This window comes from Ursus arctos, unplaced genomic scaffold (genome assembly GCF_023065955.2).
Source record: "Ursus arctos isolate Adak ecotype North America unplaced genomic scaffold, UrsArc2.0 scaffold_21, whole genome shotgun sequence".
Classification (NCBI taxonomy): Eukaryota; Metazoa; Chordata; class Mammalia; order Carnivora; family Ursidae; genus Ursus; species Ursus arctos.
In genome coordinates, this window is record NW_026622886.1 from 5341633 (window position 1) to 5620655 (window position 279023).

At 51.3% G+C, this 279023-nt stretch overlaps 6 protein-coding genes and 2 long non-coding RNA genes across 74 annotated transcripts; 7 read left to right on the forward strand and 1 right to left on the reverse strand.

Moving 5' to 3' along the window:
- The first annotated feature begins 961 nt into the window (after nucleotides 1-961).
- On the forward strand, nucleotides 962-90525 carry MYH9 (myosin heavy chain 9). Its single transcript, XM_048218171.2, has 41 exons — nucleotides 962-1201; nucleotides 31560-31911; nucleotides 36777-36933; nucleotides 49921-49948; nucleotides 50742-50835; nucleotides 54966-55058; nucleotides 55506-55569; nucleotides 55926-56024; nucleotides 56384-56527; nucleotides 57311-57406; nucleotides 58438-58556; nucleotides 60248-60400; nucleotides 61174-61347; nucleotides 63045-63218; nucleotides 65162-65276; nucleotides 67153-67346; nucleotides 67664-67785; nucleotides 68529-68598; nucleotides 70296-70456; nucleotides 71354-71462; nucleotides 72455-72586; nucleotides 73010-73216; nucleotides 73665-73802; nucleotides 75078-75201; nucleotides 77221-77392; nucleotides 78180-78392; nucleotides 78703-78847; nucleotides 79828-80034; nucleotides 80227-80331; nucleotides 80448-80600; nucleotides 81594-81842; nucleotides 82853-83065; nucleotides 83213-83425; nucleotides 83679-83840; nucleotides 85204-85332; nucleotides 86284-86372; nucleotides 86463-86586; nucleotides 86874-87082; nucleotides 87636-87744; nucleotides 87837-88009; nucleotides 88943-90525. Exons 2-41 carry the CDS (start codon nucleotides 31579-31581, stop codon nucleotides 89058-89060), a joined length of 5883 nt encoding a protein of 1960 aa, XP_048074128.1. The 5' UTR covers nucleotides 962-1201; nucleotides 31560-31578; the 3' UTR covers nucleotides 89061-90525.
- A 5964-nt stretch (nucleotides 90526-96489) lies between these two features.
- LOC113255995 (apolipoprotein L3-like) lies at nucleotides 96490-147756 on the forward strand. 34 transcript variants are annotated; one of them, XM_048218164.2, is made up of 15 exons: nucleotides 96548-96857; nucleotides 97168-97237; nucleotides 98164-98207; nucleotides 110365-110407; nucleotides 110590-110698; nucleotides 111686-111812; nucleotides 120186-120228; nucleotides 120411-120519; nucleotides 121505-121631; nucleotides 124511-128435; nucleotides 128777-129521; nucleotides 129924-129966; nucleotides 130060-130255; nucleotides 131251-131377; nucleotides 134391-135254. In XM_048218164.2, the coding sequence occupies exons 8-10, from the start codon at nucleotides 120489-120491 to the stop codon at nucleotides 125358-125360; spliced, it is 1008 nt and encodes a 335-aa protein (XP_048074121.1). In that variant the 5' UTR covers nucleotides 96548-96857; nucleotides 97168-97237; nucleotides 98164-98207; nucleotides 110365-110407; nucleotides 110590-110698; nucleotides 111686-111812; nucleotides 120186-120228; nucleotides 120411-120488; the 3' UTR covers nucleotides 125361-128435; nucleotides 128777-129521; nucleotides 129924-129966; nucleotides 130060-130255; nucleotides 131251-131377; nucleotides 134391-135254. The 34 variants fall into 34 exon arrangements, with proteins under 34 accessions (XP_057172463.1, XP_048074121.1, XP_048074123.1 ...); XM_048218166.2 differs by having other exon boundaries at nucleotides 97172-97237; XM_048218167.2 differs by lacking the exon at nucleotides 98164-98207.
- Nucleotides 147757-150343: 2587 nt separating this feature from the next.
- Nucleotides 150344-163727, forward strand: LOC113249556 (apolipoprotein L4-like). Of its 5 annotated transcripts, XM_057316486.1 has the most exons (6): nucleotides 150373-150405; nucleotides 151787-151832; nucleotides 157890-157932; nucleotides 158115-158223; nucleotides 159647-159773; nucleotides 162602-163727. In XM_057316486.1, the coding sequence occupies exons 4-6, from the start codon at nucleotides 158193-158195 to the stop codon at nucleotides 163071-163073; spliced, it is 630 nt and encodes a 209-aa protein (XP_057172469.1). In that variant the 5' UTR covers nucleotides 150373-150405; nucleotides 151787-151832; nucleotides 157890-157932; nucleotides 158115-158192; the 3' UTR covers nucleotides 163074-163727. The 5 variants fall into 5 exon arrangements, 4 of the variants coding, with proteins under 4 accessions (XP_057172468.1, XP_057172470.1, XP_057172469.1 ...); XM_057316485.1 differs by lacking the exon at nucleotides 151787-151832 and having other exon boundaries at nucleotides 150344-150405; XR_008960774.1 differs by lacking the exons at nucleotides 151787-151832; nucleotides 162602-163727 and adding an exon at nucleotides 162030-162586 and having other exon boundaries at nucleotides 150350-150405.
- Nucleotides 163728-184607: 20880 nt separating this feature from the next.
- On the forward strand, nucleotides 184608-190258 carry LOC130541845 (apolipoprotein L3-like). Its single transcript, XM_057316142.1, has 3 exons — nucleotides 184608-184638; nucleotides 185642-185768; nucleotides 188777-190258. The coding sequence occupies exons 1-3, from the start codon at nucleotides 184608-184610 to the stop codon at nucleotides 189558-189560; spliced, it is 942 nt and encodes a 313-aa protein (XP_057172125.1). The 3' UTR covers nucleotides 189561-190258.
- Nucleotides 190259-192078: 1820 nt separating this feature from the next.
- On the forward strand, nucleotides 192079-201955 carry LOC130541810 (apolipoprotein L3-like). 5 transcript variants are annotated; one of them, XM_048218154.2, is made up of 5 exons: nucleotides 192079-192358; nucleotides 196269-196311; nucleotides 196494-196602; nucleotides 197587-197713; nucleotides 200595-201955. In XM_048218154.2, exons 3-5 carry the CDS (start codon nucleotides 196572-196574, stop codon nucleotides 201442-201444), a joined length of 1008 nt encoding a protein of 335 aa, XP_048074111.1. In that variant the 5' UTR covers nucleotides 192079-192358; nucleotides 196269-196311; nucleotides 196494-196571; the 3' UTR covers nucleotides 201445-201955. The 5 variants fall into 5 exon arrangements, with proteins under 5 accessions (XP_048074111.1, XP_057172479.1, XP_048074112.1 ...); XM_057316496.1 differs by having other exon boundaries at nucleotides 192079-192314; nucleotides 193604-196311; XM_048218155.2 differs by having other exon boundaries at nucleotides 192079-192314.
- Nucleotides 201956-204235: 2280 nt separating this feature from the next.
- Nucleotides 204236-233802, forward strand: LOC113250219 (apolipoprotein L2-like). 26 transcript variants are annotated; one of them, XR_008960777.1, is made up of 13 exons: nucleotides 204513-204911; nucleotides 205972-206014; nucleotides 206108-206303; nucleotides 207284-207410; nucleotides 210425-213967; nucleotides 215845-215887; nucleotides 216070-216178; nucleotides 217178-217304; nucleotides 220178-220656; nucleotides 224357-224426; nucleotides 225405-225450; nucleotides 231467-231509; nucleotides 232810-232854. XR_008960777.1 is itself a non-coding variant. In XM_057316495.1 (12 exons), exons 7-12 carry the CDS (start codon nucleotides 216148-216150, stop codon nucleotides 232858-232860), a joined length of 801 nt encoding a protein of 266 aa, XP_057172478.1. In that variant the 5' UTR covers nucleotides 204513-204911; nucleotides 205972-206014; nucleotides 206108-206303; nucleotides 207284-207410; nucleotides 210425-213967; nucleotides 215845-215887; nucleotides 216070-216147; the 3' UTR covers nucleotides 232861-233802. The 26 variants fall into 26 exon arrangements, 22 of the variants coding, with proteins under 22 accessions (XP_048074091.1, XP_048074100.1, XP_048074098.1 ...); XM_057316495.1 differs by lacking the exon at nucleotides 225405-225450 and having other exon boundaries at nucleotides 232810-233802; XM_057316491.1 differs by lacking the exons at nucleotides 224357-224426; nucleotides 225405-225450; nucleotides 231467-231509; nucleotides 232810-232854 and adding exons at nucleotides 204251-204501; nucleotides 205411-205568 and having other exon boundaries at nucleotides 204842-204911; nucleotides 220178-221378.
- Nucleotides 233803-248105: 14303 nt separating this feature from the next.
- Nucleotides 248106-270115, forward strand: LOC123001116 (uncharacterized). The gene is made up of 3 exons (XR_006409682.3): nucleotides 248106-248413; nucleotides 248906-249029; nucleotides 268835-270115. It is a non-coding gene; the product is annotated as an uncharacterized LOC123001116 (long non-coding RNA).
- LOC123001115 (uncharacterized) lies at nucleotides 252309-261013 on the reverse strand. Its single transcript, XR_006409680.3, has 4 exons — nucleotides 260769-261013; nucleotides 260449-260490; nucleotides 253462-253640; nucleotides 252309-252966 (listed from the first exon to the last, which is right to left on the reverse strand). It is a non-coding gene; the product is annotated as an uncharacterized LOC123001115 (long non-coding RNA).
- Nucleotides 270116-279023: the final 8908 nt, after the last annotated feature.

Here is a 279023-nt window from a genome sequence, read left to right on the forward strand (position 1 = left end):
AAATTGCAGAGGGATTAAAAGATAAGTGTAAAAATGTTCTCTAATTAAAAACAATTTTTTCAGTAGGCTCTACATCCAACGTGGGGCTTGAACTCACAACCCCTAAATCAAGAGTCTCATGCTCTACTGACTGCGCCATTTTTTTAATAAAAAAGTTTTTATTTTTAATAAATTTTTAATAAAAATAAAGTTTTATCCTCGTGTAGTGGGCAGTAACCAAAACGAGTGGCTCTTTGCCTACCCGAAAAAAAGAACACCCAAGAAAACACTGGTAACAAATGTCTGAAGGAAAGTGTTTGAATTCATCACGTGCAGGTGAAGAGGCTTGGAAGTGCACCCCAGGAACCCGTCTGAGGAAAGGTCTGGAGGCTGGAAGACCGCGGCGTGCCCACGCTGAAGAGAGGATCAGGAATCGAACTCAGGGTGCCCGCACCGGATCCCGGGCTGAGTCCTTGCCCGCCCCCGCAGGCCATCATAATTATGTAAAATAGCACTTTTCCCATATATGGTACTTAATATCTGTTCTTCGGGTAGGATGACATGGGACCGGGAAAACAGCTCGAGGGGCGGAGTGTCAGAGCCCGGGACCTTCCCAGCCGGCTCCCGCCCGGCCTCGCCCGGTCCCGGCACTGCACCAAAATCCTGGCCGGAGACCTCTTCGAGCCTCCTCCTCCTCCTGATTGGATTCTCACTGTGTCAATCCTCCCCCTGGAACCTGGCTGTTCGTCGGGCCCGCCCTACGGGGGCGGGGCTCCCGCCTAGGAAGCGCGGAGGAAGGTGGAGGGGGTGGAGGTGGGGGCGGATGGGGAGGATGAATACCCACCCCGCAGGACCCAGAGGCTCCGCCCTCCACCCCTCCCATAGGCCAAGGTGTCTGTCCATCAGGACCGGGGACGGGCTGGAGTGGGCGAGGCGGTTCGGGGGGCGGTGTCGTCCCTCCAGGCTCCGCCCCGAAGCCGGCGCCGGGCTGGAATAGGCGGGCGGCTGTAAGGGCGGGGCGGGAAGGCGGCGAGGAGCCGAGCTGGGTGCGGTGAGGCGCGCAGATCACCGCGGTTCCCGGGCAGGGCACGGAAGGCTTAGCGAGACTGACCTGCTGCAGCTCCCGCCTCGCGCGCTCGCCCCACCCCGCCGTCGCCCGAGCGCTCGAGAAAGCCCTCTCGGGAGAAGCAGCGCCCGTTCCCCGGCGCAGATCCAGGTTCAGGTGAGCGAGCCCCACCGGCCGGTCCCGCCCTGGGCGGGGGCGGTGGCGACGGGACGCGCGGCGTCTGGGGCGAGCGGCCCGACGTGTGGTTCTCGGCCTCCGCGCGGCCGGCGACCGGCGCGGACGGCCGCGAACGCCGCGGGCCCGGGCCGGGGCACCGCATCCTTCCGGTAGGGGCCGGGGGACCCCCTGCGCGACGCTCGGGGAGGGCGCCGCTGGAGGCGAGGCCTCGGGAGCTGGCGAAGGCTTCGGGGCCGGCGCTCCCCGGAAACCCTCCGCCCCTCCCCCTGCCCGGCAGGGCACCGGGAGCCTCAACCTCCCCCTGCTGCCGGGGCACGCGCCCCGCCCTCGCCTCGCCAAGTGCCCAAGTTGGGCAAACTTTTTAACCCCTTCCGGGGAGCCGCTGTCCCTAGGACCCGACCGAGTGAGCGTGAGGTGGGGGGCTCGGGACAGCGGCTGCTTTGGAAGTTTCCAGGCGTTTTCGAAACGGAGGTAACGGGCAGGCGGGGACCGTTTGGCAGCTGTCAGGGCGTCCGCCTGAGTCAGACTCGGACCGTCCTGCTGCAGACATTGCACTCGGCTCAGTTTCCGCCCTCCGCTCCCGACTTCCTCATTCGCCCGGCTGCTGATCGGCTGGGCGGAGGAGGGGGACGGGGCGAGGTGCGGTGGGTGCGTGGGGAACCGGCACCCGGCGGGTGCCGGGCGAGGCAGGAAGGACTCTCCCCCTCCCCCTCAGCCTCCCCGACAGCCCTTCAGCCGTTGACTTTTGACTTCCGCTACCCCGGGGTGGAAGGCCCAGGAATGCCCGAAGCCATCTGCGCCGGCCCGAGCGCACCTGATTTCACCGCACCTGGGGGCCGCCCCACGCGGGCGGGGGCGGGGAGCTGGGCCCTGCTCCTTTAGGACCAGGCCTGCGCTATTGCATCGTCCCTGTTGGGGCCAGATCCGGGGTTGTTACCCTGCCTCCCCTGCTTCACTGTGCCGGGGGCCTCCCTCCATCCTGTCCTGGGGCCACGCCCGGGGCAGGACTGCACCCCTCTTTCCCTACGGGGAGCCCGGTCGTTTATAACAACACAGTACCCTCCAGGACAGGGTTGCCGGCTGCCTTGAGGTGGGGCAGGGTGAGGGCCCGGTTGCTGTCCGTGGCCCCACCCAGCCGGTGTGGGGAAAAGGTTCCCGGGAAGTCCCAGGTCCTCGCAGGCCCTGGAGACCGGCGGCCTCTCTCCGCTGGGCAGTAGAGAGGCCCAGCAACTCCTTGGTTCATTGCATCCTTTTCTGGGTTTAAGAGGATTTCAAAGTAACTGTTGAGTAACTGTTGAAGGGGAAGAGAGCCTTAGCTCCTTCCTGCAACACTGTGGCCATTTCTGACACCACCGAGACCTGCCTTAATACCTCACCTGGTGGTTTATTCCCCTTTTGGAAAGGAGGGAGGCTGCTTTAAGGCCTGTTTAGACAATCACTCGATTAATATTAGCCAATTTATATACAAGGCTGCGACGTGCAGGGGGAGGGTACATAGATGTGTAATTGAGCAAATATTTAACTGGCTGCTTGGTGCCAGGGACTCTGCCAGGTGGTGGTGGGGGGGTGTGAGGTTGAGTAAGACCTGGCCCCTGCCTTCGGGCACTTAGGGAATGCGGAGACAAATCGGTAGATGACTCTAATGTGAGGCGCAGATGACATGGTCCTCAGAAAGGTACGGTGAGTCATGGGGACTGGGAGAAAGGAGCCAGCCCACTCTGCCAGAGATCCCAGAGGCTTCTGCCCTCCAGGAGTTCCCAGTCCCCCCCTAGGGGAAATAGTGTCTGAATGATTGAAATACAAAGACGGCCTGTGAGGAGTGTCCCAAGCATACCACGCCAGTGACTAGGAATTCAGTGACTAGGAATTCGGAGAGGGGCCATCACTTCTGTCCGGAGCAAGGGGGGGGGGGCAGGAGGTAAGCTACCTCGGAAGGAGGGGCACACTGCAGGTCTGGCAAACAGAGGCAGGCCTTCAGTGTTGGCAAGGGAGGCCTCATTTAGTGCATAACTGAGCAGTCAGGAGATTGCTTCGTGTAACTTGGGAGTCACTGTGCCCCCCACTTGGCTGCGGGGTGACCCCAAAGAGCTCTACTTTTCACACTCAGCAAACCCCGGCAGTGCCTGTGGGCAGATCCAGGTGCCTGGATTGGCAGGCTCTGTGTGGGGAAGGGCAGCTCCGTTCCAGAGGTGCATTCTACGGGGCTGCTTGCCTGAAGGGCACAGGAGCGTAAAGGAAAGAGAGGCTCAGGGTCCCAGCTGTCTGGTTTTTACATTTTTAAAATTTTTTATTTTTAAACTTTTTAACCTAAGGGGTTGGAGATGGGACAACTTCCCTCTTGCAGGATGAAGGACGCATGTTAATCACAGGCTGCCTTTTGCCTGTTCTTGCTCCAGAAAAAACAAAACGAGGATCTGTTAGCTTTTGAGAAGGAGAAAAGCGCACTCAGAAAATGCGGCATTGTTGTGTAGCCTGCTAGGGTATTGCTAGAAACCGGGCTCGCTGTGCTTTCTTCACTTCCTCTTCTAGCTAATCCTTCCATAAAGTACTTAAGACAGCCCTTACCAGCTTGACATCTTTATTTCAAAAGGAGGGGAGGGGTTGGCTGTTGTTTTCCTCTGAGCCTGGCCTTACCCTTCCCTTGAAGGGGGAGAAAGAAACCCAAAGCAAAAGAAAAACAAAAAATCCGTGCCTTGACAGCTTCCTCCCAAGCATCATGTTCCAAAAATATTTAGAATAACAAAATCTGTGTGTCGTCTTAATTAAACAAACGTCCTAATTTGCTGAGCATAAAACAGCATCTCTGCCCGCAGGGGCAGGAAGTGCATTTTCCCTTTGTGCAGCCCCAGAGAGTCACTGCCTCTCGGCCTTAACCCTTGGTGCGCTGAACTCCTGGGCTCAAGTCCTCTGGTGACCACGGAATGGAGGCTGCTCCCTGGGAAGTGGCAGTGCTCCTGTGAATTACAGAATGCCATTCTTAGAGCTGGGAAGAGTGGGGTCGAGGCTTCAAATCCTGCCCCTGCCCCTTAATTAGCTTTATGACCTCAGGCGGGTCACATCACCTCCCTGAGCCACAGGGCCCGCCTCTGTAATATGGGAATGAGGACCATACCCTGAAGGGTGAGATGTGAGAACTAAGAGAAGTAAGGTGTGTAATAAAGGGCCTGATACGCAGTGGCTCTGTCAGTTTTTAAGAGAATATGTAAATGACAGGTCTCCACTGCTGGGTCCTCAGGTGCGGAAACAGCGAGGGGAAGGGTAGATGGTGTTCTAGCTCCTGCTCAGTGCTCTTTCTGCTTTCTGAAAAGGGGTGTGTGTGTGTGTGTATGAGTGTGTACAGTGCTTGTGGACTGTGAAGCCCAGGTGGGTTGGGGCCCGTCCGCTCATGCTTTTGGATGCACTCAGTGACGAGCTTTTGCCGAGTAGCCTCGGTTCAGGGCTCTGGCCCAGGCGGGAGGTGTGCAGGCACTCTGCGGTTTGAGGTCTAAAACCTGGCTTCCTGTGATCCAGGAAATCTAGGGTCGAGCCAAACGGGTGACATGGAAAGAGCACAGGACTCGAGGGTCTGGAGACCTGGCTTCTGGCTCTGGTTGGGGGAAAATCTGATTTCGATAGAAAGGGCCCTGTCACCCTACAAAGACGTCAGGCCAATTTATGTGCCCACCCGTTAAACTCAAGAGTGCCTGGGAAACTGGAAGATTCAGTAATTTTAATTTCTCCGAGATGTCTCAGTGGTGAAGGCTGGCTCTCATGCCTTACACTGATGGGAGTGTAAGTTCTAAGAAGCTCTCTTTTTAAAGGTAGTTTGGCAGTGTCTGCCAGAGCATAGTCCTTCTGACTAATTTCTGGGAATTCAACCCACTGATAAACTCAGATAATGCAAGAGGAAGCGTCCAAGGATATTCTTCGCAGCATTGTCATAAAAAAAGACAGGAAAGAAGCAACCTGCCCATCAGAAGGGTCAGATAAATCATGGCACAGCTCTGCAATGGGGGTCCTGCAGCGTGGCCCTTAGAAAAACAAGGCGGGTCTGTAAGTACTCCTAGGGCATGCTCTGCAAGATATGTTGCCAGTGGAAAAAACTAGGTGCAAAGGAGTATGTATCGTGCTCCCTTTTTATAAAACATAGTATGTCGCCCGGGCTCTGCATGGAAAGATTCTGAAATGCAGGTAATTGCGGCTGCCTCCAGAAAGGGAGGAGGGCCCAGGAAGCAGGAGTGGGGGGTGAGCATTACTCTTTCACTACACGGCCTTTTTAGTTTTATTACCTGTCAAAAGAAGGGGGGTCTTCTGGCTAGTCTTGTAGTCTTGTAGTCAACTTCAAAATGCATTGCTTTCGATTCCCAATTTCCTATTGAGGGCCTGTTGTGTGCAAGGAAGGAGGAAGGGTCTTAAAAACCGACTGACTTGCTCTCATGGCTGGAACGTTTTGGGTCCTGTTTTCTTCCCCATGACATCATATTTCCAGAGGAACCCCTTACACAAACGCCTGTTCTGGTCCACTCCCTTATATTCTGGGAAATGATAGATGATTGCTTTTTCTTCGCTGTATGAGAAAAGGAAGCCCGCAGTGTGTGTCTGGAAAGTATTTCGGAATACCCTTTTGCCAGGCTTCCCACAATTCCCCTGGCTCCAAATCCTACCCTGTTCTTTCCTGGGGAGCCCCCTCTGACCATAGGGCTAACCTAGACCTTCATTCACTTAGAGTCTCTTCTTTTTTTTTTTTTTTTAAAGATTTTATTTATTCATTTGACAGAGATAGAGACAGCCAGTGAGAGAGGGAACACAAGCAAGGGGAGTGGGAGAGGAAGAAGCAGGCTCATAGCAGAGGAGCCTGATGTGGGGCTCGATCCCAGAACGCCGGGATCACGCCCTGAGCCGAAGGCAGACGCTTAACCGCTGTGCCACCCAGGCGCCCCTAGAGTCTCTTCTTTTTGAAACTCGGGATCACCGCGACCACTAACGTGCCCCTTCCCCCTCTGTCCCCAGTTGTCCTCAGACTTCTGGCCTGCGGTTTTTAATGTATTAATAACAGTGGAAAAGCCCAAATTCTTGAGAAAATGTGATCAAAAGGGTGTTTTTTTTTTATTTTTTTTTATTTTTTTAAGATTTTATTTATTTATTCGACAGGATAGAGACAGCCAGCGAGAGAGGTAACACAAGCAAGGGGAGTGGGAGAGGAAGAAGCAGGCTCATAGTGGAGGAGCCTGATGTGGGGCTCGATCCCATAACGCCGGGATCACGCCCTGAGCCGAAGGCAGATGCTTAACTGCTGTGCCACCCAGGCGCCCCCAAAAGGGTGTTTTGAATGGAGGGCCCCGATCGCCTTCTCAAGAAAGACCATCTTAGCCTTGGATGCTGTGAGTACCAGCTCTGCTCACCACTGAGCTGGCTTTTTTTTCCTGTGGCGCAGCCAGCAGAAGACCCCATCAGGGTCTCGGACAGGCCTGTGTCCCTGCCAGGCAGCCTCTGGGCCTCCTGGAGGAATGGCGTGAGTCACACAGGAGCACGCAAAGTGAGCCTGGGTCTAAAATGGGCCTGCCACCACATGGGCAGATGGTTTGAAGGCCAATGCTGGCTGCTGTCCTCTCCCCTGTCCCCACCTCCCCACCTCATGCTGTGAAGGCACCAAATATTTGGGAAGCAGGGGGGAGCTGCCCTCTTGCCCCTGATGTGTGTCTCTTTAAAAAGTAACTGAGGCGGGCTTCTGTTGGCATCCCTCTCGGGCCCTGTTCTGCCCTCTAGTTTCTGAAGCCTGAGGGGATTCAGGACCCAGAATGGGACACAGCCCCCAGCCCCCAGCCCCCCGCAGGTGGACCCGAAAGAGGCTCTTTGATGGCCTTTAGCTGAGGGCGAGGCCTTCCTGGGAGTGTCTCCGGTCTGACTCCAGCTCTTCGGTGGCCTTGAGCCGCTCTTCATCTCCAGCTGCTGCACCGGGATCCCTCCCACTGTGGCTTGGAGGGAGCCCTGCAGGGCCTTCCGGAAGTTGCCACCGAAGGGTGTGGCTTCCTGCTGAGGCAGGTTGGGCCGAGGCCTGTGGGGAAGTGGAAGGTACAGCCGGTCTTCCCCACCCTCACCGCCCGCCGTGCCTCTCAGAGGTCCTGGGTCCTGATGGTCCTTACAGGCCGTCCCACCCACAGGAGAAGGGGGCCTCTCGGGAGGATTTTCCTCTCACCTCCACCTCCACAGACATTCACACTTTGGGAACTGTGATTCTTCGAGACTTCTCCCTTTCATGTGGCCTGTGACTCTGAATGATGCCCTGCTTAAAAGAAAACTGAGCAACAGTAAAAACGCTCCCTCCTGAATTTCCTTAGAGTTAGAGAATGTGTGAGCTGGAGGGGATCTGAAGGATAATTTCACCCCCCATTAGAGAAGGAGCCGTTTGTCCAGAGCTCACTCTGTGAGTTGGTAGAAAGTTCGGGCTCCTGGTTTCACTCAGCACCAGAGCCTTTCTCTCAAAATCACGTGGCCCCATTTAAAAGTGTTTTTAAAGTGTTATCTTCCCTTTCTTGGCCTTTATGCACTGTTTAGCCAAGCAACACATACTTAGCTCCTTTAATCTTTCCTCAAGAGTCTATTCTTCCACACCCTCCGTCTTTTGCTTTTGGGGGGGAGGGGTGCTACGGTTAAGAAATTGGGTGGGAAGTGTTCTCAGTTTCTCTGAACTTCTTCCAGTTGGACAGGGCCCCTTCAGCTGAAAGTTCCCACAGCTCAAAAATCAATATTTCACATGGGGTAGCGCCAAGGCAGCAGGGTGGGCCCTTCAGAGGGCCACACTGGCTTTCCACTGTCCGTCAGCCACTCCTCATTTCTAGTAATTCTAAGTCGCGTTAGGACTGAGGGGATCGATTTCTTGTATTTTCAATGCGGAAACTCCTGGTGGAAGAAACAAAATAAGGGCTTTGAGATCAGGCAGAGCTGGGACTGGCCCCTCACCTTTTCTCCCGTCAGCTGTTAGACCACTGCCTCAGTTTCCCTGCCAGCCGCACGGAGTTGCCTGCTTTTTCCAGGGCTTGTAATTTACACGTAAAGATACGTGAAGCGGTCTAGTTCTTTCCTTACCCCCTCCTCCTTCCTCCTTTTTCATGTTCTCATCAGCATCATCTGTCCCTGGCGGGTGGGAAGAAATATGTGGTCAGGTTTTAAAGATTTTAAATGCGTCCCACAAGTCTGTCTCTTGATAAGAAAGTGTGGGGATGAGGGTGGCCGCGGAACCTGCCAGAAGATCTCCTGGGTCGGATGCTGAGCTTGTCACCGTCTCAGCCTTCGCATCCTTCTTACCACACGGGACAGTTCACCTTGTCACACTGAGCTGAGCTGCGTTCATGAGGCATGTTCAAAAAAGGCTGTTACAGAGCCCTAGAGGCTCCTGTATTTAGAGCTGCCTGCGTTCAAAAGCCGCCGCATTTCCTGTGTTTTGCATGAAGTCACTGGGCTGGAGAAGGAGCTTCCTGTCTGATAAACATAAAGACACGCATTGGAACTGGTTTGGGTGACTTAATCCGACTGGTGTGGGATGGGGGAGAAGATGCTAGAACCCACTGGACTGAGGACCTGGAGGTCAGAGGACCTGCAGGTCAGAGGCGGGGTCTTTCCTCAAGTCTAGCTCCCTACCTTGTCACCCGGTGCCCAGCACAGAGGGGGCTCCTAGTTGTCTGAAGTGTTTGGGCTCCCTGCTGCCTTTGCCCGTAAGCCTGGGGCAGGCGGCCCAGGCAGCCAGAGCTTTCAAATGCCATTTACTCATCTCTCCACTTGACAAAGCGCACATGCCAGGCACTTGTCTGGAACTCTCTGGGGTAAGAAAAGTGGTGGCAGGGAGTCATTTTAAAGTTCTTGTCTATTTTTTTTTTTTTTTTTTAAGTAGGCTCCATGCTGGGGCCTTGAACTCACGACCCTGACATCCAGACCTGAGCTGAGATCAGAGTCAGATGCTTAACCGACTGAGCCACCCAGGTGCCTCCAGTTTTCATCTATTTTTAATATTTAAAACAAGCTCTTGCATATGAGGGTATTGACCCTAAATTTCTTTGGCGAATCTGTCATCCAAAACTCTTTGGGCTCCCGCTGCATGGCCCTCACGGTGCTGGCCTTGGTGGGGCTTCAGTAGGGGTGGAGGGCGGAGAGCCCATCTCCATGCTCAGGAGTCATACCCTCTGACAGGAAGTTGGGACACGGAGGCCAGAGACTCCTGGGTGACTGGGGATTTCTGGGCATCTTGAGCCAGCCTCCCGGAGGCTAGAATTACTTGGGGGGTGGGGAAGGGGTGGAAGGAAGAGGGGGAAGGTGGGCAAGGAAGGAGGGAAGAGGCTCCGTTGGCAGGGCACTGGCCTGGGAATCAGGATGTCTGCTCTGGAGTCCCAGCGGTGCTAATGACAGTAGGAGTACGAATAGTTAACATTCTGTTGAGCCCTTGCTCTGTACTAGGCTCAGTGCTGCTGCTTTTACGTGAATTATCTCATGTAATTTTTACCTCATTCTCCCGAGGTAGGAAATTACCCCCATTTTACACATGAGGAGACTGAGCAGGTAGTCACTGATGCCAGACCCCTGTGTGACTTCGTAGATGCCCTTCACTGCTGAACTTTGTTTCCTCACTTGACAGTGAGAGGTGGGGCTGGTCCCCAAGGCCGCCTCATAACACTAGTGGCCAAGAGTTAATGAAAGGAGCAGAGTTTGGGGCTGCGGCGGAATGGGGCCTCCGTCCCATGGTGCGGGTGGCTATTCAAAGCGAGGTTGCCGGTTCCCTAGTGTTGCCTTGGCTACCGACATCACCTTTAACCTCATCTGGCCCTTCTTCAGATGTCTGCGGTTGGTCCTGAGGGAGGGCAGGTGACAGACCATGGCTGAGCAGGGTCAATCCTGGCCGCTGTGCCTGCCTGCTCTTAGCTGGGCCCTGGCTGTCTTCACCGGAGACCCAGCCAGCCAGAGGGTCCGCTGCCATCCTGACTAGCGGGCTCTTCCTGACCTCAACCCACTTGCAAACATGCATTCGTTCTTTCCTTCTTCATTTGTTTATCTGACCCTCATCGTTCAGTTAGCACTCCCCAGAGCTTACTCTGTATGCCAGGGACTGGGCTGGGTGCCGGGACTATGGAGATGAAGGAGAAGGAAGCAGGGCCCTTGTTTCAGGAGCTGATGGTGTCCCAGGGGAGGGGGCCTAGGGGGCTCTGAGAAGGCTTCCGGGAGGAGGTGGCATCTGAGCTGATTGCAGGCAGAGTGGCAGGGAATGTCTAGGGAGCATTGTTGCTCAGGTGGTAAAGGATTTCCTCTCCTCTCTACAGTGCCAGGCCCCAGCCCCACTCTCAGTCCCCTCTGTAGCCCATATGGCCCCTTAAGGTCTACCTCCCCGTGAAATGTGGGAGTGCAGGATTCGGCTCCCAGGTCCTTAGCCTCTGGGTGGCTGCTGGGAATTCTGCCCGTGCCCTCTGGTTGTGTGGTCAGTACACTGTTCTCAGCCGAAGGACTTGGGATGAGACTGTTCGTGGGGTGTTGGGAGAGATGTAACTGTTCCTTTTTAAAGTAAAACCTTGGGGGGGGGGTTGTTTATAGCACATACAGTGTAATAACAGAGCTGACGAGAAGCAGATAGGCCCCTAACCCCATTACTGCTTGCATCTCTCTGGGGTCCCTGTCCACACGTGGGCGTGCATACCGTACAGGTGTAAGCAGGACGGTTGCTGTTGCGTGTCCTGACGTACTCAGTACTGTAACATAAAATTTCCTGTGTTGCAACAGTCTCCACAGGTATTGTTTTCATGGCTGTGCCATGGTCCACAAAGGGGAAGAACCATTATTTACACTGCCAGAAAGTTCCATGGATTTTAGTGACTCTTTAGAAATTCATTCAGCAAATACGTCCTGAGCCTCTTGTTCTTGGGCGGAAACTCCTCGGTGGCTAGGGGGTAGGCTGGATGTCCCAGGCCCTGCCCTCAAGGCGCTTACGTCTAGACTCGGAAAAAGCACTTCCCTCTGGTGTGGTGGGTTGTGATAGAGGTGAGCCCAGGAGGAAATGGCAGCTCGGGAGCCCAATTTGAGTTGATGGAAGACTTTGTTTTTAGTGGTGAGACAGCGTAGGAATGAGGACCTGGGAGATCTTTCTGGGCTCACTGGAGGAAGCTATCCCCCTCCCCCCCAGTAGCTCATGGACAGCCCTGGGTCAGAAGACACTCTGGGAGGAAGTAGGGGGCAGAGGCTCCAAGGAGTCTTGTCCTCGGGGAGGCTGGGACATAGCTCCCCGGCCCTACTGAGTGACCTCCTGTGACTGGGTAGAAGGCAGCAGGGGATGATGGTCAGGGGCGGTCTCAGAAACGTCCAGAAGCCGCTGGCAGGCCACTTGGGCTCTGCTGTGGCTCCTGCCGTCCAGGGAAGATGCCGGATTGTAGCAACAAGTTGCAACAGTTTAGTTTTGTTGTGAAGAGAAAGTTTCAGAATCCTAGTGGCTGCTTTGGAGCAGATAGGTGTTTATAATGGTGAGGGAGGGAGTTCTTTGGGGCTGGGCTGGGCATGAGGGGAGAAGATGGGGGGGTCAGAGGTCTAGACACTGGAATGCAGTGTCTCTGCTCTGGTATTTTCTTTCGTTCCAGATCAGTGGCTAGCTTGCAGGTGCTCCTTGCCTGTTCCCGCCCTGCACTGTCCCTGTCCCTTAGCTCCTGGCTCAGGGGAACCTGCCCTGGATTCCACCGTCTTCCTAGAGAGCAGGAGAGCAATCCCTCATTGTTCAGAAAGGAGCCACAGGCTTGTCACCCACCCTACCCACGGGGGGAATGGGCAGGGGCGGTCCCCAGACGGGGTCACTGGGACACTTGCGGCTCCCCCTTTGTGCTTCAGGCTCGGTCCATCACCCCGAGCCCCCCCTGCAGCCTGTGGTGTGGATCTGGATCAGGCGTGGAGAGTTTCTGTCCCCTTCCTCAGTGCTGCCCATTGAACACACACTCAGAAAACCCCAAACCAAACCAAACCAAACCCTGCGCCTTAACCTCGTTTGTTTTACACATTGACTGAAAATTGGTAATAAGAATAAAACACAAGCTGGGGATTTCAACACTAGGTAGATTCTCTCCTGTCGCCTTGTTTACACTGCTGTTTGGTGGTGGTTATAAGCTAGAGATTACCTTGGAATTTCTGCTGTCTGCAGTGAGGTGCCCGCTCCTGTGTTGGAGGAGGGGAGGTGGGTACACGGACGAGTGAGTGAGAGAAAGCAGAAGGAGTCAGCGGGCCGTGGGCAAGGGAGTGGGTGACGCTGGAAGCAGCAGCTGGGTTATTTTCACTCAGTTTATTTGTTCGTTAAATATGTATAGATGTTGGGGGTGTGCTGGAGACTGCTTAGGTACGGGGCGCATGTCTGGATGAAGCCGGAGTCTGCGGTTTACATTCTAGGGGGTGCAAACCAGACAGCCGCCAGGCAGGCAAGCCCCGGTCAGGCGAGGGCGTGCTCGGAGTCCCCCGGTCTGGCTTAGACAAGAGGACTCTCACTCTCCCAGCCCTGCAGGCTGGGAGTCCACGAGCGCGGCCTCTCTCCTTGGTTTGCAGCCGGCTGCCTTCTGTGCGCGCGCATTCCTGGTGGCCCCTGTCCTCCTCTGCTTACGAGGACACCAGATTGGGGAGCCCACCGGAATGCTCTCATTTTACCTTCATCACCTCCGTAAAGGACCATCGCCCAAACAGTCCCATTCAGAGGTCCTGGGGTGTTAAAGCCTCAACAGGTGAATCTGGGGCGGTGTGGGACACAGTTCAGTCCATAATGGGAGAAGGCAGTGGCTGTGTGTCAGCCGCGGGCTCTCTCATAATCCAGGATGAGTTGTTCCATTCTTTCAGGTGCGAGGGACTTTTCTTGATTTCCTCGGGTGTTTATTTCACTGCTTCGAGCCGCAGTTTTCTCCTCTGTTAAGTGTGGCTAGTAAGACCCACGTCAGTGTCCTCTGAATAGCTAACATAGGAAGGCCCTGAGCCTTCCATGAACTCCACTTGTGGTGGGTCCCAGTGCGTGTCAATCCCCATACCCTCTCCTTCTGTCCACTCACCTGCCCCTCGTTCTTCAGAGCACCTTTTCCTGCTATCCTGCTTCCTCCTCTCTGCTGCCCAGTGCCGCTGTGATCCAGCTGCGGGGTAACTGGGCCTGTGGAAGGGACGGGGTAGTTCTGCCCAGGTTACTCTGCCTTCCTCCCGGGGTGATCGCACCCCTCACCCAGGTCTTGTCGACCAGCTAGTCGTTCCTGGAGATGGCTTCTCCCCTCTGATGAGCCACAAACACTATTCTTACACGAGTGACAGGTCACACTTTATAGACTGCTGGTGTAGGAATTGCAACAAAAATCATAGTGGCGGCCAGATAATGCTCCCCTTGCCATGTCAGCACTCCCCTGGACTTCTCTGTGCTGGGCTGCTTTCGGGTCTTGCTTCCCCTGTTAACGGTGTTGCTCCTGGGACCCTCGGGCCATACCTCGCCTGTGATTGGCACTTAATGTATGCTTGAGAAATGGGTGACTGTATTAGCATCTGCACCAGCACTTGGCTCTGCATGACTTTGGGGGAGAAAGTGTTATTTCTTTGGGTTCTGAGTCCGTTGTGATGTGCGTATGTCTAGTACTTATGTAATAGGCAGCGGGCTCCGGAAATTGGACCCATGTCCCGATCCTGATTCTCCCACCTACCAGCTCTTTGATCTCGGCAAGCTGTGCACCCTTTCCACGCCTGTTTTCCTCGTGTGTGGAATGAGGAAGATGAGAGTTCCTTAGAGGATTTTGATGCTCAGTAAAGTTGGGCTCTAGTGTTTATATGTTTGATTTTATAAACAAATTAAAAAAAAATTTTTTAAGTAAGCTCGATGCCCAATGTGGGGCTTGAACTCACAACCCCGAGATCAAGAGTCACATGGCTCTACCAACTGAGCCAGCCACGCGCCCCTGTTTATACATAATTTGTCCAGCACAGTGCCAGTGTGTTACAAATACATCTATTTTCATCAATTTAAAAAAACCTATTCTGAGCACTGTTTTCTGTCACTATAAAGTTTGCAGTCACGCTCAGGATGTTGCAATGAAAGTCTCCCAGTCCCATGAGGGGAGTGGTATAAATGTTCCTGTTTTATAGCTGGGAAAACTGAGACTTGAAGAACCTAAGAGCCGAGCCCCAGGTAGCGAGTGAGAGAGCTCAGATCCTCCCCTGCTCCTGGATGGTCCATATCTGTTTTCATTGCCTCTCCTGCCTCTCATCCCCTTGAGCCCATTCTTTGGGGGCGAGGGGGGCAGTGTTTGTGAAGTTGGGGGTTTACAGGTCATGCCATTGTATACAGCCTTAAAGCAGCGCGGCCCAGTGCTCCTCCCTGGTTTGTTGGGCCGGGCGTAGAATGCAGCCCTCCTTGTCCCTCTGAGACACGTCAGTGGGCAGCAGTTGGGGATGCGTGGCCAGGTGTGTGAGGTCTGGTCAGCCTGGTTCCTGCGGGAAACTAGCTTTTCTCCCCCCGCTTCCCGATGCCACCACCTCCGAGCCGCCTGCCAGCCCCCGGCGCCCTGCTCTCAGCCTGCCTTCTGCCCAGAGCCGGGCCTGCCGCCCGCTGTTTCCTGCCTTTGCCAGGGTGGGGAGGAGGTGGCTGTGTCGGGCCAAGTGCTCATGAGAAATGCCTCATTACGGGATTAATTACTGGCTGCTGGGCGCTGTGGCATTTACAGGACCCCATCAGTGTTGTGACTTCTCACCTCCGACCATCTCCATTCCTTCCTCCAAACCGGCTGGAGTGAGTTCTGTGCTGACTTTCTGGCCAGCCTTCAAGCCTCAGGTCAGAGAAGGAATGGACAGGGGCCTCCGAGGGCTAGACTTGAGGATCTGGCATCATCCCTCCCCGCCACCTGACAGCGCCGTGCCCCAGAACCTCGGTGTCTTCAAAGGGAGGACACCTTCAGGCTGCAAAGCCCCGTGCGTGCGGACGCTTGCAGTATCACACACCTCGGCCGACGGGTGCATTCAAGAGAGGCTGGGAAAGGATGGCCCTCTTCCCCTTTAAAACAAGTCACAGGCTCTAATTATCCTTAGGTTGAAATAGTGGAGGCCCCTCCCCCTCCCCCTTCTGGCTTTTGAACAAGAATCTGAAGAATGTGATACTGTGTGTAGACCTGAGCAAAGATCAGGGGCAGGATTCAGAGCTCTTCCGGGGGCTTTACCAGGCAGCCTTTGTGCTCTGGACCTGGGACATTCCCAGTTGGTTGTGGCTGAAAGTCTCTGACAACTACAGGCGCTTTAAATTCCAGGCTCTTCAGGGGGATCTGAAGGGGACAGCTGGGAGGGGTGGGGGGAATTCAGTTTAAAAAGGAGTTTGCCAGGGGCTGCGGATGAGCCAGGAGGATGAGCCAGGAGGACCGGTGCTTCTACCGTGTGTGATGGGGCAGGTGGCGGTGGGTCACCTCAGGCTCCTTCCCCTTCCTGATGATAGCTATGGGCCCTTGACAAACCTCAGCACCTTGGGAGGGGGGGTGAGCCAAGTGGTGAACCGGCGGGTAGGCGGACCCCTAGGGCACAGACCCCAACTGTACTACCTGTGTGCCCCCGAGCGAGTCGTTTAGATACTCTCTGGGCTTCAGTTTCTTCTGCAAAACAGGATACGGCGAGAACCTACTGCCAGGGTCACCGCGTGGGTTGGCGAGATCTCCTGGGAACAGAACCGAGTGCTAGCAGTTACGTGTCAGCGCGGCCCTGGGGGGTGGGCCTCGTGACGCCCATTTCACAGTTGAAGAAAGAGAGGTTCGGGGCATGTAAATAACCTCCCCAGACATTCCCTCAGCCCGTGAATAGAGATTGCAGTGCTTGCCAGGGCGGCCCGACTTTACAAGTGTCACCTTCTGCCCCGCTCCCGCCGCCCTGGGCTTGCGTGTGTGCACGTGCCTGTGGGGTGGGTTCGGTCCCAATCTGGCAGCTATGTGGGGCGGGGGCCGCCGCCCTTTCCTTCTCGCGCATGCAGCTCAGCCTTGACCCCTTTAGAAGCAGACCGTGGCCTGGGCAAAGGAGCGGTTCTTGGCAGGTGGTAAAATAAGCAGCCGCCAGGTTTCTCGTGAAGGACGAGGTGAGGTCATCCCCGCAGCCAGGCTTCCTGCTCAAGGACGGCTGGGTTGGCCATCGTTTCAGACGAGGGTGCTACCTCGGCCTTCTCGAGAAATGAATTAGCTTTCTCTAGCAATTGACTTTTTCTGTAAAGTGGGAGATACATGGGTTTTATCTTCACTCTGTGACTAGTATTTGGGTGATTTTTTTCCCCCAGGGAGGCCGAAGGCTCTGGGATGTAGCTTGTCTACCTTGGTTTCCCTGGAGAGCTTGGCTCTGTCCTCCAGGCAGCCTGTGTGCCCGGGGCTGGCACCTGCTGGCTCATTTGGGAATCGTCCCAAGCAATGGAGATGTAGGGAGGAGAGGCGGTTTGCTGTTCAGTTTGGGATGCCTTGTTCCCGCAGTCCCCGGTGATCAGAGCAGCTCAGGGGGCGTGGCCTCCTGCGCCCTCCCTCCTGAGTCCTCCACTTGCCCAACAGCTTTCACTGGTGGCTTGTCTTGACTGCAGAGTTTGTCTTTTGCCCCCTCTGATGTCTTTTGTGAGATCCTGATTACCGCACTGGAGGGTAATGAAGAAAGAAAATTTTCTCAAGTCTCTGTTCCTGTTGCCTTGGTGCAGAAGGAGGCCACTCCAGTGTCCTTTTGCCTTTGAAATTGTAACTGAGGGGCTTCTAAAAGTCCATGGACTGTACTTGAGGGTCTCAGTAAGCTCCGTAAGGTGGTATGCAAAGGATTTTCAGAGAGGTCCTTATTGGCTGGAAGTGTTCAGAACCACTGATCTAGAGAGAACTTTGGGTTTCCTGTTTATAGAGCGTGTGTGTGCACACGTGTGTGTGTGTGTGTGTGTGTGTGTGTAAGTAAACAGATGCTATCAGTAGGCCATTAGCAGGCATGAAGGTCTGTTCATTACAGGGTTAGGTTATGCCACCTCAGGGACATAAGTACGCAGAGGGCACCCTCTCTGAGCTCATCCCTGTAGGATAATGATCTTTCTTGCATTAAGCTGTTAATATCATGTCACTTCTGGGCGTCTCTTTAGCTTAGGACTGGGGTTTGGAGAGGTGATGTTCTGATTGTAGCGGACTGGATCTTTTGGGATTCTGCATACTGAGGGAGCGCTGTCCTTACCATCTTCCCCCTGGGCTCCAGGTCCTCAAAGGATGTTTCCTGAATGCCCATATCCATGCGGTTTGCTTCACCTCCCTGCGCCTCTGAGTGTGTTTTTGAAGGGGGAGGGTGGGGACTGGGAATAGGGCAGGGCCGCAGGATGTGTGCCCGGGCTTTATTGAGGTTGTTGGGATCCCGTGATGGAGCAGTGGGCCATGAACACAGCAGCACCTGGCAGGTGACTGCTGGCCTACCAGCTGGAGGTTTGACCCCCCACAGAGCCTCGCTTTGGCTTTGGGCTCGAGCTTCTGCTTGACCTAACTTCTGGTCTTGGGCCTTGTCCGAGCCTCATCTACCCAGTGACATCTGAGTCAGATTGGCATTTTTTGGACCGGCAACTGAAACCTCATTGATTGGTCATGAAATTACTTTCACAGGTGGCAACCAGTGTTTTTAGACACGAAACAAAGTAGACTCAAGTGGAAGATACCCAGGTGAATAGCAAGTATATATCATTTTGTGGAGCTTTTGTCTGACCTGTTTGTGTGTATTCGGGATTAAAAGCCTTTAAATTAAATTTTTCTTTTTTTTTCTTTTTTTTTTTTTTGCTGTGGGTTGAGATTTAAAAAAAAATGTTGGCACTCTAGGATGAGATGCTCAGGGGGCCTCTTTCAGCCCCGACTTTGTGTGGTTTCCGCCTACAGGTCTGAGCCGAACTGAGTCTCCTCCTCCACTCCGGCTGAGCCTGTAAATGGAGTCCCTTGCAAGATCAAACTCTTTAAAGTTCTTTACAAAATTCTGGGAAGTGAGCTACATTCCTGGGGTGGAATAAATCATGTTGAGTTAGGTTAGGCAGGATGTGACTTCAAACCCCCCGAAGTGGGCTGTGTGAGGGCAGTGCTTGTGACTGACTCATTATGAGCTCAGTGGCGACACAGACTTGAGAGAAGAGGCAAAGATTGTGGAGAGGGGGGCCTGGGCCTGCAGGCCCGGGGCGCCACCAAGCACCGCTCCTCGGCTCGCCTATTGTGATCCTTACAATAGTTCTGTGAGTTGAGCAGTGCTCTGACCACATTGCAGAGCTGGGACTGTCAGCTAGACCTGGTGGGAGCTGCACCCCACAGGCTCGCATGGACTCACAGCTGTCCTGGGGGGGAGCTGGTAGCACGTCCCTTTTATAAACGGAGAAATGTAGGCCCAGGGGGGCCAAGGCAACCAGGCAGAGTTTGTTCTGTTAAGCGATGGATCTGGAGTTCCAGGGCCAGTCTGGCTGCCTCCTGAGTCGCGTTCCTTCTAATTCGCCTTCTGGGAAGGTCATGAATAAGTTATCACTGTTTAGAAGGGCTGTCTCCTTTCAGTGATGAAGCTTATTATCAGAGTTGACTTAAATGACTGCCCGATCAATTCAGGAAGATTGACCCCTGGCCGGTCATGTGTCTCTTACAAACAAGTGAGCCTCAGATTTAGCTGGAAGGGTGGGTGAGGAGGAGGAGGGCAGGGATCATGGTCCCGGAGGCCACCTGTTCTGAGCCTCTTCTGCCTTGCCTGCTCAAGGGGGAAACGAGCCACACCAGGGTCACTTCCAGGGTCACTTCTGTTTGGATAAGAAGGCGCAGGGTTATTGGTCTTAACGGCAGGTACTCTGCAATTGGGGGCAGAGAGTCTCTGGTGTTTGATCCCTGGACTTTTGGACCTTTTGGGAGATTGGAACCTTCCCCATGACTCCGGTTCATGAGTATTATGCAGCCCTTCTGTGTGTCAGGCCTCGGGCACGGGCAGTGCCTGGGACCCATCTATGGCCTTAGAGCTCTCAGTCCAGCAAGAATAGGGTTGGGATGGCTGTTGGTGGTAGTGGCTACCCTACTCAGAGCTTGTGTGTGTGTGTGTGTGTGTGTGTGTGTGTGTGTGTGTTTGTATAATTTAAACCTCTCGGAATAACAAGCTGCTGTCGGGGGGCGCCTGGGTGGCTCAGTCGTTAAGCGTCTGCCTTCAGCTCACGGCGTTATCCCGGCGGTCTGGGATCGAGCCCCACATCAGGCTCCTCCACTGGGAGCCTGCTTCTTCCTCTCCCACTCCCCCTGCTTGTGTTCCCTCTCTCACTGGCTGTCTCTATCTCTGTCAAATGAATAAATAAAATCTTTAAAAAAAAAAAAACAAAAAACTGCTGTTGGCCTGCTGGGTTCTGGGCACAGTGGTCTTCAGAAATTGTTTTCAGTTTCTCATCTGGGGTTGCATTTCCCCGCCGTCACAACGTGGACTCAGGAAACCCAGCGCGCTGCACTTTCCCATTGAGACAGCGGCTGTATAATTAGATCTTTTCAGTATGGTTATTTTTCTGCGTCGGGTTTCAGCAAACTCTGCTCACATGGTTGAGGAGAGAAAAACCGTCCTATCAGCAGATCCAAAGGGAAGGAATCAGTCCGCCGCAGGCCGCTGAAGGGTTCAGGTTGCCCCTCGTGCCTGCGTGTGCCGCCTCTGGCAGAGTCTAGAGACGCTGTCTGCGGGGAGGGGGGCAGGGTCTGCGTGCAGTTGTGTCAACCTTGTCACACCTGGGGGCGAGTCTAGGGCTCAGAGTCCTGGCTCTGGGGGCATCTGAAGCCAGGTGCTTCTCTTTGAAGTCTCTCATCGGTGGTGGCAGAGTGAGAGCTCATCACCGAGGTGGGGAGGCCCATGTGTGATCTCACTACGCAAATATTGAGCCAAGTATAAGCAAAGTCAAGGGTCCAGTGCCTATGACTTACTGCAGATCCAGCTGGGAGCCTCCCCAGCCGGCCTCTTCCCATTGAATGAAAGCTGTGTAACCTGTTGCTGCTGTGCTCCCCGCCCCCCAACATTAGACGGGAGGGGTTGGGAGGGTTACCTTTGGAATTGGTGGTTCTCTTGGACAGTCCGGCTCCCAGAAGACACAACGTGAGCCTGTGAACAGTTTGGCTCACTTCCACAAGCGTGGGTTGAGGACCCTCTCCATGAACCCTGGGTTGTCTGGGGTCTGGGGGGCATGGGGGGGGGGGACAGTCCCTGCCTTCGAGGAATCTGACGGCTGATGGGAAGACAGGCAGAGAAGCAGTGGTTCTGGGATAAGGCAGATGATGCTGGAATCGGTCAGGGGAGGGGAGGGAGCTAGATGAATGATCTACTGGGGTGTTGGGAAAGGCTGCCCAGGCGATGGGAGAGTTGGCCGAGGAGCACAGGCTCTGCCCTTGCGAGCTGTGTCTGGAATGGAGAGCGTCAGGACAGGAGGGGTAGGGCTGGAAGGACGGTTGGGAGGCGTTGGGCACAGGAGTTGGTTGGGTTCTAAAGGCCATGAGGATCTCTCTCTTTAGGCGGGGTGGACATGCTCAGTGGCAGAGCTCTTGAATGGAATGCCAGGGCCGTCTTCTCCCTTTGCTTTCTGGCCTGATTGGTTGATGGAGTCATTCATTGAGAATGTATCTTGTGGCCTGGAAGACAGGGATAGTACCTTAGAGGAGGAGACCCATTTGGGCACTTCGTCCGGGTGACGTATGATGTCTGAGCGCTAAGCTGGAAGAGGCCCTGGGACGCGCGGTCACTTCTTCCTTCGGAGGAAATGACTGCAGTGGGCATTGCTTCCTGCTTCTCCCTGGGCTGAGCTGTGTGCAGTAGGTCAGAGGGTGCCCCCTGCGCCTTCATTTGTCCCTTTCTTGTGGCATTGAACCACTTTCTCCCTGGCCCTGTCCTGGGACTCTGCCCGCTCTTGGATGGCAAGCCTGCTCCTCTGTCGTCCCAGCTGCTCTGCAGCTGCTCACTCCTGTCCCCTCCAAGTGAGGTCAGCGAGGGTGATCTCTTCAAAATACAGATCTGATGATGTCACCCTCTCCCCACCCCCAGGTGGCCTCCCCTGTCCCTCAGCTAGAATCCACATTCTTCAACCTGGTTGATAAGATTCTGGGTGAGCTGCTGCGCTTATCCCGCTGCAGCCTCAGCTCCAGCTCCCCCCTCCCCTTCCTCCTCCTGCCTCGCCCACTTTCTGTCCTTACCCACATAGGAGGAGGGAATCTATGCACGAAGTTCTGGTGTCTTTTTTTTTTTTTATTAATTAATTTTAGGGAGAGAAAGAGAGTGCAGGTGCACAGGGGGAGGGGGAGAGGCAGAGGGAGAGGGGGAGAGAGAATCCGAAAGCAGACTCCCCCTGAGTGCAGAGCCTGACACAGGGCTGGATCCCAGGATCCGTAGAGCATGACTCGAGCCGAAACCAAGAGTCGGCAGCTCAACCGACTGAGCCACCCAGGCGCCCCTCTGGTGTCACCTTTGATGGTCTGGTTTCTTTGGGTGCAGAGCAAAGCCAAAGTGACCCCAGTCCCCGCCTTCTGTCGTCAGGCACACGTTAGCATTTCTCAGTGTTCGTGGGCAGCCCCTCCATGTGGCCTTGGTGGAGGGAAGGCAAAGGGGGTGGGTTCTGGGGCTCTGGTGCTAAATTCCTCTCTGGCCTGTCTCTGGTCTGGGTTTCTTATCTGCTGAGCATCAACACAAGCTTGGGTTGGAATACTGCTAATGGCAACAAGTCCCAGCTTCTTCTGTAAGCAAACAGCATTCCTGAGGTGGGGAGGAAGGGGGCCCATCCTCCTAGCCCTCGGCAGCTTCTGCCTCCTGGGCTCTGGGCACTGGGAGGATCCTCCCCTTCCTTCCTCTTCCCCTTCCTCCTCCCCTTCCTCCTCCCCACCTCCGCATCCTGGGTAGAATGAGCACCTTAGGGTAGGCTAACGCTGGAAGTTTGGCCCTGGGTGGCAGAGTGCCGACTCCTCCCTGTAGATGATTGTTCTAATAGCCCCGGTGTTTATGCAGGGCGGCTCCTGTGGTCCATTATCTTGTTCGAGCGTGATAAGCCGAGCTGCTGGTCAGTGCCAAGCCAGACTCCGCTTCAGCTCTTCTGCCCGAGGCCTCCTGCACATCCCGAGGGACCAGCATTTCCCAGGCCAGCACTGAGGAATAGTTTTCCTGCAGGATAGCCTGGGGTGCTTCGCCTGATCAGACAAAGTGCAGCAGGCTTCCTTGACTGCAGCCTTCCCGGAGCATTTCCTAGTGCAGGAGGGCCACGGGGAGGCAGGTTTCCAACCTCCTTTAGCCGTGGAACCCTCTTTTTTCGTGCTAAATTACTAGTTGGGAGACAGCGTGCTGTACCATGTTCTCTGCGGACCTGTGTAAACTGGAGAAAGAGTCACCAAACTTCTGGAAACTTTTGAGAGGCCCCAGGTGTCATTCTAGAGAAGGATTAGGTCAGGAGGACGAGATCTGGAAGTTCGTACTCAGTCTCCAAGTCTTTCCTGGCAATTTGAGTTACAGTTTCTCTGATAACAGGTTTTTCCCTCACTCTAAAGCTAGGAAATTGCGGTGTGAGCAGCTTCAAGTTTACAGGAATTGACTGGGGGATTCAAACCGGAGTCCTGTGACTCCAGATTTATACCCATTCTATTCGATTACAGTGCATTACAAGCTTATCTTGGGATTTGCAGAATGTTCCTCTGCATCGCAGTGGATTTTTCAGGTTCCATCTGTCTAGACGTTCAGAGTTGGTCCCAAAGATCCGTGTCTGTAGCGCTTGCGAGCAGATGTGGACCGAGGGCTCCAGGAGAGGCAGGAAGGGCAGCCTGAGGCCTTTTCGTGGGTCCCAGCAAGGGCAGAGGCCACACGACACCAGCCAAGTTCCTTTCTGGTGTGTCTGGTGGTAGATGGTGGGTGCCTCCACCTTGGTTAGTCAGGAGGTGCTAGAAGGTTCCAGAAAACTGAGATGGTTTTATTCAGTCTTACGCAAAGCTTCTTGGGGACCAATAAATTATCTTCACTCCTATTTCTCTCTGTGGATTGAAAGCCCCACTACCCTCTCTTTCCCTTCTTATTCTTGGGATATAAGAACTAGTCCATAAATGACTTGGGCTTTGTGACAGGTAAGTGGCTGTGAGCCTTGTGCAGGCTGCCAGGTTGGGTCTCCTTGTTCCCGTTGGTTCTCGAACCCTGTGGCCCTCTGCGCAGCTCAAGGAGATTTTCCAGCTTCTTAGAAAGCTTCCCCATTACTCCTCCTTTCTCTTTGCCATGTTCCTCACACAGTCATTCAGGAAACAGCACTGCTGGGGTCAGGCATCGTGCTAGACATTCAAAATCGAGGGCATGAATGAGACCTGCCTTCCATGCTCAGATGAAACTGCAGATAATGACGATTCAGCTGTTTGATTACTCACGGGAAGTCCCTTTGTAGCTATCCGGGAGGGCCTTATGGAGGAGGACTTTCGAGTAGAAATTTGAGAGAGGGCTCCTGGTGCGGAGGAGGAGGCATGAGCAGAAGGGGCTGTGAGCAGGACTGGATTATGAGGACGGGTCGGAGCACAGAGGAGATTGATGGGTATGGCCGCGAAGGGCCTCCTCACTGTGAAAAGATTAGATTTTATTCTGGAGAAGATGTGGAGCCATTGAACTGTTTCAAACTGGTGAGGAATTGTCAATAAGATACAGCATGCACAGAGATGGAGCTCTTGAGTCATCCTGAAGGCGGCAGGGGGTATGGATTGGCAGGAGGTAGAAGACTGTGGGGAAGGCCAGGAAGGAGGCGGCTGTGCAATCTAGAAAGGAGAGGGAGCAGTCCTGGAGCAGGGTGCTGGCTGTGGGATTGACAAGAGGGCTTTGCTAATCCACCGAGCAGAGTTTACAGTGACGGTCTTGGGTGACCAGATGGACGGGGTCTTGATGGAGACCCAGAAGAGAGTGCAGGTTTGGGGGAGTTCATTGTGATGGTGCTTGTGGGTTCCCTGGTAGAGACGTTGACTGGTAGGCACTCAAGATATATTAGAGGGGGTTTGCAGGAGATTTCTGGGTGGGATGCATTATCTGGGTATCCTCCCTGGGACTAAACCTGATGTATCAGAACCTTTCAATAAATGGCATTTGATGGCATTCCCAGGATATGGGGTCAGCCTTCACATCCAGGGGGGCACCCCCTCCCCCCCAGCATGGCTGCTGCCTGCCTTCCAGGAATCGACTGGACCTCTTCATGCTCGTGAACTAGGTTGTGAATCACCAGCCCAATGGTGATTTGTGTCCTGCCTGGGAGGCACATTAGTCCCCTTTGCCTGATTTTTTTTTTTCTTTTTCTTTTAAATTGGGGCATTTAGGAGTCTTTAGAGTCCAGTCCAGTAGTGGGTTCAGGTCAGATCCCTTAAAGTAACATTGTGTTATAGGGGCAGTCGCTCCTTGGTGACAGTGCCATTCCTAGTGGATTTGTCCCACTATGTGGGTCCTGGGACTCACTTTTCATCGGGGAACTTCTGCTTTTAGAAGTATGCACTTCAGACTGGGGAGAGGGTTTACTAAGCTGAAGTCTGGCTTCTATGAAAGATTTACTCCTGCAACTCACCCCTTAAGCCCATGCTTCTCTCAACTGGGGGCCATTTTGCTCCCCCAGTCCCCGTCTTGGGCAGTGTCTGGAGATGTTTCTCGTTGTCCCTACTGCGGATGGGATGCACTCTTGTCTAGTGGGTAGAGGCCAGAGATGTTGTTAAATATCCTGCAATACACAGGACAGCCCCCATGACAAAGAATTCCGTGGCCCCATGTGTTCACAAAGCTGAGGCTGGGAAGCCCTGCCTTAAATTGTCACATCATTGTATAGTTGATGAAGAACTGCCCCCTCTTCTCCCTCGGCCTCCTACCACCTCTTCCCCTCCCCCACCAGCACTCTCCCCATCTTCTAGGACGCAGTTTACATCCCATCCCTTCCACGGACCTCCTGCTGCTTTGAGTTTTCCATTGACTTACCACTTCCTCTCTGTTCCTGCCCCGAGTGACTTGTTCCTTCGTCTTTTCTTCATTGAGTCTTGTGTTGGCGCTGGCTGTTTTCATGGTCCTCCCCTCTGCCGCGAAGATTCCACTACCTTATAAAGTCCTTGGGTCTTTTGTACTTTTGTCACCATATTTTTGCACATAGACCCTCCTATGTAGTAGTTCATTGAGTAAGTAAATCCTAAGGGGCTTGACAATTTCTATATAACTGCCATAGCTGCCTTCATAGAACCTTCCTTAACGATGGAACTCGGGCACCTTGATAGTTTTGCTAACCCAAAAGCAGTGGCTATAGGAAGAGAAGAGAAGGGACACGTTCACCTGTGCTCTCTGGGTGGGGGTGGGGGTAAAAAGCTGGCAGAGGAGCCTGCTCGCAAACACCAGCAATGAAGCTGGGACCTTGGCTCAGAGAACGGAAATGGCTCAGCCAAGGTCACGCAGACCCCTGACCTTTCTTTTAGCACCAGCGATCTAAGGTGGGAGTGAAGCCCCACCAGGAGGTGGGGTTTGCAGCTTCGAGTTGACATGCTCAGTGTCTCTGTCCCTGGTTTGCCTAATGAACCAGGGGTTCTGGGTTTGTTTTCTCCCCAGAAAGTGGCAGAGAGCTCCCCGGGGAGGCAGCGGAGGCGGAAGCCCAGCAGGTCTGAGTTTGAACCTGGGTTTTGTGACCCGTGTGGGCCTTGTTGCCCTCACCTGTGGGGATGGAGGAAACGGAGAGCTGCCTCACACGCCTTCGGACAGGGTAGCTTTGAGACGGGATGGGAGGACCTGAAGCTCCAGGCCCAGAACTTGGCCATGGAAGCCTTTACATAGACCCTCGTTGTCTAGGAACGGACAAGCTCGCAGTGTTTGGACCAGTGATTTGTCCCAGTCGAATAAATTCTGTCTTTAAGGGGCTAGCTGTTTCTTTCCCAAACAAGCACACAAGTCAGTAAAAAGAGAACCAAGCGAAGGGCAGGAAGCTGAGAGGGAAAGCGAGGGGTCCTTGGGAAAACAGGAAGGAGTAAAAGGTCCAGATGGATGTTGGGGGGGGGGAGGGGAGAAGGCAGACAATCAAGGAATTACATTTTGGGTCAAAAGCAGAGGTTTTTGGTCAACCTATTTACTTTCAGTTTCATCATTTCCTGAGAGTCCTAATTTAGCCTCTGGTCGTGTCCTCTCGATTATGGCCTAAAAAGGCAACTACTTGGGTTTCTTGGAGTTGGGTTGGCACCCGCAGGAAGCTGGTGTGGAAAGGGCCGGCCTCCACCGGATCTGCTCTCCAATGGGGAAAGCTGCCTTCTTTTTCCTTAAACTCCTTGCTGGCCTGTGAGTCCCGCAGATCCCCAGAATTTCCTGAGGTTCCCTAATCCGAACCCCTGAGCTTTTTCCTGCAGATGGTTTTCCTAGTGCTGGTGTGGCTGCTGCCACATAGGCATGTGCTCACGTGGCCACACATACCAATCAACCCTTTTGGAAAGCATTTTGATAATACTTCTCAAGGCCATAAAAATGTCTGGATGTTCCTTTGTTCCAGTAACGCCACTTCTGGGAATTTATCTCAAGGTGGCCCACCATGTAAGGAAAAAAAACCCTAGTAGGTGGGTCCCCCCCCCCCCCGCCACAAAATCGCTTTGGAATATTATGCAGCCATTGTAAGTGTTTCCCAAGGAGGCCTTGGAGTCAGGAGTCCTGAGTTTGAGTTCTCTCTTCCCCAGGTGTGTGACCGAGTGAGATCACTTCCCTCTCAGAGCCTCTGTATCTTCAGCTGGAAAGTGAAGCGTTTGGATAAAAATGATCAACAGGCAAATGGTGGCCCTGTAGGGAAAGTCACAATAAATAGGAAAAATCCATAACGTGAAACCCCACGCTCTGCCTGTGATCATTAAAAATCTCAAGTGTTTCTATGAACAAGGACTAGAAGGACCATAAAAAAAGAGCAAACTGATTTTAGGGGGAGGGTCTCAGGAATTTATGGGGATATTTTTCTTTCATTTTGAAAACTTTATTTGAGAGAGAGGGAGAGAGAGAAAGCACAAGCAGGGGGAGGGGCAGAGGGAGAAGCAGGCTCCCCACCGAGCAGGACCCCAGGATCATGACCCAAGCTGAAGGCAGACGCTGAACCAACTGAGCCACCGAGGCACCCCTCATTTTGAAAACTTTTATATTTTGTATAGTTTAAAAAATTTTTTAATTTATTTAAATTCAGTGAATTAACAGATAGTGTATGATTAGTTTCAGGGGTAGAGTTCAGTGATTCATCAGTTGCATATAACACCCAGTGCTCATCACATCACGTGCCCTCCTTAATGCCCATCACCCGGTTACCCCACCCCCCGACCTACCTCCCCTCCAGCAACACTCAGTTTGTTCCCTAGAGTGAAGAGTCTCTTATGGTTTGTCTCCCTCTCTGATTTCGTCTTATTTTGTACGAAGTGTCAGAGAGGCCATTTAGCATGGTCCCAGGCCAGGGAGGGGAGAAGTGGCAGCTATCTCCCTAGTGTCCCTTCTCTGATGCCCCCTTTGATTTCTAACAGCTCTGGACTGTGACGGTTTACTCCGTCTGCACCCTCTGAGGTCAGCACTCCTATCTGTGTTGCTGGCAGCCCTACTGGACGCGTGTGCACGTGCGTGCACACACACACACGTGCGTGCACACACACACACACACACACGTGCGCGCGCACGCACACACACACAAGTCTGCAACCACCAGGGCCCAGGGGCCTCCCCCTGACTCGGGGGGGGGGGACACCAGAGCTCAGCCACAGGCACTGAATGTGGGTGTTCCCGGCTGTGCTGGTGGGAGGGCTTTAATACACCCCATTGTTTATGGCCACCTCGTCCAACCCATGTATTGATCTTGGCACTGCTGCTAACCCACGTCATTCCAGCAGAGCCGCTGACACCAAATAGCTCTGTCCTTGGCCTGGCCGAACAAGGCTCAGCCGCGTTTAATGAAAAGCTCTGCTCCTAGAGGAGTAGGGAGATGAGCAGGGACGCCTTAGGCCTACCGTGCATGGGAGCCTTGGCACCCCCGGAGGCGGAGGGGTGCCGACCTCTGTGCTGGCCCAGCTCTGAGGGGACGCAGTAAGACCCCCCCTCCAGGAAGTGCAGACTCCAGGTCTCATCAGGGGTAGACAGTCCTAAAAGGAGGGCAAAACGAGGAGCCAGGTGCAGTTGTCCCCTGCCAGCAAGCAGCTGCTGTGTTCACGGCCCTCCAGCACACACCCGCCAATGGATTTCCAGGGGCGGCTGAGTGCCCAGGGCCTGCAGCGCAAAGGGAGCCCATATGCTGCCAGGCTGCCAGGCCACCAGCTGGCTGCTTTGTGTTGGTCCCCCTAGGGCTGGTGTTGCTGGGATGAAGTGAGTCTGATGAGGCCAGAAGTTCTTGCACCATCACCACCGGGCGGCTCTCGGGGACAGTAGCAGGCCAAGGGAGTGAGCGTGTTCAAATTCCACTGTGCTCTGCTTTTTGAACTGGCCCCGTGGTCCATGCTGGGAAGGCTCACTCAGCCTCCCTGCCTGCCCGATAACACTCAGTAAGTGTGTGCTGAATGCTGTGGAAGGTATTCCCCCACACTCCCTGTGTCCCACTCAGCGTATCGACAGTCTGACCTGGCTCCAGTGCCAGCCTGGCTTCTTTCCTCTGTGGGACCCCAGCACAAGTGTGCTAGGAAGAGCCCAGACTGGGGAGCCCGGTGATCTGGGTTAGAGCCCTGCACCGTGACTGGACTGGGCGAGTCTGGGCAAGTTGCTTTCCCTCTCTGAGCCTGGTTCCTCATTTATAAATTGCGGATAATAAAAGATCTTTTGCAGGGTGATCGATGGTTCAGTGAGATTGTTGGTAGGTTACATAACGACTCTCCCCTTTCCTTCTTTGTGGAGGGATCTCGTAAAGGGCATGTGATGCCCTTGGGTGTCTTCATTGGGCTGGAGTAGTAGAACTCCTTTTTTTTTTTTTTTAAGACTTTATTTATTTATTTGACACAGAGAGAGACAGCCAGCGAGAGAGGAAACACAAGCAGAGGGAGTGGGAGAGGAAGAAGCAGGCTCCCAGCGGAGAAGGGAGCCCAGTGCAGGGCTCTATCCCAGGATCAGGACCCTGAGCCAAAGGCAGACGCTTAACGACTGAGCCACCCAGGAGCCCCTGGAGTAGTAGAACTCTTACCCAGCAGTGGGCTTAGAATTTGGGGGGACAGGGTTCAAGTGAATCCTTTTTTGCATGTTGATGGGAGATTGTCTTGTCCCTTTTGGGTTTAAAGTTGGCAAAAAGGTTCAGAACCAGCAGCCTGTGAAGCTCTGTGCTCTGTGATCCTTCCAAGTCCTCAAGCAGGGCGGTGGCATGATGATGGGGAGACTGGTTTTGGGGGCCTGGATCCTAGGACTGAGGAGGCTGCCTGGCTAGTTAGTGGTCAGATGGATGGCAGAGGACAGCTGGGACATACTGTGGCGTAGGGAACCCTTCCATTTACTTGAATGGCCTGGCGGGTGTGGGAGCCGACAGCCCGAAGTAAGCTGGTGTGGCCTGGGGGCTGCAGCCTGCTGAGACCCCAGCCCCACAGCAGAAGATGAGGCCAGGCTGGAAGATGAGGCCAGGCCATCCCTTCCTGCCTTGTGGACTGCTGTTTTCTCTCGGGGGGTGGTCCTCGCAGGTGGATGATGCCCCTGGTCCCACAGGAGGGGCCGCTAGGGTTTGCTTGGCTGGGAATGTAAACAAAGGCACCAGCTGAGCCTGCCGGGGAGGCTGCCAGGCTCTGTTCCGTGGACTTGCCTTCCCTCCTTGGCTGGCGGGGGGCGGGGCGGGGGGGGGGGAGGCGAGCGAGCAGATTTCCTGGAAAACAGCCCCTCTCCTGGAACGTGTCCAGGGGAGCCCCTTAGTCTTGATCTGGAAAGCATTTAATGAGCCCAGATAAGAAGGCCTGGGCGGCCCAGACTTTTCCTTTTGTTCTGTCCCCCCCAAACCTCCAGTCTCCTTGGCACAAGTCCCTGTTGGAATCTAGAAGCGTGAAAGCCCGTGTGACTCTGGATTTGGATCGGGGGTCCTCCTGGCTTCCTGGGCCTGGGGAGGGGGCCTTGACCTCACTAGGGAAAGACCTTCCTGCGTTGCGAGCTGGGCAGTGAGCTTCTGGGCTGCTCTTCTGGTGGCTCTGGGCTGGCTCTGTCTCAGACCGTGGTTTCGAAATTCTGCGCTCCGTTTACCTAAACCAGCTGTCCTGCCCCCGGGTCCCAGCCTGAGCCTTTGAGTGGGAATAAGCACTGTGGTTATCCTGTGGAAAGGCCTTGGGACCAGGAGTCCTGAGTCCTCCCCACCTCGCGTGACTCTGGACAAGGCCCTGAACTTCCAGGGAGCTCCCGTTTCTTCATCTGTGAAATATGCTGAAGCACACTTTTTACCTACCACAGAGTTACGATGAGGAGCTTTTGTTTTAAGATGCCATTTATTTGAGAGAGACAGAGATAGCAGGAGAGAGCACGAGTGGGGAGGAGAGGGAGAAGCAGATCCCCACTGAGCAGGGAGCCCCACGTGGGGCCTGATCCCAGGACCCCAGGATCATGACCTGAGCCGAAGTCACACCCTTAACCGACCGACCCACCCAGGCACCCCGACGAGTATCTTTCGAGATACGTGAAGTGCGTGTGAAAGCATTTCATAAACCATTAAACCACACAGGTGTAAGGGATTATTATTTCATCCTCTTTATTTTGCAAATGAGTTTTGAAAAAAAGCAGACACACATATGCTTAAGTTCTCTTGGACGTGGATTTAAGGGCTGCCTTTTGCATTTGTGGCCCCGAAGGGAAGTGCTCTTACTGTTCATGATGTTTCCTGGAGCCTGAGTTCTTTTCCTCTTGCCTTATGTCCTTGGGCTATATCATCAAGATGGAATTAACATCTCTTGGCAACATCATTAGTGTGTTGATTTTTTTTTTTTTCCCCTCTTGGTTGACTCCGTGAAATAAGAAGTTTTTTACACTGGCAGCTTCCACTATGCACCGTTGTAGTACGTTGCCTTTTTTGGGGGGGCTAATTAGAAGCTTGCTTTTGTTGGAAGTCCTCTTAAATCGTGTGGTCTCTTCCCTGCCTCCACGTGTATAGCATAGGGACTGTAGTTACATCTGCCTTTGAGATTCGTATGAGGTTCATCATTCGGCATCATGCTAGTTCATAGATTAGTTTGATTGTGGACGGATCCTAGGATCTACCTTCCCTGAATTTCTGGCAAAATCTCTGATGACAACTTGTTTCAGTCATGTACATCTTTTCCCCAAAAATGGAGAGCGGGAAGATTCTGGCAGCCGTGCAGCCGGGTTTTAGACGTTTTGCTCTCCTCCAGCGCCGCGCCGTTCGCAGAGATCGGAGGGGTTTAGCGGGCCTTGTGCGGCTGAGGTCGTCATGTCTGACTTTTCGCCCTCGTTTCCCCCGTAGGTCCTGGCTGTGAGTCGCCATGGCGCAGCAAGCTGCCGATAAGTATCTGTATGTGGATAAAAACTTCATCAATAACCCGCTGGCCCAGGCCGACTGGGCTGCCAAGAAGCTGGTATGGGTGCCTTCCGACAAGAGTGGCTTCGAGCCTGCCAGCCTCAAGGAGGAGGTGGGCGAGGAGGCCATCGTGGAGCTGGTGGAGAACGGGAAGAAGGTGAAGGTGAACAAGGATGACATCCAGAAGATGAACCCGCCCAAGTTCTCTAAGGTGGAGGACATGGCCGAGCTCACGTGCCTCAACGAAGCCTCCGTGTTGCACAACCTCAAGGAGCGCTACTACTCAGGGCTCATCTACGTAAGTGGGGCCCTGGCGCGGGAGGCGGGAGGCGGGAGGCCCGGCTCTGTCCCGTCCCCCTCACCCGCCTGGGCGCTTGTGCTCTGGGAGAGGAGGGGGCTTGAAGAAAGCTGGGGTGGCATCCGCAAACTTTGGCACGTGAGCGTCCTCATGGAATGTTCTACTTTATCTTTTCTCTGCCTAGCCGAAAACACCCCAGGAAGCCTGTTTTAGATCACACAGTGGGAGAACATCATGGTGTGTGTGGGCCGTGCCCACCCACGGCCCTTGGTCCTCGGCGTGGTGGAGATAGGAAGGGTGGTTCTTTCTAAAGTGAGGGAATGCCATGTCCTGGTTTCCCACCACCTGGTCTCCTTCCCCCCTCCCCGCTTGCCCAATGTCTTTTTTAGAATCTCTGCCATCTTGGTCTTTTTAGAGGCCTGTCGGTGTGCCTTGCTTCCCCTGGGAGTGTGTTTTGAGCAGAGACGAGCATCGAGAACGAGGCTTGAACCCTTACTTCCAGAGCCGTGCCAGGCTTGGCGTCTGAGAAGGGCGCGTGAAAAGGCCCAGAGCATGCAGAGGGGGAGTGGCCCTTCCCCTGTCTTCTGTCCAGTGGGGCCACATTTGCCGAAAGACCGCTCATCCCTGTTTTAGAAAACATCAGGAGCGGAGTGCTTTCCTACCTCCTGTGTTATAGGCTGCACAATCTTAAGGTCCTAGGGTCACAAGTTCTTTCTGAATTCTTATTTCTTCTCAGTTCCAAAGTATTTCCTTCCAGTTTCATCTCAGGTGGGGAAGAAATTATCTGGCTCTTATTATTCTTAAAATAGCTCTTTGTTTAAATATGCTGTTACATTCACCTTGGCCTTCTTGGTCTTGAAGCTGAATAAAAATGGTTCTCAAAATTTGTTTGAATTAGAGAAAGAAAGCATCTCGAGAGTCTTACAGCCCTTTCAATGGGAAGACCAAGCCTTGCACCCAGGGGTTGGCTCATGATCACATACGTAATAAAAGGACGTGCTGGGCTCATCCTGGTGCAGGGATGCTCAGTGGCCCCCAAAGAGTCAGCCATTTTATTTTCTGTACAATCTTAGGCTGACGTCAGCACGCGTTTCCATAGGGCATGTCCCCAGCATCCTGGACTGGTACTTCTGAGTGCCCTGCGATGTGCCAGAGTCCTCTGTGGAGCCGCGGACCATCTTGAATTGCCCAGACCTCCTGAGCAGGCCGGATCACATGCCAGCGCTGTATTACCTTGCTGATTGCTAAATTGGTCCATGATAACGAGGTGGCTTGTTTCCTGCCATCGATGACCACCCTTTGGGGATGAACCTAATTAGTTAGGACCTACCAGTAAGGACATACACAGAATGGCCTTTCTGGACGAGTCCTTCTTTGTGGACCAGCTTAGTCTGGCCGGCTGATATGTCAGGTGGGGAGAGCTGAGGCCCAGAAGAGGGCCAGAGCCCAGCGCAGGGTCATGCAGGCTGAGACTGGAGCTCGGGTTTCTTGACCCTCAGCCCAGCTCTCTCTTTCTTGGTGAGAGCAGAGCATTGTATGGACAAGATTAAAAGTGTCTGTCCCTAGGGATCTTGACCACTGAAATTGAGAATTGGCAACTTGAGAAAAGCAAGGGGCCTGGAAGGAAGCATTGCTTGTCTGTTGGGGCAGCTGGGAGCTGAGGCCCATTGTCTGGGAGTGGGACGCCCCTAGGCAGGTTCTGTAGCTTATTGTACCCAGTCTGCTGGAGCGATGAAGGGCACGGGAGGTGGAGCCTCCAGGACCCGGTTCAGACCCTTCCCCGGCCACACGCCAGGGCCACAAGGAGCCTCACTTCCTCCCTGGTGAGAAGTGTGCAAGCGCCAGCCCACACCTGCTTCACGGCAGGGCCTGGGCTCTGTAGCTGCTGCTGTTTGTTTCGATGGAAGGTAGAGGTGGTCCTCTGCGTGGCCTTCCCTGGTGTCTCTGTTCAGCTTGTGTCCTGCCAGGGATCTGCTGAGTGTGACGCGCGGGGGGTGGGGGGTCTGCGCTGGCCCGTATCAGCTGGCTGCAGACAGCCGCTCTCCCACAAAGGGAAATGTTATTGAAGTGCGTTCAGTGTTAGTTGCTTCATCTTTCCTCTGAAAGCGTGGGTTTTACTCTGGAGACAGGCAGAACTCTTTGGTTGGAGGCGTTCATTCCTGTTTCTGTCACCTCCCGTGTGCAGTTCCTCCTGCCTCAGACTGGCCTCCTTCCTAAGCATCCTCCCCAGAAGGGGGGTCGATTGTCTCTGCAGTTGCCCTAATGGGGACCCCAGCAGGTGCAGAGCTGCGGGGGGATCAAAGCCGCTGGGCAGGGGCTGCCGCCTCATTCATGGTCCACCTCTGCACACGACGTTCCACACTGCGACCCGGGAGCCTTTGTGCAGTGTGTTTGCCTGGCGTTGTGGGCGGCGTGGCTGATCCTGAGCCACAGCTGCTCTGTCTGTTTCCCCGGCGGGTGAGGCCCTGGGATGGGGGGCGGCTGGGCACAAAGAGCCTCTGTGGCCCGTGAATGGCGCAGCTCCCTGGCGTGGCCGTGGGGAGCAGAGCCACTTGCTCAGTGTCCTCACGTCCACGAGCATCCAGAGGGAGCCTCGCCGGCAGGTCTGCGTCCTCCCACCTGAGCCGCAGGGCTCACACCCGCTGGTTTGGTGGCATGAGCCCGGAGAACTTTGAAGCCCTGTAGAGAGAACCATCCATCCACAGGACCATCTGCCCACCCAGCTGTCAGAAAGCCTTGTCCCAGGAGCCCCCAGTCCCCTTCTGCTGTCAAAACCAGCTGTTTGCAAACATCTGGCTCCGAGGCACGCCCGCAAAGTGTGGCCATGTGTCCTTGGCTTTCATCGGCTGATTTCCTAGAGTGTGGGTTTTCTCAAACCCCAGGAACAGAGCTCAATTGTTTCTGAGCTCCTGGGATGACCTCACTGCTCCCTGGCCTTCTCCTTCATCCCCGCCCCACAGTCCCACGGAGGGAAAACCAGAAGTCTCCTGCTTTTCTCTCATCTCCCTGTGATACCCACGCGGCAGGTGGCCAGCACCGAGCAGACCTCTTGGCTTAGGAGCTTTCCCGGTCCCTTCTGAAAGAGGAGTTGGAGGGAAAACAAATGACTGATTATCCTAGGAAGAAAGAAAATCGAGGGCCCCGAGTCCCCGCCTCCCGACAGAAGAGGCAGCCAAACACAGTCGGTCATTTCCAAACTTGGCTGCTCTTCCTCAGGCAGGCCGCCGGAGGTTACTGGGTCCCTCCCGAGTTCTGCTTTTAGTCTTTAACTTCTGCCTGGGAAGTCCAAGTGCCATAGCCCTTGGCCACAGCTGGGAAGGGCCTTTGTGTCCGTCCCCCCGCCTACCCGACTGATCCCCACGTAGAACCCACCTTTAGGTCCAGCCACTAGGTAGCTTCCGTTGTGGTGGGGCTGGAGGGGGCGGGGCTGGGGACGGGGCTGGCATGGTGCACAGTGCACCTCAGGCGCTGGCTGCTCTTGGGTTGAGGGGTACCACCATGGGCAGTGAGGTAACGTGATGATGAAAAAGACAAGAGTTCAGAGAACTGGCCCCTGACCAGGATGCTGTGGACTGGGGGTGGTGGGAGACCTAGGGCTGTTACCACCCCTGCCATAAGCTGCCTCATGACCGTCCGTTGTTACTCAACAGTCAGGGCCGCAGGTGTGTGTGAAGCTTGGCTTTGCTTGGCTGTGTCTGGGCCTGTGGTGCATTGTCCTCGGAAGAGGGTGCTTGGGTTGCTCTAGAGGCGTAAAGACAGCTGTACCCCCCAGCTGAGCACCTGTCACGTGGGTGGTCTCAGGAGTCTCACCCAGCTTGTTAGGAGTCTGTCTGTCTCTTTTTCTTTTGGCCGGGGAGAAGGATCTGGGAAGAAAAGGGAGGTTATTAGAAAAAAAATCCACAAATTTAATTTACAAATGAATTCATAAATTAGTTCACAAATTAATGTAAATTTACCTTAAGACACCGAAGACAGACCTGTCTAGATGGTTGCCACCGGAAGCTGCTACCCTGACCTGCTCAGACTCTTCTCCAGTGCTGTGCAGGGTGCTGTACCAGTCCTCATAACCGCTCAGCGAGGCATACACAGGGTCTGCCTGTCCCCATTGGACAGATTGAGAAACTTGCCCTGCTGGGATTTGAACTCAGGACATCTGACCCTGGGGTCTGATTTTAACCTGCTCAAGTCAGACTTGGAGTACTGGTGTGTTTTTGGGCACCTCACATTAAGGGTGTTGGCTAATTGGGCTCCCTTCAGAGGAGACTCCAGTTTTGGAGAAGGCTCACAAGGGACATGAAAATGGTCTTTAAGTGTTTGAGGGATTGTCATGTGAATGTCTCTAGAAGATTCAAGGCGGAGAGCTGTCAGTGATCTACTAGCCCACGAAAAGGTCTGGTTGGGTGGGAAGTGCCATGAGTTTTTCCCAGTCCTGGAAAAGTGGAGGCTTGACTCTCTCTGAGAGTCCTTCAGGGTAGAATACTTGGTGTTTCTGCACAGTTTGCTTGCTGCAGCCAAATCCTTTCCTCTTTGCGCATCTCACGAGGACAGACACATCTCTTATTGTCCTTGGATCCGAGTTTTGTAACTGGACTTCTGCTGTCTGCGAGGCCTGCTGTGGATCTTGGCCGAGGTGCGTGCCGGCAGTGGTCACGCAGTCGAGGGAGGACCCTCACCGAACGAGCAGAGATGGGGTGGTGCCCCTCCACCTGCAGCAGAGCAGGGCACGGGGAGCGGGGGGCTGCAGGGGGAGCTTTCACGTCAGCCTGACTCTGGGTCCTTGGCGGCAGACGCTTTGCCACGAAGTTTGCACACCCCTGAGAATCGAGACTTCCTAACCCATTCCTCTCTGCTGCTCTTTCCTTTAGACCTATTCAGGCCTGTTCTGTGTGGTCATCAACCCTTACAAGAACCTGCCCATCTACTCTGAAGAGATCGTGGAAATGTACAAGGGCAAGAAGAGGCATGAGATGCCCCCCCACATCTATGCCATCACAGACACCGCCTACAGGAGTATGATGCAAGGTGAGTGCCTTGGCCTTCCCCTGCAGCCTCGTGGACACCTTTGCAGGTGCTCATTCACGTTCAGTGTCACGGTGATCTAGGGGCTGGATCCGCATTGATGGCCCTCGTGGTGGCACAGTGCATCGCAGAGGTCTCGGAGTCAGTGTGTGAGAGCCAAGGCTAATGGCTATCAAAGGACATGTTTATATGTTGAGAGAATGTTCTAGAAGCTTTAAAAAATACAATTCCTAATTATCGCAATTTCTCACTCTTGTGAAGACCCTGTGCCAGTCCCCTCACATCCAGGCCCCTTCTTCTGCCAGATACTCCCTTTCCTCCTTGCTTTTCACATCTTTTCTCTTGCTCCTTCCCCGCAGTCTGGAAACGTGCTTGGGTTTTTCCCATCTTTAAGAAACAGACGCTAAATCTCTCCTGGATTCTGCGCCCCCTGTTCTTTGTCTCTGTTCTCTCTCTCATCACAATGGAGCTTTGTAGAGGAAGTGTCTGCTCCACAGGCTTCCCCACCCTTCTCCAGACTGTCCGACAAAGGTTACCCTCCCTTCTGTGTTGCTAAATCCATGGTACTCATGTGTTCTTGCCTTACCTAACCTCTCCCCAGTGTTGGACAATCTTGACCACTCCTTTCGAAAGCCCTTCCTTCCTGTGTGACCCTCTCTCTGGTTCTCCTGATCTCTGCCCACCCCTCTGCATGGTTCTGTCCTGCCCCCCCCCCCGCTCCCCCCCCCCCCGCATTGGTGTTCCTCAAGGTCTCACCGCTTGCTCTGGTGTTCCTCTGGATGACAGACCCATCCACTCGAGTGGCTTTGCTGGCACATTCCGGCTGAGGCCTGGGACTGTCGCCTGATCGACGCCAGCCCCTTGCTCCTGGCTGCCATTTCTCCAGCCACCCAGCCACCCAGGCCCAGAGCCTGGCCACTCCTCCACTCTCTGCTCTGTCTCCCTCCTTTTCTCAAGTCTGTCAGCACCATCTCTAGATTTTCTCTCTCTTCATATTTCCGACTCCCTTGCCCCTCTTTTACCCCATGGCCCTGACCCCGCTTGCACTGTCGCAGTGACTTCCTAACCTTCTCTCTTCATAGAGCCCTCCTTCTACTTTGAGCAGAGGGTCATCTTTCTAGAATGTAAATCTGATCAAACCCCCTGATTTGAAATCTTGAAAAATCTTGAAAAGGCTCCTTGTGGCCTCAGAGGTAGTAACCCCTGAACGCGCTAGCAGCACGTAGTGCCCTTTGTAATTGGCTTCCCGCCTACCCCTAACTTCGCCGCCACGTGGACCTGCTTACGTTTCTCTCCCAGGCCTTTCTGCGTCCAGCCGTCTTCCCCGTGCCAGCTGCTTGCAGTGCCTGGCAGGTCCCTCACCTCTTGTTAAAGACAAGACTGAAGCATGCTTGCCCTCCAGGGAGGATGTCTGGGCTAGGTTTGGTGATACTTTATTTGACATAGGTGTTTACACGTTTGTTTTTCTCTCCTAGACGTGGATGGGGCCCACGTTGCCTTTATATTTCAAGCTCGGCCAGGTGCTTGGCATATGGTAGCATTTCATGTAATTCCCAGTCAAGTCCATCTTCCAGGAGGGGCTGTGTGCTCACAACCTTGTATCGATAGTGGTCCCTCAAATCCTCGTATACGTGCATGATTTCATCCTTTAAACTTTGCGATGAAGCTGGGCAGCAGTGGTCCAGAACCTTGTCGCATTAGCAAACTTTATCCCAGGTGTAGTGGTTTGAAGGGGCAGTGAGCGGGTCTGTCTCATATTGTACACACAGCGTTGTGGGGAAGGCGTTTCATTGCCAAGCTTGATGAATTATGCAGGACGTACAAGTTTGGCCTAGCCTTTGGCTTCTGTTTATGTCTATGAAAATTTCTGGAGGAAGCCAACTCTTTCGTTTCAGAGTAGGATGTCTGTTTCAAAGTGCTAACTAAAGCAGTCTGGTGGGAGAGTATTCTGTGAGATTCCAGAAGAGCCCGAATCTGTGTCTCTAGAGGTTATGGGTCAGTTTTCTCCTTGCTGTCTTAATTGGCCTGGTGCAAGTTTGTCCTGGAGTCTTCCTGAGCTCTGTGCTGCTGAATTAGGGCGTGTGCCCACCCTTGGATCCTGGATTTGAACGGTTTTCTAGCACGCGGGCTTCACTCACTTTCAGGCAAGCCATTACGGCAGGAACAACGTCGTGACGCAGAGCGCGGCACCGGTACCTGGAGTCCTTGGAACTGGACTCCCAGCCTTCTTCTGACAGTCCGCATGACTCCTTCCTAAAAGATTTGTCCAGTTTTTACCCACCAATAAAAAAATTTGAGGGGCGAAAGTTAGCGCAGCAGTTTGGAGGTCATTGAAAGAAAGAAAGGGATCAGCAGAGGGTTGGAGCTTCCTTTGTGTTGACCAGGAAGTCTGGGCTGTAACAGAATGGCCTTGACAGGAAGCAGGGGGCTCCCCAAATGATGAGAGCAAGTGGGCAGCTGCTTCATCCTTTGGAGACCAGGGGTGGAAATCCATTGTGGTCCCAGGAAACCAGAATGATCTGTGCGAGTGCAGGGTCCCTGTAAGTTCTAGCCCTCAGCCTGCGAGCCTTTCCCTCCCCTCTGTGTAATGTGGGACTTGCTGCAGCCCTGAGCCCCCATGGGGACCAACTGAGAACATTTCCAGGTCCCTTCTCGCTGTACACGGCTGACCTGCAGAGCAGTTAGCAACAGGTTTCTTGTTCTTGGAGCAGGGAGGAAGTTAATTAACAGAAGTTACTCCCATTATGATAAGAAGGTTCATCAGTAAAAGAAAATTCCAGAGAGGAGCCGTGGTTCTCGCCCTAAGTCAGGTGTGGACGGTGGTGCCTCAGGATCAGTGGGCCTCGAGGATGAGCTCCTTAGTACTGGCTCTGCGGGAAAACAGGGTTGCTCTCTGCCATTCGCCTCTGAAAAGGCATAGTCAGACTGTTCCTTTTCTGCTTTTTCTCTAAATAGGAACTAGGAAACGGTTTCCTCCCTGAACTGCCTGTGGCTTATGACGTACTAGCCAAGTAGGGTAGTTGGTGTCTTTGGGGACTTTTAGGAGATGAGCTCTTTGCCTGTTGCTGGGACCTCGCTGTCTTTCATCTCTTAAACGCTCTGGTCTGCCTGTCGTCCTGATGTGTGCCTGTTGTCCTGCAGTTAGTATTAATAGTGTTCAGTTTCACTTTCAGAAGCAGCCCAGTTTGGATGATAAATTATATGATCACTCTACCTGTTTGCCAGACTAAGCCAGGGCTTCTCAGACTTGGCAGCTCTTGACTTTGGCCCCAGGAGAACCCTCTCTTGGGGGTGGGGGCCTTGTCCCGTGCGTCGTAGGGTCTTCAGCAGTAACCTGGCCTCAACCCACTAGATGCCATTGGCTCCCTCTCTCTCCATGGTGACAACCAAAAATGTCCCCAGACGTTGCCACCAGATGCTCCCCGAAGGGCAGAACTGCCCCCACTTGAGAAGCACCTGACTAAGCCCTGCAGATTAGTTTTATTGAGTGTGGACTCCCATGGATCAATAGTGCCTCTGGCCCTGGCTTGCCAAGGATCTGAGACTCAGTGCCAAGGAATGTTGGGATAGATGAGTGCTGTCTGCCGTGGGCACGGGCTGGGGCATAGCAGCGTTTGGCACCCTGGATTCGTCCGTGGAGGTAGGAGGTAGAAAGTGCCAGAACACCTGGAGGTCCAGTACATGATTCTGGCACTGGAGGCGCTGGCCCTCCAGGTGGAGGGACGAGACGTGTTTGTACCCAGACACCTGGGGCCGTAGCTATGTAACGAGACAGCTGCTCCCCACGCCTGTGCCAGCTCGGCCGCAGCAGGTGTCAGGCGTTTTGGGAGTTTGGGGGAAGGCGTGGCCGCCGAGGTCGAATCCCGTGGAAATGCTGGCGGTATGTGTCAGTAAGTGGTTCTAGGGCAGCCTAGATGTGCCGGGCGGTTCTGTTTGTTTTCACGCTCGACCTTGGGTTTAATTAAAGTTGTGGTGACTTGGTTGGCTCACCCTCCCAACCCGGGCTTTTCTGTTTGGTTAATGCGTTGTCCTGGCCATTAGTGGGTCTTCCTGCCTTGGGGATTCTGTGAAGGCACGTCGAGCTGCCCGAAGCGTGGAGGAGGAGCATGAACGGTGTGGCTGTCCCTCGCCAGGCAGAGGACAGCCCCATGGGGGCCTGTCCCGGGGCAGGAGCAGCGCATGGCCTATAGAAGGTGTGACTGGGTTGGGGAATGGCGCTCCTGGCTTCCTTTGGGACCTGGCCTTCCCGGGTCTCCCTCTGGGGGAAAGGGTGTGTGCGTGTTCTGAGAGGAGAACCGACCCGTTAAAGGATCCCACTTGAGCAGAGTCCTCTTCTCCAGTGAAAGGAGAAGAAAACCTCTTCTCTGTTGATTGGGTAGAATGCCAGGTTTGGTTCACTTTGGGTGACTTCATGGGATTTTAATGAGCTCCCAGCATTTCTGGGGGGGGGTGGCAGCAGGGTCTGCCTTCATTCCAGGCCTCAGCTAATCTGAGAACTATTTATCCCTCTGCTCCGTGCAAGTCCCACCTCTGCTTCTCGGCGGAAGCTGCCCGGGGAGCAGCTGGTCTCCAAGCACTTGCTGTGTCCGGTGTGTCCGAGTTGTCAGGGGTTGATGGACCTTCGTGGGTCAACAAGGGGTGGAATTCTAGCGCTGCCTTCCCATCTGGGTGTGATCCTTCTTGTTCCCAGGTGAAGGGATAGGCCCAGAAGTAAATGTTACCTGACTTGTCCAGTGCCCGCAGAGTCAGCCCCAGAAGCTGGGGTGTCCTGATGGCCGTCCCTCCCGGTGCCTGTCCCGCAGGAGCACCGTTGCCCCTTGTTCTCGGGCTGCTGTTTGGAGGGCTGCTGGCTGGCTGGCTGGAGGCCCTCACTCCCTCTCCACACTCCCTGCCAGTTGCTCCCGTGGAGCTGTCTGCTTTCCAAGGCCTTTTGGGGGTGGGGGGGGGAGAAAGCGCCATGTGGGTGAGGCACTGGGGAGATGCTTCGAGGGTACAGTGAAGCATGACTGCGAACATACTCACCAGGACAGGCGGCTGAGGAAGCCGCAGATGGGAGGACTCCACGGGAGCAGAAATGCGCTGGCCAGGAGGCTCGGGCCCTGCCAGAGAGCCCTGCCGCCGCCGCACACAAAGGCCCCGCTGTCAGCAGGGAGGTTCGGAGCCAGGCCCCAAGTGCCCACCCCAGAGGGTCGTGCTCCCGGCCTGCACACGGTCACTGAACGCCACACCTGGCCCCACCCCGAGGAGGTCCTGAGGGGCAGGGAAGGGAACTTGAGGAGGAGGGAGAGAGCCCGGCCCGAGCAGGGAGCCCCAGCTGGCCTGGGGCTGCGGGGCCAGTGTGAGGGCCTTGGACCGATGACACGGCACCTCCACGGTGGGTCACCAGCACCAGTGTGCTGGGCCGCCGTGAGCCTTAGCCTTGGGAGCGGCTTGCCTTGTGGGCAAGAGGTGTGCGGAGAAGCGCGTGCTGGGTTTGCACGAGGTTTGGGTTGGAGCCTGGCTCTGTGCGTTCTGGCCTGACTTGGGGCCACTTTCACTGAGCCTCCTTTCCTTGTTGGCCTCCTTTCCTGACCCTCTACCGGGAGGGTCATCGCAGGGATGACACAAGGTGCGTGTGTACGATGCCTGGCTTGTAATGAATGCACGCCCCCTGGAAGGTCACTGTGAGAGCCTGGAAATGCAGCTTCTTGACTGAACCCTCTCCTGCGCCCCCCCCCCCCATTCTTTCCCTCCAAGCTCCCACTTGTTTAATGCAGGTGATAACCAAATGCTTCCTCCAGGCGGGCTTCTTAATCTCCTCCAGGAGCAGCCTGTGAGAGTTGGGGCTCCTGGTGGCCACATGCACAGGAAGTGACTTGTCAGCCGCCTCCCTGCCGTGGCCTCATAGCACACGGGCGTGCGCGGGCAGCGCGGTCTCCAACGTGTCCCATCTCGTCCACGCCCCGAGCGGGCCGACGTGGCTTCGGTGGGGCTTCAGGAGACCATTGTGCCCTTGGGAGGTGGCCCTTCGGCGCCACTGTGAAGGGATCCTCTGTCGATGTGTGTGGGGGACCCCGGGGGGCTGCGCTGTGACCCGCAGCCCTGGGCCCAGGGGAGCCTGGACAGGGAGGCTCCTTTGTCAGGCCCCCCACCCCCCCCAAGAAAAGCCGGTCCTCGGAATGAGGCTGCTTAATTATAATGTGGTCGTCATGCCTGTCAGTCTCAGTTCTGTAAAATCTTCTTTCTAGAAGAGGAATCTGTGGCTCATGGGTCCTTTTCAGGGATGCAGCTTTATTTAGGCTTACTTTTCTGTTTGGTTTTTGATTCAACCCAGTAGGCCCGCTGTGTTCTGCGCTGGGCCACCCGAAGTGGGGGACAAGAATGAAGTACCCTCCTGGACCCTGAAATTTTGAGGGTGGTCGAAAAGTTGGCTCAATGTCTCTCTGACCCTCCCCCCTCCCCCAACAAACAGTCAGAAGTCACCTGCAAAGTCTGTAATGGCTGAGCCGCTTTGTGTGTTTAACCTCCCCGGGCATGTTCCTCCCTCGCTCCCTGTGAACGCTGCTTACCAGCCGTTTTTCCTGTTCTCTCAAGTTCTGGCTCTGAGACTCCAGAAGAAACCTTGTGCCAAGAGGTCAGGACTGAACGTTGGTGTGTTCAGAGAAAAGGGTTGCTTTCCTTCCCCTGCCTGATTTCTGGAATTAAGCTGTCAGATGAGAGAGCAAGACTAATTCTCTAAAACTAAAGAGAAGAGAGCTGAGGTCTGCAGGTGTGAAAGGCAGGATTCTCTAAGTGGCTTCTGTAAAATTCCTTTGGTCTTGACCAAGGCCTTTTGGATCAAGTGTCCACCTTTGCAATAAACTCTGAGGATCCTTGGTGTTCTTTTGGCCAGTAGTCGTGCTGGTCGGGGCCCAGGGTGTCATTCTAGCCAGACTTTGTGACTCGATGGGTGAGATCTGGTCTCTACCTTGAGCTGGTCCACACATACAGTAGGGCCAAGGTCTAAGCTGAAAGCCAAGGACAGAGGTCGTGCCCCAGGAACGAAATCTGGCCTAACAGTTAACAACACGCTTTTCATTGCGTTCGATGGCCCTTCTCAAGGCAATTGCAGCCACTGCCTTCTTCAGGATGCATCTCTATGTGCCATTACTGTTCGCCTCCTAGCATAGCTGTTCCTGCCATTAGCCAGCAAGCCGAATGAAACTCATCATGGGGGGCATTTCAGAAAGCCGGGCCTGTTTGTGCTCTGACTTGGAGCCAGGTGTGTCCTGAGCTTTGCCTGGTGGTCACCTTATTCCCAGGGTCCTGTTGTCCTTCCTTCCTGTGCTCCCTTCGTCCTTCCCCGACAGCGCTCTGCAGAGCTGTAAACTGGGGCTTGTATGAGACTCAGCTGGGCCCCCCTGCCTCTCTCTCCTATTGCTCCCTGAGCAGAATGTGGTTTAAGAGCAAGGCAGACTGACCTCCCGCTGTGTGGTCTCTTGGAGCCTCCCGGTGGCATTTGCTGTGGGCTGTCAGCACTCACATGTGACTTTCGAATTTCCCTCCAGCCTGACAAACCTGTCAGAGCTGTCTCCACAGCAGCCCCACACAGAGAACATTCTCACTCCCAGCCCCGCCCGTGGACAAGGTGTCTGAGCAACCAGCAGTGGTTTTTGGCAGGTCGGCCTGTGCGCTGGGAGCTCACCTGTGAGCAGCTGGGTGCATTCCGGCTGGGACGGGGCTGGTTTGGGGCCTCGCCTGCCCTCTACCATAATGAGGGTTAAGTGCAGTCCCTGGGGCTTCTTTCTAATTATCCAGGATGCCTGATGGGGGAGGTGTCTGTTCCCGGCCTCCTGCAACTGGAGACCTGGGCCTCCTCCGCGGGGTTCAGCCACGGCCTCACCTGGGGGAGTGTGTGGGTGGAGACATTGGGCCAAGTCCAGCTGCTTTCTGGCTGGGGTTGCTGCCGATCCAGCACCTCCCTGGTCTGGGCCTACCTTTGTGCTGCGGAGAGAACAGTGCCAGCGACCACGCTGAGTGCCTGGGAGCCACCGGCGGGGGCAGCGGGGGTGGGGGGGGGATGGCTCGGCAGGCAGGCTGCCAGAGGCTCCAGGACCCAGGGAGGCCGGAGCCTGTGCTGACACGGAGCGTCAATCCACACTTGCTTTTCTCACTTCTCGACTCGCCTCCCAAGCGCCTGTAACCCAAGCTTGTGAAGGGGGCTGGCTTTGGGGAATGTCCCAGATGGGTTGGTAAGGCCCCCAGAACACTTCCTGAGAGAGTAGATGGCTCCTTCTCTGCAGTGCTGAGGCATGCTGCTGGTGGCCCAGGGCCTCCCCAGCCCCCGAGTTCTGAGCTTGAATCCACAGGTCTTTCCACGTTTCAGACTTTGTGGAAGCCTTTGCATTTTGGCACATGAGACCCTGACACTCACGGGGGTAACTCACTCTGGAGTCCAGGAATTGGCCCTGGGGAGCCTGATGCTTCCTGTCCCAGGCAGTGGGAAGCAGGGGGGTTCACACGGTGAGCGACCCCAGAGTGGTGGAAAGTTGAGGCCCGTTGGTCATGGGTCACCCCATCAGCCTCACCCCACGCTGGCGTGTCACCCCATCTGAACCTGCCCTTAGGTTTCCTTTTTTCTTGGCCCATGTCCATGTTTCAAGAAGCCTGGTTGACCTGAAGATGGGTCCCGAGGGCAGGGCGCTATTCCAGGTGTGACCCCGAGAGCAGCCCCACAGGAACCCTGGGAAGCCTTATCTCAGTGAGCATTTGATGAGTCAGTCCCAGCAGCGGCTGTTGGTGGACCAGGACCAGGCCCGGTCTCTTCCTTCTGTACTTCCTGTCGGGGCTGATGTCACCGCTCTGTGAGCCTTGTGGCCTTTTATGGACAAGAATCAGCAGCTTCTCTCACTGAGGAAGTGAGCGATAAATAAAGCCCCTAGCATAAGTCTGTACCTGGGGTGAGATACCTAGGGTCGGGTTTCCCCTTCTCTCACCCGAGCCGGGCCTTCCGAGCTGGCTGGAAACACCTGTCTGCATTGGATGTCTGTATCAGCTCTGAAAGGCCTCGGGGCATTTGGGGTTTAAAATAAAATCAGGAGAGGGAATGGCCTCATTACTGAACATGTAACTTAAAACCTGTTTTGTTGTTTTTCTGTGGAGGGTGCACAGTGGCGAGCTCTGGAGGTGCAAAGGGCCTGGGGTTATTAAGAACGGTGTTTCCAGGCGCCTGTGCTATACTACGTGCTTCAGGCACCGTTGTCTTTCGGTCCTTAGAGCAGCCCTGCTGGTGAGGCCCTGGCCTCTGATTCTGAGAGGTCAAGGGGCAGGCATCTCCGGGGGGAGTGCAAAGCAGAAATCAGAACGCTGGCCTCTCCCTTCTGTCGCTGCTCTGGACGCCTGGACAGTGGTTGTGTAAGTGTGCTCTGATGAGTCCTGTCTCCACCACCCAGGCAGCTCTGGTGTTTATCTCCTGTTCTTCAAATGGGGAATTTGAGAAGATTTTATCTGAGGAAAGGCTGCTGCTTCTCTAAAGAGTTGGAAACCACTCTAGAGAGATTCATAGTCCTGTCTCTCCCCAACTCCCACCAAGTCAGGGACCAGGTAGGAGGGTCTCAGGGGCCTCAGTCAGGCTAACGCCTTCATCCCGGCAAGGAACCCGTTTCCCAGAACTGGGTTGTCCCTGGCGGGTGCACTCCTGTGGTTCTGGGCTGTGGGGTTCCTGTCTGGCTGGCTGTCTCCTGGTGTGGCGGAAGGAAGGGCATTTGCAAATAAGCCTTCAGTCCTGATAGGCCCAAGTAAGGACTTCAGTCAGAACAGAGCGGGCTGAACTCTGGCGTGTCTGTGGGCTGTGAGGTGACCGACCGTGTGGGGAAGGGCCGAGGGAGTGGGTGTTAAGGAGGGTCCCCGCTGGAATGCACGGGGGGTGTGGCAGAGTAAACTGAGGCAGAGAGCTTACTGGTTAATGAGAATTCTAACCATGCCAGTACCCAGAGCAGATGCTTCTGAGCTCCGGAACAAATCCAGAAGTGCTGTGAGAAGAGACACATGCAAACCAGGGACAGCGTCTGCCTTATGCACTGCTTCGGGTTATCGTGAGACCACAAGATAACAGACCCAAACCCACTGTAAGAATTGAAAAGACCTTTCCAGACTTATGGGGCCACAGGGTCCTTCACTGCAGGCAGGTGGATTTGGGGTGCCGAGTGTTGGGGACAAGAGCTGAGGAGACAAGAGGGGCCTCTATCGGTTTTCCTCTGCAGAAGCATTTGCCCAGAAGAATAATCTGGCAAAGTGAAGTAAGGCTTCTTTAAAGTGTAAAATGAAAGTAGGGGCGTGTTGCCTTTTCGGCTGTGTTGACCCTGGTGCTTCAGGGATGGGAGGTGAAAGGGCAGGAGAGGAAGGACTGGAGATGGTGGGGTGGATGGAGATTGCATGGAGTTTGGGTCTAGAATGGGAAATTGAAGTGTGTGCAGGCCTCTGTGTGTGTACTCACGCACACAGCTGTATGTGCACCTGTGTGCACACCCATACATACGTGCGTCTTTTTGTGTGCGCACTTGTGTCTCTGTACATGTGCTCATGTACAGCTGTGTCCATGCATGTGTCTGTGCATGCCCACATGTGTCCCCACACAGCTTGTCCATGTCTGTGTGCATGTGTGTCCGCACACGTGCACCTGTGTGCACGTGCCCGTGTGTGTGTGTGTGGGGGTGTGTGTGTGCATGTGTGTCTGCACACGTGCGCCTGAGTGTGTGTGTGTGTGTGTGTGTGTGTGGGCTCTGCTTCCTGTTGTTCAGCAGCCCAGCATCTGACTCCTCCTCGCACAATTAGAGGAATTCCAGCCATCCCTGGGATGGGGCCTGGACAGCCCTGGGAAAACGGTTCCTTCTGGAAGGGACGGGAATGTTTCCTTTTATGGTAGCATCGGCTGCTGCCGCCTTATGGCTTGCCAGCATGCGCAGGTACATTCTTGCCCGCTTGTCGAGTGGTGACTAAACATGCCCGCAGCTGGGGCCGGCCCCGGGGAGGTGCTGCGGGGGAGGCCGGGGCCGGGGATCACAGCCCTGCTCGGTCCAGACCTTGCCGGTGGCCACACTGACCTCAGGGGGCAGGCGATGGAAATGGCCCCATCTTCCCCAGCCCTTCGCCCCCCCTCCCCAGCCACCTCCCCATCCCGTCTGTCTTAGGAGACTCTGGAGGGGTTCCTCCAACCCTTGCTGAGGGGTCTTGAAGGACATGGCTTTGTGGGAAAGTTGAGACGGGGAGCGGGGAGCCAGGTTGCTGACAGCGCCTGCTCGGAGCAGGTCCACGGTGGTGCGCAGGGTGTGGGGGGAATGTGTGTGTGTGTGAAGGTGTCTGGCCGAGTTCCCTTGCCCCCCCCCACACTGTTGAGATCTTAGGGGGCCAGAGGGAGGGCTGCCAAAGAGGGTCGGAGCAGCTGCCGCTCGTGTTAGGTGTGAGGCTTGTTTTTGCCTCTCTTTGTCTGGATGTCCTCTTGCCCTCCGGAGTGACCCACAGTCAGGGGAAGAGATGGTAGTGGCCCTGCGTGCCTGCTGAGATGGGCCTTGGCCAGGAGACCTAGCTGAGTGGTATCTGTTGGTGTTGAACAGCTAAATCCGTCTCCTGAGGCCATGCACCCAGGAAGCCATGAGTCACTCTCCCGTTGTCCCGTTCTGCAGGGCCCTGGCCGGCCAGCGGCAGCCAGTGAGCGTGTCCTTCCAGATCACTGGTCACCATCGGTTTTTGAGCAGTACCACTACTGCTAACTGTGACTAGTCCTCCTCTACTACTCCTTGCCTAGTACTCCTGTTACTCCTCAACTAGTACTCTATTACTGCCTGACTAGTAGTCTGTTATTACTCCTTACTTAGTACTCCTCTATTACTCCTCTGTTGCTGATTGACTAGTGGTCCTCTATTACTCCTCAGCTAGTACTCTTCTCTTACTCCTTGCCTAGTATTCCCACTGCCCCGACAGTGCCGCCACCACCCGTCATGGTGACTTCACGATGGAGAAATAAATAGCAGCCATTTGTGGAGTTCATTCTCTTTACTTGCCGGGCCCATTCCATCTGCTCTCTCTGTGTTCCACGCTAATGCTGCCAGGGAGCAAGTAGCATATTTATTTTATGGGCGAGGAAACCCAGACTCGGGATCGAAATGCCTCACTGCAGCTCAAGTATTAGTAGCCTGGTCCTGGATTCGGCGGGTTTGACCTCCGGGAGTTGAGGGTATTACACGGGGTGGGATGAAGAGGGAAAAAAATGAGTTTGTCTTTTCAGTTATTGCTTAAAATTGGACCTCCCGCGCTGAACCAGGTCAGCCCCGATGCCTTCAGGCATTTTTGTCAAACTCAGCTTTCAGAGTGTGGACGTTCCTGTGCTTCCAGCGCACAAGGGGAAGGAGGTGTTTGTATCCTTCCTTTGCTGACTGAGTCACCACTGTAGCCCGTCGCTGAAGCTTCCTGACAGCCAGGCCTCGAGACCCAGGCTGTCACAGAGACTGGTCAGAGGCAGCGGCGCTGACAGGCTTCTGTGCCTTCCGAGCTGCCCCTGAGCTGGCGTCGTGGAGCACTTCCCACGTGCCAGACGCCGCACGGGGGCTTCTCCCCATCACAGCGGGGCCTGGGGCTCCGGGAACCCCAGGCACACGTCTGCAAGGCCCACACACGTCGTGGCCAAGGCAGCGCGGCCCCCAGGGCCGTCCCATTGCAAGGCCAGCCTTGTCCGCCGCAGCACACACTCCTGCACGCGCCTCCCCTCTGCTGGCCCACACCCCCATTCTCAGCACTCGGGGCTGCGGACTCCTGGGGAGCTTCCCCCCCAGAGGTGGCTTCCGAGGGGCGGGACAGGCAGCCAGGGTGGGCGGTCTGAGCTTCTGGCACCTGTGGATGTCCCTCGTCCAACTGAGGCATCGGGTCGGCGTCGCCGGCGGGTGTGCAGGGCCTACTGGAAGGGCAGCAGCGAGGCTTTCTGCTCCTGGGAAGCGGGCAGCTCTTCAGAAGTTAACCTGGATCTTTCCTTTGTTTCAGACCGAGAGGATCAGTCCATTTTGTGCACGTAAGTGTTTCTGTCTGGGTGGTGGGGCTCGTGTCACCCTGATTTGTCCTGACTCTGAGGGCTTCCACGGAAACCCAGGCTGACGGATGACATTCCCAGTCAAGCCCCCGCCCCTTCCCCAAGGAATGGGCCTTAAGGGAGGAGGTTGGCTGCCGCCCTGCTGCTCGCATGAGCTTTATTCTGGGGCCAAAGACTTGCTCGCCCTCCCCGGAGGACCCCGTGCACCGTGCGGGGAGGTTCGTAGCCCAGAGAGGCAGGGGTCTTCTCGGCAGAGCACAGTGGGGATGGCTTGGTCCCTCCAGAGCACATGCCTTCTGGCTCTGAACAGTGGCTTTCTCTACCTGCTTTGCCATAGACACTGGGGCTGCTCGCCCTGGTCCTCTGAACTGAGCAAGGAGGTCAGTAAACCCTGTTGCCTGCCGGGGGACCTGATGGTACAGAACATTCCTTTGAGTGGTTTTGAAGGGACATGTATGAGGCCTTTGACCTCCGAGTCAACAGCTGCCTAAAACTGATTCCTGAGACTTTTGGACACAAAGGGTTGCCAAGTGACCAGGGCAGGCAGGCTGTGTGAATGTCCCGCTGTTGGGCCTCCAGAGGGCCATGGGAAGGGGCCAGAATGAGGATTCCAGAGCTTAGCATTTATCTGCCTGTCCCCTTTTCTGCCACTAGGTGTTGGGTCCCTCACTGCCGCCCAGCAGAGAGGGAGGCGGTGGAGCGTGCCTTGGGAAGGGGACAGACTTCAGGGGTTTGGCCATGTCTCCCCTGAGAACTTTCTTGCCTCTCTTGGCAGGGGTGAGTCTGGAGCCGGCAAGACAGAGAACACCAAGAAAGTCATTCAGTATCTGGCTCACGTGGCCTCTTCACACAAGAGCAAGAAGGACCAGGTGAGTGTGGGCCTTCCTCCCACGGAAGCGTCTGATCTTCCCAAGGAAGAGCCATTAGTGATCTGTGGCTTGGAGCGTTTTGGGATCGGAGCAGAGGCTGGACCCACTTTCATGGCGGCTGCAGCTTGGCCCTCTTGGGAGTGGGGCCGGTGGTAGCCAGTCCGCTTCTGCCCCAGCCTCCTAACTTCCTGAGTTGCTGTGGAAATGGGAGACCACCGGGGCTTGCGAAGCCGCACTCCCGGCGTTTGCAGCTAATCGCTGTGTGGCCTCCACCCCCGAGGCCGGAAGAGAGATTCCAAAACTTGGTTCTCAAGTTGATGGAGACCTGAAGCCTCTCGGGCAGGCCTTGCTTTTGAGTCCCCGCTGCTTTTCCCCGCTGTTGAAATGCCTCTGGGTGGACAGTCCCCCAGGGAAGAGAGGAAGGGCAATGGCAAGTCATCTCACTTCCCTTTTTCTCCCCCTCCCTCTTGATGGATTATGGTCGAACTCAGCAGTGTCCTCGCTAGGTGAGCCTTGCACGTTTACTGCACGTTCTGCACCGGGAATGCGTGTTCTGCCCATCGTGTGCCCTTGGATTATGTATTTTTTTTCTGAGCAGCTTTTCACTCCACACCATTGTCACTTTCTGCGGCTAGACCTGTTCTCGTAGGCTCGGCTCACTGACTCTCTCGGGAGAAGGGGCGGGGTGTGACACACGGTGGCCTCTCGTGCACTCTGGAATGTCCGCTCCTGCAGAGCGGGTGTATGGGCCTCGTCACCGATGCCGTCCTCGCAAACTCTGGCCGGGCCCAGAGCATCCCTGTGCGCACGGCCGCCGGAAGGCCCCGTGCCGAGCCCTGACCGAGGCACAGTGAAGCAGGCGTCTGCTCGCCTGGAGGCCCACGCGTTCAGTGTCCGGAGCGGATGGATGTGGCCAGCCCCCCACCTGCTGCCACTGTGCCAGTCAGGAGCTGTGCCCGGAAGGCGCCCAGTTGGAGCTTCCCAGGGTTGGGGGTGATCCGTCTTAAGCATGCCCGTGTGGTACTCTCTCTCTTTCTCTCAAGCACACACTTCTAAGCTTCCTTGTGAAATCTAAGTGCCCAAGGTGTCCCCTCAAGGCATCGGGGGGACCTGCGCCGTGTCTCCGTGGCTCTCCCTTACTGGGGAGCTGTGTGCAGCGTGTGTCAGTAAGTAGTGGTGTGTGTCTCTTTGCATGCAGACCTGGGGTGTGTCCTGCAGAATGTCCTAATGAGTACAGTCTTCTGGAATCACACCAAAAGTAACTTTTCATGTGCCAAACTTCTCAAGACATTCTGAATCTTTTTCCGTGGGGCGTCAGGAGTTATATTTAGAAACTAATAAAGTTCCTCTTGCTCCCTCTCTCCAACCCCCATTTTCCATTCTTTTCAGGAGGCCTGTTTCAAACACTGAATTGTGAGGTTAGGAGTCGTCTATTCCATCCTTGAATTTGCAGTAAAATCCGTCCTCCAGCTATTTATTGAATGCCTAGTGTGTGCCTGGGTCTCTGCAGGGTGACCTTGGAGTCCCTGCCCTGGAGGACGGGAGACAGGACAGGAGACAGAGCGAGAACGGAGACCCATGTGCCTTCTGTCTGGGGCTCCAGCTTCGGAGGGGTCGCAGGCCCCGGGCACTCCACTTGGAGGCGACAGCGTGCTGGGGGTGGGGTGATAAGTGGGAGCAAACTTGTCACATCCTATGTCTCAGGTCATAGTGTGTGACGGGCACTCTGTCCCCCACTGGAGAGATTGAATAGGTTGCCTCTGGCTTCCGATTACTGCTTGGGCCCTCCGTTGTAAAGGCCACTGACAGTTGAGTTGATTTCCATGCCCGAAGCTGTACAGTGATTTTCCACACACAGCTGGGGCACGAGCAGTTGAACTTGGTTTACAGCTCTTGTGTTCTGGAGCCTGTCACGGCATATACTGGGTGAGAGCCCTCCCTTGCAGCGACCCAGTCGCTTGTCCCAAGACTAACCCCCGGAATGTGTAAAACCTCACCTTGCCCTGGGAGGGCCGGGCTTCGGCTGGGGCTGGAGGCTGGCGAGGCACAGCTTGGGGGAAGGGACTTTCCAGGGCTATGTCTGTAGCCTGAGCAGTGATCGTTGGGCCCTCCTCTTCCTCCCTGTTTTTTATATACTAGTTGGAAGCCATTGGCAGAAACACCACCCAGTGAAGCCCTTTGGAAACCATAATCCCAAACCTTACGAGCACAGACTACCCGCAGAACCTCCTAATGTCCTATAGTATGCAAATTTTATTGAAAAATAAAGGTTTCTTCTGTGCCCGGCTATGGGTCAATAAAGAAAACCCCATAGCTTAGCCCTCCCCGTTGTATGCGTGGAGCCTGGCTCCGGCATCTGAAGTGGCTGCTCCCTAGTTGGCCTGGCGGCCCCACGTTCCACGGCAACAGCGTGTGGTCCCAAAACAGAGACCTTAGCTTTGCTTCCAAGTCGGGGCCGGCGGTGGCGGGCTCTGTTAGGGACCATGGTCCCATCCATCTGTGGAAACAGGAATGGGAGTGGCTCCAGCCTGGCAGCCTGGCCTGTGGAGAGGAACGTTTTAGTGGGTGGAGGAGCAGCGTTTGTCCAAATCGGGCTCCATGGGCTGCCTCCGCTGGCTTCACAGGCCCGCCCGAGCCCTGTAGGTGGGGTGGGGGGGCCCGTGTTCTGGGACCGCCGGTGCCAAGCACACACGCACGGTCTGCTCAGTGGCTTTGACCCCTGCCCCTCCACGTGGCTCCGCTGACCCTCCCTCACTTACCTGTGTGGCATGCAGACAGAAGACTCTGGGCCCCCCGGGGGAGCCCTGGCCGAGGGTGGCTGTTGGAGGAGGAGGGCCTGCCCGGGCCCCTTCCCGTCTCTGGTGGGCTTCCAGCCCTGGCTCGGGGCTCTGCAGACGAGTCTCGTCTGGAGCAGGTGTGCCTGGAAGGCTGTACCTCACGACTCTCCTGGGAAGCCCTGCTACTACCAGTTTTCCTTTTCATCACTCACAGGCAGCCGTTCCCGGAAAATCCTGGCTTGAGTCCAGCCTTGCTAATAAATACAAAAGCCAGCCTGGCCCTTGTGTGATGTTCTTTTCCCCTAGAGAGAACCCAGGTATTAAGGTGAATGAGAGCCAAATTTTCCTCAGCCAGTGTCTGTCACTACCTGGCCTCCTGGGCAGGTGATGGCTGCTTCCAGAACTGATGTAACCTGACAGGGTAGAGCCCCAAGCAGGGCTGGGGCAGGGCGGGAGACGTGGCGGTGACTGATATAGGTGTTAGGTAGAAGACTTGAATTGGACCTGTTTTGCTGGTTGATAGCTGGGTGACCTCAGGCAAATCATGTCCTGTCCCTTGACCTCAGTTTTCTCTTCTGTGAAATGGGGCCATCCGGTTTTGCCTACTCGGAGTCTCATGAGGACCCAGAGATAGGAAGGCATGGGGGGTGGTTGTCATCCACTGAGTCTCATGAGACCACGGGTAGAGTTCATCGGTGTTATTGATAAGCAGTTTGGAACCCCTAGTGGGCCTCATTGACCCCCCCGCTTGGGCACCTGACATGCTGGCTGCTGGCTTGGGGGATGACAGGAGGGTCCAGCAAGGAAAATGCAGTGTTTGTTAAGGACACAGATGTAATGAGCTGGTGTCTTTTGTGGAGCTAGTTCTCTCTCTCCTTGTCCTGTGAAAAGGAAAAAAACGTTGTTGGGTCTTGAGTGGGGCTTAGAGGCACGGAGTGCAGAGAGAAGCCATTGTGCCTCGAGGGTGGGGACTCTGTCCAAGAGAAGAAATGGCGCCTCTCCGTGGTTCACGTGCTGTTTCCTGACGCGTCCTCCACAGTCGGTCTGGGCCGTCTTACTGGGCTCCTAGGGCGGGGAGAGCAACCCACCTTCCCTTTCTGGGGACACTGGTTGTTGGGTCCTAGGAAGTAAGTTCAAACCAGTGAAGGTTTCCAAAGGCCTGGTGGGAAGGTTGCTCTCAGTGACACGGGCCAGGCCAAGGCTGGCGTGGCCGGAGCCCATCCGGAAGCTTCCGTTCCTGGCACGGTGGGCGTGTAGACACGGCTCTGCCACCGTCCTCCCCTGCCTGGTGGAGCAGGTTCGACAGCCGAAGCCACTGCCTGGCCTTCACGGCACCTCTGGGTTCCCTTCTAGGGTGAGTTGGAGCGGCAGCTGCTGCAGGCCAACCCCATCCTGGAGGCCTTCGGGAATGCCAAGACTGTGAAGAACGACAACTCCTCACGATTCGTGAGTAGCGGCCAGCCGTGCCCAGCTTGCGGGGCCGGGGCTCCCACCCACAGCTTCGGTGCACGTCGCCTTCCCGGCCCGTCGCGGGGAGTAGGCTGGGTCACACTCCACTCGGTGTGGGCCTGCATCTGTGGCTTCTCAGCCCGGGTGGCAGAAAGCCGGGTTGGGGGGCAGAGACCTGCCGGTCCCCCCGATTGTCCCGTTGTAGCCCACAGACAGAAGCCAGGGCTAGCTCAAGGAGTGGGGAACACTTGTGCGCCTCAGCAGAGGGGCGTGGGCACCTCTTGACCGTGTCCTGGCCTGGGCTGTAAGCAGCGTGGCCCTCTGAGTCCTGAGTACCCAGGCAGTGCCCGTGCAGGGCCCCTGGCCTCCCAAGTGGACAGTCTCTTGCTTTTGTCCCTCAGGCTGTAGGAGGGGGCCTCTGATCCTTCATCTGTCTTTCCTTAGGGCAAATTCATTCGCATCAACTTTGATGTCAATGGCTATATTGTGGGAGCCAACATTGAGACTTGTATCCTTGGTTAATGTGCCTGGAAAGGGATGGGACGATGCAGGCCCTCCAGTGTGCTTCCCGGAGGGGCGGGCTTGGAGGAGGTGCTCCTTTTACTTCTCCCGGGCTGGGCCTTGTAGCCTTGCTGGCGAGAGTATGCTGCTCTCCGTGCCCTTGTGAGAGGGGGCTCTTTAAAGACAGGGCTCCCGAGTGTGAGAGCTGCTGTTTGGCAGGCTGTACCCCCGGAAGGAGAGAGCCAAGATAGTTTGCTTTTGTTTTATTTTGCCATTTGCTGCCTGGTGAGGTTCGGTTGCTTTAGACCAGGGTAGGGAAAGTGCTTTTCCTCCTGCGTGCACAGTTCCTTAACATTTGCAAAGATCTTCTGGAGAAATCTCGTGCCATCCGGCAAGCCAAGGAGGAACGGACCTTCCACATCTTCTACTACCTCCTGTCCGGGGCTGGGGAGCACCTGAAGAGTGAGTAGCGGGCCCAGCAGCCTGGCCTGGGGGCCGGTGGCCCCATTTCGGCCACGTATTCCCGGGAGGGAATGAAAACGTCAGCCTTCCGAGGCCTTGGCCTTCTGTTCTGACCATGCCAGAGTAAAGCCGGGGCGGTTGAGTCTGCCTTTGTGCGTCACGGGGCCCTGACGCTCTCAGAGGCTACGTGTAGGGCAGTCTCACACGGAGGGGAGAATATTCCTGGCGACTCTGCGGTTCTGGGCTATCTCAGGCCTTTAGGGATGCTTTCCGTTCTCCCAAACCTTGGAGGTCATGGTGCTGACTAGAGCGCTGGTTACAGCACCTCCCTGACCCGCCTTTGCCCTCCACCCTTTCAGCTGATCTCCTGTTGGAACCATACAACAAATACCGCTTCCTGTCCAATGGACACGTGACCATCCCAGGGCAGCAGGACAAGGACATGTTCCAGGAGACCATGGAGGCCATGAGGATTATGGGCATCCCAGAAGAGGAACAAATGGGTACAGAGTGGGCCCTCCTGTGGCTGAAGGAGGGGAGGCGGGGGTGGCTCATCGTGCCCTTGGAGGCGTTGGGGCAGCTGATAGGCCTGGCGAGAGCTTCCTGTTGGCTCTGACTTGGAGGGAGTCCTGTAGAGACCAGGAGGAAGGCCTCGAGTGTGTGGGGAAATGGTGCCTCAGACTTGAGTGTCAGAGTTATTTGCTCCCAGCGGTACCACAGGCATTTATGCACAGGAGAATGAGGCCAGGTGCCTGCCTGCTCGGGGCCCTGCTCCATTCCTGCTCTGTCTCAGTGGAGTATGGAAAGGGGCCGGGGCTGGGATCCCTGCATTGGTGGAACATGCCCATGTCTCCCTGTTTCCCCAGAAGGAGGGTAGAGAAGCCTGTGGCTTTATTTGCAAAAGGTTGGGGGAGAGGGAGAATATGCTCTGTTCTCTAGCCTGAGGGTTGGAGCCACATTGGCTCAGCCACAGACAGTATGTAAATGGTGGGCACAGTTTTGTCTGATAGAACTTCATTTATAGAAAAAGGCAAGTGGGCCCTGAGGCCAGAGGCATGTTCTTGGTCCTGATTTAGAAGTTTTGGGAGTTTTAACAGAGCTCGGGTCTAAGCATAGGGCTTCCTAAGCCAAGGCCTGCCAGAGGCCCTGGTAGTGAGCTCTCCAGGGTGGCTGGGCCACCGTGTGGCTTGTCCTGTTCAGGGGCCCCTGGGGAAGTAACTGCCTCCACCCAGGGGCTATTCCAATCCCCCCCTGGTTCTGAGCTGCCTTTGATCGCCCCCCCAAAGGCTTGCTGCGAGTCATCTCGGGCGTCCTTCAGCTCGGCAACATCGTCTTCAAGAAGGAGCGTAATACCGACCAGGCGTCCATGCCGGACAACACAGGTAATGCTGGTCCTATCACCTGGAACACGGGGCCCGTGGTCTGGGCTTGGGTTTCCTACGGAGAAGAAGTCTTACAGGAATTCCAGCCAATCCTTTCTTTTTCATTTTATGTGTATTCATGGCTGGCTATCGCTCTGTATTTTTTTTTTTTTAAGATTTTATTTATTTATTTGATAGAGAGAGAGACAGCCAGCGAGAGAGGGAACACAAGCAGGGGGACTGGGAGAGGGAGAAGCAGGCTGTCTGCTGAGCAGGGAGCCCGATTCGGGGCTCGATCCCAGGACCCCAGGATCGTGACCTGAGCTGAAGCAACTGAGCCCCCCAGGCACCCCACGCTCTGTATTTTTTTTAAATAAAATATACACGAATGTGACTCTGGTGTGTCTTCAGGGAGTGAGCTTCAGGAGTTAGGAAAGCCCTTGCTCGAATGGATGTGGGTTTCCCTCCATCATTCTGGGGGCCAAACCAGTTGTTCCAGTTAGTAGAACAGTGATTTCTGCTGCCGCGGGATCTTGCGCGCCTTCCCCTGAACACGTTAGGACCGTGGACGGCTGCCATCCCCACGTCTGCTCCGCGGCCGCTGCCGTTCCCTGCGTTACTGCAGATGACCCCATTTAAGCTGTTGGCCTTAATGTGCTCTTCTTGGGGCTTCTGAAAAAACATAATACATACGTGTTTGGATTATAAAAGATGTTACCAGGGGACGTGTGCTGTTGCGGCCCCTAGCACTGGGGTCGGGGTGGGCAGGCTGTTCCTCCCAGTCCTGTTCGTGGGTAGGACCCACTTCCACACGCACCGTGTGGCCAGGAATGTGCAGGGGAACCGGCCCTGGGCCCCCAGTGAGGAGGTGGCACAGCCATGGGGTCTGAGGGGGAGAGCTGGGCATTCTGCGCCCTGCTGACGAAGGGCCTGGAGCCAGTTGTCCTGGTAATGATCTCTCAGTTACCACCTCTCGGTGGAGCAGAGGGACTTACTCTCTTGGGTTTAATTAAAACTTCTTAGTCCTCCCTTCTTTACTCTTTGAATCACAGCTGCCCAGAAAGTGTCCCACCTCTTGGGTATCAATGTGACGGATTTCACCAGAGGAATCCTCACCCCGCGCATCAAGGTGGGACGGGACTACGTCCAGAAGGCGCAGACTAAGGAGCAGGTATGCCCTCTGGCCTGGGGTGGGGGGGGGTGTGATTGGGGGTAGGTGGGTGGGGGTGGGGGGGTGGGAGGGAGATCGGGCTGCCTTCCTAGCAGGGTCGCTGCAGCGGCCGGTTTGGGGCCCGCTCTGGGCCATTGCTGTGATAGGCACCTTGCCTGGGTCCCTCATTCAGTCCTGGCAGCAATTCGGGGAGCAAGGTGGTGTTTACCCCCAGTGAGAACATGGGAAAACTGGCCCCAGAGGGTCAGTATGCTGCCAGAGGCCTAGTGGCCCAGTGGCCCGGGGCCACTGGCTTGGAAAGGGCTGTGGTTAGGTTGTGCCCCTTTGCATCGAGTCGGCATTGACACTGACTGGTCGACAAGTGTGGAGGCATGTTCTGTGCGGGGATAGAGTAAAGCGAGGACTTGCTGTTTCTCTAGCACAACTCATTCTGATACCAGGACGGCGGCACCCACTGTCCTCGAAGCCCGTGCCGAGCGGCTGTCTCTCCACCACCTGCTGTCTCGTGCGTGGTGAGAGACAGTGGCATCTTCCCTCGGCTGTGCCTCATGAGTGTGCCTGCCTCCCCCGGGAGCTGGGGTCCTTCCCCAGCCAGACCCCTCTGTTGCCCCTAGTGGTGGGCGTTTTTAAGGTGCTGTACTCCCACCTCTCAAAAATACTTTGAAGTTCACATTGATGAGTTCTTTTTCCTAGGGGTGCCGTCCACGGTACCCCACACTGGTGGCTGTGGGCCCATGGGCCTGTGGGCGACGCCCTGCGGAGCCGTCCTACCACGACCAAGAGCGTTGTTTTCAAAAGACAGCGTGCATAATTATTACCAACTGTTCATTTCCCTAATAATTAAAGAACCTTTATTTTTTCCAGTATGAAACTACTATATGAACACTTAGGATTCAGAAAATAGAGAAAAATCTAGAAAAAGAAACAAAATGGTCACAGTCCTGGCCAGTGACAGATATTGGGTGGCTCTTTATTTCCTGCAAGGTTTTTTGTTTGTGTTTAAAACATTTTTATTTATTTATTTATTTAGTTAGTTAGTTAGTTAGTTATTTGAAGTAGGCTCCATGCCAGCCTGGAGCCCAACGCGGGGTTTGAACTCAACGCTGAGATCAAGGCCTGAGCTGAGATCAAGGGTCGGATACTCAACCAGCTGAGCCACCCAGGCGCCCTAAGGCTTTTTCTTTCTAAAACTTAGTTGTCACCCTGGGTTTTTATTGTGGAACTGCTCCAGCATTTGCAAAATAGGATAGTGTAATGAGCCCCATATGCCGGTTGCATGGGCAGCTTCAAGGGTTCCTGATTCCCGGCCAGTCTTGGCTCATCATTAATCTTATGCCCCCACCTCCCACATGCATTATTTGAAGGAAACCTCAAACGTCTTATCATTTTTTCTGTAGATACCTCAGTGTGTCCCTTTTTATCTTAAGGTTTTGTAAATGTCTAAGTACTTCATGCTATGCCTGTGTTGTCGGGCATCTAAGTTGTTGCAAATTTGGGTCATTATAAATAACATTGCAATGACCGTATTTGTGTGCAAAGCTTTTTCTTCTATCCTTAGGGCTGTCTCGGGGCGGGGGTTGGGGGGGCGGGCGAAGGTGGAGTGACTGGAGCAAAGGGTTATAAGATTTAAACGTTCCTTGTATCTGACCTTCTGTCTCCCTGGGTGTGTCCCCTCCCTTCCCCCACCCCAGGCTGACTTTGCCATCGAGGCTTTGGCCAAGGCCACCTATGAGCGAATGTTCCGCTGGCTGGTGCTGCGGATCAACAAGGCTCTGGACAAGACCAAGAGGCAGGGCGCCTCTTTCATCGGCATCCTGGACATCGCTGGCTTCGAGATCTTCGATGTGAGCTCCTCACTTGTGCTCTCTTGGCCCCTTCTCCCTGGCCGAGGAATCTTCTTTCCTGTGGTCCCATGGCATTCTGAGTGGGCCAGCTCCTCGCTTGCGTGGAGACAGGACACATCAGTTGGGCGTGTTTTAAGTTCCAGCAAGCACTCCTGTTCCCAACCGGTAGAGCTAGAGAGAACAGGACCTTCTAGCAGGTATCCTGGGAGCCTTCACGGGCAGGTGCTTTCTGAGCTTTACTCTTCCAGCGACTATTTATTGAGGGTTGGACAAGACGCTCTCTGCCTGTGAAGACAGGTCTGGCTGGAAAAGTGATACTTGCAGTAGATCAGGCGTTCTTAACCTGGGGTCCATGGAAGGATCCAGAGAGGTCCTGAACTCAGACGTCCTTTGCGCTCATCTACCTCAAACTCCTGGAAGTCACGAAGCCCACAGCTTCGTTTATTAATAATAAAGCACCATGTATTCGTATGGCACAGTATTTTGAGAATTACATTTCAATGTAACTTTTTTCCTTTGTAATTAGTCGATCTGTTTTATTCACTTTCAAACTTTGTTCTGAAAGAGGCCTTACCAAACTTCTAGAAAGATCCATGGGCCCCAGGAAGTGGGTTTGATTAAGGGAAGACGCCTGCTCTTCTGGGCTCCCTGGGGGCCAGCACCGAGCTGCCCAAGGAGGTCCATCCTGAACACCCGTCCCACTCTTCCCCGAGGAGCCGCGGCTTCGTGGCGGGAGGGCGGGCACCCTCTGACGCAGCGCTCTCTCCCTGCAGCTGAACTCCTTCGAGCAGCTGTGCATCAACTACACCAACGAGAAGCTGCAGCAGCTCTTCAACCACACCATGTTCATCCTGGAGCAGGAGGAGTACCAGCGCGAGGGCATCGAGTGGAACTTCATTGACTTCGGCCTCGACCTGCAGCCCTGCATCGACCTCATCGAGAAGCCAGTAAGTGCCAGACCTGTTCTGACCTCACACCTGGCTTGTCACTTGTCCCCTCAGGGGGGCATGCGTCCGGTTCCTCTCCCTGTCAATGCCAGCTGCAGGAATAGGCCCTTGGGCTCAGATCTGGTGCCTGGGGGACTCGCCCAGCTGCCAACCAGGTGGGGCTGTGGCTGGTGCCCAAGTATCCTGTCTTCAGTCCCAGAAGACCACCCAGTGTTTACCTGAGGGGTGGGCTCGATAAGGCTTTCTTTGTCTTAAAGAAACAGGCTGCTTTTATGTTAGAACATCCTGTCCCCAGGTGCTTTTGCTGCGGCGTGGCCTTGGGCAGAGCCAGGGTGTTAAGTGCTGTTCCCGGTACAGGAGCCGAGTCTGCCCGCCTTTAGGACTAACTCGGCGCCAGAGCTTCCGTCCCACAGCGTTGGCTGTTGGTGGGCGGTGGTAGCCGGAGAGCCCTCCCCTTTCCCCTCATTTCATCACGAAAGCTTTTGCAGGTGCGGCTGGGTCACCTGCTTGGGTTTTAAGGTTGGACAGGATATGCTCCTTCATGGAGCCTGAGCGGTTTCTTGTTCTGGGTTCTCTCTCGATTGAGTTAAAGCACTGAACTCACATCTTCCAGAGTGCTGAGCTGCTGAAAATGGGTACAGCCAGAGTTACACCGAAATGCCAGTTAGCTGGAAGATCTCAGAGGGAGCTGGTGCACTTGGAAGTGTTCGTTGAGGCGGGGGCAGGGGTTGAAACGATTCATGATCCTAACGTGAAGCACTTGACTTTTGTGATGAGTTTTTCTTAAATCAGTTGAGTTTTCCAGTGAGTAAGATCCCATCCGGCTTTGAGTCTTGTCGGCCGGGCACCAGGCTCCACAGCGTTTCAATCTCTTCTTATCAATTCAGTGTGCTGCTGGGGCTCCGGGGGCTTCCTCGGAGGACTTGCCCCATGTCTCACATCTTACCACATCGTGGTGCAGACACAGCATGGGGGGAGGTGTCTCAGAGTTGCTCCAAGGAGGGAAGGTGCCTGTTGAGGGCAGCCCCCCGGGCGTGTGGGCCCTGGCACACACCCATCAAACCTACCAGGTGATTTCCGGGGCACTAAGCTTTTGAAACTCCGTGATGGATCATCTGGTTAAAGTGTGTCAGCCACACCCAGACCTCATAAGTTTCTTTTTAAATTAGAACCTTATTTATATATGTATTTTTAAGTGGGCTCTATGTCCAAGGTGGGGCTCGAACCCATGACCCTGAGGTCAAGAGTCATATGCCCTACCCACTGAGCCAGCCAGGTGCCCCTAGACTAGAGTTGTTGTTGTTGTTGTTGTTCTTCTTCTTCTTTTTTTTTTTTTTTTAAAGATTTTATTTATTTATTTGACAGACAGCCAGTGAGAGAGGGAACACAAGCAGGGGGAGTGGGAGAGGAAGACGTAGACTTCCCAGTGGAGCAGGGAGCCTGATGCGGGGCTCGATCCCAGGACGCTGGGATCATGCCCTGAGCCGAAGGCAGATGCTTAATGACTGTGCCCCTAGACTAGAATTCTTGAGTTGAGTTCTGCTAATGCTTCTTTTTATGCCCTCTATGGGGACAAGTGCCGCCCACCCTCTGCTGATTCTGCGGGTTCTCAGTCCTGACCTCCGGCTTCTTGTGAGGGCAGGGGTGGGGTGGGCCTCCAGGTCCTACTCACCTGTGTGTTGCTGTGTTTTTCCCAGGCAGGGCCCCCTGGCATCCTGGCCCTGCTGGACGAGGAGTGCTGGTTCCCCAAAGCCACCGACAAGAGCTTCGTAGAGAAGGTGGTACAGGAACAGGGCACCCACCCCAAGTTCCAGAAGCCCAAGCAGCTGAAGGACAAAGCTGATTTCTGCATCATCCACTATGCAGGCAAGGTGAGGCGAGCACATGCACGGCTGGTCCTCCTCCAGGGAGGTGGGGATGACAGAGGAGCTGGGCAGCCCTGGGGGCGGGGCAGGGGACAGTGCCTGTCTCGTGACTCATCCAGCGGGGTGCCCCGTGGCAGGAATCAGCATCCACGCGGCTCTCCTGCCTTGCGAGAGCCCCGTCCTGTGCGATATTGTACGAGGGGCTCGCAGCAGTCTCGGGGGTCTTGTCATTAGGTGCATTTTCTGGGTGTGGAAGGGAGATCTGTGCTAAAGGCAGATGCTGGGGTTTGAATTAGAACCCTGCCACCCCTAAGTGGTGTGACTTGGGGCCAATTAACCTCTCTGAGCCTCCGTCACCTCATCTGGAAAACCAGTAAGCACCGCCGTGCAGCGTTACGTGTATTCAGTGAGCTCGTGCGGCCCGGTGCTTGGCGCAGGTCAGTGCTCTAGGCGAGGCCACTCGGGCCCTGCACACCTGTCGTCGCCGGCCGCGCTGTCTGCGGTGTTCCCAACTGTTGTGCTCATTGGGGAATGTCTAGCTGCACTCTTGGCTTCTACCCACCAGAGGTCAGTAGCACTCTCCCTAGATGTGACAAAAAGGTCTCTACACATCGCCAGACATGGGGTGGGCATAGTGGCCTGGTGGGGAGCCATGACAGTGGGTGACAGCTTTGTTAATGGCCGAGGCTGCCCAGCCACAGAATGGCAAAACTGCCCTCATCTCGAACTGAAGAGGGGTGTCCTGAGTCCTCAGAGATCTGTACTTAGAATAAAGCTGGTTTCAGCAAGTTCTGTGTTCCTTGCTTGAAGCTCCTAACAGTTGCGCCAGAATGTGCGAGGAGTCAGGCTAGGTGAGCCACGAGCTGTCACGGCCTGCTCCGAGCCACACCTGGTCCCCGCCCTGGTCCCTGCCCACTGCTCCTGCACGCGGCCCCCCTGCAGCCCAGCCTCTCCCACGGAGCTCGTCTGGTTCCTGCTGGTGCTGAAGCACACGGCTCTTGGCTTTGAAAACACCCATTAAAAAAAAACAAACCCCTGAAACAACCAACCCCGTTTCTATAGTTACCTAAGGCAACATCCCTGAGCCGCATTTCCACTTCTCTGTGTGTTAGAAATGCACTTGCAGAGCTGCTCATGGGGCTTTTATTGCAGTATTATTCATATTGCAAAAAACCAGCCATGCCGGAAAGCCCATCGGTGTGAGCCTGAACGGTGGAACTGGCCACGTGTGTCCACGCCTGGGGGCGGGGGCAAGCATGCTGGCTGTGCCCAGGCAGCCAGATGGCCAGGGATGTGGTGTCTGGGGCTTCATCGCCTCCCTGGAGGTAGCAAGAAGCAAGCATCACACACGTCGTCGCTGACAGCAGCACACCTGTGGGAGCACTTCCAGAAGGGGCCCCAGAACAGCGGTCACCTCTGAGCCGTGCTGTGGGTTAGGAAGAGGGAGGCCAAGGTGGCCTGCGCTCCAGATCGTTCTGGGGTCTTTGCAGTGAAAGTGCAATGGATGACTCATGAAGAACATATTTCAGAAAATAATAATACAAGCTCTGAGAAAACTTGGGCATCCTGAAAAGATAAAGCCAAAATCCTTGCCCCGTTACTAAAAGAAATACTATAACATTTTGGTTATGTCCTGCCAGGATTTTTTTTTCTTTATGTTTATATTACCTTAAAAAAAAATTAAAAACAGGATATTTTATCACCACAACCTAAATTTCTCAGGCAGCCCCCCATTGCTGGATATCGGTGTCGTGGGTAGTTTTTCGCTGTTCCACGTCCCACCGCCGAGAACGTTCCCCCCCTGCTGCCCTCCTCGCTCATTTCTTTCTTGGGGCAGGACATACCAGCTCCAGGGGTGTTGGCGCCCGTGGGGTCAGCTGGTTTTCGGGGCGCTTGTCAGAGCTTGTGTCCCCAGAGCAGCCTGTGACTCCGGCCCCTGACTCTCGCAGGTTGACTACAAGGCGGACGAGTGGCTGATGAAGAACATGGACCCCCTGAATGACAATATCGCCACGCTTCTGCACCAGTCCTCCGACAAGTTCGTCTCGGAGCTCTGGAAGGATGGTACGCCCTTTGCCCCCACCCCCTGCCTCCCCTGGCCATGGCCGGCCTCTTCCCGCCTTTCCTGCGGTCCCGGGACCAGGGCCGGACCTGCACCCGTGGGAATGTCATGGCGGCCCAGAACCTTGGCCCGCGGGTTTCCCGTCCTGCGGTTCCACCTCTCCGTGGCTCTGGAGTTCTCTTTCCTTGCTTCTGTCGGTTCCTCCTTTCCTCTGCCTGGTTTTGCTTTAACCTCTCTGTTGCAGAGATGGAGAGCACTCAGAGAGCCTATTTCTATCACCGCTTTCCCATTCTCCACCTAGAACCAGGTGACTGGCCACCCTGAGTGCTGGCCCTCGTGTGTGCTGCTTGCAGGGCTGCGTGAGGTGCGCTTCTGCTGAGTGTTCTGACCCCGTGGCTCTTCCTGCCTGCCTGCCTGTCCCTTTCCCCGGTCTGCCCCTGGCTTGTGGGCAGGCTGTCCATCTGCATCTTGAAATGGGGGGTGGGGGGGAAACTCCAGCCTAAAAATTCATACCCTCCTCAGAGCTGCCCCTCAACGCCATCTTGCTGCTTGAGTGGCTACGGGTGTCTCAGCACGAGGTCGAGGAGTCGTGCGCCCTGCTGTGTGTGCGTGCACCCGAAAGCGAGGATAGTCTTTGTGCTTTCGTTCAGCGCGCTCAGCAGGGGCCTGCTCCTTCTGGGCCGAGCCTCCAGGGGCAGGACGCAAACGGCTGGTTATCATGGGGCACATTCACCCTTCCTCTGGGCAACCTGAGTGGTCTTCACAAGCCGCCCACTCCCCGGAAGCCTTCGGTAGCCAGTGAAATGGGCCCTGGGTGCGTGAGGTCAGAAAGGCCTCCCGGTTTAATTGACTGGTTCAACGGGTCTATCCTCGCTCCTGGCTCCTGTCTTGAGCACCTGTTCTTTTTTCTATTTTCACATAAATCCTAGAGGTCTGGCCACAAAAGAATAGGAAGCAGACTTCATCACAGAGCCCTTAGCTTTTACATCCAGCAGCCGAAGGCTTCTAATACTGGCTCTTGCTTAAAACGGCCCTCCGGCCCCCAGCCGCTGTGGTTGGGCTTGCTTGTTCTTTGCGTTCACGTCGGAGGAAGCGGTTCCTTCTTTGCTCTGGGCATGCGCCACGGTGCCGAGGGCTACCTCCCGGGAGGGTGTTTGAGAGCTAGGAGACCCAGTGAGACACAGGAGCAGGAAGGGGTCTGCACGCACACTTCTTGTGACCTCTCTGCTCCTCATGCCGTGTGCTGCTCTAGGCCCCTGGTTTAGAGGGCTCTGCGCAGGCCTCCAGACAATGCAGGAATCGTCGAGTCCTAATAACTGTGGCAGGTAGCTTTACGGCTCCTACTTTCTAACTCCCAGCTCTGTGCCCTTAGGTAGAGGTCAGTGTGATTTCAGAATACTGTTTTTTTTTTTTTTTTTTTTTTTTTTTTTTTTTTTTTTTTTTAGTGGGACTATGAAACAACAGGATTTTGTAGGTCAAGTGTTAACACCTCGTTAGAGGCAGCCTAGTGATGTCACCAGGCTCGCCATTCTGAGATCCTTGCAGCTTTATTACATCTCTCTGGGAATAGGAGCTTGTCCAGTGTGCTGAAGATGGGTGATAGGAATGTGGGGTTAGCCATTGGACCGCTCCCACCACCCCCCGCCCGTGGCTTTGCAGGCTTTCCAAACCCTTTCCTGCCTCCTGTTCACAAAGTCAAGTTTGCTAAACGTTTGGAGTTGACCTTAGCCCTCTGTGTAGATTCTGCGTAGAAACGGTCTCGCTGTTCTGTAGTCTCTCCTCCTCCTGTCCCGGTGTCTGTCTCTCCTGTCCCTCCACCCCCCCCCCCCCCGCCCAGGACCACTGGGCATTCATGTGCTTTTTGGGTGATCTCTGCAGTGGACCGCATCATCGGCCTGGACCAGGTGGCCGGCATGTCGGAAACGGCGCTGCCCGGGGCCTTCAAGACGCGGAAGGGCATGTTCCGGACCGTGGGCCAGCTCTACAAGGAGCAGCTGGCCAAGCTGATGGCCACACTGAGGAACACCAACCCCAACTTCGTCCGCTGCATCATCCCCAACCACGAGAAGAAGGTGCGGGTGCTGGGCCCCTGTCTGTCTCCCTGAGCAGAAGTGGTGTCTCTCCCCCCCCCCCCTGAGAGCCTCAGCAGAGACCTACCGTGGCACCGCACAAGGCACCCTGAGCAGACAGGCTGCAGTTGCGGCCGGCCTGCCTGCTGGGTGCCTGGCTCCCTGGAGCCTTTCCCGGACCCGGACTGGGTACCTGTGGGCTGCTGGGACTCCCACTCCTGGGGGTGTGTACTCCCTTGAGCCACGAGGGGCCTGCCCTGCCTTTCTCTGGCCACGCCAGGTAGCGACTCAAGACCACACGTGTGTGTTTCTTTCTCCAGGCTGGCAAACTGGATCCCCACCTCGTGCTGGACCAGCTGCGCTGCAACGGGGTCCTGGAGGGCATCCGGATCTGCCGCCAGGGCTTCCCCAACAGAGTGGTCTTCCAGGAGTTCCGGCAGAGGTGAGCCGCGGCCGGGAGCCTCCCCCTCCTGCGGCGGGCCGCGTGGGCCAGGAGCAGTTTCCTCATCCCCGTAGGGCTGAGGTCTGGCCGGCTCCTCCTGTTCATCTCTGTGCCACCCTCTGTATGAGAAGGGGGTTTCCTGGTCTTGTTACCTTGCTGGCTGTCACCGCTAGTGACTGGGTGGCCTGGCACTGCTTGCTACTGTTAGAGGATCTCGGAAGGGAAGTTAAAGAGGAATCAGCCAGAGACCTGGGTGTTCGAGGAACTTTGTAGAAACGGAGGTCCCAGAGCTCTGGGGCTTCTTGCTGCATGTGGGGACGACCGAGTGGGACATCGACCATAGGGTCCTATGTGTGTAAGGGCTACGCTCAGGGCCGGTTACTGGCGTGATGCAGCCCCCTGTTTCCGGGACCATCCCACTTGTTAGAGGCCCCTGCAGCGCCTCGGGGGAAAGGGGCAGATGCGGACACCGGGCCGTTAGCAGTTGGTGAGCCCAGCCTAAAGCTCGTCTTTGACTGAAACAGTCCAGTGTGACTTTCCATCCACTTTCTAGAACGCGTGAAGGCTTTCTGGGTCGCTGAGCCTAAGGAAAGAGCAGGGTGGGATTTGCTGAATGTCTGCCTTCCTTGGGAGACGCCGTGAAGGGAGTCCTGCGTGTGTTGTCCTGTAGGAAGCCATGCATCCCAGGCCGCGGGGAATCCGAGCAAGGGGCTAGACTGACCAGCCTTCTCTTTCTTCCTCAGATACGAGATCCTCACACCAAATTCCATTCCGAAGGGCTTCATGGATGGGAAGCAGGCGTGTGTGCTCATGGTGAGTAGAACTGCCCACTCTGGCTCCCACGGAGGGGGTGGCCCTTTGGCGGGTGCACGTGCATGGCCGGCACCCGTGTGCCTGGACACGGCCCTTTTCACTGGATGACGCCTGCACGTTGTTGTCCTGCCGTTGCTCCAGTCCTGATTCTGCCGGACGCCCCGTGCAGCAGCCGTCTTGGCCCTGGGATGGTCAGGGATGGCGTGCGGGACGGGGGCGGTGTGGAGACTGACACTGCGGCCCCAGCAGGCTTCTGACGGGAGCTGCTCCCTCCCTTTGGGGCATGTTCTCGTGCTTTCTTGCCTGTGTCTCCTTGGATTGTCATGCCCAGTGTGGTTAGCAGGGGGCAGTTCCCCACCAGGGCAGCTGCCCGGAGCACGGCCCCAAGCCCCCGCAGTGTGTGCTTCTGGACATTTCCTCTCAGCCCTTCGAGCAGTGCCTGACATGCAGCGGGCTCTCTGAACTCTGCTAGAATGAATGGCAGCCCCTGGTGGCTCGGTGGCCAAGCTGGGGCCGGATTCCCCCGTCCTGTTCCCTACCGTATAGGTGTCGTGTTCCTCCCAGGGGTGAGCGGCCCCTGCCTCCTGTTGTCTTTCCTCTGCATTCTTTCCAAAGAGGAGAGAGGGTGGGCTGGGGGGTTGTCAGAAAGAGAAGCGGGAAGAAGGAAGCAGACATGTCCTATGTGGGAAGCTCTGCGTTAGGTGATAGGGAGGTGGGGATGGGAGGGAGGAGGCCGCTCCCTGCTGTCCAGCGCTCACCAGCTGGTGGGAAAGAGGGTGTGACCAGGGAGGGTGTGTGGGCCACCCTCTGTCCAGGAGACTTGGTTAGTGGCTGTCCAGGTTAGGGGTGGGGCAGGGAGGGAAGATGCCCATGCTGGCTCCTCTCCAGTCTTCTCCCAGGGCCTCTCCAGGATGACCGGGGCCATTTGGGGGCCCCGAAGCTCGCTCGGATCCCACTTCTCCTGTTCCAGGCTTTGACTTTCAGAGCTTGTTCTAAATCTGTGTCTCCCGACAGGCAGACAGGCAGACCCTTCCCCCGGTGGGTTAACAAGAGAGCCCTGCATTGTACGCAGACTGCTCAGGGATGGTAATGGGCACTCATTCTGTTCTGTCCACAGTGCGGGTGGCCCTGTGCTGAGCTCTGTGCTTTCCCATTCAGATCTCACGGCCATACTGTGGACGAGGCACTATTGCTTGATTTCTTCACTTCTCTTCTAACGAAAGAAAGCATTATTTCCATTTTCCAGCTGAGGAAGCAGGGGCTCATAGAGGTTAAAGCCCTGGGTCACCTAATTAGCATTTGGTCTGGGCTTGGCCTGAACCAGAGCGTGTCCTAGTCTTGGTGACAACGATGACGCGTAGCCCCCTCTGGTTTGAGGGTGGCCCAGCTGGGCATTGGTAGACCGTAATGGCAGTGCATGGAGGTGGGAGGTAGAAGGGGGGAAGACCCTGAGATCCCTTTGATGTCGGGGTTCTGTGTTTTTCAGTTGTCTGGTACGTCACCTGCCCTGTGCGGGAAGCCACCTGCCCCTCCCAGCATCCTCTGAGCCCCGCTGTCTCTGGTTCCGGGGGACGGGCTGCCCAGCAGAGAAACAGCTGCTGGTGGATAGCCTCTCTGGGACAGACTGCTGGCTCCCAGCGTTGTTCCAAGGGCCCCATGGTGGCACAGGGTCAGTGTCCTGCTCTGCTCCCATCTAGATCAAAGCCTTGGAGCTGGATAGCAACCTGTACCGCATCGGCCAGAGCAAGGTCTTCTTCCGGGCTGGTGTGCTGGCCCACCTGGAGGAGGAGCGGGACCTGAAGATCACGGATGTCATCATCGGGTTCCAGGCCTGCTGCAGGGGCTACCTGGCCAGGAAGTGAGTTCTTGGAGGGGCCCGCCTCTGCCCAGCCTGCCGGTGCTCAGGCCCTTCCCAGCTTTCCTGCTGCATGGGCACTGATGCCGATCCGGCGTCAGTCTGAGGGACGCCCAGGTGTGGAGCTCCATGCCCCCTGCTTTCTGGATTTCTGCCTGAGGTTTAAAGTGACCAGCTGGGAAGAGGGTGACTCTGGGCCTGATTCGCCTGCCCCGAACAGTTCTGCTTACCAGTATTCCTCACCGTGTCCCTCGTGTGGGGACGATGCCCAGAGTTCCCTGGTCTCCTCAGGAGATCATCCTTGAGTCCAGCGCAGTTCCTCTGAGAGTGGGGCTCACCTGCTGCAGGGCAGTGGGTGCGGCGACTGCACGTTGGTCTCCGGAACCCCGATGTCTGTGCTTGGGGCCGTATGTTCCAGTGTGAGCTGGGAGCCCTGGGAGACAGAGCATGGCTTTGTGGTGTTTGGACAAACGGAGCCTCCGTGTATCCCAAAGCCCCTTAAGTTGACACGTTAAGCCCACCTTTGCAGGACATCGGCTGCTGACGTTTTCCCGCCAATCAAAGGCCCCCCGATGGCGGGTGGCAGCAGGGTGGGAAGCTGAAGTCAGCACGTCTGCTGAGTGGCCGGCGGTCACACCAGACACAGATCTAGTTAGTTTACAAGGGGCTCTCACCCCGTGAACTCACTTGCCTCTTGGCGAAAGAGGGTGGCCTGGTGACCTAGGTCCTTGTCAGTCACCCTCTGCGGGGTCACCCCCCGGACTCCACCCCGAGGCCAGGCTCCTTCCCTGCACTTGTGTCTTGCGGCATCTCAGGCGGGGCGGGGTTGACTCCCCCGGAAAAGCCTCCCGACCGCTGGAGGTGTGCGGCCCCCTGCCCTGACTGGGCCCCTGTCCCCAGGGCCTTCGCCAAGCGGCAGCAGCAGCTGACGGCCATGAAGGTGCTGCAGAGGAACTGCGCCGCCTACCTCAAGCTGCGGAACTGGCAATGGTGGAGGCTCTTCACCAAGGTGGGTTCCGGACGGGGCCTCGCGCGCCCTGCCGGCCTCCCCTGTGGCACGGGGACAGGCAGGCCCCACACAGGCCTCTGTGCGGGCCTCGGGGCCCTGGGAGTGGCGTGAGCCTGCCCACGTGAGCCCGGGCTGGGCCTGCCCTGCGGGGTCCAGAGCGTGCGTGCCTGGCACGTGTCTGGCGTGGACGGCTGCAGCCTGCCGTCGGGCTCAGAGCAGCTCCCATCCGTGTGACGCCCTGGCTGCTGGGCCCCTCCCAACAATGTGCTGGGGGCGCTGTGTTCCCAGGCAGCCTCAGGGCGGTAGGTCGGAACGTACACAGCTGGACAGGCCTTCCCCTCCTTAGCCTTCTAAAAAAAAGAAAAGTCCCTTCATCGTGAAAGTCATTCAGGCTGCCTTTGTTTGTAATAACTAATTTGTGGCAGTTGCAAAAAGTTAGACTGACAACATAAGAAAACAAAAGGTCGCACGTGATCCCTTCAGCCCCGAGCCAGCGTCCGTGTCGAGATGTTTCAGTGTTTATTCCCTCTCTTTTTTTTACTCTCTTTAAATCTCCGCTCTGTAAACCATAGGCATTCTTACTAGCAGAGCTCCGACTTGCATAACAGTCTTGTGTTTCCCATTTTCCATTTAAAATTCCTTCACGAGCATCATTTGTTTTAAAAGTCAGCATGTTATTCCCTGGAGACATTTCCTATTTTATCTGGCTCCTTTTCCCGTGGTGTTTCTTTCTCTCGTTCCTGGTTTTTCACTGTTGTAAACTTGCTGTCCACATCTTCACACACACGGGGGTGGTTTCCCTGACCTGTACTTACCGGGTCAGAGGCCTGTGGCACCAGCCCTGAATCGATTTCCAGAAAGATGGTCTGTGCTCACGCCTCCTCCCCACAGCTTGTCCAGTTGCCCGTCACTCCCGTGAGCTCGCACTGGGCACAGGTGAGGGCCCGGACAGGCATCCTCAGCCGAACACCTCTACCTCCCATCTCTTCCAGGTCAAGCCGCTGCTGCAGGTGAGCCGGCAGGAGGAGGAGATGATGGCCAAGGAGGAGGAGCTGGTGAAGGTCCGGGAGAAGCAGCTGGCCGCAGAGAACAGGCTCACGGAGATGGAGACGCTCCAGTCCCAGGTCGGTGTCTGCAGGCTCGGCCTAGGTAGTCGGGGCGGCCACTCCTGGTGCTGCCACCTGCTGGCCACCAGTGGGCGGGGCGTGTTGTTTGGAGGTGAAGGAGACCTTTTGCTGTCACTGTAAACAGACCCAGACCCCTTCTGGGTTTTGTGATGTAGGGAGGCTGTGATGTAGGGAGGCCCCCCGTTGGGACGGACAGCTCGTGAGTGTTGGGTGAACGTCCCTGAGCCTGTGTCCTGGGGATGTCAGTGCATAGCTCACGGGCTAGTGGTGGGAAGTGTCTGGGAGCCTCAGTGCCCTCGAGACGGGAACTTCTCGGGTGGGCACGGTCTGCTCCCCACGGAAGCCTGAGCACGAGAGCCTCCGTGCTGCTGGGGCCTGAGCAGCTTGCGGGGGCTCACGTGATCTGTGTGCTCTTTGCAGCTCATGGCGGAGAAGCTGCAGCTGCAGGAGCAGCTCCAGGCGGAAACGGAACTGTGTGCTGAGGCCGAGGAGCTCCGGGCCCGCCTGACCGCCAAGAAGCAGGAGCTCGAAGAGATTTGCCATGACCTGGAGGCCAGAGTGGAGGAGGAGGAGGAGCGCTGCCAGCACCTGCAGGCAGAGAAGAAGAAAATGCAGCAAAACATCCAGGTAAAGGCCCCTCCCTCCCTCCAGAGAAGGGGCAGGGCTGGCCGCCAGAAACGGGGTGGAGGGGACACGGCGCGGCGAGGCGCAGCGCCCTTCGAGCCGGAGAGAACGCAGAAGTCGCCAGGGCCGTGGGAGGCCTCTGAGAGCTCCTCTGTGTGGGCAGTGGTTCCTCTCACAGGCGTCAGACTTCCGCGAGCACTGCCAGAGGAGCACCAAAGTCTGATTTCCCTTGGTCAGTCCGAGGAGCCAGGGCGGTCAGCTCTGCCTTCTGCTCACGCCTTTGGCGGGCAGTTTGCGCGAGGAGGCACCTCGGAACCAGCGAGCACACGATCGGGCCGGGGTCCCTTGTCTCCGTACCCCAGTTTTGAAGACGGAACCCCACAAGTGGGGGGTTGGGCCGGGTCCGTGTGGTCTCCCCACCCCCCTCACGGTCTCCCTGGCTCCGCGGTAGGAACTAGAGGAGCAGCTGGAGGAGGAGGAGAGCGCCCGCCAGAAGCTGCAGCTGGAGAAGGTGACCACCGAGGCCAAGCTGAAGAAGCTGGAGGAAGACCAGATCATCATGGAAGACCAGAACTGCAAACTGGCCAAGGTGAGGCCCGGAGCGCTGAGATGCGCGGGCTGCGGAGAGTGGGCGGCTGGGCGCAGGCCAGGCGCCGGGCCTACTGCCTCCCTCCCTCTCCTGCAGTCACAGCATCTGGTCATGGGTCCTCTTCTGGGTGTCCCTGGCCTCCGGGTGCCAGCGTCCTATTCGAACGGGTGTTTCTCACCGCTGAGTGGGGTCCAAGGGCAGGGTTTGGCATTTCTTTTCGGTAAAGCTCTCTGCAAGCTCCTGATACCTGAGACTTGTAGCTGAGCCGTCTGTGGGGTTTTGCACATCGTCACCGGGGGCATTTGGGCACCGTGGTGGCTCAGTGTTAGGTGCAGGGGCCCTCCTCCAGCTGTCCCCAGGCTAGTGGCTGTTTCTTTTAGAGCCAAGTCGGGTCCCTGTCAGAGTCTGCCATTGAGCACATAAAAGCCCAGAGTCGTGTCAGGAGAAGGAAAGACAGGGTCAGAAGGCCCTCCTCAGTCCCGAGTGTGGGGTGGGGGCTGATGTGGCAGGACGCCAGCCTGTGGACTCTGTGACAGGAGACTGGGTCGCTCGTGCTAGGTGTTGGTGCTTGTTTAGTACTGGGACTGTGAGGTCAGCCTGGTCAGGGACTCACTGAGATTAGGACTCCAGTGATGGCGACGCGGTGAGAAGTGGGGGGAGCAGCCGGGTGCTTTGGGGCATGAGGAAGGCGGAGGTCACAGCCCACCCAGTGAACGTGTGCCAGGCACAGAGAGGGTAGAGTAATTGTGTGAGTCCCCTTCCCAATACTAGCTGCCACATGGGTGCCTTTCTTAGTTGAGCCCAAAGGGGTGACGCAGGTCCAGGAAGGCCTTAGGCACCATATTTGAGATACTAAGGAAGCTTATCCAGCTAATTTAGGGGTGCTAGTGAGTTTTTGTTGTTTTTTTTTTTTTTTTTTTTTTGGAGATTATTTGAGAGAGAGACCATGAGTGGGAGGGGCAGAGGGAGAGAATCTCAAGCTGACTCCCCGCTGCTCATGGAGCCTGACCTGGGGCTCGATTTCAGGACCCCAAGATCATGACCTGAGCCGAAACCCAGAGTCAGTCGCTTAACCAACTGTGCCAAGCAGGCACCAGCTAGTGACCTTTCAGAATTACCCTTTGACCCAGAAAATCCTAGTGAATCAAGTGTTTAAGGTCCTCCCCTTGGTTCAACCCTAAATTTCTGGGCAAGTTATACTTTGAAGAGAGCTAAAGTGTTCTGTGCTCAACTGACTTCAAGCTCTGACCCACCCTTGCGCCCCCCCCCCGCCAGGAGAAGAAGCTTCTGGAAGACAGAATAGCTGAGTTTACCACCAACCTCATGGAAGAGGAGGAGAAATCGAAGAGCCTCGCCAAGCTCAAGAACAAGCACGAGGCGATGATCACCGACCTGGAGGGTAAGAGGGTGGTGGGCAGGAACCGGGGCATCCCCACTCCAGGTCCTTCCGAGAGCAGGGTCACCAGGCTGGTCTCGTGTTCGCTGTGTGCAGGCAGCCCCCAGCCACTGCCCTGAAAACCTCGGGGACGGCTCTGCTCCCTGTGGGGGTCTGGGCCTCCGGGCACTGGCTGGACTGGGGAGGGATGTTCCCCCACGTGAAGGGCTCTCAGAACACTTTGGCATTTCTCTCCTGTCACGTGCCATGAGTTGCACAAGATTGGCTTCCCGAGAGGTCCCAGGTCTGACCCCAGCTCTGCCGCTTACCAGCTGGGTCACCTTGCAGCTCTCCGTAATCTCCGTGGGCTTTAGTTTCTCTTCCCTCTAAGGGGTGCAGTGAACGGGCGTCCGCAGGGGCTGCAGTAAATCACACGTACAGACGCACCGTGCGTGCTCTGCTGGGTTGGACCGATGCTGCAAAAGGCCGTTGCTTGACTCGGGGCAGGTGACCAGTTGTGCCTTTGTCACCCTGTGTCCTGGCAGGAGGACGGGCTGGAACACGGGTCTGTGTCTGAGCATTTCTCACCCCTGCCTCTTGAGAGGTGTAGATAGCAGAGAGGGGAGAGGGGAGAGGGGAGAGGGGGCTGGGGGCTCCGAGCTCACGCCAGAAACCGCTGCTGCCTCAGACTCAGAGCAGCCCAGCGTGCCCAGGGAAGTTGTTGACTCCTTGCACACGTAGGGCCCACACCGTCCGGGCTGACCACCAGGAGCATTTTCCCAGCCCTGCCTTACCCCCTCCTGTTTGTGGGGAATGAGGCGAGTCAGGCCAGCTGGGGGAAGTGAGGTGCTGCAGGGGTCTCACCCCACGGACTCCCTCCCTCACCCAGGAACAGTCTGAAACACAGTCATCCAGCTCTAGGAGGGCATAGCCACAGGCAAACACAGAGGGTCGTTTTTTTTTGTTTTTTTTTTAAAGATTGATTTGTGTGTTAGAGAGGGCAAGAGCACAAGCGGGGGAAGCGTTAGAGGGAGAGGAAGAAGCAGGCTCCCTGCAGAGCAGGGAGCCCGATGTGGGGCTTGATCCCGGGACCCTGAGATCATGACCTGAGCTGAAGACAGACAGACAGACATGCACATGCACACACACACACACACACACACACACATGCACGGCCGGTGGGAACATAGACCGGTAGGTGGCCTTGAACAGTATGAAGCTTCACGTGCCTACAACCGACGCAACACTCTCGGCCACACGCACAAGGGGTTCGGGGCCAGCGTGCTCACAGCAGCATCGTTCTGAAGGCGCACGTGCCCGTCAGTCGTAGCACCGGGAGATAAGCTGTGGTATGTTCACCGGGCGGAACACTGGACTGGTCACGTGGGTCAACCGCACTGACACTTAACTTGCTAAATCTCAAGGTCTCAATATTGAGTGACAAAAGCAAGTCAAGGAATAAAAGCCACTGACCCTTACTGAGCGCGGACTCTGGGCTTGGAGCTGTTGTGCGTGCCCACGGATACTAATGCCCACGAGCCTCACACCCTCATGAGGCAGGTGGTCTTGCTATCCTTGTTACTCAGATGACGCACAGGAAGGCGAAGGGGTGACCTGAGTGATGTCCTAGTGGAAATCGTAAAGCCAGACATTGGACCCTGACCCACTGTACCGAGCGTGTAGAATTCATACAGGACGTTCCCTTACACAGTTTAGGTTCTTGAAAACTAAACCTGTTTTTTAGGGAGGCCGACCTGGTACAGCCTTAAAGGAAAACAAGGGAACTGTGAGCACAGCGTGCAGGGGAGCGTAGGTCCCTGGTGGGGCAGGTCAGCAGGGTTTGGGGTGACACTGGACGTGGAGGCTTGGGGATGTTCACTCCTTCATCCAGGCCTTGGGTACGAGTGTGCGTATCGTGATTCTTTAAGGCTCACGTATGGTTTATGACAAAAACTTAGTATTTTATGTCAGAGTAAAAAGCAAAGATGGAAAAAATCTGTGAGCACTGAGGGCTCTGTCGGTCTCCCCCGGCTTGCTCCTCAGAGCGCCTCCGAAGAGAGGAGAAGCAGCGTCAGGAGCTGGAGAAGACTCGTCGGAAGCTGGAAGGGGACTCCACCGACCTCAATGACCAGATCGCCGAGCTGCAGGCCCAGATCGCTGAGCTCAAGATGCAGCTGGCCAAGAAAGAGGAGGAGCTGCAGGCTGCCTTGGCCAGGTAGGAGCCATGCATCAGCCCATGGAGGGGCCAGCGCCCCCTGTCGGCACTTGCCGCTGTGTGAGCCACAGGCTGCTGTCCTCTTGGAGCCATTGCACAGCAAGAGCTGTCCTATGCCCTGAGGACATGCATGCAGCTGTTTTGTTATTGTCTCTCTGTAATCCCCCAGAAGTCATCTGCAAGGTCACCCGAGCACCACAGGCCTTTCGTTCCTTGCATTTTAAAATTTTCTGGCTATAGGCATGCTTTAAAAAAAAAAAAAAAAAAAAGAGCTTTGTTTTAAATCCACAGTAAAATAGCAGAAGGTGCATAGAATTCCCATACACCCCTGCACCTCCCCCCACATGGCCTCCCCCACTATCACATCCCAGCCCAGGGTGGCACATTTGTTGCAATTAATGAACCTGCACTGGCATGATTTTCACCCCCAGAGTATCTGGGGCACCTTTGTATTTTTCCTTAGTTGTTGTAATGATGGACTGTAGCGTTTTATTTCCTTTTTAATTTTCACTTAATATTTAGTTGTTTTGTATTTTTACGTTTAGAGCACTGAATTTCAGTTTGGAAAATGAAGTGACTCTTCTATGGGGTTTTTCAGTTCTCAAACTGGTTTTGCTTTTAAATCTTCTGGAAGCTTCAGATGTCTTTTTTGCAGAGAGGAACGCCTGAAGGCCATGGTTATGACTTCGGAAGTGGCTTCGGCTGCTCCTCGCTGGAGGCTTTTCTGCACACTCTGCTCTCTGAGGTGGAGAGAGCCTCCTCCTGATGTTGTTGGTCTCTTTGGCAGAGTGGAGGAGGAAGCCTCCCAGAAAAACATGGCCCTAAAGAAGATTCGAGAGCTGGAGTCACAGATTTCCGAGCTCCAGGAGGACCTGGAATCTGAACGAGCTTCTAGGAACAAAGCTGAGAAGCAGAAGCGGGACCTTGGGGAGGAGCTGGAGGCTCTGAAAACGGAGCTGGAGGACACTCTGGACTCCACGGCCGCCCAGCAGGAGCTCAGGTGCGCCAGGCGGCCCAGCGGCCAAGTCACTGAGGATGGGGGGGTGGGGACAGGTCCTCCCCAGGTTGGAGCAGAGCGGGAGGCCTGTTGCAGAAGCTGGCTTGGAGTTGGGGTGAGGCCAGGGCGAGGTGCCAATTCCTGCACAGAGTGGGTCTGTGAGCCTGGGCTGGAGGGTCCGCGGCCGAGGAGGGAGGCAGCAGGGCTGGGGCGGCCGGTGCCCCTTGCCGGCCTCTCGGCATTCAGGGAAGAAGAGCCCAGGGCGGCAGCACGCCTGGACCCTGGCCTCCATCCTGAGGGTGCTTCTCTCCAGGTCCAAACGCGAGCAGGAAGTGAACATCCTGAAGAAGACCCTGGAGGACGAGGCCAAGACCCATGAGGCCCAGATCCAGGAGATGAGGCAGAAGCACTCACAGGCTGTAGAGGAGCTGGCCGAGCAGTTGGAGCAGACGAAGCGGGTGCGCGCTCTTCCCTGGGCCCATCTCAGTGACTGTGGGTGGTGCCGGGCTGCGGGCCGGGGAGGGCCCTCCTAGAGACTGGCTGCCGCCCCAGGCCAGGCCTGCAGGGCAAAGTGGCTCCAGTACCGACTGCCTGGCTCGGAGTCCAGGCTCCAGCCCTAAGCGGCTGTGTGACTCGGGCAGGTAGCTACCTCCGTGCCTCAGTTTCCCCATCTGTAGAGGAGGCTAATGATAGGTCTCTCTCACTCAAATCCGTGACAGTTGGAGTTGAGGATGTGAATGATAAGGACTCAGTAAGTTGTTCAAGAATGACCGTCGTTAGTATTTCGTTCAGGACCCTGCCAGAGCAGAAAGCCTCCAGGAATTGGAGTGGCCTGGTGATGAGTGTCAGAGGGCCCTAGGGTTTTCTCTGGAGCACCCCCAAGTGGTCAGCTGAATTCTTGATGGGAAGCCTTGGGATGTTAACCCTGCTAGTCTCCGGTAGGTGGCTGGGCCAGGCAGGTCCCCAAGACCACGTTCTGCCTGCTGTGGTTCCCAGCACCAAGCCACTCTTGGTGGCGGCCCACGAAGTCAAAGGCTCTTCCACGTGGCGGCCTGTCAGCTATTCTCAGAGGCACGCCTTGTCCATCTGGGCCCCTTCTGGTGAAGCCTTCCCTTGCCCTTCAGCTTTTCCTCACCCAGCACACCTTTGAGTTTGTGCAGCTCCCCCTTGAACGTGCCTGTGGCCCTGTGGCCAGGCACAGGTGGGGACCATTTCCGAGGTGAGGACGCGTGCCGCATGGCACGTCCGGCTGAGTGAGGAGTGCAGGTCAGGCCTGAGCGTCCGGGCCCGGGGCTCTCTGCAGCACGCATCCCCTGGGCAGGCCTGCCGGCGTTCTTGTTACAGAGAGCACAGATCCCGGATCTGGACCGGGCGGCTCTCCCAGCCGCCTGCCAGGGCACAGCCGCCCCTTTCCACCTCCTGGCTTTCGTCCCCGCAGGTGAAAGCCAACCTGGAGAAGGCGAAGCAGACCCTGGAGAACGAGCGAGGGGAGCTGGCCAACGAGGTGAAGGTCCTGCTGCAGGGCAAGGGGGACTCCGAGCACAAGCGGAAGAAAGCAGAGGCCCAGCTGCAGGAGCTGCAGGTCAAGTTCACTGAGGGAGAGCGCGTGCGCACGGAGCTGGCCGATAAGGTCACCAAGCTGCAGGTGAGACCTCCGCTGGGACCCGGGCCTGGGCGCAGGGTGCCTGCTGCTGCTCCTTGGTCTTGGCCCTGATCTCCAGGGCTCCCCGCTCTTTCTCTCAGCGAGGCCTTCGGGGCGCAGCCTGTGACTCTAGCCCCCCTTCGCTGAGCGGGGGCCAGAGCAGTCATGGTCCTCGTCCCTCCTGTCCCCGTGCAGGTTGAGCTGGACAACGTGACGGGTCTCCTCAGCCAGTCTGACAGCAAGTCCAGCAAACTCACCAAGGACTTCTCCGCCCTGGAGTCCCAGCTGCAGGACACACAGGTAAAGATGGCGGCGGGGCCCAGCTCCTCCCTTGTATCCACGGGGTCTCTGGGTCCTCCCGGCTCCTCGCTCCCGTCTGACCCCGAGCCCTGGCGCCCCCCTTGTCCTTGGTGTAGGAGCTGCTCCAGGAGGAGAACCGGCAGAAGCTGAGCCTGAGCACCAAGCTGAAGCAGATGGAGGATGAGAAGAATTCCTTCAAGGAGCAGCTGGAAGAGGAGGAAGAGGCCAAGCGGAACCTGGAGAAGCAGATCGCCACCCTCCATGCCCAGGTTCGGTATCGGCGCCCCCCAGAGACTCGGGGAAACTGGGGGGACTCTGCAGGCTGGGCAGTGTCCGGCTGGGTGCCCGCCTGCACAGGGGACAGAGGAAGCCCAAGGCCTGCCCCTCTCCAGCCAGAGCTCCTCACTAGGGTCCCCGGGGAAGGATTCAGGGGTCTATAAACGTGGACGGAGGAGACATCACTTCTGTGTTTCCACCAGTCTGGATGACATGTAGTGTGTGTTCCTGTTACGCACGTAGGCCATAAGCCACGCCAGCGGCAGTGCGTGTGGTGCGAGGGAAACCTCATGTCACCGCGTCTGAACTGTGACGGGCTTTGTGGATGTCCTGATGCTCCCGCCGCTTCAGGAGCTCGTACTTGATATGCTAACAAAGCAGCACATGGGTTACTGTGTCACAGTCTAGAGAAGGACCCGCGACAGCACACGTGTGTATTGGTTTGCTTGGTGAGCTTGTGAGCTTGTGTGTCTTATGCGTGTTAAAGCATCGTTATAAGAAGGAGGCCATAGTCTTGTTCTAGACTATCAAAGGGTCCTCGACCAGGAATAGCCATGTTCTGCATCCTATCCTAGGACCTTAGTGGCCAGGCCTGGAGATCTGCACCACCTCCTGGGGGTGGGCCTGTGGTCTGTGCTCCAGTCTGGGTCGGAGCGGCAGCTTTGTCTCTGGGCGCGAGGAGGCGCTGTGGGATGGATACCTGCGGAGCTCCTGCCTCCAGCAGACAGACTTTGTCCCTGGCGGGAGGCCGATGAACAAGGCTCTCCTCTCTGGGCTTGTCTGGAAAACAAGAGGCTTGGTGTATGTCTTGATGGAGAGACCACCCCGGGGCTGCACACACTGGGCAGACCCCCTTGAAGAAACCCCATTTCTCTCGCCCTAGTGGAAGAGGGGTGTTTCTGTGACTGGGCCTCTGCTCATGGGCTGCAGGCTGGCTGCCACGCCCCAGGCAAGGGCTGTCTCCCTGACTCTGTGCTCCTGCCCAGGTGACGGACATGAAGAAGAAGATGGAGGATGGCGTGGGGTGCCTGGAGACTGCGGAGGAAGCCAAGAGGAAGCTCCAGAAGGACCTGGAGGGGCTGGGCCAGCGCTACGAGGAGAAGGTGGCCGCCTACGACAAGCTGGAGAAGACGAAGACGCGGCTGCAGCAGGAGCTGGATGACCTGCTCGTGGACCTGGACCACCAGCGCCAGACCGCCTCCAACCTGGAGAAGAAGCAGAAGAAATTTGACCAGGTGGGTGCCTCTGGGTCACCCCACCACCGGGCTCGGGAGGGCCGCAGGGCAGGCACACAGGGTCCCCCTCGTGGCAGGGCATCTCGTCCCCTTTCCTGTTGCTGACGTCTTTCAAAGTGTCTATATGAACCAGTTTTACTCTTATGTAGGATTTTTTTTTCCTTTGTTTTCTTTGCTGTCCACACGGGGCTCAAACTCACAACCCTGAGGTCAAGATGGCACATGTCCTATGCACTGAGCCAGCCAGGCGCCCCTATGATGTAGGGTTTTTATTTATGTGTTATACCTCTGCCTCATTCCAGAAGCTCTGAGGCAGCTTATAGAGAGACCCAGACAGTGGGGAGGATAGAAAAATAGAATACATCAGGGGTCTGCACAACCGGTCAAGTGCAGCCCCGTCCCTGTCGCTGGGGGTGAAGGTGCGTTGGATTCTGCTACGCTCCTCAGTTTGCTGCTGTCTCCGGCTGCTTCCCTGCTTCTGCAGCAGAGCCCAGCAAAATCTAGAGCGTTCACTTTCTGGTCCTTTAAGAAATGGGCCTGGGGAATAAAGAGCTATTGGGGCAGAGGGAGATGGGGAGATGAGGTCTGGTGCCAGGAGGGCCCACACGGAGAGTGGATATCCAAGAATTTGAACGTAAACGGGCATCCTTGATGAGGGCTGCAGGTGGGTCTGTGCCTCTAAGCAGCCAGATTGACATGGTCCTCCTGTTCAGGAGAACCGGGCCTTTCCTGGTTCTGAGGGAGTAATGTTCTCTCTGGGTTTTCATGGAAGGGGTGCCATGGGACATACAGAATCGTGATTATCAAATGATGAAAATGAAACAGACCTCACAGCGTGCTGGCAGAGGTGATCTCTGTCCTCGTCTGGTTACGAGGATATGCTGGACGGCGTGCACCCCACTTGGGGCCCGCCGGGTACCCTAGGTGATGGCCTGGTGCCTGCTCTTCGTGGTCCCGGGTGCTTTGCCCACCTGAGGGCAGGAGGCTCACGGCGACCACCTCTCCCCCAGCTGCTGGCCGAGGAGAAGACCATCTCCGCCAAGTACGCAGAGGAGCGTGACCGGGCTGAGGCAGAGGCCCGGGAGAAGGAGACCAAGGCGCTGTCGCTGGCACGGGCCCTGGAGGACGCCATGGAGCAGAAGGCGGAGCTGGAGCGGCTCAATAAACAGTTCCGCACAGAGATGGAGGACCTCATGAGCTCCAAGGACGATGTCGGCAAGAGTGTGAGTGCCGAGTTGGCAGCTGGCTCCCGGGAGGGGACCCGCGTGGGGATGTCCCCAGGGACTAGGGGCTGAGGGGACACCGAGGCCGGGGACATTGGGGACCTTGTCCCTCCACTCCTGACTTGGGTTCCTTGGATGGGGGCACAGGTGCACGAGCTGGAGAAGTCCAAGCGGGCCCTGGAGCAGCAGGTGGAGGAGATGAAGACCCAGCTGGAGGAGCTGGAGGACGAGCTGCAGGCCACCGAGGATGCCAAGCTGCGGCTGGAGGTCAACCTGCAGGCCATGAAGGCGCAGTTTGAGCGGGACCTGCAGGGCCGCGACGAGCAGAGTGAGGAGAAGAAGAAGCAGCTGGTCCGACAGGTATGGATGATCCCCCCACCCCTCACCTGGCCGGCTTCCTGTCTCCTTCCTCTGCCTGGGTTGTGTTGGGCTCCTCGTCCACTCCTCCCGTGTCCTTAGGTTCCAGTCCCCTGTCTCCGGGCTCAGGGACCCTTCTCTTTTATGGCCGGTACTCTTCCTGGGCCCCCAGAGGCCCCGTGCAGCCCACCCGGGCTCAGAGCGGAGCAGGGTGTGGCTGTGGGTGCCGCCGCCTGAGCCGTGGGCCTGTCCCCAGGTGCGGGAGATGGAGGCGGAGCTGGAGGATGAGAGGAAGCAGCGCTCGATGGCGGTGGCCGCTCGGAAGAAGCTGGAGATGGACCTGAAGGACCTGGAGGCCCACATCGACTCCGCCAACAAGAACCGAGACGAGGCCATCAAGCAGCTGCGCAAGCTGCAGGTGAGCTCCCGGCTGTGGCTCTGGGCTCGAGCGGGGCCGGGAGACCAGCCCCGTGGCTGGTGAGCGCTGAGAGACGGCCCCCTCCCCTCTCTGCGCATGGACCGGTCTGCCCTTCGCCCTGGAACAGAAAGCAGACTTGCTATAGGGTCACGGACTTGTGTGTAGTAAACAAAGAAACAAGCCCACGTAAACCTAGAAACGCAGTGACGTTAGCGACGGAGTCACTTGGTGGTAGATTTCCAGAGGAAACCAGATCGGGCCCGGGTCCTGACCTGATCCGGCCATAGTGGACAGTGATTGACGCTTCGGAGCTGAGCACAGAACCCTGTGTGCCGCCCAAAGCACAGAATACGCACTTGGGAAATTCTCACCTCACCGATAATTAAAGATCACAAATTTTGTAATGTTTTTTTATTTTAATAATAACTTTAGTGTAGTTAGCATGCAGTGTTATATTAGTGTCAGATGTAGGATAATAGTGATTCATCAGTATGTCCACATGTTATTTAGTGCTCATCAAAATCAGTATCAAAGATAACAAATTTCATGCTATTCTATTTATTAAAAGGTTTTATATATTTATTAGAGAGCACGAGGTGGGGAGGAGTAGAGGCAGAGGGAGAAGCAGATTCCCCGCTGAGCAGGGAGCCAGATGCAGGGCTTGATCCCAGGACTCCAAGATCATGACCTGAGCCTGAGGCAGACGCTTAATGGACTGAGCCACCCAGGTGCCCCAAAGATAACAAATTTTAAAAAACAGCTTTGAAAAGCCACATGACACCCAGAAAACCAGCAGCAGGAAGAACAAATTCAGCGTCTGTTGGCGAGGTCGTAGGGTGTAGGTGCCCTCGTTGCTGATGGCAGGTGTACCTGGTACCATGTGGCCTGGGGGATCCCAGTGTAGGATTTATCTGCGGAAAGAAAAACAAAGCTATTTGACCAAGATCTTTAGAGTTAAAACCAATCACAGGAGAAGAACAAAGGAAATGTGTTTTTGCGAAGTGGGGGGGCGCTGACCTGGCAGGTGGACGTTGACGCAGAGGAGCGGGTGTCCCGGGGCATCAGAGCCCACATGCAGGTCAACAGGAAGTTGTAGAAAGTATAGCCCAGATGGCAGCTCGGGCTCACGTGTAGCCAGTGACTGACCCGGCCAAAGGTGTGCTTCATAAATCCTGATGATCAAAAACGTGTGAAAACGACATCGGATGAAAGAGACGTGTGTCCTTATTATTTTGCCCTTTCACTGTTACGTTGGTTACATATGGTGCCAGGCTGAACGCAGCCTGAGGTTCCTGGGGGTGGGGTATCCTTGAGAGGGGTGGTGGCCGTGGTGGGGGTACCAAGCCTCTCCTGCCCACCCCAGGCCCAGATGAAGGACTACATGCGGGAGCTGGAGGACACACGTGCCTCCCGCGAGGAGATCCTGGCGCAGGCCAAGGAGAACGAGAAGAAGCTGAAGAGCATGGAGGCCGAGATGATCCAGCTGCAGGAGGTGGGCCGGGCCCCGGGAGGGCACTTGGGCTCGCCAGCAGGGGGCAGCCCACGGCCTTCACCCAGCCGGCCCGGGCCAGCCAGCACAGCTGGCAGCCAACGAGCCCAGCTCCGGCGGGCTGGGGGTGGTTTGGGCTTCGTAAAAGAACTCCCTGCAGGGTTTCATTAAGTAGCCGGGCTTCCTGGTATGACGAAAACGTGTGCGTGAATTAAATTGTCACCTTTTGGGGCCAGCTCCCTTGCATGAAATGAGACTTTGTGGTGATTACCACCTCCTGCTGAGCATTGGCGCTTGGTGGGGCGGGGGTGGGGGGGCTCCTTCCCCCTGCCGCCTTGTCTGTCACACGTGAGGCATATCATGGAAGACTTCCCTCCGCCCTAGGCGGTCTTCTTTAGCATGAGGTGACTGGCCACCCAGTGCTCCTAGCGGGGCTGGGTGTCCAGGCATGTCCTCGGTCACTCTCGCCTGATGGCTGTGCTCTCTCTCTTGCCTGGGCCTGGGGTGAGCCCTCCCTCTGAGGTTGTGTGTGGGTCTCTGTTGAGAACACCTTACCCACCTGGCTTTCAGAGACTACTTGCTCTCGCCCTAACTCATATCCCTGCCTTGTCCCCCGACTTCTGGTCTCCCCAGAACGTAGAGGGAGCAGCATCCCATTAGGGCGGGACAGTTTTATCTCTACATCCCCAGCACGTGACTTGGCTCCTGACTCTTAGATAAAGGGGCTTTGCAAATGTGGTGCCTAGGCCATGGCCTCATTGGAAGGAATCAGCCCTGTGAGCCAGACGGGCTCATGAGGAAGGGCTTCATGGAGGAGGCAGACCTGGGAGGGGGTTTGAGAGGAAGGGCCAGGGGCTCAGGGAGCATGGTGCTACAGAGTACCAGGAATGGGAGAGGGGGGCATGCGGGGCTTTGGGCCGCCCCAGAGGGTCACAGTCTGTGTTCTCATGGCAGGAACTGGCAGCCGCCGAGCGTGCCAAGCGCCAGGCCCAGCAGGAGCGGGATGAGCTGGCCGATGAGATTGCCAACAGCAGCGGCAAAGGGTGAGCCGTGGCGTGGCGTGTTCAGTGGAGGGCAGGGGGTGCCCGTCCTCTGGGACAGGCCCTGTCTCACTTCTCCCTGCCCTCACCCAGAGCCCTGGCGTTGGAGGAGAAGCGGCGCTTGGAGGCCCGCATTGCCCAGCTGGAGGAGGAGCTGGAGGAGGAGCAGAGCAACACGGAGCTGGTGAACGACCGGCTGAAGAAGGCGAACCTGCAGGTGGGCGGGGCCTGGGCCGCCGGGTGTTTCTTTTGCGTCAGGCTGTATTCCTCCCAGACAGTTGCTGGCGGGAGCCCAGTGCTCGCTGTGCTTTGGGGAGTGTGTCCTGCCACCTTGGTTTTGGTCTCTGGACCCAGGCTTTGGGAGAGCTCCCTTTTCTGGGAGGGCCCAGAGCTTGGGGCCCAGGGCCTGGTATTTTTAGGGGCTCTGCAGGACCCAGTGGCCCCACCTCTGCCCCAGCCAGGGCCCCCCGGCCTTCCTGTGGTCACCAGCCCTCCTTCCCGCAGATCGACCAGATCAACACCGACCTGAACCTCGAGCGCAGCCACGCCCAGAAGAATGAGAACCTGCGGCAGCAGCTGGAGCGCCAGAACAAGGAGCTTAAGGTCAAGCTGCAGGAGATGGAGGGCGCTGTCAAGTCCAAGTACAAGGCTTCCATCACCGCCCTGGAGGCCAAGATCGCACAGCTGGAGGAGCAGCTGGACAACGAGACCAAGTACGTGTTTGTGTCCATCACCTGCAGCAGCCTGCAGGCCCCTCTGTGCGTGCCCAAGCCCCGGAGGCCGTCATCCGCCTCCTGACGGTCGCTCACCGCTTCTGCTGGGGCTTCACGGAGTTTGCATAGGAGCCCACGGCCCACCTCTACAGTTGGGGGTTTTGACAACTGTCTCTGGGGGTGGAATCAGACAGAGGTGGGGGTTCCTGCCCAGGGGGCAGCCAGTCTGTGGGCTCAGCAAGACTGAGGCTTCTTTGGAGGGAATGGGCCGGTCACGCCGAGCCCCAAATCTCAGTTTTCCCTTTCCTTGCTATATGCCTGCTCTTTGGATTGTGTCCCCTCCCTCCCTGAGCCCATTTCTTCATCTGTGAAATGGGGTAGTCACTGTGCCTCCCCCCGTAGGAGACCAAGCATGTCGTGGGTGTTCGGTGACGATGGCCGGCCTCCCCGTGGGGGAGATGCCAGTGAGCCCGAGGGCGGGTTGTCCAGCTGGCGGTGGGTGGCTGGACCCTGTGAAGGAAGGTCCCTGAGCCGCTGCGTCTGTGCCTTGCAGGGAGCGCCAGGCAGCCTGCAAGCAGGTGCGTCGGGCCGAGAAGAAGCTGAAGGACGTGCTGCTGCAGGTGGACGATGAGCGGAGGAACGCCGAGCAGTTCAAGGACCAGGTGTGTGTGCGCGCATGCGCAGGGCCGCGGGGCCTGGGGCGCCTCCCGCGCCGGAGCCTCTGACCCGGGCCGCTGGCCGCACGTCTCCGCAGGCTGACAAGGCGTCCACCCGCCTGAAGCAGCTCAAGCGGCAGCTGGAGGAGGCCGAGGAGGAGGCCCAGCGGGCCAACGCGTCCCGCCGGAAGCTGCAGCGCGAGCTGGAAGACGCCACCGAGACGGCCGACGCCATGAACCGCGAGGTCAGCACCCTCAAGAGCAAGCTCAGGTGAGCCCCGCCGCCGCCCCGGCGCCCTCGCGCCGCCGCTTCCCCTCCACCGGGTTCCTGCGCTCCGGGGAGCACGTTTCAAACGGGGCTCCCCGAAGCCGGCTCTGTGCGTGCCCGTCCGTGGGCACCCCCGTGCCGCGCCGTCCTCGCTGCTGGGCGGGCAGGCGCCCCCCGCGCCGGTGCCGGCCTCCCGAGCACACGCGGAGCCCTGGGGCTCGTCCGGCCCGTCTCGCCTGAAAACTCGGACCGCGGGGCTGCCCCCAGCCTGCCGACGAGGTGTCCAGGTCGCACGGCCGGCCTTAGCGGGCGCTCAGGGTGGCCCGCCGGTCCCCGTTCGCGTTGGCCGAGTGCGGCCCGCGGCGCTTCTCCGTCCGGGCCTGTGCGGCCGTGGGGCCGCCGTGCGTTTCTCCGGGAGCGGCAGCGGCACCGTTGAAGAAGGATCGGGAGGTGGAGGCAGAGGCTCTTTCGCTCCAAGATTCTCAGTTCCTCTCTCGCATAAGCGTAAAAGCAACCGGAGCAGACGTTCTAGTCCGTACTTAACATTAAGGGTGTTCACGTGATTGGAAGAGGGGTTGGTGTTTGCGTCCGGGGTGGAGTTCCTCTCTATCTCTTGGTTTTAGCTGTTTTGTAGGAAGTTTGAGCGTTTGTGTGAAGAGTGGCATCTTGCAGAAGGTGACTCCGTCCCCTCCTGGGCCTTTCTCTCTTGCAGTCAGTCCCAGCTTCCTGACATGTTTTTACTCGTGTTTTGCAGTAAAGTGGGAGGCTGTGGTTCCCGAGGCTCCACAGTGCTTCCCCCTCCCCTCCCCACCCAGGATGTTAGGGCCTAGTGTCTCTCTAAAGATGTTAGGGCCTAAAGTCCCTCACACTTTAAAGTGTGAGAGCTGTACTTGGCCACCCTGGCCGGCCATGCTGACCCTGTGCCTCTGTCCCTAGGCGAGGGGACCTGCCGTTTGTCGTGCCGCGCCGAATGGCCCGGAAAGGTGCTGGCGACTGCTCGGACGAGGAGGTGGACGGCAAAGCAGACGGGGCTGAGGCCAAAGCTGCTGAGTAACTTCTCCTCCTGCTGCCCTCCTGCTGCCCGGGACGGACGGACAGACCGACAGATGACTCCGCCTCCCCTTTCCAGCCCCCGCAGCACCCCCCTCCACCTTCTTGGGACTGCTGTGACCGTGACCGCCCCACCCAGTCCCACCAGGCCAGGGGACCTCAGGCCTGTGCCTCCCTGCCCACCCCCCAGGCCCTTCTGAGGGCGTTTGGCTTCCTCGGCTGCAGTCCCCTCCTGCTCCCTTCCCACCCTCAGAACCTGATACCAAAGAGTCAGAGTCTTGGGCCCCTGGCCTGGGAACAGAGTGACCAGCAGGATCTTTGGCCCTCTCTTGCCACACAGCACAAGATGGTGAGGCAAGGAGGGGAGGCCACTGGGGATGGGCAAAGAGAGTTTTCTACGAATCTATTTTTCTTCAGACTAAGAAGTTTTGATAGCCCGACGCCCCAGAAGAGTTGTCACCTTCCCCCACCTCTGCCACCAGCTCCCCTTCCTCCTTTGCTGTTGGCAATCACACATGGCGACCTCACAACCTCTGCCCCGTCGGCCCCCCACTCCCCTGAGCCCTGGGTGATTGGGTAAGAGCAGGCCCAGGGACGCCCCCTCTGTGCAGGGCACAGAATGCGGGGGGCGGGGAAGGAGAATCGTCCTCCCCATCCGCTCTGGGCAGTGCCACAGTGGTCCCCTTTCTCTTTCAAAGTGTCTCAAGTGCAATGACGACCCCCTTCCCTCCTTTGCCGAGGGCAGCTGGCCCCTGCCACCGTGGGGCTGCTGGGCCGAGCAGACAGGGCCTTGGGGCCAAGCTGGAAAGGCCAGTGGTGGCTTCTCCCAACATTCTCGGGGACCAAATATATTTAATGGTTAAGGGACTTGTCCCAAGTCTGACAGCCAGCGCATTGCGAAGGGCCAGTGGCCCTCCCACATAACCTTGTACCTATCCTAGGACTGGGGCTCGAGGGTAGATTATCTGCACTGTCGACTCAGTATGGTTTAAAAATCTGCCATCTGCACGGATGTGTTTGAAAGGAAAAAAAAAAAAGTTTTTTTTTTCCCCTTCTTAAAATAAATGATAAAATTCCAAGTCTTTATCACTGCCTTTCCTTTGGAACCATGTTTAGAAGAGAGTAGCTTGTCCTACACTGGTCTACACTGGTTGCTGAATTTACCTGTATTCCTAACTGTTTTGTATATGCTGCATTTAGACTTACTTATGGCAAAGAAGGCATTTTTTTTTTTTTTAAAGAAAACAAGCTCAACAAATCATGAAGATATATGAAAGCTACATATGCCTAAAAAGCTCTGAATTCAGGTCCCAGTTGCTGTCACAAAGGAGTGAATGGAGCTCCCAGCCCCACCCCTTTTTTATATAACGAAAGTGCCTTAGCATGTGTTACAGCCGTCACCACTACAGTAAGCTGGTTTACAGATGTTTTCCACTGAGCGTCACAATAAAGAGTACCATGTGCTACGAGCCATGTGTCTGCTGGCATCTGTCTGCCCACGCGGGTGGCCTGGACGGGGGGCTGTGCGTGGCTTCTGCAAGTGGGCACCTACTTTGTGCATCTTCTGGTTTGTTTGTTTTTTTTTTTTTTTAAGAATTTATTTCTTTCTTTGAGAGGGGGACGGGGGGAGAGAGCACAAGAGCAGGGGGAGGGAGAAGCAGACTCCTGGCTAAGCAGAGAGCTGGATGCAGGACTCCATCCCAGGACCCGGGGATCATGACCTGAGCTGAAGGCAGACGCTTAAGCGACTGAGCCACTCAGGCATGCCTTTGTTCATCTTCTAGAAGCTTCCCGTAGTGCAGCATGGCCGAGGCACAGGCTTGGGTGAGGGGTGGCAGTCGTGCAGGAAAGGTAAGCTAGAAAGGCAGCCTGGGCCAGGGGCAAGGATGCTAAGAGGGTCTCCTAGAAACCTCTGTTCACTTCAGTTACTGAGCACCCACTGTGCCTGTGATGGGGTTAGGGACACAGACCTCAGTGCTTACTTCCGGGATGGGGTTAGGGACACAGACCTCAGTGCTTACTTCCGGGAGCGTCCTTAGTTGTCAGACAAAGCCTGCGCTCTGGAGGTTCGTCCTGAGTTCGAGGGAGTCGGTGACCGGGCCTGTGGATACTGGAGCAGAAGGCCACGGAACTTTTGTTCCTTCCTTGGTTCTTCAGCAAAGGCTAAGGGAAACTGGGCTCCTGGAGTACAAGGACAAGGAAAATAAGAGGTCCCTGCAGCTGCAAGAGAGAGGGAAAGGCGTTCCTTAGAGAAGGGCTGTGGCGTGGACCCAAGCAGCCCACCTGTGCGCCTCCGGGGTCCTGGGACCACTATGTGGCCTGTTCAGCTGCTACGGAAAGCTGTGAGCTTCTAGGCAGGCCGGGCTGTGGGCCTCCATCAGCCCACTCCTTCAGCCCCTGCGCCTGTGCAGGTGAGCTCGCAGCCCCTGGGGAGGGAGCCGCAGATGACAGGTGGGGTAGCCAGTCTCCAGAGGACTCTGGGTGCTTCTCCCTGTCTTCGAGGCTCCAGGGGAGAACTCCTTGCCTCTCCAGCTGTGGCGCCTCCGGGCGTCCCTCCGATCTCTGCCTCTGCCTTCACATGGCCTTCCAACCCACAGCTCCCGGCTGTGTCACCTCTGGGTATCTCTGGTAAGGACCCTAGTCATTGGATTTAGGGCCCACCCAGATACTCTGTGATGATCTCAAGATCTTTAACTTAGAGGATTTGCGAAGACGTAAGGTCTTTCCGCATAAAGTCATAGTTACGGGGTGCAGAGATGAGGTCATGGGCATGTCTCTAGGGACCACCATTCAACCCACTGCAGTACTCAGCAAATATCCGGCCTCCCCCCTTCAGATCCATGACTGGGCTCTGTACTTTGTGCAGGGGAAGTGCCGGACAGGGTCCCGCCCTGCCACGAGGGAGGGGCGGTCCCAGGGTCGCCCGATCCACCCACCACGCAGAGAGGGAAAGAAGTTCATAGCGCACATTTTGGAAAGGGACAGGGAGGGAGTAGTCAGAACAGGGCAGGGCGAGGAAGCCATCATCAGGTAGGTCTCTTCCTGCAGAAAAGCTGCTGCTTCCTGGAGGTGGAACCCCCACACCTGGGGGCTCTGGAGGGGATCCCAGTGCACTGGGAGGTTGGGAGGGGCCTCCAAGCTCCTGTCTCTGTTTAGAGCCTGATCACGTAGCCACAGAAAGGAAAGAACTATTTGTACAGGCAGCAACTTGGATGGGGCTCAAGTGCATTACGCTGGGTGAATTTTTTAAAAGCCAGCCTTGAAGTGTTACATACCGAATGATTCCACTTATCAAATATTCTCAAAATGCCAAAATTACAGAGATGGAAAGCAGGTTGGTGGTTGCCAGGAGTTAGGGAAGTCATGGGAAGGTTAGTGACCCTAAAAGGTTAGTGCCAGGGAGCTTGCTTGCAGAGACAGAACAATCTGGAGTGTTGTGAGAGGCCCGTGAATCGACAGGTCCTAGGGCTCTCGTACAGGCAGACGGAGTGTGGGGCAAAAACTGGGGAGATTTGAGTGAGGTCTGTCATCCAGTTCCTTGAACCCGGGTCCGTGTCCTCGCTTTGACAATGACCATAGTAGCTAGGGAAGGTGTCACCACTGGGGAAATGGGGTGAAAGGTACACAGGACTGTACTTTTTTGTCTTGTGAGTCTATGTTTGTGGGTTGTTTTTTTTTAAGCCTGTGATTCTAGAGCTGAATAGTGGTGGTGATGGGGAGGATCAGTGGGCAAAGGTAGGGAAGCCACGGCCAGCTTCGTGGTCTGGGGAAAACAACCTCATTCTCAAAATTTAAGTGTGTGTGTGTCCTCGTCTGTACGTGGAGGTGATCGGGACAGCCGGCACCCAGACGGAAGGAGGTCACCAGATGCCGTGATTGCTCAGTGCCTGCCCTACACAGTGAGCGCTCAGGAAATAGTAATTCTTTTTAAAAAAATAATTTTTTTTTTAGAATTTATTTATTTATTGGAGAGAGAGCACAAGCAGGGGAGCAGCTGAGGGAGAGGGAGAAGTGGACTCCCCGCTGAGCAGGGCGCCAGATGCGGAGCTCGATCCCAGGACCCCAAGATTATGACCTGAGCCCCGGAAATAGCAATTCTTATTAATTGAGCACCTACTGTGTGCCGAGGTGCAGTGAGAAACGGGGTGGGGTGCACATATTCAAGCAGGGCTGTGTGATACCCCATCGTCTCCACTGTTTGTGAAAGGGGGACCTGGACGCAGGGGAGTTTGGGCCCACAGCGCTCTTCAGGCAGCTTGTCCGACCCCCTGGAGGCGGGGACCCATGTCAGGAGCATCCAACACTGCACCAGTTGCCATGGGCCATCGTGGGCGCAGCCAGACCCAGCCCCCCTGCGGCCACTAGGGACTCAGACTGCCGGGCTGGCCCCCACCGCTGGCTGAGATCGGGCAGCCAGTTCTCATGGTATTTGAAGTTTTGTGACTTGTCTCCAGCCAACAGGGAGAACTTAGGGATGAAAATTTTCAGAATACTTGAGGGTTTTAAGGGTTTCTCTCCCTCTGGGCTGTCAACCTGAAAAATAAAATCGCTCTTTCACCAGCAAAATGAGTTTATTCGGGAACAGCAGAGGAATTGGAATTCGGGACAAACCATGGCAAACCACAAGCAAGCCCCAAGAGACAAAGGGAAGGGAGCTTTTACTACCTTTTAGGAGGAAACTGGGGAGGGTTGTTGGGAATACAAGTTCCGCAGGGAAGAAGATAAATTCAGGGTTGTGACCGTTTCTTGCTGGCCCCCAGCAGTGGGGAGTGCCTTGCAGCTGGGCAGAGAGGGATCTTCCTTCTTTTTCTTAAAAGCAGAGGACTAAATCCCTACATGAACAGCTCCCTCCCTCATCAAGAGAGTTCCCATCTGCCTTCTAACCCGTGGAGCCACCGGCTGCAGAGAGCGCCCCCAGCAGGCTCCCCTCTGTCTTCCTGGCGCCACCGTCCCACAGTTTCACAGGGGACCGCGTGGGAGCCAGAGAAGAAATCGAGGAAAACCAGCTTTGGAGCAAGCGGGGTCAGCCATCTGAACCACAGGTTTCTCTTCTGTGAGACGAGGAGAAGAAATGTTTTCCTGGGCGCCTGCGTGGCTCAGTCGGTTGGGCATCTGCCTTCGGTTCAGGTCATGATCTCAGGGCCCTGGGATCAAGTCTCAGATTGAGCTCCCCGCTCAACAGGGAGCCTCCTTCTCCCTCTCCTCCTTGCTTGCTGTCTCTGTCTGCCTGCCTCTCAAATACATAAATAAAATAAAATTGTTTTCCTCCCAGGGCCGTGGTGGCAGATACCATCATGCGTGGAAATGCTTTGCAAAGTGTTAGTAAAGGGTCAGGTGCTGTTATGGTTTTTCCACCAAGACTGGGCTTCGTAAGGATTTATGATTTTTTGTTTCTTATTTTGTTTTTATTCAAGTATAGTTAATACACAGCGTTCTGTTCGTTTCAGGTGTGCAATATGAGGAGACAATTACTTGTATCTCTCAGCGCTCGTCGTGATAAAATTAAATCTTTTAAAAAATTAATTAATGAATTTTAAAAGTTCGAATTCCAGTACAGTCAACATGCGGTGTGAGAGCAGTTTCCGGTGTGCACTGTAGGGATCCAGCAGTTTCCTGCCCTACTCAGTGCTCATCGCAAGTGCGCTCCTCGCCCCCAGCCCCTGCCCCCCTCATCCGCCCACCCGCCTCCCCTCTGCAACCACCAGTGTGTTTTCTCTGTGTTTAAGAGTCTGACTTAAATAAAAACTTGAAACATTCACAAAAAAAGAAAAGGTCTGTTTTTTTTTGTTTGTGTCTTTTTTTCTTGGTTCATCTGTTTTCTTTCTTAGATTCAACACACGAGTGAACTCATATGGCGCTAGTCTTTCTCTGATTCCGCTTAGCATTGTACCCTCTGGGTCCATCCAGGTCGTGGGATGTTGTTCACCGTTGTAACCATTTTTTTTTTATTAAAAAAAAAAGTTTTTTTAAAGATCCTTTCATCCATTTGAGAGCTAGAGAGGGAGGGAGAGCACCCGAGCAGGGGGAGAGGCAGAGGGAGAGAATCCTCAACCAGACTCCTCTCTGAACCCCAGGCGGGGCTCAGTCTCACCACCCCTGGCAACCCCTGCTGTCCTTTCCTCTTTATGAGTTTGACTGCTTTAGGGTGCTAAGTACCTCATAGGAGTAGAATCGTCCAGCATTTGTCCTTGTGTGACTGCCTTTTTTCCCTTTTTTTATTGGGGTGAAATATGCATAACTCCACATTCCCATCAGCCATTGTTAAGGCTACACTTCAGTAATATTAAAAGCTCTCACAATGTTGTGTGACCAGCACCACTATTGTTGTTTTTCTTTTATTGTAGTTGGAGTTTTTTTAGAAGTTTATTTTATTTTTTTTTTTAGTAATCTTTCCTCCCAATGTGGGACTGGAACTCACGGCCCTGATCAAGAATCACACACTCCACGGACTGAGCCAGCCAGGCGCCCCTCTTTTTTTGTAATACGAGTGCCCAATTTAGGCTTTGACTGCCCTTGCATCCACTTTCTGAAAGAGGGCCATCTCCATAAACACTGCTGGCTAAGGAGCCAGGCTGCCCCACCACCTAACCCGCCCAGGAGGCTCCTTTGTTTTGGAAATCTTGGTTGAATTCCAAAGCTGACTACATAGGCCACCTGTTTTGTCTCTTCCCAAGCCACCACCTGTCCCCTCACCTGGCTTTCCCCATCTGCAAATTCAGGCCCAGCTCCTGGCCCACCCGTGGGTTGATCATCTCAAGCCCTGGAGTGCGATTCTTGGGTCATCATTCTGTCACTCTGTCCCTCCCTCAAAGCTGGGGAGGAGCCACGATGCCCCAGGGACATGTGCCCAGGGACCCCAGAAGGAAGGGTCTGGTTGGCTTCCCTGTGCACGGGTGTGGGGGCGGGAGGCGGGGTGCGGGCCACCCCCAGCCCCTTGGCCAGGGCAAAGCAGAAAAGCCCACAGCAGTGCGGCTGCTACAGCTCTCCCAAGCCGTGGGGCCTTTTCCGCTCAGCTTCTGTATCTGTGCAGGGGCCCGTCTCTCCTAGGGTTGCCAGGGGAACCAGACCTGCCTGCGTGGCCGGTCCCCACAGCGCCTGGCACACACTCAGCTTTGGCCACGGCCGCTGCTCTGCTCAGGGACCATGCGGGAAACATGGCTCGCTGGCTGTTTCCATTTGCTCTTTCCTAACACTAGCCTTCCTAGAAGAGTCCTCCTTTAGAAAGAAAGACATCTGTCATCAAGCAGAAACAAGCGGGCTAGAAAACAGCAGTGTTTCCTCAGCTCTCTCCTGCAAATGTCTGCATCCCTGCAAACAGCACTTGGCTACCAAGGGCGGGCCTCCTGGGGCTGTGCTGACATCAGGGACAAGTCCAGAGTCCTGATTAGATCCAAAGGGGTGGGGGGAGGACACGGACAGACACAGGCGCACGAGGAAGTGGGGTGGGAGGGACAGAGAGGAGAAGCTGGGAAGAAGCACCCAGAGTGGGCGTTGGTCTGTGGGGAGACTCATTAGCTGAGGGTCCCACAGTCTGTCAGTGGCAGGAGGGCTGAGTAGGGAAGGACCTGGAACGCAGGTGTGGGGCTGTCCCTTTGAGGCAGTCAGGGCAGACTAGGGAGGGTAGGACACTAGGACCAGCCTGGGTGTGTTTGTTTCATCAGGAGCTGCTTGAAGTGGATGCTTTCAGTTTCCCTTTAGGTCCATGTGTTTGGGCTCCGGGTGTGATTACTACACAGACTCCCAGCCAGGTCCTCCCAGCTAGGAACTGCTGGATGTGCTTCAGCTCCCAGAAGATTCCTTGGTGAGCTCGGAGGGTGGGGGCCCCAGAGCAGGGAGATGTCTGGGCTTGGCTCCCTGCCCCCCACGGGGCCCTCTGTTCCCCCCATTGTGGGGCAGGAAGAGAAGAGCAGGCCTGTGAAACTGCAGCAGAAAGAAGGGAGTGGCCGGGGGTGGGAAGGGCCACAGCATAGATGGTCCAGGCATCGAAACTGAAAACAGCAAACTGTAGACTTGTGGGGTCGACAATGAGGGCGTGAGTTTTATCTGTGTGTTTATGCCGGCAGAGGCAAACCTAGAAGCCTTGGGAATGTTAAAGTCCCATTTCTCCTCAGACAGCTGCGTCAGAAGGCCTGGTCTTCCCTTCTGTCCTGCCGGCGCCCACCGGGAGCTCTGTGACCCTGGGTGAGTGCCATCCCTGGGAATTGTTTGTTCACATCTCTAAAAACTTGTCTTCAGTCTTTTCCTGTTAATTCACAGGATCTGCCGTGTTTCGTGCGTGCTCAGCTTTCGACTACTCTAAGTATCGAGGGTACTGCCTCCTGGCTTCTCCCTGTCGTCTGACTTAGTTCATGGTGTCCTTTGCAATTTTTATTTTTTAAGAGGTCAGATAACTGAAACTTCCCCTTTATGGCATCTGGGATTTGCATCTTGCTTAAAAATTTCCCCAACTCCACATTATTTTTTAAAAACATGTCTTCCAGGACATTTGTAGCTTTTTCTCTCTAGCTTACATTTAGGTCCTGTTGGGATTTATTGATTGATTGGTTGATTTTGTACAAGCCTTTCAGTTTTTCCTTCTCTTCCTCCCCCTCTTCCTCTTTCTCCTCCTATTCCTTCCCCTCCTCCTCTCCTTCCTCCTCTTCCTCGTCCTTCTCCTCCTCCTTCTTTGTCCTCCTCCTCTTCTTTTCCTCCTGGTTCAAGACATCTTTAACAGATGCCGGCTACAATCCATAGAAACTTGGCTTTTTTTATGGCTTCAAAGGAACCTGAAGTGCGCTAAGGAAATGACGCCCACCCTTCGTTAGGGAACAAAAGTAGGGTGAGGGTGGAGGGAGTGGGGCCCAACATCCACACCTGGCCTGACCACCCTGGGGGAGGCGAGGCTTTGGAAAGTCCTGCCAAGGCTCAGACATCAGGACAGCCATGTTTTTCTGCAATTCCCTCTTCCTCTTTCTCCTCATATAAAAACCATTATGGCTGGAGTACAAAGACATGAGGAATTAAATGGAAGCTCCAGGAAATCTGATAGAACTGTCCAAAGCACGTTGAATCAGAAGGGTAATTCCTGTGAAATCTGAGACCTAGTCTTATTTGTTCTTGGCCTGCAGGAGCTTTTCATCAAGTTAGCAGAGACCAGTGGAATTGCTGAGCGGTGAGTGAAGCTGGCTGTGCTGTGGCTCCCGCAGCTCAGATCTGAGCTGGGCTGTGCCCTGGAGACCCAGGGCAGAGGGTCCCCCGGGAGGCCCTGGAACAGGAGTTCAGGCAGGGACTAGATAGGCCCCCGGCAGTGCTCAGAGCGGGACAGAGGAGAACACACAGAGAGGACTGCACTCAGGACAGTGCACATTCAAGGGGAGTCTGGAGTCAGTGGGGGGCAGCTGGTAGGGGAGGCAGCAGGTGAGCTGGGCTTCCACACACAGCTACACTTTTACAAGGTGAGGAAGTGGGAAAAAGGTATTCCAGGGGAAGGGAGTAGCATAAGCAAAGGCCTGGAGGCTGAGGTGTGATCAGAAGCAAGGAGGGGCTTGGGCTGGCTCAGTCCTTACAGCCTGCGTGCGACTCTCCATCTCGGGATTTTGAGTTTAAGCTCCATGTTGGGCCTGGAGCCTACTTCAAATAAAAATTAAAAAATAAAAAAAGAAAAGAAGCAGGAAGTGAGGGGTCCTTGAGGGTCTCTGGGCCAAGGCACCATGGAGGCAGGGAGCAGTGCGGAAGACAGGAGTGGGAGCATTAGGGAGCCCAGGGTGGGGTCCAGGCTAAGGAGTTTGAGCCTGTCTTAGTCTCCCCTTTCCCCGCCCGAGGAGCATGCCTGCAGCTGCTTGTGGGGAGATGCTTTGGTGAGAGTCTCTGTGCTGCTGCCTCTGGAGAGCTTAGACGGAGCCGGTAGGGATGGGAGGGCTCCGTGTCCTGTCCGGGCTGTGCTGGTGGGCAGGGGCAGGCTGCTTCCCTCCTTCTCCTCCTGACAGCCGTGCCGGGAACTGACAACCTGCAGGCTGGCCAAGGACACCCGGGTACTGATGAGGCAGGAGGGAGCACTGTCCAGCATCAAACCCAGCGGAGGCCCAAGACAAGGGTCGGGGCCCGGCCAAGTATAGCGGAGGATGGAAGAATGGGACAGAGAGTGCAGACACATTTGCAAATGTTTGGCGTCATCCAGGGTCTGGCTCTTTCTGCCAGCACGCTCCTCCTGCTCTGCCTTTGCTCTTGGTCCTTGTGCTTCATGATGTCCTTTGGCTGCCTGGGGCTCCCTGCTCAGTGGGCACTCTGCTTCTTCCTCTCCCTCTGCCTGCCACTCCCCCCCCCCCCCCCCGTTCACGCTCTCTGGCTCACTCTCTGTCAAGTACATAAACAAAATCTTTATTAAAGAAAAGGACCCCCCCTTCTTATTAGGAGTAATTGACAATTAAATGACCTGCATTATACTAACTCCTTGTTGCGTTACAACTTTTCACCGTTATATCTACCTTTTTAATATACTTAGTCTCAGCTCTTCTCCTTTGGACATTATTGGGAATCACGGTTTTACAGACTCAGCCTGGCTCAATTAAACATGCTCATAATAAATATTATCAATTATCATTATTATTATTCTATGTAATTGGGTAGGATTCCCAGTGGGTGCCCTATTGAGCACTGCTCCGACCATTCCCGAAGCATCCTTTCTTTCAGGAGTAGGGCCTATTGAAGGCCTGTGAAGTTCAGTTTTCCTCCCAGGAGTCTTGCTGCCTTTGAGTGGAGTAAAGCCACGGATGCCTGTGTGAGTGGGCGAGGGATTGCTAGAAGATGTATCCGTCGAAGGGTGGAGTTCACTCTGATGACTCTAGGTTAACCTATGTTATCATCCCACTTTTCTTAGACAACTTCCTTTCATCCAGCACCAAGGTTTCTCCCATGCTGGCGATTGTCCCATCAGGATTCAGGCTTATGTCTTATGGGCACTTGCTCCAGTTGCTCCCATCATCTTTGAAGGGTAGTGTCAGACACCAACCCCTTATTGGGGTTAGCTGTTACTCACTGCTATAAAACCACACCCGCCCTACTAAAATTAAAAGAAATCAGAGTAATAAGTGCATATGGTTAAAACAACTCAGTTAGTACCGAGGGCTCTGCTCACCCACTTTCCCAATCAAAAACAATCACTTTTAATTTGTGGCCTTTTCTTTAGGTGCTTAATCAATATCTTTAAATGATATTCTTACACTGGGAGACAGAATAGGTGAACGTGTAGGCTCTGGAGACCGGCAGTCTGGGCGTGAATTCTGGCTCTGGCCCTAGCTGGGTGCTTTGGGTAAATTACTTAACCTGTCTGAGCTTCAGTTCCTTTTCTTACAGAGTCATGGGGAGAACTAATAGATGAGTTAATGCATACAAAGCACTTAGAACGGTGCCTGGTGCAAAGCAGGTAGTCCTCAGCCACAATAGTTAGTTTCATTCCCTTGTTTTTTAAATTTTGAAGAGTTACTCATTTCTTACCAGGACAGATAATGATTTCACTTACTTTTTTTTGTAATAATTTTTTATTATATTATGTTAGTCACTGTACAGTACATCCCTAGTTTTTGATGTGAAGTTCCATGATTCATTACTTGCGTATAACACCCAGTGCACCATGCAATATGTGTCCTCCTTAATACCCATCACCAGCCTATCCCATTCCGCCACCCCTCAGGAGCCCTCGGTTTGTTTTCCAGAGTCCATAGTCTCATGGTTCATTCCCCCTTCTGTTTACCCCCCTTTTCTTCTTCCCTTTCTTCTCCTACCGATCTTCCTACTTCTTATGTTCCATAAATGAGTGAAACCATATGATAATTGTCTTTCTCTGCTTGACTTATTTCACTTAGCATTATCTCCTCCAGTCCATCTTGCTGCAAATGTTGAAAAATGGTTTTTTGATGGCTGAGTAATATTCCATTGTATGTATGGACCACATCTTCTTGATCCAGTCATCTGTTGAAGCTCATCTTGGCTCCTTCCACAATTTAGCTATTGTGGACAATGCTGCTATGAACATTGGGTTGCATATGGCCCTTCTCTTCACTATGTCTGTATCTTTGGGGTAAATACCCAGTAGTGCAATTGCTGGATCATAGGGTAGCTCAATTTTTAACTTTTTAAGGGACCTCCACACTGTTTTCCATCAACTTGCATTCCCACCAACAGTGTAAGAGGGATCCCCTTTCTCCACATCCTCTCCAACATTTGTTGTTTCCTGCCTTTTCCATTTTTGCCATTCTAAGTGGCGTAAGGTGGTATCTCAATGTGGTTTTGATTTGAATTTCCCTGATGGCTAATGATTTTGAACATTTTTTCATGTGTCTGTTAGCCATTTGTATGTCTTCGTTGGAAAAGTGTCTGTTCATATCTTCTGCCCATTTTTTGATTTGTTTATTTGTTTCCCATGTATTGAGTTTGAGAAGTTCTTTGGAGAGCTTGGATACCAGTCTTTTATCTGTAGTTTATTTGCAAATATCTCTTTCCATTCTGTGGGCTGCCTCTTAGTTTTTTTGACTGTTTCCTTGGCTGTGCAATAGCTTTTTATCTTGATGAGGTCCCACAAGTTCATTTTTTCTTTTGTTTCTCTTCCTTTGGAGATGTGTTATGAAAAAAGTTGCTGTGGCTAATATCAAAGAGGTTGCAGCCTATGTTCTCCTCTAGGATTTTGATGGATTCCTGTCTCACATCGAGGTCTTTCATCCATTTGGAGTTTATCTTTGTGTATGGTGTGAGAGAGTGGGTCACGTTTCATTCTTTTGCATGTAGCTGTCCAATTTTCCCAGCACCATTTATTGAAGAGACTGTCTTTTTTCCACTGGATGTTTTTTCCTGCTTTGTCAAAGATTAGTTGCCCAAAGAGCCGAGGGTCCATTTCTGGGTTCTCTATTCCGTTCCATTGGTCTATGTGTCCGTTTTTGTGTCAGTACCATGCTGTCTTGGTGATCACAGCTTTCTAGTATAGCTTGAAATCCGGCAACGTGATGCCCCCAGCTTTGTTTTTCCTTTTCAACAATTCCTTGGCGATTCAGGGCCTTTTCTGGTTCCACACAAATTTAAGGGCTGTTTGTTCCAGTTCTTTGAAAAATGTCATTGGTATTTTGATCGGGATGGCCTTGAAAGTGTAGATTGCTCTGGGTAGCATAGACATTTTAACTATGTTAATTCTTCCAATCCATGAGCATGGAATATTTTTCCATCTTTTTGTGTCTTTTTCAATGTCTTTCAAGAGTGATTTGTAGTTTCTAGAATATAGATCCTTTACATCTCTGGTTAAGTTAATTCTGAGATAACGTATGATTTTTGGTGCTATTGTAAATGGAATGGATTCCCTAATTTCTCTTTCTTCAGTCTCATTGTTTGTGTATAGAAATACAACTGATTTCTGAGCATTGATTTTGTATCCCGCCACATTAATGAATTGGCTATAAGTTCTAGTAGTTTGGGGGTGGATTCTTTTGGGTTTTCCATATAGAGTATCATGTCATTTGCAAAGAGAGACAGTTTGACTTCTTCTTTGCCGATTTGGATGCCTTTTATCCCTTTTTGTTGTCTGATTGCTGTTGCAAGGACTTCTAGTACTATGTTGAATAATAGTGGCGAGAGTGAGCATCCTTGTCGTGTTCCTGATCTTAAGGGAAAGGCTTCCAGCTTTTCCCCATTGAGAATGATATTTGTTGTAGGCTTTTCATAGATGGTTTTTATGAAATTGAGGAATGTTCCCTCTATCCCTACACTCTGAAGTGTTTTAGTCAGGAAAGAATGCTGTATTTTGTCAAATGCTTTTTCTGCATCTATTGAGAGGATCATATGGTTCTTGACTCTTTTCTTGTTGATATGATCTATCACACTGATTGATTTGTGAATGTTGAACCACCCTTGCATCCCAGGGATGAATCCCACTTGGTCTTGATGGATAATCCTTTCAATGTACTGTTGGATCCTATTAGCTAGGATCTTGTTGAGAATTTTGGCGTCCATATTCATCAGGGTTATCGGTCTGTAATTCTCCTTTTTGATGGGGTCTTTGCCTGGTTTGGGGATTAAGGTAATACTGGCCTCATAGAATGAGTTTGGTAGTTTTCCTTCTGTTTCTATTTTTTTGAAACAGCTTTAGGAGAATAGGTATTATTTCTTCTTTGAATGTTTGGTAGAATTCCCCAGGGAATCCCTCAGGCCCTGGACTCTTGTTTTTGGGAGGTTTTTGATCACTGCTTCAATCTCTTCATAATTAATCAGTCTGTTTAAATAATCAATTTCTTCCTGTTTCAGTCTTGGTAGTTTATAGGTTTCCAGGAAGGCATCCATTTCTTCCAGGTTGTTTGATTTATTGGCATAAAGTTGTTGATAAGAGTTCCTAATCATCCTTCCTGTTTCATTGGTGTTGGTTGTGACTGCTCCCCTTTCATTCATAATTTTATTAATTTGGGTCCTTTCTCTATTCTTTTGAATAAGTCTGGCCAGTGGCTTATCAATCTTATTTATTCTTTCAAAGAACCAGCTTCTAGTTCTGTTGATCTGCTCTACTGTGCTCCTGGTTTCTAATTCATTGATCTCTGCTCTCATCTTGATCAACTGCTCTCTCGTGCATGAGTTAGGCCTGTTCTTCTGTTCCAGCTCCAGCTTCTTGAGGTGAGAATATAAAAACTGCATTTTAGATTTTTCTGTTCTTTTGAGTGAGGCTTGGATGGCTATGTATTTTCCCCTTAGGACCACCTTTGCAGTGTCCCATAGGTTTTGGACCATTGTGTTTTCATTCTCGTTAGTCTCCAGAAATTGTTTAAATTGATTTTTAATTTCCTGGTTTACCCAATCATTCTTGAGCAGGATGGTTCTTAGTTTCCAAGTGTTTGAGTTTCTTCCAAATTTTTCCTTGTGATTGAGTTCCAATTTCAAAACATTGTGGTCTGAGAATAGGCAGGGAATAATTTCAGTCTTTTGGTATTGGTTGAGACCTGTTTTGTGACCCAGTATATGGTCTATTCTGGAGAAAGTTCCATGTGCATTTGAAAAGAATGAGTATTCTATTGTTCTGGGGTGCAGTGTTCTGTATATATCCATGAGGTCCGTCTGGTCTAGTATGTCATTCAAAGCTCTTGTTTCTTTGTTGATTGTCGGCTTAGGTGATTTGTCTATTGCTGATAGTGGGGTGTTGAGATCCCCTACTAATAACGTATTATTATCTATATGTCACTTTATTCTGGTTAAGAGTTGGCTTGTGTATCTAGCTGCTCCCCTGTTGGGGGCATAGATATTTATAAGTGTCATATCCACTTGTTGGATACATCCTTTAAAAATAATATAGTGTCCTTCTGTGTCTCTAACTATAGCCTTTAGTTTAAAATCTAATCTGTCTGATATGAGAATTGCTAGCCCAGCTTTCTTTTGAGGTCCATTGGCATGAAAAATGGCTTTCCATCCCTTCACTTTCAGTCTGGATGTATCTTTAGGTTCAAGATGAACCTGTCTCTTGTAGACAGCAAATGGATGGGTCATGTCTTATTATCCAGTCTGCAACCCTGTGGCATTATGGGAGCATTTAGGCCATTCACATTGAGAGTGATTATTGAGAGAGATGATTTTAATGATGTCATGTTGCCTGTGAAGTCTTTGTTTCTATAGATTGTAAATTTCTGTTCTGTATCACTCTTGGGGCCTTTTTACTTTTATAGAACCCCCCTTAATATCTCCTATAGGGCTGGTTTGGTGGTTAGGAATTCAGTCAGTTTCTGCCGATCCCGGAAGGTCCTTATCTCTCTATCAATTCTGAATGACAGCCATGCTGGATAAAGGATCCTTGGCTGCATGTTTTTCTCGGATAGAGCTTTGAAAATATGCTGCCACCCCTTCCTAGCCTTCCATGTCTCTGTGGACAGGTCTGACGTTATTCTGATATTTTTTCCTCTGTACGTGAGAAATTTTTTGCCCTGGCCGCTTTCAATACTGTATCCTTGGATCTAATATTTGCGAATTGCACTATGACATGACGTGGTGTAGGTTTGCCATGGTCGACCTTGGGAGGGGTCCTCTCTGCCTCTTGGACACGAATGCTTGTTTCCTTTGCCAGATTAGGGAAGTTTTCAGCTACAATTTGTTCAAATATCTCTTCTAGACTTCTCTCTTTCTCCACCCCCTCAGAGATGCTGATGATTCTGACATTGGAATGTTTCATCGAGTCAGTAATCTTCTGTAATCTACATTCTTGAGATTGGATTTTTTTTGAGCCACGTTTCTGTTTTAACTTTCTCTTCTACCATCCCGTCCTCCAGTTCACTAATTTGATCTTCTGCCTCATTTACCCTGGCCGTCAGAACATCTAGTTTTGACTGCATTTGATTCATAGCATTTTTAATTTCTGCCAGATTCGCTCTCATTTCTGCCCTTAGAGATTCTATATTCTTGTTAATATTTTTGTTAATATTTTTTTCAAGCCTACACATCATCTTGACCATTGTTGCTCTGAACTCCATTTCTGACAATTTGGTTATATCCATATCCATCATTTCTGTGGCAGAGGCCACAGACTCATTATCTTTTCTTTGCTGGGGGGGATTTCTCCTCCTCGTCGTTCTGATGAGAAGAGGTTGCGGGGTTGCCCAGAGCCCAAATTATTCACCAGGACCCAAGCAGTGTGCACTTGTTTTATAGGGACCTTAGGGATGTGGGCTTTTTGATTTTTCAGCTTGCCTTCTGGGGGAGGGGCCTGCCGTGCTGATATTCAGGCAACCCTGTTTGGGTAGAGTCTCCGTGTCCCCTGTGAGGGGGGATGGGGATGGGCACACCGTGAGCTGCTATTTCCGGGCTTTTGTTCTCTGGCAGGTTTCCCTGGTGGTTTTCTGTGGATCTTCTGAGAGTCAGAGCAGCAATGGCCAAATCCTAGCCTCTGTCTCAGAACAGAGAGATCACAGTCTGCTCTCCACTGAGCTCTCTTGGACACTTTAACTCTGTTTCTGTCGGTGCTGCCAAAAACCCTGCAGCGTCCTGGGTTGTGCGCCCCACAGCCTGTGTCCCAGCCCTCACTTCCAGGGCCCACAAGTCTCTGTCCTTTGTGCTTCTAACACTGCCAGCAGCCCCCCGGTTCCTGCACGGGCTCCCGAACTCCCTGTTCCAGTGTGGTTCGTGAGCGCTCCGGAGCTCCGGTTTTCAGTGTGGTCGCGCGCGCGCTCCTGAGCCCCGGGTCATCAGTCCTGTTCCAGTGAGCGCTCCGGAGCTCTGGTTTCAGTCTAGTTCGAGTGTGCGCTGCGGAGCTCTGGTTTTCAGTCTGGGCGCACGTGTTCCCGAGCTCACGGTCTCAGTCTGTTCTCTTGCGGGTGCCCTCCGAGAGTCCGCCCCGCTCCCCCGTGCAGGTGGCTACCGCTTCCCGGTGCCCGAACGCGGTGGCTCCCTCCCCCTTCCATTTATCTTCCGATATCTGTGCGTGGATTCACGGCTCCCCGCTTTGTACCTCAATACTCAGCGCTGGAGATGTTCATTTGTAGAGATCCAGATGTATCTTCCTGCGTCTCAGCCTGATTCTGTGGGTTTTCAGGATGGTCTGGTACATATCCAGCTCGACTCAGGGGACCGGCTGAAAATGGGGTCCCCTACTCCTCCGCCATCTTTTTCTCTCTGATTTCACTTACTTTTATACTTTTTCTTACACACCTCCCCAGCGTGTCCTCATATCATGCTATCACTAATTTTTTTTTAAAGATTTTATGTATTTATTTATTTGACAGAGATAGAGACAGCCAGCGAGAGAGGGAGCACAAGCAGGGGGAGTGGGAGAGGAAGAAGCAGGCTCATAGCGGAGGAGCCTGATGTGGGGCTCGATCCCAGAACGCCGGGATCACGCCCTGAGCCGAAGGCGACGCTTAACCTTAACCACTGTGCCACCTAGGCGCCCCATGCTATCACTAATTTTATGTCCTCGATTAGAAACCTTTCTAGTCGTAAGGAATTTACTTACACCTTTGTGTCTTTTTTTTTTTTTTTAAAGCCTCTCAGTCGCTGCCAGTATTTTTGGACTCCCCACTTTATACAATGAAGATATTAATCCTCCTCTCTTCAATGCTTCACCTCCCAGCTTCTATCATTGTACTTTAATTTATATATTGGAAATAAGTGCATTTAGTTCTCATATTTAAATGGTCTCTTTTGTTCTAAAGGTTAAAAATCAAAGAAGAAGGTTTACATATATGTGATGTTTTCAGTATTGTTTACTGTAGAGCTAAGTTGTGAAATACAGTTGCACATGCTTTCTTGTACAGCTTTAGTTTTTCCTGATTTTCTAATTGCCTATGTTTTTACCTCTTGCATTGTTGCCTTCAACATTTCCTCCATTCCTTTCGAAGTGTGCATTGTGTAAGTATTGTATCTAGACCTCTTTCCCCATAGAACTCTTCACTTCTTGTTCCATTCTGGGCTGGTTGCTCTCTAGGCCTGCTGTGTGCCAGCTGTATTCCTCGGATTCCTTCCTGTCTGGTAATTTTTGTGTTTCCTGGACCTCATAACTTTCTGTCTCTTGGTTATTATCCTCCACCTTACCCCATAAACACACAAACTTTTTTTTCCTGCGGCTCTTTCTTAAGTCATTTTCTAAGAAATGATAACAAATGGTAACTTGTCATTCCCCATTTAGTTTCATTTCTTCTGTCACCTTTTTGTTTTATTTTCTGGAAGTTTTCCTGGACCTTTCCAACCTTTCCTTAGACTTCTTTAGTTTGCCATTACTTTTTTTAAAGATCTCTTTTTTGTCCCATAATTTTTAAATCCCTTTTCAGTGCACCCTGTTCTCATTTTATGAAGACAACACCTTTCTAATCTCCCTGAGGACGCTGGATCAAGGTTTAAAAAATTATTCCCTATAATCAAAATTACGTATTAATTCTGGTATCATTGTTTTTAAGGTTTATTAAGTCCAGTTGATTTTTGTTATTGTTGTTCTTTTTTTAAAGTAAGCTCTATGCCCTACATGGATCTTGAACTCATAACCTTGACATCAAGAGTTGCAATCTGTACTGACTGAGCCAGCCAGGCGCCCCTTCTGGAGTCATTTTTTATTTATCTTAGCCCCCCTTTCCATCTGGTCCTCTTTCTTATAGATCGGATCCTAGATTGCCTATTTGTAGTTAAGAGAGAGGTACGTTAAGTGACAGGCTTTCGTGGAGAGTGATTGGATGAGGCCCCCCTAGATGCCAGAAGACAGGTATTTTGTCTGGAGTTTTTCAGTTCTGCTTTTCCCCCTCTGGGGTAGACTTAGGCTGCTGTGAATATAGAATCGAGTGTGGGGTTGGTAACCTTCTTCCTGCTTCCCCTCTACCTCCCTCTCATCTTTGGTCTCCCTCTCTGAAGCTCTGCCTTCAGATCATTCTTCTTGCCTATTTGTCCTCACTCTGTTTTTCTAAGGGCACCTCCCTCTCTCTTCCTTATTCAGCTATCAGTTCTCCATCCAATCTGCCTTTAAACATTTGTCTAAGGCTCTGGACTCCTGTTCTTTTCCACTGGCAGCAGAATGAGGAGATGCAGTGTGTGGGTTCTTGAGTCCAGGAGGCAGGTTTGAACCCAGGCTAGCACTTACTTGATTTCTGACTCTGGGAAAATCACATAGTCCGTGCTTTAGTTTCCTTATCTTTAAACAGGAATGTAAACGATACACATCTCAATGATTATAGGAAGAAAATAGGTTATTATTTGTAAAGTCTTACAGCTATGAGCAATGCAGTGCATAGGCCACAACTGTGAGTCACTCTCATCATTAGTTATTTTTATACCTATAAGTACCTTTACTATCATTTCATTCAGGTATCAGGTGGGATATTTGATAAATGCTCTTTTGCCTTCTTCAAATAGTGTCTAGGGGCACCTGGCTGACTTCTTTGGAAAAGCATGGGACTCTTGACCTTGGGGTTGTGATTTTGATTTGTAAATTCAGTATAGAGATTCCAAAAAAAAAAAAGTGAACTTAAGATATTAATGCTTAAATGTAATCAACATTTGCTGTCTTTCCTCATCTCCCAAGGCAAGAGAATAACAGAACTAAAATTCTCTCTCTATAAGGGTCTGTTTTTTTTAAAAAAGACTATGAAGAACTGGTAAGAATGGAATGGTGGACACTGTCATGTAGTGTGAGTGTGAATGTGAATTGGTTTAATTTTTTGGTAATAGTGTGGCTCTAGGTATGAAAAAATTTGTACGTGGTGATACCTTCTGACTCAGTCATCCTGTTTCTCGAAATGTCTTATGGAAACAATCTCAAACGCAAAATGCAAAGTTTTATACAAGGAGATTGTTGTTCACACTATCATTGGGTGAAGAATTTGAAGCAATGTAAGGTTCGAAGTTGGTGGAGGACAGCAGAGAGAAGTGGGCACATTCTGGAGGGCTCAGCAGTCCATAGCAGAGCTGTAAGGATTTTCCCAGGACTCAGCAGATCTCCAGGCCCTGGGGGATAAAGAATCTTGCAAAAGCAAGGAGGACACAGGCTTTGGGAAGGTATGGAACGGGGAAATTAATCAAGACAAAGACTGGTTCACGATGCAGGACATCACTGTGGAATGAGAAGAGTCATGTACAAATAAACACATATACTGTTGACCCTTGAACAACACAGGTATGAACAACACAGATCTACTTCTATGCAGACTTTTTCATTAAATATATGACGGGACTGTATACGTACATTCTCTTCCGTATGATTTTCTTAACATTTTCTTTTTCTGTAGCTAACTGTATTGCACAAATACAGTACGTAATACACATAACATAGAAACTATGTGTTGGTCAGCTGTTTATGTTATTGGGAAGGCTTCTGGTCCAGAGTAGGTTATTAGTGGTTAAGTGTTGGGAAAGTCCGAAGTTATGTATGAATTTGACTGCACAGGGATGGAGTCGGTACCCCTAACCCCTGTGTTGTTAAAAAATCAACTGTATATCAATGAATGTTTTTGTATATTCAAGGCAGTAGACACAGTCATCACAAACATGGGATTTGGATTCAGAGACACTCGGGTTCAAGTCCTGGCTCTAGCACTGTTGTGAACACGTGGACTAACCTAAGTTCAGGTGCTGCTGTCTTCCCCATTCAAGTGGGAGCCACAAGAGCACCCACCCCCTGGGGGTGTGAGAATGGTCAGTGAGGGAGCACGTAAGGAGCCCTGCCTGTCGTAGACACTTGATCCGTATTAGCTCTTAGCAATTAGTAGACACACACGTTCCTGACCTTGAGGAAGTTCCAGAGCATTTGTCCCATCTTTTCTTCTGTGTTTGGTTGTATTGCTTCTATAACTTCTCAGATGGCAGTCTCCTTGTCCAATTATCTTCTCCTTGTGCCCCAACAGGACGGCAGGAGTCTGACGTGGCTTGGGAGTGAGCTGGAGTGAGGTGAGTAAGTTTCCTTAGATATCCGCTGGCAGAAGCCAGTAGACAGACAAGCGCATCGGGTAAAGTCTACTTTGGCTTTTGTAAGCATCCCAGAGGGAAGCACCAGAGACCTGGCCCCTCGCTGCTTCCTGCTGCCACAGCTGGCTCACATTTGACCCCACGATTTGTTTTCTCTTTGCCAGGGGTAAAGCGACACCACCTTCCAGGCGGGACGCAGACGCGAGCTGTAGGGAAGACTGTCAGATCCCACTGCTGGCACCATGACCTCAGGAGCCCATGGGCTCAGCCCAGGTAGTCAACTTCCACTTCTCTGGATGATTCCTGGAATTGCAGGGATGCCTCCAGCTGAGTTAAGCTACAGAGGAATCATTCCTTTGAAGAGCTTCCTTGAGCCACCAAGAGGGGTCAAGAGAGTCCCCAACACAGGATCTATAGGGACCCCTCCCTCCTGTCCTCTCAGGGTCATGGCTGAGGTGCTCATTTCCTCCCTCCCCCTGCTGCCCTTCAAATCCATCAAATGGCCCAAAAGTAAGGGCAGGACAGCCCACAGGGAGGCTGGGGACAGCAAAAGGGAAAGGAGGGAAGAAAGGGGTCCTGAGTCGGGACAGGGTGAAGATGTAGACCAGCAACCTTGGAGGCTTCTCCTGCCTTCTTGCCCTGTCCAATCCCCCTGCATGGCTCAGGATGACTCTGGGGCTTCACAACAGAGGCCATTACCTCCAGCTGTCACCCTGGTGCCAGCCTGAGTGCTCAGTGAGGGTCAATGCGCCACCGAACTAGACCCCAGTCTGGTCTTTGCCACCTCCCACCTGTGTGACCTGGAGTGCCTTACTTAACCTTCCCTGTAAAATGAGAATATTTCCTTATTTTGTTATGAGGATCAAATACAGTGTGTTTCTGTGATTTGGGCCAGTGCCTCTTACAAAGCGTGTCTTCCCTAAGTATTGTTGGTGTCCCCTCTACCTGGAACCTGTTAGTGCCAGGTAGAATCCTCCCCTCCCCCAGCATGCCCTGGCCCCCCAGGGCTATGTGAGGGCATTTGCCCTCTGTTCCCACTATAAGCATTTGCTTTCCAGATATGACTATGGGGCAGGAACGGATTCTCTTGACCTCAATACACCTGCCGAGGCGGGCTCTCAGCTATTTCCCCGCCCCCCTCCCCAATCCATAAATGAGAGATTAGCTTTCCTCAAGCTAAGCCCTGGTTTCCTGTCTCCCTTACTGAAGCAGGAAAAGGAAAAAAACTAAACAACCTTTCATTTTTTTCTTTCCATCTAGAGAGCGAAGCACTTGTCGAGGAAGTCATTGAGTGTTTCCAGAACTCAGTGAGCCGAGAGGAACTGCACTTCTTGCTGACCAACCATGAAGCCTGGGAGAGATTCGTGGCTAAGGCCACGTTGTCCAGGTAACGGCCCAGGGATGCCCCGGGATGGTCACCCAGGTCTGTGCAGGGCAGTATCCTGGGGTTGGGGTTGAATATGTTCCTTCTCAACAATCCATGACGAATATGTCTTCCCTGACATTTGCTGGCAGTGAATGGCCTCGGATTGAGAAGAGGCAAAACCTGCAGAGGGCAGGTGATGGGACCTTGGCCTTAACCCAGAGCAGACCTGTCTCTGCCTTGGTCTCTTCATCTGCTCATTTTATCCTGAGGAAGTGGAAATAATGCATGTAAAGGGCTTAGCCTAGTGACTGGCACATAGTAGATGCTCAGTTAATGCTAACTTTTTAGAAGATTGCTGAGAAGAGACAGGGGTCAAGGGTCTTCTTCCTGGAGATGTGGGCCTAGCACGGATTCCTCTGGGACAAGTGAGAAGAACAGTAACACCTCAGTCTGTGAACCTCGGGATTCGGACTAGAGCCTTCCCTCCCCATCTACGGAGTTCTAGCAACATTCAGGATCCTGCTGGCTCACGAGGTGCAGAGGCTGGAGTGGAACTGGACTGAGCTGGATTGGATCCTGACTCCATCTCTGCCCAGCTCTGGGGCTCTGGAGTTGTATGTCTTGGAGTCTCAGATTTGTCATTTTTTCAATGAAAACAGTAATTCAGTCTGATAAGATGGTGGCGCAGGCCTTATTATGAATGCAAGGTCAAAGGTGAGGAACCAAGTGCAGTCATCCTGTCCTAAGGCCCAGGAGACCTGGACCAGGGCCAGAGCTGGTGGTCAGGATAGACCAGGGTTGGTGGGGTCTGGGTTGGAGGACTAGGTAGGCTTGGAGAGCAGGGCTGGACTGAGTGGCGCTCTAAGGCACAAATATGAGGAGACCAGGGACCTAGCAGAGGTCCTGTGAATGAGAGAGTGGACATTTCTTCCTTCCCTTCTTTATCTCTTCACCACCAGGCATATAGGGTCATGAGGGGTTGTCTCCTCCATACCTTGTCTGGTTGGTGGCGGGTCTTGACTGCCATTTGGAAGCCTCTTCTCTTCCACATAGAGCAGCCCCAGACCAATAATAGAATGAGGCAGTGTGGCTTTGTGACAACTTCCAGCTCCACAGGAGGCAGCAGCCAATTCTGTACTCTTTGGGGATTTCTGAGCCTCAGAGGTCCCCACCAAAGCAACTTCCTCCACTAGCTTGCCAAAATGCAGGTCATTTCCGGTTTAGTGATTCATAGAAGGTTCCCAGAGTCTCTTGCATCTTTAAGAGATGTCGGAAAGTTGCACATGGCCTTGGGGTACCAGCTAGGTGTGAATTAGGCTGGTGACACCTGTGAGGTCGGGTTGCTGGGTGGTGGCTCGGAATCCATGCCGTGAGCTGGAGAGTCTGAGGGGAAGCGGGGTACTGGGTGTCATCCCTCGCAGTCAGTTGGGGCAGTGGCTGGGCCCCAGCAGAGGACATCAGGCTGGGGGAAAGAGCGGGTGCCAAGCAAGATGCTCGTTAAGGTGCCTCCTCACTCCGAGGTTTTGTTTTCTTAAGTTCCAAGTGCCCAGAGTTAGCCAAACTGCAAAGTCTGAGAGCACAATCCCTAAGACTGCCTTTACTGTTGGGACCCACTGCAAATTGTGGAGGCTGTCCCCAAAGCACCTTGTGATTCAATGATTCCCTGGAAGCACTCACCGAGCTCAGTGAGAGCTGTCACTATCACCCCAGAGCAGGGCAGGGAGCAGGGACATGTGTGGGACAAAGACATGGAGGTACCTTATTAGAGGGGAAAAGGGCAAAATAAAGTTTTTGGTATGGAGTGTTGAGGAGTTGGGCATTTCTGTAGCTGAGCCCAGGGAGGGAGGGGTTCATGCAGATGGCCCGGGGGTAGGGGTGGATGTCAAAGAGAAGAGGGAACATGGAACCTGGAATATGGAGGGAGGGGGCTGGAGAGTGAGGGGAATGGACTGAAGAGGACACAGGGGACATGTTCAAGAGAGGTGTGGAGGAACAAGCAATGGGAAGGCCAGGAATAATAAAGTTAGAATTGTCGGAATATGCGAGAAGACGGTGGGTTTAATTTTTCCATCTTAATACTTAGTTCTTAGCCTTCTTGAAGTTGACAGCTGCTACTCAGGACCGGATTTGACCACCGATCAGAGCAAAGACAAATAGGCTGGTCCACTGGGTGATGCTGGCAGGCTGGTCACAAGTGACCCAGACCCGTGGCTCCCCTTCCACATCCCAGGAGCGACCGGGTGCTGTCAGCATGGATGCAATCCCCTTAAATGTGTCTGCCAACCACTCTGATGACTTCAGAAGTCCCCATTGTCCTATGTCCAGTTTCCAGCCCCTACTCCCCCCCTCCCCAAACTGTCCATAGACAGAGGGAGAAGCGGGAGGTGGGGTCCCTACTCTGAAACACAAGTCATAAGGTCCTGCATTGTTGAGCCAGGTACCCGTCCCCAGGGGATGGAGACACTGGGCGGGGTGCCGGTTGTGCGCCCCCGTCGGCTGACTCTCCCTGCCTCCACCTGGTGATGCCCTGGCGTCTGCCGGACACCTCCCTCAGCAGTGAGAGGGGGACTTGCCCACTGAGGCGGGATTGTCTTCACAGTGCGCTGAGTGGCTTATTGACCAAAGATGTTGCCCGAGACCCCCACCTCTGGAACTGTGGTCATCCGGGGTGACTTTTCTTGTGATCCTCGGGGGTCAAGTAGAGCCATATTTTCTAGTCACTAGATCTTTAGCGTCCTCAAGTGGGCTGGACTCGCCACATGTTCCCGAAGTGCAGATGCCTGTCCCTCCCCTGACGAGTCTGCAGCCCCGGCCTGGTTGCCACACTGCGGGGCTGTGTTCCGGGAGCCCATCCCGTGCACAATCCGCTCTCATGCACATTAGCCCATCGGGCCGCAGCTCGAATGGACATCGCATCGCCTTCTGCCTCTCACAGTGGTTTCATCGGGTCATCACGCGCAGGGTGCGCTAGAGACAGGGTGACGAATCAGGAGGAAGGGAGGTTGCAGAAAAGTGACCAAGAAATAACCAAACAAGGAGAGGTGGATAAAACAGAACCTTAACCCATTTTCAGAGGTCACAGCATCAACGTGCCCTTGAGTTTGGCCCCTTCCCTGAGTTGTTGGACCCAAGACACCACTTGTCCCCTCACCTGGCTTTCCCCATCTGCAAATTCAAGCCGAGCTCCTGGCCCACCTGTGGGTTGATCATCTCAAGCCCTGGAGTGCTATTCTTGCATCATCATTCTGTCACTCTGTCTCTCCCTCAAAGCTGGGGGAGGAGCCACCATGCCCCAAGGGCATGTGCCGGGGACTTCCCCCCAGAGGAAGGGTCAGGTTGGCTTCCGTGTGCACACGTGTGGGGGCGGGGTGTGAGGTGCAGGCCATCTCCAGCACCTTGGCCAGGGCAAAGCAGAAAAGCCCTCAACAGTGCTGTGGCTACAGCTCTCCCAGGCTGTGGGGCCTTTTCAGCTCAGCTTCTGTATCTCTGCCGGGGCCCCTCTCTCCTTGGGCTGCTGGGGGAAACAGACCTGCCTGTGTGGCTGGTATCCCCACACCGCCTGGCACACACTCAGCTCTGGCCACCGTGGCTGCTCTGGCCATGGACCACGTGGGAAGCAGGCTCACTGGCTATTTCCATGTGCTCTTTCCTGACGCTAGCCTTCCTAGAAGAGTCCTCCTTTAGAGAGAAAGACATCTGTCATCAAGCAGAAACAAGCCGGGTAGAAAACAGCAGCGTTTCCTCAGCTCTCTCCCGCAAACGTCTGCATCACTGCAAACAGCACTTGGCCACCAAGTCTAGAGAGTCCTGATTAGATCCAAAGGGGTGGGGGGAAGACAGGGACAGGGTGACTGCAACAGGGGATTTAAGCCCCTCCCCCAGGTGCCATGGGAGCAGAGTAGGGCACAGGGACTCTGCCAGGGAGGGTGCTGGAGGGCTTCTCAGAGGAGATGATGCCAGATTTGGGCTTGAAGTCTGAGCATGGTTTTTCCAGGTGATAGAGGCAGGAGCTTCTGGCAGAAAGATCTACATCAGCAAATGCCTGGAAGCCACAGGGGTGTGGCACTCAGTGGCTGCACTATGGCAAGTCAGCTGTGAGCACCTGGCATGTTGGGGACAGAAAGGTGTAAGGCAGGCACGCCGGGGAGTGCGGTGGGAGGGACAGAGAAGAGGGGGCTGGGAACAACCCCCAGGGGGTCTGTGGGAAGACTCATTTGCTGAGGCGTCCCACAGTCTGTCAGTGGCAGGAGGGCTGAGCAGGGAAGGACCAGGAACGCAGGTGTGGGGCTGTTCCTTTGAGGCAGTCAGGGCAGCCGAGGGTGGGTAGGACACTAGGACCGGCCAGCTGTGTTTGTTTCATCAGGAGCTGCTTGGAAGTGGATACTTTCAGTTTCCCTTTAGGTCCTTATTTTTGGGCTCCGGGAGTGGTTACCGCACAGACTCGCAGCCGGGTCCTCCAAGGTAAGAACCCCTGGATGTGCTTCAGCTCAGAGGAAGATTCCCTGGTAAGCTGGGAGGCTGGGTGTCCCTGCCCATCTACTGACCCTCCAAACAGCTCTTTAAGGAAAGGATCATGGTCAAGGTTATGTAGATGAGGAGGAACCTGCTGCTCCAGCCCCAGGTCCCAGCCTAATCCTCCTCCGATCTTCAATGCTTCACCTCCTAACTTCTACCATTGTACGTTAATTTACATTTTGATTGGCAACAAGTGCATTTCGTTCTCATATTTAAACGTTCTCCTTTGTTCTAGAAGTTAAAAATTGAACAAGGAGGTTTACATATGTGTGATATTTTCCATTTTGTTTACTGTTGAGCTAGCTTGTGAAATACAGTTGCACATGCTTTCTTGGACAGCTTTCGTTTTTCCTGATTTCTAATTGCCTTTGTTTTTATGCTTTGTAATGTTGTCTTCAACATTTCCTCCTTTTCTTTTGAACTGTGCATTATATTAAGTATTATACCAAATATATTATTATAAGTCTCCTTTCCCCATAGAACTCTTCACTTCGTATTCCATTCTGGGCTGGATGCTCTGTAAGCCTTCAGTATGCCCAGCTGTAGTCCTTGGATTCCTTTCTGTCTATGTTAATTTTCCTGTTTCCTGGACCTCCTATCTTTCTGTGTCTTGGTGTCTTGGTTATTATCCTCTACCTCACCCCGTAAACACACACACTTTTTCTTTTCTGCAGCTCTTTCTGAGGTTATTTTCTAAGAATTGATAGCAATGGTAACTTGTCATTCCTCATGTAGTTCCATTTCTTTGTCACCTTTTTGTTTTCTTTTCTGGAAGTTTTCTTTGACTTTTCCAGCCTTTCCATAGACTTCTTTAGTTTGTCAATCACTTTTTAATTCCTAAGATCTCTTTTTTTCTCATTATTTTTTTCCCTTTTTACTGCACCCTGTTCTCATTTTATGAAGACAACACTTTTCTAATCTCCCTGAGGATATTGGTTCAAGTTTTAAAAAATTATTCCCTATAATCAAAATTACGTGTTTCTTCTGGTATCATTGTTTTTGAGGTTTGTTAAGTCCAGTTGATTTTTGTGGGTTTTTTTTTTTTAATGTAAGCTCTATGCGCACTGTGGGGCTTGAACTCATAACCTTGAGATCAAGACTTGCATGTTCTACCAACTGGGCCAGCCAGGTGCCCCTTCTGGAGTCATTTTTTATTTACCTTAGTCACCTTTTCCATCTTTTCATCTTTCTTATATATGTGACCCTTGATTGCCCATTCATATTTACAGAGAGGAAAGTTGACTGACCGGCTTCCCTCGTGATTGGATGAGGGCCCCCTAGATACCAGAAGACAGGTATTTTATCCAGAGTCTCTCAGTTCTGCTTTTCCCCATCTGGTGTAGACCTAGACTGCTGTGAATATAGGATCAGGTGAGGGGTTGGTAACCTTCCTCTGCTTCCCTGCACCTCCCTCTCATCTTCGGTCTCCCTTTCTGAAGCTCTGCCTAGCACAACATTCTTCTTGCCTATTGCCTTGTTCTCTTTCTGTTTTTCTGATGGTACCTCCCTCTCGTCTTCTTTATTGAGCTATCAATTCTCCATCCAGTCTGCCTTCAAACATTTGTCTAAACCTCTGGACTCCTGTTGGACCATTCTCTTTTTAAACTGGTAGCAGAATGAGGAGAGACGGTGTATGGGTTCTTGAGTCCAGCAGGTAGGACCTTGAACCTTTGAACCCAGTTCACCACTTACTAGATTTCTGACTCTGGGCAAGTCACATATCTGTGCTTTAGTTTCCTTATCTGTAAGCAGGGAAGCAAATGATACACACACAACTCCATGATTATTGGAAGAATACAGGTTATTATTTGTAAAGTCTTGGAGCAATTACCAGTGCAGAGCAAAGGCCACAAATGTGAGTCACTCTTATCATTAGTTTTTTTTATATCTTTACTATCATTTCAGTCAGGTCTCAGGAGGGGTAGTTGATAAATGCTCTTTTGCCTTCTTCAAAGAGTGCCTAGGGGCACCTGGCTGGCTTATTTGGAAAAGTATGGGACTCTTGACCTTGGGGTTGTGAGTTTGATTCCCAACCTGGGTGTAGAGATTACTAAAAAAATAAATAAATAAACTTAAAAAAAATAATGCTGAAGGCGCGTGGGTGACTCAGTCGGGAAAGCGTCTGCCTTCGGCTCAGGTCATGATCCCGGGGTCCTGGAATCGAGTCCTGTGTCGGGCTCCCTGCTCCATGGGTAGTCTGCTTCTCCCTCTGCCCCTCCTCCCACTCGTTGTCTCAATCTCTCTGTCTCTCACGAATTATAAATAAACTCTTCTAAAAAAATAATACTTAAACCTAATCAACATTTGCTGTCTTTCCTCATCTCCTAAGGCAAGAGAAGAACAAAACTAAAATAAATTCTCTCTCTGTAAGGGTCTGTTTTTTTTAAAAAGACGATGAAGAACTGGTAAGAATAGAATGGTGGACAGTGTCATGTAGTGTGAGTGTGAATGTGAATTGGTTTAATTTTTTTCATAACAGTGTGGCTCTAGGTATGAAAAAATTTGTACATGTCGATATTTTCTGACCCAGTCATCCTGCTTCTAGAAATGTCTTAAGGAAACAATCTCAAATGCAAAATGCAAAGTTTTCTACAAGGAGATTGTTCTTTGCAGTATCATTTAGATAAAGAATTAGAAGCAGTCTAAGGTTCAAAGTTGGCGGAGGACAGCAGAGAGAACTGGGCATTATCGGGAAGGCTTGACAATCCATAGTAGGGCTGTGGGGTTGTACCATGACCTCGCAGGACTCCAGGCCCGGTGGGATGAAGAATCTTGCGGAAGCAAGGAGGACGTTGGGCTTTGGGAAGACACAGGCTTTGGGAAGCTGTGACACCAGGAAATTGATCCAGACAAAGACTGGTTGCTGATACAAGTCCTCATTGTGGAATGAGAGGAGTCATTTACAAATAAACACTTCTACAGGTGACCCTTGAACAACACAAGCTGAACAACAGAGATCTATGTAGATTTTTTCATTAAATATATGTATAATAGTGTAAATGTACTTTCTCTTCCTATGATTTTCTTTCTTTTTTTTTTTAAGATTTTATTTATTTGACACAGAGAGAGAGAGAGCGAGCACATGAGCAGGGAGGAGAGACAGAGGGAGAAGGAGAAGCAGTCTCCCCACTGAGGAGGGAGCCAGTTGTGGGTCTTGAGCCCACGATCCTGGGATTATGACCTGAGCGGAAGGCAGATGCTTAAACGACTGATCCGCCCAGGCAACCGTTCCTTATGATTTTCTTAACATTTTCTTTTTCTGTAGCTTGCTGTATTGCAAGAATACAGTACGTAATACATATAACATAGAAACTATGTGTTGGTCAGCTGTTTATGTTATTGGTAAGGCTTCTGGTCAAGAGTAGGTTATTAGTGGTTAAGTGTTGGGAAAGTCCGAAGTTATGTATGAATTTGACTGCACAGGGATGTTGTTGGTACATGTAACCCCTGTTATGTTGAAAAATCACCCGTACATGAATAAATGTTTTTGTATATTCAAGGGAATAGAGCACAGTCATCACAAACATGGGATTTGGATTCAGAAACACTCAGGTTCAAGTCCTGGCTCTAGCACTGTTGTGAACACGTGGACTAACCTAAGTTCAGGTGCTGCTGTCTTCCCCATTCAAGTGGGAGCCACAAGAGCACCCACCCCCTGGGGGTGTGAGGATGGTCAGTGAGGGAGCACGTAAGGAGCCCTGCCTGGTAGACACTTGATCCGTATTAGCTCTTAGCAATTAGTAGACACACACATTCCTGACCTTGAGGAAGTTCCAGAGCATTTGTCCCATCTTTTCTTCTGTGTTTGGTTGTATTGCTTCTATAACTTCTCAGATGGCAGTCTCCTTGTCCGATTATCTTCTCCTTGTGCCCCAATAGGACGGCAGGAGTCTGATGTGGCTTCGGAGTGAGCTGGAGTGAGGTGAGTAAGTTTCCTTAGATATCCACTGGCAGAAGCCAGTAGACAGACAAGCGCATCGGGTAAAGTCTACTTTGGCTTTTGTAAGCATCCCAGAGGGAAGCACCAGAGACCTGGCCCCTCGCTGCTTCCTGCTGCCACAGCTGGCTCACATTTGACCCCACGATTTGTTCTCTCTTTGCCAGGGGTAAAGCGACACCACCTTCCAGGCGGGACGCAGACGCGAGCTGTAGGGAAAACTGTCAGATCCCACTGCTGGCACCATGACCTCAGGAGCACATGGGCTCAGCCCAGGTAGTCAACTTCCACTTCTCTGGATGATTCCTGGAATTGCAGGGATGCCTCTAGCTGAGTTAAGCTACAGAGGAATCATTCCTTTGAAGAGCTTCCTTGAGCCCCCAAGAGAGGTCAAGAGAGTCCCCAACACAGGAGTCTATAGGGACCCCTCCCTCCTGTCCTCTCAGGGTCATGGCTGACTGCTCATTTCCTCCCTTCCCCTGCCGTCCTTCAAATCCATCAAATGGCCCAAAGTGAGGCCAGGACAGTCCACAGGGAGGCTGGGGATAGCAAAAGGGAAAGGAGGGAAGAAAGGGGTCCTGAGTCGGAACAGGGTGAAGAGGTAGACCAGCAACCTTGGAGGCTTCTCCTGCCCTCTTGCCCTGTCCAATCCCCCTGCATGGCTCAGGATGACTGTGAGGCTTCACAACAGAGGCCATTCCCTCCAGCTGTCACCCTGGTGCCAGCCTGAGTGCTCAGTGAGGGTCAATGCGCCACCGAACTAGACCCCAGTCTGGTCTTTGCCACCTCCCACCTGTGTGACCTGGAGTGCCTTACTTAACCTTCCCTGTAAAATGAGAATATTTCCTTATGTTGTTATGAGGATCAAATGTAATGTGTTTCTGTGATTTGAGCCAGTGGCTCTTACAAAGTGTGTTCTCCCTAAGTATTGTTGGTGTCCCCTCACCTGGAACCTGTCATTGCCAGATAGAAACCTCCCCTCCCCCAGCATGCCCTGGCCCCCCAGGGCTATGTGAGGGCATTTGCCCTCTGTTCCCACTATAAGCACTTGCTTTCCAGATATGACTGTGGAGCAGGAACGGATTCTCTTGACCTCAATACACCTGCCGAGTCGGGCTCTCAGCTATTTCCCCGCCCCCCTCCCCAATCCATAAATGAGAGATTAGCTTTCCTCAAGCTAAGCCCTGGTTTCCTGTCTCCCTTACTGAAGCAGGAAAAGGAAAAAAACTAAACAACCTTTCATTTTTTTCTTTCCATCTAGAGAGCGAAGCACTTGTCGAGGAAGTCATTGAGTGTTTCCAGAACTCAGTGAGCCGAGAGGAACTGCACTTCTTGCTGACCAACCATGAAGCCTGGGAGAGATTCGTGGCTAAGGCCACGTTGTCCAGGTAACGGCCCAGGGATGCCCCGGGATGGTCACCCAGGTCTGTGCGGGGTAGTATCCTGGGCTTGGGGTTGAATATGTTCCTTCTCAACAATCCATGACGAATATGTCTTCCCTGACATTTGCTGGCAGTGAATGGCCTCGGATTGAGAAGAGGCAAAACCTGCAGAGGGCAGGTGATGGGACCTTGGCCTTAACCCAGAGCCGACCTGTCTCTGCCTTGGTCTCTTCATCTGCTCATTTTATCCTGAGGAAGTGGAAATAATGCATGTAAAGGGCTTAGCCTAGTGACTGGCACATAGTAGGTGCTCAGTTAATGTTAACTTTTTAGAAGATTGCTGAGAAGAGACAGGGGCCAAGGGTCTTCTTCCTGGAGATGTGGGCCTAGCACGGCTTCCTCTGGAACAAGTGAGAAGAACAGTAACACCTCAGTCTGTGAACCTCGGGATTCGGACTAGAGCCTTCCCTCCCCATCTATGGAGCTCTACCAACATTCAGGATCCTGCTGGCTCGTGAGGTGCAGAGGCTGGAGTGGAACTGGACCGAGCTGGGTTGGATCCTGACTCCATCTCTGCCCAGCTCTGGGGCTCTGGAGTTGTATGTCTTGGAGTCTCAGATTTGTCATTTTTTCAATGAAAACAGTAATTCAGTCTAATAAGATGGTGGCGCAGGCCTTATTATGAATGCAAGGTCAAAGGTGAGGAACCAAGTGCAGTCATCCTGTCCAAAGGCCCAGGAGACCTGGACCAGGGCCAGAGCTGGTGGTCAGGAAAGACAATGGGGGTTCCCGGTTCTAGGACTAGTATGCTTGGGCAGCGGGGCTGGGACTGAGTGACCCTCGAGGGCACAAAACCTGAGGAGTCCAGGGTCTGGCATAGTTCCTATGATTGGGAGAGGGGGCATTTCTTCCCTCCCTTCTTTGATCTCCTCACCACCAGGCATACGGGGCCCTGGGGGTGTTTCCTCCATACATGTCCGATTCCTGGTGGTTCTTGACTGCCATTTGGAAGCCTCTTCTCTTCTACATAGAGCAAGCAGCTCCAGAGCAATAGAACGAGGCAGTGTGGCTTTGTGACAATTTCCAGCTCCCCAGGGGGCAGCTTCCAATTCTGTACTCTTTGGGGGGATTCTGAGCCTCAGTGGTCCCCTCCAAAGAGGGAATTACTTCCTCCACTAAAGTGCCTGAATGCAGGTCATTTCCGGATTAGTGATTCATATAGAAGGTTCCCAAATTCTCTTGCGTCCTTAAGAGTTGTTGGAAAGTTGCACATGGCCTTGGGGTACCAGCTACGTTTGAATTAGGCTGGTGACACCTGTGAGGTCGGGGTGCTGGGTGGTGGCTCGGGAGTCCATGCCGTGAGCTGGAGAGTCTGAGGGGAAGCAGGGTAGTGGGTGTCCTCCCTCACAGTCAGTTGGGTCAGTGGCTGGGGCCCAGCAGAGGACATTAGGCTGGGGGAAGAGAGCGGGTGCCAAGCAAAATGCTCGTTAAGGTGCCTTCTCACTCCGAGGTTTTGTTTTCTTAAATTCCAAGTGCCCAGAGTTAGCCAAGCTGCAAAGTCCGAGAGCACAATCCCTAAGACTGCCTTTACTGTTGGGACCCACTGCAAATTGGGGATGGTGTCCCAAAGCACCCTGTGATTGGATGATTCCCTGGAAACACTCACTGAGCTCAGCAAGAGCTATCCCTGTTAGTTACGCTGTGTTACAGGGAAGGATACAGGTTCCCATCAGCCACAGAGACACTTGGGCCAGAGGGTTTCCAGTGCTTCCGTTGTCCTCAGGAGACCTTACTGTCCTGTATTCAGTGTGTGACAATGCACGTGGAGCAACGCCCACCAGGGGAGCTCACACTGTGAAAGTATAAACAATGATTGTGAGACTTATTAAAATGGTAAAGAAGACTTAATTCATGCCCTATGCGTCAAGAGTGTTGTCACAGGGGAAAGAGATGGGGCTCACCTCAGTATACCATGAAGACAGCTAGGAATTTATAGTCAAGGAGCAGGGGATGGGAAATCACTAAGAGGAGACATCAAGGTGGGGGGATTCTTGCTAACCTGACTCAATGGGTTCTTGCTAAGACTGGGCATGACAGGCTGTCAAGGACAGAGCACCGAAGACCAAGGTCAAGGCCGAGTCAGAGGAGGGCAGAGACGAGCCCGGGTAACATTTGGTCAAGGAGAGAGTCATTTTCAGCCCATGCTCAGTGTACAGTTTTATTGGGGCTCAGTCACATGCTCCTCGAATGGCTGACCTATCGTCTTCAGCTCCCCCTGGAGGTTACTAAGGAGTTTCTAGTTCCTCCTTATGTCAGAACTGACAGCACATGACCCAAAGCCCCCATCATACATCATATCTGAGTCTAGCCAGTGGCCAAAGGCCCAGGCAAAGGAAGCAGTCCTATCGTTCTAGGACCCTTGACATCCTAGGTGGGGCCTCGAGTTCACTTCTCAGTGCCAAGGGCAAAGGGCAGACCTCTCTGTGGGTGAGGTTAGTCCTTCAGTACACACGAAGATTCTCCTAATGAAAACTTTCCTCTCCAACCCACGTCCCTTTGATCATCTACAGAGTTCCCAGGCTACAAACACAGTGGTCCTGACTGTGTGGACCTGTCCTTGACTGTGAAGCCATCTTCATCCAGTACCCACCACTCAAGAGCTTCTTAAGTTGACATGGACTGACTTATTCCCCAATGGACCATGTGTGACGGACCATGAGCAATGTACAGAGTGTGTTTAACTTTGCAAGACAAGGTCCTCACATCTGTAAAATTCTTTTCCATTTGATTTATAGTAAACGGTCTGTGGTTTATGTAGGATCGATGGAATGAAGCCCCCTTTACAGATAAGCTTTTCTCTAATCTCTTGACCTTCACTGTTGCAGGGAGGAGGCGGATGCAGTCCGTGAAGGTCTGGACAGGCTGGTTATGGAGGCCGAAGACCAGCTGTCTACGGAGGGTCTTTTGAGTGTGTTTCCCCAGGTGAAACTGGATCTTGAGGAGCGTATAAGAAAGCTCCGCGAGCTCGCAGATGATGTTGACAGGGTGCACAAGACCTGCACCCGCTCCAACATGGTAGCCGGCTCCGCTGGCATTGCGTCCGGCGTCCTGACCCTCCTTGGTCTGGGTCTGGCACCTTTCACCGCAGGGGCCAGTCTGACACTCTCGGCAGCTGGAGCGGGGCTGGGAGCAGTATCCGCTGTGACCCAAGTGTCTACCAGCATCATGGAATACTCAAGCGAGTCGTCCGCACAAGCCCAAGCCAGTCGCCTGACATCAAGTGAATTTGACAGAGGGGAGATAGCTGCAAGGCTTCTGCATGACAATATACCCCAATTTTTTTTCTCAACAGGTAAATTCGTTCAAGCCCTGCCAAAAATTGCAAAGAACGTTCGTGCCATCAAGCTCGCCAGAGTCAAACCTAGCCTAGTAGACAAGGCCTGGCGCATCATGAGAGGTCAGAGTGTCTCAGTTCGAAGTGGCAGGCAGGTGATGAAAGCTTTTGGAGGAACTGCTCTGGGAATGAGCAAAGGAGCCCGGATCATGGGTGCGGTCACCCCAGGTGCCTTCCTTGCAATGGATGTGTACAACCTTATGAAAGACTCAAGGCACTTGAAGGAGGGGGCAAAGGCAGAGTCAGCTGAAGAGCTGAGGCAGGATGCCCAGAAGCTGGAGCGCAAGTTGGAGATACTCACCAAGATCTATGATAGTCTGTCGGAGGGCCGGACTCCATGACCCCCAGCAGGGCAGGGAGCAGGGACATGTGTGGGTTCCTTATTAGATGGGAAGAGAGTGCAAAATAAAGGTTTTGGGATGGGGTGTTGAGGAGTTGGGCATTTCTGTACTGAGCCCAGTGAGGGAGGGGTTCATGCAATGGCACAAGGGTGGGGGGAACGTTTGGCAAGTTGTCGTTGCTCTGTGGGGGCGGCGTGTGCTGCGAGACCACTGAAGTTCTAATGAAATTCTAAAGGTGGTTTTGGAAAAGTGGTTGATTTGAAATAAGTAAAAAAAAAAGGTGGGGTTGGTGGTGTTGAATAGAAAAGAGAAAGCAGATGCCAGTGACAGGTCAAGGAACCTTGCCATATGTTGAGGAGATGGACCAGCTTGGGGCAAAGAGACACTGCCTCTCTGAGCCTCAGCGTCCTCATCACTTGGGGGTGGGTGGGGGACAGTGTATTGCTGATCCTTGTGGCTTTCCCAATCTTGTCTTCTACAGACGGCTTCAATAAATATGGACTGATGCATCGTACCTTTGTCGTGTTCACGTGGGGCTTGCCTGGGCTCTGGAGGCCTGACTTCCCCTCCCGATGGGCTTGTCTTCTGAGATCTCGGGGAGCAAGTCCTCCATTGCTCCTCCTCCTTGCTCACTGGGCTCCCGCTCTCCCATCTGGTCATCCTCCTCAGACCTCAGCACCCCGCAGACCACACCGGGACTCCCGGGGACGCTTCGTACATCTGGCATTGGGCTGAACACAAGTGTGTTCTCAGCCAGTGTCCAGAATCGGGATTGAAGGGACAGGTGGCTGTGTTTTTCTGGTGGCAGGAGGACTGAGCCCTGAAAGCTGCAGACTTCCTCCTCCTCCTCCCTCCCTCCCTCCCTCCCCCGCTCCCTCCCTCCTGGAATGCCAAGCACCTCAAGGCCTCCCCTTCCCCACCAGGGAGTCATGTGATTCTCTCTTCCTTCTTTCTTTCCCAGACTCCACCTGACTTCTTTTCCTCCCAGTCCCTCATCCTGCCCTATTTCTGGGAGGGGGCTCCTGGCCATCCTTGTTCCTGTGGCTTCACCAGCCCAGCCATTGGATTCTGGGGAGAAGGCGAGAAAAGCCTCACTTAGCTTTCTGGTCTAGTTGTCCCTCAGGACTCATGGCCAGGGATTTTCTGCGCTGGGGTTAAAGAGAAGGAGGTATCGGGGATTTCCCCAGCGTTAAGGAATCGAGCCCTTAGTTTCTTTCCACGGGCCTGTTGTTCTTCTGTGCCAGGCGAGCAGTGTGGGAAGTTGAGGAAGGAAGTGGGGTGCCTGGGGGGATTCAAGGTGCAAGCCTCACCCAGAACCCCCCCCCCCCCGTACTGGATGGCGTATTAGCCTGAGAAGATGCATGCCAGCACGCTAGGATTTGGGGACCAAGGGACGGCATGGGGAATTCCAGGGCCCCCAGGTAGACAAACTGCAGCAGCCAGGCCTGGGGCCAAGGCAGGAATCTAACCAGCTGGAAAGAGGCCGTTGTTGCAGGCTCTACTCAAAGCAAGTAGTCTTGTTATCCAGGCTTCCTAATCCTCGGTGAGTGGAATAATGCTCATCTCCACGGCTTTTTATTTTTCTCACCATCCTTTATGCATCCTGTTAGAGACCAAAACTGGGAACTGCAAAGCCTCTGCAGTGTCCCACGGGAGGCAGGGGTGCGCAGGGTGTGAGGTTTGAGGCCTTCGGATAGTTAGCGTGGGGTATCGCGAGGAGCAATAGATCAGCCGCCCTGGTTCTGGTCTCGGCATTCTCTGAAAGTCATCGTCCATCCAGCAGGAAGGGCCCTTGGTGGGGCCAGCCTCTCAGATCGAAGACCGTGGGACCCGGGAACCGTCCCTCCCCCTCCCACGATGCACGGGGATGTGGAGAGTTGCCCGTGCCGGCCTAAGCCACAGGACACTGGATGCCAGGGACCCTTGGTTCTACCGCTGATGCAGGAGGATGAGGGCCCTGACGTTCAGATGCTGTGGCGTCCCCACTGCCCTTCTGGGAGCGAAAAATCTCAGTAGGGCTGTGAAAAATTCAGCAGCGAAGTATTTAAAAGGCCCCTAGGCGTCTGGATTGTAGGAATCCGGTTGCTCAGAGGATCAGGAAGGAATGAGATTGGTTTAAAAGACAGAGTTTGCACTTGCTGTCAGAACAAATGCTAACGTCTGACCCTGGTACAACGAAGGACCTGAGATCATGACCTGAGCTAAAGGCAGACCAACTAAACCACCAGGTGCCCCCCAACGTTGCCTGTCCTGCCTCCACCTGGTGATGCTGAGGCGTCTGCGAGACACCTCCCTTAGCAGTGAGATGGGGTCTTGCCCACTGAAGCGGGATTGCCTTCACAGTGCGCTGAGTGGCTTATTGACCGACGATGCTGCCCGAGACCCCCACCTCTGGACCTGTGGTCATCCGGGGTGACTTTTCTTGTGGTCCTCGGGGGTCAAGTTGAGCCATATATTTAGTCACTAGAGCTTTAGGGTCCCCAAGTGGGCTGGACTCAGCACATGTCCCTGCAGTGCAGATGCCTGTCCCTCCCCTGACGTGTCTGCAGCCCCAGCCTGGTTGCCGCACGGTGGGGCTGAGTTCGGGAGCCTGTCCACGTGCACAATCCGCTCTCATGCGCATTAGCCCATCGGGCCGCAGCTCAAATGGACATCGCATCGCATTCTTCCTCTCACAGTGGTTTCATCGGCTCGTCATGTGCAGGGCGTGCTAGTGACTGGGCGACGAATCAGGAGGAAGGGAGGTTGCAGAAAAGTGACCAAGAAATAACCAAACAAGGAGAGGTGGATAAAACAGAGCAAGCCTGGAGGGTCTGTGGGGAGACTCATTTGCTGAGGGTCCCACAGTCTGTCAGTGGCAGGAGGGCTGAGCAGGGAAGGACCTGGAACGCAGGGGTGGGGCTGGCCCTTTGAGGCAGTCAGGGCAGACTAGGGAGGGTAGGACACTAGGACCAGCCCGGGTGTGTTTGTTTCATCAGGAGCTGCTTGAAGTTGACACTTTCAGTTTCCCTTTAGGTCCATATGTTTGGGCTCTGGGTGTGGTTACTGCACAGACTCCCAGGCAGGTCCTCCCAGGTAAGAACCGCTGGATGTGCTTCAGCTCCTTGGTGAGCTTGAAGGGTGGGGGCCCCAGAGCAGGGAGATGTCTGGGCTTGGCTCCCTGCCCCCCACCGGGCCCTCTGCTCCCCCCACTGTGGGGCAGGAAGAGAAGAGCAGGCCTGTGAAACTGCAGCAGAAAGAAGGAGGGGCCTGGGGTGGGAAGGGCCACACCAAAGATGGTCCAGGCATGGAAACTGAAAACAGCAAACTGTAGACTTGTGGGGTCGACAATAAGGGCGTGAGTTTTATCTGTGTGTTTATGCGGACAGAGGCAAACCTAGAAGTCTTGGGATTGCTAAAATACCATTTCTCACCAGACAGCTGCATCAGAAGGCCTGGTCTTCCCTTCTGTCCTGCCTGCGCCCACCAGGAGCTCTGTGACCCTGGGTGAGTGCCTTCCCTGGGAATTGTTTGTTCACATCTCTAAAAACTTGTCTTCAGTCTTTTCCTGTTGATTCGTGGGATCTATCGTGTTTCGTGCATGCTCAGCTTTTCTGTGCTCTCAGTATCGAGGGTACTGCGTCCTGGCCTCTCCCTGTAGTCTGACTTTGTTCGTGGTGTCCTTTGCAATTTTTAATTTTTAAGAGGTCAGATAACTGAAACTTCCCCTTCATGGGATCTGGGATTTGCATCTTGCTTAGAAATTTCCCCAACTCTACATTATTTTTTTTAAACATGTCTTCCAGGACATTTGTAGCTTTTTCTCTCTAGCTTACATTTAGGTCCGGTTGGGATTTATTGATTGATTGGTTGACTTTGTACAAGCCTTTCGTTTTTTCCTTCTTCTCCCCCTCTCCCTCGCCCTTCCACCTCCTTCTTCCCCCCTCCCTCCTCCTCCTCTTTCCCCTCCCCTTCCTCCTCTTTCTCCTCCCCTTCCCCTTTTTCGTCCTCTTTCTCCTTTTCGTCCTCTTCCTCCTCTGCCTCCTCTGCCTCATCTTTCTCCTCCTCCTTCTTTTCGTCCTCCTCTTCTTCTCCACCTGGTTCAAGACATCTTTAACAGGGGCTGACTACAATCCATAGAAACCCGGCTTTTCTTCTGGCTTCAGAGGAACCTGGAGTGCAGTAAGGAAATGACCCCCACTGTTCGTTAAGGATTAAAAGTAGGCTGAAGGGGGAGGGAGTGGGGCTCGATGTCCACACCTGGCCTGGCCTCCCTGGGGGAGGTGAGGCTTTGGACAGCCCTGCCGAGGCTCAGGCATCTTCCCCAATCTAGTGGGAGCCACAAGAGCACCCTGCTCCTGGGGGTGTGAGGATGGTCAGTGAGGGAGCACGTATGGAGCCCTGCCTGTCGTAGACAATTGATCCGTATTAGCTCTTAGCAATTAGTAAACACACACGTTCCTGACCTCCAGGAAGTTCAGAGCATTTGTTCCCATCTTTTCTTCTGTGTTTGGTTGTATTGCTTCTATAACTTCTCAGATGGCAGTCTCCTTGTCCGATTATCTACTTCTTGTGCCCCAACAGGATGGCAGGAGTCTGACATGGCTTGGGAGTGAGCTGGAGGGAGGTGAGTAAGTTTCCTTAGATATCCGCTGGCAGAAGCCGGTAGACAGACAAGCACATCGGGTAAAGTCTACTTTGGCATTTGTATCCATTTCAGAGGGAAGCACCAGAGACCCGGCCCCTCACTGCTTCATGCTGCCACAGCTGGCTCACATTTGACCCCACGATTTGTTCTCTCTTCCCCGGGGGTGAAGCGACACCTCCTTCCAGCCGGGACACACGCAAGTTGTAGGGAAAAATCTGAGATCCTCGTATTGGCACCATGACCTCAGAAGCCAGTGAGCACAGCCCAGGTAGTCAACTTCCACTTCTCTGGATGATTCCTTGAATTGCAGGGCTGCCTCCAGCTGAGTTAACCTACGGAAGAATCAGTCCCTTGAAGTGTCTTTGAGGCCCCAGGAGGCATCAAGGGAGTCCCCAACGCAGGGATCTGTAGGGACACCTCCCTCCTCTTTTCTTCTCAGGGTCATGGCCAAGGTGCTCACTTCCTCTCTTCCCCTGCCAGTTGCCCATCAAAGGACCCAGAAGTGAGGCCAGGACAACCCACAGGGAGGTGGAGGACAACAGAGTGTAAAGGAGGGAGGAAAGGGGTCCTGAGTCGGGACAGGGGGAGGAGGAAGACCGGCAACCGTGGAGGCTTCTCTTGCCCTCTCGCCCTGTCCAATCCCCCAGCATGGCCCAGGATGACTGTGGGGCTTCACAACAGAGGCCATTCCCTCCAGCTGTCACCCTGGTGCCAGCCTGAGTGCTCAGTGAGGGTCAGTGGGCAACCTACCTGGACCCCAATCTGGTCTTTGCTACCTCCCACCTGTGTGACCTTGAGTGCCTTACCTAACCTTCCCTGTAAAATGAGAATATTTCCTTGTGTTGTTTTGAGGATCAAATATAATGTGTTTCCATGGTTTGGGCCATTGTCTCTTCCAAAGTGTGTCCTCCCTAAGTATTGTTGCTGTCCCCTCTATCTGGAACCTGTTGTTGCCAGGTAGAAACCTCCCCTCCCCCAGCATCCCCTGGCCCCCCACTGCTATGTGAGGGCACTTGCCCCATGTCCCCACTATAAGCACCTGCTTATCGGATATGAAAGCGGAGCAGGAACTGATTCTATTGATCTCAATACCCCTGCCTAGGCCGGTTCTCAGCTATTTCCCTTCCCGTCCTCCCCCAATCCAAGAATACAGAGATTTAGCGCTGTGGGTTCCCTCAAGCTAAGCCCTGGTTTTCTGTCTCCCTTAGTGAAGCAGGGAAAGGAAAAAACTAAACAACCCCTCATTTATTTCTTTCCATCTAGAGAGCTACACTTTTGTCGAAGAAGTCATTGAGTGTTTCCAGAACACAGTGAGCATAGAGGAACTGCACTTCTTGCTGACTGACCATGAAGCCTGGGACCGATTCGTGGCTGAGGCTACGTTGTCCAGGTAACACCCGGGGATGCCCCAGGATGGTCACCCAGGTCTGTACGAGGCAGTATCCTGGGGTTGGGGTTGAGTATGCTCCTTCTCAACAATCCATGAGGAACATGTCTTCCCTGACATTTGCTGGCAGTGAATGGCCTCGGATTGAGAAGAGGCGAAACCTGCAGAGGGCAGGTGATGGGACCTTGGCCTTAACCCAGAGCAGACCTGTCTCTGCCTTGGTCTCTTCATCTGCTCGTTTTATCCTGAGGAAGTGGAAATAATGCACGTAAAGGGCTTAGCCTAGTGACTGGCACATAGTAGGTGCTCAGTTAATGTTAACTTTTTAGAAGATTGCTGAGAAGAGACAGGGGCCAAGGGTCTTCTTCCTGGAGATGTGGGCCTAGCACGGCTTCCTCTGGGACAAGTGAGAAGAACAGTAACACCTCAGTCTGTGAACCTCGGGATTCGGACTAGAGCCTTCCCTCCCCATCTACGGAGTTCTAGCAACATTCAGGATCCTGCTGGCTCACGAGGTGCAGAGGCTGGAGTGGAACTGGACCGAGCTGGGTTGGATCCTGACTCCATCTCTGCCCAGCTCTGGGGCTCTGGAGCTGTATGTCTTGGAGTCTCAGATTTGTCATTTTTTCAATGAAAACAGTAATTCAGTCTGATAAGATGGTGGCGCAGGCCTTATTATGAATGCAAGGTCAAAGGTGAGGAACCAAGTGCAGTCATCCTGTCCTAAGGCCCAGGAGACCTGGACCAGGGCCAGAGCTGGTGGTCAGGATAGACCAGGGTTGGTGGGGTCTGGGTTGGAGGACTAGGTAGGCTTGGAGAGCAGGGCTGGACTGAGTGGCGCTCTAAGGCACAAATATGAGGAGACCAGGGACCTAGCAGAGGTCCTGTGAATGAGAGAGTGGACATTTCTTCCTTCCCTTCTTTATCTCTTCACCACCAGGCATATAGGGTCATGAGGGGGTGTCTCCTCCATACCTTGTCTGGTTGCTGGCGGGTCTTGACTGCCATTTGGAAGCCTCTTCTCTTCCACATAGAGCAGCCCCAGACCAATAATAGAATGAGGCAGTGTGGCTTTGTGACAACTTCCAGCTCCACAGGAGGCAGCAGCCAATTCTGTACTCTTTGGGGATTTCTGAGCCTCAGAGGTCCCCACCAAAGCGACTTCCTCCACTAGCTTGCCAAAATGCAGGTCATTCCCGGTTTAGTGATTCATAGAAGGTTCCCAGAGTCTCTTGCATCTTTAAGAGATGTCGGAAAGTTGCACATGGCCTTGGGGTACCAGCTAGGTGTGAATCAGGCTGGTGACACCTGTGAGGTCGGGTTGCTGGGTGGTCGCTCGGAGTCCATGCTGTGAGCTGGAGAGTCTGAGGGGAAGCGGGGTACTGGGTGTCCTCCCTCGCAGTCAGTTGGGGCAGTGACTGGGCTCCAGCAGAGGACATCAGGCTGGGGGAGAGAGCGGGTGCCAAGCAAGATGCTCGTTAAGGTGCCTTCTCACTCCGAGGTTTTGTTTTCTTAAGTTCCAAGTGCCCAGAGTTAGCCAAACTGCAAAGTCTGAGAGCACAATCCCTAAGACTGCCTTTACTGTTGGGACCCACTGCAAATTGTGGAGGCTGTCCCCAAAGCACCTTGTGATTCGATGATTCCCTGGAAGCACTCACCGAGCTCAGTGAGAGCTCTCACTATCAGTTATGCTGTGTTACAGGGAAGGATACAAGTTCCCATCAGCTAAAGAGAGAGACACTTGGGGCAGAGTCTGTGAGGGTCTCCAGTACAAAGATTCCATTGTCCTCGGGAGGCCTTACTGTCCTGTATTCAGTGTGTGACAATGCACGTGGAGCATTGCCCACCAGGGAAGCTCACACTGTGAAAGTATAAATAATGATTATGACACTTATTAATATGGTAAAGAAGACTTAATTCATGCCCTGGGTGTCTGGAGTGTTGTCATAGATGAGAGAGTTTGGGCTCAACTAGAAATAGAATGAGGACAGCTAGGAATTTATAGCCATGGGGCAGGGCAGGGTCAGAGGATGGGAAGTCACTAAGAGGAGACGTCAAGGTGGGGATTCTTGCTAACCTGACCCAGCTGGGTTTTCCTGAAGCCAGGTCAAGGAGTTCCACATCGAAGGTGGGATTTGATCAGATGTCCATGGTGATACGTATGAAGAGTGTGTGGATTCTCAGTAAGCTGACCTAACAGGGTTCTTGCTAAGACTGGGCACGATAGGCTGTGAAGGACAGAGCACAGAAGACCAAGGTCAAAGCCTAGTCAAGAGGTGGGCTCAGAAGGGCCCAGATAACGTTTGGTCAGGGAGAGAGTCTTTTTCAGCCCATGCTCAGTGTACAGTTTTATTGGGGCTCAATCACATGCTCCCTGCATGGCTGACCTGTCGTCCTCAGCTCCCCCTGGAGGTCACACTAAGGATTTTCTAGTTCCTCCTTAGGTCAGAACTGAGAGCACATGACCCAAAGCCCCCATCATACATCATCTCTGAGTCTGGCCAGTGGCCAAAGGTCAGGCAAAAGAAGACAGTCCTATGGTTCTAGGACCTTTGACATCCTAGTTGGGGCCTAGCAATCACTTCCCAGTGCCAAGGGCAAAGGGCAGACCTCTGTGTGGGTGAGGTTATTCCTTCAGTACACACGAAGATTCTCCAAATGAAGGTTTTTCTGCTCCAACCCACGTCCCTTTGTTCATCTACGGAGTCGCAGGCTACAAACACAGTGGTCCTGACTGTGTGGACCTGTCCTTGCCTGCGAATCATCTTCATTCAGTACCCACCACTCAAGAGCTTCTTAAGTTGACATGGACTGACTTATTCCCCGATGGACCATGTGTGATGGAGTATGAGCAATGTACAGAGTGTGTTTAACTTTGCAAGACAAGGTCCTCACGTTTGTAAAATTCTTTTCCATTTGATTTACAGTAAACGTTCTGTGGTTTATGTAGGATCGATGGAATGAAACCCACTTTACAGATCAGCTTGTCTTAATCACTTGACCCTCACTGTTACAGGGAGGAGGCAGATGCAGTCCGTGAAGGTCTGGACAAGCTGGATATGGAGGCCGAAGACCAGCTGGCTAGAGAGAGGTTTTTGAGTGAGTTTCCCCAGTTAAAAGTGGAGTTTGAGGAGCGTATAAGAAAGCTCCGGGAGCTCGCAGATAATGTTGACAGGGTGCACAAGAACTGCACCCTCTCTAAGAGGGTAGCCGGCTCTGCTGGCGTTGTGTCTGGTGTCCTGACATGCGTTGGTCTGGGTCTGGCACCTTTTACAGCAGGGGCCAGTCTAACACTCTCGGCAGTTGGAGCGGGGCTGGGAGCAGTATCCGCTGTGACCCACGTGTCCACCAGCTTCTTGGAAGACTCAAAGGTGTCGTCTGCAAAAGCCGAAGCCAGTCGCCTGAAATCCCTTGGCAGTGACAAAGAGAAGATCGTTGCAAAGGTTCTCCGTCACAGCGAACCCCAAATTTCTTCCTTAGCAGGCACTTGCGATCAAGAATTGCAAAACATTGCAAGGAATGTTCGTGCCCTCAGGGTAGCTTATGTCAATGCCAGGCGCCTCATGATACGGAGAGACTCAGATAGAGCCATTGCCCAGTTCACTGGTAGGGCTATGTCAGGTCTCTCCCTTCTGATGGATATGCTCGACTTTGTGAGAAACTCAGAGGGGGCAAAGACAGAGTCATCTGAAGAGATGAGGCGGCAGGCCCAGGAGCTGGAGAGCAAGTTAGAGGAGCTCAGCAAGATCCATGAAAGTCTGATGGAGGGCTCGATTCCATGACCCCAAAGCAGGGCAGGGAGCAGGGACATGTGTGGGACAAAGACATGGAGGTACCTTATTAGAGGGGAAAAGGGCAAAATAAAGTTTTTGGTATGGAGTGTTGAGGAGTTGGGCATTTCTGTAGCTGAGCGCAGGGAGGGAGGGGTTCATGCAGATGGCCCGGGGGTAGGGGTGGATGTCAAAGAGAAGAGGGAACATGGAACCTGGAATATGGAGGGAGGGGGCTGGAGAGTGAGGGGAATGGACTGAAGAGGACACAGGGGACATGTTCAAGAGAGGTGTGGAGGAACAAGCAATGGGAAGGCCAGGAATAATAAAGTTAGAATTGTCGGAATATGCGAGAAGACGGTGGGTTTGATTTTTCCATCTTAATACTTAGTTCTTAGCCTTCCTGAAGTTGACAGTTGCTACTCAGGGTCGGATTTGACCACCGATCGTAGCAAAGACAAATAGGCTGGTCCACTGGTACAAGTGACCAGACCCGTGGCTCCCCTTCCACATCCCAGGAGCGACCGGGTGCTGTCAGCATGGATGCAATCCCCTTAGATGTGTCTGCCAACCACTCTGATGACTTCAGAAGTCCCCATTGTCCTATGTCCAGTTTGCAGCCCCTACTCCCCCCTGCAAACTGTCCATAGACAGAGGGAGAAGCGGGAGGTGGGGTCCCTGCTCTGAAACACAAGTCATAAGGTCCTGCATGGCTGAGCCAGGTACCCGTCCCCAGGGGATGGAGACACTGGGCGGGGTGCCGGTTGTGCGCCCCCGTCGGCTGACTCTCCCTGCCTCCACTTGGTGATGCCCTGGCGTCTGCCGGACACCTCCCTCAGCAGTGAGAGGGGGACTTGCCCACTGAGGCAGGATTGCCTTCACAGTGCCCTGAGTGGCTTATTGACCAAAGATGTTGCCCGAGACCCCCGCCTCTGGAACTGTGGTCATCCGGGGTGACTTTTCTTGTGATCCTCGGGGGTCAAGTAGAGCCATATTTTCTAGTCACTAGATCTTTAGGGTCCTCAAGTGGGCTGGACTCGGCACATGTCCCCGCAGTGCAGATGTCTGTCCCTCCCCTGATGAGTCTGCAGCCCCGGTGGGGCTGTGTTACGGGACCCCGTCCCGTGCACAATCCGCTCTCATGCACATTAGCCCATTGGGCCGCAGCTCGAATGGACATCTCATCGCCTTCTTCCTCTCACAGTGGTTTCATCGGGTTGTCACGCGCAGGGCATGCTAGCGACAGGGCGACGAATCAGGAGGAAGGGAGGTTGCAGAAAAGTGACCAAGAAATAACCAAACAAGGAGAGGTGGATAAAACAGAACCTTAACCCACTTTCAGACGTCACAGCATCAACGTTGCTTTGAGTTTGGCCCCTTCCCTGAGTTGCTGGCCCCAAGCCACCACCTGTTGCCTCACCTGGCTTTCCCCATCTGGAAATTCAGACCAAGCTCCTGGCCCACTCGTGGGTTGATCATCTCAAGCCCTGGAGTGCGATTCTTGCATCATCATTCTGTCACTCTGTCTGTCCCTCAAAGCTGGGGGAGGAGCCATGATGCCCCAGGGACATGTGCCGGGGACCCCAGAAGGAAGGGTCAGGTTGGCTTCCATGTGCACACGTGTGGGGGTGAGGTGCGGGGTACGGGCCCACCCCCAGCCCCTTGGCCAGGGCAAAGCAGAAAAGCCCACAACAGTGCTGTGGCTATAGCTCTCCCAAGCTGTGGGGCCTTTTCCGCTCAGCTGCTGTATCTGTACAGGGGCCCATCTCTCCTAGGGTTGCCAGGGGAACCAGACCTGCCTGCGTGGCCGGTATCCCCACAGCACCTGGCACACACTCAGCTCTGGCCACCGTGGCTGCTCTGAGCATGGACCACGTGGGAAGCAGCCTCGCTGGCTGTTTCCATGTGCTCTTTCCTGACACTAGCCTTCCTAGAAGAGTCCTCCTTTAGAGAGAAAGACATCTGTCATCAAGCAGAAAGAAGCCGGGTAGAAAACAGCAGCGTTTCCTCAGCTCTCTCCCGCAAACGTCTGCATCCCTGCAAACAGCACTTGGACACCAAGTCTAGAGAGTCCTGATTAGATCCAAAGGGGTGGGGGGAAGACAGGGACAGGGTGACTGCAACAGGGGATTTAAGCCCCTCCCCCAGGTGCCATGGGAGCAGAGTAGGGCACAGGGACTCTGCCAGGGAGGGTGCTGGAGGGCTTCTCAGAGGAGATGATGCCTGATTTGGGCTTGAATTCTGAGCATGGTTTTTCCAGGTGATAGAAGCAGGTGTTTCTGGCAGAAGGGTCTACACCAGTAAATGCCTGGAAGCCACAGGGGTGTGGCACTCAGTGGCTGCACTATGGCAAGTCAGCTGTGAGCACTTGGCATGTTGGGGACAGGAAGGTGAATAAGGCAGGCACACCGGGGAGTCGCCGGGGAGTGCAGTGGAAGGGACAGAGAGGAGGGGGTTGGAAACAACCCCCAGGGGTCTGTAGGAAGACTCATTTGCTGAGGGGTCCCACAGTCTGTCAGTGGCAGGAGGGCTGAGCAGGGAAGGTCCTGGAACGCAGGTGTGGGGCTGTTCCTTTGAGGCAGTCAGGGCAGCCGAGGGTGGGTAGGACACTAGGACCGGCCAGCTGTGTTTGTTTCATCAGGAGCTGCTTGGAAGTGGACACTTTCAGTTTCCCTTTAGGTCCATATGTTTGGGCTCCGGGTGTGGTTACCGCAGAGACTCGCAGCCGGGTCCTCCAAGGTAAGAACCCCTGGATGTGCTTCAGCTCAGAGGAAGATTCCCTGGTAAGCTGGGAGGTTGGGTGTCCCTGCCCATCTACTGACCCTCCAAACAGCTCTTTAAGTTAAGGATCATGGTCAAGGTTATGTAGATGAGGGGGAACCTGCTGCTCCAGCCCCAGGTCCCAGGCTAATCCTCCTCCCATCTTTAATGCTTCACCTCCTAACTTCTACCATTGTACTTTAATTTACATATTGATTGGCAACAAGTGCATTTTGTTCTCATATTTAAAGGGTCTCCTTTGTTCTAGAAGTTAAAAATTGAACAAGGAGGTTTACATATGTGTGATATTTTCCGTTTTGTTTACTGTCGAGCTAGCTTGTGAAATACAGTTGCACATGCTTTCTTGGGCAGCTTTCGTTTTTCCTGATTTCTAATTGCCTTTGTTTTTATGCTTTGTAATGTTGTCTTCAACATTTCCTCCTTTTCTTTTGAACTGTGCATTATATTAAGTATTATATCAAATATATTATTATAAGTCTCCTTTCCCCATAGAACTCTTCACTTCGTATTCCATTCTGGGCTGGATGCTCTGTAAGCCTTCAGTATGCCCAGCTGTAGTCCTTGGATTCCTTTCTGTCTATGTTAATTTTCCTGTTTCCTGGACCTCCTATCTTTCTGTGTCTTGGTGTCTTGGTTATTATCCTCTACCTCACCCCGTAAACACACACACTTTTTCTTTTCTGCAGCTCTTTCTGAGGTTATTTTCTAAGAATTGATAGCAATGGTAACTTGTCATTCCTCATGTAGTTCCATTTCTTTGTCACCTTTTTGTTTTTTTTTCTGGAAGTTTTCCTTAACTTTTCCAGCCTTTCCGTAGGCTTCTTTAGTTTGTCAATCACTTTTTAATTCCTAAGATCTCTTTTTTTCTCATTATTTTTTCCCCTATTTACTGCACTCCGTTCTCATTTTATGAAGACAACACCTTTCTAATCTCCCTGAGGACATTGGTTCAAGTTTTAAAAAATTATTCCCTATAATCAAAATTACGTGTTTCTTCTGGTATCATTGTTTTTGAGGTTTGTTAAGTCCAGTTGATTTTTGTGGTCTTTTTTTTTTTTTTAAACGTAAGCTCTATGCCCACTGTGGGGCTCGAACTCATAACCTTGAGATCAAGACTTGCATGTTCTACTAACTGGGCCAGCCAGGTGCCCCTTCTGGAGTCATTTTTTATTTACCTTAGTCACCTTTTCCATCTTTTCATCTTTCTTATATATGTGACCCTTGATTGCCCATTCATATTTACAGAGAGGTAAGTTGACTGACAGGCTTCCCTCGAGTGTGATTGGATGAGGGCCCCCTAGATGCCAGAAGACAGGTATTTTATCCAGAGTCTCTCAGTTCTGCTTTTCCCCATCTGGTGTAGACCTAGACTGCTGTGAATATAGGATCAGGTGAGGGGTTGGTAACCTTCCTCTGCTTCCCTCCACCTCCCTCTCATCTTCTGTCTCCCTTTCTGAAGCTGTACCTAGCAGACCATTCTTCTTGCCTATTGCCTTGTTCTCTCTCTGTTTTTCTGATGGTACCTCCCTCTCGTCTTCTTTATTGAGCTATCAATTCTCCATCCAGTCTGCCTTCAAACATTTGTCTAAACCTCTGGACTCCGGTTGGACCATTCTCTTTTTAAACCGGTAGCAGAATGAGGAGAGACGGTGTATGGGTTCTTGAGTCCAGCAGGTAGGACCTTGAACCCTTGAACCCAGTCTACCACTTACTAGATTTCTTTTTTTTTTTTTTAGATTTTATTTATTTATTTGACAGAGATAGAGACAGCCAGCGAGAGAGGGAACACAAGCAGGGGGAGTGGGAGAGGAAGAAGCAGGCTCATAGCGGAGGAGCCTGATGTGGGGCTCCATCCCATGACGCCAGGATCACGCCCTGAGCCAAAGGCAGAGGCTTAACGACTGCGCCACCCAGGCAACCCCCACTTACTAGATTTCTGACTCTGGGCAAGTCATGTATCGGTGCTTTAGTTCCCTTATCTGTAAGCAGGAAAGCAAATGATACACACACAACTCCATGATTATTGGAAGAATATAGGTTATTATTTGTAAAGTCTTGGAGAAATTACCAGTGCAGAGCAAAGGCCACAAATGTGAGTCACTCTTATCATTAGTTTTTTTTATATCTTTACTATCATTTCAGTCAGGTCTCAGTGGGGTAGTTGATAAATGCTCTTTTGCCTTCTTCGAAGAGGGCCTAGGGGCACCTGGCTGGCTTATTTGGAAAAATATGGGACTCTTGACCTTGGGGTTGTGAGTTTGATTCCCAACCTGGGTGTAGAGATTACTAAAAAAATAAATAAATAAACTTAAAAAAAAATAATGCTGAAGGTGCGTGGGTGACTCAGTCGGGAAAGCATCTGCCTTCGGCTCAGGTCATGATCCCGGGGTCCTGGAATCGAGTCCTGTGTCGGGCTCCCTGCTCCATGGGTAGTCTGCTTCTCCCTCTGCCCCTCCTCCCACTCGTTCTCTCAATCTCTCTGTCTCTCACGAATTATAAATAAATAAACTCTTTTTTTTTTAAAGATTTTATTTATTTATGTGACAGAGAGACAGCCAGCGAGAGAGGGAACACAGCAGGCGAGTGAGAGAGGAAGAAGCAGGCTCCCAGCGGAGGAGCCCGATGTGGGACTCGATCCCAGAACGCCGGGATCACGCCCTGAGCCGAAGGCAGATGCTTTAACGACTGCGCTACCCAGGCGCCCCTAAATAAACTCTTTTAAAAAAATAATACTTAAACCTAATCAACATTTGCTGTCTTTCCTCATCTCCTAAGGCAAGAGAATAACAAAACTAAAATAAATTCTCGCTCTATAAGGGTCTGTTTTTTTTAAAAAGACGATGAAGAACTGGTAAGAATAGAATGGTGGACAGTGTCATGTAGTGTGAGTGTGAATGTGAACTGGTATAATTTTTTTTCATAACAGTGTGGCTCTAGGTATGAAAAAATTTGTACATGTCGATACTTTCGACCCAGTCATCCTGCTTCTAGAAATGTCTTAAGGAAACAATCTCAAATGCAAAATGCAAAGTTTTCTACAAGGAGATTGTTCTTTGCAGTATCATTTAGATAAAGAATTAGAAGCAGTCTAAGGTTCAAAGTTGGCGGAGGACAGCAGAGAGAACTGGGCATTATCGGGAAGGCTTGACAATCCAAAGTAGGGCTGTGGGGTTGTACCAGGACCTCGCAGGACTCCAGGCCCAGTGGGATGAATAATCTTGTGGAAGCAAGGAGGACATTGGGCTTTGGGAAGACACAGGCTTTGGGAAGCTGTGACACCAGGAAATTGATCCAGACAAAGACTGGTTCCTGATGCAAGTCCTCATTGTGGAATGAGAAGAGTCATTTACAAATAAACACTTCTACAGTTGACCCTTGAACAATACAAGCTGAACAACAGAGATCTACTTCTATGCAGATTTTTTTCATTAAATATATGTACACTAGTGTAAATGTACTTTCTCTTCCTATGATTTTTTTTTTAAGATTTTATTTATTTGACACAGAGAGAGAGAGAGAGCACATGAGCAGGGAGGAGAGGCAGAGGGAGAAGGAGAAGCAGTCTCCCCACTGAGGAGGGAGCCTGTTGTGGGGCTTGAGCCCACGATCCTGGGATTATGACCTGAGCAGAAGGCAGATGCTTCAACGACTGAGCCACCCAGGCGCCCCTTCCTTATGATTTTCTTAACATTTTCTTTTTCTGTAGCTTGCTGTATTGCAAGAATACAGTACGTAATACATATAACATAGAAACTATGTGTTGGTCAGCTGTTTATGTTATTGGTAAGTCTTCTGGTCAAGAGTAGCTTATTAGTGGTTAAGTGTTGGGAAAGTCCGAAGTTATGTATGAATTTGACTGCACAGGGATGGAGTTGGTACCTATAACCCCTGTATTGTTGAAAAATCAACTGTATATGAATAAATGTTTTTGTATATTCAAGGAAGTAGAGCACAGTCATCACAAACATGGGATTTGGCTCAGAGACACTCGGGTTCAAGTCCTGGCTCTAGCACTGTTGTGAACAGTGGACTAACCTAAGTTGAGGTGCTGCTGTCTCCCCATTCAAGTGGGAGCCACAAGAGCACCCACCCCCTGGGGGTGTGAGAATGGTCAGTGAGGGAGCACGTAAGGAGCCCTGCCTGTCGTAGACACTTGATCCGTATTAGCTCTTAGCAATTAGTAGACACACACGTTCCTGACTTCGAGGAATTTCCAGAGCATTTGTCCCATCTTTTCTTCTGTGTTTGGTTGTATTGCTTCTATAACTTCTCAGATGGCAGTCTCCTTGTCCGATTATCTTCTCCTTGTACCCCAACAGGACGGTAGGAGTCTGGCGTGCCTTGGGAGTGAGCTGGAGTGAGGTGAGTAACTTTCCTTAAATATCCGCTGGCAGAAGCCCGTAGACAGACAAGTGCATCGGGTAAAGTCTACTTTGGCTTTTGTAAGCATCCCAGAGGGAAGCACCAGAGACCTGGCCCCTCGCTGCTTCCTGCTGCCACAGGTGGCTCACATTTGACCACACGATTTGTTCTCTCTTCCCCAGAGGTGAAGCGACACCTCCTTCCACCCGGGACGCAGACGCGAGGAAAAACAGTCAGATCCTACTGCCGGCACCATGACCTCAGGAGCACATGGGCTCAGCCCAGGTAGTCAACTTCCACTTCTCTGGATGATTCCTAGAACTGCAGGGGTACCTCCAGCTGAGTAAAACTACAGAGGAATCAGTCCCTTGAAGGGTCCTTGAGCCCCCAAAAGGGGTCAAGGGGAGTCCCCAAACCAGGAGTCTATAGAGACCCCTCCCTCCTGTCCTCTCAGGGTCATGGCTGAGGTCCTCATTTCCTGCCTCTCCCTGCCGCCCTCAAATCCATCAAATGACCCAGAAGTGAGGTCAGGACAGCCCACAGGGAGGTTGGGGACAGCAAAATGGAAAGGAAGGAAGAAAGGGGTCCTGAGGCAGGGTGTGGGGAGGGGGTAGACCAGCAAACTTGGAGGCTTCTTCTGCCCTCTTGCCCTGTCCGGGCCTACAGCATGACTCAGGATGACTGTGGGGCTTCAGGACAGAGGCCATTCCTTCCAGCTGTCACACTGCTGCTAGCCTGACTGCTCAGACAGGGTCAATGAGCCACTCACCTGGACCCCACTGTGGTCTTTGCCACCTCCCACCTGTGTGACCTGGAGTGCCTTACTTAACCTTCACTGTAAAATGAGAATATTTCCTCATGTTGTCATGAGGATCAAATGTAATATGTTTTTCTGTAATTTGGGCCATGGCCTACTACACAATATGTCCTCCCTAAGTATTGTTGGTGTCCCCTCTACCTGGAACCTGTTAGTGCCAGGTAGAAAACTCCCCTCCCCCATCATCCCCTGGCCCCCCCACGGCTAAGTGAGGGCAGGTGTCCTGTGTCCCCACTATAAGCATCTGCTTACCAATTAGAAAGCGGAGCAGGAACTGATTCTATTGATCTCAATATCCCTGCCTAGGCCGGCTCTCAGCTATTTCCCCACGCCCCACTCCCCCAATCTAAGAATACAGAGATTTAGCGCTGTGGCTTCCCTCAAGCTAAGCCCTGGTTTCCTGTCTCCCTTAGTGAAGCAGGGAAAGGAAAAAACTAAACAACCCTTCATTTTTTTCTTTCCATCTAGAGAGCGAAGCACTTGTCGAGGAAGTCATTGAGTCTTTCCAGAACTCAGTGAGCCGAGAGGAACTGCACTTCTTGCTGACTGACCATGAAGCCTGGGACCGATTCGTGGCTGAGGCCACGTTGTCCAGGTAATGCCCGGGGATGCCCCAGGATGTGCAGGGCAGTATCCTGGGGTTGGGGTTGAGTATGCTCCTTCTCAACAATCCATGAGGAATATGTCTTCCCTGACATTTGCTGGCAGTGAATGGCCTCGGATTGAGAAGAGGCGAAACCTGCAGAGGGCAGGTGATGGGACCTTGGCCTTAACCCAAAAGAGACCTATCTCTGCCTTGGTCTCTTGTTTCATCATGAAGTAACGAAGATAATGCATGTAAAGGGCTTAGCACATTGACTGGCACACAGTAGGTGCTCAGTTAATGTTAACTTTTTAGGAGATTGCTGAGAAGAGACAGGGGCCAAGGGTCTTCTTTCTGCAGATGTGGGCCAAGCATGGCTTCCTCTGGGACAAGTGCAAAGAACACTGACACCTCAGTCTATGAACCTGGGGATTCGAACTAGAGACTTCCCTCCCCATCAGCGGAGTTCTAGGAACATGCAGGATCCTGCTGGCCCATGAGGTGCGGAGGCCGGAGTGAAATTGGACTGAGCAGGGTTGGATCCTGACTCCATCTCTGCCCAGCTCTGGGGCTCTGGGGCTGGATGTTTCGGAGTCTCAGATTTGTCATTTATTCAATGGAAACAGTAATTCAGTCTGATAAGATTGTGACGAAGGCCTTAGTGTGAATGCGAGGTCAAAGGTGAGGAACCAAGTGCAGTCCTCCTGCCCAAAGGCCCAGGAGACCTGGACCAGGGCCAGAGCTGGCGGTCAGGATAGACAACAGGTGGGTCCTTGTTGGAAGACAATTATGCTTGGGGAACTGGGCTGAGACTGAGTGACTCTCTAGGGCACAAAACTTGAGGAGACCGGGGACCTAGCAGAGGCCTTGTGATTGGGAGAGGGGACATTTCTTTAATCCCTTCTTTGATCTCCTCACCAGTGGGCATACAGGGCCCTGGGGGCTGTTTCCTCCATACATGTCTGGTTGCTGGCGGGTCTTGACTACCATTTGGAAGCCTCTTCTCTTCTACATAGAGCAGCCCCACACCAATAGGATGTGGTCGTGTGGCTTTGTGACAACTCCCAGCTCCATGCTAACTGCCAATTCCGTACTCTTTGGGGATTCTGAGCCTCAGAGATCCCCCCCAGGGAGGAAAGTACTTCCTCCACTAGCTTGCCCAAATGCAGGTCATTTCCGGTTTAGTGATTCATATAGAAGGTTCCCAGAGTCTCTTGCATCTTTAAGAGTTGTCAGAAAGTTGCACATGGCCTTGGGTACCAGCTAGGTGTGAATTAGGCTGGTGACACCTGTTAGGTCGGGATGCTGGGTGGTGGCTCGGGAGTCCATGCCATGAGCTGGAGAGTCTGAGGGGAAGCAGGGTATTGGGTGTCCTTCCTGACAGTCAGTTGGGGCAGTGGTTGGGCCCCAGCAGAGGACATCAGTCTGGGAGGAGAGAGCAGGTGCCAAGCAAGATGCTCGTTAAGGTGCCTTCTCACTCCGAGGTTTTGTTTTCTTAAATTCCAAGTGCCCAGAGTTAGCCAAACTGCAAAGTCTGAGAGCACAATCCCCAAGACCGCCTTTACTGTCGGGACCCACTGCAAATTGGGGATGGTGTCCCAAAGCACCCTGTGATTGGATGATTCCCTGGAAGCACTCACTGAGCTCAGCGAGAGCTTACACTGTCAGTTACGCTGTGTTACAGGGAAGGATACAGGTTCCCATCAGCCAAAGAGAGAGACACTTGGGGCAGAGTTTGGGAGGGTTTCCAGTGAAAATATTTCATTATCCTCAGGCGTCCTTGCTGTCCTGTATTCAGTGTGTGGCAGTGCACCTGGAGCATTGCCAACCAGAGAAGCTCACACTGTGAAAGTAGCAATCATTGTGATACTTACTAAAATGGTAAAGAAGACTTAATTCATGCCCTAGGCGTCAAGAGTGTTGACATAGGGGGGAGAGATGGGGCTCACCTCAGTATACCATGAAGACAACTAGGAATTTATAGTCAAGGAGCAGGGCAGGGGAGAGGATGGGAAATCACTAAGAGGAGACATCAAGGTGAGAGGATTCTTGCTAACCTGACTCAATGGGTTCTTGCTAAGACTGGGCGCAATAGGCTGTCACGGACAGAGCACAGAAGACCAAGGTCAAGGCCTAGTCACGAGGAGGCTCAGACGAGCCTGGATAACGTTTGGTCAAGGAGAGGGTCTTTGTCAGCCCATGCTCAGTGTACAGTTTTATTGGGGCTCAATCACTTGCTCCTCAAATGGCTGACCTGTCATCCTCAGCTCCCCATGGAAGTCACACTAAGGAGTTTCCAGTTCCTCCTTAGGTCAGAACTGACAACACATGCCCCACAGCCCCCATCATACATCATCTCTGAGACTGGCCAGTGACCCTAGGCCCAGGCAAAGGAAGACAGTCCTATCGTTCTAGGACACTTGACATCCTAGGTGGGGCCTATAGGTCACTTCCTAGTGCCAAGGGCAAAGTGCAGACCTCTCTGTGGGTGAGGTTAATCCTTCATTACACACGAAGATTCTCCAATAAAAGTTTTTTGCTCCAACCCCACTTCCCTTTGTTCATCTATGGAGTTCCCAAATACAGACACTGTGTTGCTGACTGTGTGGACCTGTCCTTGACTGTGAAGCCATCTTCATCCAGTACCGCCACTCAAGAGCTTCTTAAGTTGACATGGACTGACTTATTTCTTAATGGACGGAGCATGAGCAATGTACAGAGTGTGTTTAACTTTGCAAGAAAATGTCTTCACATTTGTAAAATTCTTTTCCATTTGATTTACAGTAAACATTCTGTGGTTTATGTAGGATCGATGGAATGAAGCCCCCTTTACAGATAAGCTTGTCTTAATCACTTCACCTTCACTGTTGCAGGGAGGAAGCGGATACACTACGAGAAGCTCTTAATGAGCTGGAAGGAGCCATGGATATGGAGGTCAAAGATAAGCTGGCTAGGGAGAGGTTTTTGAGTGTGTTTCCCCAGTTGAAACTGGATCTTGAGGAGCGTATAAGAAAGCTCCGGGAGCTCGCAGATGATGTTGACCGGCTACACAAGAACTGCACCATCTCCAAGATCGTAGCTGGCTCCGCTGGCGCTGCGTCTGGCATCCTGACCATCCTTGGTCTGGGTCTGGCTCCTATAACAGCAGGGGCCAGTCTGACACTCTTGGCAACTGGAGCAGGGCTGGGAGCTGCAGCCGCTGTGACCGAAGTGTCTACCAGCATCGTGGAATACTCAAGTGAGTCGTCCGCAAAAGCCCAAGCCAGTCAACTGACATCAGCTGAATTTGACAAAGGTGATGTATTTGCAAAGGTTCTGCGTGACTGCATACCCCAGATTAGTTCCTTAACAGGGAAATGCATTCAAGCCCTGCAAAACATTGCGAAGAATGCTCGTGCAATCAAGCTCGCCAGAGTCAAACCTCGTCTAGTAGTCAATGCCAGGCGCGTCATGACAGCTCGGAGTGTCTCAGTTCGAAGTGGCAGGCAGGTGAAGAAAGCTTTTGGAGGAACTGCTCTGGCAATGAGCAAAGGAGCCCGGATCATGGGTGCGGCCACCGCAGGTCTCTTCCTTGCAATGGATGTGTACAACCTTGTGAAAGACTCAAGTCACTTGAAGGAGGGGGCAAAGGCAGAGTCAGCTGAAGAGCTGAGGCAGGATGCCCGGGAGCTGGAGCGCAAGTTGGAGGAGCTCACCAAGATCTATGAAAGTCTGACGGAGGGCCCGACTCCATGACCTCAGAGCAGGGCAGGGAGCAGGGACATGTGTGGGACAAAGACATGGAGTTACCTTATTAGAGGGGAAAAGAGGGCAAAATAAAGTTTTTGGGATGGAGTGTTGAGGAGTTGGGCATTTCTGTAGCTGAGCCCAGGGAGGGAGGCGTTCATGCAGATGGTGAAGGGGGTAGAGAGATGTCAAAGAGAGGAAGGAACATGGAACCTGGAATATGGAGCGAGGGGGCTGGAGAGTGAGGGGAATGGACTGAAGAGGACGCAGGGGCATGTTTAAGAGAGGTGTGGAGGAACAAGCAACGGGAAGGGCAGGAATAATAAAGTTAGAATTGTCGGAATATGCGAGAAGATGGTTGGTTTGATTTTTCCATCTTAATACTTAGTTCTGAGCCTTCCTGAAGTTAATAATTGGTTCTCAGGGCTGGATTTGACCACCGATCGGAGCAAAGACAAATAGGATGGTCCACTGGGTGATGCTGGCAGGCTGGTCAGAAGTGACCCAGACCCGTGGCTCCCCTTCCATGTCACATGAGCGACTGGGTGCTGTCATCATGGATGCAATCCCTTTAGATGTCTCTGCCAGCCACTCTGATGACTTCAGAAGTCCCCATCGTCCTATGTCCAATTTGCAGCCTCTGCTCAACCCCCCACACTGTCCATAGACAGAGGGAGAAGTGGGAAGTGGGGTCCCTGCTCTGAAACACAAGTCATAAGGTCCTGCATGGCTGAGCCAAGCACCCGTGCCCAGGGGATGGAGACACTGGGTGAGGGTGCCGTTTTGACCCCCATCAACTGACTCTTCCAGCCTCCACCTGATGATGCCGCGGCATCTGCGGGACACCTCCCTCGGCTGTGAGAGGGGGACTTGCCCACTGAGGCGGTATTGCCTTCACAGTGCGCTGAGTGGCTTATTGACCAAAGATGTTGCCCGAGAACCCTGCCTCTCAAACTGTGGTCATCCGGGGTGACTTTTCTTATGATCCTCGGGGGTCAAGTAGAGCCGTATTTTCTAGTCACTAGATCTTTAGGGTCCCCAAGTGGGCTGGACTCGGCACATGTCCCCGCAGTGCAGATGTCTGTCCTTCCCCTGACGAGTCTGCAGCCCCGGCCTTGTTGCCGCACTGCGGGGCTGTGTTCCGGGAGCCCGTCCACGTGCACAATCTGCTCTCATGCACATTAGCCCATTGGGCCGCAGCTCGAATGGACATCGCATCGCCTTCTGCTCTCACAGTGGTTTCATCGGCTCGTCACGCGCAGGGCGTGCTAGCGACAGGGTGACGAATCAGGAGGAAGGGAGGTTGCAGAAAAGTGACCCAGAAATAAACAAGGAGAGGTGGATAAATCACAACTTTAGGGACGCCTGGATGGCACAGCGGTTAAACGTCTGCCTTCGGCTCAGGGCGTGATCCCGGCACTATGGGATGGAGCCACACATCAGGCTCCTCCACTATGAGCCTGCTTCTTCCTCTCCCACTCCCCCTGCTTGTGTTCCCTCTCTTGCTGGCTGTCTCTATCTCTGTCGAATAAATAAATAAAATCTTTAAAAAACAAAAAAAACCCACACAACTTTAACCAAGTGTCAGAGGTCAGAGCGTCAACGTGGCCTTGAGTTTGGCCCCTTCCCTGAGTTAATGGACCCAAGACACCACCTGTTCCCTCACGTGGCTTTTCCATCTGCAAATTCAAGCCGAGCTCCTGGCCCACCCGTGGGTTGATCATCTCAAGCCCTGGAGTGTGATTCTTGCATCATCATTCTGTCCCTCTGTCCTTCCCTTAAAGCTGGGGGAGGAGCCATGATGCCCCAGGGACTACGGCCGGGGACCCCAGAAGGAAAGGTCAGGTTGGTTTCCATGTGCACAGGTGTGGGGGCAGGGAACGGGGTGTGGGGTGTGGGGTACGGGCGCACCCCGAGCCCCTTGGCCAAGGCAAAGCAGAAAAGCCCACAGCAGTGCTGCTGCTACAGCTCTCCCAAGCCGTAGAGCCTTTTCCCTTCAGCTTCTGTATCTGTGCAGGGGCCTGTCTCTCCTAGGGCTGCTGGGGGAACCAGACCTTCCTGCATGGCCAGTGTCCCCACAGCACCTGGCACACACTCAGCTCTGGCCACGATGGCTGCTCTGCTCAGGGACCACGCGGGAAACAGGCCTTGCTGGCTCTTTGCATTTGCTCTTTCCTGACACTAGCCATCCTAGAAGAGTCCTCCTTTAGAGAGAAATACATCTGTCATCAAGCAGAAACAAGCGGGCTAGAAACAGCAGTGTTTCCTCAGCTCTCTCCCACAAGCGTCTGCATCCCTGCAAACAGCACTTGGCCCCCATGTCTAGAGAGTCCTGATTAGATCCAAAGGGGTGGGGGAAGACAGGGACAGGGTGACTGCAACAGGGGATTTAAGCCCCTCCCCTAGGTGCCATGGGAGCAGAGTAGGGCACAAGGACTCTGCCAGGGAGGGTGCTGGAGGGCTTCTCAGACGAGGTGATGCCGGATTTGGGCTTTGAAGTCTGAGCATGGTTTTTCCAGGTGGTAGAAGCAGGTGCTTCTGGCAGAAGGATCTACACCAGCAAATGCCTGGAAGCCACAGGGGTGTGGCACTCAGTGGCTGCACTCTGGGAAGTGAGCCGTGAGCACCTGGCATGTTGGGCACAGGAAGGTGAATAAGGCAGGCACGCCAGGGAGTGCGGTGGGAGAGACAGAGAGGAGGGGGCTGGGAACAAGCCCGGGGGGGGGGGGCGTCTGTGGGGATACTCATTAGCTGAGGGTCCCACAGTCTGTCAGTGGCAGGAGGGCTGAGTAGGGAAGACCTGGAACGCAGGTGTGGGGCTGGCCCTTTGAGGCAGTCAGGGCAGACTAGGGAGGGTAGGACACTAGGACCAGCCGGGTGTGTACATTTCATCAGGAGCTGCTTGAAGTGGATGCTTTCAGTTTCCCTTTAGGTCCATATGTTTGGGCTTTGGGTGTGGTTACTGCACAGAGTCCCAGCTGGGTCCTCCCAGGTAAGAACCGCTGGATGTGCTTCAGCTCCTTGGTGAGCTTGGAGGGTGGGGCCCCAGAGCAGGGAGATGTCTGGGCTGCTCCCTGCCCCCCACGGGGCCCTCTGTTCCCCCCACTGTGGGGCAGGAAGAGAAGAGCAGGCCTGTGAAACTGCAGCAGAAAGAAGGGAGTGGCTGGGGGTGGGAAGGGCCACAGCATAGATGGTCCAGGCATCGAAACTGAAAACAGCAAACTGTAGACTTGTGGGGTCGACAATAAGGGTGTGAGTTTTATCTGTGTGTTTATGCCGGCAGAGGCAAACCTAGAAGTCTTGGGATTGTTAAAGTCCCATTTCTCCTCAGACAGCTGCGTCACAAGGCCTGGTCTTCCCTTCTGTCCTGCCGGCGCCCACCGGGAGCTCTGTGACCCTGGGTTAGTGCCATTCCTGGGAATTGTTTGTTCACATCTCTAAAAACTTGTCTTCAGTCTTTCCTGTTGATTCATGGGGTCTGTCGTGTTTCATGCGCGCTTAGCTTTTCTCTGCTCTAAGTATCAAGCGTACTGCCTCCTGGCCTCTCCCTGTAGTCTGACTTAGTTCATGGTGTCCTTTGCAATTTTTAAGAGGTCAGATAACAGAAATTTCCCCTTTATGGCATCTGGGATTTGCATCTTGCTTAAAAATTTCCCCTACTGTACATTATTTTTTAAAAACATGTCTTCCAGGACATTTGTAGCTTTTTCTTTCTAGCTTATATTTAGGTCCTGTTGGGATTTATTGATTGATTGGTTGATTTTGTACAAGCCTTTCAGTTTTTCCTTCTCCTTCTCCCCCCCTCTCTCTGCTTTCCTCCCTCCTCCCTTCTCCTCCCTCCTGCTCCTCCTCTTTCCCTTCCCTTTCCTCCTCTTTCTCCTCCCCTTCTTCCTCCTCTTCCTCTTCCTCCTGCCTCCCCTTTCTCCTCCTCTTTCTTTGTCCTCCTCCTCTTCTTCTCCTCCCGTTCAAGACATCTTTAACAGGTGCTGACTACAATCCATAGAAACCTGGCTTTTCTTATTGCTTTAAAGGAGCCTGGAGTGCACTAAGGAAATGACCCACCATCATTAGGGAGCAAATGTAGGGTGAGGTTGGAGGGAGTGGGGCCCAACATCAAGCCTGGCCTGGCCACCCTGGGGGAGGTGAGGCTTTGAAAAGTCCTGCCAAGGCTCAGGCATCAGGACAGCCATGTTTTTCTGCAATTCCCTCTTCCTCTTTCTCCTCGTATAAAAAATATTATGGCAGGAGTATGAAGACATGAGGAATTAAATGGAAGGTTCCAGAAATCTGCTAGAACTGTCCAAAGCATGTTGAATCAGAAGGGTAATTCCTGTGAAATCTGAGACCAAGTCTTATTTGTTCTTGGGCTGCAGGAGCTTTTCATCAAGCTAGCCAAGAAACCAGTGGAATTGCTGAGCGGTGAGTGAAGCTGGCTGTGCTGTGGCTCCCGCAGCTCAGATCTGAGCCCGGCTGTGCCCTGGAGAGCCAGGACAGAGGGTCCCCCGGGAGGCCCTGGAACAGGAGTTCAGGCAGGGACTAGATAGGCCCCCGGCAGTGCTCAGAGTGGGACCGAGGAGAACACACAGAGAGGACTGCAATCAGGACAGTGCACATTCAAGGGGAGTCTGGAGTCAGTGGGGGGCAGCTGGTAGGGGAGGCAGCAGGTGAGCTGGGCTTCCACACACAGCTACACTTTTACAAGGTGAGGAAGGGGGGAAAAGGCATTCCAGGGGAAGGGAGTAGCATAAGCAAAGGCCTGGAGGCTGAGGTGTGATGGACCAGAAGCAAGGAGAGGCATGGGCTGGCTCAGTCCTTACAGCCTGCGACTCTCCATTGTGAGTTCAAGCTCCATGTTGGGCCTGGAGCCTACTTCAAATAAAAATTAAAAAAGAAAAAAAGAAAAGAAGAAGGAAGTGAGGGGTCCTTGAGGGTCTCTGGGCCAAGCACCATGGAGGCAGGGAGCAGTGCGGAAGACAGGAGTGGGAGCATTAGGGAGCCCAGGGTGGGGCCCAGGCTAAGGAGTTTGAGCCTGTCTTAGTCTCCCCTTTCCCTGCCCGAGGAGCATGCCTGCAGCTGCTTGCGGGGAGATGCTTTGGTGAGAGTCTCTGTGCTGCTGCCTCTGGAGAGCTTAGACGGAGCCGGTAGGGATGGGAGGGCTCCGTGTCCTGTCCGGGCTGTGCTGGTGGGCAGGGGCAGGCTGCTTCCCTCCTTCTCCTCCTGACAGCCGTGCCGGGAACTGACAATCTGCAGGCTGGCCAAGGACACCCGGGTACTGATGAGGCAGGAGGGAGCACTGTCCAGCATCAAACCCAGCGGAGGCCCAAGACAAGGGTCGGGGCCCGGCCAAGTATAGCGGAGGATGGAAGAATGGGACAGAGAGTGCAGACACATTTGCAAATGTTTGGCATCATCCAGGGTCTGGCTCTTTCTGCCAGCACGCTCCTCCTGCTCTGCCTTTGCTCTTGGTCCTTGTGCTTCATGATGTCCTTTGGCTGCCTGCAGCTCCCTGCTCAGTGGGCACTCTGCTTCTTCCTCTCCCTCTGCCTGCCACTCCCCCTCTCCCTCCCCTGTTCACGCTCTCTGGCTCGCTCTCTGTCAAGTACATAAATATATATAAAATCTTTATTAAAGAAAAGGACCCCCCCTTCATATTAGGAGTAATTGACAATTAAATGACCTGCATTATACTAACTTCTTTTTGCTTTAAAACTTTTCACCCTTATATTTACCTTTTTAATATACTTAGTCTCAGCTCTTCTCCTTTGGACATTATTGGGAATCACGGTTTTACAGACTCAGCCTGGCTCAATTAAACATGCTCATAATAAATATTATCAATTATCATTATTATTATTCTATGTAATTTGGTAGGATTCCCAGTGGGTGCCCTATTGGGCACTGCTCTGATCATTCCCAAAGCATCCTTTCTTTCAGGAGTAGGGGCCATTGAAGGCCCATGGAGTTCAGTTTTCCTCCCAGGAGTCTTGCTGCCTTTGAGTGGAGTAAAGCCACGGATGCCTGTGTGAGTGGGCGAGGGATTACTAGAAGATGTATCCGTCGAAGGGTGGAGTTCACTCTGATGACTCTAGGTTAACCTATGTTATCATCCCACTTTTCTTAGACAACTTCCTTTCGTCCAGCACCAAGGTTTCTCCCATGCTGACGATTGTCCCATCAGGAGTCAGGCTTATGTCTTATGGGCACTTGCTCCAGTTGCTCCCATCATCTTTGAAGGGTAGTGTCAGACACCAACCTGTTATTGGGGTTAGCTGTTACTCACTGCTATAAAGCAACACCTGCCTTACTAAAATTAAAAAAAAATCAGAGTAATAAGTGCATATGGTTAAAACAACTCAGTTAGTACCGAGGGCTCTGCTCACCCACTTTCCCAATTGAAAGCAATCACTTTTAATTTGTGGCTTTTTCTTGAGGTGGTTAATCAATATCTTTAGATGATATTCTTACCCTGGGAGACAGAATAGGTGAACGTGTAGGCTCTGGAGACCAGCAGTCTGGGTGTGAATTCTGTCTCTGGCCCTAGCTGGGTGCTTTGGGTAAATTACTTAACCTGTCTGAGCTTCAGTTCCTTTTCTTACAGAGTCATGGGGAGAATTAATAGATGAGTTAATGCATACAAAGCACTTAGAACGGTGCCTGGTGCAAAGCAGGTAGTCATCAGCCACAATAGTTAGTTTCATTCCCTTGTTTTTTAAATTTTGAAGAGTTATTTATTTCTTACCAGGACAGAGAGTGATTTCCCTTACTTTTATACTTTTTCTTATACACCTCCCCAGCTTCTCCTCATATCGTGCTATCACTAATTTTATGTCCTCGATTAGAAACCTTTCTAGTCGTAAGCAATTTACTTACACCTTTGTGTCTTTTTTTTTTAAGCCTCTCAATTGCTGCCAGTATTTTTGGATTCCCCACTTTATACAATGAGGATATTAATCCTCCTCCTCTCTTCAATGCTTCACCTCCCAGCTTCTATCATTGTACTTTAATTTATATATTGGAAATAAGTGCATTTAGTTCTCATATTTAAATGGTCTCTTTTGTTCTAAAGGTTAAAAATCAAAGAGGAAGGTTTACATGTGTGTGATGTTTTCAGTATTGTTTACTGTAGAGTTAAGTTGTGAAATACAGTTGCACATGCTTTCTTGTACAGCTTTAGTTTTTCCTGATTTTCTAATTGCCTATGTTTTTACCTCTTGCAATGTTGCCTTCAACATTTCCTCCATTTTTCGAAGTGTGCATTGTGTAAGTATTGTATCAAGTCCCCTTTCCCCATAGAACTCTTCACTTCTTATTCCATTCTGGGCTGGTTTCTCTCTAGGCCCGCGGCGTGCCAGCTGTATTCCTCAGATTCCTTCCTGTCTGTGGTAATTTTTACGTTTCCTGGACCTCATAGCTTTCTGTCTCTTGGCTATTATCCTCCACCTCACCCCATAAACACACAAACTTTTTTTTTTCCTGCGGCTCTTTCTTAAGTCATTTTCTAAGAAATTATAGCAAATGGTATCTTGTCATTCCCCATTTAGTTTCATTTCTTCTGTCACCTTTTTGTTTTATTTTCTGGAAGTTTTCCTGGACCTTTCCATCCTTTCCTTAGACTTCTTTAGTTTGCTATCACTTTTTTTAAAGATCTCTTTTTTGTTCCATAATTTTTTAATCCCTTTTCAGTGCATCCTGTTCTCATTTTATGAAGACAACACCTTTCTAATCTCCCTGAGGACATTGGATCAAGGTTTAAAAAAATTATTCCCTATAATCAAAATTATGTATTTCTTCTGGTATCATTGTTTTTAAGGTTTATTAAGTCCAGCTGATTTTTGTTATTGTTGTTCTTTTTTTAAAGTAAGCTTTATGCCCTACATGGGTCTTGAACTCATGACCTTGACATCAAGAGTTGCAATCTGTACTGACTGAGCCAGCCAGGCGCCCCTTCTGGAGTCATTTTTTATTTATCTTAGCCCCCCTTTCCATCTGGTCCTCTTTCTTATAGATCGGATCCTAGATTGCCTATTTGTAGTTAAGAGAGAGGTATGTTAAGAGACAGGCTTTCCTGGAGAGTGATTGGATGAGGCTCCCCAGATGCCAGAAGATAGATATTTTATCTGGAGTCTTTCAGTTCTGCTTTTCCCCCTCTGGGGTAGACTTAGGCTGCTGTGAATATAGGATCGGGTGTGGGGTTGGTAACCTTCTTCCTGCTTCCCCTCTACCTCCCTCTCATCTTCGGTCTCCCTCTCTGAAGCTCTGCCTTCAGACCATTCTTCTTGCCTATTTGTCCTCACTCTGTTTTTCTAAGGGCTCCTTCCTCTCCTCTTCTTTTTTCAACTATCAGTTCTCCATCCAATCTGCCTTTAAACATTTGTCTAAGGCTCTGGACTCCTGTTGGCACTGTTCTTTTCCACTGACAGCAGAATGAGGAGATGCAGTGTGTGGGTCCTTGAGTCCAGGAGGCAGATTTGAACCCAGGCTAGCTCTTACTTGATTTCTGACTCTGGGAAAATCACATAGTCCATGCTTTAGTTTCCTTATCTTTAAACAGGAATGTAAACGATACACATCTCAATGATTATAGGAAGAAGATAGGTTATTATTTGTAAAGTCTTACAGCTATGAGCAATGCAGTGCATAGGCCACAACTCTGAGTCACTCTCATCATTAGTTATTTTTATACCTATAAGTACCTTTACTATCATTTCATTCAGGTCTCAGGTGGGATATTTGATAAATGCTCTTTTGCCTTCTTCAAATAGTGTCTAGGGGCGCCTGGCTGGCTTCTTTGGAAAAGCATGGGACTCTTGACCTTGGGGTTGTGATTTTGATTTGCAAATTCAGTATAGAGATTCCAAAAAAAAAAAAAAGTGAACTTAAGATATTAATGCTTAAATGTAATCAACATTTGCTGTCTTTCCTCATCTCCCAAGGCAAGAGAATAACAGAACTAAAATAAATTCTCTCTCTATTCGGGTCTGTTTTTTTTTTTTTAAAGACTATGAAGAACTGGTAAGAATGGAATGGTGGACACCGTCATGTAGTGTGAGTGTGAATGTGAATTGGTTTAATTTTTTTCTTAATAGTGTGGCTCTAGGTATGAAAAAATTTGTACGTGGTGATACCTTCTGACCCAGTCATCCTGTTTCTTGAAATGCCTTAAGGAAACAATCTGAAATGCAAAATGCAAAGTTTTATACAAGGAGATTTTTGTTCGCACTATCATTTAGATGAAGAATTAGAAGCAGTCTAAGTTTCGAAGTTGGTGGAGGACAGCAGAGGGAAGTGCACACATTCCGGAGGGCTCAGCAGTCCATTGCAGAGCTTAGGGATTGCCCAGGAGTTAGCAGGTCTCCAGGCCCTGTGGGATAAAGAATGTTGCAGAAGCAAGGAGGACACAGGGTTTGGGAAGCTGTGACACCCCAAAATCGATCAAGACAAAGACTGGTTCCTGATGCAAGACCTCATTGTGGAATGAGAAGAGTCATTTACAAATAAACACTTCTACAGGTGACCCTTGAACAACACAGGTTGAACCACACAGATCTACTTCTGTGCAGATTTTTTCATTAAATATATGTACACTAGTGTAAATGTACTTTCTCTTCCTATGATTTTCTTTCTTTTTTTTTTTTAAGATTTTATTTATTTGCCAGAGTGAGAGAGTGAGCACGAGCACATGAGCAGGGGGGAGGGGCAGAGGGAGAAGGAGAAGCAGTCTCCTCACTGAGGACAGAGCCAGTTGTGGGGCTTTAGCCCAGGATCCTGGGATTATGACCTGAGTTGAAGGCAGATGCTTCAACGACTGAGCCACCCAGGCGCCCCTTCCTTATGATTTTCTTAACATTTTCTTTTTCTGTAGCCTGCTGTATTGCAAGAATACAGTACGTAATACATATAACATAGAAACTATGTGTTGGTCAGCTGTTTATGTTATTGGTAAGGCTTCTGGTCAAGAGTAGGTTATTAGTGGTTAAGTGTTGGGAAGTCAGGAGTGTTGTATGAATTTGACCACACAGGGATAGAGTCGGCACCCGTAATCCCTGTGTTGCTGAAAAATGAACTGTACATGAATAAATGTTTTCGTATATTCAAGGGAGTAGAGCACAGTCATCACAAACATGGGATTTGGATCAGAGACACTCGGGTTCAAGTCCTGGCTCTAGCACTGTTGTGAACACGTGGACTAACCTAAGTTCAAGTGCTGCTATCTTCCCCATTCAAGTGGGAGCCACAGGAACACCCACTTCCTGGGTGTGTGAGGATGGTCAGTGAGGGAGCACGTAAGGAGCCCTGCCTGTCATAGACACTTGATCCGTATTAGCTCTTAGCAATTAGTAGACACACACGTTCCTGACTTCGAGGAAGTTCCAGAGCATTTGTCCCATCTTTTCTTCTGTGTTTGGTTGTATTGCTTCTATAACTTCTCAGATGGCAGTCTCCTTGTCCGATTATCTGCTCCTTGTGCCCCAACAGGACAGCAGGAGTCTGGCGTGCCTTGGGAGTGAGCTGGAGTGAGGTGAGTAAGTTTCCTTAAATATCCGCTGGCAGAAGCCGGTAGACAGACAAGCGCATCAGGTAAAGTCTACTTTGGCTTTTGTAAGCATCCCAGAGGGAAGCACCAGAGACCTGGCCCCTCGCTGCTTCCTGCTGCCACAGGTGGCTTACATTTGACCCCACGATTTGTTCTCTCTTCCCCAGGGGTGAAGCGACACCTCCTCCCACCCGGGACACAGACGCGAGCTGTAGGGAAAACTCTCAGATCCGACTGCCGGCACCATGACTTCAGGAGCCCATGGGCTCAGCCCAGGTAGTCAACTTCCACTTCTCTGGATGATTCCTAGAACTGCAGGGCTGCCTCCAGCTGAGTTAACTCACAGAGGAATCAGTGGCTTGAAGTGTCCTGAGCCCCCAAGAGGGGTCAAGGGGAGTCCCCAGCCCAGGAGTCTATAAGGACTCCTCCCTCCTGTCCTCTCAGGGTCATGGCTGAGGTGCTCATTTCCTCCCTCTCCCTGCCACCCTTCAAATCTATCAAATGACCCAGACGTGAGGCAGGACAGCCCACAGGAAGGTTGGGGACAGCAGAAGGGAAAGGAGGGAAGAAAGGGGTCCTGAGTCAGGGCAGGGGGAGGAGGTAGACCAGCAACCTTGGAGGCTTCTCCTGCCCTCTTGCCCTGTCCAAGGCTCCAGCATGGCTCAGGATGACTGTGGGGCTTCATGACAGAGGCCATTCCCTCCAGCTGTCACTCTGTTGCTAGCCTGACTGCTCTGTGAGGGTCAGTGGGCACTGACCTGGACCCCACTGTGGTCTTTGCCACTTCCCACCTATGTGACCTGGAGTGCCTTACCTAACCTTCCCTGTAAAATAAGAAATTTTCTGTGTGTTTTTATGAGGATCAAATGTAATGTGTTTTTCTGTAATTTGGGCCAGGGCCTGCTACACAATATGTCCTCCCTAGTATTGTTGGTGTCCCCTCTACCTGGAACCTGTTAGTGCCATGTAGAAATCTCCCCTCCCCCAGCATGCCCTGGCCCCCCAGGGCTATGTGATGGCACTTGCCCTGTGTCCCCACTATAAACACCTGCTTATCGGATATGAAAGTGGAGCAGGATCAGAAAGAACGAGTTCTCAACATTTGCTGCAACATGGATGGCACTGGAGGAGATAATGCTAAGTGAAATAAGTCAAGCAGAGAAAGACAACTATCATATGATTTCTCTCATCTATGGAACATAAGAGCTAGGATGATCGGTAGGGGAAGAAAGGGATAAAGAAAGGGGGGGTAATCAGAAGGGGGAATGAAACATGAGAGACTATGGACTATGAGAAACAAACTGAGGGCCTCAGAGGGGAGGGGGGTGGGGGAATGGGATAGACCGGTGATGGGTAGTAAGAAGGGCACGTATTGCATGGTGCACTGGGTGTTATACACAACTAATGAATCATCGAGCCTTACATCGGAATCCGGGGATGTACTGTATGGTGACTAACATAATATAATAAAAAATCATTAAAAAAAAAAAAAGAAAGTGGAGCAGGAACTGATTTTATTGATCTCAATACCCCTGCCTAGGCCGGTTCTCAGCTATTTCCCCACCCCCCTCCCCAATCCATAAATACAGAGATTTAGCGCTGTGGCTTCCCTCAAACCAAGCCCTGAATTCCTCTCTCCCTTAGTGAAGCTGGTAAAGGAAAAAACTAAACAAACTTTCATTTTTTTCTTTCCATCTAGAGACCGAAGCACTTGTTGAGAAAGTCATCGAGTCTTTCCAGAACACAGTGAGCTTACAGGAACTGCACATCTTGCCAACCGACCATGAAACCTGGGAGAGATTTGTGGCTGAGGCCACATTGTCCAGGTAACACCCTGGGGATGCCCCGGGATGGTCACCTAGGTCTCTGCAGAACAGAATCCTGGGGTTGGGGTTGGGTATGCTCCTTACAACAATCCATGAGGAATATGTCTTCCCTGACATTTGCTGGCAGTGAATGGCCTCAGATTGAGAAGAGCCGAAACCTGCAGAGAGCAGGTGATGGGACCTTGGCCTTAACCCAAAGCAGACCTGTCTCTGCCTTGGTCTCTTCATATGCCCATTTTATCATGAGGAAGCGAAGATAATGCATGGAAAGTGTTTAGCATAGTGACTGGCACATTGTAGGTGCTTAGTTCATGTTAACTTTTTAGAAGATTGCTGAGAAGAGACAGGGGCCAAGCGTCTTCTTTCTGGAGATGAGGGCCAAGCACGGCCTCCTCTGGGACAACTGAGAAGAACACTGACACCTCTGTCTGTGCCCCTGGGGATTCAGACTAGAGCATTTCCTCCCCATCTAAGGAGTTCTAGGAACATGCAGGATACTGCTGGCCCACGAGGTTCAGAGGTTGTAGTGGAATTGGACCGATCTGGGTTGGATCCTGACTTCATTTCTCCCCAGCGTGGGGACTCTGGGGCTGGATGTCTTGGAGTCTCAGATTTGTCATTTATTCAATGGAAACAGTAATTCAGTCTGATAAGATTGTGGCGAAGGCCTTAGTGTGAATGCGAGGGCCAGAGCTGGTGGTCAGGATAGAAAACGGGGGGTCCTGGTTGGAGGACTAGTAGGCTTGGGCAGTGGGGCTGGGAGTGAGTGACCCTCTAGGGCACAAAACTTGAGGAGACCAGGGACCTAGCAGAGGTCCTGTGATTAGGGAGGGGAACATTTCTTCCCTCCCTTCTTTGATCTCCTCACCACTGGGCTCATGGGGCCATGCGGGGTGTTTCTTCCATACTTTGTCTGGGAGCTGGCGGGCCTTGACTACCATTTGGAAGCCTCTTCTCTTCTACATAGAGCAGCTCCAGAGCAATAGAATGAGCTGTGCGGCTTTGTGACAACTCCCAGCTCCATGGTGGCAGCTCCCAATTCTGTACTCTTTGGGGATTCTGAGACTCAGAGAATCCCCCTAGGGAGGAAAGTACTTCCTCCACGAGCTTGCCCAAATGCAGGTCATTTCCGGCTTAGTGATTCATATAGAAGGTTCCCAAAGTCTCTTGCATCTTTAAGAGATGTCGGAAAGTTGCACATGGCCTTGGGGTACCAGCTAGGTGTGAATTAGGCTGGTGACACCTGTGAGGTCGGGATGCTGGGTAGTGGCTTGGGAGTCCATGCCGTGAGCTGGAGAGCCTGAGGGGAAGCAGGGGAAGCAGGTGTCCTCTCTGGCAGTCATTTGGGGCAATGGCTGGGCCCCTGCAGAGGATCAGGCTGCAGGGAAAGAGCGGGTACCAAGCAAGATGCTCGATAAGGTCCCTTCTCACTCTGAGGTTTTGTTTTCTTAAATTCCATGTACCCAGAGTTACCCAAACTGCAAAGTCTAAGACCACAATCCCTACGACTGCTTTACTGTTGGGACCAACTGCAAATTGGGGGGCGTCCCCAAAGCACCCTGTAATTGGATGATTCCCTGGAAGCACTCACTGAGCTCAGTGAGAGCTGTCACTGTCAGTTACGCTGTGTTACAGGGAAGGATACATGTTCCCATCAGCCAAAGAGAGAGACACTTGGGGCAGAGGGTTTCCAGTGCAAAGCTTCCGTTGTCCTCAGGAGACCTTGCTGCCCTGTATTCAGTGTGTGGCAGTGCACGTGGAGCATTGCCCACCAGGGAAGCTCAACTGTGAAAGTATAAACAATGATTGTGACACTTATTAATATGGTAAAGAAGACTTAATTCATGCCCTAGGCATTAAGAGTGTTGTCATAGGGGAGAGAGATGGGGCTTACCTCGGAATAGGGTGAAGACTAGGGATTTATAGCCAAGGAGCAGGGCAGGGTCAGAGGATGGGAAATCAGTAAGATGACACATCAAGGTGGGGGGATTCTTGCTAACCTGACCTACTAGGGTTCTTGCTAAGACTGGGCACGACAGGCTATCAAGGACAGAGCACAGATGACCAAAGTCAAGGCCTAGTCAAGAGGAGGGCAGAGACGAGACCAGATAATGTTTGGTCAAGGAGAGAGTCTTTTTCAGCCCGTGCCTCAGTGTACAGTTTTACTGGGGCTTGATCACATGCTCCCTGCATGGCTGACCTGTCGTCTTCAGCTCCCCCTGGAGGTCACACTATGAGTTTCTGGTTCCTCCTTAGGTCAGAACTGACAGCACATGACCCAAAGCCCCCATCATACATCATCTCTGAGTCTGGCTGGTGGCCAAAGGCCCAGGCCACGGAAAAAAGTCCTATGGTTCTTGGACCCTTGACATCCTAGATGGGGCCTCGAGATCACCTCCCAGTGCCAAGGGCAAAGGGCAGACCTCTCTGTGGGTGAGGTTAATCCTTCCACACACAAAGATTCTCCAAATGAAGGTTTTTCTGCTCCAACCCACGTCCCTTTGTTCATCTATGGAGTTCCCAGGCTACAGACACTGTGGTCCTGACTGTGTGGACCTGTCCTTGACTGTGAAGCCGTCTTCATCCAGTACCACCACCCAAGAGCTTCTTAAGTTGACATGGACTGACTTATTCCCCGATGGACCGTGTGTTATGGAGCACAAGCAATGTACAGAGTGTGTTTAACTTTGCAGGAAAAAGTCTTCACATTTGTAAAATTCTTTTCCATTTGATTTATAGTAAACATTCTGTGGTTTTTGTATGATCATTGGAATGAAGCCCACTTTCCAGATCAGCTTGTCTTAATCACTTGATCTTCACTGTTGCAGGGAGGAGGCAGATGCACTACATGGAGGTCTGGACAGGCTGGATATGGAGGCCGAAGATCAGCTGGCTAGGGAGAGGTTTTTGAGTGAGTTTCCCCAGTTGAAAATGAGGCTTGAGGAGCGTATAAGAAAGCTCCTCGAGCTCTCAGGTAATGACGACAGGCTACACAAGAACTGCACCATCTCCAAGAGGGTTGGTGGCTCCACTGGCATGTCTGGCATCCTGAAATTTGTTGGTCTGGGTCTGGTACCTTTCAGGGGTCAGTCTGACACTCACAGTAGCTACAGCGGGGCTGGGAGCAATATCCGCTGTGACCCATGTGTCCACCAGCTTCGTGAAAGACTCAAGAGAGTGGTCCACAAATGCCAAGCCAGTCATACAACATCAATTGGCATTGATGACAAAGAGAAGGTTGTTGCAAATGTTTTTTCAGAGCAAACGTCAAATTTCTTCCTTAGCAGGTATTTGCATTGAAGAATGCGAAACATTTCGATGAATGTTCGTGCCATCTAGCTAGCTGATATCAATGGTAGGTGCCTCATGACACCCAAGAAAGCCTCAGTTCAAGGGACTGCTCTGTCATTGACCAATGGATCCCAGATCATGGGTATGGCCATCTCAGGTATCTCCTGTCTGATGGATATGCTCAACTTTGAGAAAAACTCAGGGCACTTGCAAGAGGGGGAAAAGACAGAGTCAGCTGAAGAGATGAGGCGGCAGGAGCTGGAGAGCAAGTTGGAGGAACTCACCAAGATCTATGAAAGTCTGACGGAGGGCCCGACTCCATGACCTCAGAACGGGGCAGGGACATGTGTGGGACAAAGACATGGAGGTACCTTATTAGAGGGGAAAAGAGGGCAAAACAAAGTTTTTGGGATGGGGTGTTGAGGAGTTGGGCATTTCTGTAGCTGAGCCCAGGAAGGGAGGGGTTAATGCAGTTGGTGCCAGCAGAGATGGGGGTGTCAAACAGAGGAAGGAACATGGATCCTGGAATTCGGAGGGAGAAGGCTAGAGAGTGAGGGGAATGGACTGAAGAGGACACAGGGGACATGTTCAAGAGAGGTGTGGAGGAACAAGCAATGGGAAGGCCAGGAATAATAAAGTTAGAATTGTTGGAATATGCAAGAAGATGGTGAGTTTGATTTTTCCATCTTAATACTTAGTTCTTAGCCTTCCTGAAGTTGACAGTTGCTACTCAGGGCCGGATTTGACCACCATTCGGAGCAAAGACAAATAGGCTGGTCCACTGGGGGATGCTGGCACAAGTGACCCAGACCCGTGGTTCCCCTTCCACGTCCCATGAGCGACCGGGTGTTGTCAGCATGGATGCAATCCCCTTAGATGTCTCTGCCAACCACTCTGATGACTTCAGAAGTCCCCATTGTCCTATGTCCAGTTCGCAGTCCCTACTCCCCCAGCCCCCACTGCCCCTCTGCTCTGAAACACAAGTCATAAGGTCCAGCATGGTTGAGCCATCACCCGTCCACAGGGGATGGAGACACTGAGCGGGGTGCCGGTTGTGCGCCCCCGTCGGCTGACTCTCCCTGCCTCCACCTGGTGATGCCCTGGCGTCTGCCGGACACCTCCCTCAGCAGTGAGAGGGGGACTTGCCCACTGAGGCAGGATTGCCTTCACAGTGCCCTGAGTGGCTTATTGACCAAAGATGTTGCCCGAGACCCCCGCCTCTGGAACTGCGGTCATCTAGGGTGACTTTTCTTGTGATCCTCGGGGGTCAAGTAGAGCCGTATTTTCTAGTCCCTAGAGCTTTAGGGTCCCCAAGTGGGCTGGACGTGTCTCTGCAGTGCAGATGCCTGTTCCTCCCCTGACGAGTCTGCAGCCCCGGTGGGGCTGTGTTCTGGGAGCCCGTCCCGTGCACAATCCGCTCTCATGCACATTAGCCCATCGGGCCACAGCTTGAATGGACATCGCATCGCCTTCTGCCTCTCACAGTGGTTTCATCGGGTCGTCACGCGCAGGGTGTGCTAGAGACAGGGCGACGAGTCAGGAGAAAGGGAGGTTGCAGAAAAGTAACCAAGAAATAACCAAACAAGGAGAGGTGGATAAAACACAACTTTAACCCATTGTCAGAGGTCAGAGTGTCAACGTGGCCTTAAGTTTGGCCCCTTCCCTGAGTTGCTGGACCCCAGCCACCACCTGTCCCCTCACCTGGCTTTACCCACCTGCAAATTCAGACCGAGCTCCTGGCCCACCCGTGGGTTGATCGTCACAAACCCTGGAGTGGGATTCTTAGGTCATCATTCTGTCACTCTGTCCCTCCCTCAAAGCTGGGGGAGGAGCCACCATGCCCCAGGGACATGGGCCGGGAACCCCAGATGTAAGGGTCAGGTTGATTTCCGTGTGCACGGGTGTGGGGGTGGGGTGCGGGGTACGGGCCCACCCCCAGCCCCTTGGCCAGGGCAAAGCAGAAAAGCCCACAGCAGAGCGGCTGCTAGAGCTCTCCCAAGCTGTGGGGCCTTTTCCGCTCAGCTTCTGTATCTGTACAGGGGCCCATCTCTCCTAGGGTTGCCGGGGGAACAAGACCTGCCTGCGTGGCCGGTGTCCCCACAGCGCCTGGCGCACACTCAGCTCTGGCCATGGCGGCTGCTCTGTTCAGGGACCACGCGGCAAACAGGCTTTGCTGGCTATTTCCATTTGCTCTTTCCTGACACTAGCCTTCCTAGAAGTGTCCTCCTTTAGAGAGAAAGACATCTGTCATCAAGCAGAAACAAGCTGGGTAGAAAACAGCAGCGTTTCCTCAGCTCTCTCCCGGTAGCTTCTCAATCCCTGCAAACAGCACTTGGCCCCCAAGGGTAGGCCTCCTGGGGCTGTGCTGACATTAGGGACAAGTCTAGAGAGACCTGATTAGATCCAAAGGGGTTGGGGGAAGACAGGGACAGGGTGACCGGAGCATGGGTTTTAAGCCCCTCCCCCAAGTGCCATGGGAGCAGAGTAGGGCACAGGGACTTTGCCAGGGAGGGTGCTGGAGGGCTTCTCAGACGAGGTGATGCCGGATTTGGGCTTTGAAGTCTGAGCATGGTTTTTCCAGGTGGTAGAAGGAGGTGCTCCTGGCAGAAGGATCTACACCAGCAAATGCCTGGAAGCCACAGGGGTGTGGCACTCAGTGGCTGCACTATGGCAAGTCAGCTGTGAGCACCTGGCATGTTGGGACAGGAAGGTGAATAAGGCAGGCACGCCAGGGAGTGCGGTGGGAGGGACAGAGAGAGGGGGCTGGGAACAAGCCCCCAGGGGTTCTGTGGGAAGACTCTTTAGCTGAGGGTCCCACAGTCTGTCAGTGACAGGAGGGCTGAGCAGGGAAGGACCTGGAACGCAGGTGTGGGGCTGTCCCTTTGAGGCAGTCAGGGCAGCGGAAGGAGGGTAGGACACTAGGACCAGCCCTGGTGTGTTTGTTTCATCAGGAGCTGCTTGAAGTGGATGCTTTCAGTTTCCCTTTAGGTCCATATGTTTGGGCTCCGGGTGTGGTTACTGCACAGACTCCCAGCCGGGTCCTCCCAGGTAAGAACTGCTGGGTGTGCTTCAGCTCCAGGAAGATTCCTTGGTGAGCTTGGAGGGTGGGGGCCCCGGAGCAGGGAGATGTCTGGGCTTTGCTTCCTGCCCCCCTCCCCCCCCCCCCGCCACGGGCCCTCTGTTCCACCCACTGTGGGGCACGAAGAGAAGAGGCCTGCCTGTGAGCCCCCATCAGAAAGAAGAGAGGGGCCGGGATAAGAAAGGCCAAGTCATTGTAGGGAGGTGGTCCGGGCTTTGTAATCTGGAAACACCAAACTGTAGACTCGTAATCTGGAAACACCAAACTGTAGACTCGTAGTCTGGAAACACCAAACTGTAGACTTGTGGGGACGACAATAAGGGCGTGAGCTTATATCTGTGTGTTTATGCTGACAGATGCAAACCTAGAAATCTTGGGATTGTTAAAGTCCCATTTCTCCCCAAACACCTGCTTCAGAAGGCCTGGTCTTCCCTTCTGCCCTGCCTGCTGAGAACTGTCGGCTCTGGGGTGAATCCCTTCCCTGGGGATTCTTTCTTCATATCTCCTAAAATCTTGGCTTCTGTCTTGTCTTTTTTTTTTTAAAAAAAACAGTGAAACTGAGTTTTATTTATTTATTTATTTTTAAAGATTTTATTTATTTATTTGACAGAGAGAGAGTACGAGCACACACAAGCAGGGGGAGCAGCAGGCAGGGGGAGAGGGAGAGGGATAAGCAGGCTCCCCTGGGAGCAGGGAGCCCAATCCTGGGCTCCATCCCAGGACCCTGGGATCATGACCTGAACTGAAGGCAGATGCTCAACTGACTGAGCCACCCAGGCGCCCTGGCTTCAGTCTTCTCCTGTTGATTGACGGGATCTGTCATGTTTCGTGTGCTCTCAGCTTTTGTCTGCTCTAAGTATCGAGGGTACTGACTCCTGGCCTCTTGCTGTAGTCTGGCTTTTTCATGGTGTCCTTTGCAATTTTTAATTTTTAAGAGGTCAGATAACTGAAACTATCCCTTTATGGGATCTGGGATTTGCATCTTGATTTGAAAAGTTTCTTCAACTCAACATTAATGTTTTTTAAACAAGTCTTCCAGGACATTTGTAGCTTTTCCTTTCTGGCTTACATTTATGTCCTGTTGGGATTTATTGATTAATTTTGTACAAGCCCTTTGGTTTTTCCTTGTCCCCCCTCTTTCCTCCCCCTCCCTCCTCCTCTTCTTCCTCCTCTTCCCCTTCTTCTTCATCTTCCTCCTCTTCTCCTTCTCCTTCTCCTTCTCCTTTTCCTTCTTCTTTTTCTTTTTCTTCTTCCTCCCTCTCCCCCTCTCCTCCTCCTCCTCCTCCTCCACCTCTACCACTTCCTCCTCCTCCTTCTTCCTCTTCTTCTCCTTCTCCTTCTCCTCCTCCTTCTTCCTCTTCTTCTTCTCCTTCTTCTCCTCCTTCTTCTCCTCCTTCTTCCTCTCCTCCTCCTTCTTCCTCTCCTTCTCCTTCTTCTTCTCCTTCTTCTTCTTTTTCTCCTTCTTCTTCTTCTTCTTCTTCTTCTTCTTCTTCTTCTTCTTCTTCTTCTTCTTCTTCTTCTTCTTCTTCTTCTCCCTCTCCTTCCTCTTCCTCCTCTTCTTCCTGTTCTTTAAAAAAAATTTTTTTTAAAGACTTTATTTATCTTAGAGAGAGGTAGATAGTGACAGAGATAGCAAAACCGAGCCCAAGCGAGGACGAGAGGGAGAAGAGGGCTCCCGTTGATCAGGAAGCTGGACATAGGGCTCAATCCCAGGACTCTGGGATCATGACCTGAGTTGAAGGCAGACGTTTAACCAACTGAGCCACCCAGGCGCTCCTCTTCCTCTTCTAATTCTTCTTCCTCTTCTTCCCCTTCTCCTCCTTCTTTTTCCTCTTCCTCTTCTTCCTCTCCCCTTCCCCTCCTTCTCCTTCCTCATCTTCTTTTCCTCCTCTTCCTCCTTCTCCTCCTTCTCCTTCTTCTCTTCCCCTTCGTCTTCCTCTTCTTCTTTTTCTTTATCCAATTCTTGTTCCTGTTCCTCCTCTTCTTCCTCTTCTTCTTCTTTTTCTTCTTCCAATCTCCCCTTCCTCCCTCTCCTTCTCCTCCCTCTCCTCCTCCTCCCCTCTCCCCCTCATCACCCTCCTCCTCCTCCCCTCCCCTTTTCCTCCTCCTCCTTCTCCTCCTCCTTCTTCTCCTTTTTCTCCTTCTTCTCCTTCCCCTTTCCCTTCTCTTCCTCCTCTCCCCCCACCCTTTCCTTTATCAGGACATATTTTTTGGGTGCCTGCTACAATCCAAAGGAACACAGCTTTTTTGTGCCTTAAAGGACCCAGAGTGCAGTAAAGAAATGACCCCCACACTTCTCCCCATGTTCCTGGCAGAGTTAGCGAACAAAAGAACAAAAGTGGGGTGAGGGTGGAGGGAGCTGGGCCCAACTTCCACACCTGGCCTGGCCACCCTGAGGGAGGGGAGGCTTTGGAAAATCCTGCTAAGGCTCAGGCATCAGGACACCCAAGTTTTTCTGCAATTTACTCTTCTTTCTCCTCATATAAAAGATATTATGGCTGGAGTACGGAGACATGAGGAAATAAAAAGAAACTCTCAGAAATCTGATAGAACTGTCCAAAACACATTAAATCAGTAGGGTAATTCATGTGACATCTGAGACATAGTCTTGTTTGTTCTCGGCCAGCAGGAGCTTTTCATCAAGCTAGCCAAGAAAACCAGTGGAATTGCTGAGCGATGAGTAAAGCTGGGTGTTGTGGCTCCCACAGCTCAGATCTGAGCCTGGCTGTGCCCTGGAGAGTGAGGGCAGAGGGTACCCCAGGATGCCCTGGAACAGAAGTTGCAGCAGGGAATAGACAGGGCCCCTGCTGGTGCTCAGACACCAATGGAGGAGAACACACAGGACTACAGTCAGGACAGCACACATTCAAGGGGAGCCCTGAGGGTCAATGGGGGAAGTTGGCAGGGGAAGCAGTGGTGGAGCTGGGCCTCTAAGCACAGGTAAACTTTTATAAGGTGAGGAAGATAGGGAAAGGCATTCCAGGGGGAGGGAGCAGCCTAAGCAAAAGCCTGGAGGCTGAGGTGATCAGAAGCAAGGAGGGCGCAGGCTGGCTCAGTCGGTAGAGCCTGCGACTCTTGATCTCAGAGCCCTGTGTGAGTTCAAACTCCACATTGCACGTGGAGCCTACTTTAAATAAAAATTTAAAAAGATTTAAAAAAAAAAAGCAAGGAAGCAAGGTACCCTTGAGGGTACCTGAACCAAGGCAACATGGATGCAGGGATCAGTGAGGAAGACAGGAATGGGAGCATTAGGGAACCCAGGGTGGGGCCCAGGCTAAGGAGTTTGAGCCTGTCTTAGTCTCCCCCTTCCCTGCCCGAGGAGCATACCTGCAGCTGCTTGCGGGGAGATGCTTTGGTGAGAATTTGTGCTGCTGCCTCTGGAGAACTTAGAGCTGGTGGGGATGGGAGGGCTCCATGTCCTGTCCGGGCCATGCCGGCGGGCAGGGGCAGGCTGCTTCCCTCCTTCTCCTCCTGACAGCCGTGCCCAGAACTGACCAATCTGCAGGCTGGCCAAGGACACCCCATGTACTAATCAATCAGGTAGGAGGGAGCACTGTCCACCATCAAACCCAGCAGAGACCCAGGACAAGGGTCGGGGTCCGGCCAAGAATAGCGGAGGACGGGAAGAATGGGACAGAGAGTGCAGACACATTTGCAAATGTTTGGTGTCATCCAGGGTCCGGCTCTTTGTGCCAGCACACTCCTCCTGCTCTCTGCCTTTGCTCTTGGTCCTCGTGCTTCATGATGTCATTGTCTGCCTTGGCCCCGAGGTCATACAGCATTCAAAGCAGAAGAAGGAGAAAGAGGCCAGCCAGATCTCCTCTCCCACCTGTTCCTTAAGGCAGGAAGGTCCCCGGAACCCCCTAAGCCGACTTCCCTTGTGTCTTGTTGGTCAAGACTGGGGTGTACTGTCACCCTGTGCTGCAAAGGCACCCAGAAAACACATCCCTGATGATAAGGAAGATGTGGGGTGTATATATATATCTACATATATATGTATACACACACACACACACAGTGGAGTACTACCCAGCCATCAAAAAATGAAATGTTGCCATTTGTAATGATGAGAATGGAACTATAGGGTGTTATGCTAAGCGAAATAAGTCAATCAGAGAAAGACAATTATCATATGATCTCACTCAAATGTGGGATTTAAGAAAAAAAACGGAGGATCATAGGGAATGAGAGGGAAAAATAAAACAAGATGAAATCAGAGAGGGAGACAAACCATAAGAGACTCTTAATCATAGGAAACAAACTGAGGTTTGCTGGAGAAGAGGGAGGTGGGAGGATGGGGTAACTGGGTGATGGGCATTAAGGAGGGCACGTGATGTAATGAGCACAGGGTATTAGGTAAGACTGATGAATCACTGACCTGTACTTCTGAAAGTAGTAATACATTATATGTTACTTATTGAATTTAAATTTAAAAAAAAAGAAAAAAAAGAAATAACAGCCATTCTCTTTTAGCCAAGGGATGGAGCATTCGGTGTTTCGTGGGAGACACAGACACCTTGTTTTTGTGCTTAGACGAAACTATGAAGTGGCCTTGCTCTGCTCCTTTCGTCATGGTCTCCAAGTAACCTTGTCTGCGGGTGGTATTCTGTGAGATTATTTATGTCTAACCAGAGAAGAGCACTGGCTGGTGTGAGTGCCAGGCTACCCTGCCAAGAGTGGGCCTCTTCTTTTTTCTTTCTCTCCCTTATAAACAGTCAACTAAAGAAATAGAAGGAAAAACGGCCATATGTATTAAGACTCCCCTTCTTGGGCACCTGGGTGGTCAGTCAGTTGAGCATCTGCCTTTGTGTCAGGTCATGATCTCAGGGTCCAGGGATCAAACCCCGGGTTGGCCTCCCTACTCAGTGGGAACTCTGCTTCTCCCTCTTCCTCTGCTCCTCTCCCTCCCCCTGTGGTGCTCACTTGCTCTCACTTTCTCTCTCTCTCAAATAAATAAATAAAATCTTTATTTAAAAAAATGACTCCCCCCCTTCTTATTAGGCTTAACAATCAAACAATCCCCATTATACTCAGTCTTTTTTGCATTACAACTTTTCACTTATATCTACCTTTTTTGTGTACTTCATCTCAGCTCTTCTCTTTTGGACATTATTGGGACCTCACGGCCTTTTACAGACTCAGCCTGGCCCAATTAAACATGATCTTAGTAATCATTATCAATTATTATTATTACTATTATTATTCTATGTAATTTGGTAGGATTCCCAGTGGGTGCCCTATTGAGCACTGCTTTGATCAACCCCGAAGCATCCTTTCTTTCAGGAGTAGGGGCTATTGAAGGCCCATGGAGTTCAGTTTTCCTCCCAGGAGTCTTGCTGCCTTTGAGTGGAGTAAACCCATGGGTGCCTATGTGAGTGGGCGAGGGATTGCTAGAACATCTATCTGTCGAAGGGTGGAGTTCACTCTGATGACTCTAGGTTAACCTATGTTATCATCCCACTTTTCTTAAACAACTTCCTTTCATCCAGCACCAAGATTCCTCCCACGCTGACGATTGTCACATCAGGAGTCAGGCTTATGTCTTATGGGCACTTGCTCCAATTGCTCCCATCATCTTTAAAGGGTAGTGTCAGACACCAACCCGTTATTGGGGTTAGCTGTTACTCACTGCCATAAAGCAACTTCTGCTTTACTATTTTTTTAAAAAATGAAGGTAACAAGTTTATATGGTTAAAACAAATCAGTTCGTACCAAGGGCTCTGCTCACCCACTTGCCCAATTGAAAGCAATCACTTTTAATTTGTGGCTTTTTCTTGAGGTGGTTAATCAATATCTTTAGATGATATTCTTACCCTGGGAGACAGAATAGGTGAACGTGTAGGCTCTGGAGACCAGCAGTCTGGTTGTGAATTCTGTCTCTGGCCCTAGCTGGGTGCTTTGGGTAAACTACTTAACCTGTCTGAGCTTCAGTTCCTTTTCTTACGGAGTCATGGGGAGAACTAATAGATGAGTTAATGCATACAAAGCACTTAGAATGGTGCCTGGTGCAAAGCAGGTAGTCATCAGCTACAATAGTAAGTTTCATTCTCTTGATTTTTAAATTTTGATATGAGTTATTTATTTCTTACCAGGACAGAGAGTGATTTCCCTTACTTTTATACTTTTTCTTATACACCTCCCCAGCTTCTCATATCGTGCTCTCACTAATTTTATATCCTCGATTAGAACCCTTTCTAGTTGTAAGCAATTTCTTACACCTTTGTGTATTTTTTTTTTCTTAGCCTCTCAATTGCAGTCAGTATTTTTGGACTCTCCACTTTGTACAATGAGGATATTAATCCTCCTCATCTCTTCAATGCTTCACCTCCCAACTTCTATCATTGTACTTTAATTTACATAATGGAAATAAGTGCATTTAGTTATATTAAATTGTCTCTTTTGTTCTAAAGGTTAAAAATCAAAGAAGAAGGTTTACATACGTGTGATGTTTTCAGTATTGTTTACTGTAGAGCTAACTTGTGAAATACAGTTGCACATGCTTTCTTGTACAGCTTTAGTTTTTCCTGATTTTCTAATTGCCTATGTTTTCACCTCTTGCAATGTTGCCTTCAACATTTCCTCCATTTCCTTTGAAGTGTGCATTATGTAAGTATTGTATCAAGTCCCCTTTCCCCATAGAACTCTTCACTTCTTCAAACATTCTGGGTTGGTTGCTCTCTAGGCCTGCTACGTGCCAGCTGTATTCCTCAGATTCCTTCCTATCTGTGGTAATTTTCCTGTTTCCTGGACCTCATAACGTTCTGTCTCTTGGTTATTATCCTCCACCTCACCCCATAAGCACACAAACTTTTTTTTTCTGCACCTCTTTCTCAAGTCATTTTCTAAGAAATGATAGCAAATGGTAACTTGTCATTCCCCATTTAGTTTCATTTCTTCTGTTACCTTTTTGTTTTATTTTCTGGAAGTTTTCCTGGACTTTTCCAACCTTTCCTTAGACTTCTTTAGTTTGCTATCACTTTTTTTAAAGATCTCTTTTTTGTCTCATAATTTTTTAATCCCTTTTCAGTGCATCCTGTTCTCATTTTATGAAGACAACACCTTTCTAATCTCCCTGAGGACGTTGGATCAAGGTTTAAAAATTATTCTCTGACATGAGAGACTATGGACTTTGAGAAACAAACTGAGGACCTCAGAGGGGAGGGGGGTGGGGGAATGGGATAGGCCGGTGATGGGTAGTAAGGAGGGCACGTATTGCATGGTGCACTGGGTGTTATACACAACTAATGAATCATCGAGCCTTACATCGGAAACCGGGGATGTACTGTATGGTGACTAACATAATATAATAAAAAATCATTAAAAAAATTATTCTCTGTAATTAAAATTATGTATTTCTTCTGTTATCATTGTTTTTAAGGTTTATTAAGTCCAGTTGATTTTTGTTATTGCTGTTGTTCTTTTTTTAAAGTTATCTCTATGCCCTACATTGGTTTTGAACTCATGACCTTGACATCAAGAGTTGCAATCTGTACTGACTGAGCCAGCCAGGCGCCTCTTCTGGAGTCATTTTTTATTGATCTTAGCCCCCCTTTCCATCTGGTCCTCTTTCTTATATATCTGACCCTAGATTGCCTATTTGTAGTTAAGTGAGAGGTAAGTTGACTGACAGGCTTCCCTGGAGAGTGATTGGATGAGGATCCCCTAGGTGCCAGAAGACAGGTATTTTATCTGGAGTCTTTCAGTTCTGCTTTTCCCCCTCCGGTGTAGACTTAGGATGCTGTGAATATAGGATTGTGAGTGGTATTGGTAACCTTCTTCCTGCTTCTCCTCCACCTCCTTTTTGGTCTCCCTCTCCGAAGCTCTGCCTAGCAGACCATGCTTCTGGCCTATTTGTCCTTGCTCTATTTTTCTGATGGCACCTCCCTCTTGTCCTCTTTATTCAGCTATCCATTCTCCATCCAATCTCCCTTCAAACATTTGTCTCAGCCTCTGGACTCCTGTTGGCCCCGTTCTCCTTTTCCATTGGCAGCAGGCAGTGTGTGGGTTCTTGAGTCAAGCAGGCAGGTTTGAACCTGGTCTGCCACTTACTCGATTTCTGACTCTGGAAAAATCACATAGTCTGTGCTTGAGTTTCCTTATCTGTAAACAGGCATGCAAATAATACACAACTCAATGATTATTGGAAGAAGACAGGTTATTATTTGCAAAGTCTTAGAGCAATCACCAACACAGAGCATAGGCCACACATTTGAGTCACTCTCCTCATTAGTTATATTTATACCTCTAAGTACCTTTTCTTTTTTTTTTTTTTTAAGATTTTTTTTATTTATTTGACAGAGATAGAGACAGCCAGCGAGAGAGGGAACACAAGCAGGGGGAGTGGGAGAGGAAGAAGCAGGCTCATAGCAGAAGAGCCTGATGTGGGGCTTGATCCCAGATCACCGGGATCACGCCCTGAGCCGAAGGCAGACGCTTAACCACTGTGCCACCCAGGCGCCCCTCTAAGTACCTTTTCTATCATTTCATTCAGGTCCTAGGAGGAATAGTTGATAAATGTTCTTTTGCCTTCTTCGGTAGTGCCTAGGGATGCCTGACTGGCTCATTTGGAAAAGCATGGGACTCTTGACCTTGGGGTTGTGAGTTTGAGTCTGAAATTGGGTGTAGAGATTACTAAAAAAAAAAAAGTAAACTTAAAATATTAATGCTTAAACATTATCAACATTTGCTCTCTTTTCTTATCACCAAGCAAGATAATAACAGAACTAAAATAAATTCTCTCTATATAAAGATCTGTTTCTAAAAAAAAAAGACTACAAGGAACCGGTAAGAATGGAACAGTGGACACACTCATATAGTGAGTGTAAATGTGAATTGGTATAAATTTTTTTCATAACAGTGTGGCTCTAGGTATACCTTCTGACCCAGTCATCCTGCTTCTAGAAATGTCTTAAGGAAACAATCTCAAATGCAGGCAACGTTTTATACAAGGAGATTGTTGTTTGCACTATCATTTAGATGAAGAATTAGCATCAGTCTAAGGTTCAAAGTTGGGGGAGGACAGCAGAGAAGACTGGTCATTATCGGAAAGGCTCGACAATCCATACTAGGGCTGTAGGGACTGTGCCAGGACCTCGCAGGACTCCAGGCCCAGTGGGATGAAGAATCTTGCGGAAGTAAGGAGGACACAGGCTTTGGGAACCTGTGGAACCAGGAAATTGATCAAGACAAAGACTGGTTCATGATGCAGGACCTCGTTGTGGAATGAGAAGAGTCATTTACAAATAAACACTTACAAATTGACCGTTGAACAACAGACATTTACTTCCATGCAGATTTTTTCATTTAATATATGCGCATTACTGTAAATGTACTTTCTCTTCCTTATGATTTTCTGAACAACATTTCTTTTCTCTAGCTTCCTCTATTGCAAGAATACAGTACATAATACATATAACATAGAAACATGTGTTGATCAGCTGTTTATATTATTGTAAGGCTTCCGGTCAATAAAAGGCTATAGTAGTGAAGTTTTGGGGAAGTCAGAAGTTATGCATGAATTTTTGAGTACATGAGGATGGGGGTTATCGCCCTTAACCCCTGTCTTGCTCAAAGATCAGCTCTACATGAATAAATGTTTTTGTATATTCAAGGGAGTAGAGCATAGTCATCACAAACATGTGATATGGATTAGAGACACTCGGGTTCAAGTACTGGCTCTAGCACTATTATGAACACTTTGACTAACGTAAGTTCAGGTGCTGCTTTCTTCCATATTCAAGTGGGAGCCACAAGAGCACCTATCCCCTGGGGGTGTGAGGATGGTCAGTAAGGAGCCCTGCCTGTCGTAGACACTTGATCCGTATTAGCTCTTAGCAATTAGTAAACACACACGTTCCTGACCTCGAGGAATTTCCAGAGTATTTGTTCCCATCTTTTCTTCTGCATTTGGTTCTATTGCTTCCATAACTTCTCCAGTGGCAGTCTCCTTGTTCGATTTTCTTCTTCTTGTGCCCCAACAGGACGACAGGACTCTGAAGTGGCTTGGGAGTGAGCTGGAGTGCAGCAAATAACTATCCTTAAATAGCAGCTGGCAGAGGCCAATAGACAGACAAACACAATGGGTTAAATCCATTTTGGCATTTATAGCCATCCCAGAGGGAAACACCAGAGACCTGGCCCCTCACTGCTTCCTGCTGCCACAGCTGGCTCACATTTGACCCCATGATTTTTCGCTCTTCCCCACGGGTGAAGCGACACCTCCTTCCAGCAGGGACGCAGATGCAAGCTGGAGGGAGAACTCTCAGATCCCACTGCTGGCACCATGAGCTCAGAAGCCAGTGAGCTCTTCCCAGGTAGTCAACTTCCACTTCTCTGGTTGATTCCTGAAATTACCAGGTTGCCTCTAGCTGAGTTAACCTACAGAGGAATCAGTCACTTGAAGAATGTCCTTGAGCCCACAAGAGGGTGAAGGGGAGTCACCAAGGGGATGTGTGACCTCAGGAGCTTGTGGGCTCAGTCCAGGTAGTCAATTTCCAATTCTCTGGATGATTCCTGGAATGGCAGGAATGCCTCCAGCTGAATCAACCTACAGATAATCAATTCCTTCAAGTGTCCTTGAGCCCTCAAGAGATGTCAAGGATAGTCCCCAGCCCAGTAGTCTGTAGGGAAACCTCCCTCCTGTCTTCTTCTCAGGGTCCTGGCTGAGGTGCTCATTCCCTCCCTCCCCTTCCTCCCATCAGATCCCATCAATCACCCAGAAGTGAGGCCAAGACAACCCACAGGGAGGTGGGAGACAGCAGAAGGGAAAAGAGGGAAGAAAGAGGTCCTGAGTCAGGGTATGGGGAGGAGGTAGACCAGAAACCTTGGAGGCTTCTCCTGTCCTCTTGCCCTGTGCAAGCCTCCAACATGGTTCAGGATGACTGTGGGGCTTCACGACAGAGGCCGTTCTGTCCAGCTGTCACCCTGCTGCTAACCTGACTGCTCTGTGAGGGTCAGTGGGCACTGACCTGGACCCCAGTCTGGTCTTTGCCACCTCCCACCTGTGTGACCAGGAGTGCCTTACCTAACCTTACTTGTAAGGTTATGAGAATATTTCCCTGTGTAGTTATAGGATCAGATATAATGTGTTCCTGTGGTTTGGGCCAGGGCCTACTACACAGTATGTCCTCCCTAAGTATTGTTGCTGTACCCTCTACCTGGTTTCAGGTAGAAACCTCTCCTCCCCCAGGATCCCCTGGCCCTCCACAGCTATGTGAGGGCACTTGCTCTGTGTCCCAACTAGAAACACCTGCTTATCAGATATGAAAGTGGGAAGGAATGGATTCTATTGGCCTCAATACCCTTGCCTAGGCCAGCTCTCAGCTATTTCCCCGCCCCCACCAATCCATAAATATAGAGATTTAGCACTGTGGGTTCCTTCAGGGTAAGCCCTGGTTTTTTCTCTCCCTTAGTGAAGCAGGAAAAAGAAAAAATAAACAACCCTTCATTTTTTCCCCTTCCATGTAGAGAGTGAAGCACTTGTCGAGAAGCCATCGAGTGTTTCCAAAACACAGTGAGCCGAGGGGAGCTGCACTTCTTGATGATTGACCATGTAACCCAGGAGAGATTCGTGGATGAGGTCACTTTGTCCAGTGATGCTCCAGGATGGTCACCCAGGTCTCCTCCTCTTTCTTTGTCCTCCTCCTCTTCTTCTCCTCCCGTTCAAGACATCTTTAACAGGTGCTGACTACAATCCATAGAAACCTGGCTTTCCTTATTGCTTTAAAGGAGCCTGGAGTGCACTAAGGAAATGACCCACCCTTCCTTAGGGAGCAAAAGTAGGGTGAGGGTGGAGGGAGTGAGGCCCAATATCCACACCTGGCCTGACCACCCTGGGGGAGGCGAGGCTTTGGAAAGTCCTGCCAAGGCTCAGGCATCAGGACAGCCATGTTTTTCTGCAATTCCCTCTTCCCTTTCTCCTCGTATAAAAAATATTATGGCAGGAGTATGAAGACATGAGGAATTAAATGGAAGGTTCCAGAAATCTGCTAGAACTGTCCAAAGCACGTTGAATCAGAAGGGTAATTCCTGTGAAATCTGAGACCTAGTCTTATTTGTTCTTGGCCTGCAGGAACTTTTCATCAGCTAGCCAAGAAACCAGTGGAATTGCTGAGCGGTGAGTGAAGCTGGCTGTGCTGTGGCTCCCACAGCTCAGATCTGAGCTGGGCTGTGCCCTGGAGAGCCAGGGCAGAGGGTCCCCCGGGAGGCCCTGGAACAGGAGTTCAGGCAGGGACTAGATAGGCCCCCGGCAGTGCTCAGAGTGGGACAGAGGAGAACACACAGAGAGGACTGCACTCAGGACAGCGCACATTCAAGGGGAGTCTGGAGTCAGTGAGGGGCAGCTGGTAGGGGAGGCAGCAGGCGAGCTGGGCTTCCACACACAGCTACACTTTTACAAGGTGAGGAAGGGGGGAAAAGGCATTCCAGGGGAAGGGAGTAGCATAAGCAAAGGCCTGGAGGCTGAGGTGTGACCAGAAGCAAGGAGGGGCATGGGCTGGCTCAGTCCTTACAGCCTGCGACTCTCCATTGTGAGTTCAAGCTCCATGTTGGGCCTGGAGCCTACTTCAAATAAAAATTAAAAAAGAAAAAAAGAAAAGAAGAAGGTAGTGAGGGGTCCTTGAGGGTCTCTGGGCCAAGGCACCACGGAGGCAGGGAGCAGTGCGGAAGACAGGAGTGGGAGCATTAGGGAGCCCAGGGTGGGGCCCAGGCTAAGGAGTTTGAGCCTGTCTTAGTCTCCCCTTTCCCTGCCCGAGGAGCATGACTGCAGCTGCTTGCGGGGAGATGCTTTGGTGAGAGTCTCTGTGCTGCTGCCTCTGGAGAGCTTAGATGGAGCCGGTGGGGATGGGAGGGCTCCGTGTCCTGTCCGGGCTGTGCTGGTGGGCAGGGGCAGGCTGCTTCCCTCCTTCTCCTCCTGACATCCATGCGGGGCACTGACCAATATGCAGGCTGGCCAAGGACACCCTGGGTACTGATGAGGCAGGAGGGATCACTGTCCAGCATCAAACCCAGTGGAGGCCCAAGACAAGGGTCGGGGCCGGCCAAGTATAGCAGAGGATGGAAGAATGGGACAGAGAGTGCAGACACATTTGCAAATGTTTGGCGTCATCCAGGGTCTGGCTCTTTCTGCCAGCACGCTCCTCCTGCTCTGCCTTTGCTCTTGGTCCTTGTGCTTCATGATGTCCTTTGGCTGCCTGCGGCTCCCTGCTCAGTGGGCACTCTGCTTCTTCCTCTCCCTCTGCCTGCCACTCCCCCTCTCCCCCCCTGTTCACGCTCTCTGGCTTGCTCTCTGTCAAGTACATAAATAAAATCTTTATTAAAGGAAAGGACCCCCCCTTCATATTAGGAGTAATTGACAATTAAACAACCTGCATTATACTAACTCCTTGTTGCGTTACAACTTTTCACTGTTATATCTACCTTTTTAATATACTTAGTCTCAGCTCTTCTCCTTTGGACATTTTTGAGAACTCATGGCCTTTCACAGACTCAGCCTGCTCAGTTAAACATGCTCATAATAAATATTATCAATTATCATTATTATTATTCTATGTAATTGGGTAGGATTCCCAGTGGGTGCCCTATTGGGCACTGCTCTGATCATTCCCGAAGCATCCTTTCCTTCAGGAGTAGGGCCTATTGAAGGTCCATGGAGTTCAGTTTTCCTCCCAGGAGTCTTGCTGCCTTTGAGTGGAGTAAAGCCACGGATGCCTGTGTGAGTGGGTGAGGGATTGCTAGAAGAGGTATCCGTCGAAGGGTGGAGTTCACTCTGATGACTCTAGGTTAACCTATGTTATCATCCCACTTTTCTTAGACAACTTCCTTTCGTCCAGCACCAAGGTTTCTCCCATGCTGATGATTGTCCCATCAGGAGTCAGGCTTATGTCTTATGGGCACTTGCTCCAGTTGCTCCCATCATCTTTGAAGGGTAGTGCCAGACACCAATCCATTATTGGAGTTAGCTGTTACTGCTATAAAGTGACACCCGCCTTACTAAAATTAAAAAAAAATCAGAGTAATAAGTGCATATGGTTAAAACAACTCAGTTAGTACCGAGGGCTCTGCTCACCCACTTGCCCAATCGAATTCAATCACTTTTAATTTGTGGCTTTTTCTTGAGGTGGTTAATCAATATCTTTAGATGATATTCTTACCCTGGGAGACAGAATAGGTGAACGTGTAGGCTCTGGAGACCAGCAGTCTGGGTGTGAATTCTGGCTCTGGCCCTAGCTGGGTGCTTTGGGTAAATTACTTAACCTGTCTGAGCTTCAGTTCCTTTTCTTACAGAGTCATGGGGAGAACTAATAGATGAGTTAATGCATACAAAGCACTTAGAACGGTGCCTGGTGCAAAGCAGGTAGTCCTCAGCCACAATAGTTAGTTTCATTCCCTTGATTTTTAAATTTTGATATGAGTTATTTATTTCTTATCAGGACAGATAATGATTTCACTTACTTTTATACTTTTTCTTACACACTTCCCCAGCTTCTCCTCCTATCATGCTATCACTAATTTTATGTCCTCGATTAAAATTTTCCTAGTTGTAAGCAGTTTTCTTACACCTTTGTGTCTTTTTTCTTTTTTTCTTAGCCTCTCAATTGCTGCCAGTATTTTTGGATTCCCCACTTTATACAATGAAGATATTAATCCTCCTTTCTTCAATGCTTCACCTCCCAACGTCTTTCATTGTACTTAAATTTACATATTGGAAATAAGTGCATTTAGTTCTCATATTTAAATGGTCTCTTTTGTTCTAAAGGTTAAAAATCAAAGAAGAAGGTTTACATATGGTGATGTTTTCAGTATTGTTTACTGTAGCGCTAACTTGTGAAATACAGTTGCACATGCTTTCTTGTACAGCTTTAGTTTTTCTGATTTTCTAATTGCCTATGTTTTTACCTCTTACGATGTTGCCTTCAACATTTCCTCCATTTCTTTTGAACTGTGCCTTATGTAAGTATTGTATCAAGTCCCCTTTCCCCATAGAACTCTTCACTTCTTATTCCATTCTGGGTTGGTTGCTCTCTAGGCCTGCTGTGTGCTAGCTGTATTCCTCGGCTTCCTTCCTGTCTGGTAATTTTCGTGTTCCCTGGAGCTCATAATTTTCTGTCTCTTGGTTATTATCCTCCACCTTAGCGCATAAACACACAAACTTCTTTTTTTTCTGCAGCTCTTTCTCAAGTCATTTTCTAAGAAATGATAACAAATGGTAACTTGTCATTCCACATTAGTTTCATTTCTTCTGTCACCTTTTTGTTTTATTTTCTGGAAGTTTTCCTGGACTTTTCCAACCCTTCCTTAGACTTCTTTAGTTTGCCATCACTTTCTTTAAAGATCTCTCTTTTGTCCCATAATTGTTTAGTCCCTTTTCAGTGCATCCTGTTCTCATTTTATGAAGACAACACCTTTCTAGTCTCCCTGAGGATGTTGGATCAAGGTTTAAAAATTATTCCCTGTAATTAATATTATGTATTTCTTCTGTTATCATTGTTTTTAAGGTTTATTAAGTCCAGTTGATTTTTGTTATTGCTGTTGTTCTTTTTTTAAAGTAAGCTCTATGCCCTACATGGGTTTTGAACTCATGACCTTGACATCAAGAGTTGCAATCTGTACTGACTGAGCCAGCCAGGCGCCCCTTCTGGAGTCATTTTTTATTGATCTTAGCCCTCCTTTCCATCTGGTCCTCTTTCTTATATATCGGATCCTATATTGCCCATTTGTATTTAAGAGAGAGATAAGTTAACTGACAGGTTTTCCTGGAGAGTGATTGGATGAGGACCCCCCAGATGCCAGAAGACAGGTATTTTTTTTTAAAGATTTTATTTAGTTATTTGACAGAGAGAGAGAGAGAGCCAGGGAGAGAGGGAACACAAGCAGGGGGAGTGGGAGAGGAAAAAGCAGGCTCCCAGTGGAGGAGCCCGATGCGGGGCTCGATCCCAGAACGCCGGGAACACGCCCTGAGCTGAAGGCAGACGCTTAACGACTGAGCCACCCAGGCACACCAAGAAGACAGGTATTTTATCTGGAGTCTTGCAGTTCTGCTTTTCCCTTTCTGGTGTAGACTTAGGCTGCTGTGAATATAGGATCGGGTGTGGGGTTGGTAACCTTCTTCCTGCTTCTCCTCCACCTCCTTCTTCAGTGTCTCTCTCCGAAGCTCTTCCTAGCAGACCATACTTGTGGCCTATTTGTTCTTGCTCTGTTTTTCTGATGGCACCTCCCTCTTGTCTTCTTTATTCAGGTATCAGTTCTCCATCCAATCTGCCTTCAAACATTTGTCTAAACCTCTGGACTCTTGTCGGCCCTGTTCTCCTTTCCCATTGGCAGTAGAATGAGGAGACGCAGTGTGTGTGTTCTTGAGTCCAGGAGGCAGATTTGAACCCAGTCTACCACTTACTTGATTTCTGACTCTGGGAAAGTCATGTAGTCTGTGCTGTAGTTTCTTTATCTGTAAACAGGGATGTAAACGATGCACAACTCAATGATTATTGGAAGAAGACAGGTTATTATTTGTAAAGTCTTAGAGCAATCACCAATGCAGAGCATAGGCCACACATGTGAGTCACTCTTTTCATTAGTTATGTTTACACCTCTGAGTACCTTTGCTATCATTTCATTCAGGTCTCAGGAGGGGTAGTTGATAAATGCTCTTTTGCCTTCTTCAAATAGTGTCTAGGGGCACCTGGCTGGCTTATTTGGAAAAGCATGGGACTCTTGACCTTGGGGTTTCGAGTTTGATGCAAGTTGGGTGTAGAGATTACAAAAAAGAAAAGTGAACTTAAGATATTAATGCTTAAATGTAATCAACATTTGCTGTCTTTCCTCATCTCCCAAGGCAAGAGAATAACAGAACTAAAATAAATTTTCTCTCTGTATAAGGGTCTGTTCTTTTTTTTTTTTTTTTTTTTAAAGACTATGAAGAACTGGTAAGAATGGAATGGTGGACACCCTCATATAGTGAGAGTGTGAATGTGAATTGGTTTAATTTTTTTTTTCGCAATGTGGCTCTAGGTATGAAAAAATTGGTACGTGCTGATACCTTCTGACCTAGTCATCCTGCTTCTAGAGACATCTTAAGGAAACAATCTCAAACGCAAAATGCAAAGTTTTATACAAGGAGATTGTTGTTTGCACTATCATTGAGATGAAGAATTAGAAGCAGTCTAACGTTCGAAGTTGGAGGAGGATAGCAGAGAGAAGAGGGCACATTTGGGAGGGCTCAGCAGTCCTAGCAGAGCTGGAGGGATTGCCCCAGGACTCAGCAGGTCTCTGAGGATTAAGAATTTGGCAGAAGCAAGGAGGACACAGGCTGGGAAAGCTGTGGCACCAGGAAATTGATCAAGGCAAAGACTGGTTCACGATGCAAGACATCATTGTGGAATGAGAAGAGTCATTTACAAATAAACACATATACAGTTGACCCTTGAACAACACAGGTCTGAACAACATAAATCTACTTCTACGCAGACTTTTTCGTTAAATATACGTACAGTACTGTATACGTACTTTCTCTTCCGTATGATTTTCTTAACATTTTCTTTTTCTGTAGCTTACTGTATTGCACGAATACAGTACATAATACATATAACAAGAAACTATGTGTTGGTCAGCTGTTTATGTTATTGGTAAGTCTTCTGGTCAAGAGTAGGTTATTAGTGGTTAAGTGTTGGGAAAGTCCGAAGTTATGTATGAATTTGACCACACAGGGATGGTGTTGGTACATGTAACCCCTGTTATGTTGAAAAATCACCCGTACATGAATAAATGTTTTCGTATATTCAAGGGAGTAGAGCACAGTCATCACAAACATGGGATTTGGATTCAGAGACACTCGGGTTCAAGTCCTGGCTCTAGCACTGTTGTGAACACGTGGACTAAACTAAGTTCAGGTGCTGCTGTCTTCCCCATTCAAGTGGGAGCCACAAGAGCACCCACCCCCTGGGGGTGTGAGGATGGTTAGTGAGGAAGCATGTAAGGAGCCCTGCCTGTCGTAGACACTTGATCCGTATTAGCTCTTAGCAATTAGTAGACACACACGTTCCTGACTTCGAGGAATTTCCAGAGCATTTGTCCCATCTTTTCTTCTGTGTTTGGTTGTATTGCTTCTATAACTTCTCAGATGGCAGTCTCCTTGTCTGATTATCTTCTCCTTGTGCCCCAACAGGACGGCAGGAGTCTGACGTGGCTTGGGAGTGAGCTGGAGTGAGGTGAGTAACTTTCTTTAAATATCTGCTGGCAGAAGCTAGTAGACAGACAAGCGCATCGGGTAAAGTCTACTTTGGCATTTGTAAGCATCCCAGAGGGAAGCACCAGAGACTCGGCCCCTCTCTGCTTTCTGCTGCTACAGCTGACTCACATTTGACGCCATGATTTGTTCTCTCTTCCCCAGAGGTGAAGTGACACCTCCTTTCAGCCAGGACTCAGACGCAAGCTGTAGGGAAAACTCTGAGATCCCTCCCCCTAATGGCACCATGACCTTAGGAGCCCATGGGCTCAGCCCAGGTAGTCAACTTCCACTTCTCCGGATGATTCCTAGAATTGCAGGGATGCCTCCAGCTGAGTTAACCTACAGAGGAGTTAGTCCCTTGAAGTGTCCTTGATCCCCCAAGAGGGGTCAAGGGGAGTCCCCAACACAGGGGTCTGTAGGGACACTCTGTCCTGTTTTCTTCTCAGGTCATGACCAAGATGCTCATTTACTCCCACCCCTGCCACACTTCAAATCCATCAAATGACCCAGAAGTGAGGCAGGACAGCCCACAGGAAGGTGGGGGCCAGAAGAAGGGAAAGGAGGGAAGAAAAGGGTTCCAAAGCAGGTTGTGGGAAGAAGGTAGACCAGCAACCTTGGAGGCTTCTCCTGCCCTCTTGCCCTGTGCAAGTGTCCAGCATGGCTCAGGATGACTGTGGGGCTTCAGGACAGAGGCCATTCCTTCCAGCTGTCACACTGCTGCTAGCTTGACTGCTCGGTGAGAGTACGTGGGCCACTGACCTGGACCCCAGTGTGGTCTTTGCCAACTCCCACCTGTGTGACCTGGAGTGCCTTACCTAACCTTCCCTGTAAAATGAGAAAATTCCTTGCGTTGTTATGAGTATCAAATATAATGTGTTTCTCTGGTTTGAGCCAGAGTTGTTACAATGTGTGTCCTCCCTAAGTATTGTTGGTGTCCCCTCTACCTGGAACCTGTTAGTGCCAGGTAGAAACCTCCCCTTCCCTAGCATCCCCTGGCCCCCCACTGCTATGTGAGGGCAGGTGTCCTGTGTCCCCACTATAAACATCTGCTTATCAAATAAGAAAGCGGAGCAGGAACTGATTCTATTGATCTCAATATCCCTGCCTAGGCCGGCTCTCAGCTATTTCCTTGCCCCCCCCCTCCTCGCCGCTGATCCATAAATACAGAGATTTAGCGCTGTGGCTTCCCTCAAGCTAGACCCTGGTTTCCTCTCTCCCCTAGGGAAGCAGGAAAAGGAAAAAACCTAAACAAACCTTCATTTATTTCTTTCCATCTAGAAAGCGAAGCACTTGTCGAGGAAGTCATCAAGTGTTTCCAGAACTCAGTGAGCCGAGAGGAACTGCACTTCTTGCTGACCGACCATGAAGCCTGGGAGAGATTCATGGCTAAGGCCACATTGTCCAGGTAACACCCGAGGAGGCCCTAGGATGTTCACCCAGGTCTCTGCGGGGCAGTATTCTGGGGTTGGGGTTGAGTATGCTCCTTCTCAACAACCCATGAGGAATATGTCTTCCCTGACATTTGTTGGCAGTGAATGGACTCGGATTGAGAAGAAGTGAACCTGCAGAGGGCAGGTGATGGGACCTTGGCCTTAACCCAAAGCAGACCTGTCTCTGCCTTGGTCTCTTCATCTGCTTAATTTTATCATGAAGAAACGAAGATAATGCATGTAGAAGGCTTAGAATACTGACTGACACATAGTAGGTGCTCAGTTAATGTTAACTTTTTAGGAGATTGCTGAGAAGAGACAGGGGCCAAGGGTCTTCTTTCTGGAGATGAGGGCCAAGCATGGCTTCCTCTGGGACAAGTGCTAAGAACACTGGCACCTCAGTCTATGAACCTGGGGATTCGGACTAGAGACTTCCCTCCCCATCTAAGGAGTTCTAGGAACATGCAGGATCCTGCTGGCTCATGAGTTGGAGAGGCCGGAGTGGAATTCTAATCTGCCTTGAATCCTGACTCTATCTCTGACCAGCCTGGGGACTCTGGGGCTGGATGTCTTGGAGTCTCAGATTTGTCATTTATTCAATGGAAACAGAAATTCAATCTGATAAGATTGTGGCTAAGGCCTTAGTGTGAATGCGAGGTCAAAGGTGAGGAACCAAGTGCAGTCATCCTGTCCAAAGGCCCAGGAAACCTGGACCAGGGCCAGAGCTGGTGGTCAGGATAGACCAGGGTTGGTGGGGTCTGGGTTGGAGGACTAGGTAGGCTTGGAGAGCAGGGCTGGACTGAGTGGCGCTCTAAGGCACAATCTTGAGGAGACCAGAGACCTAGCAGAGGTCCTGTGAATGAGAGAGTGGACACTTCTTCCTCCCTTCTTTATCTCTTCACCACCAGGCATATAGGGTCATGAGGGGGTGTCTCCTCCATACCTTGTCTGGTTGCTGGCGGGTCTTGACTACCATTTGGAAGCCTCTTCTCTTCCACATAGAGCAGCCCCAGACCAATAATAGAATGAGGCAGTGTGGCTTTGTGACAACTTCCAGCTCCACAGGAGGCAGCAGCCAATTCTGTACTCTTTGGGGATTTCTGAGCCTCAGAGGTCCCCACCAAAGCGACTTCCTCCACTAGCTTGCCAAAATGCAGGTCATTCCCGGTTTAGTGATTCATATAGAAGTTTCCCAGAGTCTCTTGAATCTTTGAGAGATGTTGGAAAGTTGCACATGGCCTTGGGGTACCAGCTAGGTGTGAATTAGGCTGGTGACACCTGTGAGGTCGGGTTGCTGGGTGGTGGCTCGGGAGTCCATGCCGTGAGCTGGAGAGTCTGAGGGGAAGCGGGGTACTGGGTGTCCTCCCTCGCAGTCAGTTGGGGCAGTGGCTGGGCCCCAGCAGAGGACATCAGGCTGGGGGAGAGAGTGGGTGCCAAGCAAGATGCTCGTTAAGGTGCCTTCCTACTCCGAGGTTTTGTTTTCTTAAATTCCAAGTGCCCAGAGTTAGCCAAACTGCAAAGTCTGAGAGCACAATCCCTAAGACTGCCTTTACTGTTGGGACCCACTGCAAATTGTGGAGGCTGTCCCCAAAACACCTTGTGATTGGATGATTCCTTGGAAGCACTCACCGAGCTCAGTGAGAGCTCTCACTATCAGTTACGCTGTGTTATAGGGAAGGATACAAGTTCCCATCAGCTAAAGAGAGATACACTTGGGGCAGAGTCTGTGAGGGTCTCCAGTACAAAGATTCCATTGTCCTCAGGAGACCTTACTGTCCTGTATTCAGTGTGTGACAGTGCACGTGGAGCATTGCCCACCAGGGAAGCTCACACTGTGAAAGTATAAACAATGATTGTAACACTTATTAATATGGTAAAGAAGACTTAATTCATGCCCTGGGTGTCTGGAGTGTTGTCATAGAGGAGAGAGTTTGGGCTCAACTAGAAATAGAATGAGGACAGCTAGGAATTTATAGCCATGGGGCAGGGCAGGGTCAGAGGATGGGAAGTCACTAAGAGGAGACATCAAGGTGGGGATTCTTGCTAACCTGACCCAGCTGGGTTCTTCCTGAAGCCAGGTCAAGGAGTTCCACATCGAAGGTGGGATTTGATCAGATGTCCATGGTGATACGTATGAAGAGTGTGTGGATTCTCAGTAAGCTGACCTAACAGGGTTCTTGCTAAGACTGGGCACGACAGGCTGTCAAGGACAGAGCACAGAAGACCAAGGTCAAGGCCTAGTCAAGAGGAGGGCTCAGAAGGGCCCAGATAACGTTTGGTCAGGGAGAGTCTTTTTCAGCCCAAGCTCAGTGTACAGTTTTATTGGGGCTCAATCACATGCTCCCTGCATGGCTGACCTGTCGTCCTCAGCTCCCCCTGGAGGTCACACTAAGGATTTTCTAGTTCCTCCTTAGGTCAGAACTGAGAGCACATGACCCAAAGCCCCCATCATACATCATCTCTGAGTCTGGCCAGTGGCCAAAGGTCAGGCAAAAGAAGACTGTCCTGTGGTTCTAGGACCTTTGACATCCTAGTTGGGGCCTAGCTATCACTTTGCAGTGCCAAGGGCAAAGGGCAGACCTCTGTGTGGGTGAGGTTATTCCTTCAACACACGAAGATTCTCCAAATGAAGGTTTTCTGCTCCAACCCACGTCCCTTTGTTCATCTACGGAGTCGCAGGCTACAAACACAGTGGTCCTAACTGTGTGGACCTGTCCCTGCCTGCGAATCATCTTCATTCAGTACCCACCACTCAAGAGCTTCTTAAGTTGACATGGACTGACTTATTCCCCGATGGACCATGTGTGACCGAGTATGAGCAATGTACAGAGTGTGTTTAACTTTGCAAGACAAGGTCCTCACGTTTGTAAAATTCTTTTCCATTTGATTTACAGTAAACATTCTGTGGTTTATGTAGGATCGATGGAATGAAACCCACTTTACAGATCAGCTTGTCTTAATCACTTGACTCTCACTGTTACAGGGAGGAGGCAGATGCAGTCCATGAAGGTCTGGACAAGCTGGATATGGAGGCCGAAGACCAGCTGGCTAGAGAGAGGTTTTTGAGTGAGTTTCCCCAGTTGAAAGTGGAGTTTGAGGAGCGTATAAGAAAGCTCCGGGAGCTCGCAGATAATGTTGACAGGGTGCACAAGAACTGCACCATCTCCAAGAGGGTAGCCGGCTCTGCTGGCGTTGTGTCTGGTGTCCTGACATGCGTTGGTCTGGGTCTGGCACCTTTTACAGCAGGGGCCAGTCTGACACTCTCTGCAGTTGGAGCGGGGCTGGGAGCAGTATCCGCTGTGACCCACGTGTCCACCAGCTTCTTGGAAGACTCAAAGGTGTCGTCTGCAAAAGCCGAAGCCAGTCGCCTGAAATCCCTTGGCAGTGACAAAGAGAAGATCGTTGCAAAGGTTCTCCGTCACAGCGAACCCCAAATTTCTTCCTTAGCAGGCACTTGCGATCAAGAATTGCAAAACATTGCAAGGAATGTTCGTGCCCTCAGGGTAGCTTATGTCAATGCCAGGCGCCTCATGATACGGAGAGACTCAGATAGAGCCATTGCTCCATTAATGACCAGATCCCAGTTCACTGGTAGGGCTATGTCAGGTCTCTCCCTTCTGATGGATATGCTCGACTTTGTGAGAAACTCAGAGGGGGCAAAGACAGAGTCAGCTGAAGAGATGAGGCGGCAGGCCCAGGAGCTGGAGAGCAAGTTGGAGGAGCTCAGCAAGATCCATGAAAGTCTGATGGAGGGCTCGATTCCATGACCCCAGAGCAGGGCAGGGAGCAGGGACATGTGTGGGACAAAGACATGGAGGTACCTTATTAGAAGGGAAAAGGGCAAAATAAAGTTTTTGGTATGGAGTGTTGAGGAGTTGGGCATTTCTGTAGCTGAGCGCAGGGAGGGAGGGGTTCATGCAGATGGCCCGGGGGTAGGGGTGGATGTCAAAGAGAAGAGGGAACATGGAACCTGGAATATGGAGGGAGGGGGCTGGAGAGTGAGGGGAATGGACTGAAGAGGACACAGGGGACATGTTCAAGAGAGGTGTGGAGGAACAAGCAATGGGAAGGCCAGGGATAATAACGTTAGAATTGTCGGAATATGCAAGAAGACGGTGGGTTTGATTTTTCCATCTTAATACTTAGTTCTTAGCCTTCTTGAAGTTGACAGCTGCTACTCAGGACCGGATTTGACCACCGATCAGAGCAAAGACAAATAGGCTGGTCCACTGGGTGATGCTGGCAGGCTGGTCACAAGTGACCCAGACCCGTGGCTCCCCTTCCACATCCCAGGAGCGACCGGGTGCTGTCAGCATGGATGCAATCCCCTTAAATGTGTCTGCCAACCACTCTGATGACTTCAGAAGTCCCCATTGTCCTATGTCCAGTTTGCAGCCCCTACTCCCCCCCTCCCCAAACTGTCCATAGAGAGAGGAAGAAGCGGGAGGTGGGGTCCCTACTCTGAAACACAAGTCATAAGGTCCTGCATGGTTGAGCCAGGTACCGTCCCCAGGGGATGGAGACACTGAGCGGGGTGCCGGTTGTGCGCCCCCGTCGGCTGACTCTCCCTGCCTCCACCTGGTGATGCCCTGGCGTCTGCCAGACACCTCCCTCAGCAGTGAGAGGGGGACTTGCCCACTGAGGCGGGATTGTCTTCACAGTGCGCTGAGTGGCTTATTGACCAAAGATGTTGCCCGAGACCCCCACCTCTGGAACTGTGGTCATCCGGGGTGACTTTTCTTGTGATCCTCGGGGGTCAGGTAGAGCCGTGTTTTCTAGTCACTAGATCTTTAGGGTCCTCAAGTGGGCTGGACTCACCACATGTTCCCGAAGTGCAGGTGCCTGTCCCTCCCCTGATGAGTCTGCAGCCCCGGCCTGGTTGCCACACCGCGGGGCTGTGTTCCGGGAGCCTGTCCTGTGCACAATCCGCTCTCATGCACATTAGCCCATCGGGCCGCAGCTCGAATGGACATTGCATAGCATTCTTCCTCTCACAGTGGTTTCATTGGGTCATCACGCGCAGGGCGTGCTAGAGACAGGGTGACGAATCAGGAGGTAGGGAGGTTGCAGAAAAGTGACCAAGAAATAACCAAACAAGGAGAGGTGTATAAAACAGAAACTTAACCCATTTTCAGAGGTCACAGTGTCAACGTGCCCTTGAGTTTGCCCCTTCCCTGAGTTGCTGGACCCAAGACACCACCTGTCCCCTCACCTGGCTTTCCCCATCTGCAAATTCAGACCGAGCTCCTGGCCCACCCGTGGGTTGATCATCTCAAGCCCTGGAGTGCGATTCTTGCATCATCATTCTGTCACTCTGTCTGTCCCTCAAAGCTGGGGGAGGAGCCACCATGCCCCAAGGGCATGTGCCGGGGACTTCCCCCCAGAGGAAGGGTCAGGTTGGCTTCCATGTGCACACGTGTGGGGGCGGGGTGCGAGGTGCAGGCCATCCCCAGCACCTTGGCCAGGGCAAAGCAGAAAAGCCCTCAACAGTGCTGTGGCTACAGCTCTCCCAAGCTGTGGGGACTTTTCAGCTCAGCTTCTGTATCTCTGCCGGGGCCCCTCTCTCCTAGGGCTGCCGGGGGAAACAGACCTGCCTGCGTGGCTGGTATCCCCACAGCGCCTGGCACACACTCAGCTCTGGCCACCGTGGCTGCTCTGGCCATGGACCACGTGGGAAGCAGCCTCGCTGACTATTTCCATTTGCTCTTTCCTGACACCTGCCTTCCTAGAAGAGTCCTCCTTTAGAGACAAAGACTTCTGTCATCAAGCAGAAAGAAGCCGGGTAGAAAACAGCAGCGTTTCCTCAGCTCTCTCCCGCAAACGTCTGCATCCCTGCAAACAGCACTTGGCCACCAAGTCTAGAGAGTCCTGATTAGATCCAAAGGGGTGGGGGGAAGACAGGGACAGGGTGACTGCAACAGGGGATTTAAGCCCCTCCCCCAGGTGCCATGGGAGCAGAGTAGGGCACAGGGACTCTGCCAGGGAGGGTGCTGGAGGGCTTCTCAGAGGAGATGATGCCAGATTTGGGCTTGAAGTATGAGCATGGTTTTTCCAGGTGATAGAGGCAGGTGCTTCTGGCAGAAAGATCTACACCAGCAAATGCCTGGAAGCCACAGGGGTGTGGCACTCAGTGGCTGCACTATGGCAAGTCAGCTGTGAGCACCTGGCATGTTGGGGACAGAAAGGTGTAAGGCAGGCACGCCGGGGAGTGCGGTGGGAGGGACAGAGAAGAGGGGGCTGGGAACAACCCCAGGGGGTCTGTGGGAAGACTCATTTGCTGAGGGGTCCCACAGTCTGTCAGTGGCAGGAGGGCTGAGCAGGGAAGGTCCTGGAACGCAGGTGTGGGGCTGTTCCTTTGAGGCAGTCAGGGCAGCCGAGGGTGGGTAGGACACTAGGACCGGCCAGCTGTGTTTGTTTCATCAGGAGCTGCTTGGAAGTGGACACTTTCAGTTTCCCTTTAGGTCCTTATTTTTGGGCTGCGGGTGTGGTTACCGCAGAGACTCGCAGCCGGGTCCTCCAAGGTAAGAACCCCTGGATGTGCTTCAGCTCAGAGGAAGATTCCCTGGTAAGCTGGGAGGTTGGGTGTCCCTGCCCATCTACTGACCCTCCAAACAGCTCTTTAAGGGAAGGATCATGGTCAAGGTTATGTAGATGAGGGGGAACCTGCTGCTCCAGGCCCAGGTCCCAGGCTAATCCTCCTCCCATCTTCAATGCTTCACCTCCTAACTTCTACCATTGTACGTTAATTTACATATTGATTGGCAACAAGTGCATTTCATTCTCATATTTAAACGTTCTCCTTTGTTCTAGAAGTTAAAAATTGAACAAGGAGGTTTACATATGTGTGATATTTTCCATTTTGTTTACTGTTGAGCTAGCTTGTGAAATACAGTTGCACATGCTTTCTTGGACAGCTTTCGTTTTTCCTGATTTCTAATTGCCTTTGTTTTTATGCTTTGTAATGTTGTCTTCAACATTTCCTCCTTTTCTTTTGAACTGTGCATTATATTAAGTATTATATCAAATATATTATTATAAGTCTCCTTTCCCCATAGAACTCTTCACTTCGTATTCCATTCTGGGCTGGATGCTCTGTAAGCCTTCAGTATGCCCAGCTGTAGTCCTTGGATTCCTTTCTGTCTATGTTAATTTTCCTGTTTCCTGGACCTCCTATCTTTCTGTGTCTTGGTGTCTTGGTTATTATCCTCTACCTCACCCCGTAAACACACACACTTTTTCTTTTCTGCAGCTCTTTCTGAGGTTATTTTCTAAGAATTGATAGCAATGGTAACTTGTCATTCCTCATGTAGTTCCATTTCTTTGTCACCTTTTTGTTTTCTTTTCTGGAAGTTTTCTTTGACTTTTCCAGCCTTTCCATAGACTTCTTTAGTTTGTCAATCACTTTTTAATTCCTAAGATCTCTTTTTTTCTCATTATTTTTTCCCCTTTTTACTGCACCCCGTTCTCATTTTATGAAGACAACACCTTTCTAATCTCCCTGAGGATATTGGTTCAAGTTTTAAAAAATTATTCCCTATAATCAAAATTACGTGTTTCTTCTGGTATCACTGTTTTTGAGGTTTGTTAAGTCCAGTTGATTTTTGTGGTTTTTTTTTTTTTTTTTTTAATGTAAGCTCTATGCTCACTGTGGGGCTTGAACTCATAACCCTGAGATCAAGACTTGCATGTTCTACCAACTGGGCCAGCCAGGTGCCCCTTCTGGAGTCATTTTTTATTTACCTTAGTCATCTTTTCCATCTTTTCATCTTTCTTATATATGTGACCCTTGATTGCCCATTCATATTTACAGAGAGGAAAGTTGACTGACAGGCTTCCCTCAAGTGTGATTGGATGAGGGCCCCCTAGATGCCAGAAGACAGGTATTTTATCCAGAGTCTCTCAGTTATGCTTTTCCCCATCTGGTGTAGAACTAGACTGCTGTGAATATAGGATCAGGTGAGGGGTTGGTAACCTTCCTCTGCTTCCCGCCACCTCCCTCTCATCTTCGGTTTCCCTTTCTGAAGCTCTGCCTAGCACACCATTCTTGCCTATTGCCTTGTTCTCTCTCTGTTTTTCTGATGGTACCTCCCTCTCGTCTTCTCTATTGAGCTATCAATTCTCCATCCAGTCTGCCTTCAAACATTTGTCTAAACCTCTGGACTCCGGTTGGACCATTCTCTTTTTAAACTGGTAGCAGAATGAGGAGAGACGGTGTATGGGTTCTTGAGTCCAGCAGGTAGGACCTTGAACCTTTGAACCCAGTTCACCACTTACTAGATTTCTGACTCTGGGCAAGTCACATATCTGTGCTTTAGTTCCCTTATCTGTAAGCAGGGAAGCAAATGATACACACACAACTCCATGATTATTGGAAGAATACAGGTTATTATTTGTAAAGTCTTGGAGCAATTACCAGTGCAGAGCAAAGGCCACAAATGTGAGTCACTCTTATCATTAGTTTTTTTTATATCTTTACTATCATTTCAGTCAGGTCTCAGGAGGGGTAGTTGATAAATGCTCTTTTGCCTTCTTCAAAGAGTGCCTAGGGGCACCTGGCTGGCTTATTTGGAAAAGTATGGGACTCTTGACCTTGGGGTTGTGAGTTTGATTCCCAACCTGGGTGTAGAGATTACTAAAAAAATAAATAAATAAACTTTAAAAAAAATAATGCTGAAGGTGCGTGGGTGACTCAGTCGGGAAAGCGTCTGCCTTCGGCTCAGGTCATGATCCCGGGATCCTGGAATCGAGTCCTGTGTCGGGCTCCCTGCTCCATGGGTAGTCTGCTTCTCCCTCTGCCCCTCCTCCCACTCGTTCTCTCAATCTCTCTGTCTCTCTTTATTTATTTATAAATAAATAAACTCTTTTAAAAAAATAATACTTAAACCTAATCAACATTTGCTGTCTTTCCTCATCTCCTAAGGCAAGAGAATAACAACAAAAAAAAATTCTTGCTCTATAAGGGTCTGCTTTTTTTAAAAAGACGATGAAGAACTGGTAAGAATGGAATGGTGGACAGTGTCATGTAGTGTGAGTGTGAATGTGAATTGGTTTAATTTTTTTCATAACAGTGTGGCTCTAGGTATGAAAAAATTTGTACATTTTGATACTTTCGACCCAGTCATCCTGCTTCTAGAAATGTCTTAAGGAAACAATCTCAAATGCAAAATGCAAAGTTTTCTACAAGGAGATTGTTCTTTGCAGTATCATTTAGATAAAGAATTAGAAGCAGTCTAAGGTTCAAAGTTGGCAGAGGACAGCAGAGAGAACTGGGCATTATCGGGAAGGCTTGACAATCCAAAGTAGGGCTGTGGGGTTGTACCATGACCTCGCAGGACTCCAGGTCCAGTGGGATGAATAATCTTGCGGAAGCAAGGAGGACGTTGGGCTTTGGGAAGACACAGGCTTTGGGAAGCTGTGACACCAGGAAATTGATCCAGACAAAGATTGGTTCCTGATGCAAGTCCTCATTGTGGAATGAGAAGAGTCATTTACAAATAAACACTTCTACAGTTGACCCTTGAACAATACAAGCTGAACAACAGAGATCTACTTCTATGCAGATTTTTTCATTAAATATATGTACACTAGTGTAAATGTACTTTCTCTTCCTATGATTTTCTTTCTTTTTTTTTTTAAGATTTTATTTATTTGACACAGAGAGAGAGAGAAAGAGCACATAAGCAGGGAGGAGAGGCAGAGGGAGAAGGAGAAGCAGTCTCCTCACTGAGGAGGGAGCCAGTTGTGGGGCTTGAGCCCACGATCCTGGGATTATGACCTGAGCGGAAGGCAGATGCTTCAACGACTGATCCGCCCAGGCACCCCTTCCTTATGATTTTCTTAACATTTTCTTTTTCTGTAGCCTGCTGTATTGCAAGAATACAGTACGTAATACATATAACATAGAAACTATGTGTTGGTCAGCTGTTTATGTTATTGGTAAGGCTTCTGGTCAAGAGTAGGTTAGTAGTGGTTAAGTGTTGGGAAAGTCCGAAGTTATGTATGAATTTGACCGCACAGGGATGGTGTTGGTACATGTAACCCCTGTTATGTTGAAAAATCACCTGTACATGAATAAATGTTTTTGTATATTCAAGGGAATAGAGCACAGTCATCACAAACATGGGATTTGGATTCAGAGACACTCGGGTTCAAGTCCTGGCTCTAGCACTGTTGTGAACACGTGGACTAACCTAAGTTGAGGTGCTGCTGTCTTCCCCATTCAAGTGGGAGCCACAAGAGCACCCACCCCCTGGGGGTGTGAGGATGGTCAGTGAGGGAGCACGTAAGGAGCCCTGCCTGTCGTAGACACTTGATCCGTATTAGCTCTTAGCAATTAGTAGACACACACGTTCCTGACCTTGAGGAAGTTCCAGAGCATTTGTCCCTTCTTTTCTTCTGTGTTTGGTTGTATTGCTTCTATAACTTCTCAGATGGCAGTCTCCTTGTCTGATTATCTGCTCCTTGTGCCCCAACAGGACAGCAGGAGTCTGACGTGGCTTGGGAGTGAGCTGGAGTGAGGTGAGTAACTTTCCTTAAATATCCACTGGCAGAAGCCAGTAGACAGACAAGCGCATCAGGTAAAGTCTACTTTGGCTTTTGTAAGCATCCCAGAGGGAAGCACCAGAGACCTGGCCCCTTGCTGCTTCCTGCTGCCACAGCTGGCTCACATTTGACCCCACGATTTGTTCTCTCTTTGCCAGGGGTAAAGCGACACCACCTTCCAGGCGGGACGCAGACGCGAGCTGTAGGGAAGACTGTCAGATCCCACTGCTGGCACCATGACCTCAGGAGCACATGGGCTCAGCCCAGGTAGTCAACTTCCATTTCTCTGGATGATTCCTGGAATTGCAGGGATGCCTCCAGCTGAGTTAAGCTACAGAGGAATCATTCCTTTGAAGAGCTTCCTTGAGCCCCCAAGAGGGGTCAAGAGAGTCCCCAACACAGGATCTATAGGGACCCCTCCCTCCTGTCCTCTCAGGGTCATGGCTGACTGCTCATTTCCTCCCTTCCCCTGCCGTCCTTCAAATCCATCAAATGGCCCAAAGTGAGGCCAGGACAGTCCACAGGGAGGCTGGGGATAGCAAAAGGGAAAGGAGGGAAGAAAGGGGTCCTGAGTCGGAACAGGGTGAAGAGGTAGACCAGCAACCTTGGAGGCTTCTCCTGCCCTCTTGCCCTGTCCAATCCCCCTGCATGGCTCAGGATGACTGTGAGGCTTCACAACAGAGGCCATTCCCTCCAGCTGTCACCCTGGTGCCAGCCTGAGTGCTCAGTGAGGGTCAATGGGCCACCGAACTAGACCCCAGTCTGGTCTTTGCCACCTCCCACCTGTGTGACCTGGAGTGCCTTACTTAACCTTCCCTGTAAAATGAGAATATTTCCTTATGTTGTTATGAGGATCAAATGTAATGTGTTTCTGTGATTTGAGCCAGTGGCTCTTACAAAGTGTGTCCTCCCTAAGTATTGTTGGTGTCCCCTCACCTGGAACCTGTTGTTGCCAGATAGAAACCTCCCCTCCCCCAGCATGCCCTGGCCCCCCAGGGCTATGTGAGGGCATTTGCCCTCTGTTCCCACTATAAGCACTTGCTTTCCAGATATGACTGTGGAGCAGGAACGGATTACTTGACCTCAATACACCTGCCGAGGCGGGCTCTCAGCTCTTTCCCCGTCCCCCTCCCCAATCCATAAATAGAGAAATTAGATTTCCTCAAGCTAAGCCCTGGTTTCCTGTCTCCCTTACTGAAGCAGGAAAAGGAAAAAAACTAAACAACCTTTCATTTTTTTCTTTCCATCTAGAGAGCGAAGCACTTGTCGAGGAAGTCATTGAGTGTTTCCAGAACTCAGTGAGCCGAGAGGAACTGCACTTCTTGCTGACCAACCATGAAGCCTGGGAGAGATTCGTGGCTAAGGCCACGTTGTCCAGGTAATGGCCCAGGGATGCCCCGGGATGGTCACCCAGGTCTGTGCGGGGCAGTATCCTGGGGTTGGGGTTGAATATGTTCCTTCTCAACAATCCATGACGAATATGTCTTCCCTGACATTTGCTGGCAGTGAATGGCCTCGGATTGAGAAGAGGCAAAACCTGCAGAGGGCAGGTGATGGGACCTTGGCCTTAACCCAGAGCAGACCTGTCTCTGCCTTGGTCTCTTCATCTGCTCATTTTATCCTGAGGAAGTGGAAATAATGCATGTAAAGGGCTTAGCCTAGTGACTGGCACATAGTAGGTGCTCAGTTAATGTTAACTTTTTAGAAGATTGCTGAGAAGAGACAGGGGCCAAGGGTCTTCTTCCTGGAGATGTGGGCCTAGCATGGCTTCCTCTGGGACAAGTGAGAAGAACAGTGACACCTCAGTCTATGAATCTCGGGATTCGGACTAGAGCCTTCCCTCCCGATCTATGGAGTTCTAGCAACATGCAGGATCCTGCTGGCTCACGAGGTGCAGAGGCTGGAGTGGAACTGGACTGAGCTGGATTGGATCCTGACTCCATCTCTGCCCAGCTCTGGGGCTCTGGAGCTGTATGTCTTGGATTCTCAGATTTGTCATTTTTTCAATGAAAACAGTAATTCAGTCTAATAAGATGGTGGCGCAGGCCTTATTATGAATGCAAGGTCAAAGGTGAGGAACCAAGTGCAGTCATCCTGTCCAAAGGCCCAGGAGACCTGGACCAGGGCCAGAGCTGGTGGTCAGGAAAGACAATGGGGGTTCCTGGTTGGAGGACTAGTATGCTTGGGCAGTGGGACTGGGAATGAGTGACCCTCTAGGGCACAAAACCTGAGGAGTCCAGGGTCTGGCATAGTTCCTATGATTGGGAGAGGGGGCATTTCTTCCCTCCCTTCTTTGATCTCCTCATCACCGGGCATACGGGGCCCTGGGGGTGTTTCCTCCATACATGTCCGATTCCTGGTGGTTCTTGACTACCATTTGGAAGCCTCTTCTCTTCTACATAGAGCAAGCAGCTCCAGAGCAATAGAATGAGGCAGTGTGGCTTTGTGACAATTTCCAGCTCCCCAGGGGGCAGCTTCCAATTCTGTACTCTTTGGGGGGATTCTGAGCCTCAGTGGTCCCCTCCAAAGAGGGAATTACTTCCTCCACTAAAGGGCCTGAATGCAGGTCATTTCCGGATTAGTGATTCATATAGAAGGTTCCCAAATTCTCTTGCATCTTTAAGAGTTGTCGGAAAGTTGCACATGGCCTTGGGGTACCAGCTAGGTGAGAATCAGGCTGGTGACACCTATGAGGTCATGAGCTGGGAGGTGGCTCGGGAGTCCATGCCGTGAGCTGGAGAGTCTGAGGCGAAGCAGAGTAGGGGGTGTCCTCCTTCACGGTCAGTTGGGTCAGTGGCTGGGGCCCAGCAGAGGACATTAGGTTGGGGGAAGAGAGCGGGTGCCAAGCAAAATGCTCGTTAAGGTGCCTTCTCACTCCGAGGTTTTGTTTTCTTAAATTCCAAGTGCCCAGAGTTAGCCAAACTGCAAAGTCTGAGAGCATAATCCCTAAGACCGCCTTTACTGTCGGGACCCACTGCAAATTGGGGATGGTGTCCCAAAGCACCCTGTGATTGGATGATTCCCTGGAAGCACTCTCTGAGCTCAGCGAGAGGTGTCCCTGTTAGTTACGCTGTGTTACAGGGAAGGATACAGGTTCCCATCAGCCACAGAGACACTTGGGCCAGAGGGTTTCCAGTGCTTCCGTTGTCCTCAGGAGGCCTTACTGTCCTGTATTCAGTGTGTGACAGTGCACCTGGAGCATTGCCCACCAGGGAAGCTCACACTGTGAAAGTATAAATAATGATTGTGAGACTTATTAAAATGGTAAAGAAGACTTAATTCATGCCCTATGCATCAAAAGTGTTGTCACAGGGGAGAGCGATGGGGCTCACCTCAGTATACCATGAAGACAAGCTGGGAATTTATAGTCAAGGGGCAGGGGATGGGAAATCACTAAGAGGAAACATCAAGGTGGGGGGATTCTTGCTAACCTGACTCAATGGGTTCTTGCTAAGACTGGGCATGACAAGCTGTCAAGGACAGAGCACAGAAGACCAAGGTCAAGGCCGAGTCAAGAGGAGGGCAGAGGCGAGCCCGGGTAACATTTGGTCAAGGAGAGAGTCATTTTCAGCCCATGCTCAGTGTACAGTTTTATTGGGGCTCAGTCACATGCTCCTCGAATGGCTGACCTATTGTCTTCAGCTCCTCCTGGAGGTTACTAAGGAGTTTCTAGTTCCTCCTTAGGTCAGAACTGACAGCACATGACCCAAAGCCCCCATCATACATCATCTCTGAGTCTGGCCAGTGGCCAAAGGCCCAGGCAAAGGAAGACAGTCCTATCGTTCTAGGACCCTTGACGTCCTAGGTGGGGCCTCGAGATCACTTCTCAGTGCAAGGGCAAAGGGCAGACCTCTGTGTGGGTGAGGTTATTCCTTCAGTACACACGAAGATTCTCCAAATGAAGGTTTTTCTGCTCCAACCCACGTCCCTTTGTTCATCTACGGAGTTCCCAGGCTACTAACACAGTGGTCCTGACTGTGTGGACCTGTCCTTGACTGTGAAGCCATCTTCATCCAGTACCCACCACTCAAGAGCTTCTTAAGTTGACATGGACTGACTTATTCCCCAATGGACCATGTGTGACGGACCATGAGCAATGTACAGAGTGTGTTTAACTTTGCAAGACAAGGTCCTCACATCTGTAAAATTCTTTTCCATTTGATTTATAGTAAACGGTCTGTGGTTTATGTAGGATCGATGGAATGAAGCCCCCTTTACAGATAAGCTTTTCTCTAATCTCTTGACCTTCACTGTTGCAGGGAGGAGGCGGATGCAGTCCGTGAAGGTCTGGACAGGCTGGTTATGGAGGCCGAAGACCAGCTGTCTAGGGAGGGTCTTTTGAGTGTGTTTCCCCAGATGAAACTGGATCTTGAGGAGCGTATAAGAAAGCTCCGCGAGCTCGCAGATGATGTTGACAGGGTGCACAAGACCTGCACCCGCTCCAACATGGTAGCCAGCTCCGCTGGCATTGCGTCCGGCGTCCTGACCCTCCTTGGTCTGGGTCTGGCACCTTTCACCGCAGGGGCCAGTCTGACACTCTCAGCAGCTGGAGCGGGGCTGGGAGCCGCAGCCGCTGTGACCCAGGTGTCTAACAGCATCGTGGAATACTCAAGCGAGTCGTCCGCACAAGCCCAAGCCAGTCGCCTGACATCAAGTGAATTTGACAGAGGGGAGATAGCTGCAAGGCTTCTGCATGACAATATACCCCAATTTTTTTCCTCAACAGGTAAATTCGTTCAAGCCCTGCCAAACATTGCAAAGAATGTTCGTGCCATCAAGCTCACCAGAGTCAAACCTAGCCTAGTAGACAAGGCCTGGCGCATCATGAGAGGTCAGAGTGTCTCAGTTCGAAGTGGCAGGCAGGTGATGAAAGCTTTTGGAGGAACTGCTCTGGGAATGAGCAAAGGAGCCCGGATCATGGGTGCGGTCACCCCAGGTGCCTTCCTTGCAATGGATGTGTACAACCTTATGAAAGACTCAAGGCACTTGAAGGAGGGGGCAAAGGCAGAGTCAGCTGAAGAGCTGAGGCAGGATGCCCAGGAGCTGGAGCGCAAGTTGGAGATAGTCACCAAGATCTATGAAAGTCTGACGGAGGGCCGGACTCCATGACCCCCAGCAGGGCAGGGAGCAGGGACATGTGTGGGTTCCTTATTAGATGGGAAGAGAGTGCAAAATAAAGGTTTTGGGATGGGGTGTTGAGGAGTTGGGCATTTCTGTACTGAGCCCAGTGAGGGAGGGGTTCATGCAATGGCACAAGGGTGGGGGGAACGTTTGGCAAGTTGTCGTTGCTCTGTGGGGGCGGCGTGTGCTGCGAGACCACTGAAGTTCTAATGAAATTCTAAAGGTGGTTTTGGAAAAGTGGTTGATTTGAAATAAGTAAAAAAAAAGGGTGGGGTTGGTGGTGTTGAATAGAAAAGAGAAAGCAGATGCCAGTGACAGGTCAAGGAACCTTGCCATATGTCGAGGAGATGGACCAGCTTGGGGCAAAGAGACACTGCCTCTCTGAGCCTCAGCGTCCTCATCACTTGGGGGGGGGGGGACAGTGTATTGCTGATCTGTGTGGCTTTCCCAATCTTGTCTTCTACAGACGGCTTCAATAAATATGGACTGATGCATCGTACCTTTGTCGTGTTCACGTGGGGCTTGCTTGGGCTCTGGAGGCCTGACTTCCCCTCCCGATGGGCTTGTCTTCTGAGATCTCGGGGAGCAAGTCCTCCATTGCTCCTCCTCCTTGCTCACTGGGCTCCCGCTCTCCCATCTGGTCATCCTCCTCAGACCTCAGCACCCCGCAGACCACACCGGGACTCCCGGGGACGCTTCGTACATCTGGCATTGGGCTGAACACAAGTGTGTTCTCAGCCAATGTCCAGAACCGGGATTGAAGGGACAGGTGGCTTTGTTTTTCTGGTGGGCAGGAGGACTGAGCCCTGAAAGCTGCAGACTTCCTCCTCCTCCTCCCTCCCTCCCTCCCCCGCTCCCTCCCTCCTGGAATGCCAAGCACTCAAGGCCTCCCCTTCCCCACCAGGGAGTCATGTGATTCTCTCTTCCTTCTTTCTTTCCCAGACTCCACCTGACTTCTTTTCCTCCCAGTCCCTCATCCTGCCCTATTTCTGGGAGGGGGCTCCTGGCCATCCTTGTTCCTGTGGCTTCACCAGCCCAGCCATTGGATTCTGGGGAGAAGGCGAGAAAAGCCTCACGTAGCTTTCTGGTCTAGTTGTCCCTCAGGACTCATGGCCAGGGATTTTCTGCGCTGGGGTTAAAGAGAAAGAGGCATCGGGGATTTCCCCAACATTAAGGAATCGTGCCCTTAGTTTCTTTCCATGGGCCTGTTGTTCTCCCATGCCAGGCGAGCAGTGTGGGAAGTTGAGGAGGGAGGTGGGGTGCCTGGGGGGATTCAAGGTGCAAGCCTCACCCAGAACCCCCCCCCCCCGCCACGTACTGGATGGCATATTAGCCTGAGAAGATGCATGCCAGCACGCTAGGATTTGGGGACCAAGGGACAGCATGGGGAATTCCAGGGCCCCCACGTAGACAAACTGCAGCAGCCAGGCCTGGGGCCAAGGCAGGAATCTAACCAGCTGGAAAGAGGCCGTTGTTGCAGGCTCTACTCAAAGCAAGTAGTCTTGTTATCCAGGCTTCCTAATCCTCGGTGAGTGGAATAATGCTCATCTCCTCGGCTTTTTATTTTTCTCACCATCCTTTATGCATCCTGTTAGAGACCCAAACTGGGAACTGCAAAGCCTCTTCGGTGTCCCACGGGAGACAGGGGTGCGCAGGGTGTGAGGTTTGAGGCCTTCGGATAGTTAGCGTGGGGTATCGCGAGGAGCAATAGATCAGCCGCCCCAGTTCTGATCTCGGCATTCTTTGAACGTCATCATCCATCCAGCAGGGAGGGCCCTTGGTGGGGCCAGCCTCTCAGATCGAAGACCGTGGGACCTGGGAACCGTCCTCCCCCTCCCACGATGCACGGGGATGTGCAGAGTTGCCCGGACCGGCCTCAGCCACAGGACACTGGATGCCAGGGACCCTTGGTTCTACCGCTGATGCAGGAGGATGCAGGCCCTGACGTTCAGATGCTGTGGCGTCCCCACTGCCCTTCTGGGAGCGAAAAATCTCAGTAGGGCTGTGAAAAATTCAGCAGCGAAGTATTTAAAAGGCCCTTAGGCGTCTGGATTGTAGGAATCCGGTTGCTCAGAGGATCAGGAAGGAATGAGATTGGTTTAAAAGACAGAGTTTGCACTTGCTAACGTCTGACCCTGGTACATCGAAGGACTTGAGATCATGATCTGAGCTAAAGGCAGACCAACTAAACCACCAGGTGCCCCCCAACGTTGCCTGTCCTGCCTCCACCTGGTGATGCTGAGGCGTCTGTGAGACACCTCCCTCAGCAGTGAGAGGGGGTCTTGCCCACTGAAGCGGGATTGCCTTCACAGTGCGCTGAGTGGCTTATTGACCAACGATGCTGCCCGAGACCCCCGCCTCTGGACCTGTGGTCATCCGGGGTGACTTTTCTTGTGGTCCTCGGGGGTCAAGTTGAGCCGTATATTTAGTCACTAGAGCTTTAGGGTCCCCAAGTGGGCTGGATTCAGCACATGTCCCTGCAGTGCAGATGCCTGTCCCTCCCCTGACGTGTCTGCAGCCCCGGCCTGGTTGCCGCACGGTGGGGCTGAGTTCGGGAGCCTGTCCACGTGCACAATCCGCTCTCATGCACGTTAGCCCATCGGGCCGCAGTTCGAATGGACATCGCATCGCATTCTTCCTCTCACAGAGGTTTCATCAGGTCGTCTCGTGCAGGGCGTGCTAGCGACTGGGCGACGAATCAGGTGGAAGGGAAGTTGCAGAAAAGTGACCAAGAAATAACCAAACAAGGAGAGGTGGATAAAACAGAACAAGCCTGGGAGGGACTGTGAGGAGACTCATTTGCTGAGGGTCCCACAGTCTGTCAGTGGCAGGAGGGCTGAGCAGGGAAGGACCTGGAACGCAGGGGTGGGGCTGGTCCTTTGAGGCAGTCAGGGCAGACTAGGGAGGGTAGGACACTAGGACCAGCCCGGGTGTGTTTGTTTCATCAGGAGCTGCTTGAAGTTGACACTTTCAGTTTCCCTTTAGGTCCATATGTTTGGGCTCCGGGTGTGGTTACTGCACAGAGTCCCAGCCGGGTCCTTCCAGGTAAGAACCGCTGGATGTGCTTCAGCTCCTTGGTGAGCTTGGAGGGTGGGGGCCCCAGAGCAGGGAGATGTCTGGGCTTGGCTCCCTGCCCCCCACCGGGCCCTCTGCTCCCCCCACTGTGGGCAGGAAGAGAAGAGCAGGCCTGTGAAACTGCAGCAGAAAGAAGGAAGGGCCTGGGGTGGGAAGGGCCACACCAAAGATGGTCCAGGCATGGAAACTGAAAACAGCAAACTGTAGACTTGTGGGGTCGACAATAAGGGCGTGAGTTTTATCTGTGTGTTTATGCCGGCAGAGGCAAACCTAGAAGTCTTGGGATCGTTAAAGTCCCATTTCTCCTCAGACAGCTGCGTCACAAGGCCTGGTCTTCCCTTCTGTCCTGCCTGCGCCCACCAGGAGCTCTGTGACCCTGGGTGAGTGCCATTCCTGGGAATTGTTTGTTCACATCTCTAAAAACTTGTCTTCAGTCTTTTCCTGTTGATTCATGGGGTCTGTCATGTTTCGTGCGTGCTCAGCTTTTCTGTGCTGTAAGTATCGAGGGTACTGCCTCCTGGCCTCTCCCTGTAGTCTGACTTAGTTCATGGTGTCCTTTGCAATTTTTAATTTTTAAGAGGTCAGATAACTGAAACTTCCCCTTCATGGGATTTGGGATTTGCATCTTGCTTAGAAATTTCCCCAACTCTACATTATTTTTTTTAAACATGTCTTCCAGGACATTTGTAGCTTTTTCTCTCTAGCTTACATTTAGGTCCGGTTGGGATTTATTGATTGATTGGTTGACTTTGTACAAGCCTTTCGGTTTTTCCTTCTTCTCCCCCTCTCCCTCGCCCTTCCACCTCCTTTTTCCCCCCTCCCTCCTCCTCCTCTTTCCCCTCCCCTTCCTCCTCTTTCTCCTCCCCTTCCTCATTTTAGTCCTCTTCCTCCTCTGCCTCCTCTGCCTCATCTTTCTCCTCCTCCTTCTTTTCGTCCTCCTCTTCTTCTCCACCTGGTTCAAGACATCTTTAACAGGGGCTGACTACAATCCATAGAAACCCGGCTTTTCTTCTGGCTTCAGAGGAACCTGGAGTGCAGTAAGGAAATGACCCCCACTGTTCGTTAAGGATTAAAAGTAGGCTGAAGGGGGAGGGAGTGGGGCTCGATGTCCACACCTGGCCTGGCCTCCCTGGGGGAGGCGAGGCTTTGGACAGCCCTGCCGAGGCTCAGGCATCTTCCCCATTCTAGTGGGAGCCACAAGAGCACCCTGCTCCTGGGGGTGTGAGGATGGTCAGTGAGGGAGCACGTATGGAGCCCTGCCTGTCGTAGACATTTGATCCGTATTAGCTCTTAGCAATTAGTAAACACACACGTTCCTGACCTCCAGGAAGTTCCAGAGCATTTGTTCCCATCTTTTCTTCTGTGTTTGGTTGTATTGCTTCTATAACTTCTCAGATGGCAGTCTCCTTGTCCGATTATCTACTTCTTGTGCCCCAACAGGATGGCAGGAGTCTGACATGGCTTGGGAGTGAGCTGGAGGGAGGTGAGTAAGTTTCCTTAGATATCCGCTGGCAGAAGCCGGTAGACAGACAAGCGCATCGGGTAAAGTCTACTTTGGCATTTGTATCCATTTCAGAGGGAAGCACCAGAGACCCGGCCCCTCACTGCTTCGTGCTGCCACAGCTGGCTCACATTTGACCCCACAATTTGTTCTCTCTTCCCTGGGGGTGAAGCGACACCTCCTTCCAGCCGGGACACACGCAAGTTGTAGGGAAAAATCTGAGATCCTCGTACTGGCACCATGACCTCAGAAGCCAGTGAGCACAGCCCAGGTAGTCAACTTCCACTTCTCTGGATGATTCCTTGAATTGCAGGGGTGCCTCCAGCTGAGTTAACCTACGGAAGAATCCCTTGAAGTGTCTTTGAGCCCCAGGAGGCGTCAAGGGAATCCCCAACGCAGGGATCTGTAGGGACACCTCCCTCCTCTTTTCTTCTCAGGGTCATGGCCAAGGTGCTCACTTCCTCTCTTCCCCTGCCTGTTGCCCATCAAAGGACCCAGAAGTGAGGCCAGGACAACCCACAGGGAGGTGGAGGACAACAGAGTGTAAAGGAGGGAGGAAAGGGGTCCTGAGTCGGGACAGGGGGAGGAGGTAGACCGGCAACCGTGGAGGCTTCTCTTGCCCTCTCGCCCTGTCCAATCCCCCAGCATGACTGTGGGGCTTCACAACAGAGGCCATTCCCTCCAGCTGTCACCCTGGTGCCAGCCTGAGTGCTCAGTGAGGGTCAGTGGGCAACCTACCTGGACCCCAATCTGGTCTTTGCTACCTCCCACCTGTGTGACCTTGAGTGCCTTACCTAACCTTCCCTGTAAAATGAGAATATTTCCTTGTGTTGTTTTGAGGATCAAATATAATGTGTTTCCGTGGTTTGGGCCATTGTCTCTTCCAAAGTGTGTCCTCCCTAAGTATTGTTGCTGTCCCCTCTACCTGGAACCTGTTGTTGCCAGGTAGAAACCTCCCCTCCCCCAGCATCCCCTGGCCCCCCACTGCTATGTGAGGGGACTTGCCCCATGTCCCCACTATAAGCACCTGCTTATCGGATATGAAAGCGGAGCAGGAACTGATTCTATTGATCTCAATACCCCTGCCTAGGCCGGTTCTCAGCTATTTCCCTTCCCGTCCTCCCCCAATCCAAGAATACAGAGATTTAGCGCTGTGGGTTCCCTCAAGCTAAGCCCTGGTTTTCTGTCTCCCTTAGTGAAGCAGGAAAAGGAAAAAACTAAACAACCCCTCATTTATTTCTTTCCATCTAGAGAGCTACACTTTTGTCGAAGAAGTCATTGAGTGTTTCCAGAACACAGTGAGCGTAGAGGAACTGCACTTCTTGCTGACCGACCATGAAGCCTGGGACCGATTCGTGGCTGAGGCTACGTTGTCCAGGTAACACCCGGGGATGCCCCAGGATGGTCACCCAGGTCTGTGCGGGGCAGTATCCTGCGGTTGGGGTTGAGTATGCTCCTTCTCAACAATCCATGACGAATATGTCTTCCCTGACTTTAACTGGCAGTGAATGGCCTCGGATTGAGAAGAGGCGAAACCTGCAGAGGGCAGGTGATGGGACCTTAGCCTTAACCCAAAGCAGACCTGTCTCTGCCTTGGTCTCTTCATCAGCTCATTTTATCATGAGTAAACAAAGATAATGCATGTAAAGGGCTTAGCATAGTGACTGACATACAGTAGGTGCTCAGTTAATGTTAACTTTTTAGGAGATTGCTGAGAAGAGACAGGGGCCAAGGGTCTTCTTTCTGGAGATGAGGGCCAAGCATGGCTTCCTCTGGGACAAGTGCGAAGAACACTGGCACCTCAGTCTATGAACCTGGGGATTCGGACTAGAGACTTCCCTCCCCATCTAAGGAGTTCTAGGAACATGCAGGATCCTGCTGGCTCATGAGTTGGAGAGGCCGGAGTGGAATTGGATTGACCTGGCTTGGATCCTGACTCTATCTATGCCCAGGTCTGGGGCTTGGTGCTGGATGTCTTAGAGTCTCAGATTTGTCATTTATTCAATGGAAACAGTAATTCAATTTGATAAGATCGTGGCTAAGGCCTTAGTGTGAATGCGAGGTCAAAGGTGAGGTATCAAGTGCAGTCATCCTGTCCAAAGGCCCAGGAGACCTGGACCAGGGCCAGAGCTGGTGGTCAGGATAGACCAGGGATGGTGGGGTCTGGGTTGGAGGACTAGGTAGGCTTGGAGAGCAGGGCTGGACTGAGTGGCGCTCTAAGGCACAAATATGAGGAGACCAGGGACCTAGCAGAGGTCCTGTGAATGAGAGAGTGGACATTTCTTCCTTCCCTTCTTTATCTCTTCACCACCAGGCATATAGGGTCATGAGGGGGTGTCTCCTCCATACCTTGTCTGGTTGCTGGCGGGTCTTGACTACCATTTGGAAGCCTCTTCTCTTCCACATAGAGCAGCCCCAGACCAATAATAGAATGAGGCAGTGTGGCTTTGTGACAACTTCCAGCTCCACAGCAGGCAGCAGCCAATTCTGTACTCTTTGGGGATTTCTGAGCCTCAGAGGTCCCCACCAAAGCGACTTCCTCCACTAGCTTGCCAAAATGCAGGTCATTTCTGGTTTAGTGATTCATATAGAATGTTCCCAGAGTCTCTTGCATCTTTAAGAGATGTTGGAAAGTTGCACATGGCCTTGGGGTACCAGCTAGGTGTGAATTAGGCTGGTGACACCTGTGAGGTCGGGTTGCTGGGTGGTGGCTCGGGAGTCCATGCCGTGAGCTGGAGAGTCTGAGGGGAAGCGGGGTACTGGGTGTCCTCCCTCGCAGTCAGTTGGGGCAGTGGCTGGGCCCCAGCAGAGGACATCAGGCTGGGGGAGAGAGCAGGTGCCAAGCAAGATGCTCGTTAAGGTGCCTTCCTACTCCGAGGTTTTGTTTTCTTAAATTCCAAGTGCCCAGAGTTAGCCAAACTGCAAAGTCTGAGAGCACAATCCCTAAGACTGCCTTTACTGTTGGGACCCACTGCAAATTGTGGAGGCTGTCCCCAAAGCACCTTGTGATTTGATGATTCCTTGGAAGCACTCACCGAGCTCAGTGAGAGCTGTCACTATCAGTTATGCTGTGTTACAGGGAAGGATACAAGTTCCCATCAGCTAAAGAGAGAGACACTTGGGGCAGAGTCTGTGAGGGTCTCCAGTACAAAGATTCCATTGTCCTCGGGAGACCTTACTGTCCTGTATTCAGTGTGTGACAATGCACGTGGAGCATTGCCCACCAGGGAAGCTCACACTGTGAAAGTATAAATAATGATTATGACACTTATTGAAATGGTAAAGAAGACTTAATTCATGCCCTGGGTGTCTGGAGTGTTGTCATAGAGGAGAGAGTTTGGGCTCAACTAGAAATAGAATGAGGACAGCTAGGAATTTATAGCCATGGGGCAGGGCAGGGTCAGAGGATGGGAAGTCACTAAGAGGAGACATCAAGGTGGGGATTCTTGCTAACCTGACCCAGCTCGGTTTTCCTGAAGCCAGGTCAAGGAGTTCCACATCGAAGGTGGGATTTGATCAGATGTCCATGGTGATACGTATGAAGAGTGTGTGGATTCTCAGTAAGCTGACCTAACAGGGTTCTTGCTAAGACTGGGCACGACAGGCTGTCAAGGACAGAGCACAGAAGACCAAGGTGAAGACCTAGTCAAGAGGAGGGCTCAGAAGGGCCCAGATAACGTTTGGTCAAGGAGGGAGTCTTTTTCAGCCCAAGCTCAGTGTACAGTTTTATTGGGGCTCAATCACATGCTCCCTGCATGGCTGACCTGTCGTCCTCAGCTCCCCCTGGAGGTCACACTAAGGATTTTCTAGTTCCTCCTTAGGTCAGAACTAACAGCACATGACCCAAAGCCCCCATCATACATCATCTCTGAGTCTGGCCAGTGGCCAAAGGTCAGGCAAAAGAAGACTGTCCTGTGGTTCTAGGACCTTTGACATCCTAGGTGGGGCCTAGATATCACTTTGCAGCCCAAGGGCAAAGGGGAGACCTCTGTGTGGGTGAGGTTAGTCCTTCAGTACACATGATGATTCTCCAAATGAAGGCTTTTCTGCTCCAACCCACGTCCCTTTGTTCATCTACGGAGTTCGCAGGCTACAAACACAATGGTCCTGACTGTGTGGACCTGTCCCTGCCTGCGAATCATCTTCATTCAGTACCCACCACTCAAGAGCTTCTTAAGTTGACATGGACTGACTTATCCCCCAGTGGACCGTGTGCGACGGAGCTGAGCAATGTACAGAGTGTGTTTAACTTTGCAAGAAAATGTCCTCACGTTTGTAAAATTCTTTTCCATTTGATTTACAGTAAACGTTCTGTGGTTTATGTAGGATTGATGGAATGAAGCCCACTTTACAGATCAGCTTCTCTTAATCACTTGACCCTCACTGTTACAGGGAGGAGGCAGATGCAGTCCATGAAGGTCTGGACAAGCTGGATGTGGAGGCCGAAGACCAGCTGGCTAGAGAGAGGTTTTTGAGTGAGTTTCCCCAGTTGAAAGTGGAGTTTGAGGAGCGTATAAGAAAGCTCCGGGAGCTCGCAGATAATGTTGACAGGGTGCACAAGAACTGCACCGTCTCCAAGAGGGTAGCCGGCTCTGCTGGCGTTGTGTCTGGTGTCCTGACATGCGTTGGTCTGGGTCTGGCACCTTTTACAGCAGGGGCCAGTCTGACACTCTCTGCAGTTGGAGCGGGGCTGGGAGCAGTATCCGCTGTGACCCACGTGTCCACCAGCTTCTTGGAAGACTCAAAGGTGTCGTCTGCAAAAGCCGAAGCCAGTCGCCTGAAATCCCTTGGCAGTGACAAAGAGAAGATCGTTGCAAAGGTTCTCCGTCACAGCGAACCCCAAATTTCTTCCTTAGCAGGCACTTGCGATCAAGAATTGCAAAACATTGCAAGGAATGTTCGTGCCCTCAGGGTAGCTTATGTCAATGCCAGGCGCCTCATGATACGGAGAGACTCAGATAGAGCCATTGCTCCATTAATGACCAGATCCCAGTTCACTGGTAGGGCTATGTCAGGTCTCTCCCTTCTGATGGATATGCTCGACTTTGTGAGAAACTCAGAGGGGGCAAAGACAGAGTCAGCTGAAGAGATGAGGCGGCAGGCCCAGGAGCTGGAGAGCAAGTTGGAGGAGCTCAGCAAGATCCATGAAAGTCTGATGGAGGGCTCGATTCCATGACCCCAGAGCAGGGCAGGGAGCAGGGACATGTGTGGGACAAAGACATGGAGGTACCTTATTAGAGGGGAAAAGGGCAAAATAAAGGTTTTGGTATGGAGTGTTGAGGAGTTGGGCATTTCTGTAGCTGAGCCCAGGGAGGGAGGGGTTCATGCAGATGGCCCGGGGGTAGGGGTGGATGTCAAGAGAAGAGGGAACATGGAACCTGGAATATGGAGGGAGGGGGCTGGAGAGTGAGGGGAATGGACTGAAGAGGACACAGGGGACATGTTCAAGAGAGGTGTGGAGGAACAAGCAATGGGAAGGCCAGGAATAATAACGTTAGAATTGTCGGAATATGCAAGAAGACGGTGGGTTTGATTTTTCCATCTTAATACTTAGTTCTTAGCCTTCCTGAAGTTGACAGTTGCTACTCAGGGCCGGATTTGACCACCGATCAGAGCAAAGACAAATAGGCTGGTCCACTGGATGATGCTGGCAGGCTGGTCACAAGTGACCCAGACCCGTGGCTCCCCTTCCACGTCCCAGGAGCGACCGGGTGCTGTCAGCATGGATGCAATCCCCTTAGATGTCTCTGCCAACCACTCTGATGACTTCAGAAGTCCCCATTGTCCTATGTCCAGTTTGCAGCCCCTACTCCCCCCCTCCCCAAACTGTCCATAGACAGAGGAAGAAGTGGGAGGTGGGGTCCCTACTCTGAAACACAAGTCATAAGGTCCTGCATGGTTGAGCCAAGTACCCGTCCCCAGGGGATGGAGACACTGGGCGGGGTGCCGGTTGTGCGCCCCCGTCGGCTGACTCTCCCTGCCTCCACCTGGTGATGCCCTGGTGTCTGCCGGACACCTCCCTCAGCAGTGAGAGGGGGACTTGCCCACTGAGGCGGGATTGTCTTCACAGTGCGCTGAGTGGCTTATTGACCAAAGATGTTGCCCGAGACCCCCACCTCTGGAACTGTGGTCATCCGGGGTGACTTTTCTTGTGATCCTCGGGGGTCAAGTAGAGCCGTATTTTCTAGTCACTACATCTTTAGGGTCCTCAAGTGGGCTGGACTCGGCACATGTCCCCGCAGTGCAGATGTCTGTCCCTCCCCTGACGAGTCTGCAGCCCCGGTGGGGCTGTGTTACGGGACCCCGTCCCGTGCACAATCCGCTCTCATGCACATTAGCCCATCGGGCCGCAGTTCGAATGGACATCGCATCGCCTTCTGCCTCTCACAGTGGTTTCATCAGGTTGTCACGCACAGGGCATGCTAGCGACAGGGCGACGAATCAGGAGGAAGGGAGGTTGCAGAAAAGTAAGGAAGAAATAACCAAACAAGGAGAGGTGGATAAAACAGAACCTTAACCCATTTTCAGAGGTCACAGCGTCAATGTGCCCTTGAGTTTGGCCCCTTCCCTGAGTTGCTGGCCCCAAGCCACCACCTGTTGCCTCACCTGGCTTTCCCCATCTGGAAATTCAGACTGAGCTCCTGGCCCACCCGTGGGTTGATCATCTCAAGCCCTGGAGTGCGATTCTTGGGTCATCATTCTGTCACTCTCTCTGTCCCTCATAGCTGGGGGAGGAACCATGATGCCCGAGGGGCATGTGCCGGGGACGTCCCCCCAGAGGAAGGGTCAGCTTGGCTTCCGTGTGCACACGTGTGGGGGCGGGGTGCGAGGTGCAGGGCACCTCCAGCCCCTTGGCTACAGCAAAGCAGAAAAGCCCACAGCAGTGGGGCCTTTTCCGCTCAGCTTCTGTATCTCTGCCGGGGCCCCTCTCTCCTAGGGCTGCCGGGGGAACCAGACCTGCCTGCGTGGCTGGTATCCCCACAGCGCCTGGCACACACTCAGCTCTGGCCACCGTGGCTGCTCTGGCCATGGACCACGTGGGAAGCAGGCTCGCTGGCTATTTCCATTTGCTCTTTCCTGACACCTGCCTTCCTAGAAGAGTCCTCCTTTAGAGACAAAGACATCTGTCATCAAGCAGAAAGAAGCCGGGTAGAAAACAGCAGCGTTTCCTCAGCTCTCTCCCGCAAACGTCTGCATCCCTGCAAACAGCACTTGGCCACCAAGTCTAGAGAGTCCTGATTAGATCCAAAGGGGTGGGGGGAAGACAGGGACAGGGTGACTGCAACAGGGGATTTAAGCCCCTCCCCCAGGTGCCATGGGAGCAGAGTAGGGCACAGGGACTCTGCCAGGGAGGGTGCTGGAGGGCTTCTCAGAGGAGATGATGCCAGATTTGAGCTTGAATTCTGAGCATGGTTTTTCCAGGTGATAGAAGCAGGTGCTTCGGGCAGAAGGATCTACACCAGCAAATGCCTGGAAGCCACAGGGGTGTGGCACTCAGTGGCTGCACTATGGCAAGTCAGCTGTGAGCACCTGGCATGTTGGGGACAGGAAGGTGAATAAGGCAGGCATGCCGGGGAGTGCAGTGGGAGGGACAGAGAAGAGGGGGCTGGGAACAACCCCCAGGGGGTCTGTGGGAAGACTCATTTGCTGAGGGGTCCCACAGTCTGTCAGTGGCAGGAGGGCTGAGCAGGGAAGGTCCTGGAACGCAGGTGTGGGGCCGTTCCTTTGAGGCAGTCAGGGCAGCCGAGGGTGGGTAGGACACTAGGACCGGCCAGCTGTGTTTGTTTCATCAGGAGCTGCTTGGAAGTGGACACTTTCAGTTTCCCTTTAGGTCCTTATTTTTGGGCTGCGGGTGTGGTTACCGCACAGACTCCCAACTTGGTCCTCCAAGATAAGAACCCCTGGATGTGCTTCAGCTCAGAGGAAGATTCCCTGGTAAGCTGGGAGGTTGGGTGTCCCTGCCCATCTACTGACCCTCCAAACAGCTCTTTAAGGAAAGGATCATGGTCAAGGTTATGTAGATGAGGAGGAACCTGCTGCTCCAGCCCCAGATCCCAGGCTAATCCTCCTCCCATCTTCAATGCTTCACCTCCTAACTTCTACCATTGTACTTTAATTTACATATTGATTGGCAACAAGTGCATTTCGTTCTCATATTTAAACGTTCTCCTTTGTTCTAGAAGTTAAAAATTGAACAAGGAGGTTTACATATGTGTGATATTTTCCATTTTGTTTACTGTTGAGCTAGCTTGTGAAATACAGTTGCACATGCTTTCTTGGGCAGCTTTCGTTTTTCCTGATTTCTAATTGCCTTTGTTTTTATGCTTTGTAATGTTGTCTTCAACATTTCCTCCTTTTCTTTTGAACTGTGCATTATATTAAGTATTATATCAAATATATTATTATAAGTCTCCTTTCCCCATAGAACTCTTCACTTCGTATTCCATTCTGGGCTGGATGCTCTGTAAGCCTTCAGTATGCCCAGCTGTAGTCCTTGGATTCCTTTCTGTCTATGTTAATTTTCCTGTTTCCTGGACCTCCTATCTTTCTGTGTCTTGGTGTCTTGGTTATTATCCTCTACCTCACCCCGTAAACACACACACTTTTTCTTTTCTGCAGCTCTTTCTGAGGTTATTTTCTAAGAATTGATAGCAATGGTAACTTGTCATTCCTCATGTAGTTCCATTTCTTTGTCACCTTTTTGTTTTCTTTTCTGGAAGTTTTCTTTGACTTTTCCAGCCTTTCCATAGACTTCTTTAGTTTGTCAATCACTTTTTAATTCCTAAGATCTCTTTTTTTCTCATTATTTTTTTCCCTTTTTACTGCACCCCATTCTCATTTTATGAAGACAACACCTTTCTAATCTCCCTGAGGATACTGGTTCAAGTTTTAAAAAATTATTCCCTATAATCAAAATTACGTGTTTCTTCTGGTATCACTGTTTTTGAGGTTTGTTAAGTCCAGTTGATTTTTGTGGTTTTTTTTTTTTTTAATGTAAGCTCTATGCGCACTGTGGGGCTTGAACTCATAACCTTGAGATCAAGACTTGCATGTTCTACCAACTGGGCCAGCCAGGTGCCCCTTCTGGAGTCATTTTTTATTTACCTTAGTCACCTTTTCCATCTTTTCATCTTTCTTATATATGTGACCCTTAATTGCCCATTCATATTTACAGAGAGGAAAGTTGACTGACAGGCTTCCCTCGAGTGTGATTGGATGAGGGCCCCCTAGATGCCAGAAGACAGGTATTTTATCCGGAGTCTCTCAGTTCTGCTTTTCCCCATCTGGTGTAGACCTAGACTGCTGTGAATATAGGATCAGGTGAGGGGTTGGTAACCTTCCTCTGCTTCCCTCTACCTGGAGTCGGTACCTGTAACCCCTATATTGTTGAAAAATCAACTGTATATGAATAAATGTTTTTGTATATTCAAGGGAGTAGAGCACAGTCATCACAAACATGGGATTTGGATCAGAGACACTCGGGTTCAAGTCCTGGCTCTAGCACTGTTGTGAACACGTGGATCAACCTAAGTTCAGGTGCTGCTGTCTTCCCCATTCAAGTGGGAGCCACAAGAGCACCCAGCTCCTGGGGGTGTGAGGATGGTCAGTGAGGGAGCACGTAAGGAGCCCTGCCTGTCGTAGACACTTGATCCGTATTAGCTCTTAGCAATTAGTAGACACACACGTTCCTGACCTTGAGGAAGTTCCAGAGCATTTGTCCCTTCTTTTCTTCTGTGTTTGGTTGTATTGCTTCTATAACTTCTCAGATGGCAGTCTCCTTGTCTGATTATCTGCTCCTTGTGCCCCAACAGGACAGCAGGAGTCTGACGTGGCTTGGGAGTGAGCTGGAGTGAGGTGAGTAACTTTCCTTAAATATCCACTGGCAGAAGCCAGTAGACAGACAAGCGCATCGGGTAAAGTCTACTTTGGCTTTCGTAAGCATCCCAGAGGGAAGCACCAGAGACCTGGCCCCTCGCTGCTTCCTGCAGCCACAGGTGGCTCACATTTGACCCCACGATTTGTTCTCTCTTCCCCAGAGGTGAAGCGACACCTCCTTCCACCCAGGACGCAGAAGCGAGCTGTAGGAAAAACTCTCAGATCCCACTGCTGGCACCATGCCCTCAGGAGCCCATGGGCTCAGCCCAGGTAGTCAACTTCCACTTCTCTGGGTGATTCCTAGAACTGCAGGGGTACCTCCAGCTGAGTAAAACTACAGAGGAATCAGTCCCTTGAAGTGTCCTTGAGCCCCCAAAAGGGGTCAAGAGGAGTCCCCAACCCAGAAGTCTATAGAGACCCCTCCCTCCTGTCCTCTCAGGGTCATGGCTGAGGTCCTCATTTCCTCCCTCTCCCTGCCGCCCTTCAAATCCATCAAATGACCCAGAAGTGAGGTCAGGACAGCCCACAGGGAGGTTGGGGACAGCAAAAGGGAAAGGAGGGAAGAAAGGGGTCCTGAGGCAGGGTTGGGGTGGGGTAGACCAGCAAGCTTGAAGGCTTCTCCTGCCCTCTTGCCCTGTCCGAGCCTCCAGCATGACTCAGGATGACTGTGGGGCTTCAGGACAGAGGCCATTCCTTCCAGCTGTCACACTGCTGCTAACCTGACTGCTCAGACAGGGTCAATGAGCCACTCACCTGGACCCCACTGTGGTCTTTGCCACCTCCCACCTGTGTGACCTGGAGTACCTTACTTAACCTTCACTGTAAAATGAGAATATTTCCTTATGTTGTTATGAGGATCAAATGTAATGTGTTTTTCTGTAATTTGGGCCATGGCCTACTACACAATATGTCCTCCCTAAGTATTGTTGGTGTCCCCTCTACCTAGAACCTGCTAATGCCAGGTAGAAAACTCCCCTCCCCCAGCATCCCCTGGCCCCCCCACGGCTAAGTGAGGGCAGGTGTCCTGTGTCCCCACTATAAACATCTGCTTACCAATTAGATAGCGGAGCAGGAACTGGTTCTATTGATCTCAATATCCCTGCCTAGGCCGGCTCTTAGCTATTTCCCCCCACCCCACTCCCCCAATCTAAGAATACAGAGATTTAGCGCTGTGGCTTCCCTCAAGCTAAGCCCTGGTTTCCTGTCTCCCTTAGTGAAGCAGGGAAAGGAAAAAACTAAACAACCCTTCATTTTTTTCTTTCCATCTAGAGAGCGAAGCAGTTGTCGAGGAAGTCATTGAGTCTTTCCAGAACTCAGTGAGCCGAGAGGACCTGCACTTCTTGCTAACCGACCATGAAGCCTGGGACCGATTCGTGGCTGAGGCTACGTTGTCCAGGTAACGCCCGGGGATGCCCCAGGATGGTCACCCAGGTCTGTGCGGGGCAGTATCCTGGGGTTGGGGTTGAGTATGCTCCTTCTCAACAATCCATGAGGAATATGTCTTCCCTGACATTTGCTGGCAGTGAATGGCCTCGGATTGAGAAGAGGCGAAACCTGCAGAGGGCAGGTGATGGGACCTTGGCCTTAACCCAAAAGAGACCTATCTCTGCCTTGGTCTCTTGTTTCATCATGAAGTAATGAAGATAATGCATGTAAAGGGCTTAGCATATTGACTGGCACATAGGTGCTCAGTTAATGTTAACTTTTTAAGAGATTGCTGAGAAGAGACAGGGGCCAAGGTTCTTCTTTCTGCAGATGTGGGCCAAGCATGGCTTCCTCTGGGACAAATGCAAAGAACACTGGCACCTCAGTCTATGAACCTGGGGATTCAGACTAGAGCCTTCCCTCCCCATCAGCGGAGTTCCAGGAACATGCAGGATCCTGCTGGCCCATGAGGTGCGGAGGCCGGAGTAGAATTGGACTGAGCAGGGTTGGATCCTGACTCCATCTCTGCCCAGCTCTGGGGCTCTGGGGCTGGATGTCTTGGAGTCTCAGATTTGTCATTTATTCAATGGAAACAGTAATTCAGTCTGCTAAGATTGTGACGAAGGCCTTAGTGTGAATGCGAGGTCAAAGGTGAGGAACCAAGTGCAGTCCTCCTGCCCAAAGGCCCAGGAGACCTGGACCAGGGCCAGAGCTGGCGGTCAGGATAGACAACAGGTGGGTCCTTGTTGGAAGACAATTATGCTTGGGGAACTAGGCTGAGACTGAGTGACCCTCTAGGGCACAAAACTTGAGGAGACCGGGGACCTAGCAGAGGCCTTGTGATTGGGAGAGGGGACATTTCTTTAATCCCTTCTTTTCTCCTTACTGCCGGGCATACAGGGCCCTGGGGGCTGTTTCCTCCATACATGTCTGGTTGCTGGCGGGTCTTGACCACCATTTGGAAGCCTCTTCTCTTCTACATAGAGCAGCCCCACACCAATAGGATGTGGTAGTGGGGCTTTGTGACAACTCCCAGCTCCATGGGGGCAGGTGCCAATTCTGTACTCTTTGGGGATTCTGAGCCTCAGAGATCCCCCCCAGGGAGGAAAGTACTTCCTCCACTAGCTTGCCCAAATGCAGGTCAATTCCGGCTTAGTGATTCATATAGAAGGTTCCCAGAGTCTCTTGCATCTTTAAGAGATGTCGGAAAGTTGCACATGGCCTCGGGGTACCAGCTAGGTGTGAATCAGGCTGGTGACACCTGTGAGGTTGGGATGCTGGGTGGTGGCTCGGGAGTCCATGCCATGAGCTGGAGAGTCTGAGGGGAAGCAGGGTAGTGGGTGTCCTTCCTGACAGTCAGTTGGGGCAGTGGTTGGGCCCCAGCAGAGGACATCAGGCTGGGAGGAGAGAGCAGGTGCCAAGCAAGATGCTCGTTAAGGTGCCTTCTCACTCCGAGGTTTTGTTTTCTTAAATTCCAAGTGCCCAGAGTTAGCCAAACTGCAAAGTCTGAGAGCACAGCCCCTAAGACTGCTTTTACCTTTGGCACCAACTGCAAATTGGGGGAGGGTCCCCAAAGCATCCTGTGATTGGATCATTCCCTGGAAGCACTCACTGAGCTCAGCGAGAGCTGTCACTGTCAGTTACGCTGTGTTACAGGGAAGGACACAGGTTCCCATCAGCCAAAGAGAGAGACACTTGGGGCAGAGTTTGGGAGGGTTTCCAGTGAAAAGATTTCATTGTCCTCAGGAGACCTTACTGTCCTGTATTCAGTGTGTGGCAGTGCACCTGGAGCATTGCCAACCAGAGAAGCTCACACTGTGAAAGTAGCAATCATTGTGATACTTACTAAAATGGTAAAGAAGACTTAATTCATGCCCTAGGCGTCAAGAGTGTTGACATAGGGGGGAGAGATGGGGCTCACCTCAGTATACCATGAAGACAACTAGGAATTTATAGTCAAGGAGCAGGGCAGGGGAGAGGATGGGAAATCACTAAGAGGAGACATCAAGGTGAGAGGATTCTTGCTAACCTGACTCAATGGGTTCTTCCTAAGACTGGGCACAATAGGCTGTCACGGACAGAGCACAGAAGACCAAGGTCAAGGCCTAGTCACAAGGAGGCTCAGACAAGCCTGGATAACGTTTGGTCAAGGAGAGGGTCTTTGTCAGCCCATGCTCAGTGTACAGTTTTATTGGGGCTCAATCACTTGCTCCTCAAATGGCTGACCTGTCATCCTCAGCTCCCCATGGAAGTCACACTAAGGAGTTTCCAGTTCCTCCTTAGGTCAGAACTGAGAGCACATGCCCCACAGCCCCCATCATACATCATCTCTGAGACTGGCCAGTGACCCTAGGCCCAGGCAAAGGAAGACAGTCCTATCGTTCTAGGACACTTGACATCCTAGGTGGGGCCTATAGGTCACTTCCTAGAGCCAAGGGCAAAGGGCAGACCTCTCTGTGGATGAGGTTAATCCTTCAGTACACACGAATATTTGCCAATAAAAGTTTTTTGCTCCAACCCCACTTCCGTTTGTTCATCTATGGAGTTCCCAAGGTACAAACACTGTGGTCCTGACTGTGTGGACCTGTCCTTGACTGTGAAGCCATCTTCATCCAGTACCACCACTCAAGAGCTTCTTAAGTTGACATGGACTGACTTATTCCCCAATGGACGGAGCATCAGCAATGTACACAGTGTGTTTAACTTTGCAAGAAAAAGTCTTCATTTGTAAAATTCTTTTCCATTTGATTTACAGTAAACATTCTGTGGTTTATGTAGGATCGATGGAATGAAGCCCCCTTTACAGATAAGCTTGTCTTAATCACTTCACCTTCACTGTTGCAGGGAGGAAGCGGATACACTACGAGAAGCTCTTAATGAGCTGGAAGGAGCCATGGATATGGAGGTCAAAGATGAGCTGGCTAGGGAGAGGTTTTTGAGTGTGTTTCCCCAGTTGAAACTGGATCTTGAGGAGCGTATAAGAAAGCTCCGCGAGCTCGCAGATGATGTTGACAGGGTGCACAAGAACTGCACCATCTCCAAGATCGTAGCTGGCTCCGCTGGCGCTGCGTCTGGCATCCTGACCATCCTTGGTCTGGGTCTGGCTCCTATAACAGCAGGGGCCAGTCTGACACTCTTGGCAACAGGAGCAGGGCTGGGAGCAGCAGCCGCTGTGACCCAAGTGTCTACCAGCATCGTGGAATACTCAAGTCAGTCGTCCGCACAAGCCCAAGCCAGTCGCCTGACATCAAGTGATTTTGATGGAGGGGAGATAGCTGCAAGGCTTCTGCATGACAATATACCCGGATTTTTTTCCTCAACAGGTAAATTGGTTCAAGCCCTGCAAAACATTGCAAAGAATGTTCGTGCCATCAAGCTCGCCAGAGTCAAACCTAGCCTAGTAGTCAATGCCAGGCGCATCATGACAGCTCGGAGTGTCTCAGTTCAAAGTGGCAGGCAGGTAAAGAAAGCTTTTAGAGGTAGTGCTCTGGCAATGACCAAAGGAGCCCGGATCATGGGTGCGGCCACCGCAGGTCTCTTCCTTGCAATGGATGTGTACAACCTTGTGAAAGACTCAAGGCACTTGAAGGAGGGGGAAAAGGCAGAGTCAGCTGAAGAGCTGAGGCAGGATGCCTGGGAGCTGGAGCGCAAGTTGGAGGAGCTCACCAAGATCTATGAAAGTCTGACGGAGGGCCCGACTCCATGACCTCAGAGCAGGGCAGGGAGCAGGGACATGTGTGGGACAAAGACATGGAGTTACCTTATTAGAGGGGAAAAGGGCAAAATAAAGTTTTTGGGATGGAGTGTTGAGGAGTTGGGCATTTCTGTAGCTGAGCCCAGGGAGGGAGGGGTTCATGCAGATGGCGCCAGGGGTAGAGAGATGTCAAAGAGAGGAAGGAACATGGAACCTGGAATATGGAGGGAGGGGGCTGGAGAGTGAGGGGAATGGACTGAAGAGGACGCAGGGGCATGTTCAAGAGAGGTGTGGAGGAACAAGCAATGGGAAGGGCAGGAATAATAAAGTTAGAATTGTCGGAATATGCGAGAAGATGGTTGGTTTAATTTTTCCATCTTAATACTTAGTTCTGAGCCTTCCTGAAGTTAATAAGTGGTACTCAGGGCCGGATTTGACCACCGATCGGAGCAAAGACAAATAGGCTGGTCAACTGTGAGATGCTGGCAGTCTGGTCACAAGTGACCCAGACCCGTGGCTCCCCTTCCACGTCCCAGGAGCGACCGGGTGCTGTCAGCATGGATGCAATCCCCTTAGATGTCTCTGCCAGCCACTCTGATGACTTCAGAAGTCCCCATCGTCCTATGTCCAATTTGCAGCCCCTGCTCACCCCCCCACACTGTCCATAGACAGAGGAGGAAGCAGGAGGTGGGGTCCCTGCTCTGAAACACAAGTCATAAGGTCCAGCACAGCTGAGCCAAGCCCCTGTGCCCAGGGGATGGAGACACTGGATGGGCGTGCCATTTTGACCCCCATCGACTGACTCTTCCAGCCTCCACCTGATGATACCGTGCCGTCTACGGGGCACCTCCCTCAGCAGTGAGAGGGGGACTTGCCCACTGAGGCGGGATTGTCTTCACAGTGCGCTGAGTGGCTTATTGACCAAAGATGTTGCCCGAGACCCCCGCCTCTGGAACTGTGGTCATCCAGGGTGACTTTTCTTGTGATCCTCAGGGGTCAAGTAGAGCCGTATTTTCTAGTCACTAGATCTTTAGGGTCCCCAAGTGGGCTGGACTCGGCACATGTCCCCGAAGTGCAGATGCCTGTCCCTCCCCTGACGAGTCTGCAGCCCCGGCCTGGTTGCCACACCGCGGGGCTGTGTTCCGGGAGCCCGTCCCGTGCACAGTCCGCTCTCATGCACGTTAGCCCATCGGGCCGCAGCTCGAGTGGACATCGCATCGCCTTCTGCCTCTCACAGTGGTTTCATCGGCTTGTCACGCACAGGGCATGCTAGCGACAGGGTGACGAATCAGGAGGAAGGGAGGTTGCAGAAAAGTGACCAAGAAATAACCAAACAAGGAGAGGTGGAAAAAACACAACTTTAGGGGCGCCAGGATGGCACAGCGGTTAAGCGTCTGCCTTTGGCTCAGGGCGTCATCCCGGTGTTGTGGGATCGAGCCCCACATCAGGCTTCTTCACTATGAGCCTTCTTCTTCCTCTCCCACTCCCCCTGCTTGTGTTCTCTCTCTCGGTGGCTCTCTCTATCTCTGTCGAATAAATAAAATCTTTAAAAAACAAAAAAAACACACAACTTTAACCAAGTGTCAGAGGTCAGAGCATCAACGTGGCCTTGAGTTTGGCCCCTTCCCTGAGTTACTGGACCCAAGACACCACCTCTCGACTCACCTGGCTTTTCCATCTGCAAATTCAAGCCGAGCTCCTGGCCCACCCGTGGGTTGATCATCTCAACCCTGGAGTGTGATTCTTGCATCATCATTCTGTCCCTCTGTCCTTCCCTTAAAGCTGGGGGAGGAGCCATGATGCCCCAGTGACATGGGCCGGGGATCCCAGAAGGAAGGGTCAGGTTGGTTTCCATGTGCACAGGTGTGGGCGCAGGGAACGGGGGTGGGGTGCGGGGTACGGGCGCACCCCGAGCCCCTTGGCCAGGGCAAAGCAGAAAAGTCCAGAGCAGAGCTGCTGCTAGAGCTCTCCCAAGCCGTGGGGCCTTTTCCACTCAGCTTCTGTATCTGTGCAGGGGCTCATCTCTCCTAGGGCTGCCGGGGGAACCAGACCTGCCTGCGTGGCCGGTATCCCCACAGCACCTGGCACACACTCAGCTCTGGCCACGATGGCTGCTCTGCTCAGGCACCACGAGGGAAACAGGCCTTGCTGGCTCTTTGCATTTGCTCTTTCCTGACACTAGTCATCCTAGAAGAGTCCTCCTTTAGAGAGAAAGACATCTGTCATCAAACAGAAACAAGCCGGGTAGAAACAGCAGTGTTTCCTCAGCTCTCTCCCGCAAACGTCTGCATCCCTGCAAACGGCACTTGGCCCCCATGTCTAGAGAGTCCTGATTAGATCCAAAGGGGTGGGGGAAGACATGGACAAGGTGACTGGAAGACTGGATTTAAGCCCCTCCCCTAGGTGCCATGGGAGCAGAGTAGGGCACAAGGACTCTGCCAGGGAGGGTGCTGGAGGGCTTCTCAGACGAGGTGATGCCGGATTTGGGCTTTGAAGTCTGAGCATGGTTTTTCCAGGTGGTAGAACGAGGTGCTCCAGGCAGAAGGATCTACACCAGCAAATGCCTGGAAGCCACAGGGGTGTGGCACTCAGTGGCTGCACTCTGGGAAGTCAGCCATGAGCACCTGGCATGTTGGGCACAGGAAGGTGAATAAGGCAGGCACGCCAGGGAGTGCGGTGGGAGAGACAGAGAGGAGGGGGCTGGGAACAAGCCCGGGGTGAGGGTGTCTGTGGGGAGACTCATTAGCTGAGGGTCCTATAGTCTGTCAGTGGCAGGAGGGCTGAGGAGGGAAGGACCTGGAACGCAGGTGTGGGGCTGTCCCATTGAGGCAGTCAGGGCAGCCGAGGGATGGTAGGACATTAGGACTAGCCAGGTGTGTTCGTTTCATCAGGAGCTGCTTGAAGTGGATACTTTCAGTTTCCCTTTAGGTCCATATGTTTGGGCTCCTGGTGTGGTTACTGCACAGAGTCCCAGCCGGGTCCTTCCAGGTAAGAACCGCTGGATGTGCTTCAGCTCCTTGGTGAGCTCGGAGGGTGGGGTCCCCAGAGCAGGGAGATGTCTGGGCTTGGCTCCCTGCCCCCCACGGGGCCCTCTGTTCCCCCCACTGTGGGGCAGGAAGAGAAGAGCAGGCCTGTGAAACTGCAGCAGAAAGAAGGAGGGGCCTGGGGTGGGAAGGGCCACACCAAAGATGGTCCAGGCATCGAAACTGAAAACAGCAAACTGTAGACTTGTGGGGTCGACAATAAGGGCGTGAGTTTTATCTGTGTGTTTATGCCGGCAGAGGCAAACCTAGAAGTCTTGGGATTGTTAAAGTCCCATTTCTCCTCAGACAGCTGCGTCAGAAGGCCTGGTCTTCCCTTCTGTCCTGCCGGCGCCCACCGGGAGCTCTGTGACCCTGGGTGAGTGCCATTCCTGGGAATTGTTTGTTCACATCTCTAAAAACTTGTCTTTAGTCTTTCCTGTTGATTCATGGGGTCTGTCGTGTTTTGTGCGTGCTCAGCTTTTCTCTGCTCTAAGTATCGAGGGTACTGCCTCCTGGCCTCTCCCTGTAGTCTGACTTAGTTCATGGTGTCCTTTGCAATTTTTAAGAGGTCAGATAACAGAAATTTCCCCTTTATGGCATCTGGGATTTGCATCTTGCTTAAAAATTTCCCTACTGTACATTATTTTTTCAAACATGTCTTCCAGGACATTTGTAGCTTTTTCTCTCTAGCTTATATTTAGGTCCTGTTAGGATTTATTGATTGATTGGTTGATTTTGTACAAGCCTTTCAGTTTTTCCTTCTCCTTCTCCCCCTCTCTCTCCGCCTTTCTCCCTCCTCCTTCCTCCTCCCTCCCCCTCCTCCTCCTCCTCTTTCCCTTCCCCTTCCTCCTCTTTCTCCTCCCCTTCTTCCTCCTCTTCCTCTTCCTCCTCTGCCTCCCCTTTCCCCTCCTCTTTCTTTGTCCTCCTCCTCTTCTTCTCCTCCTGTTCAAGACATCTTTAACAGGTGCTGACTACAATCCATAGAAACCTGGCTTTTCTTATAGCTTTAAAGGAGCCTAGAGTGCACTAAGGAAATGACCCACCATCATTAGGGAGCAAATGTAGGGTGAGGGTGGAGGGAGTGGGGCCCAACATCCAGCCTGGCCTGGCCACCCTGGGGGAGGCGAGGCTTTGGAAAGTCCTGCCAAGGCTCAGGCATCAGGACAGCCATGTTTTTCTGCAATTCCCTCTTCTTCTTTCTCCTTGTATAAGAAATATTATGGCAGGAGTATGAAGACATGAGGAATTAAATGGAAGATTCCAGAAATCTGCTAGAACTGTCCAAAGCACGTTGAATCAGAAGGGTAATTCCTGTGAAATCTGAGACCTAGTCTTATTTGTTCTTGGCCTGCAGGAGCTTTTCATCAAGCTAGCCAAGACACCAGTGGAATTGCTGAGCGGTGAGTGAAGATGGCTGTGCTGTGGCTCCCATAGCTTAGATCTGAACCTGGCTGTGCCCTGGAGAGCCAGGGCAGAGGGTACCCCGGAAGGCCCTGGAACAGGAGTTCAGGCAGGGAATAGATAGGCCCCTGGCAGTGCTCAGAGTGGGACAGAGGAGAACACACAGAGAGGACTGCACTCAGGACAGCGCACATTCAAGGGGAGTCTGGAGTCAGTGGGGGGCAGCTGGTAGGGGAGGCAGCAGGTGAGCTGGGCTTCCACACACAGCTACACTTTTACAAGGTGAGGAAGGGGGGAAAAGGCATTCCAGGGGAAGGAAGTAGCATAAGCAAAGGCCTGGAGGCTGAGGTGTGACCAGAAGCAAGGAGGGGCATGGGCTGGCTCAGTCCTTACAGCCTGCGACTCTCCATTGTGAGTTCAAGCTCCATGTTGGGCCTGGAGCCTACTTCAAATAAAAATTAAAAAAGAAAAAAAGAAAAGAAGCAGGAAGTGAGGGGTCCTTGAGGGTGCCTGGGCCAAGGCACCACGGAGGCAGGGAGCAGTGCGGAAGACAGGAGTGGGAGCATTAGGGAGCCCAGGGTGGGGCCCAGGCTAAGGAGTTTGAGCCTGTCATAGTCCTCCCTTTCCCTGCCCGAGGAGCATGCCTGCAGCTGCTTGCGGGGAGATGCTTTGGTGAGAATCTGTGCTGCTGCCTCTGGAGAGCTTAGACGGAGCCGGTAGGGATGGGAGGGCTCCGTGTCCTGTCCGGGCTGTGCCGGTGGGCAGGGGCAGGCTGCTTCCCTCCTTCTCCTCCTGACAGCCGTGCTGGGAACTGACAACCTGCGGGCTAGTCCAAGACACCCTGGGTACTGATGTGGCAGGAGGGAGCACTGTCCAGCATCAAACCCAGTGGAGGCCCAAGACAAGGGTCGGGGCCGGCCAAGTATAGCAGAGGATGGAAGAATGGGACAGAGAGTGCAGACACATTTGCAAATGTTTGGCGTCATCCAGGGTCTGGCTCTTTCTGCCAGCACGCTCCTCCTGCTCTGCCTTTGCTCTTGGTCCTTGTGCTTCATGATGTCCTTTGGCTGCCTGGGGCTCCCTGCTCAGTGGGCACTCTGCTTCTTCCTCTCCCTCTGCCTGCCACTCCCCCCCCTCCCCCCGTTCACGCTCTCTGGCTCGCTCTCTGTCAAGTACATAAATAAAATCTTTATTAAAGAAAAGGACCCCCCCTTCATATTAGGAGTAATTGACAATTAAACAACCTGCATTATACTAACTCCTTGTTGCGTTACAACTTTTCACCCTTATAGCTACCTTTTTAATATACTTAGTCTCAGCTCTTCTCCTTTGGACATTATTGGGAATTATGGCCTTTCACAGACTCAGCCTGGCTCAATTAAACATGCTCATAACAAATATTATCAATTATCATTATTATTATTCTATGTAATTTGGTAGGATTCCCAGTGGGTGCCCTATTGAGCACTGCTCCGACCATTCCCGAAGCATCCTTTCCTTAAGGAGTAGGGGCTATTGAAGGCCTGTGGAGTTCAGTTTTCCTCCCAGGAGTCTTGCTGCCTTTGAGTGGAGTAAACGCATGGATGCCTGTGTGAGTGGGTGAGGGATTGCTAGATCATGTATCTGTCGAAGGGTGGAGTTCACTCTGATGACTCTAGGTTAACCTATGTTATCATCCCACTTTTCTTAGACAAGTTCCTTTCATCCAGCACCAAGGTTTCTCCCATGCTGACGATATTCACATCAGGAGTCAGGCTTATGTCTTATGGGCACTTGCTCCAGTTGCTCCCATCATCTTTAAAGGGTAGTGCCAGACACCAACCCGTTATTGGGGTTAGCTATTACTCGCTGCTATAAAGCAACACCCTCGTTATTAAAATTAAAAAAAATCAGAGTAATAAGTGCATATGGTTAAAACAACTCAGTTAGTACCGAGGGCTCTGCTCACCCACTTTCCCAATCGAAATCAATCACTTTTAATTTGTGGCTTTTTCTTGAGGTGGTTAATCAATATCTTTAGATGATATTCTTACACTGGGAGACAGAATAGGTGAACGTGTAGGCTCTGGAGACCAGCAGTCTGGGTGTGAATTCTGGCTCTGGCCCTAGCTGGGTGCTTTGGGTAAATTACTTAACCTGTCTGAGCTTCAGTTCCTTTTCTTACAGAGTCATGGGGAGAACTAATAGATGAGTTAATGCATACAAAGCACTTAGAACGGTGCCTGGTGCAAAGCAGGTAGTCCTCAGCCACAATAGTTAGTTTCATTCCCTTGATTTTTAAATTTTGATATGAGTTATTTATTTCTTACCAGGACAGATAATGATTTCACTTACTTTTATACTTTTTCTTACACACTTCCCCAGCTTCTCCTCCTATCATGCTATCACTAATTTTATGTCCTCGATTAGAATTTTTCTAGTTGTAACCAGTTTTCTTACACCTTTATTTCTTTTTTCTTTTTTTCTTAGCCTCTCAATTGCTGCCAGTATTTTTGGATTCCCCACTTTATACAATGAAGATATTAATCCTCCTTTCTTCAATGCTTCACCTCCCAATGTCTTTCATTGTACTTAAATTTACATATTGGAAATAAGTACATTTAGTTCTCATATTTCAATGGTCTCTTTTGTTCCAAAGGTTAAAAATGAAAGAAGAAGGTTTACATATGGTGATGTTTTCAGTATTGTTTACTGTAGCGCTAACTTGTGAAATACAGTTGCACATGCTTTCTTGTACAGCTTTAGTTTTTCCTGATTTTCTAATTGCTTATGTTTTCACCTCTTGCAATGTTGCCTTCAACATTTCCTCCATTTCTTTTGAACTGTGCCTTATGTAAGTATTGTATCAAGTCCCCTTTCCCCATAGAACTCTTCACTTCTTATTCCATTCTGGGTTGGTTGCTCTCTAGGCCTGCTACATGCCAGCTGTATTCCTCGGCTTCCTTCCTGTCTGGTAATTTTCGTGTTCCCTGGAGCTCATAATTTTCTGTCTCTTGGTTATTATCCTCCACCTTAGCGCATAAACACACAAGCTTCTTTTTTTCTGCACCTCTTTATCAAGTCATTTTCTAAGAAATGATAACAAATGGTAACTTGTTATTCCCCATTTAGTTTCATTTCTTCTATCACCTTTTTGTTTTATTTTCTGGAAGTTTTCCTGGACTTTTCCAACCTTTCCTTAGACTTCTTTAGTTTGCCATCACTTTCTTTAAAGATCTCTCTTTTGTCCCATAATTTTTTAGTCCCTTTTCAGTGCATCCTGTTCTCATTTTATGAAGAGAATACCTTTCTAATCTCCCTGAGGACGTTGGATCAAGGTTTAAAAATTATTCCCTGTAATTAAAATTATGTATTTCTTCTGTTATCATTGTTTTTAAGGTTTATTAAGTCCGTTGATTTTTGTTATTGCTGTTGTTCTTTTTTTAAAGTAAGCTCTATGCCCTACATTGGTTTTGAACTCATGACCTTGACATCAAGAGTTGCAATCTGACTGAGCCAGACAGGCGCCCCTTCTGGGTCATTTTTTATTGATCTTAGCCCCCCTTTCCATCTGGTCCTCTTTCTTATATATCGGATCCTAGATTGCCCATTTGTATTTAAAAGAGAGGTAAGTTAACTGTCAGGCTTTCCTGGAGAGTGATTGGATGAGGACCCCCTAGATGCCAGAAGACAGGAATTTTTTTTTTAGGATTTTATTTAGTTATTTGACAGAGAGAGACAGCCAGCGAGAGAGGGAACACAGGCAGGGGGAGTGGGAGAGGAAGAAGCAGGCTCCCAGCGGAGGAGCCTGATGTGGGGCTCGATCCCAGAACGTCGAGAACACGCCCTGAGCTGAAGGCAGACGCTTAACGACTGAGCCACCCAGGCACACCAAGAAGACAGTTATTTTATCTGGAGTCTTGCAGTTCTGCTTTTCCCCTTCTGGTGTAGACTTAGGCTGCTGTGAATATAGGATCGAGTGTGGGGTTGGTAACCTTCTTCCTGCTTCTCCTCCACCTCCTTCTTCAGTGTCCCTCTCCAAAGCTCTGCCTAGCAGACCATACTTGTGGCCTATTTGTTCTTGCTCTGTTTTTCTGATGGCACCTCCCTCTTGTCTTCTTTATTCAGGTATCAGTTCTCCATCCAATCTGCCTTCAAACATTTGTCTAAACCTCTGGACTCTTGTCGGCCCTGTTCTCCTTTCCCATTGGCAGTAGAATGAGCAGACGCAGTGTGTGGGTTCTTGAGTCCAGGAGGCAGATTTGAATCCAGTCTACCACTTACTTGATTTCTGACTCTGGGAAAGTCACGTAGTCTGTGCTGTAGTTTCTTATCTGTAAACAGGGATGTAAACGATACACAACTCAATGATTATTGGAAGAAGACAGGTTATTATTTGTAAAGTCTTAGAGCAATCACCAATGCAGAGCATAGGCCACACATGTGAGTCACTCTTCTCATTAGTTATGTTTACACCTCTAAGTACATTTGCTATCATTTCTTTCAGGTCTCAGGACGGGTAGTTGATAAATGCTCTTTTGCCTTCTTCAAATAGTGTCTAGGGGCACCTGGCTGGCTTATTTGGGAAAGCATGAGACTCTCGACCTTGGGGTTTTGAGTTTGATTGCAAATTGGGTGTAGAGATTTAAAAAAAAAAAGTAAACTTAAGATACTAATGCTTAAATGTAATCAACATTTGCTGTCTTTCCTCATCTCCCAAGGCAAGAGAATAACAGAACTAAAATAAATTTTCTCTCTGTATAAGGATCTGTTTTTTTTTTAAGACTATGAAGAACTGGTAAGAATGGAATGGTGGACACCCTCATATAGTGAGAGTGTGAATGTGAATTGGTTTAATTTTTTTTTTCGCAATGTGGCTCTGGGTATGAAAAAATTTGTACGTGCTGATACCTTCTGACCTAGTCATCCTGCTTCTAGAGACATCTTAAGGAAACAATCTCAAACGCAAAATGCAAAGTTTTATACAAGGAGATTGTTGTTTGCACTATCATTGAGATGAAGAATTAGAAGCAGTCTAACGTTCGAAGTTGGAGGAGGATAGCAGAGAGAAGAGGGCACATTTGGGAGGGCTCAGCAGTCCTAGCAGAGCTGGAGGGATTGCCCCAGGACTCAGCAGGTCTCTGAGGATTAAGAATTTGGCAGAAGCAAGGAGGACACAGGCTGGGGAAGCTGTGGCACCAGGAAATTGATCAAGGCAAAGACTGGTTCACGATGCAAGACATCATTGTGGAATGAGAAGAGTCATTTACAAATAAACACATATACAGTTGACCCTTGAATAACATAGGTCTGAACAACATAAATCTACTTCTACGCAGACTTTTTCGTTAAATATACGTACAGTACTGTATACGTACTTTCTCTTCCGTATGATTTTCTTAACATTTTCTTTTTCTGTAGCTTACTGTATTGCACGAATACAGTACATAATACATATAACAAGAAACTATGTGTTGATCAGCTCTTTATGTTATTGGTAAGTCTTCTGGTCAAGAGTAGGTTATTAGTGGTTAAGTGATGGCAACATCAGAAGTTATGTATGAATTTGAACGCACGGGGTTGGATTCAGCACCCCTAACCCCTGTGTTGTTGAAAAATCAACTGTACATGAATAAATGTTTTTGTATATTCAAGGAAGTAGAGCACAATCATCACAAACATGGGATTTGGATCAGAGACACTCGGGTTCAAGTCCTGGCTCTAGCACTGTTGTGAACACGTGGACTAACCTAAGTTCAGGTGCTGCTGTCTTCCCCATTCAAGTGGGAGCCACAGGAGCACCCACCTCTCTGGGTGTGTGAAGATGGTCAGTGAGGGAGCACGTAAGGAGCCCTGCCTGTCATAGACACTTGATCCGTATTAGCTCTTAGCAATTAGTAAACACACACGTTCCTGACTTCGAGGAATTTCCAGAGCATTTGTCCCATCTTTTCTTCTGTGTTTGGTTGTATTGCTTCTATAACTTCTCAGATGGCAGTCTCCTTGTCCGATTATCTGCTCCTTGTGCCCCAACAGGACGGCAGGAGTCTGGCGTGCCTTGGGAGTGAGCTGGAGTGAGGTGAGTAACTTTCCTTAAATATCAGATAGCAGAAGCCAGTAGACAGACAAGCGCATCAGGTAAAGTCTACTTTGGCATTTGTAAGCATCCCAGAGGAATGCACCAGAGACCCGGCCCCTCGCTGCTTTCTGCTGCTACAGCTGGCTCACATTTGACGCCATGATTTGTTCTCTCTTCCCCAGAGGTGAAGTGACACCTCCTTTCAGCCAGGACTCAGACGCAAGCTGTAGGGAAAACTCTGAGATCCCTCCCCCTAATGGCACCATGACCTTAGGAGCCCATGGGCTCAGCCCAGGTAGTCAACTTCCACTTCTCTGCATGATTCTTAGAATTGCAGGGATGCCTCCAGCTGAGTTAACCTACAGAGGAGTTAGTCCCTTGAAGTGTCCTTGATCCCCCAAGAGGGGTCAAGGGGAGTCCCCAACACAGGGGTCTGTAGGGACACTCTGTCCTGTTTTCTTCTCAGGTCATGACCAAGATGCTCATTTACTCCCACCCCTGCCACACTTCAAATCCATCAAATGACCCAGAAGTGAGGCAGGACAGCCCACAGGAAGGTGGGGGCCAGAAAAAGGGAAAGGAGGGAAGAAAAGGGTTCCAAAGCAGGTTGTGGGAAGAAGGTAGACCAGCAACCTTGGAGGCTTCTCCTGCCCTCTTGCCCTGTGCAAGTGTCCAGCATGGCTCAGGATGACTGTGGGGCTTCAGGACAGAGGCCATTCCTTCCAGCTGTCACACTGCTGCTAGCTTGACTGCTCGGTGAGAGTACGTGGGCCACTGACCTGGACCCCAGTGTGGTCTTTGCCAACTCCCACCTGTGTGACCTGGAGTGCCTTACCTAACCTTCCCTGTAAAATGAGAATATTTCCTTGCGTTGTTATGAGGATCAAATATAATGTGTTTCTCTGGTTTGAGCCAGACTGTTACAAAGTGTGTCCTCCCTAAGTATTGTTGCTGTCCACTCTACCTGGAACCTGTTAGTGCCAGGTGGAAACCTCCCCTTCCCTAGCATCCCCTGGCCCCCCACGGCTAAGTGAGGGCAGGTGTCCTGTGTCCCCACTATAAACATCTGCTTATCAAATATGAAAGCGGAGCAGGAACTGATTCTATTGATCTCAATATCCCTGCCTAGGCCGGCTCTCAGCTCTTTCCTTGCCCCCCCCCCCCCCCGCCGCTGATCCATAAATACAGAGATTTAGCGCTGTGGCTTCCCTCAAGCTAAACCCTGGTTTCCTCTCTCCCTTAGTGAAGCAGGAAAAGAAAAAAAAACTAAACAAACCTTCATTTATTTCTTTCCATCTAGAAAGCGAAGCACTTGTCGAGGAAGTCATCAAGTGTTTCCAGAACTCAGTGAGCTGAGAGGAACTGCACTTCTTGCTGACAGACCATGAAGCCTGGGAGAGATTCATGGCTAAGGCCACATTGTCCAAGTAACGCCCGAAGAGGCCCCAGGATGGTCACCCAGGTCTCTGCGGGGCTGTATCCTGGGGTTGGGGTTGAGTATGCTCCTTCTCAACAACCCATGAGGAATATGTCTTCCCTGACATTTGTTGGCAGTGAATGGCCTCGGATTGAGAAGAAGTGAACCTGCAGAGGGCAGGTGATGGGACCTTGGCCTTAACCCAAAGCAGACCTGTCTCTGCCTTGGTCTCTTCATCTGCTTAATTTTATCATGAAGAAACGAAGATAATGCATGTAAAAGGCTTAGAATACTGACTGACACATAGTAGGTGCTCAGTTAATGTTAACTTTTTAGGAGATTGCTGAGAAGAGACAGGGGCCAAGGGTCTTCTTCCTGGAGATGTGGGCCAAGCATGGCTTCCTACGGGACAAGTCAGAACAGTGACACCTTAGTCTGGCCCCTGGGGATTCAGACTAGAGCCTTCCCTCCCCATCTAAGGAGTTCTAGGAACATTCAAGATCCTGCTGGCCCACGAGGTGTGGAGGCTGGAGTGGAACTGGACCGAGCTGATTGGATCCTGACTCCATCTCTGCCCAGCTCTGGGGCTCTGGAGCTGTATGTCTTGGAGTCTCAGATTTGTCATTTATTCAATGGAAACAATAATTCAATCTGATAAGATTGTGATGAAGGGGCGCCTGGGTGGCACAGCGGTTGGGCGTCTGCCTTCGGCTCAGGGCGTAATCCCGGCGTTACGGGATCGAGGCCCACATCAGGTTCCTCCGCTATGAGCCTGCTTCTTCCTCTCCCACTCCCCCTGCTTGTGTTCTCTCTCTCTCTCTGACTGTCTCTATCTCTGTAGAATAAATAAATAAAATCTTTAAAAAAAAAAAAAAAGATTGTGATGAAGGCCTTAGTGTGAATGTGTGGTGAAAGGTGAGGAACCAAGTGCAGTCATCCTGCTCAAAGGCCCAGGAGACCTGGATCAGGGCCAGAGCTGGCGGTCAGGATAGAGAATGGGGGGTCCTGGTTGGAGGACTATGTAGGCTTGGGCAGCGGGGCTGGGACTGAGTGAAACTCTAGGGCACAAAACCTGAGGAGTCCAGGATCTGGCATAGGTCCTATGATTGGGAGAGGAGACATTTCTTCAAACCCTTCTTTGATCTCCTCACCACCGGGCATATGGGGACATGCGGGGCTGTTTCCTCCATACATGTCTGGGAGCTGGTGGGTCTTGACTACCATTTGGAAGCCTCTTCTCTTCTACATAGAGCAGCCCCAGAGCAATAGAATGAGGTGTGTGGCTTTGTGACAACTCCAGCTCCACGGGGGCAGCTGCCAATTCTGTACTCTTTGGGGGATTCTGAGCCTCAGAGGTCCCCACCAAAGAAGAAAGTGCTTCCTCCACTAATTTGCCCAAATGGAGGTCATTTCCGGCTTAGGGATTCATATAGAAGGTTCCCAAAGTCTCTTCAATCTTTAAGAGATGTTGGAAAGTTGCACATGGCCTTGGGGTACCACCTAGAGTATGAATTAGGCTGGTGACACCTGTGAGGTCATGAGCTGGGTGGTGGCTCGGGAGTCCACGCTGTGAGCTGGAGAGTCTGAGGGGAAGCAGGGTGGTGGGTGTCCTCCCTCACAGTCAGTTGGGACAGTGGCTGGGCCCCAGCAGAGGACATCAGGCTGGGGGGAGAGAGCGGGTGCCAAGCAAGATGCTCGAAAAGGTGCCTTCTCACTCCGAGGTTTTGTTTTCTCAAATTCCAAGTCCCCAGAGTTAGCCAAACTGCAAAGTCTGAGAGCACAGTCCCTAAGACTGTTTTACTGTTGGGACCCACTGCAAATTGGGGAGGGTGTCCCCAAAGCACCCTGTGATTGCATGATTCCCTGGAAGCACTCACCGAGCTCAGTGAGAGCTGTCACTGTCAGTTACGCTGTGTTACAGGGAAGAATACAGGTTTGCATCAACCAACAAGAGAGACACTTGGGGCAGAGCCTGGGAGGGTTTCAGTGCAAAGCATAAGTTGTCCTCGGGAGACCTTACTGTCCTGTATTCAGTGTGTGGCAGTGCACTTGGAGCATTGCCCACCAGGGAAGCTCACACTGTGAAAGTATAAACAATGATTGTCATACTTACTAAAATGGTAAGAAGACTTAATTCATGCCCTAGCTGTCAAGAGTATTGTCACAGGGGAGAGAGATGGGGCTCACCTCAGTATACCATGAAGACAGCTAGGAATTTATAGTCAAGGGGCAGGGGAGGGGAAATTGTAAGAGGAGACATCAAGGTGAGGGGATTCTTGCTAACCTGACTCAATGGGTTCTTGCTAAGACTTGCGACAGGTTGTGAAGGACAGAGCACCGAAGACCAAGGTCAAGGCCTCGTCAAGAGGAGGGCAGAGATGAGCCCAGATAACGTTTGGTCAAGGAAAGAGTCTTTGTCATGCTCAGTGTACAGTTTTTTGGTTTTTTTTTTTAAAGATTTTATTTATTTATTTGACAGAGAGAGAGAGAGCCAGCGAGAGAGGGAACAAAAGCAAGGGCAGTGGGAGAGGAAGAAGCAGGCATCCAGCAGAGGAGCCCCATGGGGGCTTGATCCCAGAACGCTGGGATCACGCCCTGAGCCGAAGGCAGACGCCTAAGGACTGAGCCACCCAGGCGCCCCTCAGTGTACAGTTTTATTGGGGCTCAATCACATGCTCCCGCATGGCTGACCTGTCATCCTCAGCTCCCCCTGGAGGTCACACTAAGGAGTTTCTGGTTCCTCCTTAGGTCAGAACTGACAGCACGTGACCCAAAGCCCCCATCATACATCATCTCTGAGTCTGGCCAGTGGCCAAAGGCCCAGGCAAAGGAAGAGAGTCCTATCATTCTAGGACCCTTGACATCCTAGGTGGGGCCTCGAGATCACTTCCCAGTGCCAAGGACAAAGGGCAGACCTCTCTGTGGGTGAGGTTAATCCCTCGGTACACACGAAGATTCTGCAAATGAAGGTTTTTCTGCTCCAACCCACGTCCCTTTGTTCATCTACGGAGTTCGCAGGCTACAAACACAGTGGTCCTGACTGTGTGGACCTGTCCTTGCCTGCGAATCATCTTCATTCAGTACCCACCACTCAAGAGCTTCTTAAGTTGACATGGACTGACTTATTCCCCAATGGACCATGTGTGACGGAGTATGAGCAATGTACAGAGTGTGTTTAACTTTGCAAGACCAGGTCCTCACATTTGTAAAATTCTTTTCCATTTGATTTGCAGTAAACGTTCTGTGGTTTATGTAGGATCGATGGAATGAAGCCCCCTTTACAGATAAGCTTTTCTCCAATCTCTTGACCTTCATTTTACAGGAAGGAGGCGGATGCAGTCCATGAAGGTCTGGACAAGCTGGAAAGAGCCAATGTCAAGCTGTCTAGGGAGAGTCTTTTGAGTGTTTCCCCAGGTGAAACTGGATCTTGAGGAGCGTATAAGAAAGATCCGCAAGCTCGCAGATGATGTTGACAGGGTGCACAAGACCTGCACCCGCTCCAACATGGTAGCCGGCTCCTCTGGCGCTGCGTCTGGCCTCCTGACCCTCCTTGGTCTGGGTCTGGCACCTTTCACCGCAGGGGCCAGTCTGACACTCTCGGCAGCTGGAGCGGGGCTGGGAGCCGCAGCCGCTGTGACCCAAGTGTCTAACAGCATCATGGAATACTCAAGCGAGTCGTCCGCACAAGCCCAAGCCAGTCGCCTGACATCAAGTGAATTTGACAGAGGGGAGATAGCTGCAAGGCTTCTGCATGACAATATACCCCAATTTTTTTTCCTCAACAGATAAATTTGTTCAAGCCCTGCCAAACATTGCAAAGAATGTTCGTGCCATCAAGCTCACCAGAGTCAAACCTAGCCTAGTAGACAAGGGCAGGCGCGTCATGACAGCTCAGAGTGTCTCAGTTCGAAGTGGCAGGCAGGTGATAAAAGCTTTTAGAGGTAGTGCTCTGGCAGTGACCAAAGGAGCCCGGATCATGGGTGCGGTCACCCCAGGTGCCTTCCTTGCAATGGATGTGTACAACCTTATGAAAGACTCAAGGCACTTGAAGGAGGGGGCAAAGGCAGAGTCAGCTGAAGAGCTGAGGCAGGATGCCCAGGAGCTGGAGCACAAGTTGGAGATAGTCACCAAGATCTATGAAAGTCTGACGGAGGGCCGGACTCCATAACCCCCAGCAGGGCAGGGAGCAGGGACATGTGTGGGACAAAGACATGCAGGTTCCTTATTAGAGGGGAGGAGAGCGCAAAATAAAGGTTTTGGGATGGGGTGTTGAGGAGTTGGGCATTTCTGTACTGAGCCCAGTGAGGGAGGGGTTCATGCAATGGCACAAGGGTGGGGGGAACGTTTGGCAATTTGCTGGTGCTCTGTGGGGGCAGCGTGTGCTGCGAGACCACTGAAGTTCTAATGAAATTCTAAAGGTGGTTTTGGAAAAGTGGTTGATTTGAAATAAGAAAAAAAAAAGGTGGGGGTTGGTGGTGTTGAATAGAAAAGAGAAAGCAGATGCCAGTGACAGGTCAAGGAACCTTGCCATATGTCGAGGAGATGGACCAGCTTGGGGCAAAGAGCTACCGCCTCTCTGAGCCTCAGTGTCCTCATCACTTGGGGGGGGGGGTGGGAGACAATGTATTGCAGATCTGTGTGGCTTTCCCAATCTTGTCTTCTACAGACAGCTTCAATAAATATGGACTGATGCATCGTACCTTCGTTGTGTTCACGTGGGGCTCGCCTGGGCTCTGGAGGCCTGACTTCCCCTCCCGATGGGCTTGTCTTCTGAGATCTCGGGGAGCAAGTCCTCCATTGCTCCTTCTCCTTGCTCACCGGGCTCCCGCTCTGCCATCTGGTTATCCTCCTCAGACCTCAGCACCCCGCAGACTCCACCGGGACTCCCGGGGATGCTTGCGTACATCTGGCGTTGGGCTGAACACAAGTGTGTTCTCAGCCAGTGTCCAGAATCGGGATTGAAGGGACAGGTGGCTGTGTTTTTCTGGTGGGCAGGAGGACTGAGCCCTGAAAGCCACAGACTTCCTCCTCCCTCCCTCCCTCCCTCCCTACTGGAATGCCAGCACCTCAAGGCCTCCCCTTCCCCACCACGGAGTCATGTGATTCTCTCTTCCTTCTTTCTTTCCCAGACTCCACCTGACTTCCTTTCCTCCCAGTCCCTCATCCTGCCCTATTTCTGGGAGGGGGCTCCTGGCCATCCTTGTTCCTGTGGCTTCACCAGCCCAGCCATTGGATTCTGGGGGGAAAGGCGGGAAAAGCCTCACGTAGCTTTCTGGTCTAGTTGTCCCTCAGGACTCATGGCCAGGGATTTTCTGCGCTGGGGTTAAAGAGAAAGAGGCATCGGGGATTTCCCCATCGTTAAGGAATCCAGCCCTTAATTTCTTTCCACGGGCCTGTTGTTCTTCCGTGCCAGGCGAGCAGTGCGGGAAGTTGAGGAGGGAGGTGGGGTGCCTGGGGGGATTCAAGGTGCAAGCCTCACCCAGAACCCCCCCCCCCCGCCACGTACTGGATGGCATATTAGCCTGAGAAGATGCATGCCAGCACGCTAGGATTTGGGGACCAAGGGACGGCATGGGGAACTCCAGGGCCCCCAGGTAGACAAACTGCCGCAGCCAGGCCTGGGGCCAAGGCAGGAATCTAACCAGCCAGAAAGAGGCCGTTGTTGCAGGCTCTACTCAAAGCAAGTAGTCTTGTTATCCAGGCTTCCTAATCCTCGGTGAGTGGAATAATGCTCATCTCCACGGCTTTTTATTTTTCTCACCATCCTTTATGCATCCTGTTAGAGACCTAAACTGGGAACTGCAAAGCCTCTGTGGTGTCCCACGGGAGGCAGGGGTGAGCAGGGTGTGAGGTTTGAGGCCTTCGGATAGTTAGCGTGGGGTATCGCGAGGAGCAATAGATCAGCCGCCCCGGTTCTGGTCTCGGCATTCTTTGAACGTCATCATCCATCCAGCAGGGAGGGCCCTTGGTGGGGCCAGCCTCTCAGATCGAAGACAGTGGGACCCGGGAACCGTCCCTCCCCATCACATGATGCATGGGGCTGTGGAGAGTTCCCCGTGCTGGCCTCAGCCACAGGACAGTGTGTGGTACGGTAGGTGAATACTTAGCTTTTGAAGAACGTGCCAAGTAATTTTCCAGAGTGGTTGTACACCGTTTGCTCCGTATCCTCACCAGTACTTGGAATTGGGGATTTCATTCATTGTAGCCATTCCCATGGGAGTGTGGTGGTGTCTCTCTGAAGGTTTAACTTGCGTTTCCCTGATGATAATGTCAGTTATCTTACCATAACCTTAGGAACTATTCCTATATCTTCTTTTTGTGACGTGTCTTTTACTCTGTTGCCCGCAGAGCCGGGGGGCTCAGGCGGTTAATATCATGATCTTGGTTTTGGCTCACATCGTGATCTCAGGGGTGTGGGATCCAGCCTTGCGACAGGCAGGGAGTCTGCTTCCCCTCTTCCTCTCCCTCTGCCCCTCCCCCTGCTTACGTACTCTCTCTCTCTCAAACAAATAAATAAAAATAAACCTATCGCCCCCCCCAAACAATTGTCTTATTATTGAGTTGTAAGAATTTTTAGTATGTTCCAGATGCAAGTCATTGAATATTTTCTCCTGTTCTCTGAGACTTGTCTTTCTGTTTCTTAATGTTTTTTGAAAAAGGAGAGTTTTTAATTTGATGAAATACAATTTATCAACTTTTTTCTTTTACGGTCTTTTGGAGTCTTATCTAAGAAATCACTGCCTAGCCCCAAAGGTAGAATTCTTTTCTCCTGCATTTTCTTCTACAAGTTGTTAAATTAACGCTTGTGCATTTAACTTTTTGGTCCATGTCAAGTTGAGTTTTGTGGGTGACGTGAGAGGAAGACTGATGATCATTTGTGTCTTGTGAATATCCGGTTGTCCCAGTACCATTTGTTAAACATACTTTTCTTTCTCTACGGAACTGCCTTGGCTTCTCTGCCAAAAATCAACTGACCATATGTATTTGGGTCTACTTCTGGATTCTTCAGTCTGTCTCATTAATTTATATGTGTGTCCTTTTGCTAATACCACACTGTCTTGCTCTCTGTAGCTTCACAGTGAGTCATATGATGAAGTAGTGTAAGACACCCAACTTTGTTCTTCCTTCTAAAATTGCTTTGGCCATTCAAGAGCATTTGTATTTCCATATACATTTTAGAATGAGCTTTTCAATTTCTACCAAAAGGGCCTGCTGGGATTTGGATGGGTATTACATTGACTCTGCAGATCAATTTGGGGAAAACTGACATGGTAACAATATTGAGTCTTCCAATCTGTGACATGTTATATGTCAGTGTTCATTTAAGTCTTGTCTAACTGCTCTCAGCAATGTTCTGTAGTTTTTGGTGAAGAGCTCTTGCATCATTTTTATTAAACTTATGCTTAAGTGTTTCATGGTTATTGGCACTATTATAAATGGAATTGTTTCTTTTTTTTTTTAAGATTTTTTTTTTTAAGTAATCTGTACACCCAACATGGGGCTTGAACTCACAACCCAGAGATCAAGAGTCACAGGCTCCACTGACTAAGCCAGACAGGTGCCCCTGAATGCTTCTCTTTTGAAATGAAAATGAAGGCAAATCTCCCCCTTCCTCCCTCTTATAAGGGCCCTGTGATTACATTTTGGTCCCATTCAGATAATCCAAAACAATCTCCATATTCAGGATCCTTAATCACATCAGCAAAGTCCATTTTGTCATAAGGTGATAGTCACAGGTTCCGGAGATTAGGACATGGGCATATTTGGGAAGGCCATTATTGAACCTATCACCACTATAAATATTCTTCTAAGCAGGGCTTTTGGAACATCCCCCCAATTTTTATACATTGTCTCATTTTAATTCAGTTCAATGTATGGTTTTTAAGTTTCCTTTGGGAATTCTTCTTTGACCTAAAGGATTATTTAGAAGTAGCTCTTTTTATTTCCAGATATTTGGGATTCTCCTTGATATCTTATTTTTATTGATATTGAATATAATTCAGTTGTGGTTACAGAACATTGTCTGCATGATTTAAATCCTTTAAATTTATTGATATTTGCTTAATGGCCCAGAAAATGGTTTAGCCTAATGACCATACCATGTGCCCCAGAAAAGAATGTGTATTCAGCAGTTGTGTGCAGGGTTCTGTAAATATCACTTAGCTCAAAATAATTAATAGTGCTGTTCAGATTCTCTATGACTTTATCATAGACTATGATTTATTTACTTGTCTACCAATTGTTAAGAAGAAGGCTGCTAAATTTTCCAGCTGTGAGTTAGAACTTCCTCTTTTTTATTTGTATGTATTTTTGCATCATGTATTTTGAAGCTCCTTTATAGATACATACACATTTTTTATTATAATGTCTCCCAGATGAATCAACCCTTTCATCATTATGAAATGTCCCTTGTTTGGTAGTATACTTTGTCTTGAAATCTATGTTATTTGATATTAAGAGGGCCATCCCTGCTTTCTTATGGTGGCAGTTTGCATAGTATATTTTTCCACCCATTTACTTTCAACCCATCTGTGTCTTTATATTTAATATCTACATATGTTTGTTTATAATCTTTCAATGTCTCTTATAGACAGCATATGGTTACATGTTGCTTTCCCATCTATTCTGACAATCTCTGCCTTTTATTGGAGTAGTTAGTTTATTAACATTTAGTGTAGTTATTCATATGATTGGACTTAAGTCTACCATTCTTCCCTTCTTTGGCTTTCTCCTTTAACAATTTGCCGGCACTCCTTGGTATTCATGGTTGCCCCGGGTTCTGTCCTCTGGTTTCCATTTTTCCAGAAAGATGTCAGGCTTTCTATCAGAGTTTTAGCCACATTGAGTTGTGCTATAATTACATCTGCTTTCAAGAGAAAGCTGCAAAAATGGAGAACTCACTCTTTGCCCATCACTTAACCCATATCAATTCCCCTCAAAATCCTCCTGCTTTTGTTCATTCTACCGAGCCCTGAGGTGGTTGTTTTGTGCCCTGTCCAGAGTGTATGGTGGTTATCTGCAGGACAGGCCATTTGTTAGGAACTTAATTGAAATTATTTTTGAACTTTAGGTCCTTTAAGGACTTGCTGTGTGATGTTGAGCAAGCCACTGTCGCTGCTTTTGCCTCAGTTTCCCCTCTATACATAATGAGATAATTCTGTCCTTACTCAGAAGTTTGTGATAAAGAAGTAAATAAATTGCAAAACTGCATTGTGCTCTTCTGATATCCTTTTCTTCAGTCTCTTCATAGGCTATTGAGGGTCCAGGGTGCCCCAGGATGTTTATTCTAGCAAAACAGGCTCTTATGGAGAGAGTGAACCTGGACCTCTCTATTCCAGCACCACTCCCCTCCATTTCCCCTTGGAGATAAATCAGAATAATTAAGACTACCAGCTTTGGAGTCAGACATGGATTTTTACTTCTCTCCGTATCTCTGAGACCTCAGGTAATTGGCTCTCCTCTCTGAGCCTTGATTTCTTCATTTATAAAATGTGGCGTGGAAGTTAGAATTAAATTCAAAACTGCTTGTAAAGACCTTTGCACACTAAGCCTTCAAGAGCTGACTGCTGTTCTCCATGGCCATTGGGCAAAAATAGAACTTGTTTTCCTTCCTGCATCCCTTTCAAGTTACCGTAATGCTTGCCACTCCCGGCTTCCTCTGTTTCAAGAGAAAGGATGTGTAGTCAAGCAGAGATAAGCTGCTGCAGAAAATCCAAGTTCTCTGAAAACAGGCTCCCACAGCCTTCTGTGTCCATCCAAACATCGTGGCCACCAGCTCATGCTTTTTAATTTCCACTTTTATTCAAAAACTGTTCACCTCTGCCTACTCAAGTCTCAGCCTTGCATAGGGCACTGGGGACATGGATGCACGAGGGAAAACCCCAGTCTAGTCACCAGAGTCTAGCAGAAGGAGATAGACAAGGAGAGAGGCATGAGTATATTTAAGCACCCACAGGTATCATGGAAGCAAGGAGCTGGTGACATTGAACTCTGCCATAGAGGCTTCTGGAGAGTTCCTACAAAGAAGGCTTTGGAGGATGACCTAGATCTTTCCAGGTGATGGAATCAAGTGTCCTGGTAGAAGGAATGTCATGAACTAACATCTGGAGGCATCCAGCACAATAATCAGGACAGCTGTTTCTATCATGTGTGTTGCAAGATCTCTAACCAAAACTATTAAGGCTAATGAAAAAGCTAGGTTGAGAGAGACCCCTCAAAGCCTGTGGGACTTTGTAACCGGAACACTAGCCCAAACCCTAATGATCCTGATGAAAATCCCTCCCCAGTAAAACCTCCGCCATCCTGGGTACTAATCCTCACCCCCAGTCAATGCCTGGCAGCCTCGAGCCCTGAGGTTTCTGATCCTTCCATCAAGATAGTAAGTCCTGGGGAGCTTTTGCTTGTAATAGAGACTATTTTCATCAAAATGAAAATCAGGTCTGGGGCGCCTGGGTGGCTCAGTCTTTTGAGCATCTGACTCTTGATTTCACCTCAGGTTATGATCTCAGGGTCATGAGATCGAGCCCTGCATTTGGCTCCATGCTGACTGTGGAGCCTGCTCAAGATTTTCTCCTTCTCCCTCTGCCCCTTCCCCACTGGCTCACGCACATGCTCTCTCGCACTCTCTCTTTCTCTCTAAAAGAAAGAAAATCAGATGCAGGTGTAGCCTTCTTGATTAACCCATCATTGCAATACGGTGGGAAATGACTTCACGGCTTCCTCACCGGCTCTCACAGCCTCATACAAGGGTTAACGTCACGGACGGCTCAGAGGTTCTCAGAGACGCTAAACCAGCCCTGGGCCCCCTGCACAGAAGGGGGACAGCTGGAAGCTCTTTGGGTCTGGGGGCGTGGAAGAAGAAAAAGGTGGTCCTGTGTGTCCTGCGATCATCAGCATTTGCCAAGTCTTTCTGTTGGATTGTGGGACAACTTGCCCCAGATTTGTTTCAAAACGGAGAAAAAGCTGCCTTAGACTACCATCGTTCTCCTAGAGGTACTTGAGGGAAACCAAAAGCTACAGCAGAAGTCAAGTACCGTCCTCACCCAGCTCCCTGTACTCCAGGCCCCGGGAGTGCGGGCTGCACGCTCAGAGCCTGTGTGCCCTGGGTGTGCGGGCCGCAGCAGAAGGGGCAGGGGATTCATGCCGAGTGGAGAAGTAATTCAGGCCACCGGCCAGTTAGTCCCGTAGCCCACGTGATGGGATGAGGACCCAGCAGGTCTGGACTGGGCCTCCTCTGAGTTGGCCAGCCAAAAGCTGGGGCTGAGGGTGATGCCCGGCCAACTTACTTGCTCTGTGTCATCTGTTTCCTTTTCGGGTATATCTTGGAGACTGGCGGGAGGGTCTGGTTATAATTCTGGAATCTATGGGGGTGATAACAGCCAGGCCCCCCTGGTCAGCGATCTTGAGGGCGTGGGGTCAGGGGGAGGAGGAGCGAGGCCTTCCTCTCACCTGTTCCCTGAAATAACCCTTTGCAAACAGGATTCATGACAGATGGAGAAACCGAGGTGTGGGAAGTGTAGGTAACCGGTGCAAGGTAGCAGAGCCTGGATTTGAACCTGGATTCGAATCTGACTGCTCTTTCCCTGTCCCCATGCCCTTGACAGGGCAGCACTGTGCATGAGAGCCCGGACCACGGGGCATGTGGCCGGGTAGCCCCAGAAGGCAGCAGGTGTGGGCATGTGCTTTTCTCTGGCCGTTAGCATCCCTGGTAAGAGTGGACCCTAATTTATCCGCCTGCTCCTGACAGGTGTACGGCTGCTGAGTTTCCTGGATATTCTTTTATGCATTGGAGGCAGTGCCAGGTAACAGCCAGCTCTTGAGGGAGGACGGGCCTCTGGGGAAACCGCCCTGCCTGGAACATTGGCTTTGCCTTCCCTGGCCTCCGGTGAGGGCCAGAAGTCCACTGGCAAGGAAATGTCTGCTCTCCTTGGTACCAGGAAGGTGCGTCGGCCATGGCAAATGAAGAACAAAGAAGGCCCCTTTCCTGGCCGCTCGGGTCCGTGTGTACACGTAGCCGCACCAGCTCACGGGGGCAACCTGGAAAGCCCCGAAAGTTTCCTCACCGAGGCCAATGTGTCTGACAGGCCTGCATCCTTCCCCGGAAGGTCACAAAGGATGTGTGAGCAGCTGTTCAGGGGCAAGGTATGAATTCACATGAGCAATAGCAAGAATTTGTTTGCTGTTTGGAAATGCTTTGGACCAGTGGGTCTCTTCTCCTGGGTTGGCCATCGTTAGCTGGCGATTCAGCATGAGGGGGAATCTTTTACTGGGCCTTGACTTGGTCTGAGGAGTCAGGGGGTTAGGAAGATGGAGAAGGAGGTCGTAGTAAGAGTATTTGAGGCAGAGGCCCTGCACCCACAAAGGTGTGTGGCTGGGACTGGGACAAAGGGGGGCTGAGGCCCAGAATCTGCAAGAAGGCCAGCATCGGTCACTCAGGCTCCCCTGTGCCAGGACTTCTGCTGAATCTTCTGGTGAGGGCCAGTGCACGAGATCTGGGGCCCTGGGGGCACAAGACGCAACCAGCAGCCTCCGAAGGACAGGAGGTGGCACTGTCCGCCCAGGCATGGCTGCTCTCGGAGCTGCAGCCCTGGGGACCTTTGATGTCAGCACTGACAGGAGAGGCACCGAGCCAGAGCAGGGAGGGGCTGGGGGCTGGCACTGGGCGGGGGGGCAGGAAAAGAGCACACCAGAGATGCTGACTGCCTGGGGGCTCCCCCAAACTATCAGAAGAATAGGCTCTGGGGTCCAACAGGGCAGGAGGGGTGAAGCCGAAGAGATTTTGCTTTGTGATTGTTTTGCCCATGAACTGGAGGCCAGGGAAACAGGCTACATACGGCCTTACCGTGCATGCGGGGAGCCCGGGACTCCCACCAACTAGCAGGACTGGCTGGTTTCCCTGCAGAACAGAATGGTCCAGACTTTGTCTGTGTCGGGTCCAGAGGAGAAAGCAGCTCAGCACTCCTCTGGCCTCAGCCTTGCACACTGACCTAGGACCGCACTCCCTAGGGGCCCACCTTGTCCTCTCTGTCCCCCTCTGCCTCCTGCGTCCCTTCCCCCCCCCCCCCACTGTCTAGCCATCCCTCCAGGCAAGGCGGTGGTTCTCAAATGTGTTGTCGTAGTCACTCGGGCTATTGGCTACTTTCTCTGGTTTCCTCCCTTCCAGACGCCAGGTAGATTTATTCTTCCTGTCCTCCTGATGGAATGTGTAACCAGTTCTGACCAGTGAGTTCTGAATGGAAATAATGTGTGTCATTTCTAAGCCATGGCATTTAATGTTGCTCTAAGAACTGTTTCCTTTACCATGACAACCAGCCGTGTTCTAGAGACTGGCTGCTCCCTTCTTCTGGGCCCAGAAGGAAAGATCACAGGAGCAGGTCTACACGTGACCCATAATGGGCTCCTGACACGAGCAAGAAGTAAACTGTAGGCGCGCCTGGGTGGTGCGGTGGGTTAAGCGTCCGACTCTCAATCTTGGCTCAGGTCTTGATCTCAGGGTTGTGAGTTCAAGCCCTGTGTCTGGGTCTGTGCTGGGCACAGAGCTCACTTTCACTAAAGAAAAATAAAAGTAAACTGTTGTTTACTCGAGGTTTGGGGGTTGTTGCTGGAGGGTCAGCTCCGTTATCCTGGCTGATAGAGCAAAGCCCCTGGAAATCGTTGTGCTCTCCGTAGGCACTGTGAAAAGTGCGTAATTGTAATTTCTTGCATAAACTAGAATTATACACACCACTGAATATCACTTAGTGAGCACTTACTACCACTCACATAGCATGCTAGGGTCTATGGCAAATGTTGTCTCATGAATCCCCACCATAGCCCTAGAATTCGGTACTGTTGCCCTGATGAGGGTCATTAGTCCCATCGTAGAGATCAAGGGACTCAGACTCTTGACTGAAGGTCAAGACCATAGTTATAATTGGGAGAACTGAGATGAAGTGCAGGGTCCTCTGACCCCATAACCCTCAGTCTTTCCACTGTATACATGTGGACTATATATAAAATATATATAAAGCAGACTAGTCCTATCAAGGAAAAAAAAACCCATGCATTTTTTTAAAAAATGATCTCTTCATGGGAAAAACGTGAACATCTGCCTTTTTAACTAAATTAGACATGAAAGATGATCTTAACAGCTGAACAAAGCTGCTGGCTCTCTGGTGTGATGTTTGACAAGGGGCTCCCCATTTGTTTTCTCCTCTGATTGGGCTCCCTACCAGATGAGCGGCGGCAGGCACCAAAGGTTGAAGACAGATTTTAAGAGGACAAATTTGTCCATCATTTAAACCATTTCCATGTAAGTTAGGAAATAGCTGGCGTTTGCATTTTTGCAGCGGAATGGTCTGAGATCTTTCCACCCAGGGCTGGCTTAGGGAAGAGAAGACCCAAGCATCCCACTTGCTCGCGCTGTCCTGCCTGCCTCCGATGCCCTTCCTCTCACCCTGACCTGCTAACCCTTGAGGACTCAGCTCCACTGTGGCTTCATGGGATGCCCTGTTTGTCCTCCCAAGCTGAGCCCCATCCCTCCCACTGTGACATATGGAAATGACCTGGGCGTGGGAGGTAGGGTCTGAGACTCAAGACACGAACTCCTCAAAGGCAGGAACATGCTTCACTCTTTTTTTTTTTAATTAAACATTTTATTTGAGAGGTGTACAAAATAATTTAGAGATAGCTTATGGACTTTATTTTTATTTATCTTTTTTTTTTTTTTTGAGAGGGAGAGAGGTGGGAGAGGGGAGGGGCAGAGGGAGAGGGAGAGAGAGTCTTAAGCAGGCTCTATGCTCAGCGCGGAGCCCGGCCTCACGACCCTGAGATCATGACCTGAGCCAAAACCAAGAGTCAGAGGCTTAACCAACTGCACCACCCAGGCGCCCCAAATAAATCAAACATTTAAATGCTATAAATGCAAACACACTCACAGATTTAGCACACAGCCAGCCAGGTTTCTACTTTGAGGTTAGAGTCTGCTAGTTGTATTTTATTGTGGCAAATGAGGCTTCTTTTCCTCCTCTTCAGTAGCCCAACCAGGATGTTGACATTGCTATGGTCAAGATACAGAATGCTTCCATCCCGCACGGATCCCTCCTGTTGCCCTTTTATAGCCACGCCCACTTCCCCTCCCACCTCCGCCCCTCCTTTAGCCTTGACATTGCTATTCTTCCTTTCTAGAATTTTGTCCTTGCAAGACTGTTATATAAATGGAACCACACAGTATGAACCTTTTGGAGATTGCCTTTTTAGATTCGGCACGATTCTCTGGGAAGTCATCCGGTTTGCTGCTGGCATCCATCGTCTGCTCCTTTTGATCTTTGAGCTGTATTCTGGGTGTGGATTACCCGTTCGTTTCCCACTCACCTGTTGAAGGCCCCCTTCATTTTTTAAGCACCAGCTCCTCATGGACATGCAACGGGGATCCTGAAGAGTGACGTTAGTTGTGAATAGGAGTGTGGGTTCTGGACTTTGACTCCTGGCTCCAGAACTTAAAATCCGTGTGAGTTTTAGCAAATTACTTAACCTCTGTCTGCCTCAGTTTTTCATCTGTAAAGTGGGAATAATGGTAGTGCCCATCTTATCTGATCAGTTATTATGAAAATTGAGTGAATCAATCCTTGTTAGGTGCTTAGCCCAAAGCCCAGCTGATGGTAACAATGCAATTAAAGATTAATAAGGGACACCTGGGTGGCTCAGTTGGCGAAGCGTCTGCCTTTGGCTCAGGTCATGATTTTAGGGTCCTGGGATCAAGCCCCTCACCAGGCTTCCTGCTCAGTGGGGAGTCTGCCTCTCCCTCTCCCTCTGCCCTTCACCCCCACTCATGCTCTCTCGCTCTCAAAAATCTTTTAAAAATTAATAGTAATATATCATCATTAATAATAAATATTCAGTGGACTCAAATGAAAATTTTGGAATAAGAAAATTCAAATTTGCAAAATGTTCAAAGTAGGGGGTGGTGGCACACGCTAAAGGAATTATTCTTTTTTCCTAGAGCCTTTGCACAGTTTTTCTCTGCGTTTGAAGCTTGCCTGTACTTGTTGGAAACAATCAAGTAGAAACCGTCGGTGATGCGGTGTCCTTCCTAACGCAGCCCACAGCCTGTCTCTGGGACAAAGGTGAATTGATTTACTCAAACAATATATATTGAACTTTTACTGCATGCATGCCAGGCACTGATCTAGGTGCCAGGGAGGCTGCAGTGAACAAAACAGACACGGCTCGTGCTCGCAGCAGGTAAGAACATAAAAGAGGAAGCTCTTCCTCCAAGCCCCCCATTCCCCGCCTCTAATTAGGAGGCATGGACCTGATTCCCACAGAAAAGGAAAGAGCCCTGGGGGCTCATCTCGGTTCTCATCTTCTTGGCTTGACCTGGTGTGGGTCCGCTTGCAGGGAGGGGATGCACTGGATAAACCATCTAGCTTCTCCCCGCCCCCACCCCCACCCCCATGCACTCCCAGCCGTGTCAGTGTGATTGGGAGACGCGCACCCTGCACTGCAGTCACAAAAGGTAACCGGGACCTGGGCTCCCAGTAGCTCCTACTGGAAGTGATGACTTGCGGGAGCCAGCTTTGTTCTCATCATCCCCCAGGGCCCTCCTGTGCCTTGAGCCCAGTGACTAATGGGGGAGCTGTGGTCTGGCCACAGAGCCACGGTTTTCTCCAAGAGCCGCTAACTGGCCCATGACCTTGGCCTCATTAGCTTGGCGCTCTCCACCTGAGCTGCCTGGATCCGGGCCAGCCAGGGAAACTAGCTCAGGCCCACAGGCCCCTGGGAGAGGTGTCAGGCAAAAATAGACCAGAGAGAGCCAGAGAATCCTTGAGCAGGAGGGCCGGTGGAGGTCACTGGCTCCAGGGTCATCCTAGCCCCACAGATGGAGGCTGAGGCCAGGGAGGGGAAGGGGCCTGGCCACCATCACGCTGCAGTTCCCACAGAGCTGAGAGGAGGGTGGGCACCAGCTGGCTCCCAAAGTCACGTTCTTCCCTCACCTGTGCCTCCCATCAGGCTGTGGTCAGGAAGGGCTGAAAACAACGAGCGGTTGGTAAGAATTACAGATTATGCACTATATCGTATACCTGAAAATAACATAACAGTGTATACTAACTGGAATTAAAAGAAAAGAAATACAGGTTATGGAAAATTCATCATAGGGCATTGCTGTTTTTGTCAAACACACACACACACACACACACACACACACACAAGGAATTTAAAAATGGCCTGAGGGGCACCTGGGTAGCACAGTGGGTTAAGCGTCTGACTCTTGATTTCAGCTTGGGTCATGATCTCTGGGTTGAGAGATCGAGCCCCCTGTTGGGCTCCGCACTGGACATGTAGACTGCTTAAGATTCTCTCTCTCCCTCTGCCCTGGCCCTTAACTCGCGCACATCCTTGTGCACACCCTCTTAAAAAAAAGTTTAAAAATGGCCTGAAACAGAAAACTGGTGTGAATTTTTCAAACAGATGAAGAATACATTAAGAGACAGTATCACCTGGCAAGTGGGGACTCTGGAACTTCACTGTCCGAATTTGAAACCCAGCTCCACTCCTTATTTGCTGGGTGTGTTTCGGCGAGTTACTTAATCTCTCTGTGCCTTGCTTCATTCACCTGTAAAGTGGGGATGGCAGTGGAGCCTGCTGCATGGTGGGGCGATGATGTGGAGCCCATCCGTGAAAAGCACCATGACCCAAGGCCACTGCAGAGCTGCACGGAATCTGTGCTGTAGGGAATGCCAATTGCACAGAAAGAGGAAAAAGCAAAGCAAAAGCCGGCCTGCTCCATTGGGCCCTTTCCCCCGAAGGAATGTGTGTTACAGGAGATAATCCGTGCCTATACCAGCACATACATGTGTGTGCAACCGAGTGTGTTAGCAATATGCTTTCAAGCATGGTATTAAAGCATCCTACTGTACACGGGTTCTGATCTTGCCTTATCCGATTAGCAGTATATCTGGACAATGTTTTTTAATCAGTTGGTTCAGATGTATCCTCTTCCTTTCAATGACTGTGTGACGTTCTATCCAATGGACGGGCCATCATGCAGTTAACCAGACCCCAAGATAGATGGTCACAACACACAGGAGTGGCTCGGTCTAGCAGAAATGGATGGAGTCACAGGGAATAAGGCCACAGAAACAGGTTGTGGGAAAATCGTCATGGGCCTAATTATCAGCACTGTAGCTCCATGCAAATGATCAATTTCATTCATGTATTGAGTACCAGCTGTTTGCCTCATTGTCCCCAGGCCTCACAATAACCTGCTTGGGTAGAACACCGTTCGAATCTCTTTTGCACAGTAGCCCAGAGGTGCTGTTGGTGCCCCTGGGTCAACCCACTAGTGGGGCAGCGCTGTTGCTAACACGGGCAGCGTGGTCTCCTGCCACGTGCAGTGGGAGGTCTGCGCTTCTTTCTGCAGGAAGTGATGGGCTCTCTCCCACTGGTGTGTCTCTGGCCTCCTCTTCTCATCACGCACTTCTCTGTGCTTATGGCTGCACTGCAGCCGAGGTGAGCTCAGGCCCAGGGCAAGGTAGGGGCTTTGTTGAGGCTGAGGGCCCCCTAAGTCCAGGCAGGGCTCAGCTGGAGCAGGAGCAGGCAAGAGAGGGCTGGGCTCTCTGCTCAGCCCCGTATTGTCCAGCCTGACTCTTGGCTCCCTCTGGAGAGCTGCTTAGTCCCTCAACTACCTTAACTGTCTCTAGGGCCACTACAGGGTCACCCCGGTTCCTGAAACCATACTCCCTCTTGCGTGGGTCTTCCATTCTTCACTAAGGCCCTGCTCCCTCCCTGTAGGCTCACTGAAAGACCACCTCTGGCTTAGTAAGACCTACTGTTTTTATGTATGGTGGGAAGGGGCTGACATTGACCTTTGTACTGGGACCACTTCCTACAAGTTCTCCTGCTCGTGGTTGCTGGGTCCTGTGCTAGAGCTTGCCCTTGCTTAATGTCTCCAGCATGAGTCTATTTTCCAGCAGGTCTGTAAACAACAGTCAGTAGCCAAAGGGAAAAAACATGAGAACAAAAGGGGCGCCTGGGTGACTCAGTCAGTTGGGCATCTGACTCTTGATTTTGGCTCATGAGATAAAGCCCCATGTCGGGCTCTGTGATCAGCAGAGTCTGATTCTCTCCCTCTCTCTCTCCCTCTGCCCCTCCCCCCACTCGGGCACGTATGTGCGTGCACTCTCTCTCTCTCTCAAATTAATAAATAAAATCTTTTTTTTAAAAAGTGAGAACAGATCCCTACCTCACACGGTAAGAAAATCAACTCCAGATGTAAATATGAAAGGCAAAACTTAATTTAACACTTTTAGGAAAAAAATAGGATAGTATCTCTATGACCTTGGGGCAGGAAGAATTTCTTTCTTTCCTTCTCTTTTAAAAGATTTATTTATTTATTTGAGAGAGAGAGAGAGCATGTGAGGAAGGGCAGGGGGAGAGGAAGAGAGAGAATCTCAAGCAGACTCCTGGCTGAGCTCAGAGCCCGACATAGGGCTCTATCTCACAACCCCAAGATCATGACCCGAGCCGAAATCAAGAGTTGGCTGCACCAACTGAGCCAACCCAGACATCCCAGGGAAGGATTTCTTAAAACATAAAAGGCACAAACCATTCAAGAAAGAAGATTCATCAATTTCACTGCATTAAAATTCATCAAAAGGTACCACTACAGGAGTGGGAAAAAACGCCAAACCAACCCCCCACAAACTAGGTGAAGATATTTTCAACACATAAATTACATAGGATTATTATCTAGAATGTAGAAGGGATTCCTCAAATGCTTAAGGAAAAAGCTAACAACCTGACAGAACGATGGACACAAGGCATGAACAGGCATTCCGAGACAATGGCCAGCAAACATCATTAGACAGTGTGGAATGCTCATTAAAACCGTAACATGACAGGGGGGGCGCCTGGGTGGCTCAGTCGTTAAAGCGTCTGCCTTCGGCTCAGGGCGTGATCCCGGCGTTCCGGGATCGAGCCCCACATCAGGCTCCTCCGCTGGGAGCCTGCTTCTTCCTCTCTCACTCCCCTGCTGTGTTGCCTCTCTCGTTGGCTGTCTCTCTGTCACATAAATAAATAAAATCTTAAAAAAAAAAAAAATAAAACCGTAACATGACCCTGTTCTGCCTGCCCCCTGGCTGCGGTTAGGGAGCTAGAGATGGGTTCACTGAAGAGAGTTTCGGCACTGGGCTGGCTGGCCTCCTAGCTGGCCCACACCCCACAGCCTTCCTGGCATGTCCCTCCCACCCTGAGCAGCTGCCAGCCGGCTTTCATGCCACTCCTGCTTTTTGCTGCCCAGACTTAGACTTCCTGGTTTCCTAAGTCATTTCTTGCTTTTACCCCCAAATTTTCATTTGGAAAACCCTTTCAAGCTTGCAAAAAAGTCGCAAGAACGGTACCCTAAATCCTTGCGCGCTGTTGCCCGAGAATCCTCATTGGTGAACGTTTTGTTACTCCTTCTTATTGTGTTACGACCATTAATATTTTTGCTGAGCCATTTGAGGGTAAATCACAGGCAGTTTGACCCTTGGGCTCTAAATGCTTCCTTGACCACACCTTTGCTCTCAGGAAGCAGAAGGCCAGCAGGGACAACAGAATGCAGATCGAAGTCCTTGCGATGCTTCGTCTTCCCGTTCCTTGTGACACCTAGGTGTTCACCGGGGCCTCTCTCCTTAAAGTAGCTTTATCCTTCATCTTACGATCGAGCACAAAATGCCTGCATGTTCATTGAGCACCTGTGGAAGATGCAGAGAAATGACAAGTGATTGCCTCTGGGAAGGGAAACCGAGGGGCTGGGGAACGGGCTCGGGGAGAGATTTTTCAGTTTATATGCTTTTGACTTTTGTAACTTGGACTTTGGATTACTTGGTCAAAAGAAGCCCCCGACATTTTGTAATCGACCTAAGCAAGGTCACTCGGTACTAGGAGGCCAAGACGGGACTCAAACCCAGATCTGCAACCACGAGTCTGAGCTCGTTCCCGGCATCACAAGATCTTACGTAAATCCACCGTTTTAACCTCAATCGATCCACTTGGGCACTGCTGGGACATAAAGGGGGTAGCAGAAATCCAAGGGAAGGTACAGACGCCTGCACCTGCCACACAGAAGTGACATTCTGGGAGGCCTGCTGGGATTTGAGCCGCTTTCAAAGGCAGCAAAATTCTAAGGTTGGAGCATGGTGGCACTTCTCTGGAGACTTCCTGAGCTAGCAGGATGGACACAGTCCCTGAGGCAAAACGATGTGGGTCCCCATAAACTACAGCTGTGACCTTGAAGAGGTCGTCCAGCCCCCCCCCCCCCAGTTTCAATTCCTTCATCAGCAAGAGGGGGAAGATTATATTCCCTATCGGATGGCTCAGCATTGTTGTTAGTCTAGCAAACTCCCGAAAGGTGAGCTGTCAGATCACAGCCCGCTTTCGGAGTGATGGCAGCAGGTGGCTGGCTCTCTCTGTCCCCAGCAGAACACAATGATGCAATCGGCTCTCGGTGGGGACTCTGCAGTGTGGGGGAGCGTGTGACCTCAGTAGTCCCTTCCCTCTTCCTTTCCTGTACAACAGGTGGGCCGAGCAGGGTGCGCTCCCAGCCCTGGCATTCCAGGATTCTGGGCACTTCTGGGCGGAGCCTTCCCACATGAGCTCCGCTTTCATACGCTAACATTGAGAGGAGAGGCAGTGGCCTCACAAGGGGACCCCGGGGATTGCCCCAGAGTTGGGCCAGGGCATCTGGCAGCCATCTCTGTCCCTCCTCGGTCCCTTCCCTGCTTCTCACTGGAAACCGTGCAATCCGGGTCTGCCTCCTCCACGTCTGTCTCAGGAATATTGGTAACTGGAGATTCTTAACACTGACCCAGACTCTAAAAAACACCCCGAGGCAGAAAAATTCCAGGGCAAAGCAGTTTCCCATCCTGGCAGGAAACTACCTGTCTGAGCAGAGGTGGGAGTGCAGTTTGGACCCAGAGACAGGTCCACAGGCTCTCCAACACACGTGGGCCCTGGCCCCGATCCCCTTCCCTCTGGGCCTATCCTACCTCCCCTCCCGGCCACTGGGGAATGGGGCACTTCGGTTGGCCTAAGCCCCCCTCTCTCCTGCTAGGGACCTCAGCCCTCCTCTCTGCACTGCCCCCCTTTCCAGGCCCCGGTCCACCCTCTCCTCCCAAGCTCACACTTTCTGCTCTGAGCAGTGAAGAGCTGTCCTGTCCCTACGGTGTTACTTCTCCTCTCAACTGCCCTGCCAAGTGAGTGCTTCTACGTCCCCATTTCACAGCAGGGAGAACCGAGGCCTAAAGAAATCCAGCCAGGGTCACAGAGCTAGGAAACTGGGGAGCCATGATTCTCGTGCTGCCCAATGGCTGAAGTCTTTGTCCTGTAGTACAGTCCTAGCTCCTTGTCCCGCATGGACCCTTGAGAGCCCCTGTTCCATGTGTGTGTCTGGGTTAGAGGCATGACATCCACGTGTGGCTCCCTTGTCAGTGGCCAGATCCTCAAGAACGGGGACCAGGCATTACTCACCTTCACCTTCCCAGGGCCACGCAAGGACCAGGGGACACTTGGGGGAAAAAGCTAACTGAAGGGACCTTCCAGTGTGATCAGAAGGGACATTCCCGAGGCCATCCTTCACAGGGTCCTTGCCCCACAGCCAAGAGGGGGACAGAAGCCCAGGGTGTGCTCTGGGTGCTGGCTTCCTAGCTCCAGCGGGCTGCAGGCCATTATTTATTTCCAGCAACATCTCTGTGAAAACACAAGCGTTCTGCAGTCTTTACAGCCAAAGCGGGGCCCTTGCCTTGGCCTCTACCATCCCGCCTCCCTCCTCCCCTCCCGTCTACCTTAATGGCCAGGTAATTAGAAAAAAGATATAAAGCATCTTAAAACTTTCTGATGAAAACATGTGGAAGTCACTCCTGCATCATGGAAAATAAAAGTTCTCCTGGTTTCCGGCTCTCTTCCCTCTCCCCCCCCCCCCCCGCCTGGTTTCTGTTTCAAACGTGGATTGTTCAGAGAGGGGTGGGCAGCGGCATGGGCAGTGATGATTGGACGTGAATGGGTAGAGGAGGATATCCTTCTCTTGTGGAGCCCTAACCAAAAATATTACTGGTCTTTGTCCGGAGGACAAAGAGTAGATGTATTAATAGAAACAGCATGTTTTATAACTGCACAGAATCAGTTAACAATATTGCTCAAGCACCCACTGGCATTTTGTACCAGCACTCAGGACCTCACGCTCCAGTTATCTGTGCCTGGAGTCAGGTGGCTCTGGTGTTCCAGTGGCTGCTTGCCATTACTTGGCTGTGTGACCTTGAGGAAGTCACTTAACCTCTCTGAGCATCAGACTCATCGTCTGTAAAAGGTCAAAAGTGATGGTTCGCTCGAATCCACTCTCCGAGTCTTGCTATCAGGATCAAGTGGAATGCGACATGTGTGCACAGGTGTCCTTTGCAAACTCCACAACTCCGCACATGTCTCCTGTGACATATTAGCACTCTGTGCGTGCCACACCTTCCAAACTCATTTTCGCTTGCGTCTCCCATTAACTCCAATCCTAACTCAGCAGTTCTGCTCTGTTGTTCTGCCCCGTCCCGAGGATATCCCACTCATTTTTAGATCTCTGGGCATTTACCGGTTGGCAAGGGGTCAGACACAGCCGTGCCTCAGAAATTCATTACAGTTAAGGGCAAACCTGCCAAGGTAGAAACCTAGCTCCAACTATCAGGTGCTGTGTGTCCTCGAGCAAGCTACTTCCCCTCTCTGGGCCTTGGTTTCCCCACCTGAGAAAGTGGGATGAATAATAGGTCTTATCCCATAGGACAGGCCGCAAGGAAGGAATGCATGAATCCACACGAAGAGCTTAGAGCCCTGCCTGTGGGGGGGTCTTGATCAGCCCTCCACCTCCTCAGCTCTTTGCTTTGATTACATGGATCAGGAGGGTGAGTACGGAACACCCCGGAGAGCGCAGGGGCCTGGGGAAAAGGCCGAGGGGTAGAAAAGGAAGACATAGAGCTGGAAAGGCAGGGCAAGGGGAGAAAATTCCAGCAGCCTGAGTTGTGATCAGGTGTTTAGAGCAGCTCAGATGGGGAAGCAGAGGCTGGGAGCAGTGTATACTGTAGCATGTGAAATGAGAGATCAGTCTCTTAAAGATCAGTGAATATTGATTGATTATGTACAAGATCTGGTCCTTGTTACTGAAAGTTTGTAACCTAGGCAGGAAGGCAAAGCAAACACGTGAACAGCTGGGAGGCGGCCGTGTGAGAGCGAAATGGTTTGCTGTGGCCCCATATGCCAGCTCTCAAGGTGGTGCGCGCTTAAATGTCAAAGTGGCGGCCCGGACAATTCCAAGGGAGAAGTCAGAGGTGGGCCAGTCTTCTGTGGGCTCCAGCCACAGCACAGCACATTGGAGGTCCGCGTTGAGCAGAGCCCGCAAGAATGGTCAGAACTCGGCTCCTTGCTTTCTGCGCTGCAAGCCTTACTCTTGGATCCATTTTTGTGTTGACTGAAAGTGACTCTGGGTCTGGGCTCTGGCATGTTTATAAATGTCTTTGTTTTCCCCTCTCGTGTAAATGAGTTTTAGCTAGGCGTAGGATTCTAAGTTCCAGATACTTTCCCACGGAATTTAGAAGGGATTGTCCCGTGATCTTTCAGCCCTCTGTGTGACTGATGTGATTTCTGACCCTGTCGAAACCTTTCCTTTCCTTTCCTTTCCTTTCCTTTCCTTTCCTTTCCTTTCCTTTCCTTTCCTTTCCTTTCCTTTCCTTTCCTTCCCTTCCCTTCCCTTCCCTTCCCTTCCCTTCCCTTCCCTTCCCTTCCCTTCCCCTCCCCTCCCCTCCCCTCCCCTCCCTTCCCTTCCCTTCCCTCTTTCCTCTTTCCCCTTTCCCCTTTCCCCTTTCCCCTTTCCCTTTATTTTCTTTTGAAAGAGAGAGAGAGAGAGAGCAGGGGGGGCAGAAGGGAGGGTCTTAAGCAGGCTCCACACCCAGCAGGGAGCCCAATGCAGGGCTCGATCTCACGACCCTGAGATCATGACCTGAGCTGAAACCACCAGTCGGATGCTTAACCAACTGAGCCACCCAGGCACCCCAAAACTTGTTTCCTTGTAGGTAACCTGATTTAAACCTCTGAAAGCTGTTAGAACTTTCCCTTAGTGTTCGCAGACTTCATCAGCATGAGCTGTTCTTTGTTCACGGACCATTCAATCTGAAGATTTGTGGGTTTTTTCTAGCCTGGGGAGTTTTTCTCTTATTATTTCTTGGGTTATTTCGTCCTTTGAATTATTTCTGTTCTTTGAGACAGGTGTGGGAGTCTCTGGATCTATCATCCATGTCACAACTTTTTTCATATTTCCCATACCCTCCAAATTCTTTACCCTTCTATGCTCATTATGTTATCCAGCCCATCTTCCCGCTTCCTTTTTCATAACTGCCTGTTTCTCAGGCTTAGTTTGGGTTCTCCAGTAAGAAAAAGCCCGCCAAAAAATATCTGAGTTCAAGTGGCTTATTTGGGGGATGATACCGGAAACTACATGTAGGGGGGTGGGGAGGTGAGATGGGGAAGGGAAGGCAAGCCAAGGAGGGATGCGCCAGTGAGCCCGGCAAGGCCCCATAGAACATGTGTCTCAGAGCTACTCCACCCGAGGTGTGAGGGAGCTGGGGTATTTATACCGACTCCCACTGGTCATTGGCTGAGGGCTGCTCCTAGTAGAGGGGCTGTTAATTCCTCCCCGCACCTCAAGCATGCCACACAAAGAGAACTCTGGAAGCTAAAGAGGAAAAAGCCCTCAGGCAAAGCAATGCAGGCACGGTGAACCAGAATGGGAAAGAGGAGGGGACACAGGCAGGGCAACGACTGTCTCGTTTCATGGGTACATTATTCATCTCATTTTCCTCGGAGGACATTGAGCAATTTCAATGAAACTTTCTTCCATTTCCTTGAATGCTGGTCCCACTTCTGCAGAGCTTGGTGCTTCTCTTTAATGATTTAGCTTTTACTGATTTCAGGTAATTTGTTGTGTGACTGGGCCAATGACAACAAAGAGAAAAAGTGTGGGAGTATGTTCTAGAAGCTGTCTTCTGGGAGTAGGGGGCCTCAGATTGTTCCTAGGTTCTACCAACTGCCTGGGGCTCTGCCCTGTCTCTTGCTTTTCCCACCCAAGTTCTGGACATTGCTCTGGCCTGGGGCCAAGTGCCTGTGCTGCCTGCTGATGGGCAAAGGACAGGGTCCACTGCCCGCCATTCTAGATGTCTGTTCTCGAACAACCACCCTGATGATGACCTCAAGACCTCATCCTGCTCCTCAAATCCATTGTCCATGACTCGGAACTCCCACTTCCCACAGCCTTCCTCTTTGGCACGTGTTTTGGGCTTTGGTTCCCCTAACAAATCAATTCTCTATGCTCTCTGTTCTTCTGAGATTCCTCAACATCTGGGTGGTTGGCTTTTGGCTCTCAGTTTTCAAGTCCTGTTAAGAGTCTGCTGTTCTTAAATATTTCTTTTCTGTCATTGCTAGAGATTGAGGGTGAAAGTAGCAGTAAAAACCTGTGTACAGTCTACTGTATTGATCCAACCCCCAAGAAGGAGAATTTGTCAAACCACTACTGAGTATTAGAAATCAACTCCACCACCACCACCACCCACTCTTGGCATCTTATTAAGAGCCCACAGTAAGGATTCGGATGTCAGACTAATGTTTCCTTTTAATGCGCCACGTTGATAAGCTGCATTGAGACAGTCTGTCCCTTTCAATAATGGCTGTAACTATATCTGTCATCCCACACCCTTATGTAGCCTGAATGCTCTTTCCATGGAATGGTAGGATCTAGGTCTTCTCCATTTGAACCTTCTGTTTTATGGCAGAAATCACTCTCTAGCTTCTGGGGCTGAATTATTAAAATGCTTGGCACTTCCACCTTGCTCTTTGGGGATACTGACACTTGAAACCCAGCCAGCATGCTCTAAGGAAGCCCAGATCAGCCCACATGGAGAGGCCACGTGCAGCTCAGCTGACATCCCAGCTGGCAGGTGGCATTAGCTGCCCCACATGTGAGTGAAGCCATATCTAGATGGTTCCAGGCCTTATCTGCCAAGTTGCTCCCAGCTTTTGAATCTTCCCAGCTGAGGTCCCAAACATGGTGGGACAGAGGCAAGGTGTCCCAGCTGTGCCCTGTCCAAATTCCTGACCCACTGAATCCATGAACATTATAAAATGGTTGTTTCACACTTCCAAACTTCAAGTTAGACAACCCAAAATAATTAATGGGACACAACCACGGAAGGCTTAGCGGCATGAGGACCATTCTCATATTGTTACCTTTCTCTGGAATGCCATCGATTTTCTTTTTTACCTGGATAATTCTTCCTCATTCTTCAAGAATTAGCTCAAGCTCCATCTCCGTAAAGCCTCCCTTGACTAGTCTAGCCCATAAGGATCTAATTCCCCCTTGGAGGCTAGCAAACATCATTCCAGTTCTCTAGAGAGAGGTAGCATCGTGTAGTGGAAATGTGGAAATCTAGTTTTGACATCAGAAATATTTGGCAGTCTACTCCCAGCACTACCACTTACCAGCTGTATGATCTTGGGAAAGTTGCTTCATCAACAGCATTGCTGAAAAGATTAAATGAGATGGTGTGTGTTACCCCTCTGGACAATCACAGATCGTCAATGATCAGACAGCCAACAACTACTTCTTGAACACTGTTGTGAATATCTAGTTCTGTGTAACATTCCACCCCAAAAACCCAGTGGCTGGAAATAACATTCACTTATTTAACTCTTGAAACTTCAGTTTAGGCAGGGCTATGCGGGACAGCCCATGTCCACTCCCAGCACATAGGGTGACTCAGCTGGGGTGAGAAGACCCATTTCCAAGATGGCGTACTCACATGGATGTTAAGTTGATGTAGGCTGTTGGGTGGGAAACCTACTAGTTGCTGTACGTGTGGGCCTCTCCTTAGGGCTACTTCGGTTTTCTTCTGACAGGGAAGCTCAGTTTCAAGAGTGAGTGTTCCAAGAGACCCAAAATAGAAACAGATGGTCTCTTGCTAAGACTTGGGCGCAGAAATGAGCACAGTGTGACTTCTGCTGTCTTCTTCTGGTCAAAGCAGTTGCAAAGTCCACCCAACCCAAGGGGGAGGAACATAGACCCCACCTCTCAATAGAAGGAGTATAAAACAGATCGCAGCCTTGCGCAATGTGCCACAAACACCTTCTAGGCATCAGCGACACTTGCAGGCTCCACAATTATAGCACAAGATAGAGACGCTGCCCATTCTCATAGAGCCTATACGCCACAGTACTATTTGTTTTGCTAGATGTGCTTGTATCTTGGGTCTTCAGCTAGTCTGAAAATATCTTCGAGAGCAAGGTTTTATCTCTTTATCCTTCTACCCTTGACACCTGACACACTGACGGGCATGTCGTTAATGAACAGGAAATATTGCTGAATGAAAGTGCAGCGTGTGGAATCGGATCATGAGAAAACAGCACATGGAAACAAGCCAACAGCACATGGAAAGATGCGTAGGGAAATGCAAATCAAAACCACAGTGAGATAATATTTCATTAAAAAAGATGCGCAATCACGAGCATTGGTGAAGATGTGGAGAAAGTGGAACCCTCTTCCTTTGCTGGGGTGAACGTAAAATGATACAGCGGGTTTAGCAAGCAGTTTGGCAGTTGTTCAAAAACTAAACGGACAGTTCCCATGTGACTCAGCAATTCCGCTTCTAGGTGTAAACCCAAGAGAAACGAAAACATATGTGCACACAAAAGCTTGTACATCAAGACGCGTGACACCATTATTCACAGCAGCCAAAAAAGTGGAAACAACCCAAATGCCCGTCAACTGATGAATGAATACATAAAATGCGGTCCATCCATACAATGGAATAATATTTTGCCTTAAAAAGCAATGAAATCCTGGGGCGCCTGGGTGGCTCAATTGGTTAAGTGTCTGACTCTTGGATTCAGCTCAGGTGATGATCTCGGGGTGGTGAGATCTAGTCCTGCGTACAGTTCTGTGCTGGGCATGAAACCTGCTTGAGATTCTCTCCCCTTTCGCTCTGCCCCTCCCCCCTGCTTGCTTGTGAGTGTGCTCTCTCTCAAAAAAAAAAGGCAACTAAATCCTGATACAGCTGCAACATGGATGAAATGGATGAACCTGGAAGACATTGTTAACTGAATTAAGCCAGACACAAGAGAATACATATATATATATATGTATTTAATATATATATATAATAAATACATATATATACATTTATATATATTTAATGGTTTTTTAATAATATACAAATATAAATATGTTTATATATATTATTTATATATATTCATGTATATTGTTTATATACATAAATTCATATACATAAATAAATATATAATATATTTATATTTGTATATTATTTATATTTACATTTATGTATAAAAATAAATTTATTTATTTATTTTACTCTTCTACTTATATGGAACATATACAGTATTTGCTGTATTCTTCCACTTATCTAGGGTCCATGGAATAGTCAAATGCATAGGTCAGAAAGTAGAACTGTGCTTACCAGGAGCTGGGGGAGGAGGAATAGAGAGTTATCCTTTTAAGAGGGACAGAGTTTCAATATGGGATGATGAGAACATTCTGGAGGTGGGCGGTGGTGATGGTTGCATGAAAGTGGAAAGGTGTTTAACGCCACTGACGTGGACACTGAAAAATGATTAAAACAGTAAGTCTTCGGCACATTTTACCAAAGTAAAAAAGAGTTTTAAAAACTACACAGAAACAAAAGAAGGCATGAGGCAGGGACTGACACCTGCTACAACACGGACGAACTTAAAAACATGATGCCAGGGTCACCTGGGTGGCTCAGTTGGGGAAGGGTCTGCCTTTGGCTCGGGCCGTGATCTCAGGGTCATGGGATCGAGCCCCACATCGGGCTCCCTGCTCAGCGGGGAGCCTGCTTCTCCCTTGGCCTGCTGTTGCCACTGCTTGTGCTCTCTCTCTCTCTCTGACAAATAAATAAGTAAAACTTAAAAACAAAACAAAACTCGATGCTACGTGAAAGATGCCAGGCTCGAAAGATCGCAGAGTATGTAATTCTGAGTCTGTGGAGTGGCCAGAATAGGCAGATCCAGAGAGACAGAGAACAGATCGGTGGTGGAGGGAGACTGCTGATCTGCACGGAGCTTCCTTCTGGGCGAAGAGAACGTTCTGAAGTTAGAATGGGCACCGGCGGCACAGCTCCGCGGTTCCACTAAAACCACTGAATTGTACCCTTTAAAAGGACGAATTTTATGGTACATGAATGATTTCTCAATAAAGCCGCTATTAAAAATTTATAGCCCATCTTGATTTGCTTTACATAACTTGCCACCAAGGAGACCTACTTCAAGGAAGCCAGGAAGACGGGAAGTGAAAGGACATAAGCTGAAAAAGACATCCCCAGACCCATGTCTTCACAACGTACTTTTGAATTATGAAAGCAGTATACGCTAATCAAAACTTATGAATAATACAGAGATATAAGTGACAAACCTTTTAACTCTCACTCCTCAGAGGTGACCACTATTAAAATATTGCGAGCGTCTGGACCCATGGAGGTGTTTTGGTTACAAGGTACCAGCCCTGGGGAAGGCGGGCAGGGATGGGGTTCATCGGAATGGTGTGTTTGCTCAGTTTGGAGATCCCAGGCCTCCCAGTCAGAGGCCGAGCTGCGGTCCCAGGAGAGCACCACTGTCGGAAGAGGCAGCTCTAATCATTTCTCCTCAATCACGGAGGCACCGCACCCCAGAGTCAGGCCTCCCCAGGGAAGACAGACGGCTCGGGAGTGCTCCCTCCAGGCCTGACTTGTGATGGCACAAGCGTGGTTGTCCGGAAGCTTCGCTGTGGCTGAGAACAGCTGGTGCCCTGCTTGGCCAGGCCTGAGTCCTGTGCTCCAGCCGTGGCAATGGGGGGAGGAAGAGAGTCCAACCCAAGCCACCGCAACAGAATGTGGGGAAGAAACAGTTCTCAAAAGGGGATCTGGGTACTAAGAGGGCAGAATGAATATCTCTGGACAAGCAGAAGCAACAAATGTCTCCTACAGTATCCTTCTAGATGACAGACAGGGCTGCAGCTGGAGCTGGGTACATGTATACATATAGACATATAGAATAACTACATCTGGGGGCACCTGGGTGGCACAGCGGTTAAGCGTCTGCCTTTGGCTCAGGGCATGATCCCGGCATTATGGGATCAAGCCCCACATCAGGCTCCTTCGCTATGAGTCTGCTTCTTCCTCTCCCACTCCCCCTGCTTGTGTTCCCTCTCTCGCTGGCTGTCTCTATCTCTGTCGAATAAATAAATAAAATATTTAAAAAAAAAGAATAACTACATCTGTATACATACACAGAAATATATTTTATAATAATACACCATTCTGTAACCCGCCTTGTTTCCCTCAACAATGCACTGAGGACATGCTGATGTACGTCTCGTGACTCAGTGGGACTTTCCTTATCAGTACACAGACATCTACTCCATTCTTTTAAAATACTTCCTTACAGGGGCGCCTGGGTGGCTCAGTCAGTTGGGTGTCCAACTCTTGATTTCAGCTCGTGGCTGTGGTCTCGGGGTCATGGGATTGAGCCTGACATCAGGCTACAGGCCGGGGGGGGGAGTGTGCTTGTCCCTTTCCCTCTGCTGCTCCCCCTACTTGTGCTCTCTCTCTCTCTCTTAAATAAATAAAAAAAATTTTAAAAAATAAGATAAAATACCCCCTTACTGTCCCATTGTTTAGATATGTCCTGATTTATTTAACCCTCCTATTGGTGGACCCCTAAGTGGCCTCCCAGCGCTCCTGTTCGCAAACACCACTTCGGGGAACAATCTCACTTGTACATCCTAGCAAACACGTGTGCAAATATTTCAGTGGGATGGATTCCTAGGAATGACATTTCTGGGCTAAAAGGCATGTTCCTTTTTTACTATCATAATCTTCCCCAGCTCTTTCGACTATTCCCCTCCTTCCTCCTGCCCTATGGTCCCCCTCGAGAGCTTCCAGATGAGACCAGGCTCCAGGGTATAGGAGGCAGCTTGAGCTGTCAGGAACTCCAGCTCTCTGCTACTGCGGAACAAAGGATCTCAAGACTCACTGACTTGAAACAACTACCATTTTGTTATATCTCGTGGCATTTGGGGTCAGGATTGGGGCAGGGCTTGGCCAGGTGAGTCTTCTGCTTTCCATGGCGTCAACAGTGGTCACGTGGTGGCATTCAGCTGGAGGCTGCGTTGGGCTGGAGAGTGTAGCACGGCTTCACTCCTATGTCTGGCGCCTCAGTGAGGACATCTGGATGGCTGGGCTCAGTTGAGCCCCTTTTCCTCCCCATGTGGCCTCAGGGTCTCTCCATGTGGGCTCCCCAGTAGAGTAGTCAGACTTTCACATGGTGACTCACACTCCACGAGAACGAGGCAGGGCTGCAAGTCCACTCAAGGGCACTGTCATGCTTGCCATGTTCCATTGGTCAAAGCAGTCACGGTCTAAACCAGACTCAAGAGGAGGGGAAGTAAATCCCACTGCTGAATGGCAGGGGCAGCAAGCACCTACAGAGAGGGGGGAATTTATTCCCCCCAGCGCGAATAGTTATTTGTTTTGTTAGTCATAACGTACACTAAGTTACCTTCCTACAAAAGGAAACATTCTAAATTAGGGAACACAGTTGGCCCCAAGGATTTTAGGTGAAATGTTGTAGGTCCCTCTTATGCGCCCCCTTTTACAGAATAAATATTTACAGATTAGAAACAGGCTCAAAGAGGTAAAAGGAGCTGCTCAATGTCAGTTCACTTTGGGGACTTGAAGCTAAGAGAAATGTCTCATTAGCATTATTCATACCCTGGGCCCTAGCACAGGCTCTAATAGCCCATTAATAGATCAGCACCTGACTTTAGAATGAATGAGGGTCGTCCAGCTGGCAGGTGGCAGAGTCAGAACTCGGATCTGGGTCTTGGACCCAGGCCCAGCACTGTTTCCCCTGCAGTCGCCCAGGGAGTGTCCAGAATCACCTGCTGGTCCACCTGCCTGGGATGTTTGTGTGCGTTTTTCAAGGTCATGAGGCCGAGAAATCAGGGCAGTGGGCAAGATGCCTGGGACACAGCTTCAAGGCCAGAGAAGAAGAGATAAGGGACAGGCCACCATCACTGAAGACCATCAAGACTGAGCAGAATTTAAACCTGTCTAAGGGTAGCCAAGAAAGAACCCTCTCCCCTGAGCCCCATCCTGCCCTCACTCCCCGTCATGACTGTGCTTTAAGACCAAAGCTTTTCCATACATCACACCAAGCATTCCTGGAGTGGGCGTGTAAATTCTAAGGAGAGGTCCCTCAAGGTCAGAAAACATACAATCAGTTGGAAAGAGGGATTTATGGTTAAAAAAAAATAATAGTCCATTAAACTTCAAAATACCTTGGGTTCTCAATAGGGGCAGGCTTGTGCCTCACGTTTTGTGGAAATGTCACCACACCCGCCATGTTGCAGGGACACCCTATAAACGAGGCTTTTCACCAGACTGGTCAGAACCCGAACCCAATACCAAAACAACAAAAACGCACGATGCCCACTCGAGTTTGAATTTCAGATCAACAACCATTTTTAGTATTCACGTGTCCTTTGCAACATTTAGGATCTATGACTTAATTTATTATTTATTATTTTCATTCTTTTTGAATATGTCTTATATATTGATTCAGATATATTAATACTGAAAAATAATTTGTCGTTTTCCTGGAATTTGAATTTAAATGGGCATCCTGTATTTTATCCGGCGGCCCTACCAAGAACTGGAAAGAGCTGCAAGATTCTTCTGATTGCTCAAGGTCTGATGATGTCTTCAGTAGAAGCTCTGTATTTCCGGATTCTGGTTTGTTTATTCAAAGAAAGGCCTTCAGCAGGTCCCTCGCACCTAATGCCTGGCACAGAGAGGGAACTTGATAAATATTTACAGAATGATTATCCACCCACATGTCCTACTGGATGCCAGACCCTGTGACCACAGAAGATCAGAGTGGAGTCAAGGGCTGTAATTAAGAAGCCTGGATGATGGAGCCTATGCTAGCTGGGGTTTGGGTGGGGAGGTCAGGAAGGGCTTCTAGAATGATGTCAGACCTGACATGAGTAGAATGGGAGCCGCAGAAGCCGCTTAAGCTTCTAGAGTAAGGTGAGACCTGATATAAATAGGACGGAAGCAGAAGAAGCTCCAGCAAAGACAGGGAGGCTTGAGAAGGCTCTCTGAGCTGCCCATAACAGGGCTGGCAGGAGCCAGTCAAGCCGGGAGGATGTGGGGAAGGCTATGTCCTCTGCAGGGAGAGGGGAGCAGCAGAGGAACAGAACACAAGCTCACGGAAGGACAATGAAATAATAGCTGAATCCCGATGTAGGGATTGTGATAGTATGTTTTTTCATACGCTCACCCTGCGTAAAATAATCCTAGCTGTTACTATACACACATCTTTAATCTTGTATTCACAGAGAGAGGTTCATGCCTAGTCTGACAACAGCTGCCACCTAGTGGTGTTGCTTGTAAGGACACCCTGACGGACGCCCCCCCTCCCCCCCCCCCCGCCTAGTTTTGATTACTAACTTAGTTCTTGCCACCGCGATGATGGTGATGGTGATGGTGATGATGATGGTGATGGTGAGATATCATTTATTGAGATCCTACAGTGGGTAGGATACATTACATATATTAGCTCATTTAATTCTTGCAATAATCTTTCAAGGTAGGTATTTTTGTTCCCATTTAACAAAGAAAACCAAGGCTCAGAGAGGTCTAGTAACTTCTCAAAGTCACACAGCTGGGAAGACAAGGATCCAATTTAAACTCCAATCTTTCTAGCCACGAAGCCCATATATTTGCCACTACACAATGGTGCTAAATCCAGTAATATGCCACGGTACACGTAGAGTAATAAAAAATACAAAAACAAGATAATCATGACATTTGTGATAGGCAGCCTTCTAAAACAGCTCCCATGACCCCTGCCTCCTGCTATTTAGGCCCTCGATAGTGTCCTCCCCTGACTGTGAGCTACACTTAGTCACTGGGTTCTTACAAATAGAATATGGCAAAACGGATGTGATCTAATTTCTGAGGTGACGTTATAAAAGAGATGCCATTAATGAAATACCACATCACCCTCCTTGGGATGGCTATTATAAAACCAACAACAAAACAGGAAACAACAAGTGTGGGCGAGGATGTGGAGAAATTGGAACCCTTGTGCCTTGCTGGTGAGAACGTAAAATGGCGCAGCCGCTGTGGAAAACATTATGGTGGTTCCTCAAAAAGTTAAACATAGAATTACCGTGTGAACCAGCAATTCTGCGCCTAGGTGTATATCCAAAGGATCCGAAAGCAGGGACTCCAACAGATATTTGCACGCCCATGTTCACAGCAGCACTATTCACAGTAGCCAAGAGGAGGAAGCCATCGAACCATCGAGAGATGAGTGGATAAACACAATGAGGTCTATCCATACAGTGGAATATTATTCAGCCCCCCAAAAAGGAGGAAGTTCTTGCACATGCTATAATGTGGATGAACCATGAAGACATTGTGCTGAGTGAAATAAATCAGACACAAAAAGACAAGTATTGCCTGACTCCACTTGTAAGACCCCTCTTTATATTTCACTAGCGAGAAAGTCAAATTCATAGAGCTAGAAAGTTGAACAGAGGTTGCCAGGGGCTGGGGGAGGGGAGGAATGGAAAGTGAGTGTTTAACGGGGACCGAGTCTCTGTTTGAGAAGATGAAAAACGTCTGGGGATGGACGGTGGTGGTGGTTGTGCAACATTGAGAATGTGCTCCATGCCACAAAACTGTACACTTAAAAATGGTTGAGGTGGTAAAATTTGTGGTATGCATATTCTAGCATGATAATGAAAAATCAATGGTAAGTTCTAGAAGTGTGACTTCTGTCTTGCCAGCTTCCTCTCTCTCCCACTGTTGCCTTTGATGAAGCCAGCGGCTGTGTTGTGAGCTGCCCCAGGGAGAGGCTGACACACTCCCACCGAATCCTGCCCCTGAGTGCGCTTAGAAGGGGATCCTGCCGCAGGGGATCTTGGGAGGACCGCGGTCCCAGCTGACACCTTGATTGCTGGCTTGAGAGAGACCCGGAGCTGGAGGGACCCGCTAAGCTGCATCCAGGTCCCTGACCCATAGAAACCGCGAGGTAATACGTGTGTATTGTTTTGCAACGATTTGTCACGCAGCAGGAGAGCTAATCCACAGTTCTTGGCATGTCCGGCCTCACAAGTTTTGTGGGTCAGATTAGACGGTGTTTACAAAGGTGCATAGAAATGTCAGGCATTATCATCGAAGGACTATCGAAGGACTGAGCCTGATTCAAGAAGACAGCATCTAGTGGTAAGAGCCCAGACATTGGAGCCAGACTGCTGGGTTTGTTTACAGACTCTGCCATCTACTAGCTGTGTGACTTTGGGAAAGTGACTTTACCTCTCTGTGCCTCGGTTTCCCTTGTAAATTGGAGCTAATGAGTATGTTCCCCATAGGTCGCTGTAAAGATTGTAATTACTTTTTTAAAAAAAGATTTTTAAAAAATTATTTATTTGACAGAGAGAGAGAGAGCACCAGCAGGGGGAGCAGCAGAGGGAGAGGGAGAAGCAGGCTCCCTGCTGAGCAGGGAGGTCCATCCCAGCGTCCTGGGATCATGACCTGAGCTTAAGGCAGACGCTTAACTGACTGAGCCACCCAGGTGCCCCAAGGATGTAATTGCTTATAGAGCATTCAGGACAGCGCCTGGCCTAGTTTATTTCACAGGGTTATTTGGAGGATTAGTATGTGAATAGAGATGGTTAAATATTTTAAGTGGGAAAAAAAGCAGATGAGAAAATAACATGATCTCAATTTTATTAAAAGAAATATATAGGTGCACATTCAAATGTTATTGCACAGAAAATACCCGAATCGTTTATCACAGGATTGGGGGACACAGGGGAGGCTGGTGATGAAAAGCTCGCACTAACTAGAACCAGGTGGGGTGAAAATCGCCATCACATCCCTTCCTAGCTGTGTGGCTAGGGGTAAATCACCTACCTTCTCTGTGCCTATTTCCTCAGCTGGAACGCGGAGATCGTGATAATTATCTCTGCACTGGCTATGGTTGCTGAGGCTATACGGGCAATACTCATGATGCCCGGCATACAGTAGGCACTCAATAAATGCTAGCTACTGCAGTCTGTGGGCTCATGGATGATTTTAGCGTTTTCATTACGCTTCTGTGGAATTCCCCAAAGTTTCTACATCGGTTGTGTATCATCACTTCCACATCTCTGGGGGAGAAGGGTTATAACAGCCCACGGCAAGTGCCTGGCACAGAGTGACCTCCTGAGATGTCACCGCCTGGCTGGCAAGCTCCTTCCCTCTCTGACATCCTGCGAGAAAGGCGTCGAGGGTCGGGTCCCCTCTCACCAAAGGAGGACATGGACATGTGTACGGCCAGAGGGGTGGCCACCGACAGAAGAGAGAGATCGGGGCAAGGAGGGTGCATGAACTAAGGGAGAAAGAAGGGGTTCTCAGCGAACCCCACCAGCATGTCCTCTGGGAGGCATGTGTGTGTGTTGGGGGGGGCGGGCTTCTGCCTCCACGGTCTCCACGGAAACGAGCTAAGAGAACTGGATGGAATCTAGCATGTGGGTATATGGGAGCTCACTGTAAGACTGATTCCATTTTGCTGCTTGTTTGAAAATGTTCTTAATAAGACGTTGGAAAAATTACTAGCGGGGTGGGTGGAGGTGTGGGAAAAGAGAGAATGAGAGAGAGAGAGAATGAGCAGTGTCTGAGAGAGGCCACAGGAACCATCCATGGACTCAGGCATTGCACACAATTTAGAGCAACTGAGTCACTGGGGTGTCACACAGGCCAGGCTCCTTGCTTTCCAGATGGGGAAGCCCCCCCCCACCCCACTGTCTCATGTCACCTGGCCAAGAGCAATGGCAACATTTTTGTCACAGTACCAAGCTGCCTTGTGTTTTGGATACAAAACTAGCATGGCTTTTCCCCAAGGCATCCTTCTCGTGCAGAAAGTTCTGTATGCCTTTTACTCCCCCAGATGGGAAGAGGCCAGGGCAAGTGGGGCTGAGGGGCTGCCGGCTGACCCCCCCCCCCCAATGCGGGGCAGGGAGCTCAAAAAGCTCAAGAAGGGTGGCTGCCACAAGGTACAGGCCAGCCCTGCTCTGAATAAGCCTGCTATGCCCCCATCACGTGCTCCGGGAAGGAGGAAGGTGCTAGAAGGCCTCTCCAGTAATGCTTAGAGCAGCTTTTGTGGTCATCATCAGCCCATCACTTTCTCAGAATCCCTGCCCACACTCACAGTGGAGATAAACCAGCACGGAGTGATCGTTAGAACCAGGGACTCGTCTTGGACATGCTTCGCTTCCATCTCTGTTCTGCCTCATGTTCGCTGCGGACATCGGGCACCGCACCTGGAAGGCTCAGTTCTGAGCTTCCCTCACCGGCAAGGTGGCGGATGGCCTCACCAGGCCTTTGGGACACGAGCAAAGACGATACACACAACAGGCTCGGCACATGTCTTGCGTGAAGGCGACAAGTGACGAGTAATGTGCTGGTGTATTGTTTATTTATTCATTTTTATATTAAAGAATCACCCACTTAGCAGCTTTTACAGGGCAATTAACATGCTCTCTGAACTCCAGTTTCGTCCTCTGAAAAGTAAGATAAGTAACTCCCATCTCAGAGGTTGTGGCGAGAACGTGGGGTTAATGACGCAAAGTGCCTGGCTCATGGCCAGAGAGGACAGAGGGCTGGCGGCCACACTCATTACCAGTTGAGCTCGAGTGTTGCCTTGGCGTTCTTGTCAATGCATGAGTGAAGCTGAGGGTGGGGAGGAACTCGATTTGCCATCGTTGGCCTGTGCTCAATGAGTACTCATTTCCCATGATTCTTCTCGATCACGTTTCTTTCCCTAGTAACTGACCTCCAGGTGCTGACCTGGTTTGATGAGCCTTTGGACTTGGAAGAGGCTGTGCTCAAATGGTAGATCCCCATGAATGACACAGGACTCCAAAGACATGTTAATATGGTGGCCCCTACCATCTAGAAATCCTTGGGTTTCCCAGAAGAAAAGCATTCTAGCTAGGGAAAGGCCTCTCAGAGGGTCAGGGTTTCCCATAAGTGTGGGTACGAGCATTGAGTTTCCGTGAGCTCCGAGTCCCCCACATCCACAGTCAGACTGAAATTTCTCCTTCAAAGCTTTATACCTTGCCCTTTACACATTTTGAAAATAAAAACACCTAGGAATATTCTATAAGCTACTGGAGTTATTTTGTTATCAGGAGGAGAGAACTGGCTTTGAAAGACCTGAGTATACCAAGGATTGCAGAAAACTATGAAGAATGGAATTAGTTCTGAAAATAGAACTTGACTCTTGGAGTTTTAGAACAAGGGCTGAATGTAAAGGTAGGCAGAACTGAGGCCAGATCCAACCCAGTACACAATTAGCTGGGTGGACTTGGACGAGTCCCTTAACCTCTCTGAGCCCAAAGTTTCTTCTATGTAAAATTTGAATAACAGTACTTGTTATTTTTTATTGCTAAAGCTCCCTCCTTACTTTAAAACCCACTATCAAATGAACTAATGGACAGAAAATGTTGCATAGTCAATTTCCCACTAGAGAACGGTTGGCTGATTATAAAGACTCAGTTATGAGAGAAATCCAGCTCCAACTAACTGAAGCTGTATAAAGGAACTTATTGGCTCCTGTAATTAAAGACCAGAGATGGAAAGGCTTCAGGCTTAGCTGGATCCAGGAAATGAAACCATATTTTCCTGGCTGTCTCACCATCCCTCCTTCACATAGGCAGATTTTTCTTCTACTGGATATAATTTCTTTCATGGGGTGAGGGAAGATGACCCCAGCTGCAATCAATACATTTCCTCCTAGCTTAACAACTCCGTGGCAGAAGAGAGCTTCTCCACCTCCCCCCACACACATACATCACCCTATTAATCCCAGGGAAATTTTGAAAAGGCACTGTTCTGCTCACGGACCTTCCTCAGGCCAATCACTATTGTTGCGAAACGGAACGCAGTGGTTGATCTGGTCTGAAGTTATTTACCTACCCCGTAACTAGGGGTGGGTGGACTTTCTGCCTCACAGCCCTATGAAACCTACATGTCTGGGGGAGGGGGTGGGGCAGGTGTAAAGGCTCTGGACAGTCACAAACCAGAGCTGGCCAGGCTGGGTCTCTGCAGAAGTCCCCAGTTCCCTCATGAGGGAGACAAGGTCAAATGAGCTCAGGCTGCCATATGGTCCTTCAAGCACTTGGGGAATACTAGATGCTGTATTTGCTGTTTGTCGTGTTTTCTGTATGCCCACCACGTTTCAACATTTTGTTGTATTTGAGAAATTTCCATCCCCCCATGGTGGGACACAGGAACGTCGGCTTTCCAGCCTTCCTTGAAGCCAAGGCACCTGTGGGAGACCTGGCTCCACCAATCAGATGCCCAGGGGAGACTATAAGGAAGTGAGAACCCAGGGAAGGAGGCTCAGTGTGGTGAGGGTGGCTATGGGCCCTCAGTTGAGGGTGAAGTTCTTGGTGCAGAAATGTCCTGGAGGAGCGACAACGTGCTGTGTTTTGCTCATCCAGCTGTTTCTGTGGTCGTTTCCGGGCACTGATCCTGGAGGCACAGCCTCAAGCCAGGTCCACCAGCTCCTCAACCCATCCCGTGAGTTAATATCCTTTTAAAAAGCTCCTTTTCTGCTTCATCAGCCAGCGTGTGTTTCTGTTACTTGCAAGGAAAAGCCCTGACTAATGACAATTTAATCCCCCCCAGCAGGTAGAAGGTGGGAGAGGTCTCCCAGAGGGGCAGTTTTCCCCACTTGCCTGGGAAGACCCAGCAGAAACCAGAGGGGCAGGCGAACTTGGAACGGACCAGGGCAATGCTGTCAAATTGCCTGCGACCCTGGCCCGAGCCGCAGGACCTTGAACCAAGTTCCTAGGGAGAGGATGGCCAACATGATGACAAAAGTCAGTGTGATGAAAAAGCAATATGGCTAGTCGTACGTGGGTGACCTAGTACTTAGTTCCGTGTGTGTGTGTGTATTCATTCCTATTGAGGCAAATGTCACATAAGACAAAATTAACCGTTCTTAAGATGTGCAATTCAGTGGCATTTAGTACATTCACAATGTTGGGTGACCATCTGGGTCTAGTTCCAAAACATTTCCATCACCCCCCAAAGGACACCCTGTTGCCCATTAAGCAGTCTCTCCCCATTTCCCCCTTCCCCCGGGTCCCCAGCAACCACTCATCTGTTTTCAGTCTCTGTGGACTTACCTCTTCTGGATATTTCACATAAACGGAAACATACAATATGTGACATTTGCATCTGGTCTCTTTCACTTTGCGTGATGTTTTTGAGGTTTATCCATGTGGTAGTGTAGATAAACCCTTCACTTCTTTCCTTGGCTGGATAATATTCCCCTGAGGATATGCCACTTTCCCCATTCATCAGTTGATGGACATTAGGGTGGTCAATGCCTTTTGGTGCTTAGGAACATGCTCCAAGCCCTGGGAACATAAGGAAGGATGACGGATGGGTGGGACGGGCAGAATCCAATGGGGCAGCAGTGGCAACCAGTCATGAGACAGGCTACAGTCTTCAGCCTGGAGCAGAGACAGCGGTAGAGTCTGGGATTCTCCCAGTGGGTTCTGGGGGTGATCAGAGAACATGAAACAAATGCCAAGAGGGAGAAGAGGTCTGTTGTGGTAGCTGAGGGGCACACACGAGTCTCTGGGAGCTTTGAAGGAGAAATGGCGGGTCTGAAGGGAGAGTTCCAGTCATTTGGCCAGAGACCAGGATAGTCGTCAGTAAAGCACAGCTCTGGAGGCAAATAGGCCAGTCTTGAATCCTGACTCTTCCTCGCCGGCCCCAGAACATTGGGGCGGTCATTCACCTTCCCAGATCTCAGTTTCTCTTTTGTAACTGGGGCTAATAACCACCTCTCCTTCAGAAGGCTGTCGTGAGGACTGGTTGGATGATGTAAGTAAAGCATGATACCAGACACCTGAGAATGTCTTCCTGCAAGGTAGTTATTACTCTTATTTTTATGGTTCGGCTCGTGTTATCGTGCCGTGTTTGTCTGTTTCACCCTGAAGCAGGTATAAGGTGTTGAAAGGGTGTAGTAGGTGTGACTCTACCTAGCCCATAAACTGGGTTGCGCAAAATGTCTCTTTCTTCCTTTTTCAATGTCAGAACTCAACTTCTTTATCGACTCTCCACTCCCTTCAATGATGGAAACTTATCTGAGTCAGTTTGGGGTTTTCCAACTCTCCCTGGCGTGGGCGCTACCCGCTGGAGGGGACTTACATTGAACCAAGCCCTAACGTCATCTGCCTGGCCTTTGGTCATCTGTCAGTCAGCGTTCACCTGGAGACACAGAACCACGGGATATACTAGGCATCAGCTTATGCAATGGTGGGAGCTCGGCTGTGGGAGGCAAGTCCAAAATCTGTAGGGCAGGTTGTTAGGAAGGTTGGAATTCTCAACTTGGAGCTGCTGTCCACAGGTGGAATATTTCTTCAGGGGGGAGCTTCAATTCTGCTCTTAAAGCCTTTCAACTGATTGATTGAATTGGACTCACTCAGATTATCTAGAATAATCTCCCTTACTAAAGAAAACTGATTATAGACTAATCACATCTACAAAGTACCTTCACAGCAACACCTAGTGTTTGAGTAACTGGGGACTGCAGACTTCCAAATTGACACATACACCCGACCATCACCATCCTAATCCCCGGGCTCCATTGTCCTCTCCACCCAGCCTCTTAGGGAGTCTCACGCCTGAGGGCCTCCGCACAGCCTGGCCCAGCGGGGCGATGTCCCCGCCGCCGACCCCGCAAAGCAATCCGTCGGTGCGCGCGCGCGCCCCCCCCCCGAGGAAGTGGGAGGAATAACACATGGAAAATAAACGTTTGGGACGCGGGCAGCTTTGCGGTGGGACGGAGAGCAACACACGGGAGAAGTGTTGTGCTCCCCTCACTTCAGAAGACACCTGGGAAGCTGCTCGGAGGGGGCTACCACAGCGCTCTAGACCGGGGTGGAAACATACCGCGTCCGCACCCAGGCGCAGAGGCGCCGGCAGCCGCGTGCCTCCAGGGGGGCGCCACTGAGCTTCGCTGCGCCGCGAGCGGGCGGGACTCCCGCGAGCTCTTGGAAAACACTGCGTTTCCTGTAGCCAGATGGGTGGGGACCTTGAGAGTCTGTGATTCAGGGTGTGACTGTGGCCGTGACTTCATCTGCCCTGCCAGCCTGGAGGACGCCAGTCACGTGGCCCTGTATGGTTTCCCCCCGCGGGGGCGAGGGAGGGAGGGCTGTGCATTCCTTGGAGCCTGGCTTGCGGTTACCTCTGCCCCCCTCACTTTAGTCCCTGAAGAAGCACGTCTTTAAATTTGATGATCCCAGCCTCCCTCTTCCCTGATGGAGCCCAGGGAGCTTTATTTAGCCTCTGCACACCCCTCTGAGGTGCCTGCTGGGAAAGCAGCCCTTGTGAGTCTGTAGGGTCCGACCCTGCTGTTCCATTACCTGGGCATCACCCGGCCTGGCCTTCTGCTCAGGAGGCATCATTTATGTTGCAGTGACTGCCACTGGCCGCAGCAGGCTGGAGGGAAAGGAGAGGATCAGTATAGAAAGCGGCACCACGTGGGGCTTTGTTAAAAACCCTTCCCTTTACTAACCCCCCAGTCAGGGCTTCTGGACAAGGCTCGTGCCCTCAGAGTGCAGAGTCCTGCCTGGGAGGTCAAGAGGCAGCCCTTGTCCCCCGACCCCTCAGGCCCCTCAGTGAGTTCATCAGCACCTCATGCAAATCGGGCCCTCAAGTTCCCCTCCATGCTTGAAAAGAGGCAGGCTGGGGTCAGGAAAGGAGCTTGAGTTTTGGATGCAAGTGGACCTGAGGCCAGGGCTGGACTCTTGTTTCTGCTAATACCATCTTGACCCTGGTTACATTCTTAAAGTCTATGAGCCTCAGTTTTTTCATCTATAAGATGGGCATCATAATACCCACCTCTTAGGATTAAAGAAGATGTATGTGAAGTGCCTAGCCCAGAACCTGGCATGTAGCGGACAGCTACAAATAAGTCTCAGATAAATGAATAATTATATAAAATTTTATAAATTATTATAAATTTTATAAATATTATTTATTTAGCTTATAATATAGATTATTTAACTTATACAATACATAATAATGTGTATTATATATATGTAAATTAAGTAGTCAATGAAAATTGTGGATAGACAGAATCTCAGGTCATAGACCCATAGAACTGGAAACACCTTAGAGCTTATGGCCCAACCCCTTCATATGAGATGTTTAGGGTTTTGCCAGATCCATCAGGCATGGCAGAATGGTTAAGAATGTGGACTAAGGGCCAAGCCACTTGGTCCAACTCTCGCCCTGACACTAGCTAGGTGTGTGATTTTGAGCAACTTACTTACTCTCTGTGCCTCAGTTTCCTCAATGGAAAAATGGGGATAATGGTGTCTATACGTTGTTGGAAAGATTAATGAGAGAAAAACTGAAGAATATTTAGCTCAGTATATAGTAAGGGCTCAGCAAACGCTAGCTATGATATCAGGTACCACCAAGGAATGTGTCAGCCACAGATCATCTTGTCCAGAGATTTGTGATGTCCAAAGTTTTTAAAATTTTTTTCCAAAAAAACCTTTTGTAGATGTCACATCATTCATTTGTTCATTCACTCATTTGTTCAACAAATAAATATGGAATGTGTACTCTGGGCCGGGCTTCATTCTGGATGTTGGTGATACAGACCGCAAGCATCTCTGCTCTCAGAGAACATACATGCTACCGAAGGGAAGCATGAAATACACAAACACGCAAACAAAAATAAATCCGTAACATGCCACGTGGTAATAAGGCCAAGCAGAAGAGCAAGGCAGGGTACTTCTACCGTTTGGTGACTTGATTCCTGCCAAGGGGCCAGTAGTTTTACTCAACATTGCTTTTGCATCATGGCATATGTCCACGAGGTTTTTAAAAAGCAAATAATGTGTTAGGAAATAATGCCCCCTCTCCCTCCAGTCTCTACCCACAGTACTTTGTACAAACATCATTTATATAGAACTTAATATGCTGTAGAGGTTCACAGGGCCTTTTCAACAACTCAGAAATCCCCAAATGGCACACTGAACTTTGCTTTGTGAAATCATTTGGTTTTAAAACCTGCCCTGGATGGACATGAGGCTATTTATAGCCTTTTTTTTTTTAATTTAACTGTATTTGATGTGACTATCCATACATGTCACTGCAGTGATATAAACGTGTTTAATTCCCAAGTGTTGCTTCAGGCCCACTCGGGTGCTATGAGAATAACGGTATTATTATCTTTCCAAAATCTCATAAATTCTGAAATCTAAAACCCATTGGCCCCCAAGGATTTGGAGTGAGGGACCGTGGACTTGTATTTTGTTCTCCTGAGTCCGTCCATCTCCTCTGCCTCATTGATAATCTGTGATGATGGATATCCTGTCCTAAACACATCTGTGTTCCCAGATTCCAGCAGAGCGCCTGGTGTGTGGTCACATGCAGCAAACTCTGTGGGAGAAGCTGATTTGCTGAATTTTCCATAACTCTGTGGAGAACTCCCACACCACATCATAAGGAGCAGATTGGATCTTGGAATTTTAGGGTAATGTTCAGGTTACGGTGACAGATTTAATGTATGCATCTAATTTTGCTCCTTCCTGAAACCCCACTAGAACTTCTCTGGAAGAGGGATTGAAAAAAAAAAAAAACAACCCACAATGTCAAGAAAACAGGACGGGAGACCACAGCCACAAGAAGAGAGTCAGAGTGGTAACAAAATTTGGCAGGCCTGGGAAAGCCCAGAAAAGCAGCCAGGGAAGGGCTGAGCACAGACCTGATTTATATAGCAGACTCAGCCCAAGACAAAGAAACTGGCAGCACCAGGTCCCTCGGTGATCTCGGTGATTGGTGATCGGTGAGTGAGGTCGGGGGGGCGAGTGCTAAAGTAAGAAGATTGGGGAGGGCTCTCTAGGAAGCAGTTAGGCCCTAGATTCCCTCTCCCATACCCACAATCCCCCACATTCC

Excerpts from the sequence above, each read along its gene's own strand:
- LOC130541810 (XM_048218154.2), top strand. The coding sequence starts at position 196,572 with ATGACCTCAGGAGCACATGGGCTCAGCCCAG. Across the intron at positions 196,603-197,586 it reads AGCACATGGGCTCAGCCCAG|AGAGCGAAGCACTTGTCGAG; the intron begins GTAGTCAACTTC and ends CTTTCCATCTAG. Across the intron at positions 197,714-200,594 it reads GCTAAGGCCACGTTGTCCAG|GGAGGAGGCGGATGCAGTCC; the intron begins GTAATGGCCCAG and ends TCACTGTTGCAG.
- LOC113250219 (XM_057316488.1), top strand. The coding sequence starts at position 204,448 with ATGTTTGGGCTCCGGGTGTGGTTACTGCACAGAGTCCCAGCCGGGTCC. Across the intron at positions 204,912-207,283 it reads CAGGAGCTCTGTGACCCTGG|AGAGCTACACTTTTGTCGAA; the intron begins GTGAGTGCCATT and ends CTTTCCATCTAG. Across the intron at positions 207,411-210,424 it reads GCTGAGGCTACGTTGTCCAG|GGAGGAGGCAGATGCAGTCC; the intron begins GTAACACCCGGG and ends TCACTGTTACAG.
- LOC130541845 (XM_057316142.1), top strand. The coding sequence starts at position 184,608 with ATGACCTTAGGAGCCCATGGGCTCAGCCCAG. Across the intron at positions 184,639-185,641 it reads AGCCCATGGGCTCAGCCCAG|AAAGCGAAGCACTTGTCGAG; the intron begins GTAGTCAACTTC and ends CTTTCCATCTAG. Across the intron at positions 185,769-188,776 it reads GCTAAGGCCACATTGTCCAG|GGAGGAGGCAGATGCAGTCC; the intron begins GTAACACCCGAG and ends TCACTGTTACAG.
- LOC113255995 (XM_057316475.1), top strand. The coding sequence starts at position 142,542 with ATGACCTCAGGAGCACATGGGCTCAGCCCAG. Across the intron at positions 142,573-143,572 it reads AGCACATGGGCTCAGCCCAG|AGAGCGAAGCACTTGTCGAG; the intron begins GTAGTCAACTTC and ends CTTTCCATCTAG. Across the intron at positions 143,700-146,560 it reads GCTGAGGCCACGTTGTCCAG|GGAGGAAGCGGATACACTAC; the intron begins GTAATGCCCGGG and ends TCACTGTTGCAG.
- MYH9 (XM_048218171.2), top strand. The coding sequence starts at position 31,579 with ATGGCGCAGCAAGCTGCCGATAAGTATCTGTATGTGGATAAAAACTTC. Across the intron at positions 55,059-55,505 it reads ACGACAACTCCTCACGATTC|GGCAAATTCATTCGCATCAA; the intron begins GTGAGTAGCGGC and ends GTCTTTCCTTAG. Across the intron at positions 78,393-78,702 it reads GCCGCCCAGCAGGAGCTCAG|GTCCAAACGCGAGCAGGAAG; the intron begins GTGCGCCAGGCG and ends GCTTCTCTCCAG.
- LOC113249556 (XM_057316485.1), top strand. The coding sequence starts at position 158,193 with ATGACTTCAGGAGCCCATGGGCTCAGCCCAG. Across the intron at positions 158,224-159,646 it reads AGCCCATGGGCTCAGCCCAG|AGACCGAAGCACTTGTTGAG; the intron begins GTAGTCAACTTC and ends CTTTCCATCTAG. Across the intron at positions 159,774-162,601 it reads GCTGAGGCCACATTGTCCAG|GGAGGAGGCAGATGCACTAC; the intron begins GTAACACCCTGG and ends TCACTGTTGCAG.